The sequence below is a fragment of the Canis lupus genome, chromosome 10, assembly GCF_011100685.1.
Source record: "Canis lupus familiaris isolate Mischka breed German Shepherd chromosome 10, alternate assembly UU_Cfam_GSD_1.0, whole genome shotgun sequence".
In the NCBI taxonomy this organism is placed as follows: Eukaryota; Metazoa; Chordata; class Mammalia; order Carnivora; family Canidae; genus Canis; species Canis lupus.
In genome coordinates, this window is record NC_049231.1 from 7,335,361 (window position 1) to 7,623,718 (window position 288,358).

The 288,358-nt window shown below is 41.0% G+C and overlaps 4 protein-coding genes, 1 long non-coding RNA gene and 3 pseudogenes across 42 annotated transcripts; 5 read left to right on the plus strand and 3 right to left on the minus strand.

Annotated features, from left to right (window-relative positions):
* Positions 1–2,362: 2,362 nt before the first annotated feature.
* C10H12orf66 (chromosome 10 C12orf66 homolog) lies at positions 2,363–21,898 on the minus strand. Its single transcript, XM_038549909.1, has 3 exons — positions 21,600–21,898; positions 15,275–15,560; positions 2,363–5,143 (listed from the first exon to the last, which is right to left on the minus strand). The coding sequence occupies exons 1-3, from the start codon at positions 21,832–21,834 to the stop codon at positions 4,327–4,329; spliced, it is 1,338 nt and encodes a 445-aa protein (XP_038405837.1). The 5' UTR covers positions 21,835–21,898; the 3' UTR covers positions 2,363–4,326.
* Positions 21,899–22,123: 225 nt separating this feature from the next.
* LOC102156006 lies at positions 22,124–141,227 on the plus strand. 14 transcript variants are annotated; one of them, XR_005365338.1, is made up of 11 exons: positions 22,124–22,608; positions 40,747–40,898; positions 45,699–45,749; positions 53,928–54,308; positions 64,022–64,157; positions 66,357–66,525; positions 69,661–69,782; positions 92,262–92,424; positions 117,784–117,947; positions 129,759–130,605; positions 138,777–141,227. It is a non-coding gene; the product is annotated as an uncharacterized LOC102156006 (long non-coding RNA). The 14 variants fall into 14 exon arrangements; XR_005365337.1 differs by having other exon boundaries at positions 53,947–54,308; XR_005365339.1 differs by having other exon boundaries at positions 53,988–54,308.
* Positions 25,152–137,887, minus strand: C10H12orf56 (chromosome 10 C12orf56 homolog). Of its 22 annotated transcripts, XM_038549892.1 has the most exons (15): positions 137,636–137,758; positions 116,925–117,072; positions 116,727–116,819; positions 106,590–106,752; positions 96,858–96,924; positions 81,629–82,037; positions 76,816–76,889; positions 70,253–70,397; positions 65,581–65,687; positions 64,787–64,876; positions 58,585–58,708; positions 55,988–56,062; positions 55,586–55,660; positions 51,236–51,414; positions 50,279–50,758 (listed from the first exon to the last, which is right to left on the minus strand). In XM_038549892.1, the coding sequence occupies exons 3-15, from the start codon at positions 116,754–116,756 to the stop codon at positions 50,599–50,601; spliced, it is 1,698 nt and encodes a 565-aa protein (XP_038405820.1). In that variant the 5' UTR covers positions 116,757–116,819; positions 116,925–117,072; positions 137,636–137,758; the 3' UTR covers positions 50,279–50,598. The 22 variants fall into 22 exon arrangements, with proteins under 22 accessions (XP_038405832.1, XP_038405835.1, XP_038405825.1 ...); XM_038549893.1 differs by lacking the exon at positions 116,925–117,072 and having other exon boundaries at positions 137,636–137,767; XM_038549891.1 differs by lacking the exon at positions 137,636–137,758 and having other exon boundaries at positions 116,925–117,237.
* Positions 28,999–29,110, plus strand: LOC119873837 (annotated as a pseudogene).
* Positions 141,228–145,563: 4,336 nt separating the features above from the next.
* XPOT (exportin for tRNA) lies at positions 145,564–187,341 on the plus strand. 2 transcript variants are annotated; one of them, XM_038549885.1, is made up of 25 exons: positions 145,564–145,712; positions 148,888–149,021; positions 154,103–154,185; positions 155,925–155,981; positions 157,058–157,127; positions 157,923–158,141; positions 160,078–160,262; positions 160,360–160,528; positions 161,896–162,132; positions 164,372–164,410; positions 164,541–164,603; positions 165,566–165,690; positions 166,583–166,727; positions 166,878–166,997; positions 167,307–167,401; positions 168,279–168,348; positions 171,535–171,773; positions 172,698–172,983; positions 174,286–174,475; positions 176,290–176,406; positions 176,584–176,699; positions 177,568–177,615; positions 181,603–181,674; positions 183,969–184,025; positions 186,742–187,341. In XM_038549885.1, the coding sequence occupies exons 2-25, from the start codon at positions 148,962–148,964 to the stop codon at positions 186,766–186,768; spliced, it is 2,889 nt and encodes a 962-aa protein (XP_038405813.1). In that variant the 5' UTR covers positions 145,564–145,712; positions 148,888–148,961; the 3' UTR covers positions 186,769–187,341. The 2 variants fall into 2 exon arrangements, with proteins under 2 accessions (XP_038405813.1, XP_038405814.1); XM_038549886.1 differs by lacking the exon at positions 186,742–187,341 and adding an exon at positions 184,883–184,977.
* Positions 187,342–190,696: 3,355 nt separating this feature from the next.
* TBK1 (TANK binding kinase 1) lies at positions 190,697–232,345 on the plus strand. Of its 3 annotated transcripts, XM_038549910.1 has the most exons (21): positions 190,697–190,856; positions 193,202–193,316; positions 198,820–198,960; positions 203,037–203,166; positions 206,179–206,360; positions 210,685–210,845; positions 214,167–214,277; positions 216,581–216,760; positions 219,931–220,127; positions 221,119–221,177; positions 221,614–221,705; positions 225,191–225,292; positions 226,081–226,159; positions 226,722–226,843; positions 226,943–227,019; positions 227,740–227,779; positions 228,278–228,379; positions 228,494–228,590; positions 228,992–229,098; positions 229,317–229,388; positions 231,551–232,345. In XM_038549910.1, the coding sequence occupies exons 2-21, from the start codon at positions 193,230–193,232 to the stop codon at positions 231,600–231,602; spliced, it is 2,190 nt and encodes a 729-aa protein (XP_038405838.1). In that variant the 5' UTR covers positions 190,697–190,856; positions 193,202–193,229; the 3' UTR covers positions 231,603–232,345. The 3 variants fall into 3 exon arrangements, with proteins under 3 accessions (XP_038405838.1, XP_038405839.1, XP_038405840.1); XM_038549911.1 differs by lacking the exons at positions 190,697–190,856; positions 193,202–193,316 and adding an exon at positions 197,362–197,520 and having other exon boundaries at positions 231,551–231,621; XM_038549912.1 differs by lacking the exons at positions 190,697–190,856; positions 193,202–193,316; positions 198,820–198,960 and adding an exon at positions 205,235–205,345 and having other exon boundaries at positions 203,050–203,166; positions 231,551–231,621.
* A 19,419-nt stretch (positions 232,346–251,764) lies between these two features.
* LOC100855604 lies at positions 251,765–252,041 on the plus strand (annotated as a pseudogene).
* Positions 252,042–265,387: 13,346 nt separating this feature from the next.
* On the minus strand, positions 265,388–265,953 carry LOC100855505 (annotated as a pseudogene).
* Between the last annotated feature and the right edge of the window lie 22,405 nt (positions 265,954–288,358).

Genomic DNA, 288,358 nt, shown 5'->3' on the forward strand with positions numbered 1-288,358 from the left:
GCAGAAATACTCATATACATTTCTTTAAAAGCTCATTCTAACTCATTTTTTTAAATACTATTTTTAAGTAATCTCTACACCCAATGTGGGGCTTAAACTCATAACCCGGAGATCAAGTTGCATGCTCCACTGATTGAGCCAGGCAGGAGCCCCCTAACTCATTGTTTTAAAAACTGGTAAGAGGGATGCCTCGCTGGCTCAGTGGATAGAATATGCGACTCTTAATCTCAGGGTTATGAGTTTGAGCCCCATGTTGGGCATAGAGCTTACTTAAAAAAAATAAATAAAAACAGGGGCACCTGGTTGGTTCAGTCGGTGGACTATGCGACTCTTGATTTTGGGGTTTGAGGTCAGGCCCTATGTTGGGTGTAGAGATTACTTAAAAATAAAATGTTAAAAAAAAAAAACTGGAAAAAGCATCAAGCATTTATCCAGCCATTTCTATATGAACTGTCTTTTAAGGTAGCCAAATAAAGTTTCTCCCCATAAAAATATCCCATCTAATAAATGAAAAAGGAATGACATATTAGACCATCACTATTCTGTAACCTTCAGTACCATAACTGACCTAGGTAATGCCAGATATTAGCTGCCTCCGAATAAAATACACAAGTCACTACAAAAAAAAAAAAAAAGAGTGGGGGGAGAAATCTGATCAAACCTCTTCATCTAACTTCTAATATAAAAGGAAAAAAAGATAGAAAAGCATGTTCAGTGATGGCTTAAAGATACTATCAGTAAAATCCTGATTGTAAAAACTTCACAGGTATGAAATGCGACAAACTAAACACTTCAATCCCAAGGCAGAGATGGTCAGATTGCAGCACACAGAGGTGGTTATTGCTCTTTTTAATCAGTCTTCTCTCTTTAGTTCTTAACCATAGACACTTTAAAAATAAAGATACAAATAGTGAGAGAGGAAAAGACGTACCATGTGAACAGTAAGCATAAGCAGACTGGATCACAAAAATACCAGGCAAAATGCACTTTGAAGCAAGGAGTAGTAGTAATGGAGATAAAGCAGGAAACTTCATAGTGATAATCTGGCTGATAAGCGAGAAAGAAAAATTTTAAATGTCTATGGGTCTGTAAGAATATAGACTGAAGTGATGCTATCAACCAACCACAAAAATTTAGGAATAAAGAACCACGAGGATTCTAAAATAAGGAGAGAGGGAAGGGAGGGTGAGTTGATTAGGAATTTATCTGCCTTCTCTTCTCAACTATACTGTTCAGAGTGACTAAGCACACGTTTATGCCACAGATCTGAAGAGAAAGACGAGAACAGGACAAGTGCCGAGTTTAAGGAAAGAATGGTCTATCTTTTATTTATACAGTTTTCAAGCCCAAATAAGCTTTCAAAGACTTTCTTACATGCATGATGTCATTCCATTCTTTTTATCCTCTGATAAAAAGCAGGCCATATTTCCTTATCCCCATTTCACAGATAAGAAAGTCAAGCTCAGAGGCTGACAAGCCAAAAAAAAAAAAAGCAAGTTTTCTGCTGGATCAAAGAGTAGACACATATTTTTAAAGACCCCATGAATGACTCTAGAGGAGTGCAATGAGTTACCAGCTATTTTCCTGTAAGTAAATTTCCTACAATATGTCCAAATGCACAAAGAAATAACATAAAGGTTATTGGCCAGTCAGTTAAGAATTAAGCTATACAGCAGGCCCCTCTTACCCTCGAGTGTTTAAAACACCGAACAGGTGTTTAAAACACCTGAAACTGCACATAGTACCCAGCTCTCCATATATACTATGGTTTTTCCTATACATACATACTTTGATGACAAAGTTTAATTTATAAATTAGGCACAGTAAGAAACTAACAGTAACTAATAATAAAATAGAACAATTACAACTATGTTCTGTAATCCAAGTTATATGAATGTGGTCTTTCTCTCTTTCTCAAAATAGCTTATTGGGCCATACTCACCCTTCTTGGGATGACGTGAGATGACACAATGCTGGTACAGCAAGATAAAGTGATGTGAATGATGCAGGCATTGGGATGTAGCAACACACTACGACTGACCCCCTGATGATTTGTAGGAGAAGCCCCGGCTTCCAGCTTCCACACTGCAGTGCCCATGGATAACTGAAACCCAGGTAAGCACAACGGCAGGTAAGGGAGGACGACTGTATTTTCACACACTCCTTGACATGATGTCATCACATACAAGGTTGGACCCCAGAGGACAAAGTTGTGAATGTCCAGCCTGTGTCCAAACAGCATCCTAAAGTGGACACTCCTTGATGGCCTTGTTGGTAAACTCAGTGAGTGTTGACCACGCCCCTGGCTACACAGAAAAACTGACCAAGTTGTGGTTTAGAAACAATTTCAAAGTAAACAGTCTGCAGAAAATATGCAGATTTAATCTTCCAGTTAGCAAGACACAGACTTTACAGATCCATTTCATCAATTACTTTAGAGGACAAATCTCAGAGTAGAATCACTTTGTTTCTTGGCTTGAACCAAAATATGCTTAAAAATAAATATACCTTTTTAAATATATTCTAGACAAGGATTGATTACGTAAATATTATATGTAAGTTTTATTTACACTCTTCTCCCTGTTCCACTGAAGCAAATTTCTTTTTGGTACATGGTAGACCAAACATTAAGGCTAATGGTGGTTTTTATCTAGGAAAAATACATAAACACCAAGGGATATTTTTTCGGCTTCTTGGTAAAACACAAAAGGGAAGAAAAATGATTGTGGACTTTTTAGTTCCAGTTGTTTTCAATTTTTTATGTAAGTTCAATGTTCAGATTTGTATAGAACCTGAGTGAATAAAATGTAGAAGTAAATCACTACCTATTTTAAGCAAACTGGCTTTTTAGTTACAGGACTTTTATTTTTTTAAAAGGGGGGAGGGGAAGAAAGAAAGAAATAGAAAAAAGACCAGTAGGTCCTTTCCAGCAGCTGGTCCCGCCTGAGGCAGGCAGGCCTCCTGGCACAGACTGGGAACGGCTCTGCCCACTGCCAGCTTGCTGGCTGTGGCCCAGGAAAACCATGGCTCCATGCAATCATGAGAAACTGGACCAAACTGGACCGATCTGATCTTTACATCAGATACAAGCATTGAAGGAACTATCAAATAGTAACAAAACTCAATGACTCTTTGTGGCTCATTTTCATTCTGAGTCAATAACCAAGGAGTGACGTTCTCCATAGCCCATTAGGCCTTCACGGGTCCATCTACTTCCCCGTGAGCACTACTGAAGGAGGGTGTTAAGGCAGCAGGTGTTAAGATATATCACTGCTTCTAAAAGTAATTTGGAGGAGACAGGCATGAAACCCAAATTCAGATGCGCTTAAATTAAGTACTGATTTGATTACTCAGCTACGAAGAGGTCTTCTGAATGCACAATTGACTTTACCAAGTACAAGGTATCGAGACCAACCTTTTGAGGTTATAAAAGCAGGCTAAGTCACATAAATGTCGAAGAGTGGCTGAAAAACGAAGGCTACATGCTTTTTTGGCCTAAGAATAAGCAGGGAGTGGAGCCAAACATGAACATACATTTCAGCAGAAAGGTGATAAACAGAAAGCCAAGTAGATAATATGCCGAGGAGTGAAGAAACCCCACATAATAGCTTATACTAATTTTCAAACAGAGTGAAAAATTCACCTTCTTAAGGGTAAAAACAAACGTAGTTAGGTGTGTAGAAAACCCCAGAAGAACCCATGACTACTAAAGTGTTCACAGTTTTCTAAACTGTTAAAACTGATGTTACATGACCACTCTGATTCACCCTTGATTTTAATAACTGACAGAAATTTCTCACCAAGGCTGATTTTGGCATCCAAAATACTAATTTGTTGATGAGAATCATAAAACTCCTTTCATGTTAATTTGCTAATTTATGAGATAGAAAACATACAGTCCTTGATTCTGAAAAGGCCATTTAATCTCATCTCAATTACTGGTCCTGGAAAGGGAGAGGAGAAGGCGTGTGGAACTGCATTAAAACAAAGTTTAGAACAATATAAAACATGTGGAAAGACAAACCAAAGGCCAATCAATATTCTGTCTATAGGAAATAAAGGAAAATGGGAGAAAATACTGAAAAAACTCTGCTGTACCATGGAGATACACAGTAGCCATGATCACTTCCTAGATTACTCTTTGGATACTTGATTCAATTGGCCTTAATTGCTTATAAAGTGTGCGACACAATTAGGGAAGATTTGTCTTTAATTTAGCTCTGAAAGAAGCATGAATGGATGGAAACTCTAATCACAGACCACAGATCATTTGAGCAATTAGGAACACACTTTCCAGTCTTGAAAACCTTTCACACAAATCACCTGCTAGCCTTTGGAGCCAGGCTTCAGACTTGCAAAAACTTTGGGGTTCTTAAGGGCAAGTGAGAGCTCATTGAGGAAGGAAATAAAGTGGGAGTCTCTTTCAGATTTCTTTGATTCAAAAATAACGACAATGGTAAAGTGAGGTTCTGGGCGGGTTAGGAAGTAGGTGCTCTGAACTTTGTCATCATAGAAGTGGACCACCTTCTCCAAGCTGTTCAGTTCAGACATGCGGTCTGTCATGATCATGATGACATTGGGCCAGTGCATGACGGGCCTGTCACTGGGCAGGGACACCACGGCTGGATACTGGTCCACACCCTTAGGGGCCTCTCTGTAGGAATGGGGGTGGTGATAGCCATGACCCTGAAAGCTCTCGGAACCTCGGTTGTCAAAGATTAAGGACACATTGGCAGCATCATACTTCCGGATGAAGCTGGAAATCTTCCCAAAAAAGTCTGGGTTGGCTTTGGCAGTCAACGTTTTCATTTCTGAAGCAGTCGTTTGTCGGCTCAGCGCCTCGTGAAAGTAAAAGCTAAACTTGGCAAGAAGCATGTTTTTGAGTTTCATCAGCCAGAGGAAAAGGTGTGGGGGCTGAACGGCCTTCTGAGACTGCCCTCCGAATAGATGTTTCTTGGTCTCCCGCTGCTTTTCAAAGATCTGGCCCCAAGTCTGCAGCTTGGTGTGAGCACTGTGCAAGTTCACCAGAGATGGGAGGAACTTCCACTCGGAGACCTGGGCCTGGGCCTTCAGGAGATGGCTCAGGACATCCACCTCCAGCTGGAAACTGCCTTCCAAAGGACTGAGGATGGGGTGGTGAAATCTAGAGGGGAAGGGGAATGAAGAGAAATAAGTAGAAGTGTTACTCCAAAGTGACATTTTCCATCCTCAAAACAGCACACCATGGTGGCCAGGCAAATCTTACTCCATTTGGGGGCAGTAGGAGGAAAGACTGGAGAGCTCCATGTTGATTCTTTTAAAGAAATTGTTCTGGGACACCTGAACAGCATCCGACTCTTGATCTCAGTTCAGGTCTTGATTTCAGGGTTGTGAGCTCAAGTCCCACATTCAGCTCCATGCTGTGGATGTGGAGCACGCTTAAAAAATAAGTAAATGGGGGGGGGGAGGGGAGATAAAAAAAATAAGTAAATAAATAACAAAAATAAATCAATCAAAAGTTATCCTGACATAACTTCACCATCTCAGAATGATGTCAGCATATTCTCCTGTGGAAATAGCCTGATATTTATTTTTAAAGATTTTATACATTTATTCATGAGAGACACACAGAGAGGCAGAGACATAGGCAGAGGGAGAAGCAGGCTCCATGTGGGGAGCCCCATGCGAGACTCGATCCCAGGACCCCAGGATCATGACCTGAGCTAAAGGCTCAACCACTGAGCCACCCGGGTGCCCCACATAGCCTGATATTTAAACAAAAGATGAGAGTAGTGGCTGCCTTCTTTTCAAATACAAAGAAATTAAATTAGCTGTACTTTTTTTCCTGGCCTATTTTATTTATTCTGGGAATTGTATAACTAACATAATCATCAAAACACAGCATCCTTTTTTTCAGAATGTGGTCCTAAAGAGCTAGAGGTTAAAAAAAAAAAAGTCACTAAAACACGTATATAATACATGTAAACTTAATATTCATAGGAACTCCATAAGGTATTATGGTAACTCCATAAGATAAGCCATATTCAATCCTAGTTCCCAAATTTCCTTCATATTTCATCACAGTTAAAAACAAAATGGTAGCTAAATAACAAATACCTAACATTTCAACATTTATGTTTTAAATTGGATTACTACTCACTAAATTAACTTTATGACTCATGGATTGTTAACCTATTTGTAAAACATTTTTTCTAATTCACTGGTAACAGTAATATTGGGTAGTAGGAGGAGAGAGGATGTGGGAATACCTCCTTCCAGGGAGAAGAGGGAAAAGGCCACGTGCAAAGACCCTGAGTCAAGTGAGAACATCTTCTGATGCTTCAGGTCTCCTCTTCAGACTCGTTTCCTTAAAAACGTCTCCTCTGTTCATCTCCAGACTAGGTCAGGTGACCCCAATTATATCCTCTAGGTTTGTTTTTTTTTTTTTTTTTTTTTAATGATAGTCACACAGAGAGAGAGAGAGAGGCAGAGACTCAGGCAGAGGGAGAAGCAGGCTCCATGCACTGGGAGCCCGACGTGGGACTCGATCCCGGGTCCCCAGGATCGCACCCTGGGCCAAAGGCAGGCGCCAAACCGCTGCACCACCCAGGGATCCCCCCTCTAGTTTCTTTTTTTTTTTTTTTAATTTTGTATTTATTCATGATAGTCACACACCGAGAGAGAGAGAGAGAGAGAGAGAGGCGGAGACACAGGCAGAGAGAGAAGCAGGCTCCATGCACCGGGAGCCCGACGTGGGACTCGATCCCGGGTCCCCAGGATCGCGCCCTGGGCCAAAGGCAGGCGCCAAACCGCTGCGCAACCCAGGGATCCCCCCCTCTAGTTTCTTAATATCTGTCTCCCACCTGAGTAGCTTCATCACATAATTTGTCAGAGAAACTGGGACCTATGGTCACCTTTGCTCTGAGCTCCTCCTTGAGGAGAAGTGAGAGTTGCCTACTTCCTTCACTCCTTTATCTCTAGAACATATGGCACATACTAGAGATTCAGGAGAGGTTTGGTATACATGGTAACCAACTAGGTTAAGACTTGAATCCTACTCTCTGCCTCCTTGATTCTGTTCTTTGTGATCTAGATGAAATTCTGTAACAATGGTTAAGGAGAGTCCTCCCTGTATGGACCTCTTAGAGCTTTCTTGCTCAGGGTTCTTCTTCTGAGAAATTCTCCAGGTTGGGGGGGGGGGGGTGTTTCAGTATCTGCCTGGCCTAGTGCACCTTCCTTCTCAAGGAGCCAACAACAAGCCCTTATACTCTTCCCAAAGGCCCAAAGCATCTGCAAGTGACCATTTTAAATATGTGGGCAAGATCTAGCATTTACTGATCATATCTTATGCCTCAGGAACCATGGGAGATGATTTACAGGCCTGGACCCATGCAAGTTAATTGCTTCACTGTCAACAAGACAGAAGCTTCTCATACAGCTGTTTCAGCCCCAGCCGAAGAGGAAAATGCTGGTTATCAATGAAAAAGTTAAGAAAAAAGATCATCACAAGTATAGCCAGAGTTTAAAAATTCACTTAAACATTAATTAGAGGGATTATTAAACATTAAAGAGCCCATACTAAGCTGGATATTATAAGATAGAAACTCATTATCATGTGATAAGGATATAGTTACTCACATGACAATTTTTTTTTCCTATTACCAGCATTTTACCTTCAATTAGCTTCAAGAGAGGGAAGCTAAAACATAGGTGGAGGGTCTCAGCCTAATAATACATTCAAAGACTCGAAAGATAGGGGTGCCTGGGTGGCTCAGTCGATAAGCATCTGACTCTTGATTTTGGCTTAGGTCATGATCTTATGGGTCGTGGGATGGAGCCCCATAAAAGATTCCAAGCCCAACAAGGAGTCTGCGTAAAGATTCTCTCCATGTCTCCCCCTACTCATTGTCTCCAGAGCTCTCCGTCTCTAAAACAAATAAATAAGTCTTAAAAAAAAAAAAAAGAATCAGAACAATAAACTAGATTTCAAATCCTCTAGCTTATATGCTTAATTAATTTGGACTCTTCAAACATTGCATGCTTTGAATTCGGCATTAAGAAATCTAATACAAAAAAAAAAAAGAAATCTAATACACATGTACACACACAACTTCACCACATCTCAAAATCTTTGAATTGTACAAAATGCTCCTACCTCCTTAGCCTTTGAGCCCTTTAATGCTTAATGGCCATAAAGCATCACAAGATTCTATAATGATGGGTATCAATAAAATTTCCCAAGGAATTTGAACACAGTAAGACTTAATAACAGGAAAATGTTATGAGATTGAAGAAAATTCTACCACAAATAATAATACTCTAAGTTATTTTTCCTGCTTCATTGGAAATCATCATTTATATCTAACATTTTCCTTGAAAGAACATGAATTCTCTGTAAAGATCTTCAGAAAGAATTCTGAACAGGCTCTTCATAAACATATCTTAAAAGTGTTTAAATGTTCAACATTTATTAGGGTGAATGTGAATGCTGAAGCTATTTTTCATCCTTAAGAAGAACTAAAAAAAATCATGGTAATGTTATTCTGCCAAGAGTTTGAGATTAGCATTATGATGTATCATTTTCCCATTTCCATTCTGCTCTGTGCCTCATACCCATTTACAACTCACACTATAGGGGGATCTGTTAAATTGTTGTAATCCAAAAATACACACCTCAACTATAGCTTGAAAAGCATGAAAGAGTCCAAATATGGAATAAGTTGACAACAATTTACAGAGAACATCTGCTCTAAAAGAAGTCAAAAAAGAGAGGAGTGTAGGGGGAGAGAGAGAGAGAGAGAGAGAGAGAGAATTCTCTCCTTCACAAATCCACATCAAGGAGTTCCTTCCAAAAGAAGTATCCAGGTCCCAAGTATGTGAGAAGTCAGATAAAAACAATGAAAAATAAATCTCTAGCACAATGTGAATGTACTAAATGCCATAAACTATACACTTAAAAATGGTAAATTTTATGTTATGTATATTTTAACACAATAAAAAAATCATCTCTTAAAGTTTTCACTAATTTTTAAATATAAATACACTGAAGATAGATGCATTAGCCAAAGGTTTGCCTTATAGAGATTTCCCATGGTAGAAAGAGGTACTTATAATGGTAAGTAAGAAGTAACACATCTCTTATGAGAAGTACAAAATACAGTAAGGTTTTAGAAAAAGGAGCAACTTCTTTTGGTTGAACGATTATGCAGCCCTTAAGGGAGACTGAACTTGAATTGAGCCATGAAACTTGGTGAGGGCTTACATTTCTGGCCCCATTCTTAATCACCTCTGAATCCACACCCTCTACCAGGTGACTCTGCAGGTCTTCCCACCAGAGGTAGAGTATACTTTCTCGCCCCTGGACTATAGACTGAGTCCTAGGACTTGCTCTGGTCAAAGGGATGTTAGCAGATCTGATGCTTAAAATGAGCTTGGTTGGGCTTATTCTTTTGCACTTGGGTAATAGCCACTGCGTAGCTGGCTCCCCACTCACTTTGGGCTCAGAATGAACACATACATGTGGAGCAGACCAAACCCAAAGCTCATAGTAATAAGCCAAGCCCAGTGAGAACAGTGGTAAGCAGAGCTATCCAGCTAAGCCAAGCCTGTCAAGTCGGCTTCCAGGAGACCTGCAAGCCTATGCGTGTGAATTTTAGGGTGTTCTGTTATACAGAATGATTGTGGCAAGAGCAACTGATAGATGATATGACAATATGATAGGCTTCAGAACATACTACCCCAAAATATGGCTGGTATACTGACTAATTTATGAATACATTTAAGAAACATGTGCAGCAAAGATTTCCTAACCCTCCCCTAAAGCAGGTCATAAAACCCTCAAGCGAGAGGTGCCTTCCCTGTACTCTAAGGAAAGGAGCATCCTTATCTCCAAAGGCAATGGGACACAGAGAGGAATCTGAAAGAACAGGCCTTGCGGCTTCCCCCTTAGCTCATACCCTTTTTCATCCTAGCACATTTTCCCACAACTCTTCAAATGTACTCGGCTCAGTTTTGTTTTTTAACAAAACCTACCACGAAAACACAGGTTTAACAGCTTCTTTGGGTCTTCATTATTTTATGAAGGCTCTCCTGACACACAAAACTTACATTAAATACACTGGTATGTTATTCTCTTGTTAATTTGTCTTTTGTTAAAGGGCCCCCCTGCTGAGAATTTAGAAGTGTAGAAGAAAAACATCTTTTTCCTTCTCTCCAAATTCAAGGACATGCTAGGCAAAACAAATAATGAGCCAAGGTAGGAAATGGCAAATAGTTATGAGGAACACATTAGATTATGGATTTTTTGGCTTCTGCTTAAAATCCTTAAAGATTTCTCTTCAAAGCTTCTTTTCTACTAAGAGTTTGGGTGCAATTTAAGACATTTGATGGGCCTTAGATGAATTTGGAAAGATAGGCTGGGGCAAGATAACAGAAGGCCTTCAGCCCTTACTGTTAAGATCTAGACATGCTGAATGCCTAGAGCAGAAGGTGTCCCACAGAAATGGCACTATTGTCGGTTTTGCTTATGAAATTTTCCATGGGCGAAAATTCACCTTGTTGAATGATACACACACAACTAACTGTTAATTTCACTTAATCATCACAAATCTTTTTCTGAAGTGAAAGGGACATGAGGCCTAAAGAAATCACAGTTCTGCCCTTGGTGAGAATCCTGTCATCTGAAGCATTCAGATCAAAAAACTGTGCTCCCTAAAATGCCAACAGGAACTTTATGTGACTCAATTTTTAAAAATGTTCTTTGGGGCGCCTGGCTGGCTCAGTCAGTGGAGAGTGCGACTCTTGGTCTCAGGACTGTAAGTGTGAGCCTTACTTTGGTATACAGATTACTTAAAAGTAAAATTAAAAAAAAAAAAAAATTCTTTAAAATCTAGCTGTAAAATCATGGTTAAAGGATATGTCACTTAATGATATATTACTGTCATATCAAGGATTTTTTTTTTTAAGATTAACTTATTTATCAGAGAGAGTGGTGCGCACAGGGAGGAGGGGCAGAGGGAGAAAGAGAGGGAGAGAGAGTCTTAAGCAGACTCATGCTGAGCATGGAACCTGACTCGGGGCTTGATCCCACAACAGGATTGTTATAGTCAAAACCAAGAGTCAGATGTTTAACCGACTATGCCACCAATGTGCCCCCACCAGTGGGATTTTTAAAAACTGTCTAGAATGCATAAATAATTTCTTACTTCCTTAAAATAATTATTTCTTAAAATTATACTCTTGATTAGGAGAGTAAATTTTTGCATTTTTAATGCATCTTCCAGGTTTGTTTAACTATGAAACAGAAAAATTAACCAGAGTCATCTTTTATGCCCACTGTATAAGAGTTAGGTAAGTCAATTCAGAATGAATTTTACAGAATCAAAAAATGTTCCAATGATGCTTCCCTGGGGAGAGGGGGAGATTAAAAAACCCAAGTTCCTCCTCTCCTCAAAAGTATTCAAGGAATAGTAGACATCCTATTCCTGTATGAGCTAAACTCGTATTTTTTCTCCTCAAGGTACACAATAAAAACTAATATGATTAATGTTAATTATTCAATTTGAAATGCAGCACCACAATGACTGTGGTTCTTAAGCAATAATTTACATTTGCTTAATAATGTAATAAGTTTGCCAGAAAGGGAAACCTTTAGCACTATTCTACTCTTTTTCTTTTCTTTAAAGATTTTATTTATTTATTCATGAGAGATACAGAGAGGCAGAGACATGGGCAGAGGGAGAAGCAGGCTCCATGCAGGAAGTCCGGTGCAGGACTCGATCCCGGAACTCCAGGACCACACTCTGGGACGAAGGCAGACACCCAACCGCTGAGCCACCCAGGAGTCCCAACACTACTCTGACCACAACTGGCTTCCAAAGAAAAAAACCAAAACGTGCTTCCCCTTCTTCTCTGAAAGCAGACTGGACCTTGCAATAACTCACACAGAATCTGCATCTCAAATCATGTCCACAAGTTAGACTCCATGTTATACATCATGCATGTTAATTTTTTAATACAAAAGCATTTCATCATTTGAAAGATAAAAGATTCACATGCTATTTTAGAAGTGCTCTGATATGGATCAGATATATTGGGGCAAATAAACATTTCCTGAAAGATAGACTTGGGTCCTTTGCGAGAAGGATTAACTCTTTCAATACAATAGAATACCAAAATATTAATTACTTCTCTAGAACACTGGAACCATGAAAGAAACGTTTGGTATAGCACAGATACCAAATCAAAAGGTCTACAGAAAAGAAAAAAAGAAGAAGAGAAAAAAAAAGGTCTACAGAAAAAAAGAATATTATCCTGGCAAAAGGCAAAGTATGTTAATTTTCACCTAACATAATTCCACTTCCCCCTCCAAAATCAACATATTGTACAGAATTTCAACTTTTCAGAACTTGTTAACTAAGGAATTTATGTTGTTTAAGTTAACCTCAAGTTTCCAAATGAGATAATTTTCAGGCTTGGATGTGTAATCAGTAATTAATTAGATAAAGGCAGCACTAGTGAAAGATGGAGAAAGATGAAAACACCGTGATACGCCGCCCGGTATCCTGGCTCTATCAGATTCCAAGAGTAACCACTCTGTCCTAAAGAGCTTCAAGAATGAAAGCTGGGCTTTTGAGGGAAATGGAAGGAATTCTCAAAGATCTGGGAAATAGGATGTTCCAAAGAAGGTAAAAGATGACAGATCACAAATCTAATCAAATAAAAATAGCTAAATAGTAATAATCATTCCTATGAAACACACATACACACACATAGTTAAGGTTCAGTACCTAGTATATTCCACTGTTGGCACCTCTCTTTCATTTATCCAAACAATTTTTTCATGTAGACTATTTTCAATATCACAGGGAACTTTTAAAACATAGAAGTTTCTGGGCACCCAACTGAGAATCACTAAATCTTACCCTCTTGAGGAAGAAGGGCAGGGCAAGGGCAGGGAGCAGGTATGGTTCCTTTTCTTAAGCTTTGCAAATGGTTCAGCAAACCACTTTCACATTAACATTTGGGAATCACCACGTGAGATCTCTTCCCTTTGAGAATTAGATCTCAAACTGTACTTTTGTTTTTGGAGTTCAAAAAATTATGTTATTAAAAAAAAAATCCAACTCAGGTTTGAGGAAGAAATAAAAGTTCCAAACATAGAAAATCTGTTACCATGTAAAATTTGTTTATAAAATGAAAATGTGTATATTTATATGCAGAGACTGTCTCTCAAGAATGATAGGAAGAACTTGCTAACAACATTCATTGTCTCTTAGGAAGGGAATTAAGTAGATAAAGAACAGGGGCACTTTTCACTATGTATTCTTTTGTGCTTTATAAATTTTGAGATGTATTAATGTATTACCTACTAAAAATAGATGAAACAAAAATTTAGAATATATCATAAAAACAAAAAAATACATGACAATAAAAAAATAGTAAGAGGACATTTTGGATACAATTGGGGAAGTCTGAATATGGACTACTTACTGCTGATGATAGAAAAAAAATCAGTGCTAAATTTAAGTGAGAAAACTATGTTACAGTTTTGTATAGTTTTTAGAAGATACAATCTGAGTATTTGGGGGTGAAGTGTTATGATGTTCCCATATGACTTCCAAACAATGTGGGAGGGGTAATAAAATTATATAAACAGAGAGATAAAGCAAACATGGCAACATTTTAACAATAGGAGTCCAAGGGAAGGATATTTGCATGTTCACTGCACAGTTTTATTTATTTTTAAAATCTTTTTTTTTTTTTAAAGATTTTATTTATATATTTGACAGAGAAAGAGAGCAAGAGAGCATAAGCAAGTGGAGTGGCAGAGGGAGAGGGAAAAGCAGGCTTCTGGCTGGGCAGGGATCCCTATGGAGGGCTCAAGACTCAGGGCTCGAGCCCAGGACCCTGGGATCATGACCTGAGCTAAAGGCAATTGCTTAACCAAGCCACCCAGGAGCCCCTGTTTATTTCTTTTTTAATAATAGCTTTACTAGGTAATTCACATACATAATGTATACTCTTTTATAAAAGGTATAGAATTCAGTAGTTTTAGTACAGAGTTGTGCAACCATCACCACTAATTTTAGAACAGTCTCATGACCCCCCCAAATCCTGTACCCATTAGAAGTCACTCCCCATTCTCACCTTCACCCCAACCATTTTCTGTGTCCGTCATCTGTAATCTATATTCTGTGTTTATGACTTTGCCTATTCTGGACATTTCCTATAACTGGAAGGATACAACATGTGATCTTTTCTGACTGGTTTCTTTCATGTAGCATAATTATTCAAGGTTCATGGATGCTGTGGCATATATCAATACCTCATTCCTTTCTACAGCCGAACAATAACACCTAATGCTTCTCAAAATCCTTTGGTATTGTTTTTTGGCTCAGGAAGTGAGCAATACATTACAGGCAGGCTCATAAATGAAAGCAGCAATTTCCTTCAAATATAAATTTTCCAGCTGATCAACATCTTTTTTAAAAAAAATTAAATTGGCTACAAATAGCTTTTTGACTATCAAAAAAAATTTAAGTATGCCCTCCTCAAAATCACAGATGCCTGTCTCCCCTAAGAAAGTTTAAAACAAAACCAAAACTATGCCACAGGCATAGAATAGCATAGAAAGCAATTATAAAGGAGTTTCCAACACATGTTAAGTAATGGTTAGTTACATCAGAGGAATAAGTGGATAACTCATCAAGGTGATTACTTTGTAAGGGACATTTATTTGAATAATAGTTTGTAAAAAAAAATCACATTAGTTTATATACAGTTCTCGCTGTGTGAACTCTTTTTGAAGCAGCAAAATCAGTTATAATACATCTTTTAAGGATTACTTCATTCTTGGCCCTTGGTTATTGCTTAGGGAAGTATCCACCCAGCATGGTGTTAATGAAGCCCAAAGGAGGTACCTAACGTATACCCATTCGTTAATATGTATAAAATGTAAAATAGCTATTTCTCTATTTCAGTTATTTCATCATAGATTTTCCTCATAAGAGTGTACGGAAGTGGGGCACCCTGGTGGCTCAGTGGTTGAGCATCTGCCTTTGGCTCAGGTCATGATCCCGGGGTCCTGGAATCGAGTCCTGCATCAGGTTCCCTGCAGGGAGCCTGCTTCTCTGCCTCTCTCTGTGTCTCTTAGGAAGAAATAAATAAAATCTCAAAAAAAAAAAAAAAAAAAAAGAATGTGGGGAAGGAGCTAGTGTATGTGGGAGTGAGAGGCTGCTCTGGCCATCCCTCCCTCCTTCCCTCCTTCCCTCCTCACCTCCTCACCTACACTCACCTGGAGCTGTATTTCTTGAGGATGGTGTCCAAAAGGCCAATGAGCTCCTCAGCATTGATGAACTTCTGTGGGCTGAGGGTGTACATCTTCTCATAGAAGTCTGCGATCTCCATCCGGGCTTGCACGAAGAAGCACAGCTGCTCCGACAGGTGGGAAAGTAGTTCTTCCACGTGGGGGGCGTTCCCCCCAAGGGCACCGCGGCCAGTCACCACCTTCTTCAGCTCGTTGTGCAGGGAAGTATAGATGGTACGGATAGAATCTTTCCTGCTGAAGAAGGACTGGCCCCCTGGGAGGCAAATGACATTAGCAAATGACAAGTAAGGAAGGAGAGAACACTAGGAGAGAACACCTCCCAGCACCCAAAAGGAAAGGAGGGGTGCCTGGGTGGCTCAGTGAGTTAAGCACCTGCCTTTGGCTCAGGTCATGATCCCAGAGTCTGGGATCCAGCCCCCTGTCTGGGCTCCCTGTTCAGCGAGGAGTCTGCTTCTCCCTCTCCCCTGGCTTGTGTTCTCTCTCTCTCTCTCTCTCTCTCTCTCTTGCTCCCTCTCTCTCAAATAAGTAAATACATAAAATCGTTTAAAAAAAGAAAAACCAAAAGGAAAGGAGTAGAGTCTGCTGAGCTCAGTGAGTTATCACCTACCATATTCTCTGACTATGATTGGAATTTAAATATTTTGTGATTCATAATTTCACTGAAGAATAAGAAATGAATGCCTGGTGCACCTCCTTAGTGTAGTAACAGATGTGTGTATGATTTCCTTACCCATATACCGATTCTCCCCCAAACCAATTCAATGAAGATTCACGTTTATTTCAGAGAATTAACCTAGCAGGTGACATCAACCTAAATCCAAATAGCCCTCCTTCCACATACATGTATTTAAAACAAAAGAGAATACCCAACTGGAAAACACTGTTGTTATTCCTGATAAATCAGAAAATTTTATTTCTGCATCAGGGCTGAATTTTCCTATTTTAAGCTATACCAGAAAATGGAAAATACATGTATCTCCCTTACACAAGAACACAGAATCTGGGGATCGCAGGGGAAAAAAAGGAAATCTTTAGTTTTGTTTTTTTTTTTTAAATAAGTTCTACACCCAATGCGGGGCTTGAACTCATGACCCTGGGATCAAGAGTTACATGTTCCTCCAACTGAGCCAGCCAGGCACCCAGAAATCTTTGGAACTCTTGATAAGGTTTATACAATAGATTATAACAAAATAAGCACCACATTGTGAATGATTAAGTGCAGGAAGTAATTATAAATAACTATTGCTGTAACTCAGGAGTTCCAAAGGAAATCAGGAAAAAAAAAAAAAAAAAAAGACCAGGGGTGCCTGGCTGGCTCAGCTGGTAGAGTGTGTGACTCTTATCTCAGGGTCTTGAGTTCAACCCCTACACTAGGCATGGAGCTACTTAATTTAAAAAAAAAAGACAAAATACATCCCTTTCAGCAGTTAATAGGGATCAAGTGGCATAGATCATTTCCTTACTCGGTATTAACACATGATCAACTCTAGTTCTAATAATTATAGAGCCAGCTTTGTATGTTTTCTTAAGCAATTCTGCACTAAAGAAAGGGTCACAGGCAAGACATTAAGAGAATGAAAAGAAACAGTGCAGCTTTAAAACAGTAATTCTTAGAAATATATAAAAACCTCAGAGATGGATGACAGTTTACATTTTCTATTGCTATACACAGAATGCTTTAATGAATAAACTTATTACTTTTATACATGTCAATTAAGAGTGAAAATTATTTATCGAGGCATTTTGTAAAATATCCCTTTGACAAATGAAACATTTCACAATGTTGTTTCTACTTCACTGCTCAGTTTATATTTCAAGAAATGAATCTTACATCCTTTCCTACTACTGTGACCAGCGTGTCCAAGGTTATCCACGATTTTCACAGTTGGCTCTTAAAGTCTGGCTTCTCAGAAAGCCCTTAGTCCCACGCCCTGGGAAGCCCCATGGCCCTGGGCAAACCTAGAAGGTTGGTCACTTATAACTTATTTTTAAGCATTAATAGTTTGTGGAATAAGTTATTAAGTGACCAACCTTCTAGGTTTGTAGTTATAGTTAATAGTTGTAAAAGTAATCAAATTAATAGTTTGTGGAATGTTTTCTTCAGTATACTGCCTAGACAAAGTAACTAGCATTCAAATCATTTCCTCTCCTAAAAGCAGCAAAAACCATGTGGTACAGTTGGATTGACCCCAGCACTAACATCCCGCACAGGACTGTACCCTGAAGGGTTTGCCCTCCTTCCCTGCCTATATTAGTCTAACCCTGCAGATTTTGTGAAGTGACAGTATGGAATAAATAGACCTCTGTGACCAAGTTTAGGAGAAAAAATTTCTTAGGTTAAGTAGGTAACAAGAGTACCATGCAAAATCTATGGGATGCCTAGATGGCTCAGTCAGGGGAGTGTGCAACTCTTGATCTCAGGGTTGTGAGTTCAGGCCTCACATTGGGTGTACAGATTACTTAACAATAAAATCTTAAAAAAACAAAAATACAAAAAAAAAAAAAACCTAAAAGCTCTGGAAGTCTGACAGACTTAGTCCCAATTCCAGCTTCCGAATGTATACTCTGTGTGATATGCCAATGACTTGGCTACTTTGAACCTTAGCTGTGGTTTTTAACACGAAACAAGTAATAGAGCCAAGAAGACAACATGAAATCACATCTGGTATATAATGTGCCTGGAGCAAAGTGCATGTTACATAACACTAGTCCCCTTCCCTTCCATTTGTAACTGATGTAAGAAGACCCTGAATACTACCTAATTGGGCTTCTAAAACTCTATAGTAAATTGGGAGCTTCATATAATGTAAACAAGAGTAGCTACCTATTTGAAAGCTAGTGAGGTGACTCTCAACTGCGTACTCACCTCTTAACAGGGTGGCCTTAGTGACAGTTTTAACTCTGAGTGAAAAAGAACTTCCTTCATCAGATTACCCTCTCTGAGGGAGTGGAAACACCACACAGATGCAAAGAGTATCCTGAAAAGCTTATCAATAATCATCAGTCACCAGTATGTGAAACCGTGTCAAGGGACACTATAAGGAAGGGAGAGACCACCAACGCATTTCTTTTAAACTGGTCTCTCTTCTCAGAGCTCTCAGGAGCACAATCCTACATATTGACTACCCTGGTTAGGAATATCCAGAGGGGACTGGTCTTCCTTCATTACTGGGAAACAAGGAAGCAGGGACACCAGACATCTTCCTCTTTTCAATTTTTTGAACTCACAAAATAGGATTATGTTGAATTATTTCCAGAAGGCTCTTTGTATTGTATCTTCACTATTTTTCAAGATTTCAACAGACCACCTCACAGGATAAAATTTCAAGTAACAAGTGTATTAAAGGAGTATGTGAAACGTCTAATTGAGTATTTTATTCCACAATGTTTTGTTAATGATAGTTTGTAAACGTTGGTTCTCAAGTTAAAGTCATTTTCTACCGTGCTAAATTCTAGCAACCAGAGGTTGAGGAAACTCTCCAGTAACGAAACAAAAGGGAGAGATGTATGGCCTAAAGTCCTCCAAAGGCATTGAGATGGCATATTTTTATCCGTGATCCTTCCCCAAACAGGTATAGTCTCTTCTCAAAGCAAAGAGAAAGCTCCAAGGTAAGGGCTCCACCCAAAGTTGTTCAGAACTGAGCCAGTACAGGAACAGAAGGCTCCCTGTCAGGTCCATCCTTTGCCCAAAGTGTTTGCCAACACGTGCATCTATAATCAGGATTCATTGCCAAGGTCTCTGATAAACATCAGTCACAAGAGTGAGGTCAGAAAGACTCACGTGTTTGGATCATGTGTTTTAAATGTTTAAAGATACACATAAAACGTTTTGTTTTGCTTTTAAAAAAAAAAAAATCATACATTCTAATTACCAAAGGATGTGAAGAACATGGGAATGTCTTCAGTGTCAACACAAAACTTTTTCCCCAAGGGTTTAATTAAGAAAATAGAGTCGACCTAATAATCACAGAATCATATGGTAAGCCTGCTGATATCACAAACATTCCAGTATCAAAACACTGTAAGATAGCTGCAAATTTAAAAATTTAAAATTTGGAACCTATGTTTACTATACATTGAAGAAGTTAATGAGGCGTTAAAGTTAAACATGCCATTCTCAGAACATTCACTCAGAAGTGACAGATCACTGGGAGCCTGAACCACGCCTGGGCATGTTTCAGAGTGTCAACTGCTCCCAGATGAATTTCACGGTGCAGCCTTCAGGCTCATCCATGCAAGCAGGGGGTCCATGCAGAACTAATCACTTTACGTGACAAGGGCCATTTCACAGAACCCAAGGCTGAGACCCTGATGATTTTACACCTGCTCTTAACACACAGGGCAGCCAGTGCTGTTTACCTAAAACCAGACACATACAACTGAAACTAGAATAGCAGATTTTTAAACTGGGGTCCATGATGACTAGGCTTTAGGAAATCCGACTGAATGGAAACCTCTTAGATTATATGCAAAATTGTATTACACATATATTTTCCATGTAAGTGCATGGGCTTCATCAAAATCTCACAGATGAGCTTAAACAAATTAAGAATCATGGCCCTGAGGGGTCAGTCACCGTTCTTCATGAGGTGAGAGAATCTAAAAACAACTGAAACTGCCAGAAACTATCCACCTTCAATTTTATGGCCAGAATCTTCCCCACTTCCAAATACAGTTGACCCCTGAACAGCATCAGGGGTAGGAGAGGGGTTGCTGGGGAGCTGATCCCCCCACACACACATAGCCAAAAATCCGGGTATTAAGTTTTGACTTCCGAAAAATTTAATTACTAATAACTTATGGTTGACTAGAAGCCTTACTGATAACATAAACAGTAGTAGGTTAACACGTATTTCATAGGTTATGTGTATTCTATGTTGTATTCTTATAATAAGGTAAGCTAGAGAAAAATAAAATGTTAGGAAAATCATAAAGGATGAGAAAAATATTTACTGCACTGTATTTATCGAAAAAAAAAATGCGTGTATTAGTGGACCCATGCAGTTCACACCCCTCTTGTTCAAGGGCCAACTGTATACACAAAGTATATGCTTAAGTCATAATACGGACACCAACTTTTTACAAATCGTATGAATAAAAACACAATCTGACAGTTCAAAGGCAGGTATTCTGGTTTGAGATCTGTCACCTACCCACACAGGTGCGCGTAGACAATTTGCCGATCTACAGAAAGGGTAACAATGACACTGCAACAGCAATTGCAAATTTGTGAGAAGTGCCACTGCAAAAAGGGGTGGGGGAAAAAAATGCACAGGGTGAATCTAACCGAGCACTTTTGCCAGTAAGTCAACATACTACACAACAAGGTATTATCTGAACAGCCAAGGCACAGGTTAAGACCTCAGAAAGCCCTGCACCCCTCCCCCCGCACCGGGTGATTACTGATCATCTTCCCCTGGCCATAGGGACGTGGCCACCTTCAGGCAATAGAAGGAAACTGGGGGTTAAAATCAAAATGGAATCTGCACTCAACTTTTATCTTTCTATTCCTATTGCATAGATGTGTTCTCCATTCATACCAGCCCCTGTGCTTCTGATTACTGAAACGTCTACAAACAGGCCAAAATACTAACACCCCTTTGAAAGCTCCAGGATCCGGAATAGGCACTGTTGGCCATGGTAAGTAGTGATATTTTATATGCACAGCCCTTGGCTTCCTCGTATTTTATTTCCTTCTGATCTACTCATACCGTTTCAGCTAGTGAAAATCGGCTGAATCCGCTCTTTCATCTCACTTCCAGGGGCCAAGATTCATGATGATGCAATGATAAGAGTGTTTACCATCTTCCCCCAAGTGCCCTCTTGCTAGTGTCAGGCACGTTTCTTGCCTTTCCTCTCCGGTACTCGCTTATTTCCTCATGCTTTAAATTATTTATTGACAGCCTAAGAAGGAGGGGTAAGTAAGGACGCCATCCGTAACTCTCAGGGGCCTCGGCTTTAGGAGGCCGGGCTGCAAAAGTGTTCATTGGTTCTAACTAGGTTTTATTGCCCAGGTCTGCTCCTCTGGCCACAGTGTCAGCGGGCAGGCTGCTTAACTTCTCACTGAGGGCACCAATCCGTGCAATGGGCACGCACCGAGACACCGCTCGGTGGGAGCCGCAGCCCCCGCGGCAGCGGAGGCCGGTGGGCGGGGCCTGCGGGAGCCGGGGGAGGGAAGGGGTCGCCGGGAGGTGAGCCGGGAGCGCCGAGAGGAGCGGGAGGCCGCGGCGAGGCAGGGAGCCAACCCCCTTTCCTTCCTCCTCAAAGGGCACGGGGGGCGGGGCGGAGGTACCTAGTTTCTGCCCCAGGTAGGTGAGGCTGTGATAGACCTTCTCGGCCGCGGCCAGGTGGGCCAGGGCCGCCAGCAGCGACAGCCAGCTGCCCCCCGCGCTCTTGTTGGCCTCTCGCTCCTTGTCCACATTGTCCTTGGCCTTGTCGTAAGAGAAGATGCCCAGGTGAGAGAAGAACGTCTCCAGCACCGCCTGTTCCACCGGGACCGGGGCGGCCAGCGGGATAGACTCCCCCATGCGAGCTGCGACCCAGCTCCACCCACGTGGCTCTCCGCTGCCCCGCACTTCCGGGTTCCCGGGGAACGTGCGCGCCGGCGTGCGTGCGTGCGCGCGGCCGGGCGAGCGCCGGGCTCGGGGGCGCGCGGCCGGGCCTGAGCGAGGAGGCCCCTCCCCTCCCCTCCCCCACGCCGTGAGCGCCGAGGAAGGCGGGACGCCGCGGCCCGGCCCGCGTCGCCTCAGTTCCCGCCGCGCCCACTAGTCCGACCCTCGGGGCAGCACCCAAGACGGACGACTCGCCGCTCCGCGGGCCTCACGGCGTCCGGAGGTGAACCGGGAGGCCCCGCCCCGTGAGGCTGCGTCAGTGCTGGTGACGTCACGCCTGCATGACGCCAGCGGCCCGTGCGCTAAACCCGGCCTGGGCGTGCTCTGGGCCTCTGCGGAGCGGAACTGTCGGCCCTCGGAGCTCCTGAACCGACGGCTGACGGCGCGAAGCACCTGCGCCCGGTGAAGGTTTGTACCTCCTCTCCCGTGTCGGGTCTTCACCCGGTGACGCACCTGGCGTCAGCTCGCACCTGCCTCCCGGGCCGGGTGTCTCAGGCTCGCGCTGCGGAGACAGCGAGCCGAGCTCTTCAGCTGGCGCGTGCTACCCAGAGCTCCGGGGGCGGCCTCCCGAACCCCGCGGGAGGATGAGCGACGCCAACCTGTGTCAGAGCTTCGGAGTCCATGCACTGTGCGGGTCACATCCACTGGACGCCTCTGACGTCTGAGAACCGCCAGGAACGCAGCTCCCAGGTACGTCCCCTGCTCCGAAACCCCGCCCATCACCTGCGCAGGTGTTTCCTTCCTCCTGCCTCGTGCTTGGTTCTCTGGCGCCTCTGGCACCATTTCATCACGTGTCTTCTTCACACGCCCCGTCGCCCCGAGGGGTGAACCCACTCCCTGCGGCGGGGCCTAGGCCTCGCTCACCTTGATGACCTCCTCCTAATGGATAGCGCGACGATGTTTGTTGAAATGAGGGGACTGTCCGTTTTCTTTTTCTTTTCTTTTTTTCTTTTTTCTTTATTTTATTTTTTTGGTCAAACTAGATCTGTTTTGCCATCGCTGCCTTTTAATGCAAATCCAGTCATTTGATTTTAATGCCTATATAGTACACGTGTTCCCTGTTTTCAACAATGTAATTGGATAAGCTCGACTCTATTAACTGTGATACAAAGCAGGATTTTAGGCGTTAGGAAGGCGAAAAAGGAGTCAGCATTCATATCTTTTTGGAAGAGGCAGGGAGGCCTCCAGGAGGAGAATGTGACGGTTTTTAATGAATAAATAGAAGTTAGTAATTTTTAAAAGTGTACAGGAGCACCTCAGTTAGCTAAGCATCCAGTTCTTGATTTTTGGCTCAGGTTATGATCTCAGGGTCTTGAGATCGAGTCTCACTTTGGACTCCATGCTCAGCATGGAGTCTGCTGCAGATTCTCTCTCTCTCCACCTCCCTATCCCCCTCTCCCTTTTTCCCTCCCCCTTCCCCCTTTTCCGTCTCCCTCTGCTGCCCCCCCAGCTCTCTCTCTCACAAATAAATCAATCTTAAAAAAAAAAGTATAGTACTAACACCAAAACCAACTGAAAGAGGGTTATAAAGCTCAAAAACATACCTAAGTAATTAACACAAGGTTTACTGAGGTAATAAAGGTGGCATCATAAGTCAGGGGGGAAGAAAAACTTAATAATGAAGGAGACATGACTGTGGGAGAAAAACAACTTCCATGTCCTGCCACAAGAAGTAACTACCTATGTAAAAAACGAAACCATAAGCAAACTGGAAAACAAATGCAAGTGAAAATTTAATTGATCTAGGGATAGGAAAGGGCCTTTTAATTATAAAAAAGAAGAAATTACAAAGGAAGAGGTTGACTTGACTGTAAAAATGTCAAGAAAACATGAAGTCAACATTGTAACATAGATTAGAACTTTAACGTGTTTAACATTTTAAGATCTAGTAATCATAGAAATGCAGATTAAACTTGTATTTTTCACCTATCAGGTGTTTTTGAAAACTTTTTTTTAAAATATTTTATTTATTAGAGACACACACACAGAGAGGGGCAGAGACACTGGCAGAGGGAGAAGCAGGCTCCATGCAGGGAGCCTGATGTGGGACCCGATCCTGGGACTCCAGAATCACACCCTGGGTTGAAGGTGGTGCTAAACCGCTGAGCCACCCAGGGATCCCGAAAACTTTTTCTTAAGTGTTGATAAATATGCGGTGAGTTTGTTCTTAAACATTGCAGATGGAGTGTAACTTTGTATGACCATTCTGGAAAACGTTTGGCAACGTATGAGGGTATGTGTACAGTGTCTAGAACACTAAGACAAGTACATGCTTAATAAGTATTAATAGTGTCTCATTATTTTTACTATTGTTATTATCGCTAACATCACACCTTTTAATCGACAGAGCAACTAGAATAGTATCTTGAATTTAGTGGATGTTCGTTAAATATTTGATTGGATAATTCTTCTTGTCTCATAAGCATTTTATAGGAAAAGATATAGGCAGAACCATATGATAGTTCAAAGAAACTTGTCCTTTATAACTTTAATGTTGTAGCAGGTTGACGTCATTAACTTTATAAGTAGGATACCTTGTACGTAGTAATAAATGTTTGTTATTGATAGTTAGCTATCTTTTGCTGCATATCAAATAACCTCACAACACACACCAAGGGCGCTAGGCTGGCTCAGTTGGTAGAACATGCAACTTTTGATCTTGGGGTGGTGAGTTCAAGCCCCATGTAGGGGTAGAGTTTACTTTAAAAAAAAAAACTTACTTGGGGGACACCTGGGTGGCTCGGTTGATTAAGCATCAGCCTTCAGCTCACATCATGATCTCAGGGTCCTGGGATGGAGCCATGTGGCTGGCTCCGTGCTCAGCAGGGACTGGGGAGCAGGGGGGGAGGATCAGTTTCTCCTCTGCTCCTCCCCTCAAATAAATAAGGAAGATCTTTAAAAAAAAAAAAAAGTATTTGGGACACCTGGCTGGCTCAATTGGTGGAACCTGTGACTCTTCATCTCAGTGTCTTGAGTTTGAGCCCCAATGTTGGGCATAGAGGTTACTTAAGAAAAAGTTATAAAAACAAACTTAGTGGCTTAAATCAATAAAAGTCATGTATTATCTCTCATAGTTTCTGAGTTAGGAATTCAGGAGGGGTTCAACTGGGCTTTTCTGTTTCAGTCTCCTAAGGGTGCAGTCAGATGTAGGCTAGGACTGTGGTCATCTGAAGACTTACTTGGAGCTGGAGAATCCACTTCCAAGGTGTTTGGTTCTTTCACATGTCTGGCAGGTTGGCTTAGCCTGTTGGCCACATGGGCTTTCCCACAGGACAGCTTGAGTGTTCGCACAGCATGGCAACTGGATTATTCTGGAGCAAGTGATCGATCTGAAAGACCAAAGCAGAAGCTGCAGTGCCTTTTATGACACAGCCTTAGAACTCACACATCACCTCAGCCATATTCAGAGCCAGCCTTGATTGAATTTGGGCAGGAGAGTAATGAAGGGCATGTGCTAGAAAGTAAGGATCAGTAGAGCCTGTCCTGGAGGCTGGCTACCACAGACGAGGATGACATTTTCAGCTGGAGAATTGTCTGTCTTCTTAAAAATGTGTAAGGATAGAAGCCTTTACACGTTCCTTTATAATATTGCTCAAGAAGTTGTTTCTTGGGGAGCCTGGCTGGCTCAGTCAGAAAAGCATTGTGACTCTTGATCTCAGTTCTAAGTTGGAGGCCCCCATCAGGTGTAGAAATTACTTAAAAATAAAATCTTATTAAAAAAAGAATTGTAGGGCAGCCTGGGTGACTTAACGGTTTAGCCGCGCCTTTCAGCCCAGGGTCTGATCCTGGAGACCTGGGATCAAGTCCCACATGGAGCTCCCTGCATGGAGCCTGCTTCTCCCTCTGCCTATGTCTCTGCCTCTCTCTCTCTCTCTCTCTCATTCTCTCTCTCTGTCTCTCATGAATAAATAAATAAAATCTTTAAAAAATTTGTATTTTAATTTCAGCCATGATCTCTCCTATTAAGTCTTGAGAAACAATTCTGTTCAAGACTATTGATTTGATACTGCTCTTTACAGCTTCTTTGAAAATTTCCCTAGTGATGGTACCAGTTACAAAACCATTGTAGTGGGGTGCCTGGGGGGCTCAGTCGGTTAAGTGCCCACTCGGCTCAGGTCATGATCCCAGAGTCCTGGGATTGAGCCCTGTATCCAGCTCCCTGCTCGGTGGGGAGCCTGCTTCTCCCTCTGCCTGCTGCTTCCCGCTGCTTGTGCTCTCCCTGTCTCTCTATCAAATAAATTAAATCTTGTTTTAAAAAACCCACCATTTTAGTGATAACAACCCATTTTGGGGGCAAAGGAACATTGAGAACAGGGCAAGGTGATCATTCATCTATTCTTGTCATTTATTTGATATACAGTGGACTAAATTTTATGTGGTCAATAGACATAACAGTAACATATACCAGAAGTAACCTTACAACTTAATGATTATGTCAGTTAATTATTACCCAGGTTTTATATTATTTGGTCTCACTTCCCTTGTACTGTTCTATTTTCTTGACAAAATATTGGCATAATAATAAAACTCATTGATTTAGCACTTATGTGCCAGGTGCTTTACATATCGCTAATCTTCCAACAAACCTTGAAAGGCGTAGTTATCACCCTCTGATTGTGGAATAATTAAGTAATGTGTCCAAAGTACACACAGTAACTGACAGGGCTGGGATGCAAACCAAGATCTGTGTCTCTTTCCGTCCTTGATCATAGCTGCTATTAGTGACTCATCCCCATCCACATGCCTCCCACTTGAGAGGTAAGAGACTTCCACATTGTTATTTAGGCATTTTCAAGTTGTTGCTGTAGGTATCTCCGTCACTATATTGACAGTACGGTTGAAAGGTATGATTTCAGTGAGAAGTCTTTTTTAGTTTACCAAGAGGAACCAGATATTTGATAGGAAACAATCTCCTTCATTTTCTTTCTTTTTCTTTTTTTATTTATTTATGATAGTCACACACAGAGAGAGAGAGAGAGAGAGAGAGAGAGAGAGAGAGAGAGGGGCAGAGACATAGGCAGAGGGAGAAGCAGGCTCTATGCGCCCGACGTGGGATTTGATCCTGGGTCTCCAGGATCGCGCCCTGGGCCAAAGGCAGGCGCCAAACCGCTGCGCCACCCAGGGATTCACCTCTCCTTCATTTTCTTTTCAGATTATTTACTAAAACATACCAGACAATTAGTGATACATTATACAGCTGTTTAGCACCTAACTTTCAACTAAACCACCTTCCTTGTTATATGTAAATAAAAATCTGGCCAGAGGCACCTGGCTATCTCAGTTGGAAGAGCATGCAACACTTGATCTCAGGGTTGTGAGTTCAAGCCCCACACATTGGGTGGAGAGATTACTTTAAAAAATGATGTCTTAAAAAAATAAAAATCTGACCAAAAAAATCCCAGTTGACATGCAAAAAAATCCAAAACTAATCCAAGCTTAAAGAAAGAAAGAATATTTTAGATCTGTTCTCTAATTAACCATTGATTAGTATTAGTATTGGTATAGAGGTGCATTGTCCAATATTTGGTAACCACTAGCGATATGTGGCTATTTACGTTTAAATGAATTGAAACTAAATAAAATTTGGAATTTGCTTCTTCATTTGCATTAGCCACATTTCAATTGCTCAGTAGCCACCCATGGCTAGTGGCTACCATACTGGATGGTACGGATACCAAAGTTTTCATCATTATAAAAAGTTCAATGAAACGCTGGAAAGAAGCAATATCATAAGAAAGAATCTCATGGATAAAACAAAATAAGCCAAAATGAGTGGCAAGGTCTATTATTATTTTAATCCTATTTCATATTTTCTTCTTGACAATATTCGTATTTATGCTTTCTCTTTCTAATGTTTTATGTGTATGTTTCTAAATAATTATAAATTTATTGAATATTTAATAGGTTTCAAGAATTGTGCTAAGTGTTTCATGTGAATTAACTCATTTAATTCTTAAGACAATTCTGTGTTAGTTGTAGAAAATCTGGAAAATATAAAAAAAGAGAGAAAACCAACCTTAATCCCCAAACCCAAAGATAATTGTTGTTGACATTTCTAGTGGATACTGTAGTGTGCTGCCCAGATTCCAAGATACAGCTTCCAGGAGTGTTGGCTGCTGATGACTCACAGTTGGATTTCTCTCCAAAACTGCCTTCTGTGAAGGAAACTGCCTCATGCTAGGTTATCTTCACTCCCTTGGGGCAGCTCAAATCCAATGGTCAGTTGTGGAGATAAAAGGCACAGTTCATCAATCGTAACAATCTGGGACATTCAGCTTTAGAAATCCCCATAGGACCAGTTAAAGCCTCTGTGGCAAGTGCCATGCAGTTTACCTTCCCCTGCCTAATCCTGCCTCTGTCATAGGTGCTGTTCCTGAGAACACTGTTGAGTAAACCACCTGCATGTAAATCCCTGTCTCGCAGTCTGTTTCCTAGAAAACCCAGCCTAAGTCAACATTGTCAGAATATGAGTTCCAGTTTTTTAATTTTTTGCATATGTCTGAATTTTAAAAATCTGTCCAAACTTTTTTACCCCAACAAATTTGATGTTTTCTTATCTATTGTTTTACATGTTAATTTTTTGGTTTATAACATTTTATGAATAACTTCGCATGCACCTAAGTATTCTTCTGTACCACCATATTTTTTTTTTGAGTTTTATTTAGATAGTTCCAGTACAACATGGGGCTCGAACAGGACCCCAAGATCAGGAATCACAAGCTCTTCCAACTGAGCCAGCCAGGTGCCCCTGTGTACCACAATTTTTTTTAACAGCCACTTGGAATTCATATGGCATATCATACTCCGTTATTGTATTCTCAGACATTTTGGTGTTTCCTGGTTTTCACTGTGGCAGACCCTAGAACTCAGCAGGCCAACACTCATTTCCAATTTTCCTCCTGCTTGCCTGCTATAGGTTAGGGAAACCAAATATTCCTATATATTTTGTCTTCCTCATCTTACTTGGACCTAGGACTTGTAGCATCTCAACCATCAGGAAAGGAAAGAAGCTGACGATTACTGAGGTTGAGGGGGATGTTGCAGGAAAGGAGACATACTGTATTGCCACCTTCCAAATAAGGTGGGACACAGGCTCGTCCCCCTGGGCCTCTCATAGTGTCCCATGCCACAGCAAACCGTGGCCCCGAACCATTGCCCGTAGGCTGCAGGCACTGAAGCGGGTCGCACAGTGGAAAATAATAAATAAGGTAAGACAGCCAAAACTGGTAACATTTTCTTGCCTATCCTTTCTGCTTTGTGAGCAGTGAGATGTCTAGAGCTGTAGTATCCAGAAGGAAAAATCAAGAAAATTCAGGGCCTTTGACCTTGAGAAAATTCAACATTTAAACACCAATGCCAGCAATGACCTATCTCTGGATTTCTTGTTATGATGAGAAATAACTTTTTTTAACCTCCTTGTATTTGGATTTTCTGTTATTTACAGCTAAAATCACTTATAAATGTCATTGTTCCTGACATGCATGATTAGAGGTAAAGCAGTAATGAACATTGTGGGTAAATACTTGAACAAAAACAACATAAAAATCAGGGAGGAAGAGAATTACGACCCTGCATTTACAACATTTCTTCTCTTTGACTATATGCGGCTCCGTTCTTAACCTTCCCACTTTTTTTTTCCTTGTGGGGACCAGAAAAATAACATACATAGGCTTCCTAAATTTTTCCAAAACACAATAGTAGTTGGGAGAGGAAATAGACCTTTTTATACATCAGAAACTTATCTCTCCAAATAGGATATTTTAGCAAATGCACTCTGCCATGGTGTTCATGTCCATTAATACAGAATCAGCAAGGCTTTTTGGAGCAAGTATTGTGTGAACTGGGGTACATTTTAGGCTAAGTCATAAATTAACTCCATATATTTGACTGGAAATCATTAATATCTCTAGAGTTAGGATATTTTATCTTCTCAGAATAAGCCTGGAGAATCAAAGAAGCTGAACTGAACTATCATTTGGAGTAAAAAGAGCACTGTTAAATGCAAAATAGATACTGAGATTGTGTTTGATTTCAGCTTTCTAGTGGCAGGCACTTGACAATGCAAAACCTGAATCTGGTGAGTCTATTTCCATGACTACCACTTACTCACGCAGTCTTGAGGCTGTTTCTCATTCTGCAGCCCCAGAAACCTTAGCTTGGCTCATTCTGGTTCAAAGTAAAGGCATGAGGATGCTTTTTGATATTGTAGTGAATCAGTTTATTTAGGACCTGAAGTGTTGCAAGTTAAAGATGTTCTGGCTCATTCCCAGTAGTGTCTTTTGGGGTGGAAGATAGCTCCAAGTCCGCCCAGACTGCTTGCAAGTTGCTCCAGACTATACTGCCCTTCTGTGCAGACTAAAACTGAACTGGCGTAAGCAACAAAGTGGAAAAAAAAAAAAAAAACAATCTTAAGGAAGTCATATATCTGATAAGGGTATCAACATTATATTTAAAAAGTCCTATAGCACAGCAACAGAAAATATATATCTGAATTTTATTTTTTTATTTTTTTATTTTTTTTTTAATTTTAGGTAGGCTCCACACCCAACGTGGGGCTTGAATTCATGAACTTTGAGATCGAGTCACATACTTTACCAACTGAGCTAGCCTGGTGCCCTTTATATCCCAATTTCAAAATGGGCAAAGAAGATATACAAATTGCCAACAAGCATATGAAATGATGCTCATATGAAATGATGTCACTAATCATTAGGGAAGTACAAATCAAAACCACAGTGAAAGGTCACCTCATACTCATTAGGATAGCTACTATCAAAAGAACCAGAAAATAACAAGTGTTAACAAGGATGTGGATAAATTGGAACCCTTTTGCACCATTGGTAGGAACAGCTCTTTTGGAAAACAGTGTGGTTCCTAAAAAAGTTAAAAATTAGCATTACCATATGACCCAGCAATCCCATTCCTGAGTGTATATCCAAAAGAATTGAAAACAAGATCTTGAAGAGATACTTACGTGCCCATGTTTGTAACAGCACTATTCATAATAGCCAAGAGGGGGGAGCAACCCAAATGTCCATAAACAGAGGAATGAATAAACAAAACGTGTCATATCCATACAATGGAATATTATTCCGCTTTACAAAGGAAGGAAGGAAATCCTGTCACATGCTACAACATGGATTTTGAGGACATTATGCTAGGTGAAATGAGCTAGCAAAGTCACACACACACACAAAAAAAACACCATATGATTCCACTTACGTGAGGTGTCTAAAGTAGTCAAATTTACAGAAACAGGTTGCCAGGGACCAGGAGAGGAGAGGAAGTGGGGAGGGAATGGGGAATTACTATTTAAGAAGTGTAGAGTTTCAGTTTTTCAAAATGAAAATGTTCCGAAGATTGCCGCATAGCAATGAATATATTTAGCACTGAGGAGGAGGGGGAGGAAGGAGAGGTGAAGATCGTTAGTGACCCACTATACTTAAAATACTGTCTTGGTCCATTACAGAAGACATTACTAACCCCCATAAATTATATTATTCATGGCCCATTTTGCATTTTTATATTTTGTTGCTGTGTTAGGTGCAAGAAGTAGGAACCACTCACACCATTTTAAGCAAAAGGGGATTTAATACAGGGAATGAGGAGCTGAGCAAATCATTGGAAAGAGTTATTGGGTCCCTCAGGGCATCTCCAGGAATGATTCCTAGGACTGCTGTTGTGACCTACTGGAGGAGCTGCTACCTCTGCAATAATCAGAAAGGTGCCCATCAGTGGACTCCATTGGTACTGCGGAATTCAAAGACATGCCACTGTAGCTGTGAGCCAAGGACTAGAAAGCACTGCCACCACTGTGACTACCTCTCAACACCCATGAAGTTAGTACCTAGACACTGAAATAATGCTGCAGAAAAGCCAGATGGGTCTACAGTGAGTTTGCATCAGAAATAAAATAGGTGACTCCAGCCTTGCATTCACCTTTCAAGTGCTTCTAATTGGCAAAAGCAAAACTCTAGCTGCAGAGAGGTGGGGGAAATGTAGTTTTTCCTTCTTTAGCCCCTGCAGGGTCAGAAAACACACTAGAGGGCAGCCCCAGTGGCTCAGCGGTTTAGCGCTGCCTTCAGCCCAGGGCCTGATCTTGGAGACCCCGGATCGAGTCCAACGTCCGGCTCCCTGCATGGAGCCTGCTTCTCCCTCTGCCTGTGCCTCTGCCTTTGTGTGTGTGTGTGTGTGTGTGTCCTTGAATGAATGAATGAATGAATGAATAAATAAATAAATAAATTTTCTCTATAAAAAGAAAACACACTAGAGGTCTGGAGTGGATGCTGAGAGCCAGTTCAGAGCACCCACCCCAGCTGGTTTGTAGCTGTAGGCTTTTTCCAACACTTCTTATCCTTGGCCAACTCCTTATTCTATTATTGAGGAACCTTCTCTGACACTCCCTTCGTTCCCTCCACTAGCACTAGATAGGATGCCCTTTTGTGAGCTCCCATAGCTCTAAGCTCTAGCTCTGCCATGTGTATACCGCTCCATACCGTAAGATCCTGGTTTCTTTCTCCAGTAGATAGCAAGCTCCTTGAAAGTCCAAACTCAGTCTTATTCGTTATTGTGTAATTGGTGTGTATTTGTTGAGAGTGATGGTTACTATACTATAACACCTCAAATAGTATCTCTTCTGTTTTTATTGTTCCATATTCTTGTGTGCTAATATCTGTATACAGTGAAAGCTCAGTAAACATTAACTTTCTGGCTTTCATTTAGGCTAAGCAAAGAGAAATTCCACCAATGCTGTATTTGTGTGTATTCTTTTTTTTTTTTTTTTTAAGATTTTATTTTTGGAATCCCTGGGTGGCGCAGTGGTTTAGCGCCTGCCTTTGGCCCAGGGCGCGATCCTGGAGACCCGGGATCGAATCCCACATCGGGCTCCCGGTGCATGGAGCCTGCTTCTCCCTCTGCCTGTGTCTCTGCCTCTCTCTCTCTCTGTGACTATCATAAATAAATAAAATTTTTTTAAAAATGTTTAAAAAAAAGATTTTATTTATTTATTCATGAGAGACATGGAGAGAGAGGGAGAGACATAGGCAGAAGGAGAAGCTGGCTCCATGCAGGGAGCCAGATGCGTAACTCGATCCCAGGACCCTGGGATCGCACCCTGAGCCAAAGGCAGATGCTCAACCACTGAGCTACCCAAGTGTCCCATGTGTATTCTTATTTGACTCTATACTTATATAGATTGGTAAATACATGGAACCGCTAATGTTTTTTACAGTTTCATCATACGTGTTTAAGTATATACACTCAAGTGAGTGTATGTATAATCCTCACAACTGTCCTATTAGGGAGACACTATTTTTATTCCCATTTTATAGAGGAAGAAACTGGGGTTTAGGCAAGGTAAGTAGGTTATCCACAGTTAGACCAAGTGGCAGAGCTGGGACTCCCCTCGGGGTCTGGCAAATATGAAAATCTGTACTCTTAGCCATGATGATGATGATGGTGATGATGGTTGTGATAACAGTGACAGCTGATGGTTCTAGGCATTGTGCCAGGCAGTTTAAATTTTTATTTATTTATTTTTAGAGTGAGCAAGTGTGAGTCAAGGGAGGAGCAAAGGGAAAGAATCTCAAGCAGACACCCTACTGAGCTTGGAACTCAACACAACTCAGTACCACGACCTGGAGATCATGACCTGAGCTGAAATCAGGATTTGGACACTCAACCGACTGAGCCACCCAGGGGCCTCTGTGCTAGGCATTTTACATGTGTTATCTTAAGTAATATATTTCCTTACATAGAATTGATGCTTAATAATTGTTACCTGTGGTAAGGTAGACAAACGTCTCCATGTCTGTGGGCTCTCCCACTGATTCACTGTGTGACTTCAGGCAAACTACTAACCCTTCTGAGCTCCAGTTTTCATTTCTGCAAATCAGTGAATGATTTTAAAAATACTTCTAGTTCTAAAATTCCAGAACTCTGAACCAATTCTACCTTGTTTTTCATTCCATAATTATTCTGTGTAGTAAAACTTTTCTTATCCTGAATTCTAAGTTTCTATAGCATCTTGATTTTGTTTTATTGTTTTCTCACATCTTCACGGTACTTAGTCCAGTGCTCAGCCTAGAACATAACAGCCTCATGGAAGTGTATATGGAGATAATGTTAATTGAAATCTATCCAAGGGGAAATATCCATCTTCACAAGAAGCTGTACTTATTGTCGGATGTTACCTTCCTTTGGAGGTGACATTCGAATGAAACTTAGGGCTGCCTCAGAGATAGCCGTATTCAAAAAAAAAAAAAAAAGAGAGAGAGAGAGATAGCCATACCCAGCACTTTTGGAAACTTTTCTGTGGTCAGAGATAAGATTCTTATCCTTAAAGCAAAGTTGTGGTCACTGCCTAAGAGTCTACTCCTATGATTGAATACAGATAGGTTTATGAAAATTGTACTGGGTGCATATAAAAAGAGTTCCTGGCCTGCGGATGATGCCAGATGTGGTAGGGCATTTTCTACAGGGAACCCGTTTTTATTCTTCGCCCTATCTCTTATAGGACAATCAGAAACTCACAAATAATTCCATAGCTTTTCTGAATCTTTGAGGAATTACTTATTAGAAAATGAAGTTTAAAAGAAAGAACTAGAATTGTCCCCAAACCACTGAGTGGTTTATGCGCAATGCAAAATGATTCTGAAACTTTGACTTTACATCTGTACTTAAGATAGTCTCAAGAAAAATAGTACCTTAAATACAGATCAAATGGGAGAGTTAAGCCAAAAAGCAGGTGAACAGCGAAAGATAGTAAATAACTTTTTTTTTTAGATTTTTGTTTATTCATAAGAGACTCACAGAGGCAGAGACACAGGAAAAGAGAGAAGCAGGCTCCCCATGGGGAACCTGATTCAAGACTCAATCCCAGGATCATGACCTGAGCCAAAGGCACATGCTCAACAACTGAGCCACCCAGGTGGCCTGATAGTAAATAACTTTTAGAATAGTTATTTTTAGCTGCTATTTTACATTTTAGGGGAATGGCAAAATTCACCTCTTCGGCAAATGGAGCTTTTGTTTGAGAAGCAAAAAAAGAAAAAGTTGGCCTTTTGGGAGGTGGTCAGTTCATATGGGAGGAGGTTTGACAATGAGAATTGCACTGCTTGGAATAATAGAATTTCAGAGATTGGACCTGAAGAGCTCCTGAAGGAAAGAGGTGAAGAAGGAAGTCTGAACAAAATGGCAGCAAGCAGGCCCTGAGAAGAAAACCACAATGAGAAATTCCCTTTGTTGAAAACGGCCAAACAACTTTTAGATAATTCTGTTTCCTGCCCTATGCTGTATTATGTCCTCTGTTATTCCCAGACTTTCTTGAAAAGTCTGTCATAAACAACCACTTGTATATAATGGTGCTTGGAGAATAAATGAGGAGGTGGCAGTTGTCACAGGTAGGATGAAATGGGACACAGAGAAGACAGGAACCACCAGTAAGACGTGATCAAAGGGAATATATTCCTTGGGGAATATACCTATAGATGAAAAGGTTGGATGAACTTAGAAGCCTGGGACACTTGAGGTCATTCCAAACAATGCATGAAGGGTTAAAGCCTGATCCAAAGCAGGGGAAAACTCTTGAACTGTGCAGGGTCAGCACAGATGGGTCCACTTGCTTTCGGTTCAGTTTTCTTCAAGAAATGACTATAGACTTGAAAGACCTGAATATAGAGAATCCATAGAGAAAATTGGAGACCACCGTTAAGAACCATTCATCTGATTGGAGAAACTCCATTTTTAAAACAATAATAACAACAAATAGAACTTTGTAACCCATTCATAAGTGGATCTGTGCATTTCTTAGTAACTGTCACCATGGTAGCAAGACAGTTCGACAAGGGCGCCTTCTTAGCACAGTACATAAAAAGGGGAGAGAGAACTGCTAATCTTGTACTGCCTTGTACCTTCTGTATTTAATTGTGCTGATCCTGTATTCCTGACTATTAGCCTCTGACACTTCTCTCCCTAATAGCATCAAGTACAATGCTAGGAATATATTAGGCACTCAAACATATACACTGATTGGCTGAATTAAATGAGTGTCTCTCCTATGTCTTCCTTTCCAATCTATAGAGAGTGTCGACTGGCAGAAATTTGATTTTACAATGGCTCCTGCATTTGTCTGGGGGATCAAAACTAGGCCATTCTCTTGATTGCACTGGCCCAACATAGATTTCAGGTGGAGAGGGTGAAAGGACGGTGATTAGGTATTCTCAGATACTGTAGTATTGGAAGGCTAACATGGGAGTGTGGGTAGAAGCGTTGAGGGCATTCAAGTCTGGGAGCTTCGTGTAGGACTTGCATGCAGCACTGTTTCCTGGTACAAACACAACTTTGGCAGCAGTTCCTGCAGTGTTTAATATTAGGCCTGGGTGACTACCCTGAGGACAAGGAGCTCCACCGATTCTGGCTTCAAACCAAGAAGGCTTTTAAGCCCCTAACCTCACCTTATAGCCAATTCATATGCAGCCTGGGAAGTCTCCTCATTATGGTCCCTTAAATTAATGATAATCTTTTACTATAGCCTTTTCTCTAATACATTCCTACATTTCAATTGTCATCTGTATAATTGCTCTCCATTTCAGTTCCATTTTTACTCTTAACGTTTTGTTATTTCACATTTTCTTTTAAAAGTTTGTAACTATAGACACACCCTCTTTATTTTAATAGCCAGCAAACCCATGTTTGCTACTTTAAAATATGAGTTCTGGGGCACCTGGGGGCTCAGTTGGTTAAGCATCTGCCCTCAGCTCAGGTCATGATCCCAGAGTCCTGGGATCAAGCCCTGCATCGGGATCCCTGCTGGTGGAGGCGGTGGTCTGCTGCTCCTTCTGCCCTTCTCCCACTCATGATTTCTCTGTCTCACTCACTCTCTTTCAAATAAATAAAATCATTTAAAAAAAAAAATCTGAGTTCCTACAGTTTCAACAGATCTTCAAAGTGTGCCACCTTCAGTTTACTGATTGATATTCTAATCATGTTCAAGACAGAAATCAGCTGCAAGAATTTGTCTCTGGAATTCTTTAGCAGTAGCTTTCTGTTGATAAAGCCCACATTTGACGAGTTTGGTGGGTCAGCCACGGAGGCGTGGTAACCATAATGCCATCGCCCTCTCTGGGACAGACTGAGCAGGACCAGCCTCCTCTGGAACAGCTGCAGCTTGTCACTATTCCCAGAGAGAAACAGGTTAAATCCTTCTAAACCTGCTAAGGAATTTGACCTCAGTCCTTGAAACTAGAGTGTAACTTGAAAGTATAATTGGTTGCAAATGTGTTTCATTTTTCCTCACATTACTCTTGAACCCCTGTGAGACAGAAAAAGGCGTTTCTGTTTATTTACATAGATTCAGATCACCACTGTTGATAAACTGGACTAACTCCATATGAAATTTGGGGAGCAGACAAATAATGGGACTTCATTTTATTAAAGGAATGGTTAGGGCCCTAGTTTGAAAGTCAACGAATACACAACTGATGTGGTTATAGCATTTAAGTCTCCTCTTGATTTTTTTGCCAGTGTGTTTAGCGCAGTGCTAGGCACAGGTGCTCAGTGAAAGTTGAATGACTGAATGAGTGAATGAATGAAAACCTCTTCATAATGTGACTCCTACCTGCTTTTCCAATTATATTTCATATGTATATAGTGTGTGTATATATGTGCACATATATATATACACACACACATATATATAGTAGTTCACACTCTGGTAAAACAGCTGTTCCATTTTCCAGAAACCTCTCCTGCTTTCCCACTTCTGTACTTTTGTGGTTGCCATACTACTACCTAGAATGCTCTTCTCTCATATCCTAGACTATGAAAATGTTGCTGTTTCTCATCTCAAATGCCACTTCATGAAAATTTTACCAATTCCTTCAATAAGAGAAAAGCCTTTTCTCCCTGTAATTCACAAATCTTTGAACCTCCTGGTCATTTATTATCAACCACCTTTTGTTGTATTTATTTCTGTGGTTAACTGATTCCTCTTGCTGTATAGTAAGCTTCTTGAAGATGGGCACTGGGTCTTATTCTTTACAGTGATTAGCACATAGTTGATACTCAAGAACAAATTGCTGAAATAATTTTAGTAATCAGTTTTACTAATGCTGTACTATGAACTCCAGCAAACATTTTTTATCATTTTTCTTAATAAAGTAAAAATGTCATTCCCATATATTAACATTATTTGAGCTCCAGAACTAGATTGAAAATGTATCTTTGTTGGGACGCTGGGTGGCTCAGTGGTTGAGCATCTGCCTTCAGCTCAGGGCGTGATCCCGGAGTCCCAGAATCGAGTCTAATATCGAGCTCCTTGCATGGAGCCTGCTCCTCCTGTCTCTGCCTCTCTCTCTGCCTTACTCTGTCTCTCTCATGAATAAGTAAATAAAATCTTAAAAAAAAAAAAAAAGGAAATGTATCTTTGTCAACATATTCTTTCTAGTTAATTCTTAGGAGATTGAAGCATTTGTTTAGACTCTTCTTTTGTGTTTCAAATGATCATGGACCTTGTTTGGTTCTTTTGGTGACATCATTAGCATCATTAAAATTCCTATCTTTTGAGTATTTTTCCTTAAGTATGTATATATCATTAAATTCTTCACTGATCATTCCTTCTTGTCTACATTATTGAAAGGTGTCAGTTCCGTTTATTCATCCATTTGGGTATGAGGCAAAGGTCTTCATAAAGACTCTTGGGGCTGTGCTTTCTGCATAATATTAAATGTTTCTTTCTACAGATGACCTCTTCTTGACACATAATGATAAAACCAAAGATTCTCTTCCAATTCTTTTTTTAAATTATCTATCACCACCTGCAAGGCATAAAGAGAGAGGAAATGGAGCACAGATTATCCCAGAATTGAGTCTGGAAGTCATTTGAGATACTTCCCTCTTGAAAGCAGAAACTCTGCTATGTGCTTTATTTCCTAAAATTTTTAGCCTTCCTGAAGAAGATTTGGGAGATTCTAAGAATTTAAGACAAAAGATACAAAGAAGTGGAGAAAGTTGTCCTTCACAAAATTTAGGACAGTCTTTATTCTGACCAATGCATAGGTACTTTACTGGATTACAACTTTCCTAGGCTCTTAAAAGCATCATTCCTACAATAAGTGCTCCTCCAATCAAGCTTTCCCCAGGTTTTGTTTCATTTTATATATTTTTTAATTTTTTAAAGATGTTATTTTTAAGTAATCTCTGCACCCAACGTGGGGCTTGTACTCACAACCCCACCATCAAAAGTCACATGCTCCACCGACTGAGCCAGCCAAGTTCCCCTCTTATTTAAAAAAATAAAAAATTCTTTTGAGTAAGAAGAAAAATTTAGATTGAGGAATTTCAGCTAACTAGCCAGCTGGTCTAAAAGAAGAGAGACAAAATGATTGCTTCCCTAGGGAGCTTGGCTGGGACTGATGAAGATCTTCACAGCCTGGTGACCATGCAGGAACCCACTACTGGAAACAACATGGATCTGGGTGTATCTGAGCACATGGGCTGAGTTCCTGGCTTTAATTACAAACCACCAGGTCAATGGGAGTTTATCGTTGCTTACATCACACATCTGTACGACATCTAGACCTCCTCACCAGCAAGTCCCAACAACAAAGGCCCATCTGACCACAGTCCTCTTCCAGCTCTTTTCAATTGAATTTTCCAAGTTTACATAGCTGAATCCACTAGTAAACTTCTGAGAGGAACCAGTTTATCTGGTATCTACAGTAGAGGCTGGCAAGGACCAAGTAGCCTGTAGCCTGTTACTATTTATTCTTTAACAGCTTTATTGAGGTATCAGTCACATATCATACAATTCCCCCTTTTAAAGTATACATTTCATTAGTTTTTAGTCTATTTACTGAGTTGTGCTACCATCACCACAGTTAATTTTGTGACATTTTTATCACACCAGAAAATCTAACACCCATGAGTAATCACTCCTCCAAATGTAATTAATCACTAATCTACTTTTTTCCGTATAGATTTGCCCATTCTGAGACATTTCGTGTAAATGAAATCATACCATGTGTGGTCTTCTACGACTGATTTCTTTTACTTAGCATGTTTTCAGGACTTAGCCATGTTGTAGCACATCGATACCTTGTTTCTTTTTATTGCCAAATAATTCATTATATGGCTGTTTTCCCATTTTGGTTATGAGTAATGCTACCATAAACGTTTGTTAATGATATTTTGTGTGAATATGTGTTTTCATTTCCCTTGTGTATACACCTAGGGGTGGAATTGCTGGATCATAGGATAACTTTATGTTTAACTTCTTAAGGAACTGCCAGACTGTTTTCCACAGCTACTGTGACATTTTATATTCTCACCGGTAAAGTGTGAGGGTTCCAATTTTGCCGAGAATTGCTGTTATCTTTTTTATAAAGTCATCTAGGGGGTGAGAAAAGGTATCTCATTGTGGTTTTGTTTTGCATTTCTCTAATCTGATGCCAATTTTTTATATAGTCTAAAAACTAAAAATGGATTTTAAATGTTGAGAAAAATATTTCATAATACATGAAAATTATCTGAAATTTAAATTACAGTATCTATAAATAATCTAAAATTTAAATTTCAGTCTCTATCAATAAAATTGTGTTGTCCTTATCTCATTATGTATTGTCTATGGCTGCTTTTCTCACTACAATGGAATTAAGTCATTACAACAGTGACTGTATGGCCTGCAAAGCCTAAAATATTTATTATCTGACCATTTACAGGGAGAGTTTACCAACCCCTGGTCTTCAGTATAGTTGGATGAGACCAGAGGCTCTGGGGTAGGAAGGAGGAAATATGCCCAGTGGGAATGAATTTTCTCTCTCTCTCTTTCAGGTAGGCTCCCCACCCAGTATTGGGTTCAGAAGCTCACAACCTGAGATCAAGAGTCACATGCTGTACTGATTGAATCAGCCAGGAGCCCTGGATTTTTTTTTTCCTTAGTAAAAATAGAATGCAGGCTGGCAAAATGAGAGGAAACAAATCAGGTGTTGTCCCCTGAATCATTATTATAAGATCTTTCCAAATCTGGGCTCTCCCCATCTTACAAATTTCTCCCAGAATTCTATTCCTGATCTGCTGCTCTGATATTATACTGTTTATCAGAATTGTCTGAGAGTCTCCCATACCCACAAACTCTCTTAGGACCATGATATGACAGCATCTTATAGCACTCACCTACCTACCTACCTACCTTCCTTCCTTCCTTCCTTCCTTCCTTCCTTCCTTCCTTCCTTCCTAACTTCCTAACTTCCTAACTTCCTAACTTCCTAACTTCCTTTATTTGAGAGAGAAAGCACAAGTATGCATGACCAGGGAAGGGGCAGGGGGAGAAGACAAGCAGACTCCCTGCCAAGCTAGGAGCCCAACTCCGGTCTCCTCATGACCCCAAAATCATGACCTGAGCCAAAACTGAGAGTCGCAGGCTCAACCAGCTGAGCCACTTGAGTATCCCAACACTCAACTTTGATAGAACTAGATCACCCAGCCCAAATTTCAGGATTCCTCCCTCCCTCCCTTCCTCCCTCCCTCTGTTCCTTCCTTCCTCCCTTCCTTCCTCCCTCCCTCCCTCTCCATGCCCAGTGTAGACCAACATGGGGCTTGAACTCATGACCCTGAGATCAAGACCTGAACTGAGACCAAAAGTCTGACTCTTATCCAGCTGAGCCACCCAGGTGCCCCCGGAATTCTGTGCTTTCATTTATACTTTCTCTTCTACGTGGAATGCTTTTCTCTTCTCCAAATTCTAGACACACTTTATTACTGTTATTGTGAGATGTTTCAAGCCTACAGAGAAGTAAAGAGAATAATATAGGAGTATCTGCACTCATCAACCACCGAGCTTTGTCAGATCTGTACTGTTAAAAATTATTACAGACTTAGGTATCTTTAAAACCTCCTCAAAGGCAAAATCTTCTAAATAGGCCTCTTTGATGCACCTCATCAAAATTAAGCTCTTCTTCCTATGATTTCCTGTAACACTTTTTTTGTATCCCTGTCACCTGACCTATTCTGCCCTTGTGAAATATTTTGAGTATTCCTTACTATTGGCGTTCTCATAGTGGGGCACAAAGGTTACTTTAGGTATTCTAAGAAAAAGACATAAAATGTAAAAACTGTATATTTAAAAATGTACATTAGAAATATATGTACACACAAGAATTTAAAAATCTATATCTAGAACATCAACTGCATGGTTTCCCAGATGTCCTTCAGGACATGGCTAAAGCAGGTAGATAGATACAGTAGAAAATTATTCAGTAAATAATAATGTTAGAAAAATAGTAAATAAAAATACAGATGATATAGCAAAAATTTTGAAGATTGTACTCAAACCATTTAGCTTAGAAAAGTTAGCTTGTTAGAACAGGGACCCAATTTTATTTATTTTTGTACCAAACTAACTCAGAAAAGATGCTTATTGAATTGAATTGATTTCTCTCTGGGATGAGATCCTTGAAAATTATGTGGAACCTCCTAAACCTTTCACAGACCACTTAAGAGATTTTGCCCACATTGACTGTCCCTGGCACATGTGCTAGGGACAGATGGTGCTTTTTCCCCCTCTCCTTTTCCTGTCCATTATGAGACGTTGCCCCAGTTGGGGCTTGATGAAGTATGAAATAATGCTAGTGATAATCCTGTTCTGAAGGAATGAGGACTCCAGCTTGCCAGGATGTTCTCATCAGCATCACTTCAACAGACCAATCTCAACAAATTTCAGTTTGTGGATCACTTTAGTTCTTGGATCTGGTCCACTACACACACACTCTCTCTTTAGGCTCAGCATACTTTATGTTTTAGAGAAATATTTCTTGGTCTCCTTAAAATTCACTATTTTGTGGCATCTTTTCATTATTGTTAACACTAAACCATCCGAAGTCACATTGGCAACTGAATTTAGTCTTGAGACTTGGCAATGAGGAATCACTTTATAAAACCCAATGCACGATGTTAGCCAAATTATGTCATAGAGTTACAAAACTCCTGTCCTATCCTCCAATGTTTCTGAGGAAAAGTGACTCTTTCAGAAGTTTCGCTCCTTCTACCCTAAAATGACCTTATATGCTCTCAGATATCAGAGGAACCTAATTGTGATAAAATCTTTCACTTTATTCCCTTTCTTTTAGCCTGCTTTTTGAGGTGGTATTTTGGAAGAGTGGGGAGTAGTGGGGACCCCTAAGGCCTCTGAGTCATAAAAGGAGATAGAATATGTCTGAAGTTTGGTTTAACCCCCAATACTGGACTAGATGAGCCTCTGGGGGAAACCTTTGAAGCTTCTATATATGGCTTTAACATCTTTGTTTCCTAATTCCTACGAAGGCATAGGTCTTTGCTGATCTTAAAACTCCTTGCCAGGACTAGCTTATAACCAGGACACTTTTATAAATGAAATAGGGGGTACTGGGAAGAAAAAGGCATAAACCACCCAGGGAAACCATGATGTTAAGTCACTATACTTGAAACAGTTGCTTAACCTCTACAGGAGACCCTTTCACATTGGAGACTAATTTTCCACTGGAAAGTCTTTAGGGTTTCTTAGAGAATTTAACATTTTGTTTTCATTTTAGTGAGATGCCTGTGTTTGCATTGTTTATACTGATCCATTGTTTGTTCCCTAAGTGGAAAAACTCTAATTGTCCCTGGCCAAAAAAGAGAACAGAAGCAGACTTCACTTACAGGTAGGGAAATGTTCAAGCCAAGCCAAGTAAAGGATAGCATGGCCTGTAAAGAATGACCTGTAGCAATTCTGAAAGAGAAGAGTGAAACATGATAGGATACTGAACTTGGGGTACCTGGGGGGCTCAGTTGGTTGAGCGTCTGCCTTTGGCTCAGGTTGTGATCCCGGAGTCCTGGGATTGAGTCCCACATCAGGCTCCCTGCATGGAGCCTGCTTCTCTCTCCTCCTATGTGTCTACCTCCCTCTGTGTCTCTCATCAATGAATAAATAAAATCTCAAAAAAAAAAAAAAAAAAGGATACAGAACTCAAGAGGCTATGTTGTACATTTTACTGTATGCATTTTGCAAGAGGAGATGGAGGTTCAGCAAAACAGCATGTGTTACATTAATGATAGTAATTTGTATTTAATTTTATAAAATTTTCAATCATAAGTTTGTGTAGATTTAAGAAGCATAAGAAGTTTTCTTACAGCTAGATTGACGTTAGTACATATTAAAGAAGCGTGACAACAAAAAAAATTTAATTTTGAAGGTCCACGGGAATTTTAAAAGTTTAAGAGTCAATTCTCCTGATAAGTGCAAAGTTTTGCTTTTATTTCTTTTTTTTTTCTTTCTTTGTCTTCCTAACCCTATTGTGCCCTCTGGTGGTTATAGTTGCTAACAGAAGTAAAATACTATATACACATTTATAAATGTGTCGCTTTCACATTGGTTTGTAGGTCAGCTGTACAGCAGACAGAATAATTTCCCTGTAGAAACAATGTAATACACAATGGAGTTCTTGCAGTATAGCCCACAGAAACCCACAGTGGCCCTGTGTCACTTGATCTACAATCTCCTCCGTCCTCCACTGCCTTCCTCACTGACCAAACAGATCACCGTATCTGCAGTCACTGCCAGTGCCACCACTACCCTATCCCCATCATTTTCAGGAGTCAAAAGAGGACTGAAGTGATTTAATGCTTTGGTCAAGTCCAACATCTTTGCTTATAGGCATAACTTCCGCTCTGAAACCCCACACCCCTCCTGGAGCCTTCAGAGGAGTGGGCCACCTAGAAGGACACTTAGAGGTCCTCTTTGCCTCTTTCAAGAATCTTGGGGCATATAATCCTGCTTCCTTTTCTTTTGCCTTTTTTGCCCTTTGCCTTCTTTTACCCAGAGCTCCTCTTACTTCCTCAGGGTCAGAGTCACCTTCCAAGTAGAAGGCAACAAGAAGGGAAAAGCAGACTAGAACAAAATGGAAATAAAAGGAATTTATTTGACTCAAGTTTTCCCCAAACCCAAAAATCTCTGATATCTAACCAATAAACCTTCAAACACCTTGTCTCCTCCATGCTTGAAAACCTTTCCTCACCAGGCCCTTCTAGGAGCTGGCTGGAAGAGGAAGGGTGGAGGGAAGACATAGTCTCGATCTACCTGGTACATATCATACCATCAGCACTTACGTGAGAATCCGAGGGCCCCTCCCTGGTAAGGGACAGTGATGAAGTGGACTCTGCTGTGTCTGGACAGATAGAAATCCTCTTTTAAAGGGATTATAAGAACTCTTTGGAGTATTATTGAATCCATTTATAGTGACAAAAGGGGAAATTTATATGATTTTAACGAAGTAGGAAAAATAGCAAGAACATACAAATGAAACACTTCAGCTGAGTCCTGATGGTGGCGAATTACTTAATTTGGAATTACCCTGACATTGACAAATGTATAATTTTATTTAAAATAAATGAAAATATTTTTTATTGTTTCATTTATCTATTGCTTTTTTTTTTTTTTAAGATTTTATTTATCTGACCCAGAGAGAAAGCACAAGAGGGGGAGTGGCAGTCAGAGGGAGAGGGAGAAGCAGTCTCCCAACTGAGCTGGAAGCCTGACAAGGGCTTCAATCCCTGCACTCCAGGGACTTGAGCCGAAGGCAGACACTTAACTGACTGAGCCACCTGAGCCAGCCAGGCACCTGTATCTACTGTGATTTAATAAATCACCCCGGAGAGCAGGAGAAACTTAGAAGCTGGCCGGGAAAAAAAAAAGCTATCAAGGGTTTTTTTTATACACACCAGCAGCATCACACTGTGATATGAATTTTTTTTCTCTACCATTCTTGTAGGAAAAGAAAACAGGAAACATTGGAAAGATAAATAGAGTCTTTCCTGTGAAGGTAAGCTTCATTATTTTTCTGTTGAACTTTGGTAAAATGGCAAGGGTTAGATTAATTCATGATAACAACTGAAGATTTGTGAGATTGGGTAGGGTACCTAATACCACCTAAATATTTATATTTAAATTTTTCTCTGCATCATGTATCCCATTTGAAAATAATGTTTCTGGGAGCACGTGGGTGGCTCATTTGGTTAAGCAGCTACCTTCGGTTCGGGTCATGATCCAAGCCCTCACCGGGCTGGCTCCCTGCTCCGTGAAGAGCCTGATTCTCCCTAGGCCTCTGCTGTTCCTCCTGCTTATGCATGCTCTCTCTCTCAAATAAATAAAATACAACACTAAAATACTTTGGGTTTGAAAAACTAAATTTAAAAAATCTAAAACGTAGAACTTGAAACAACCCTTTATTTAAAAACAACACAAAATAAAAAGTTGAGCTCATAGAAACAGAGTAAAAAGTGGTTACCAGTGGCTAGGGTGCAGGGGAAATAGGGAGAGGTTGCTACCTCTCTATACTTTCAAGGGTACAAACTTTCAGTTGTAAAATGAAGGTTTGAAAATCTAATGTAAAACATGGTGACTATAGTTGATAATACCCTATTATGTAATTGAAACTTGCTAGGAAAGTAGAACTTAAATGTTCTCACAAAAAAAAAAAAAAAAATTTCAGGCAGCCCGGATGGCTCAGGGGTTTGGCACTGCCTGCAGCCCAGGGTGTGATCCTAGAGACCCGGAATCAAAACTAGCTATATGTGCTTCCTATTTGGTGATACTTTGTTCTTAGAAAAAAAGGATATGTAAAAAAAAAAAAAAAAAAAGTATATGTAATTTTCATATTCAAAATGTTTCCACAATTAAATTTCCTAAAAGTAACTATTTTGTAGTTGAAGTCAATACTTAGTCAGATGTGTCAGGGATCCCTGGGTGGCTCAGCGGTTTAGCGCCGCCTTTGGCCCAGGGTGTGATGCTGGAGTCCTGGGATCGAGTCCCACGTCGGGCTCCCTGCATGAAGCCTGCTTCTCCCTCTGCCTGTGTCTCTGCCTCTCTCTCTCTCTCTCTCTTTCTCTCTCTCTCTCTCTCCCCCCGTGTGTGTGTCTATCGTGAATAAATAAAATCTTTAAAAAAAAAAAATCAGGTGTGTCTGATCACTAAGAGAGATGGATTATTTAGTGATTTTCTTGGGTTTGGCAACGCTGTAAAAAAGAGTAGGAAAGAACTGTAGCAGGATAACCCTTTAAAGTGTTAATTTTGGGGTTCCCCTCCCACACTGCAAACAAATAGACAAATGCCATAAGAAAATCAAGATGGGGACGCCTGGGTGGCTCAGTGTTAAGCATCTGCCTTCAGCTCAGGGCGTGATCTTAGAGTCCTGGGATTAAGTCCTGCATCAGGCTTCCTGCATGGAGCCTGCTTTTTCCTCTCCGGTGTCTCTGCCTGTTTGTGCGTCTCTCATGAATAAATAAAATCTTTAAAAAAAAATCAAGATGACAAATCTTCAAGCATTAGCTTTCAAGAATGCCAGTAATGTAACCCTGCGTGGAAAGATTCAGATGCATTCTGACAGAGCTTTTGCTCCCACAGATTAGATAAAGTATGGTCTCAGAGAAAAGAGAACAGTGGGAGAGAAGCGGCATCAAGCACCTAAGACATGTGAGAGGAAGCCCATGCCCTCTCTGGAGCCGGCACTGCTACTAGCCCAGAGCCAGGGCACTGTTTAGAAGCTGAGGCAGACTTGATCCTCTTGTCATTCCGTAGGTTCCACCATTCACCAGTGGTCACCCCACTGTCCATCATTAGTGCAGTTTGAAGTATTGTTGCCTTTATCCCAAGATTCTTTTCATATGCTTCTGATTGACCATCTCCTGGGAGCAGTCCCTCATCTGACAGCCCAGGACACTCATAAACACCATTCTACTCCCCCATCTCTCCCCCACATTGGAAACTACTAGAAGACTTGTAGTCCTTGATGGGTGATAGTGGAGAAGGCTTGGACACTTTTTGGGGTGAGAGCTGAAAAGAAATGTTTGGTCTGAAGAAAGCAGGATTATTTGGAATGCATGTGAAATCACCCACTGAGCCAGGATAGCAGAGGAATGCACTCCCCCACCACAGAGCATTAAGAAGTATCTGGTCACAGGTAGAGCATGTTAGAGCTGGACGAGAGCTTGCGGAACATCTCGTCCCACCCTTCCACAGAGCAGAGTAGGCTGTTTGAGGTCCAGTAGCTGGTTAATGGCTCAGCCGCAACCAGTAATAAAATGTCATAAGTGAGTTTAACCTTCTCTCCAGTATGAGTGCATCTGGTTTGGGAGCTCTTTCTTTGGGTTTTTCTCTCATCCTCCTTCAAGTCATGCTAATCAAATACAGGACCCACTTTCTAAGTTAGCCCAAATTCAATAGCTCACAGTGACACCAAAGTGAAGTTTTTGTTGGATTAGTTTATTGCCATAAAATAGAGTGAAGACTTTTTTTTTTTTGATTGTTGGGAGAGCCATAACTGCTTATTACAATTTCTCTATCACTGAGACTGCTTGCACTAGTCCACAGGTGCCTGAAACTGAGCCCTAGAATGTACTTCATTGTGTTAAAGAAAGTCCAAGCTTCCTTCCTCATAAATGAAGATCTGACCTTCCTTATAGCTATGCCTATGTTCTGCTCATTCTCCTATGAATACTTATTTCACTATAATTTTGACAGGTGGAAATAAAAGGGCAACTACTTCTTGCTCAGCATTTCTCTAGTGATCACTCTGTAATTTCTACTCCCTGGGATGCCAGGGTGGCAGTGGTTGAGCATCTGCCTTCCACTCAAGTTGTAGTCCTGGGGTCCTGGGATCCTGGTCCCGCATCAGGCTCCCCCGGGGAGCCTGCTTCTCCCTCTGCCTGTGTCTCTGCCTCTCTCATGAAGAAATAGAATCTTTAAAAAAAAAAAATTCTACTCCCTACAGTTTATCTTTGGACATTTCAGTGGCCTCATACCACTTACCATTGTTACACCAACAAAACTCATCAGGTTACACTTTATACATTTGCTTTACATGGGCTTCTGTTCCCTTTGTAGTTTTTTTTTTTTTTTTTAAGAAACTTATTTTTAGAGAAATGCTCATTTTTAGCACCACTTTACATATATCAGTGTATGTAAAGTTTCTTTTTCATGGATAAAAAAACTTTAAGGACTTCTCTTACAGATATTGTTGAAACATTCAAATAAAGTCTGTTTATAAGACACAGGGATAGCTAGATATTAAACAAATGAAACAAGTTGACTCATAAATACTAGGTTGACTCCTGGTTAACATTTTAGACTAATATTTCACACATTGTTTCTGTTCAACTAATTTCAGAACTTCATGAAAAAGTTGAATGGTAGGTTGGGTAAGAGGGTACCACAATGGGAGCCTTTTTTCCAAGGCTGGCATGTGAATAAAGTACCTGCAAATCATAAAAAGAAACAAAATAGCTTTAAAAACAAGAATTTAACATTGGTCACATCAGTATATAGACACTCACTAGCATAGGGCTGTTGGATATGGGGATCTAAGCCACAGGATACAGCTAGTATTTTCAGTCATCTGATCTCTAGGTTGGGTGACCTAGGAGATCTCTGTTATGTGAGCCTTTCAGCTCTTTGAGACGCTTTCCTACAGCAAAGGAAGTGAATTTCATTAATAATATATCCGTTATCAAGACATTAATAGGGAAGCCAGGACTGTCCCCACCACCGCGTGGGCTGAGGCTCCTGATTCTTGTTTGCTTGGGTAATACACAGGAAGTTGAAATGCAAGAGTCAAGTTGTGAAGGGTAGGGCTCATCCCCATGGCCTTAGTAAAAATTTGGGAAAGGCCAGGGGAAGAAACAAAAATGAGAAAACCTTAAGCCTTCCCCTGATGGCTTAGGAGATAGGCTCTCACATTAGAATCACCTGGTGAGTATTTTAAACCTCAGTACCCAGGCCCCACCACCGATGAACTGAACAGAGGTGCTCCAGGTGAGACCTGAGTATCAGTATTTTTTTTTTCATAGTTACTCCAGTGATTCTAATGCACGCAGGCTGAAAATCGGGATTTTAAAACAAAGATCACAAGCCTAAATGCCCACAGGTAACCCACTAGGAAGAAGGTCAGGTATGAATAGAGAGGAGGCTGTGGCACACTGAGTACACAGAGGCAGCTGCTGGTGAGCTCCTGCCAACTATCGTCATGCAGGACTCTGACACCATTTTGGCAGTTGTTCTGATTTTTAAATGTGCATAACTAATATTTAAAAATTGGTTCGTGTGATACATGCCACAACATGGACGCACCTTGAAAACGTGATGCTAAGTGAAAGGAGCCAGACACAGAAGGCCATGTATTGTATGATTCCATTCATGTGAAATGTCCAGAATAGGCAAATCCACAGAGAGAAGTGGATTAGTGGTTGCCAGGGGCTGGGGGGAGGGGATCATGGCATGTGACTGCTTAATGGGTACCAGGTTTCTTTGGGGGTGATGAAAATGTTCTGCAATTAGATGGTGGTAGTGGTTGCACAACATTGTGAAATGGATTACAAGTGACTGAACTGCACACTTTAAAATAGTGAATTTCATGCTATATGAATTTTACGTTAAAAAAAAAAAAACTGAGGAAAAAATTAGGTTGTGTGGACCAATTCAGAGCAGGCCAAACAAAACCCTTTTATAGAAGCCGGAGTGGAACCGATGGTGTAAAACCAACTACAGGGAGGAAAGACAGAGTCCACAAATTGGGCTGAAATTTTTTAAAGAGCCAATCTAAGGCCATAATGTATGCCTCCACATTCTTTTATGTCTGTGCCCAAACTGGTGGCAAAGCAATGCCTGCTGTACCCTTTTCATCTTAAGTCAGACGCAAGCTGGGTTTTTTCCTTGATAGGTGCTAATGCGGAGCTGAGCGGCTGCCAGCCTATAAATAGAAGCAGGAACCCCTGAGGTGCAGAACAAGCTGGCTGATGAAACCAGTGCTTGTTACTGCTCTTCCTTACTGTTTTGTTCCTGAGTAAGAGAGGGGGTGAAGGAAACAAAAAATAATAATCACATTCATTAATTGTTTCTCCTTTTATCAATTGCGTTTCTTTTTCTTTTTTCCCCAGTGCTTCAGTTAAATTCACAATCCCTAATTCATCATCCCCTTCAGTAGGGTTTGTAACTCTTGATTACTCACAGCATGTTAAAATCATTACTAGCCTCTGTGAGGTGCTGGCTGCAACAAAGACAGTGAGAAACAGTTCTTCAAAAGGAGTTTGATGTTTCATTAGTCTTTTCTAGCCTGGGAATACACTTCAAATGGCAGTGGTTCTTAGAGCTCACCCAAACCCTACCTTACCGCGGATCAAAGTGAAATATTATTAAAAGCAAAAACAGAATCGCCCATCTTCACTTCATCTTCTAAATACTGGGCCACGCTGCAGTTCTGCATGAAAATCAGAAATGAGTGGCTTTTGCTGCTGATTAGATTCAGACTTCTCTTACCTGAATTCTTCTCTGTACTCATTCCTAATATACTCAGCTAAAGTCTTGCTGTACTGCAGGCAGCTCTTAAGGATGTAAAATTGCTGATACAACAGAACTGCTTGGCTGGGACTTAGCAACTGAAATGAAGCTGAAAGCCCTTTTACCATTTGTTTCACAATACTGTCCACGAAAGTGATCTACACAGGAAAAAAAGCAGTTATATGTAGGCCACATGCCACCCATAAGGCACCTATTTCAGCTGGGGCTTCACTAAATCTAAGCTGAAGTCCTCACCATCCTTGCACCAATACTCTTGCACTATTTCTCACTGAAATGGTACTCAGAGAGCACCAGACCATAGGCTGATTGGGTTTACCATTCACCCCCCTCTAAGCAGAATCAGCACGAATTCTGACTGTCAAGGAGATTTGATTCCAGTGTAAATGGAGAACATTGGAAGCAGGAGTGGGGGATAGAAGGGGAGCTTGAAAGGTCTATAGGCTCCTCCAGGAGGGAAGATGATTTCTCTTCTCTTCTACTGCGAAGAACAAATGACCCACAGAGATAAACGTCCTGTGACTTAACAAGAGGGTTCCTCCAAGGCAGTGGCTCTCAAAATTGAGTATGCATAAAGATCACCTGGGCAGCTCAATAAATGTGGAATCCTGAGCCCCACCTCGATATTTACCATGAACAATTCTAATGGCTTTGTTCCTCAGACATCACCTTGAGAGACAGTACGTGAGAAAGCAAAGAAAACCAGGCTTGACACAAGCAAGTGATGTTGATACCACTGTTAACTGGGGTTTTCATCAAGAGTATGTCTGCTATCATTTCTGAGGAGTAAATTAAAATGGAAACAGTAGCAATAATGTGATGTTATTAAGCTGCTGCTTCTCACACACAAAGTCATTTACAACAGAACCAAGGGGTTTCTGGCTGGCTCAGTTGGTAGCGCATGTGACTCTTGATCTTGGGGTTGTGAGTTCAAAACCCCACACTGAGTGTAGAGATTACTTTAAAAAAACACAAAAAACAGAACCAAATAACAAAAACTAAGAACAATGGATTCCACCAGTCTTTTTTTTTTTTTTTTTTTTTTTGATGGGGGCACATTTTCAAACTATCCATAAATGTAGGCTACCATAAAAACAGAAGGGAATTTGGTGTTTTAACTTAAAAAAAAAAAAAAAAAACAGAAGGGAGCTCTATTGTCCTTTCAAGCTCTAACCAGAAGGTCCCTTTGCATGCCCATTAAATTAGTATTAATAAATGTGTTGCCTTCTCTGTTGATGTTGCTACTGGCCCTTCCTAAGTAGGACAGGTGGTTTGGAGTGGGTTTTCCCCAATCCAGATCTGTTTACACATACTGACTAAATACTGTGTCAGGCAAACACAGATTGAGGTTGGAGAGTCTGGAGCAGTACAACAAAGCAATGACCATTTGGGAATTAAATTTTTAACTTCTTCTGCATCTTGCTCTAACCAAGTAAAAGAAGAATCAGCCAGAGCAGACTAGCATATAGGTGGATTCAATGATCACAACAGTTTTCTTGCTTGTACATTTCTCTCAAATGGCCTGTTTCTACCCATACTCTAGAACTGAGTTAATACTGAAGCTTTCAACAACACTAGTAGTCCTTTTGCCACCTTTCTTTCATCCTAGTGTACTTTATGGTCACAGACTGGCTTCATACTCAATTCCCTTGGTGAACCAGCCCTATAAGTTGATAAAGAAACTTCCCTGTGGCTTGGAGTCCTTAGTACCCCCAGACTTCACACATCAGTTCAGATGATAGGGTCTGCAACCACTGCACAGAAAAAAGTAAGGGTCTTGCATCTTGCACATACAAGCTTCTGTTGCTATGAATGTCTAGAACTTTATGATACTCCTTGAAGCGGGCCAGAGACTAGTTAACCTCTGTGTGCTGCTAAAGAAGCCACATCCATGGGCTCAGTCTCTGTATATGGCAGCTGACTGTGTACCCTCTGGCCCTAGCCAGATTTTTGTAAACATATGTCACAAGGGCCTGGCATATTTAGTATAACTATAGAAAATACCCCAAAGTAGTACCACTGATAGTCAACAGAGGCATGTTTGTATTTGGAAAGAGAACATATTATATCAAATCCTCCATTAGCAATGAAAACTTAATTTGGTTTACTGCTTTTTGAAGAGATCTCCAATTAAATGTATTTTGATCAAATGCATGAATACATGAATGAATAAAGGAAAATTAAGTTTGGGGAGATGATAAGACATTAAGGAATAAAACTTTTAGGGAATTAATTCAGCAGATGTTTTATTGAATATCTGCCTACCACAATAGGCATAGCTTCCACATTCATGGCACTTAGAGTCTGTTGGGGGAGAATGATATTGTGTCAATCTTTTTTTCTTTTTTTAAGATTTTATTTATTTATTCCTAAGAGATAACAGAGAGAGGCAGAGACATAGGCAGAGGGAGAAGCAGGCTCCATGCAGGGAGCCCGACGTGGGACTCGATCCTGGGACTCCAGGGTCACTCCCAGAGTTGAAGGCAGGCACTTAACCACTGAGCCACCCAGGCACCCCAATACTGTGTCAGTCTTGACTATATATTTGAATATATAGAAGTTTGGTAACAAACTTCACAAAATGTTGATGCTTTGCTTAACACAACAAAGGTTTACTACTTGCTCACATTGTTTGTCCCTTATGGGTTGACAGGGTGTTCTCTTCATTGTAGTCACTCAGGACTGTATGAAATGCTGTCATTTACCCTACCAGGAGGACAAGAGGATGCAGAGAAGCATGCACTTGCTCTAAAACCTTCTGGCAAGAAGTGACACAGGCTGCTTATGCTCACATTCTGTTGATGAAAGCAAGAACAGAGACCTAATTTCAAGTGAGGAGTGAAGTACAATCCTACCATGTGCCTGGAACCAGGGAGAACCAGAATATATGCGGCACTAATGGCTGCCACAGAAAAGAACTGAATAGTAACACCAACAAATGCAAACTGCAACAGTAACAAGTCCTATGGAGGGAAGGAGGAAGACACTAAGCTATGACTGTGTGCCAATAATGGGGAATGTGATCTAGACAGAGGTGAGAATATCATCCCCCTACCCTATCTCAGGAAGGGGCACTGAAGATTAGGATTAGTAAGAGTTAATGTAGAAAAAGAGGGAAAAGCATTTCAGACAGACAGAAGGACTGGTAAAAGTCCTGCAATGGAGTTGGAGGTGTTGGGTTATATAGCTGGGAAAGTGAGAGACTAGATGAGCCTTGTAGGCCATCTCTTTTTTATGAGAGATTTAAAGCAAGGCATGACATAATCAGATTTTTTAATCCCTTTGGTCTGGTGGGAAGATAGGGACAGACCATGTAGACGTGATTGTAATGTCAAGAAGGGAGACAGTGGTACTATGGACTAGGATGGCAGTTGCCAGGACAGAGAGCTCTGATGATCCCAAGTGTTAATTCATACTCCCCAATCCATACTCCCTGTTTAAGATAAATGTTCAGGGGGCACCTGGGTTGCTCAGTCGGTTAAGCAGCCTGCAGTTGATTTCAGCTCAGGTCATGATCTCAGAATCCTGTGATTCAACCCCACATCTTCAGGGCTCCCTGCTCAGTGGGGAGTCTCCTTGAAGAATCTCTTCCTCTCCTCTGCCCCTGCCCCCTGCTCATTCTCACTCATTCTCTTGCACTCTCTCTTCCTCTCAAATAAATAAACCTTTAAAAAAAAAAAAAGACAAAAAAAAAAAAAGACAAATGTTCATTTTTTCACTTACTTATACAACCAATATTTTAATATTATTGTTTCCTACAGAATGTATTTTAGGGTTTTTCATGAAATAAGGATCACATTTAAGATATCATTTCAGGGGGTACCTGGGTGGCTCAGTAGGTTAAGCATCTGACTCTTGATTTCAGCTTATGTGGTGATCTTAGGGACATGAGACTGAGCACTGCATCAGGCTCTGTACTAAGTATGGAGCTTCCCTAAGATTCTCTCTCTCTCTCTCTCTCCCTCTCTCTCCCCCCTTCCCCTGCTAATGCTCTTCTCTCTCTCAAAATAAATAGATGATAGGCAGATACATAGATAGATAGATAGATAGATAGATAGATAGATAGATAGATAGATAGATAGATAGATAAAGTAAATTTTTTTTAAATTTTCATTTCAGTACCTTAAGCACTCAGGCCCCAAATATCAAAATGCCTTTTTTTAAACCAAATGATAAAATGATCAGATTTACCTTTTGCTTCTGTTTTATAAATGTGACTCCTTATAGAGAAAATTTGTGTTTTATTAAGCAGAAGAGCACCTGTTTATTTAGCTGTGAGTGGTGGTTTTGTTTTTGCTTCTTGGTACTTACTACGGAAGGATGACTTTGTAGGAAGGACATCATCCAGCTAATAGCAAACTTTGTTGATCCCAATCCAAGATTTCCCTAAAAGACTCAAGGAAATAAGTTATGTTCATGAAGTTCAAGTTGTGCATGAAAGGATATTCATTCTCAAATATAATTTATCTTAATTAATGAAATCTTTATAATCAGTATTTAGAAAAAAATTAAAAGTAATTCAGTATTTAGGAAAATAAACTGGACAAGTACTTAAGAGCAAATGTAGTATCATTTAAGTCAGCCAATTTTGGAGATCATCTCTAACACAAGTATAGTAAATGTATATTATTAATCATATATATTATCATAGATATGTAATAGTCATGTGATATATAAAAAATCACACAGTATAATATGTATAATAAAATATACCTGCTGAAAGACAAGAAGTATTTCATATAAAAGTGCCGTAGCTGTATCTGTATATTCCACAATAAGCTTCTGTAACTAGAATTTTAAATAAGATATCATTGTCAGGGCCAAAAATAATAGTCATTTCTCCTTATGACTTATAAAAGAATTTTTGGTTAACTGAAAATATAATGAGTGTGGTCAGTTTTCCTGTTCTGTTTGATTCAATCGTTCTCAAAAAAAAAAAAAAAAAAAAAAAAAAAAACAAAACCAAAAACGGCTTTCATAAAAAGACTACTCATTGAATAATGTCTAAGAAAGTGGGTCAGGGAAAAAAGATACAATGGCCCATAGAATACTGATTTGCACAAAAAAAGCACAAAAAAACTGATTTACAAAATCATTCAGATCAAGAACTGTACATCCTTTCAAGAGTATTGAAATATCTCCCTAGAATTTAAGGTGGGCAATTCTCTGGGAAATTTAATTTAGGCTTATGCCCAACGTGAACTACAACTGCCTCTGTAACATGGGTAAATATAGGGCTTAGAGATTTTCTTTTCTCTCTCTCTCTCTCTCTCTGTCTCTCTCTCTGTCTCTCTCTGTCTCTCTCAAGAACTCCAGTTAGTGAGGCTGTCTTCTGGTCTCAAGTAAGTCTTCTAGCCCATACTCCACTTGGTCACTTGGTGCATGAGATACTATGTTTGTGGGCGTTGCTGCCGGCCCACTCACTTTCCCTGATAGTATTCTTTTCAAAGAGCTCTAGTTTGAAAACTCCCACTCTGTTGGATCTTGGAACTAAAATGTATATGATCTGCTCATGGCTTCACTAATAGTCCAGGTGCCAAAATCACCACGTCCAAAACCAGGAAACTCAGACTTATCTATTCTGCCCATGACCTATTTTTATACGGAAATACCATAGGTAGTCAAGTCAACTAATCCAAAACCAAGCTCGTTGTTTCCCTTTTGAGCCTACTCTTCTTGCTATAATTCTTACCTGATACCAGGCCAGAATCTAAATGTCATCTAGTCTTCACAATTTATTTTCACATCAACATATCAATGCAATTTCCTAAAAATTTCTGGAATCTATCCTCTTTACAACTACTCTCCCTTTTCTTCATTTATGTATTCAACAAATATGCATCAGACACTGTGCTAAGTGTTGAGGATTCAGTAGAGATCAACAGAGACATGGACCATGACCTCATGGAAGATACTGGAGCACAAACAACAATCTAGCAATCCAGTAATTACATGCATGGTTGCTAACTGAGACAAGAGCTGTGAAAGAAGAGTATAGGAAGTTAGGAGGGCTCTACAAAGAAAGCCTAGCCTTGTTTCGGGGGTGGAGAGCTTCACTCTGGCCTATATCACTTCTCACCTGGACTACAGCACTAGCTTCTTAGCCCGGCCTGAGTTTTACTTCCATCCCACTCTTTAATCCCTAATCTACTTACTCCACTGTTGAAAATGGTATCATAGATACTCCATGTAATCTATAATACTCGTATATTTGAATATATAGAAATTACTATTTCTATAATATTCATATGTATGAATATTTGTGTTATGTTTAACATCTCTAACCAGAATGAATATGAATTTTTATATATTTCTCTAATATTCATATGTATGAATATTATATTTGTGAATATCTATAATATTCTATTATATTCTCATATTCATTTTATGTTTAATTAAGACCTGTCTCTCTAACCAAACTATAAACCGATGAGGGCAGAGGTTGTGTCTGTTTTGCTTCTTGTTTGGACCCCACTGCCTACCATACTGTTTAGCTCATAATAGAGTTACAATAAATATTATTAAATGAATGAATAAATTTAAGAGTTTTCTAAAACATAATGCTAATTGTATGTTTAAGAAGTATCTAATCAAAAAAAATTTTTAAAGAACTATTTAATCATATCCCATCCTTTAAAAGAATTCTGTGTTGTTCTGCTCAAAATAAACTAATAAGCTGATTTATTCTCAGAATATGTGCTTTTTCGGTAGTCTGATATTTCTAATGTATTAGTAAAACCTTAGGAAAAAAAATAATTCTCACTGAGTTTGCACTACTTAGATATATAAAAGGGATGGTAAACTGCAAGAGAGTTAACCCTAAAATCTCTTAAAGACAGTGTTTTTTACTATTAGACTCCTAATGTAGAATTACATACACATAAATATTTTGTATAGAGACATAAACAGATTTATTTAATGCATACTGAATACTAATCATTTTCCTTAGTATTCATAGTTTAAAACATATAAAATGGATATATTATTAGTTTTAAAGATTTTATTTATTCATGAGAGACAGAGAGGCAGAGACATGGGCAGAGGGAGAAGCAGGCTTCACGCAAGGAGCCCAATGCAGGAATTGATCCCAGGAGTCCGGGAGACACTCAACCACTGAGCCACCCAGGTGTCCCTAAAATGGATGTATGAATATTGATAATGGGTATCTAAGTTTTGAGGTTAATGGCAAAATTTACTCTTCGATTTAATTATATTTCTGTATTCTACAATGTCATGGTCCACATTAGAAAACAGGAAGCCAGGGTACCCTTATATGTTATATTTAGTCTACCACAAAATTCTCATCTCACCTCAGCATCAAAAGACATCTCAACTAAAGTTGAATCAGCCACCAACTGGATATCAAACACAGGACAAGATTTTGGAATCTGAGGTTCACTAATTAAAATTACCAGAAGATTAAACAATATTCCCCTAAAAAAAATAAATAAAAGGCAATTAATGAATAAAGTTTGAAAACAATAAAGCCAAGTTTGCAGACATTGAATAATACAAGTATAAACCACTGCAAACTATTCTTGACTGAATTTTTGAATTCCTGGACATGCAAACAATTAACTAAGTAGTGATAAGACATTTAAGTGAAAAATACGATTTCTTGATCTTTTGACTCAAAGCAAGTTGTTTTGTTTTTTTAAGAGTGTGTGAAAGCATGAGAGCAGGAGTGGGAGGGGCAGAGGGACAAAGAATCTTAAGCAAGCTCCACACCCAGCACATAGCCTGACAAGGGGCTCAATCTCATGACCCTGAAATCATGACCTGAGCCAAAATCAAGAGTCAGTCATTTAACAGACTGAGCCAACCAGGCACCCCTCAAAGCAAGTATAGCTCTACAAGTTCACATAGCTTAGAAAGCTTGGTAAGTCTGGACTTAACGGAAATTTGGGTGATTTCAAGGCTCTTTTTTCCCCCAAAGGGCTTTTTATGGGCTACTAATTCCAGGCAGTATTATAGTCAAAATAGATTGTGATTGAAAGAGATAGAGGAAATACTTAGTTAAACCAAATTCATGAGATATCTATACTATTAGACTTCTCAGAAGCTTTAATATGCTCGCATGCACTGTATATCTCCAGGACAAAGAAACTTTTGTATGAAGCATTTCCTAAAATGCTTTTTTAAATTTTTTAATTGAAATATAGTAGACATACTAGTTTCAGGTGTATAAGATAGTTATTCAACAATTATATGCATTATCAAATGCTTACCACGATAAGTATAGTTACCATCTGTCACCATACAAAGCTATTACATGATTAACTATATTCCCTATCCCATACTTTTCATCCCCATGACTTTCCTATTTTATAATTGGAAATTTGTACCTCTTAATCCCCTTTTACCTATTTTTCCCATCCCCTCATCCCCCTGCCATTTGGCAATCACTTGTTTGTTCTCCGTATTTATGAGTCAGTTTCTCCTTTTGTTGTTATTTTTTTGCTTTGTTTTTTAGATTCCACATATAAGTGAAATCATATGGTATTTGTCTTTGACTTACTTCTCTTAGGATAATACCCTCTAAGCCCATCCATATTGTCACAAATAGCAAGATTTTATTCTATTTTATAGCTAAGTAATATTCTATTGTGTATATACACAATATCTTTTTTATCCATTCATCTATCAGTGGATATTTAGGTGGCTTCCATATCTTGGCTATTGTAAATAATGTTGCAGTAAACATAGGACTGCATGTAATTTTTTAGATTAGTGTTTTTATTTTCTTTGGATGACTATCCAGAAATAGAATTACTGGATATGATACTTATATTTTTAGTTTTTTGAAGAACCTCCATACTGTTTTCCAGAGTGGTTGCACCAATTTATATTCTCAACAGCAGTGCAAAAAAGAAAAAAAAAAAAGAGAATGGAACTCATTTTTAACAAAGCATTTGAGAGGTTTACTGTTCCACTGAAGACTACTAGCTATTAGTTAATAAAACTAATATTACTTTTTAAGTCTTTTGCTTTCAAAACCAGTGTACTACCCATTAACCTACACTAATAACTCATTTAAATTGTTACTATATGTTGGAATAATATACCCTATTACTTGAAAATAAAGAGAAAAAAATCACACTCCAAATTAAGGATCCTGAGGAATGGGGTTTGGCAACACCATCTTCATATTTGTCATGCAATCTATGTATAGTTGTAAAGGAGCTGAAGGCGGACCACTAGGAAAATCCGTTGCCTAACCAAAGATAGTATCAGAGTAGCTTTGACAGATGGGAATAGTAAAAGAATTTATAGATAGGACTATATATAAATCCTCTATAACCATTAGCATTCTCTTCATAATGGAATAAAAGAAACTACAAACAATCCCTATTTAGCAATAATTGAGGCTTCCTAATCTTTTTACAATCACTTAAATCATTACCATGATTAGAAGTTAATGATTTAATAAATAAATAAATAAATAAATAAATAAATAAATAAATAAAATTTTTTTGAAAGTTCATGATTAACCAAAATTTTAATAAAAATAAAATCCCTTCCTTTCTCCAACTGAAAAAGCAAGTCAGTTCTCATATCTGCAAAAGAAGAGTCATGTCATCACACTTCTCAAAAAAGCAGGATATGTCCTACACGATATTTGTTAATGTTTTATTCAGGCTACTTTAAAATAGCCAATCTTATTTTAAAAGACCCTTCCAGGGATCCCTGGGTGGCGCAGCGGTTTAGCGCCACCTTCAGCCTGGGGTGTGATCCTGGAGACCCGGGATCGAATCCCACATTGGGCTCCCGGTGCATGGAGCCTGCTTCTCCCTCTGCCTGTGTCTCTGCCTCTCTCTCTCTCTCTCTCTCTCTCTCTCTCTCTCTCTCTCTGTGACTATCATAAATAAATAAAAATTAAAAAAAAATAAAAAAAGACCCTTCCAAAATCAACAAAACATTCCATTTAGAAGCTTTTCCTGATACTAAGTTTGAAATGACATTCCATTTACTACTGTTCTATTTAATTAAGGTCCTTTATTTTCAGCAACAGCTTCTTTGCAGAGTATCATATAATCCAGAGTTAAGGGAAGGAACTTTCAAATTCTGGGACACTTGCTGTGATGATACATGAATTCAACCATATGAGTATTAAAATACGAATGGGTTTATGGCACATTTCAGGAAGAACACAGTGAACTGAGCTGAGCTAATAAAATCTCTACTTATGAAAAAAGAGGGAAATGCTGAAATGATTAAATGCTTTTTTATTTGCTCACATGGAATTTAATTTTAAATCTACTCCTTCTGCCAACGCTATTTAAAATCCACTAGGTCAATAATAGAAGAAATTTTAATCAAAATAGTAGTTTCATCCCCAAAATAAAAGACTTACTATAGGATTGACATCACAGCCTTTAAAAATAGTGTCAACAGTTTTGATACTTTCATTGTTTAGATTGTCATTTCCAATGGGAGAATTTTGAATGCATTGCAAAATATTTTCTAATATATAGAGACTTTGAAAGGCAAACTCATGGTCTCATAACTCGGTCTTTGTTATTTTGATATGCAGAATTCTAATATGGCCCCAAGATTTTTGCCCCCTGGTATATATACCCTATATAATCCCTTTCCTTTAAGTATGAGCAGGACCTGTGAATATATGAGGCTATTACTTTCGTGATCATGTTATGTTAGATGAGAAAGGTAAGGAGATTTTGCATATATAATTAACGTTCCTAATTTGTTGACTTTTGAGTTAATCAAAGGGAGATTATCCTGGGTGAGCCTGATTATCCAATTGAGCTCTTCAAAGAATGCTTAGGCCTTTTCTGAGCTCAGAGATAGTCTCCTGCCAAAAAGCAGGCTATCATGAGTTTATAGCTATGAAGAAATTAATTCTGCCAAAAAAAAAAAACAAAAAAAACCCAAATGAGCTTGAAAGATGACCCTCAAGCCTCAGATGAGACACAAATTCAGTCGACACCTTGACTGCCATTTGTGATAACCAGAGCAAGATGATCCAACTGAGCTATGCCCAGATTGCCTGATCCACAGAAACTGTGGGATAAACAATTTGTATTGTTTTAAGCCCCTGAGTTTGTAGTAATTTGTTACAGGGTAATAGAAGACTAATGCAGTTATATTAGACATTAACTGTGCTAGTTAAGGCTACGGGTAACATGACACTATGCATATCAAAATTGGCTGAATATATTACAACCAGACTCTATTACAGCAATATAACATATGCATTGAAATATATGAAAAGAGGGATCCCTAGGTGGCGCAGCGGTTTGGCGCCTGCCTTCGGCCTAGGGCGCGATCCTGGAGACCCGGGATCGAATCCCACATCGGGCTCCCAGTGCATGGAGCCTGCTTCTCCCTCTGCCTGTGTCTCTGCCTCTCTCTCTCTCTCTCTCTGTGACTATCATAAATAAATAAAAAATTAAAAAAAAAAAAAGAAATATATGAAAAGAGCTAGTCATATCAGGAAGGAAAGAGGCTATCATAGAGCTGTTGTGGCCAAACCAAGTTAAGACAGAATAATTAAAACAGCAGAGTTTAGTAAGAATGGTGGTTTCTCAGCTCAGATAGAGAGAGGTAGGGACTTAATGGTAGACAAAAAGGGTAATATGATTCAGCATTAATTCAGTATAGTAAGATAGAAATATAAGAAGTAATCTTGAATTTCTGTCGTGGAGATTGAGGAAATAGTACTATCAACTGCATAAAGAAGTATACAGAGGAGGCATCTGACTGGCTCAGTCGGTAGAGCACGCAACTCTTGATTGCAGGGTTATAAGTTCAAATCCCACTCTGGGTGTTGAGATTACTTTAAAAAAATAAAATATTTAAAAAAGAAAAAAGTATTCAGAGAAATAATAGAGTGTATCTTCCTTGTTTGCTGTAAAGCAGAGGTCAACAAACTATGGCCTGTAGGCCAAATAGCCCAGAGTCCGTTTTTATAAATAAAGCTTTGTTGGAACAGAGCTGTGCCCATTGATTTATAAATTGTCTGTGACTGTTTTTATGCTGCAGTGGCAAAGTTGAGTAGCTGCAACAGAGACTATATGGCCTGAAAAGTCAAAAATGTTTGTGGCCCTTTATAGAAATGTCTGACCCTCCTGGTATATAGCATAGTATGCCCATAGTCCCTGGCACATAGCAATTATCATTGAAATTCACTTGTAAAGTTCTCTAATAAAAAGCCAGGACAAACATTACTAAAAGTTCTTATTCTTCTCCCAAGCTCAAATGTTTTAGAGCCTATGGCCTTCATTTTCCTTCCACCTTTAATACAGAAAATTTATTTTCTTTTTTAAAAGATTTTATTTATTTATTTGACAGAGAGAAAGAGAGAGAGCATAAGTAAGGGGAGCAACAGAGAGAAAGAGAGAAGCGGGCTCTCCTGTGAGCAGGGAGCCCAACACGGGGCTTAGTCCCAGAATCCTGGGATCATGACATGACCTGAAGGCAGCTGCTTAATTGACTGAGCCACCCAGGTGCCCCTAATACAGAAATTTTAGATAAATGGTGGGGGGGGGGGTGGAGATTAAGATTATAGTCAGAACACTGGCCCAGGATGTAATTCATAGTCCATAAATCATATAAAAAGTTCATGTAAAATATGCAAACACATACTTCCTGTGGCAAAGAATGCTATTGTCCTCCTACTATACATTCTTTCATTCTTCCTTTTAGTAACAGGTGTTCCTATCACCATCTAAAGTTTAGCTAGGTATAGAGCCATGCAACTACAGACACATTTAACTTCTCTTGCAGCTATATATGGGCATACGCCTAAAGTTCTCATCAAAGGAATATGAGCAGAAAAGTCTTACATGCCTCTCTTAAAAAGAAAATTTGCTTCCTTCTCCTTCTCTTCCTGCATCCCACAGGATTTAATGAAGTCACAAAGGTCAGTCTGCTTCAACCATGGGGAAGGGATAGCATAGTAAAAGATGTCAGAGCAACAAAAGGGAAGGAACCTAGGTCTCTGGCTGATTTTGTGGAAGAAAGCGTGGCTATCTACTTTGGACAAGTATGTAAAAAAGATGTAAATTTCTATCTTCTGTAGGCCATATATTTTTGCATATCTTTATTATAGCAGCTTACTTTATATGTTGATAAACCCCCCCACTAGCATTCAGTTCAAAGTCACACAATTATATATTAAATGAAACTACTATATTCCTGCCTTTGCAATGTAAACTTTCTGTTATGTGGGTATAAGAGTACTCTGTAAAATTCTAGTAGAGAACCCTGGCTTTTAATGTCTTATGGGGCATTTGGTGCTTTTCAAGTTCACCAGACAATGACAGAAGATAACATGCTAAGACGATCTTTGTGCCCTTAAAAATCCAGAGAGACAGAACTCACTATGTGCCAATCAATCTGCTCATCCAGAAGGAAGTGGAGAGAAAGAGTTTAAGATATTTCCAGGGGGATTGAACAGAGAAGTAAGAGAGCTATGAGTTTTGGAAGACACTCAGTAGAGTAGTCTTGGGTTGCAACTACAAGGTCCCAATGTCTTCTAGAAGACCTTACTTCTTAGCTGCCAATGTGTTCAGGCGCGATGACTCAGTTTCTGTTTCTCTGAACATCAGTCCCAGAGTCTGTATAATTTCAATGCATGCTCTAGAAAACAAAGAAAAAAGCATGGAAGTGGCATGATTGCATTACAAGTTCAGAATTTCACAAAATTAGTAATCCTTGATAGAAATGCTCTCAGATACCTATATACAAAAATATATGGGAAGGAAATTCTGTATATTAAATTGTCAACATCGAGTGCCTGCCTACACTGTGATAGCTACGTAGTAAACACTCAACAATATTTGTTGAATGAATTAGTTAATAGCTGAATGTCAGGATTAGAAGTCATTTTCATATTGTTTTTTTGTCCTTAATTTTTTTGATAATCAGACACTATTTTAAAATTATTTTTAATAATTTTATCTTTTTCAAGTAGGTAATATTTGGCTCAAAATTTCAAAGGTAAAAAAGGGAATACAGTGAAAGGTGTCTTTCCTTCAGACACCCATTTTTGTTCCCTTTTGGAACAACGAATATTACTAGTTTCTTACGTAGCCTTTCTTTAAAAAGTAGAACAGGGTTGCCTGGGTGGCTCAGTTGATTAAGTGTCTGACTCCAGATTTCAGCTCTCCCTTTCCCTTCCCCCCAAAAGTAGAACAAAATGAATGCTCTTTTTAAAAATCTATGTGAAGCAAAACTTGCAGCACCATTAATCATTAATACAATATATATTTTGTCCACTGCCTTCCATTTATCTTTAACACCCTAGGGGAAGAAAAATCTATGATTATCCAGTTAGTACTTACACCAGCTCATCAGCCCTTTGGCTCTTATTTTGAAGTGTGCTCTTATCCTTGGACTCTGGCAAGTATTCATGAAGTTTATTCACTAGGAAATAGAAAAGATCACTGGTCTGTGAAAGCAAGCAGGAAAGAAGATGGTAATTAGGTATCAGTTGGTAAAACTCTATCTTTACGTAATAAAAATATGAATAAATTATTTATTGTCTGGGGATAAACTGAATTATAGTATCTCTCATTACTATTAGCATAACCCAAATTGAAAACACTTTTACTTATATCCAGGAGACCACTGTCCTGGTGAACAGAGCCAGAGCTAAAGGCGGGGGGCGGGGGGGGGGTTATACGGCAGGTTCTACGGTCAAGGCATTGTCATTCAGTTACCTGGGAATCATATGTTAAATGGAGTCTACTATAACTCCTGGCTTTCCAAAGTACCTTGGCCTTTGTGAGGATACAATGAATAATGGCTAGAAAAACACTTTTTGAATGTTTGCTAACCTAAAAGCAAATGCACAGTACTGGTATGGCCTAATGAAGATAGTGAAGAATGATACTAATAATTCTCTTAATACAGTGGTAATGTGGATTGCCATCTCTAATGACAAAATAAACACTAACTTAAGAGTGCAGGAAGCAGTTTTTCCGGGCTTCTGTGCAGTCTCATGAGATAAATCGAGCATGAAATAAGCACTGGCCCATGAAATCAGGCAAGTTGGCACTAATGAGAAATATGTAATTGCGTCTTTTTTCTTTTCCTCTCTTATTCATTTTTTCCTCAGGACTTTTGTTTACTAGTCACAAATTAAACTCTTTGTTTAGAGAGGTATTCTGTGTACCTTTACGTAAGTGATATGGCTGGAGAAGAGGGTAAGGATGGCAAGTGGAGAGAGGAGAAGGAGCAGGATATTCAGGCCCTCTCAGAAGAGCTGCCGTTCATCCAGGCTTCTGGTAAGTAAGCACAGTGTGGTGGCTTTATACACTAACCCTGGTGCCAGGCTCTTTGAGTTCACATCCAAGCTCTGCCACTGATTAGCTATATGATATCTGGCAAATTACTTACATACTCTGTGACTCAATTTATGTCTAAAATGGAGTTAATGTCACCTGATGGGGTTAAATAAGATAGCATTTGTAAAGCCTGAATGATGCTCAGCTCATCCTAAGTGCTTAATAAATTTATGAGTTACTATGGTGATCTCCCACTCGTAAAATATCTTCCACCAAACTGCAACAACATGGAGAAATCTCTAAACTATTATGCCAAAAGAAGCCAACACAAAAGAGTACATGGTGTACAGTTCTGGGTAAGTGGAATTCTAGGACGGGTAAAACTAATCTACAGTGACAGAAAGCACAAAAATTGCCTGGGGCCAGGGATGGGAGGAAACGGCCTGCCAAAGAGTCTGAGGTAGCCCTTTGGGGTGATAGAAGGATTCTAAATCTTGATTGGGGTGATGGTTCTATAGGTATATACGTTTGCCAAAACTCTTTAAACTGAACCCTAAAAGTGAGTACATTTTATTATATGTAAGTTATATCCCAGTAATTTCTCCAAAGAAGATGTACATATGCCAATAAGCACATGAAAAAATACTCAACATCACTAATCACTAATCATTAGGGAAAGGCAAGTCAAAACTCAAAAAATGAGAAAACAAGTGTTGACAAGGATGTGAGAAAACTAGAACCTGTATGCACTGTTGGTGGGGATGTACGATGGTACTGCCACTGTGGAAAACAGCATGGTGGTTCCTCAAAAAATAAGAAAATTACCATATGATTCAGCAATCCCACTTCTGGGTACACTGCCAAAAGAACTGAAAGCAAGGTCTCATATTTACACACCCATATTCAAAATGGTAATATCCACAATAGCTTAAATGTGGAAGCAATGCAAGTATCCATCAGTGGAGAATGGGATAAGCAAAATGTGGTATATACATACAATGGAATATTATTCAGCCTTAAAAAGAAAGCAAATTTTGGCACATGCTACAACATTGATAAATCTGGAAGACATGCTAAGTGAAATAAGCCAGTAATAAAAATCACTGGGTGATCCCACTTACATGAGATATTTAGAGAAGTTAAACTCATAGAAGCAGAAAGAAGAATGGTATTGCCAGGGGCTGGGGGAAGACGTGAATGGGGAATTATTATTTAATGAGTATAGTTTCAGTTTTGCAAGATGAAAAGAGTTCTGGAGATGGGTGCACAACAATATAATGTACCGTCTTAATACCATTGGACCATATATTTAAAAATGGTTAAGATAGGGGAGCCTGGGTGGCTCAGTGGTTGAGCGTCTGCCTTTGGCTCAGGTCATGATCCAGGGTCCTGGGATCAAGTCCTGCATCGGGCTCCCTGCTCAGTGGGGAGTCTGCTTCTCCCTTTCCCCCCTGCTCATGCTCTTTCTTGCTATCTCTGTTGCTCTCTCTGCCTCTCTCAAAAAAATAAATACAATCTTAATTTTTTAAAAATGAACAGTATTTTATCTGAGCCATGATGAATGGGTAGGATTTTAACAGGAGAAAATGGAAGAAGAAACAGCCTAGAGATAGGGAACAGCAGTGGAAAACAATGAGGGGCTGGAAAGGACAGGGTGTTTGAGTCATCCACGTGGCTGGAGCTTCTTGAGGAAAGAGGTGAAAACAATGAAGTGTGTGGGGTTGAGTGGTTAGGTCTAGCTTCATTCTCTTTCTCTACATCTTTCTTTTGCTCCACAGCCAAGGCTACTTGCATCGGGCCCATTTTAAGATTGGAGACGCTTAAATGGCCTCCAGACCAATACTCTAGTATTCAACACTAACACCCTTCTTCCTAGTCTAACCTGTGGGAGGTACCTCAGTGCTCCTACCTCACCACCTGCTTTAAATCCAACCCCATGATTGTGTCCCATGTTATCTAAGTAGACTTCTCTGGGCCCTGTGCTAAGACCCTTGCCAATCTTCTCTCTGCTACTGGATTTACTCTTAACAACCTTTATATCCTGGTCACCTTCTCAACTCCACATTCCATGAATGCCCTATTGCCAAACTAAACAATCAGATCTTCCCGGTACCAAAGGTTTGTGCAGACGTTTGGGTGAAATCCACCCACATGCTGGAATGCCCTGATCTTTCATTTTGTATATGATGTAGGGATCACTCTCAGCCTCGAGGACGGTGCCTTCCCTGGAAGCATCTACAGCTGGATTAGTTCATCCTGTGCCTGCCCTATATAGATGTTGGCCCCTTCCTGAAAACCCACCTTGCTAAAATAAAGGCTATGCCTGTCCAGATTTGGAATCTGTGACAGAGGTCATTGGTGGAGAGCCTTAAATGCTAAAGCCAAAGTGTTTGTACTTAGTAGGGAAAGCCAGCAAGATCATACAATCAGTTACAGATTAAACTGATACCAAGTGTGGGATGGACCAGAGAAGAATATGTGGGTGGGGTATAATACCAATTTCCTTAGTCTTTCCACATGAACTCCATTTCCATTTTTAGGCTATGTAGCACAACATCATCATTACCTGTGACAGTGTTATGGGACATTTAACATACTATTCTATGTAGCTAATATGCCCTCTAATTAGGGTGCTCCACCATCCCAGTTTACTTGGGATAGTCCTAGTTTTTCTACTGATAGTCCCATATCCTGCAAATTTCCTCAGTCCTAGTGAAACTGGGACAATTGGTCACCTAAGTCTGGGCAAACCCAGATGGTTGGTCATCCTACATGTGAAGCACTTAGAATCCTAAGAAGTGGCCAGGACTGTCTTGTATGTTTGAGGAACCTGTGCACTTTACAGCTGCTCAATAAAATGTTGCCATCCATGAGACCACTGGCCAGAATTAGGATACGATGCATAGCCATCATCATGAGCTCCCCTCCTCCCTTAAGCCTCATTAGCTCCACACCAGTACTCACTGGGGCTTCTGAATACCTTCACCTTCACCTGAAACTACGTAGTCTTACAGAGTAAGTCTGTAACTTGCTGAGTAAGAGAGCTAGGTTGCTTTGACTCCCCAAGAATCACCTTTTTAAAAATAACAGTCCTACACTCAAAAATAATTTTTTTCCATTTTATTTTTATTGTAGGGATACCTGAAGCTAAATCTTCTTGAAATCTACTTTTTCATCTCACTGTACTCATACATCTTGCATGCCAGAAGCTTCCCCTCCAATCATCTCTCTCTGACTTGAAACCCAACTCATGTAAGGTACTATCTTTTTGCTACCATTCTCCTCTTTGCTCACCTCCCCTCCAACACACACATACACGTTATTGATTACATCACAACATTTCAAGTACTGAGTCAGGATTGCATTAAATTTAGTCAGCATTTTAAAATATATCTTCCATCAGGGTGCCTCAGTGGCTCAGTCTTTTGAGATTCTGACTTTTGTTTTTTTTGTTTTGTTTTGTTTTGTTTTGTTTTGTTTTTGTTTTTTGAGAGTCTGACTTTTGATTTTGACTTCTGGCTTCACGCTCAGCATGGAGTCTGCTAATGGATTCTCTCTCCCTCTCCCTCTGCGCACTCCCACTCTACTCATGCCCTCTCTCTCTAAAATAAAATACAGCCTCTGAATACAAGACATTTATTTGTATTTTACTTTATGCCTGATTATGCTGCATTTGGTAAACAGGTGGAACAAGTTTCAAAGATTAAAAGTAAAACAAACCACCTACTTTCCAGAACAGTCGTTTTAGAATGAAGTTTTTCTGGGCTGCTACTTTGAGTTCCGTAATTAAACAAAGTATCTTCTGCAAAGTATTGTCTTTAAGAAAAAGTTCAGATTTAAGTTGACTGAAGTGCTTAATTTTCTCCTCAGATCTACGGAAACACAAGAAAAAACTTCCATGTAAAAAAATGATGATAAATAGCAGTTGAGAAATATCAATGATTTTGACAAGTTGTAAAACTTTATTACTAATGGAATTTTAATATATTTTGTGCTTCTAGCTTTACTACTCATTAGTAATGAACCTTGCTTTCCCCAGATTGAACTGTTTATTACTCTCCAGACGTATTTTCCCCCATGCCCCTTTACTCAAGCTGTATCCACCATATCAGGAATTCTCTCAGTGTCTCTAGGAAACTTGTCCCTCTTTCATAGCCTAGCTCAGAGTTTGTTCACATACCATTTACCATACTGCAGGGACCATATGTAATACTATTTGCTTAATATTTTTTCTTTAACTCACTTTTTGTGTGTGCATAGAGTAGTTTATTTATCTAAGATTTTACTTAAGAGAGAGAGAGCAAGCATACACACAAGCAGTGAGGAGAGGCAAATGGAGAGGGAGAGAGTCTCAAGCCAACTGGAACTGACCAGTGATCCCAGGACCCTGAGGTCATGTGACCTGAGCTGAAACCAAGAGTCAGACACTTAACCAACTGAGCCATCCAGGTGCCCCGGGAACCAGTATCATGTGCCATAAATAGCAGATAATTGTAAAAATGGCATGGAAGCAACACAATTCTAAGTTGATGCACCACATTCTAAGCCTGAGGCCTGCTCTCTCTTTGACAAAAAGGCAGCTGAGCATGTGTTAGAGAGCTGCCACTTTTGGCACCAAGCTGAGAGGTTCTCCCTAATGAGATTGGACTAGTTGGAAAAGGAATTACTTTTCCACTATGGAAGTCAAAGTTATTTCCTGCCATGTCAGAGTACCAAATGTATTCATCCCTTCTCACTGACCCGTGTGTGTTCCACAGTTCAGGAAAAGCTAGCTTTGCTGAAAAGAGAAATACTTTCCCCTTAAAGCTTTCCCTAATTCCTCCATGAATGGGGAACCTCTACTGTAGCACTTTTTCCACACTTCTTATATATCACGCTAATCCTCTTTTGCCCCATTGTTGTGATTTGTGTGCTTGTCCTGCGTACTTTTCATGGACTGGCTCATTCAGTCCCACTAAGGGGGCAGAGCTGGGAATTACTGTTGCATTTATAGGATATTAGAAAGGTTAAGTAACCTGTAAGCAGGGTGCAGGGGCGCCTGGCTGTCTCAGTTGATAGAATATGTGATTCTTGATCTCAGAGTCATGAGTTCAAGCCCCACATTAGGCATGGAGCCTACGTTAAAAAAATAGAAAGAAAAAGGGGTGTGAAGTAATGATAGGAGAGATATCTCATGTTTTGTGTAGGTTGATGGAAACTTCCTAGAATTTCCAACTTGAATCAAAAATATTCTTGCTACGTACTCCATAAACCTTGATACCGACCATTTATCCCAATACTAGTATCTGGAATCTTGGCTCTTGCCCACTACCTCCCCCTTTATCTAAAAAAATCTAAGATGTTCTCCTCTATCCAATCAATGAGCCTCTCTTATTAACAAAAACATTAAGACTTCCTGAAAAAGAGTCTCTTTTCCACTGGAGACCCTGGAAGAGAAATGATCATTAAGAATTCCATGATAAGAGTCACAGAGGCAGAGAAACATGATTATTAAACACGGGGATCAGACAGGCTATAGAGTTCTAGATCTGCCTCTATTCAGCTGAGTAATTACCATGGGCAAGTTACCTAGTCTATCTGTGCCTCGATTTCCCAAATGTAAAATGGAGAGGATGATAGTACCTATCCCGTTGTTTTGATACTTTAGTATGTGCGTAGCACACAGTATTTAATAAATGACTTCTAAATAAAATAGGAATGAGCTTTGAGATCCCACATCCCTATACATCCACTGCTAATTACATTCCCATTTCACTTAAAAAATAACTATAAAATTTCTCTATTCTCTGAGAACTCCAAAAATAGCAGAAATGTAGTTTTCAGAAACTGATGAGCTTAGAAAAGCACAAGCTGAGAAAGAATACCAGCAGATTTACTTTCAAATTGACTTTCCTATTTTTCCTATTAATCAGCAATTTGCTGCAATCTATATAGAAACAATTTTTTATCTTTTGGCACCTGTGATAATAGACTATAATACCAAACTTTTCTTTCAAAAAGATTAAAACAGGTACCTGGGTGGCTCAGGCAGTTAAGCATCTGACTTTGGCCTGGATCATGGTCTCAGGGTCCTGGGATGGAGCCCAGAGGTAGGCTCCAAGCTCAGCAAGAGCCTGGGCTCTGGCCCTTCCTCTGCCCTTCCCTCTGCTCTTGCATCTGCTCGCTCTCTCTCTCAAATAAAATCTTTTTTAAAAAATTAAAAATAAATTAAAGGGGCACCTAGGTGACTCCATAGTTGAGCATCTACCTTGGGCTCAGGTCGTGAGCCTGGGGTCCTGGGACTGAGTCTTGCATCAGGCTCCCTGCAAGAAGCCTGCTTCTCCCTTTGCCTGTATCTCTGCCTCTGTCTCTGTGTCTCTCATGAATAAATAAATAAATTCTTTAAAAAAAAAAAAAACTAAAAATAAAATTTTAAAATAAATTTTTTAAAAATTTCATAAGAAAAAAATACACTAATTTCTTTATACTAAAAATCAATTTACGGGCTCCTGGGTGGCTCAGTCAGTTGAGCATCTGCCTTTGGCTCGGGTCATGGTCTTGGGGTACTGGGATAGAGCCTTGTATTGGGCTCTCTGCTCAGTGGGGAGAGTCTGCTTCTCCCTCTCCCTTTGTGTTCTCCCTCTCTCTCTCTCTCAAATAAATGAATCTTCTAAAAAAATAAAAATCAATTCACACATAAGTTGAGGTCTCACATACATCAAAAATACAAGTTAGATTCAAGAGTCTGTATTTCAGGATCAGTGGCTCAGTGGTTTAGTGCCTGTCTTCTGCCCAGGGCGTGATCCTGGAGACCCGGGATCGAGTCCTACGTCAGGATCCCTGCATGGAGCCTGCTTCTCCCTCTGCCTGTGTCTCTGCCTCTCTCTGTGTCTCTCATGAATAAATAAAATCTTTTTTAAAAAGTCTTTATTTCTATATGGAAGTCATATATAGTTGCAGTTTCTTTGACTATTCAGAGAATATTTTTACATAGATGATAAACTTTATTTGGCTAATTTAAATAATAAAAAATCTAGTGGCAGAAGACTCCATTCATAATTCGATTTCGGAATAAGGGGAAGTTTTACGTTATTTTTAATGGATATATTTTCATCAGCTAGGAAACAAATTCACCCAAATAGTGTGGCAAGAAGGATTCTGGATCTAATGATAAGCTCTATTTTTCCAGTATTTTTTCATTTTTCTGGGTATTTTATATAAATAATACATTCATATAGTGCTTTACAGCTGGAAAAGGCTTATCATATCTTATCTCAGAAGCATTGTGTATATGATCACAGTGGTCCCTATCCATGCATGTGAGGTTACAGAACTCACATTGGTGACAGACTTCTAATTTGAAAACCCAAACAGTATTTACTCCTTTTAAACTGAAGGTCCCCCCCAAAAGAAAATAAATAAGTAAATAAACAAACAAACTGAAGGTCCCTTGCGGGCAAAGACCTGTCTTGTATATCTTGTACATATTACTGCATTCCTCGCAGTGCATTTTAAATCACTGCATCTTAAATATGTTGCCTTCAGGAATTAACTATGCAAGAAATATGCTTTCCCTGAGTCAAGCTAGTAGTAGAACTCTCCTTTCTGACCTCCAAGGATAAATTTCAAGTCACATATACAAAGTTAAAGCCTATTTTATTATCCAGTTAGTTTAAAACTCACTTTAAATAAGCACTAAAGTTAAAACTGAAACTTTTTAGAGTAAACATGAAAACATATAGAAAGTATTTATTTAATATATGTAGAAATTCTAAGCTATTTATATTACCATCTTTAAGAAAAAAGAAATCACATTGTTATTTAACCCCTACATACCTCAGAACATATCTCAAAATAAACATTTTCTTACAAAATGATCATTATTACATCCAATAAAATTATCAATACTTCTCTGGTATTGGCTAATATCCCATCCATACTCAAATATCCTCTATTGTGTTAAAAATGTCTTTTTTACTTTTGTTTTTTAAGTCAAGATTAGGGGTGCCTGGGTGGCTTAGCCAGTTAAGCATCTGCCTTCCCACTCAGCTCATGGTCTTGGGATCCTGGACTTAAGCCCTGTGTTGGCCTCCCTGCTCAGCAGAGAGCCTGCTTCTCCCTCTCCCTCTGCCCCTTCCCCTGCTCATGCGTGCTCTCTCTCTCTTTCTCTCTCTGTCAAATAAATAAATGAAATCTAAAAAACAAAAACAAAATATAAATAAGATACTTATTATATTTGCTTATTATGTCTCTTAAGCCTTTAAAATTTTTTATTAAGGAATTTTTTTAAACATACACAAAAAAGGAAAAAATTGAAAATAAACCTCATGTATATACCACCTACATCCAAAAATCTTTAACATTTTGCCAATCTTGTGTTATCTATTCCCTTACACACACACACACACACACACACACACTCCTGTTTTAAAATCGAAAGAAAATATACATAATATAAAATTTACCATTGTAACCATTTTTAGGTATACAACTCAGTGGTATTAAGTTCATTCACAATGTTGTGCAACCATCACTACTATCCATTTCCAGACCTTTTTCTTCTTCCCAAACAGAAACTGTATCTGATTAACAGTAGGTCTCCATTCCCCTCTCCTCTCAGCCTCTAGTAACCTCTGTTTTATTTTCTGTTTCTATGAATTTGCCTATTCTCAATGCCTCTTATAAGTGGAATTATACAATATTTGTCCTTTTATGTCTGGCCTATTTCACTTGGCATAATTTCTTTAAGGTTCATCCATGTTGGGATCCCTGGGTGGCGCAGCGGTTTGGCGCCTGCCTTTGGCCCAGGGCGCGATCTTGGAGATCCGGGATCGAATCCCATGTCGAGCTCTCAGTGCATGGAGCCTGCTTCTCCCTCTGCCTATGTCTCTGCCTCTCTCTCTCTCTCTCTCTCTCTCTCTCTGTGACTATCATAAATAAATAAAAATTAAAAAAAAAAAAGGTTCATCCATGTTGTCACACAAGACATGACTTCATTTTCAAGGCTAGCATACCCACACTTTTCAGTCAGATTCAAGTTTAATTGTTTTAACAATTTATTCATTCATTCTATAAAGGCAGCCTGCTATGTGCCAGTGACCAAGGTACAGTCCCAGCCCTTAAGGAGCATAGTGTATAATAGGGCAGCACATAATCAAACAAGCAATCATAAGACAGACTGTTAAAAGCTACAAGATGGTAAGCACAGGATGTTATGAAGGGGCCCTCTTTTTTTTTTTAAAGATTCTATTTATTCATGAGAGGTACGGCGGGGGGGAAGGGGGCGTTGGGCAGAGACACAGGCAGAGGGAGAAGCAGGCTCCCCACAGGGACCCCGACGTGGGACTCAATCCTGGAACTCTGGGATCACACCCTGAGCCGAAGGCAGATGCTCAACCACTGAGCCACCCAGGCGACCCAGAGGGGCCCCTCTTAATGCTTTTTTGAGAACAATTTTTAGGGAAAGGGATAGTAAGCTAAGACTTGACAAGGTGGTCATTCATGAAGGAGAAGAGTAGAGAATAGGCTTCAGAATAGAGGGAAAAAAACAAAACAAAACAAAAAAACAGTGCACTTTCTGAGAACTGCAAGATCATTTGGATCAGGAGCATAGGGAAGGACATGAGGGGACACAACAGTTGAAGATGGAGAAATGAAAATAGACATCAGGAATATCTTTATAAGCTGTTGTAGAGTTTAGACCTTCTCCTGAGGGCAATGGGGAGCCATTCAGAGGCTTTAAAGCAGGGAGTTACATGATCAGATTTGTGCTTCCAAAAGATTTCTTTGTTGTTACAGAGAATGGTTTAGACAGGGTCAAGAGTGGAGGCAGAGGCCAGCTAGGAAAATCCTATAGCAGCTCAGAACAAAGGTAATTGGAATGAGCATGTGACAGTGGAAAGAAGTAGATGTTATCCAGATACATTAGAGAAGAAAAATGAATCCCACGGTGATTGACTGGATGGGGGCGGGGGCACCGGGGGGTTATGAAGCGAGAGAGGAGGTAAAGATGACATCCAGGACTCTGGCTTAGGTGACGTGGGGACAAGGACAACAGGCCCCATGTTAAGAAACACAAGAGGAAGGTCAGGTCGCAGAAGGAAGATGCTGTGTTCTGTTTTGAATATGCTGACTTGAAGGTTCTTTAAGACCTCTAAGAGGTGATGTCCGTCCAGTATGTTTGCAGACCTAAAATTCAGGGCAGAGAGTTGCAGTAGAGGTATAAACGTGATGGGCAGCAACACATGGAGTTACGAGAGGCAAGAGGAGAGAACAGCCCCCATGTGGCTCTGGCGTGTCATAGCTCCTTACCTATATGGCTTCTGACTTCCAGGTGCAGAACCGAGCTCACTAACATATAGGGGATCTTGTAAAAGAGTAGCTTTCTAAAAGAGGGAGGGAAAGCAGGAATAAGTTAAAGTTTTTGTTTACTGAAAATCAATTTCTCCTGTTTTTAGTGAATACCATGTATCCATTCTTTAATCCCTTCTATATATGTGATTTGTTTATGTAAGTAATACCACAGGGCATTTCTTTTCCTTATATAGTTTTTAAAAAGTGTTAAACATGACATTTGCTCATTATAAAATAAAATCATCTATCAAAATCAAACAGTTGGGATCCCTGGGGTGGCGCAGCAGTTTGGCGCCTGCCTTTGGCCCAGGGCGCGATCCTCGAGACCCGGGATCAAATCCCACATCGGGCTCCTGGAGCATGGAGCCTGCTTCTCCCTCTGCCTATGTCTCTGCCTCTCTCTCTCTCTGTATGACTATCATAAGTAAATAAAATTAAAAAAAAAAAAAAAAAAATCAAACAGTACAAAAATGCCTAAACTAAAAGATAAAAATTCTCTGTCTCTCCCTTCCCCTTCATCCCACTAGTCAAAGTACCTCACTATACACCCGAAACTAATATGATACTGTATATTACTTATACTGGAATTAAAAATAACAATAACAACAAAGTACCTTACTATATTATTATCAGCTCAGTTTATATCCTTTTAGGCATATAAAACCATATTAATTATAACATACATCTATAATATATATACATATTAGGTGACATGTTTTATAATATATATTTAATACTAACTAAATTACATCACATATATTAATCTGGAATTTTTTTCCTCACTTAATATATGATTGACGGGCAGTTTCCATGTCTCTGCATCTAGGTTTACTTTTATCTTTTTAATGATTACCTAGTATTCCGTAATAGAGATTATACAAAAGTTTTGTTAACTATTCTCCTATTAATAAGGTTATTTTTTCCTTAGATCTTTAGTGTTTCCATTTTTCATTCATTCTAGGTCCCCAAAATAATGAGTTGATAGTGTTCAGCAAGTTCCCTAAATAATCTTTTCTTTTATGTTGTGGCCCAAGAGGTCAGAAAGAATTTCTGAAATGTTGCTGATTTACAACTCCAAACAAACTTAGCTCTGTCTTATTCCTTAATATCAGAGCAGGATGGTGGGTGGGTGGGCAGGGGAAAAGTATGTGCTTTTTCTCACTATTTTTGTTTTTTACAATCTGTTTTTTTAAGTAGGCTCATTGCTGGAGCTCATCATGGGGCTTGAACTCACAACCCTGAGATCAAGACCTGAGCTGATATCAAGAGTTGTAAGGTTAACCGGCTGAACCACACAGGCACCCCTATTTTTGCTTTTTAAAGTAAGCTCTGTACTCAGCATGGGGCTTGAATTCATGACCCCGAGATCAAGAGTTGCCTGCTCTACCAACTGAGCCAGCCAGACGTCCTTGTTCTGACTGCTTTTGTCATTGCTTTTAGTTTTAAAAAAGCTGTCTTTTTCCCCCCTCTCTAAATGTTTATATTTACTGGGGTCCTGGGTGGCTCAGTCAGTTAAGCATCCAACTCTCGCTCTCAGCTCAAGTCTTTTTTTTTTTTTTTTAGGACTTTTATTTATTTATTCATGAGAGACACACAGAGACAGGCAGAGACATAAGCAGAGAGAGAAGCAGGCTCCTCATGTGGAGCCCAATGCGGGACTCAAACCCAGGACCCCAGCATCATGACCTGAGCCAAAGGCAGATGCTCAACCAATGAGACACCCAGGTGCCCCCTCAGCCTCATGTGAACCTACTTAAAAAAAATGTTTATGTTTACTTTAAATCTAGAATTTTAATTTGGGGGTACTCCTTGGTTATTTAGCTTTTTAGTACCTATCTTCACAATATGTGAAGGGCAAAAAGTTGCCACATATTAGTTTTGTAGAATTTGAGATACTAAAGAATTCAGATTTAATTACTGTTGATAAAAGTTAGAGATAAAATGAGTTCTGAAGGAGACTTGGCTCTTTGGAAACCCTTAAAATCAAAATGAGTGCTAATCTCTCACTGGTTGGTTTAGGTTTACCTGAAAATGTAGAGAGAGTTAAGATGTCCATTCCTTTTTCCCAGTAACATTTCCTTACTTCAGTGTGAATGATCATTCTGGATCTCAAAGTACAAGAGATCAGTCAGCCAAGATAAATCTGACCTACCTTCAAGAGATGATTTTTTTTTTTAATTTCCTAAAACTTACGAAGGCATCAGCAAGAATGGCCAAAGTGATCAACATGATGATAGAATTAGTATCACAAAAAAGTCACAAATTCTAAAACGTTTTTATTGAATTAATGTCTTATTTTTATGAGAATTTCAAATGCAAACCTGATTCATCATTTATGTATAAAATATCTGCTTATCCATTTTCCATCATTCAAGGGATAGAACATTATTATTTTTTAAGGTGGGGGGGGGAGAGGAAAAGAGAGAGAATCTTAAGCAGGCTTCATGCCTAGCCCAGAGCCCAACAGGGGGGCTCAGTCTCACAACCTGAGATCAGGACCTGAACCAAAATCAAGAGTTGGATGCTCAATGAACTGAGCCACCAAGGCACCCCAGAATGTTAATTTTTTTAAAGATTTTATTTATTTACTTGTTTGTGAGATAGAAGGACAGGGAGGGGCAGTTAGAGAGGGACAAGAGTCTCCTCGCTAAGCTCCATCCCAGGACCCTGGGATCATGACCTGAGCCAAAGGCAGATGCTCAACCAACTGAGCCACCCAGGTGCCCCCCAGAACATCATTTTTTAATGATAGTATCTACCCATTCAAAGATAACTCCCATCCACCCAGGTTTATTTCAGTGGGAAAAAATCAGACTATCTAGATTCAAACCTCCGCTCCATTCTAGTTGTGCAATCTTGCATATATCTAATTTCTTGGTGCCTTAATTTCCTCATCTATGAAATGAAAGTAAAAAAAAAAAAAAAAAAAAGAAATGAAAGTAACAGTCCTACCTCCTGGAGTTGTTGTGCAGATTAAGTGAGTTAATATATGGAAACCATCAAAGCAGATCCTAACTGTTAATACATGTCAGTTATTGTTATTGCTTTTATTATCAGAAGGGCTATGAGTTTGCCTATCTGACTTGCCCCAACCATGCCTCTCCTGCAGAATTAAAGAGTATCACTACACTTATATGATGAGCACTGGGTATTGTATGTAAGTAACAAATCACTGAATTCTACTATTCCAGAAACCCAACATTGCACTGTATATTAACAACCTAAAATTTAAATTTAAAAAAATAATAATTTTTTAAAATAAATGAAAATAAACATGTTGCAATTCATCTTTTTCATTCACTATCATTATACCAATAACCCTTAACCACCATATTAAAAAAGAATAAAAAATAAAAGTAGTACTAAAACCAGGAGTTAGTCAAGTCAGGGAAACATATAAAGTCATTTTGAAATATTTAAATAGATTAAGTTTTTTATTTTTCTATTAGAACATATGTGGCCTCCTTTTTTTTATTTATTTATTTATTTATTTTTTTTTTTTTTGTGGCCTCCTTTTAATGGACCAGGGTTTCCCCTCTGATTTGTTTACATTCTTAGTTTGGAAAAAGCAGTTTAAAAATTTAGGAGCACCTAGCTGGCTCAGTTGGTAGAGCATGTGACTCTTGATCTTGGGGTTGCAAATTCAAGCCCCACATTGGGTGTAGAGATTACTTAAAATCTTAAAAAAAAATAAAAATAAAAATTTAAGGAGGAATTTTGAACATTTGACATTTAAACATTAACCATTTTGAACTGTGCCATGAGAAAAAAAACAGAGTTGTCTTGAAATCTGTCAATTTTTAGACATATATGAAACCTCCTGCTTCCTTAGCTTCTTCTGAGTAAAAGAGCCTTTCATATTTCTTAACATTATTATGTTGGAAGATTAGTGATAAAAATTATACATCATTGAAGATAATTGAAAAGGATCATGTTATTCAGGTAATAAGTTACTTATTTTTAAACTCATCCTAGTATAATAAAAAGATCCCTAAATGAGAGTTCTGACTCTGCCCTTAAACCCACTGTATAATCTTGAGTAAATCACCTAATATATTCAGTTTCTTCATTTATAGAATAAGGTACTTAGACTAGGTAATCTCTATAAAATTATCTGCTCCTATAGCAATGACTCCCATTAACCTACTTTCAATAGTGCAGCTAAGCAATAGAGACATATTGACAATGTTGAACTTTATCTGAGCTCCTTGCTCTCTGAAAGCAGGAATGGCTGAGAAATCACGCCAGCCAACTGAAAAAGATCACTCTGCTCACAAATATTCCAAGATAAGATCTCCATTCTTTTCCAGAATTCCCAGGAGGCTTCCTTATTTACCCATCTCTAGAAAACCCCTGGTCCATCTCCTTTTCTTTAAGACACTCCTTAATAATGAGCATTTTCCTTCTTGGAATAGCCTGAATAAAATCAAATCCTTACTTGTCTTTCATATTATTACATTTCAAGGCTAAATTTCCAAAATGGAAATTTTGGAAAGCAGAAAAGGCGTGTTTGCTTTAAAAAAGAATACTCCAGCCAGGGGCATTGGGAGAGCGCAGCTGGCTAAGCAGCCAACTCTTGGTTTGGGCTCAGGTCAATCCTCTGGCTCCTGGTTCCTGGCCAGCTTCAGGATTCTCTTTCTCCCTCTGCCCTTCCTTCCCTCCCCAACACCCCCCCCCCCCCAAATGCTCTCACTCTCTTTCTCTAAAATAAATAAATAAATCTTAAAAAATAAAATCACTGCAGCCGAAGTTAATTTATGAGTGCACTTACTATAATATAATTGTTCCATGAACTTTTTAAGTGCAGAAATATTGATGAGGTTGTGGAAATAACATACAAATGAAGTTCTGAAGCCTTCTGCTCTAGGTTCGGCTTGTTCTGTAAAGGGAAGGCCAGCGAGGAATTTCCTAAGTAAAACTCATTTCCGTTCTCATTGCACTTGAAAGGGATTTCACTTAGAGAACCTCTGTGATCTGGAAGTCCCTTGGGTTCTTTTGTGTTGGTTGTGCAAGATGGCAAGCTGACAGCCCTTCCAGGGGCTGCTGTGGATGGACAGCTCCTCCTGGAGGGGGTAGGTAAGGGTCGGAAGGCACTTGGGCCATGAAGAGACAGCTTCCCGAGGTCTGAAGGGGGACAGAAGGTTGAGTCCTTGGATGGTGTGCTGCTCGCCTGGTGGCACCTGTCAGGTAGAATTTAGCATTAAACATAATATTCAGACTTTAAAGTAAGGAACAAAGAGAATCCAGTGACCCAACTGCAGCAGTTTAAGACTCTGAAAGCAAATACATGTCTTCACATAAAAGGAATGCTTAGTAAGAGAAGGGAGTGATTTAATCTCACTTGCTTACCCACTGACCTAGTGGACATATGGTACAATTCTTCATTATACTTTCCTGCTTTCAGAAATAAAACTGTAGACAGCTCAGGTGGCCCAGCGGTTAAGCGCCTGCCTTCAGCCCAAGGCATGATCCTGGAGCCCCAGGATGGAGTCCCACATCGGGCTCCCTGCATGGAGCCTGGTTCTCCTTCTGCCTCTCTCTCTCTCTCTCTCTCTCTCTCTCTCTCATGAATAAATAAATAAAATCTTTAAAAAAGAAAGAAAACTGTACCCAATGTCATCTAAAGCACTTTCTGTATCCGAAGTATTGTGCGTGTCCTCCACAGAACCCCAGTATTTCTAATGAAAGAACTTTTCATTCTGCATTTGAAACCTGACTCTTCTTTCACTGTGCATTTTTCAAATGGACTCTGTAAAGAAAAGACTATTCAAATGGAGATATGAAGTGAGGTTTTTTTTAATGGTGTTTTCTTTGATTCATGTCTTGCTAACACTTCTCTCATTTTTCTAGTGTCATTCCAATAGCATCAGCACACTTTTCAGAGTCAGTCCTGTGTTCTCCCCTCGCCTTCCCAGCTCTCCATCTCACCCTGACCATTTCTCTCTGCTGCAAGTGGTAGAGGCTAAGAAGTTACAGGGCCTGATGAGAGCCAAGTTCCAATCTTGGCTCTGCCACTCAGTGGTTATGTGACTTTGGTTGACCCAAGCTTCAATCTCCTAATTTTAAAATAGAAACCATTAAGGACCCTGAGCCTGGGGCACAGCAACTACTTTAAAAAATACTTCTCTTAAAAAAAAAAAAAAAGAAACCATTAAGGGGGGCAGCCTGAGTGGCTCAGTGGTTTAGCACTTGCCTTCAGACCAGGGCATGATCCTGGAGATCCGGGACCGAGTCCCACATCGGGCTCTTTGCATGGAGCCTGCTTCTCCCCCTGCCTGTGTCTCTACCTCTCTCTGTGTGTGTCTCTCATGAATAAATAAATAAAATCTTAAAAAAAAAAAAAAAGAAGGAAAGAAACCATTAAGGGGCACTTGGGCAGTGGGCACCTGGGTGGCTCAGTCAATTAAGCATCTGCCTTTGTCTCGGATGATGATCCCAGGATACTGGTATCAAGCCCTGAGTCCAGGCTCCCTGCCCAGTGGGGAAATCTGCTTCTCTCTCTCCCAGTTTGACCTCTCACTCCCTCTCTCTCAAATAAATAAGTAAAATCTTTTTAAAAATAGGAACCAATAATAGCACCAATCTCAAAAAGTTTCTGTGAGGATTAAATAAGAAAACACATGCAATGTGTATGTAGCACTGAAAACACTCAACAGGTGCTACCTTTTAATATTATCTTATATTGCCTTGGATTGCTGGTTTATTATTTTATAGGAAAATATGTTATCTCCCTTATGAGATTAGAATCTTCTTGAAAGCAGAAAGCCACTTTGTTTTTATTAGTCCTTACATTAATTTTAAACAAGTATAAAATTCACTCAGTATATCTACAGTAATGTGAACTGAGTTGAGTTCTGACCCTCAGCCCCCTCCCCTCAATGTTGCAGGTGCATGTGTGCACACACACACATCAAGTGGCTACCCCAGTTTGCTCATCCAGGTTCCATCCCCCTTAAACAGCCACCCCTTGCCAAACTCTCAGGCTTTAGGATATGCACACTGGCATTGTGGTCCCAAAATTTGATCTGGAAAGGAAAGCATAAGAGCACCCCTTCCTTCCTGCACCCTTCTTGCCCTGTGGGTTAACACATGGTGTGGCCAGATTTTAACACACACAACTTAACAAATTACTGTGTAACTCACAACCCCTGAATGCTGCTCAGTAATTATCTTACCCTATTTTTTTATAGGATTCTAGTACTATGTAATAGTATTATCAAGTGTCTAAGAATATAAGATGCTTGGGACGCCTGGGTGGCTCAGTGGTTGAACATCTGCCTTTGGCTCAGGGTGTAATCCTGGGATCCCAGGATCCTGGGATTGAGTGCCACATAAGGCTTCCTGTGGGGTGTCTGCGTCTCCCTCTGCCTATCTCTCATGAATAAATAAATAAAATCTTAAAAAAAATAATGTAAGATGCTCACACTAAGTTTTTTCAGGTAAATGAATATGTCCAGCTCAGACATGGATGATACATACTCCAGTCCTCTTTTTAAAGAGATGATTTTTCTTTATTCCTTCCAATCACATATTTTAAAACTTTTTTCTATGGAAATTGAAGAGTGTTAAATAACCAGTACGTAGATTGGGCTACATAATGTTATAAAATTATATTAAAATGTTCACTTTAGGCACAATCTGTGTTTCATATAAAAGCTCAGCAAAATGGTTTCAGGTAGTTACAGAAAATCTAACTTGAAGTGACTATTATTGATTCAATTATATGAAAAATCTATTATTTTGGAGAGATAAAAAGGATTTCTAAAAAAGATTGCCTTTTTGGCAGCATAAATGAAAATACCATGGAAATCATAGCTTCACCAGATCAGCAAGCAACTCATAAAATTAAACTGTATTCTTTATTTGAAATTCAGTAATACCCATCTTTACTAGTCTGATTAAAGAGTAGTTTGTTACTAAGCAAGAGTTCTAGAACCTCAAATTTGCACACATGTCAACTTCATATTTACAGAACTAAGTTGCTAAAAGTCAAGAGTTTTTCAAATGAGCTGTGTATCTCTAGGGAGAGCCCAGCCACATTGGAGGAAGAGATGAGGGAAGTAGGAAAGAGAACTCCAAAATCAAAAGTATGTACAAATCACTTTTTCTTTTTTTTCCCCCCTCTGCATCAAAGACAGATAAACTCCTTGAGGCTAAAAATGTTCAGGTCACAGTCAAAAAAGTAACAGGCAAAATGGAAGAAACAGCTTCACAAAAATCTGTTAGGTGCAAGTTCAACTAAGAATGAGAAGTACATGCATGCTAGCATATTGATACTCTAACAAGAAATGAAGAAAACTGATAAATTAGAAAAACTTAGTATTTAAGAAATTCTTAAAAAGGATAAGAAAGAAGTTAAATGAATATGAAATGGAGAGTTTAGTTTTCACAAAGAGCTTAGAAACCTATCACATTGAAATAGATGGTCAGGGGCACCTGGGTGGCTCAGGAGGTGAGTGTCTGCCTTGGGTTCAGGTCATGATCCCAGGGTCCTGGGACTGAGCCCTGCAGTAGGCTCCCTGCTTGGTGGGGAATCTGCTTCTCCCTCTCCTCCCCACTCATGCTCTCTCTCACTATCTCTGTCTCCCTCAAATAAATAAAATCTTAAAAAAAAAAAAAACAGATGGGGACTCCTGGGTGGCTCAGCAGTTGGGCATGCGACTCTTGATCTCATAGTTGTGAGTTCAAGCCCCATTTTGGGTGTGGAGCATACTTAAAAACGAAATAAAATGAAAAATAAAGAACACATTCCAATTCAGAAGATATAAAAAAATAACACATGGAACTTTTAGGAAGAAAAATACACTACAACAACCAAAAATTTAAAAATTCACTGAATGATCTCAGTAAACAGTATGGAAATGACAGAGGAAAAAGTCATTGAATTTGAAGATAGATGAACAGATGTTATCCGATCTGAACAACACAGAAAGTAAAGATTGAAGAAAAACATGAACAGAATTTCAAGGGACTGGTTGACAATATGAAAGGTCTAATATTCATGTCTTTAGAGTCCCAGAAAAAAAGGAGGCAAAGTGGAGTGCAAAAAAATATTTGAAAGACAAATGGCCAAAAACTATCCAAATTTGGCAAAAGAAAAACTTACAGATTCAAGAAACTCAGTGAATCCCCAAAAGATAAACTCAAAGAATTCCACACCAGATGCATCATAATCAACCTGCTGAAAATAATAAAGGAAACTAAGAGATACTAAGAACCAAATGACAGTACATGTCAAAATACATGTGTTCAGCTAAAGTATATTTTACAGAAAAACCTATGCTGTTTTTAACTCTGAATCCTGTTTAAGTGCTATGGAGAATTTTTTTTAAAAAATCAGGCAGTCAACTGCTATATGCATTCATGCATTCTGTTCAAGATTTTTACTTGCAAAAAAAAAAAAGATTTTTACTTGCATTCAGAGTGAGAGAGGTGGGGTGATGTGTACTTACTCCATCTTGACCAGAATCAAAACCTTAATTAATTTTATTACATCAAACTTAAAATTCTCTTCAGTAAAAGATACCACACAAAGCTAATGGATAGCTGACAAAATGGAAGGAGATATTTTTAAGATCTAAAACCAACAAGCAGATTCATAGATAGGATGAACAAAGCAGTTCAGTTACTGAGTATCGATCCCAGGGAAATTTTCAGACAGGTCCATGAAGGGAGAAAGGAGGAAGGAAAAGAAAGACGAAGAGAGTGATGCAGGAGAAGAATGAATATTGATTCTACCCCGATGCTCAATAAATGTATTTTTATATTTTTATAAGTGTATAATTGAGCAGGAAATGTTAATAATGATAAACTATGAGCAAATAATGTATACAAGAATATATGTATGTAATGTTTTCAGAGCCAGTTTTGAGAATGATGAAGACCTAGACTTATAAAAATAGTTTTAAAAAAAATAGTTTTTAGAGGCCTCGAATCCTTTCTCTTGAGTCTTTTTTCTGTATCTTTTTAAGATGTTATTTATTTATTTAAGAGAGAGAGAGCGCACAAGCAGGGGTGAGGAGAGAGGCAGAGGGTGAAGTAGACTCCCCACTGAGCAGAGAGCCTGACACAGGGCTTGATCCATGGACCCTGAGATCATGACCTGAGCCAAAGGCAGACGCTTCACCTACTGAGCTACCCAGGCACCCCTCTCTTGAGTTTCTAAATGTTCTTGATTCATGTACTTACACATATAGTATATTTACATAAATACAGGACTGGTCCTCTAATACAACTGTAACAACCCATTTTGCAAGAAATTCTTAGAAAATTAATATTAAGTGGCGCCTGGGTCACTCAGTGGTTGAGCATCTGTCTTGGGCTCAGGTCGTGGTCCCAGGGCCCTGGGATCGAGTCCTGCATCGGGCTCCCCGCAGGGAGCCTACTTCTCCCTCTGCCTATGTCTCTGCCTCTCTCTCTGTGTCTTCCATGAATAAATAAATAAAATCTTTAAAAAAAGAACATTAATAATAAAAAAGAAAATCTAGATGCTACCTCATGCCAAGTTATTGCACAATAGAATTTTTATTTTTTAAATACAGTAGTGTCATTAGTGTTAAAAAGAGGAAAGTCCTCTGTCCTAAGTCTTCATCGGGGATTCTGAGGATGCCAAATAAATTATTGCTCAGTGGCTGACTTACTGATAATCAGCAATAACAAAAGAGCTAAGTTTTAGTAGGGACTAAGTGCCACACAGAGTTTAAGCACTTTACATGTGCATGATTGAGCCCTCACATATCATCCCTCTGAGAAAGGTGCTATCATGAGCTTCATCCTACCCTTGGGGAGCGAAGCCTGGGAAGGTTAAAGAGCCCAAGGCAGAATCAGGATTCAGAATCAGCCAATGTGGCCACAGAGCCTGCATGCTTATGTGCTACATGGAGAGAAATAGCACAGCTCCCTTTTTCTCTTTTCTATCCAGAAGTGCTCCTCTTTCGAGAAAAATATAAGGTTCACATTCTTGGTTTCCCCTCCCTTCTACTTTGCTAATGGTGACAGCTAAGCACAGCACATTCTCATTTCATTAGGATTGTCAGCTCTACTTCCGTTTATTAAACTGCTCAGTCTCTACAAAAGCTCATCTTCCTACTTGCCATGCATTGTGGTTAGAAATTCTACTTTTAAATTTTCACTAGCCAGATATCGGTGGAGGCTACAAATAAATGTAAAGTCAGATCAGAATCCACCCTGGTGGGTACCGAGCCTGGCAGACCTGGACTGAGGGCAGAGCATTATCACTGTTTCTTTTCCTCATGGATTATTCAAGGTGAACTCAATTAAATTTATATAAATCTTCCTCTGTACCAACACTGTAAAAGTGTTCTATTGATCTCAGCCTTCTTCTCTGCTTCTTTACACTCTCAAGCAATAGGCAGCCTTTTTTTTCCCCCTGATGGCTTCGGAAACTCTTAAGTAGGTCACAATACTCTATTTCTACTTGAAATATCTACTTGGGTTTTCTCCTGTAAAATGCAGATGAGAACCTGGAACTATCCCCTAATGAAGAGCTACACGAAGGACAGAGAAACCTAAATACTGAATCTCATTATCAGAGATCACTAGTCGGTTTTCCGTCCCTTAGGTGTCAAAAGACCTGTTGTTTACTATTACCCTGAAAAGTAATCATACTTATGTAAGTCTGATGTCCCAAGATAACCGCATCCTTCTCATGACCTGCAGCTTCTCATAATTAGGCCTAAAACTTTACACCTCAGAGGTGTTTCAAAGCTCTGCACATGATAACATTCTTTAGTCCTCTAATTACTGTGTTCTGTCCTAGCCTGCCTTTTGTTTACACTTTTGACTCATGTGTTTAATTAAGGAGAGGATAGTGTTAGAAAACTATGGGATGGATAGTAGACCTGATTCCCTCCTCACCCCCTTTCTTTGGAAACCACTCCTTCCCTCCACACGTGGAATACACAGAAGCTACTGTGTTTTTAAAGACTCTGACTTTCTGGCTATGGTGGATATTTTTCATCAGTGAGTGATTTATTCAAACAAGGGCATCAGAGACCTTCCCAGGATTTTTAAACTCAATGCAAGAAAGTGTGAGAGTTAACCTTTGTCTGGGGGTGGGAGTTGAAATGTGAATTTAAGACAGATGGTAACCTTGTTTGTTGCCCCATGGTATTGGGGTGTCTGGGTGGCTCAGTCATTGAACGTCTACCTTCAGCTCAGGTCATGATCCTGGGGTCCTGGGATCGAGCCCCACGTTGGGCTCCCTGCTGGATGAGGGTCTGCTTCTCCCTTTCCTTCTACCCCTTCCCCCCATGCATGTGTGTGCTCTTTTTCTATCAAATAAATAAAATCTTTTTTAAAAAATAAAAAAAAGACATGGTATTCAGTGAGAAAAAATGAGCCTGATCCATCAACATCAGAGGATACAAAGTCCTATGCCCACTTAAATCCCCATTTCTAGCTCTGCCTCAATCTTAACTTCATTCTTACCATTCCTGCATTCTACTGTTGGGCTTCTATCTTTTGCTGATTTCACTCAGTGTTGAATATCTAAAACTGAATACAGAGCCCAGCAATTAAAGTGTGCCAGATTAAACAGGTAGGTAGGTAGATCCACATTTGTGTCTGTATTTATGTCTATTTCTGTATATATCTGTTGAATGAGTGTTGAATGACATGAGTGGGCCCGGTTATTCCAATACATTCCCCTTTTTAACCTACGTTGGACTTCTTTTACTTCTAACAAAGTTCTGACCTCCACAGGAACCTAAAACAACTACTGCAAGCATTATTTAAAACCTCTTTTATTTTTCTACATTGGAAGAAAACGATGAGAGTATCTGAGTGGTCTAGTGGACATTAATATGCCCAAATGTGAAATGAAGAATATTGAGTCTGAGAGCATGTGGATGGCTACTAGTGGTATTGCTTTTCCCTCACCACTTCTAGTTATGAAGGCCGTGTTAGCAATTTCACTTAGTGTCCTGTGACAGCAGAGACTCCTCCTCCCAGAACTAATAAGTCACAGCACTTAAGGGCAACAATGGAAGTGCATCAATCCTGTAAAAGCATGCTTTCTTATGGCATGGATTTAGGTCAAATCATGCTTCCCCAAGCCTATATAATACAAGCCAGGCTAGGTTATAAAGAACATGATTAATCATTCAACAACTATTAAGCAGCCTGTGCCAGGCACTAGGCCAAGCACTAGAAATATATCCATGTGCAAGAGTATCTCAGTCCCTGCCCTTGTGAGGCTTACATTCTAGTGGAAACACAGACAATAAGCTATAGATATATAATAGCTGTTTATGAAAGTACAATGACATAAACAGAGAACTCTGAGACAACCTAGGTGTGTCTTTTGGAGGGTCAGATACTTCAGACAGGTGATCAGGCAAGACCAGTCTGAGATGTGGACATTCAAGCTAAGACCTGAAGGATAAGAAAGATGAGCCATGTAAAAAGCAGTGTTAGGGAAGAAAGGAAGTGTAAAGGCCCTGAGGTGGAAAAAGCTTGAGGTGTTCTAGCCAGTGTGGTGAACAAGGGATGACATGACTTGAGATGAAGCTGGAGACATAAGCAGAGGTCAGGTCTTCCAGGGCCGTCTAGATGTGTAAAAAGTTTTATTTTCTGGGCAATGGGGTACTATTGAAATGTTTTAAGCAAAAAAATTTTTTAAATGCTTTGGAAAAGATCATTTCAAGGTGAGAAATGGATTCAGATAGGGGTGGAGAGGCAGTGTGTTGGCTTGTTTGGGCTGCTATCAAAGCAGTCTGGTCACAGACTGGGTGGCTTATTAAAAAAAAAAAAAAAAAAAAAAAAAAAAAAAACAGAAAATGTGGGGGGGAATCCCTGGGTGGCTCAGCGGTTTTGCACCTGCCTTTGGCCCAGGGCGTGATCCTGGAATCCGGGGATTGAGTCCCACGACGGACTCCCTGCATGGAGCCTGCTTCTCCCTCTGCCTATGTCTCTGCCTCTCCCCCCCCTCCCCCCCGTTGTCTCTCATGAATAAGTAAATAAAATCTTAAAAAAAACAACAACAACAACCAGAAAATGTATTGCTCACAGTTTTCAAGGCTAGAAAGTCCAAGATCAGGATGCTAGTATGGTCATCGTATGGTATGGACCCTCTTCCTGGCTCCTAGCCACTTCCTTTACATGGTGGATGGGCTAGTGAGCTCTTTGGAGTCTCTTTTCTAAGAGCACTAATCTCATTTGTGAGGTCTCCATCCCCAAGATTAAAGCACCTCCTGAAGGTTCACCTCTGAATTACCATCACTTTGGGGGGTTTGGATTTCAACATGGGAATTTGGGAGGGACACAAACATTCCCACCACAGCAGATACCAAGAGTAGAGATGGAGAGAGCAGTTAAGAGGTGTTGCAAACCCAGGTGAGAGGTGACAGTTGCTCACCACTAGAGGACTGACAGTGAAAGCAGAGAACAGTTGATGGATTATAGATATATTACGGTTGTAGAAGTCAGGAATCTCAATAATCCAGGAGTTGATTGACTGCTTAGCCCAGGATTTCCTGAACATGGGTAGCTAGCTCATCTAGGGAGCCACCAAAAACAGACTGCTGAGTCCTAGCCCTAAAGTTTAGGATTCGGGAGTCTGAGGTGGAGTCCAGAAGTCTGAACTTTCCATGAACTCTTGAGAGATTCTGACATGAGGCCAGGCTTGAAAAAAACCATGGATATGTTCTGTATTCCAGGTGAGCTCTATTCCCAAACCCTGCTTTGGGCTATCTCCTCACACAGCCCAGCCAGCACGCACCTTAAGAGGGTGTACTCATATCAAGGCAGTAACCACTCAATAGGAAGCAGCAATGAGTGTCCCAGATTCTGGCTTCCTGACAAGCAGGTTCAAGCCCCGTAACCAGTTTAACCTCCAACAGTGGGAGTGCTTGGGGATATGAGCCCTGCTATTGAACAGACTCTCTAACTAATCTTGTTTGGGATATTTCACTTTGTTGAGATTTTTTTTTTTCTAAAAGTGTGTGTTTTTATCTTCTTGTAGTCATGTGCATAGGTCTAGTTGGGTCCTTCTAAGATTCATGGGGTCTTCATTATTATAGTCTGGAACTGGAGTTTGGTAAGTCACATTGGCCTAAAACAGCAGACTCCCAGAGGCTAAGGGGAGAGCGGGCTTTGCTGGCCCTCATTCCCTAAGATCTTCAATAGCTTCCCACCCTCAGTAAGCCACCAAAAATAAATACATATACCACATAAAACAGTTTGTGCCAACCAAAGGAAAAAAGAGTTTCTTAACAACCCTCCCTCCCCCGCATTTGCTGCCCTCTTTTATAGAATCTCTTTTATGAAAATTCTGGAACTATCACTGGCTCTAGGAAGGATTTGAAACCAATCCAAATTCCCTTCCATATATACTAGTGTAAAGATTAAAATTCTACTGGTTGTTTTTTCTTTTCCTGTTTCAGGCCAGGATGGAGTGATAGGGACTAGATATACCCTCTCACCTGAAGAAAAAAAAAAAAAAAAAAACTGGAAAAAGGTAAAAAGTAAAAAATAAAAACCGCTTTTAAGACACTGGATATCGGACAACATAAGACAGTCATCTCGGAGCGGTGGGAAACAAACAAGGTGAGACCTAATACCTGCCCCAGCTTACTGGCCTTGAAGAAGTTTCCAGACCATAGGTAGTGCAGAGGAAATAATAGATAATGATTATGGTGATGCTTTCCTGGGTGTATACACTGGACAAAATGTATCAAACTGTATACTGTGTTGTCAGTTTTACCTCAATAAAATGAAATTCTAATAGAGCTTCTTTCCTTGAGCTTCTGGCTTCCATGCTGATTAGGATGGAAATTCCACCAAACCAGGAACCATTTTAAAGTCGTTTTATTATTATTACCTTAACCCGCTGTGGGGTCAATAAAAACCCAAGCACAGAATTTCATAGGGAGAGGAGGAAAGGTGAGAGAGAGGATTGCAGAGAGAGGGGAGAAAGAGCATGGGATGGGGAAATACAAACAAACTTGTGTTGCCAAATGCAATTAGCGGAGATGGTTCCCGTGGAAATGTGTGCTGGTGGGCTTTTTTCATTGCCACAACAAATGAGGAGTGTTACAGGCATTTAGTGGAAAAGAGCCAGGGACTCTCCAGTCCCACAAGTGGTCCCTCCACGCCCCCCCTCCCCCCCCCCCCAATGCTGGTAGCACCCTGTTGAGAAGCCCTGGTGGAGGGAATTCAGCAGGACTGGCTGTTGGTCCCTCCCCCACTCCCAGCACTACAAAGGGGTCTCAGAGTGCTTTCAGAGCTGCGGTTTGCAATGCAAAACAGCACACTTACTGCTCAATCCTGTCTTAGCCAGTTAACTTTTCCTGATGCTACAAGCTTCAAATATAATCAGAATTTCGAAAGCCTTGAGAACACTGACAGGACCACAGAGATTATTTTCTTAATTTAGTTTTTTTTTATTATTATTTTTAAAAGATTTTATTTGAGAGAGAGTGAGCAAGCATGGGGAGGGGAGAGGGAGAGAAGATAGTCTGCAGGGATGGGGGTTGGGGCTCCATCCCGGACCCTAAGATCGTGACCTGAGCCAAAGTCAGCTGCCTAATTGACTGAGCCACCCAGGCACCCCTTAATTTTTTTATTATCATCTATCTTAAGGTTTTATTTTTTAAGCAATCTCTACATCCAGTGTGGGGCTTGAACTCACAACCCAGAGATCAAGAGTTGCGTGCTCTTCCAGCTGAGCCAGCCAGGCTCCCCAGAGGTCATTTTTAAAAGTTTACTCCTAAAAAAAAAAAAATAATAATAAATAAAATAAAAAAAAAATAAAAGTTTACTCCTTAAACTTCAAAACCTTTAAGAGGGGCAGCCCTGGTGGCACAGCGGTTTAGCGCCGCCTGCAGCCCAGGGTGTGATCCTGGGGACCGGGGATCGAGTCCCATGTCGGGCTCTCTGCGTGGAGCCTGCTTCTCCCTCTGCCTGTGTCTCTGCCTCTCTTTCTCTCCCTGCATCTCTATGAATAAATAAATAAAATCTAAAAAAAAAAAAAAAAAGACCTTTAAGAGAATAATAGTTACTATAGCCACGTTTCCACCAATATTCTTGTCCAGAATAGTTGGTTGTAAAGTTAAAATTCTATAAAGTAAATAATGATGATGTGTTCTTAGTACTGTCTCCTATCTATCTATCTATCTATCTATCTATCTATCTTCCTAAGCCAAATTCATTTGTTTGTGTGTGAGAAAGGAAGTTACAATAATGAAATGCAGATTCAGAAGAGATTTTGTAGGTCATCTTGTTCAGTGAGAGAAGGTTAGAGTGAGAAAAAGTGCAGTGGGACCCCTCCCCCCAACAACCTAAGTTAATGCATTGTGTGGAACAGCACAGGTTTGTGGGTGCTCCCCAGTTAGTTCACTTTTCCTTTATAGCATTTTGCAGTGCTTTCCTAACTTGGATATTCCCTCCATGCCATGAGCTATCTTTCAGGTCTCCAACTCACATTCATTTTCCCCATGCCTGTATTCCCCCTGACTTGCAGCTCTTCGCATCCTGTGTTCCCCTCCTCCTTCTAATGTCTAGACAGTTAAGGTGTATAATAGAACCGTACCTCAGGTTATGCAGCTTAGAAAACTCCTATCTGGGGATCCCTGGGTGGCTCAGTGGTTTAGCGCCGCCTTCGGTTCAGGGCGTGATCCTGGAGACCCTGGGTCGAGTCCCACGTCGGGGCTCCCTGCATGGAGCCTGCTTCTCCCTCTGCCTGTGTCTCTGCCTCTCTGTGTGTGTGTGTGTGTCTCTCATGAATAAATAAATAAAATCTTAAAAAAAAAAAAGAAAAGAAAACTCCTATCTATCTATCTACAATTTTTGTTTCCTTTAAAGTAAGCTCTATCCCCAACGTGGGGCTTGAATTCAAAACCCCAAGATCAAGAGTCGCATGTTCTACTGACTGAGCCAGCCTGGCGTTCCAGGAAACTCCTTTTTATTTTATTTCATTTTTTAATGTCTTTACTTACTTATTTCAAAAGAGAAAGAGAAAGAATGAACAGGGGGAAGGACAGAGGGAGAAGCAGACTCCTGGGTGGGAGGGAGTCCAACATGGGACTCAATCCCAGGACCCTGAGATCATGACCTGAAGAGAGCTGCTTAACCAGCTGAGCCACCCAGGTACCCTCGGAAACTCCTTTTTAAATTTACACCCAGACTTCTCTCCTGCCTTCCAGACTGAATTTCTTTTTGAAGATTTTATTTATTTATTTATGAGAGAGGCAGAGAGAGAGGCAGGCTCCCTGCGGGGAGCCTGATGTGGGACTCAATCCCAGGACCCCAGGATCACACCCTGAGCCACAGGCAGATGCTCAACCACTGAGCCACTTGTGTGCCCCCCAAACTGAAATTTTAACTGCTAGAGAACCTCACAAGCTGAGGCCTAACTAGGACCTCAAGCTTACCCTGTCTAAACCAGTACTTGTGTTTGAATCCCTCTGGTCATCCTTATTTCCCTGAAAGGCATCACCTTGCAGTAACCCCAGCTTGAAAGCACAGTGGTTTCTCTCCCATCTCTCTCATGTTCAGTTGCCAGGCTTATAGATTTTGCCTCTGAAATATCTCTTCCATCCATCCCTTCTTCTTTACATTTGCCCAATTGAGATTCTCATTATTTCCCACCAATCTCTGGTTTCTCCATGCTTCAATCCATTTGAAGCACAGCTGATTATTTGTCAATAGTTTCCCCATAACCTATAAAATGATGTGTAAAGTCTTTACCTGGACTCTTAAGAGTCTCTAAAGCAGGGGCCCAGTTTTACTTTCTAACCTTATAACTGGTATTCCTGTTCTCTCTTTATTTCTTAAGTTATTTTATTTTTTTATGTAAGCTCAATGCCCAAAGTGAGGCTTGAACTCAAAACCCCGAATCAAGAGTTGCATGATTTACTGACTGAACAGGCCAAGTGCCCGCCCCTCTGTTCTATTTTTAAATCACTATGGACTGCTTACCTTTTCTAATACATATTGCAGTTTTTCCTGCCTCTGTCTTAGGTTTGGTTGTGGGTTTTTTTAAGATTTTTTTAAATGTATTCATTTGAAAGAGAGAGAGCAAGCAAGCAAGAGCCTGAGCAGGGGAAAGGGTTAGAGAGAGGGGGTCAGAGGGAGAGGGAGAAACAGAATCTGCAATGGAGCAGGGAGCCTGATGTGGGACTCAATCCTAAGATCCCAGGATCATGACCTGAGCCGAAGGTAGATGCTTAACCGAGTGAACCACCCAGACGCCCCATCTTAGTTTTTATTATCCCTTCCAGCTGCAATATCTCCATCTCCATGCACACTGTTTTTTTCACCAGCTGTCATTCTGATATCCTGATTTCTCCCCAAAACTGAATATGACCTTTGCCCTCTTTAAATCTCTTTGACAATTTGGTCAAATTCACTGATGACACTTAGCATATGTACTCTGTATTAGCTATGTTTGTGTAAATATACATCAGCTTCTCAAGGACAGAACTATGCCTTACTCATTTTCCTGTTTTTTTTTACAGTGCCTTATATAGTGCCCTACACAGAACAAGAGCTCAACAAATTTTTTAAAGATTTATTTATTTATTTATTTATGATAGACATAGAGAGAAAGAGAGGCAGAGACACAGGAGGAGGGAGAAGCAGGCTCCATGCCGGGAGCCCGACGCGGGACTCGATCCCGGGACTCCAGGATCGCACCCTGGGCCAAAGGCAGGCGCCAAACCGCCGAGCCACCCAGGGATCCCCTCAATAAATATTTTTTTTTCAATAAATATTTTTTAATTTAACTTTAATCAGTTATTTATGTTGTGAAATCTACAGATTCCATTGACCTGAGAAATATTATATTTTACTATTTAAACTAACTAGATTTGAATTTAGAAGAAAGTTCTCCTAAAATATCTTCTTCATTATTGTATATATGAAATAAACAAAACTCGGTCCAAAGCCATCAGTAGAGAAAAAGCATTAAAACGAACAAAGTGAGGTATAAAATAAGTTTTGGTCAGCAAGTTAAAAACATACTCTGAACAAAATCTCACCTGAGAGAGGATTCATTCAAATTTCTGGGCTCTTTGCCACTCCAAGAGACAGGGCCATTAATCTCTTCTTTGAGCAAAAAAAGGAAAAGAAAAAAAGTCATTTAATAATTAATTACATAATTTTTTAAAAGATTTTATTTATTTATTCATGAGAGACACAGGGAGAGAGGCAGAGACACAGGCAGAGGGAGAAGCAGGCTCCATGCAGGGAGCCTGATGTCGGACTTAATCCTGGACCTCCAGGATCATGCCCTGAGCCAAAGGCAGATGCTCAACCGCTGAGCCACCGAGGCGTCCCTTAATTACATAATTTGATTGAGTTTGTGAAGAAGTTACAGTTACATGTAGTGATTTGATGACTGTTCATAAATCCTCACAAAAACTTGCAAGTCCTGGGACTCCTGGGTGGCTCAGTTGGTTACATGTCTGATTCTTGATTTCAGCTCAGGTCATAATCTCAGGGTTGTGAGATGGAGCCCCACATCAGGATCCACGCTGGGTTTGAAGCCTGCTTAAGATTCTTGCCCTTTCCCTCTGCTCCTCCCCCACTTCCCTCTAAAAAAAACCCCAAAACATAAAACTTGCAAGTCCCAAATTATAAACTGGGCAGCATGACGGAACAAAGGGAACCTTGGCTTGATGTTAAAACATGTGTGTAACTTCGGACTCTTGTAAAAAGTTACTTTACAATTTACAAGCGTTTTACCAGTTATTTTATCACTCTGGACTTAGTATTTTAATTTATAATAATGAAGATGGTAATTCTGTGAATGAAAATAAGGTAATGTATATAAAAAGGACTCATGGGTGCCTGATAGAGTAGTTATGCAATAAACATTAAAGTAAAAATCAGGGGCTCCTGGGTGGCTCAGTCAGTTAAGCATCTGGCTTTGGATCAGGTCATGATCCCAGTGTCCTGGGATGGAGCCTCCCTGCTCTGTGGGGAATCTGCTTCCTCTCCCACTCCTCCTGCTTGTACTTTCCCCTGCCCCCCCCTTCATCAAATGAATAAATAAAATCCTAAAAAAGAAAATGAAAATCAAAGAGCCAATCATAACTTACATCAAGAAAACTGTCATGTCCTTCCAACTATGTAAGTGTATTTTGTTTATTTGGAGGGACAAATAATAATAGTATCTAATAAGTATTCTGAGCAGGAACCAAACTTCCATTTCCATAAGCTACTCCAAGAGGTCAGTATTATCCTCACATTCTGAGCTCCAGTGGAAGCTCAGTGTTCCCTGTGGCACCACCTCCCCATCGCTGCAGAAGGGTTGGAGTCATGATTAGTGATGCCTAAGCAATACCTAGAGCCAGAGAGGAAAAGAGAGAAAGCCCTGCTTCCACAGAGAATTCCTTTTAGGAATTTCCCTGGTTCTGTCAGCTGCTTTCTTTCTTGGGTTGCTTGCTTCCCTTTCCACCTCCCTTCCTTTTGATTTTTCCAGGGTTTTTTTTCCTTTTTTTTTTTTTTTTAAGATTTTATTTATTCATTCATGAGAGACACAGAGAGAGAGGCAGAGACACAGGCAGAGGGAGAAACAGGCTCCCTGTGGGGAGCCCAATGCGGGACTCGATCCCAGACCCCAGGATCACGCCCTGAGCCAAAGGTAAAAGCTCAACCGCTGAGCCACCCAGGCATCCCAGTTTATTTTTCTTTTAAGGTAAAATATACACAAAATGAATTAAAAATCTTAAGTGTGCTTTCACAGAGTTTGACCCCCTTTCCTTTTTGAACTCCTCTGCGTAATTCTCTTTCACTCCTGTGGGTCTGAGAGGAGCCCAGGGCACCTCCATGCTTAGAAGAAAGAATCCTCTCACCTCAGAGAGCTGAAGGTGATCCTGGAGGGGGTCAATAAAAAGATGGCAAAAAAAAAAAAAAAAAAAAAGGATGGCTGGAAGCTGCAGGCCATTCTGGCTTGCTCTGGTCTAGACTGAAGGAGTAGTCCACACAGCCCCCTTGAAGTCCAGCAGAGTTCATCAGATTTGGGGATCACCTAGGGACTTGAGGCAAAAAGCCTGATAAAAGGTAGGAAACTGAGAGGTGCCTGACTGGATCTGTCAGTAGAGCATGTGAGAGACCTAGGGACCTTAATTCCCTAAGAGACTCCAAAATCCTTCAATAGATTCTCTTTGGCGTTTGATCTTGGGAGTGTGAGTTTGACCCCCACATTGGGTATAGAGTTTACTTAAAAATAAAATCTAAAAAAAAAAAAAAAAAAAAAAAAAAGGTAGGAGACTGGAACTGCAGGAGATAACTGTCATTTTATCTTTCCAGTGCCTTACCTTCTATGAGGAGCTGGCCTCTTCTACAGTATGGGTGCCCCATACTTTTTTTTAAGATTTTATTTAGTCATTCATGAGAGAAACAGAGAGAGAGGCAGAGACATAGGTAGAGGGAGAAGCAGAGTCCAATGCGGGACTCGATCTCAGGACCCCAGGATCATGAACTGAGCCAAAGGCAGACGCTCAACCGCTGAGCCATCCAGGTGTCCCCTAGAGTCCCCCATCTTTAAAAAAAAAAAAAAAAGATTGCTCTATCCAGTAAAAATAATGATGATTCAGCTCCAGTGCCCCTCACTTATATGCATTCCTTCCAAAGTCGTAGGAGAGGCCTTAACAACATGTGCACATGGTCAAATGTTTTTATAAAATATGTAGAAGGAAGACATTTCAGCCAGTCATTCAAGACCACAGGCCCTTCCCACTTGAGTTTTCCTTCTGTCTCACTTCCTCTCTTGGGAGTATCCATAGGCACTTTATGTTTGTGATTCCTTCTGCCCATATTTCTTGGAAGTGCTGCAGTCTTTTTGATGTGGGAAATGAAGACAAAAGAAAAAATTAAATTTCCTTACTGCCTACAGCCCATTGACAAGTCCTCTAGGGATTCAGTGGACTTGATGTCGATACTTTTTTAAGGGCAAAAGGCAATCTTAGCCTGACACTCCTCCCCCCACCCCCCCTCCCCCCGCAGGATCCTGTAATTCTCCTTTAACATATAAAAATTCCTTTGGAAACCTCCTTTATCTCCATCCCCCAAGACATATGTTGGCAATCATCCCCATAGCATAGGACCCACCAGTATACATCTGAAGGGTCTTCTTAGAGACTCCTACTATCCCTAATGCCCTCCCTACTTGAAGGTATACATTCAGTCACCCATCACAACCCCAGGGCAGCTCTTCTGCCCCATGGGTCCTGTCCCTGTGCTTTAAAAAAAAAAAAAAAAAAGAATTCTTTCTTGACCATTTGCTCCAACCCCAACATTTCCACATCAATTGTATTACGTGTCTTGACTCTTTTTTAAAAAGGCTCTGCAAACTGTGTGAGTTTTGGTCCTCAAAAAAATCTGGATCCACCCCTGTCCTAGCCATAGCTGGCTGGCCTGGGAGTGGGCTCTGTGTCATCCAAGTTGGGCTGATCAATGTCCTTCTAGACTTAGGACATTTGGACATGAGAGGCAGAGCTAGGAGTCTTTGAAACTGGCCACACTGAGAAGAAGGTCCCTCACAGGTTGTTCAAGCCCAGGAACAGGCCACTGGGTTTCTGGTCTTAGACTCTTGGGTTTCTTCTGTTCCCCTCTTGATTCCCTAAGAGACTCCAAATCTTTCAATAGATTCTCTTTGGCATTAAGGTAGGCAGAGTCAGTTTTTTCTGCTTGTAAGTAAAAACAAAACAAAACAAAAACAAAAAACCTCTACTAGTTACATAAGCTTAAGACCTCAGTCATCATAGACACTTCTAATAGTAGGCATTTCACAAGTGTGGGTACTAATGGTGATACAAATAATGCCCTTGATCATTGCTGGAATTAAGTAGAACATATTAGCACGTGTGGCACAGAGGTTGGACGGCTTGAGCCTCTTGCTTCAGGACTACATATTACAGACTATTTGGGAGGTGAACCACAGGGGTCCTGGGTATACAGCAATACTTCGTCAGGGAACAAGCATTTTGGAGGAGAGCTGGGAAGAAATGGAGCACAGCACTGTAGGCATCCTGGAAGGGGGAAAGAAATCACTGAGGCTTTTCTGTTTGGGAAGCTGGTATTACCTACACAATCCACCGAAGTTGAATTCCAAGTTGGAATCCAAGTTCACTAACCAACCATGAACTTTTTTTTTAAGATTTTATTTATTTGACAGAGAGAGAGAGAGCACAAGCAGGGGGAACAGCAGGCAGAGGGAGAGGGAGACTGAGCAGGGACCCCGATGGGGGGCTCCATCCCAGGACTCTGAGATCATGACTTGAGCTGAAGGCAGTTGCTCAACCGACTGAGCCACCTAACCCTGAGTGCCCCTCAGCCTTGAAGTTTCTCTTTTTTGTGTGAGTCCATTAAAAGGTTATGACAGAAAACAACTCTACTGTCAATGCCCCTGCCCCTCTTTATGTTAGCTTTAAATGTCATTTGTAACAATGGTATGGAGAATCTTAGGATCATCTATGACCTCCACTGAGAAATGAAGCACAACTTGATCTCCGTTTCTACATCGGGTGGGAGGGTCTGGCCTCCTAGATGCCAATAGCCAGGGCCTGGCAGGTTTAGGGCCATAATGACAAGAGAGTCTGAATACAAATAGATGATAGAGTTTTCTGCCGATGTTATCTAGTGTGCACGCAGCAATTTACAGTCTTCTTCAGTAGCTTAGGTATGAAATCCTTCCACCATTTAGCGCGATGGATATCTGATGACATGTTCAGTAGTGCTGGTCAGGAACATTTTTAGAAAGGACACTACCCAAAAAAATGCAGTGCTTTAACTGCAAGAGGTCTGATTACATTTGTCAAAGTCCTATTCCTATGGGGAAGACTGCCAAGCCTAGGTAAAAATTAACCACTAAACCTGAGAGATTCATCAGTCCCTTGTTTTAGTTTTCTTTTTTTTAATTTTTTTCTTTCTTTTTTTCCTTTTTTTTCTTTTTTTTAATAAAGATTTTTATTTATTCATGAGAGACGCACAGAGAGAGGCAGAGATACAGGCAGAGGGAGAAACAAGCCCCCCATGGGGAGCCCCATGTGGGACTCCATCCCAGGACCCCAGGATCACACCCTGAGCTGACAGCAGACGCTCAACCACTGAGCCACGCAGCTGCCCCTTGTTTTAGTTTTCTACTGCCTCAATGATTTCAGAAAAGATGTGGAATTTAGGTATAAAATAAAATATTATATATTTACATTTATATGAAATCTAGTTCAGTTTATGTGTCATCAGATTACTATGTTTCATTCTGATTTGAGGATCAGTATACTTCATGTTATGCCAGTGTTTCAAAATATGCCACTAAAGCCATAGTCTTTTCTACGCATCTAGAGCTGCGGTGACCAGTTCTTTAGCTACTAGACACCTGTGACTATTAAATTAAAATGCAGTTAGTAATACTAGTCACAGTCAAGTGTTCAGTGGTCACAGGTGGCTATTGGCTACTGCGTTAGACATAATTAGACTACATACAGAACAGCTCCCTCATTGCAGAAAGTTCTACTGGATAGTGCTGTTGATAGTAACTCAATTCATTCTAGAGCTTTAGCAGCTAACACAGTTCACCAGTGTCCCTCTTCTCCTGTTGGCATTGTTCCTTTAGAGTTTAATACAATCCTCTTTCATCTACATATAAAAAGTACAATCTGAAGTGCTATCTCTGACCCATAGAAGGACACATGTATATACTGTAGAGAAAAGCCTCTTTTTCTATATATCTCCAGAAAAGTAAGGCCTAATTAGGAATCCTGTTGACAATGTGACGATGAAACTAAGTATTTTTACTACAAACGATTTGCACTTTTGAGCTTCCTTTGTTAGGATAATAATCCAGTTGATTTGAGTGTGAGCTTCTTTGCCACATGACACAAATATTCCCTAGGCTTTCACCCAAGAGGTTTGGAGTAGTTCTAATAATTATCTTTATTTAAATGCTGAGCAGTTAATGTGTGCTACTTCTCTAGGCATGATGTCATCATTATTAACACTAAAGACTCTAGTGATGACTGTTGTCAAGTAGATGGTCAGACAGGTTTGAACCTTTCTCTTGCTTAGGGACCACATATTACAGACTGGGAGGTAAACCACAGAGGTGCTGGGTATACAGCAATACCTCACCCAGGGAACAAGCAGCTTGGTGGAGAACAGGAATCAGAGCACATTACCATTGGCATGCTGGAAAGGGGGACGTTTTTTATTGTCTCTTGTGTGCTGTGTATGATCCCTTGTGACAGTGGCAGTTTTGTGTTTTCAAAACTCCCTGCACAAACGTATCACATGGAAGCTTCAGAGTGGAAGAGAGGAGAGTGGAAGAGAGGTATAATTCTACAAATAGCCATGTGCATGAACACAAGATAAGTTTTTTTTTTAAAAGCATCTTCACTACTTTTAACATCATTTGCAAAGTTTCTAGGAATTTAAATTTCACAAAACTTCTACCCGTAATTAGCTTCTTTAATGTGTGTTTCTATCTTCTTAGACTTGGTGAGGGGGGAAAAAAGCCAAGACTAATTATGCGTGTGGACAAGGATAAATATGCATTTAAGGCAACCAACGCCAGTTAGGTACCCTAATTAGTGTCACAGGAGACCTGGTGAGCGACCAGGGATTTCATAAGTCTAATTACAACTTCTACAAACAGTTGCCATGCCATAGAGTGTCAGTGTGGAGAGGTGCTTGTCCATACAAACACTGGATAGTTTTCTCACACTTTGTGAGATCAACACTCTAAGAGCTCTGAGTCAGACTTGGAGTGAAGTCTAGTGAATTGAGTGGAATGGGCTGGTCTAGCTACCCTGGCTAGAGGCCAGAAGTGTAAGGGCCTATCCAGGAGCCCTGTTGGACCTCATTCTGCTCTTCTTCTATGCTAAGGATGCGATCTCAACAGCTGATGCTTTCCTGCTATGTGCCCAGCCTTGCCCACATTATTTCATGTACTACAACAACTCTGTGAAGCTGGCAATAGAGTCAAAGAAACTGAGGCTCACAGAGACTGTGACTTGTAGACAGCCACACAGCTGGGAAAGGTGGGAGCCAGGATTCAGATGTGGGCTTAGCTAGTCCATAGCCCATGCTCTTTTTCTCTGCTTTTTACCAACTCCCAATTATAGGGATTGATACCTTAAAAGGCTCCTTTAGATATGTACACATTTCATATACATATATAAAATAAGACCATGAAATAGTGTACTGCTCAACTATATATTCTATTTTTTAAAATTTGTCCTTGAATTTTTAAAACTTATTCACTAGAAACATTTAAGTAAAGCCCAAAATGTGAAACATAAAAGCAAGGAAGCTCTGGTTGAGCTGATAAGTACCAGGAGCCCTGATTCCTCATCCTCCCCCTTTCTCCCCACCCCACTGTGGATTTTCTAGATCTCCTTGTGCACAATGGGAAAATCTGCATCAGATGCTGAGCTCCCTAAAAACAAAATTAAAGATGGCTTTTCATCTTTTTATATAAGTATGAATCATAGTTCTTAGGTGAACAGGTTCCCAACAAATATTTTTGAATGAAGAGTGAATACTGTTAATAGCCATAATAAACCATAATTATCAGGGAAGAACCTTGTGGCTTCCCTTGCTTGTGGGAGCCCAAGATTCACAGAGATGACTATCAGGACTTTTCCTAAAGCCAACTTCACAATCATCCCAGTTATCCCCTGTACTTCTTGATCAGGTTTTTAATTAAAATTTGTGGTTGTTAATAAGGGTATTAAAATTAAACAAGAACTGACCAAACGGAATCCAGATTCTAACTGGTTCTTTATTTTTAAACCAATATTTAGTGAACACACTTCTCTCTTTTTCTTTCTTCTACCTCTTCTCTCCCTTTCTTCCTTTCCTTTCTTTTCTTTCCTTCCTTTCTTTCCTACATATCCTCATGTATAGCAGACTACGCCCAGGCACTATGCTGCTGAGAATGGATGGATCAACTCACTAATCATCATGGAATTACAAATCAAAACCACAAAGAGAAATGCCTGGCTGGCTCAGTGGTTGAGTATTTGCATTTGGCTCAGGTCACGATACAGGGGTCCCAGGGGTCAAGTCTGCATCGGGCTCCCTGTGAAGAGCCTGCTTCTTCTCCCTCTGCCTCTCTCTGTGTGTCTCTCATGAATAAATAAATAAAACCTTAAAAAAAAAAAACCATACACACAATGAGATACCACCTCCCAACTGTTAGGATGGCTATCCTTAAAAAGCCAAAAGATAGCAAGTATTGGTGAGGATGTGGAGAAAAGGGAACCCTTCCTTGTGCACTGTTGGTGGGTATGTAGACTGGTAAAGCCATCATGGAAAACAGTACGGAGGTTCCTCAAAAAACTAAAATAGGACTACCATATGATCCAGCATTCCCATTTCTGGGTTTATATCTGAAGGAAATAAAATCACTATCTCAGATACCTGAGATGTCTTACATACTGCCCTCTTCATAGCATTATTTACAGTAACCTAAGTGTCCAGCAATACGTGAATGGATAAATAAAATGTGTGTGTGTGTCGGGGGGAGGGTGTACGTGTGTACACACACATGCATGCACACACAATCTAATATTATTTAGCCTTTATTTTATTTTTAAAATTTTTATTTATTTATTTTTGAGAGAGAGAGAGCACGAGCAAGGGGAAGGTCAGAGGGAGAAGCAGACTCCCCACCAAGTAGGGAGCCTGACAGGGCTCAATTCCAGGACCCCAAGATCATGACCCAAGCTGAAGGCAGATGCTTAACTGAGCCACCCACGTGCCCCATATTTAGCCTTTAAAAAAGGAAAATCTGGAATGCCTGGGTGGTTCAGTCAGATGAGCATCCAGCTCTTGATTTAGGCTCAGGTCATGATCTCAGGGTCCTGGGATCAAGCTCCAAGTCTGGCTCTGCATTCAGTGAGGAGTCTGTTGAGGATTCTCTCTCCCTCAGTCTCTACGCACCCCTCACCCACCACTCGCATTCTCTTTCTCTTTCAAATAAATAATGACGAAAGAAAGAAAAAGAAAGAAGAAAGAAAAGAAAGAAAGAAAGAAAGAAAGAAAGAAAGAAAGAAAGAAAGAAAGAAAGAAAGAGAGAAAGAGAGAAAGAGAGAAAGAAAAGAAAATCCTGTGATACCTGGCTGGCTCAGTCAGTAGAAAATCTGACTCTTGATCTTGGGGTCATGAGTTTGAGCCCCACATTGGGTGTAGGGATTAGTTTAAAATATAAATAGTAAAATCTAAAAAATACAAAAGCCTACATTTGGGACAATCTAGATGAACCTGGAAGACATCAATCATGCTAAGTAAAATAAAGCAGATACAAAAGACAAATACTACAAAATCTCAGTTCATGGAAACCAAAAAAGGCAAACTCGTAGTAACAAATAGTAAAATGGTAGTTTACCAGGGGCTAGAGGTTAGGGGAAAAAGGTAAATGTTGGTCAAAAGGTAGATGTTCATTATAAGAGAAATAAGGTCTGGAAATCAAAATGCACAGCATGGTGACTATAGTTAACAATAATGGAACGTATACTTGAAACTTGCAAAGAAAATAGATTTTAAGTGTTCTCATCACTCACACAGAATGATAACTATGTGAGATGATTAGCCTGATTGTGGTAATCATTTCACAGTATATACATAGATCAAAATATCACCTTATATATAATTTTTATTTGTCAATCATATCTCAGTAAAGCTGCAGAGAAAAAAAAGAACATTCTTTTTTGTCTCATAAAGAAATGCATCTTTTCTTGTGTCATGTTAAGAAATATATTACATACCTTTTTTGTTGTCAGAACTGGCATGATGAAATGGAAATGAGAATTTCTTGATGCCTTTAGATTTTTCACACTCTTTTTTCAAAACAGTTGAAGAATGGATGATACGAATATGTTGGTTGGTTTCTCTATCTGGTGGACTCAAAAACTGTGGGTAATCATCAATCTGAAAAAAAAATTATGATAGAGCTGAGGACAAATACAACTGTTTATCTATCCTGTGATAATAAATCCCGTAAAGCTTAGGGCAAGTTTAAACTGCATTCTCTCTTTTTTTTTTTTTTTTTAAGATTTTATTTATCTATTCATGAGAGACACACAGAGAGAGAGAAGCAGAGACACAGACAGAGAGAGAAGCAGACTCCATGCAGGGAGCCCAATGCAGGACTCGATCCCCAGGCCCCAGGGATCACTCCCAGAGCTGAAGACAGATGCTCAATCGCAGAGCCACCCAGGTATCCCTAAACTGCATTCTTTTTATTTTTTTCCCTAGGAAATCTTTCCTCTTCTTGTGAAGTCTCTCAATTCTTCCTCTATTTGTTTTAGTCTTTACTAAAAATGCACTTAGCAACAGAACCCAAGAAGCTATTTACACTATGGGATTGCTAAATAAATAGTAACAGTGTTTTTGTTAAAATATATCCATCCCCATTTCATTTTGAAAATAGATTTTTTTTAGGGGCTCTGGGTGGGTCAGTCCATTAATCATCTGCTTTTGACTGAGATCATGATCCTGGAGTCCCCAGATTGAGCCCTACAGAGGGGCTCTGTGCTCAGTGGGGACCCTGTTTCTTCCTCTCCCTCTGCCTCTCCCATCCCTCAGGTTCTCTATCTCTCTCACTCACTCACTCTTTCTCAAATAAATAAAATCTTTAAAAAATTGGATTTTTTCCCTCTTTGCAGATGATATACTGTATATAGAAAACCCAAAAGACTTCACCCCAAAATTGCTAAAACTCAAATAGCAATTTAGCAATGTGGCAGGATGCAAAATCAATGCACAGAAATCAGTGGCATTTCTACATACTAACAATGAGACTGAATAAAGAGAAATTAAGGAATCAATCCCATTTACAACTGCACCCAAAACCATAGGATACCTAGGAATAAATCTAAGCAAGAGGGTAAAGGATCTATATTCTAAAAACCACAGAACACTTATAAAAGAAATCGAGGAAGACACAAAGAGATGGAAAAACATTCCATGTTCATGGATCGGAAGAATAAATATTGTGAAAATGTCTATGTTACCCAGGGCAATTTACACATTCAGTGCAATCCCTATTAAAATACCATGGACTTTCTTCACAGAGTTGGAACAAATAATCCTAAAATTTGTATGGAACCAGGAAAGACCCCAAATAGCCAGAGGAATGTCGAAAAAGAAAATCAAAGCCGGGGGCATCACAATGCCTAACTTCAAGCTGTATTACAAAGCTGTGATCATCAAGACAGTGTGGTACTGGCACAAAAACAGACACATAGATCATGGGAACAGAATAGAGAACCCAGAAATGGACCCTTAATTCTATGATCAACTCACCTTCAACAAAGCAAGAATATCCAATGGAAAAAAGACAGTCTCCTCAATAAATGGTGTTGGGAAAATTGGACAGCTACGTGCAGAAGAGTGAAACTGGACCATTCTCTTACACCAGACACAAAGGTAAACTTAAAATGGTTGAAAGATCTAAATGTGAGACAAGAATCTGTCAAAATCCTAGAGGAGAACCCAGGCAACACCCTTTTTGAACTTGGCCACAGCAACTTCTTGCAAGATACATCTATGAAGGCAAGGGACACAAAAGCAAAAATGAACTATTAGGACTTAATCAAGATAAAAAGCTTCTGGACAGCAAAAGAAACCGTCAACAAAACTAAAAGGCAACCTACAGAATGGGAGAAGATATTTGCAAATGACATATCAGAGAAAGAAAGGGCTAGTATCCAAGATCTATGAAGAACTTATTAAACTCAACAGCAAAGAAACAAACAATCCAATCATGAAATGGACAGAAAAGATGAACAGACATTTCTCCAAAGAAGACCTACACATGGCCAACAAGCACATGGTCCACATCACCTTGTATCAGGAAAATACAAATCAAAACCACGATGAGATACCACTTTACACCAGTGGGAGTGGCTAAAATTAACAAGATAGGAAACAACAGATGTTAGTGAGGATGTGGAGAAAGGGGAGCCCTCTTGCACTGTTGGGGGGAATGCAAGCTGGTGCAGCCACTCTGGAAAACAGTGTGGAGATTCCTCAAGAAGTTAAGAATAGAGGTACCCTATGACTCAGCAATTGCACTACTGGGTATTTACCCCAAAGATACTGATGTAGTGAAATGCTGGGACACCTGCATCCCAATGTTCACAGAGCAATGTCTACAATAGCCAAACTGTGGAAGGAGGCACAATGTCCTTCGACAGATGAATGGATAAAGAAGATGTAGTCCATATATACAATGGAATATTACTCAGCCATTAGAAACGACAAATACTCCCCATTTGCTTCGACGTATAGAACTGGAGGGTATTATGCTGAGTGAAATAAGTCAATCAGAAAGATGAGAATTATATGGTTTCATTCATAAATGGAATATAAGAAATAGTGAAAGGGACCATAAGGGAAGGGGGAAGAAACTGAGTGGAGAAAATTAGAGAGGAAAGACAAACCATGAGAGACCCCTAACTCTGGAAAATAAACAAAGAGTTGCAGATGGGGAGGTGGGTGGGTGGGTGGGGTAACTGGATGACGGGCACTAAGGAAAGGAGGGCACTTGATGGGATGAGCACTGGGTGATATACTCTATGTTGGCAAATTGAATTTAAAATATGTTTAAAAAATAAAAACAAATTTAAAAATAAATTTTAAAAAATGGATTTTTAAAAAAATCTCAAAAATTTATAATTAATTAGAATTTTTCTATGCAATAGATAATATCCATTTGGGGGGGAACAGTATACAAAGATTCTGTGAAAAAAAAGAAAAAAAAAAGATTCTGTGAAGACAAACATCTAGGTTTGAATTATTAGAAGTATCAAGTTCCTAAATAACTATCTCTTCTCTCCAAAGTGCTGTTTTCTATTTATGATTAGAAAGGAAAAGGGTCTCAATAAATACTTAAGATTTCTTTTTTTTTTTAAGTAGGCTTCACACCCAGCATGGAGCCCAACCTGGGGCTTGAACTCACAACCCCAAGATCAAGACCTGAGCTGAGACCAAGAGTCAAACGCTTAACTGACTTAGGCGCCCCAATCCTTAGTGTTTTGAGATATTTAACAGTCTACTTCCCTTCTCATGACAGCAGCAGTAGCATCTGACTGAACAGCCAAGAGTAAAGCCAGAGAATCACCAGAGGCATATTTAAACCTTTAATCCAAGCATGAGGAGGAATAACTCTATAAGCTTTTTGCAAAGTTACTTAGAATTTGAATAAAAATATTTCCTATGATCATCTACATTCATCCTTCTCTTTTCAGAAATAATAATAATAATTTAAAATCTGATTCAGGGGATAAATTAGTGAAAAGATATCTGGATCTACTCAAATGTAATTTTTAAAATTATTTTCAAATATATTAAGTAATTCAAGCCAAGCTAATGAAGCATAGCCCAGTACAGGGCTTCAAAGGACGTGCTTTTGTTAGTAATAAAAATTCAGGGATCCCTGGGTGGCGCAGCGGTTTGGCGCCTGCCTTTGGCCTAGGGCGCGGTCCTGGAGACCCGAGATCGAATCCCACATCGGGCTCCCGGTGCATGGAGCCTGCTTCTCCCTCTGCCTGTGTCTCTGCCTCTCTCTCTCTCTCTATCATGAATAAATAAACAAAAATTAAAAAATAAATAAATAAAAATAAAAATTCATAGTTAGTAAAAGATCCTATTCTGAACAGACTCTTCAGAAACGTCTTAAGCTATTTGATACCTGCAAAGATACACTGGTAAGTTAGACTCCTATTTCACATATGGCTAAGGTTTTTGTTTGTTTTCTTTAACTCTACTAACCCTTGCCTTTGTCAGGAAAAATTATGAAAGACTTTGAAATGGACAAAAAAGGTGATCCAGGTATTCTCCATCATTTATTGTCTTTGAACTGTTTTAAAACACTGTACGTGGGGACACTTGGGTAGCTCACTCAGTTAAGCGACCAACTCTTGATTTATGCTCAAGTCAAGAACTCAGGGTTGTGAGCTCGAACCCTACGTGGGGCTCTGTGTTCAGCCAGGGGTCTGCTTGAGATACTGTCCCTCTGCCTCTCTCCCCACTCGAGCACACTCTCTGTCTCTCTCTAAATAAATAAATAAATAGATAGATAGATAGATAGATAGATAGATAGATAGATAGATAGATAGATAGATAGATAAACTTCAAAACCCTTTAAGTTGTAGGGGTCCCTGCCTGGCTCAGTTGGTAGAGCATGTGACTCTTGATCTTGGAGTTGTAAGTTTGAGCCCTATTGTCTTTCAAAAGAAAACACTGTAAGTTGTAGAAAACTGGTGCAAATTATTACAGTTCATACTAACACAAGTGGAAGGCCACCGATTACCACCCTTTGATAACGAGAACGGTTGTTGGATATCTGACCCAGTGAGATTGTGTATTTCTGTGTTTACTGCTCTGAAGCTATCTGCTCTCCATCTAGATTTCTGTAATTTAGAAAAGCCCTTATCTCTTATATTAGTAGATATTTTCATATTTCTAAGAGGTATTAATAAATTAATTATAAAGACTAAGGAGCTCTGTTTTGAGGACTAGTAAAGATAAACACTTTTATAAGAAAAAATGTTTCTATAATTCCCCCAAAAATAAGGAAATTTCACATTTAATACTTTATTTATTAAGTTTTTTTTTTTAATTTTTTTTTTTTCATTTATTTATGATAGTCACACAGAGAGAGAGAGAGAGAGGCAGAGACATAGGCAGAGGGAGAAGCAGGCTCCATGCACTGGGAGCCTGATGTGGGATTCGATCCCGGGTCTCCAGGATCGCGCCCTGGGCCAAAGGCAGGCGCTAAACTGCTGCGCCACCCAGGGATCCCCAAGTTTTTTTTTTTAAGATTTTACTTATTTATTCACGAGAGACACAGAGAGAGAGCCAGAGACACAGGCAGAGGGAGAAGCAGGCTCCCAGCGGGGAGCCCAATGTGGGACTCAATCCCCAGATCTGGGATCACACCCAGAGCCACCCAGGCGTCCCAAGATTTTGTTTTTAAGTAATTTCTATACCCAACGTGGGGCTCAGACTGACAACCCTGAGATTAAGACTTGCACACTCACTGGCCGAGCCAGTCAGGTGGCCCAACATCTAATACTTTAAATGTGCTATACCTAAGAAAATTATTCTTACAAAAACAGACAAAAGTCTCAAGACTGTAAGTTTATGTATTAAAGTATGTCTTTGGCAAATAAAACTCGTTTAATAATTCTGATTTAATAAAAACAGCTATATTTTCTTAGATTTATTAGTATTACATTAAAAACTGTATTTTAGGGGATCCCTGGTTGGCGCAGCGGTTTGGCACCTGCCTTTGGCCCAGGGCGTGATCCTGGAGACCAGGGATCGAGTCCCACGTCGGACTCCCTGCATGGACCCTGCTTCTCCCTCTGCCTGTGTCTCTGCCTCTCTCTCTCTGAATGAATGAATGAATGAATGAATGAATAAATGAATAAATAAATGAATAAATAGATATATCTTTTTTAAAAACTGTATTTTATTCTACTGGAATTTGATTTTCCTAAATGTATATAGATCTGCTAATCAAACAAGCAAAACATTACTCCTACATAATGTTAAAAACCATGAAAAATGTAAATTTATGCTTAAGGAAATGGAATCATTCTGACAAGTTTTTATTTAAACTTTAATTGAAGATTGATTGAAGGTAATTTCCAAGATCTTTAGGTAACTTAAAACCTTGCACAGATACTAAGTTGAATTATTCAATGGATAATCATTAGATAGCAATATAATTTTTAAGTAAGGAAATACTGAAACATTGGCTATGCAAGCATAATTTTAAGTATATATATTTTTACTTCTTTTTTGTATAGAGAGACTGTATCTTTTGATCATATTAATGAATGTGCTCCTTTACAAAGGTGCCATGTTAGTGAAAGAGATTCTTTTTTTTTTCAAAGATGTTATTTTATTTATTTATTTATTCATGAGAGACACCATGAGAGAGAGGCAGAGGCACAGGCAGAGGGAGAAGCGGGCTCCATGCAGGGAGCCTGATTGGGACTCAATCCTGGGATCCCAGGATCATGCCCTGACCGAAGGCAGATGCTCAACGGCTGAGCCACCCAGGTATCCCATGAGATTCTTTTTAAGAAAGAGATTGCTTTCTATATCTATTTTTTAAATGGTTTATAATCACTCTGACTAGATAACCAGGTTTTGTTTTCCAAGTTTTTGTTACCCATGATCCTTTCTTAACCAAGTGTCCAAGTCTCCTCTAATAACCTCTTGATTTTTGCTTTGCCCAAATCAGATCCTACTATAAATACCTAGATAGATAGATTAATCAGTAGATAGGTAACTTTCAGGAATATCTTTTATACCTAATGTATCTTTGAGGTTTCTCAGAAGACCTCTGAAAAACATCATAAAGACTTGTTCTTTCCCCTTACAAAAAGAGAAGTGCTTGAAATAATTAGGCACATTTAGTCTATTTACCTTTTTTTTTAAGTAAAATAGTATAAATATTTCAGAAACTGTGTTTTTATGAGAAGTCTTTGGAGATTTCTCAATGCCCTCCCCATCCATGATTTTTTTTTTAATTCTATTCTTAGTGGTGGTTTTGCCTGATTGTATTAGACAATAGCCATCTAGTGTTATTGGTCATAATTTCAGATACTATACAGAATGTTAACTTGGCCACAGCCTTGCTTTTAATTTGAATTTATCATCTTCTAGATCAGTACATTTTTAGTGAGGAATCATGTTAATCTTATCTGTGCAGTTTGTAAAAAAACAGATTATCTGGGCCCTACTTCAGACTTACTGAATCTCTTTACTGGCTAGTCTGGGTTTAAAGTTGTTATATAATCTGGGGCGCCTGGGTAGCATGGCTGGTTAAGCATCCAACTCTTGGTTTTGGCTCAGGTCCTAATCTCAGGGTTCTGAGATCAAGCCCAGAGTCAGGCTCCACGCTCGGTGTGGAGTCTGCTTAGGACTTTCTCTCCCTCTCTTTCTGCCCATCCCCACTGTGTGCTCATGCTCTCTCTTACTCTCAAGGAAATAATTTTTTTTAAAAGTTGTTTTAATCTTGGCATAGTTTATACATATATACATATAATATATAGTGAGTATATATATTGTATTTCAATATTATTATGTTATATTAAAGACTTTCTCCATATAAAAATTATGTTCATTTATTTTTACAAATCAGATGTAACTTTTATTCATGTCTTTAAAAATAGGCTTTGTCACTATCCTTAGAGATATTTTGTCTGATTTTTTGTAATGGCTTTATTATCTTTTGTTGCATGCTATAGGACATGTTTTATATGTCATTTGCCTATTTTTAATATGAAACTTCATCAGACCTTTCATATTTGAAAGTTCTCAATAATAAATCAACCAGTCATTTGAAGTCTCTGTCTTCTACAGATAGTTTTTGTTTTATTGTGATGCTTGCTTGAAGTTTCTGCTATAAGCTAAAAGTCAGAGTTTGTGTCGTGACTTTGTTTGTGTCCTCAACAAAGACAGTCTCAGAGCAGAACCACCTGGAAAAGGATTGAGACGGGCTCTTCAAACTATTAACACTTCAGAGCTGAGCTAACATTACTTAGACAACTCTCAGACCATACCGGTGGACTGAGTTAGGATTTCCAGGATTCCATTAGGTCAAGAAGCAGTTGGCTTCATGAGACTCCTAACCCAATATGTACCAGAGTAAAACTTAACTTTATAGGACTAAATGAAACTGGATAAATTTTATTGTGGTTTTTTGTTTAGAATATTATTGATGTTGTTCTAATGTTCTATTTTCCAGATATAGGAGGAAACTTTTTCTCTTCCTTCTTAAATTATAACCAGTGTGTAACCCATAACAATTTAGTAGATTCTTCTCTCATAAACCAAAAATGTTTAAATATCTGATTTTCACTGGTTCCCCCAGAATTCAGAAACTCTTACTAGATTCAGTAAAGATCTGACTTCCTTTTACCAGCATATAATCGTACACATTAATTATATATCCAAGGCCTTATGTGAAGTGTCATATTTAAGAAGGATATTCATTTGGGGCACTTGGGTTGCTCAGTTGATTAAGCATCTGACTCTTGATTTCAGCTCAGGTTCTGATCTCAGGGTCATGGCATCGAGCCCAGCATCAGGCTCTGCTCAGTGGGGAGTCTCCTTGGGACTCTTTCTCCCCCTCTCCCTCTGCTCTTCCCCCTGCGCTCTTGTGCACGCTTTCTCTCTTTCTCTCTCTCTCTCTCTCTCTCTCTCTCTCTCAAAGTAAATAAATCTTGAGAGAGAGAGAGAGTCTATTCATTTAACCAGGTATGGCCAAAGGTTTGGTGTATTTATGGAGCCAGTGCTTACAAAGCCCTCCCAGGAAAACTAGCCCAGGGACTCAGGCTTACAATTATTAGGAAAATGACTTCCTGGCAGGCAAGGCAATTAAGAAATTTTCAGGACCTCAAAATTCACTCAAATTGATAGGTACTACAGGAGAAATCTGGTGGAGAGAGTTTCTTTTGCCTGACTTCCTAGCCTAGGAAAAGCAAAAGAGGCTTTTAAAAGTCAAACCTGAAAAAAATAAAAATAAAAATAAAATAAAATAAAAAATAAAAATAAAAATAAAATAAAAGTCAAACCTGACATTCATGAAAACTTTCAGACAGAAGTTTTTGCAAAGAATTTTAAGGAGGCCTATCTGGTAAATTAACACTCTTGCTGCACCTATGTAAATAACAAGGCCAACCTAAAGAGAGTTTTATTTTGTGATTGAGTGATCTTTTCTTTGAGATTATTATGATGGTGGACATGGGACAGGAAAACTGTGAGAGACTTTGAAATGGGGAAGGAGATTAGTAGGTATTCAGTTCAGCTAACCTATGCAGGTTATCTATGCCTTTCATTGTCTTTGAGGTTATATTATACTGCTGTAATTCATAGAAAACTCTTTTGTGCACTTTTTAAAACAAAAAGAAACTTAAAATTTCTAAGTGGTAAATCTGTCAACTTTTGTCCTTTCTGTTTCTTCCCTTTATGCTTAGAAATATCCTCTACACCCTGAAATTGGGTAAATATTCACCTATGTTTTATATTTCCTTTATGGTTTCCTCTTTTACAGTGAGCTTTCCAGTCCTTCTGGAGTCTCTAGAGTATCCCTTAAGACTTTGGTCTAACTGGCTGTGGTTCCAAGTGTATTTAATATTAACCTGGTAAAAATTATGCTTCAAGTAGAGACTGAATGAGTGTAAATAAGTATGTAAATATTTCTGCCTCAAATTGCTTATAAGCAGTTTGGGGAGGAGACAAAGTACCTATAATAATTTACCTAATAATTACACAGTTTATGGAACATGGTAAATATATAATATTTGTAACACATCTATAAGGTGGTTATTTTTAACCCCACTTTGCAATGAGAAAACTAAGGTTCAGAAGGAGTTAAGTTTATAAAACTAATAAATGGTGGAACTAGAACTCTAAGACAAGGCAGTTGGTTTCCAAGGCCAATTTTATAAAAACAACTAAGATTTAAGACCACAGCCCTAACTAGTGGTAAGAGGTGGGAATTTTGTCAGGGAGAAATAGAAGTCTTTTTTCTAAAGCAGGGCTGGAGCTGCACCTGGCTGGCTTAGTCTGTAGACATATGACTCTTGATCTTGGGGTCATGAATTTGAGCCCCACTGGGCATAGAGCCTACTTAAAGTTTAAAAAGTAAAAAAAAAAAAAAAAAAAAAATGCACACACACACAAAACCACACACACTAAAAAAAAAAAAAAAAACAGGGCTGTAGTCCAAACAGTAATCAAGCAGCTGGATTCATTATTATGTCAGTGTTTCAGCGAATTATGCTAATTCCTTTATCTGAGACTGAAGTAGAGCCAGACCTCTTTTTTTAGTCGCTATAATCACCGAATTTGGTTAGCTTTGTCATTCAAGAACATACCTTCTTTAAATACACTGTGGAGGCATTCATTCATGTAAAACATTCATATAAACTTTTTCTGTATTTATTGGCACAGAAAGTATCCATAACATGCTGCAAAGTAAAAATAACAGATTACAGCACAATATTTGGAATATGGTTCCATATGTGTTAATGCATAGAACACAATTTGGAATGTCGTACACCAAATTTTCTTACCGTATGGTTAACTGTGGTTATCTCTGGGTGGTGAGATTTGTTCAAAGATAAACCGAGGCATATTAAAATTTTTAAGAGTCTATTTGGGCACAAATCTATTCAAATCCGGCAGCATCCAATCTAGCAGATAGAAAGGAGCTCCAAGGAGCTGTACAAAATGAAAGACTTTTAAGCAGAAGGGAGGGAACAAGGAAGTTACCCTTGGCAAAAAAGCAGGTTAGTTATTGCAAAGTTCCTTTAGGGGATTGTAGGGGTTTACCAGGCAGATTACCTAACAAGTGCTGATTAGGAGATTCCCTTTTTTTTTTTTTTTTTTTTTTTAGTATTTTATTTATTTATTTAGAGAAAGCAAGCAGGAAGGACAGAGGGAGAGACTGTCAAGCCGACTCCCCGCTGAGCATGGATTCCCAACTCAGGGCTGGGTTTTACGACCCGAGCTGAAATCAGGACGCGGACCCATAACCAATGGAGCCAGGAGATTCATGATTGACTGGTTTAAGAGTCCATTCTGCAAGAGCCAAAAATGTAATTAGGTCAAGTCTCCAATTGGGGCTTGTCTTGTTTTTAACAGATTGTAAATACATAATTTATTTTTATTTTTATCTGTTTTAATTCTAAGAATCATCTACATGCTACAATAAAGACAGTTGTTTTACTGATTTTTAAAAATATTTCATCGGGTAGCCCTAGCATCTCATAGTCATAAAACACAAATGTATGCATTCTTCTCTGGAAATTTGTCACCAAAGAACTAAAGGGGGGTGGGCAATAAGGACAACATCTAGTATGACACATGAAGACAGTCTGTTTACAGCAATATGACTTTTTTTTTTTTTTTTTTTTTTTTTTTTTTTTTAAGGAGGCACCACACTCACCACGGAGCCCGATTCAGGGCTCAAACTCATGACCCTGAGATCAACACCTTGAGATGAGCTCAAGGGTCAGACACTTAACTGTCTGAGCCACCTCGGCACCCACAGCAGTGTGACTTGGATGGAATTGGAGGGTATTATGCTGAGTGAAGTAAGTCAATCGGAGAAGGACAAACATTATATGTTCTCATTCATTTGGGGAATATAAATAATAGTGAAAGGGAATATAAGGGAAGGGAGAAGAAATGAATGTTCAGAAATATCAGAAAGGGAGACAGAACATAAAGACTCCTAACTCTGGGAAATGAACTAGGGGTGGTGGAAGGGGAGGAGGGCGGGGGGTGGGGGTGAATGGGTGACGAGCACTAAGCGGGGCACTTGACGGGATGAGCACTGGGTGTTATTCTCTATGTTGGTAAATTGAACACCAATAAAAAATAAATTTATTATTTAAAAAGCATTTCCATGCATACTACTATAGTGACAAGGCCTCTGTCGCTGATGGCAGCCACACAGCCAAGGGGACACATCTGTTGTCTGTAAAGGGGTGGATGATGTCAGATAAATGGACACTAACTCTGAACAGCAGTAGGGTCAAAATGATCTATCACTTTCCACTTACCGCATTCTTTTATTGGTTCATCTAATGATCATAATCTTAGTTGCAAAGACTATGACTATTGTAGATAGAACAAACTCTTACAAAAACATTTAATTCAACTTGGACTTGAATTATAAGGTGTTAGACTCTCATTTTCTTTTTTACGTTGAAAATTAAAATAAAAATAAAAATCATTTGTAAAGACCACAGCATGTTTGTGAAGTGTGAGAGGACCACCCAGGAGCTAAGCAAAGCTAATTTACACATCCATGGGAGGTAAAAAAGTTTTCTGATTGGGAAGCTTCTCCCCTGTCAGGCAAAGAGATTTGGTCCAAACAATATGCTGTCAGTGCCTGAATGAAGAAAAGTTGTTAAATGGGACGCAGCTGAACTCAATCCTGTGCTAGCAATTTATTTTAGGCATAGTGTTATCTGAAAAGAACATTTTTGCATTTACTCCAGAGACATCATTAGGAAATTCAAAAGCCAGAGTTTCCAATTTACCCCAAAGCATGAAGATAGATAGATAGATAGATAGATAGATAGATAGATAGATAGATAGATAGATAGGCAGATAGACAGATAGACAGATAGAAGGAAGACAGATGATGTAATGCTCCGTCAGAACTACTTTGTTGAAAATCTTCTAACTAGAGGCACCTGGTGGGCTCAGTCGGTAGAGCATGTGACTCTTGATCTCGGGGTGTGTGAGTTCAAACCCCATGTTGGGGGTAGAATTTACTTCTTTTTTTTCTTAAAGATGTACTCATTTATTTTATTTTACGGAGATGGGAGGGGCAGAGGGAGAGAGAGAATCCTAAGCAGATTCCCTGCTAAGCATGGAGCCCAACACAGGCTGATCCCATGACCCCAAGATCACAAACTGAGATGAAATCAAGAGTTAGACACTTAACCGACTGAGCCACCCAGGCACCCCAGGGGTAGAGTTTATTTTTTATTTTTAAAGATTTTATTTATTTATTTATTTATTCATTCATTCATTCATTCATTCATTCATCAGAGACACACAGAGAGAGAGAGAGAGAGAGAGAGAGGCAGAGACACAGGCAGAGGGAGAAGCAGGTTCCATGCCAGGAGCCTGACACGGGACGCAATCCCAGGTCTCCAGGGTCACGCCCCGGCCGAAGGTGGTGCTAAACCGCTGAGCAGGGCTGCCGTAGAGTTTAAAAGAAAATTAGAATGTTCTAACTTTATGTCTTAAAATAAGCTTAAAAATTTTAAATAGCTTAAAATAAGCTGAATAATGAGATAAATTTTATTTTGTAAATGAATATACAGGTTAGAAATAAGATTGTTCGTTGTGTCATATAGCATTGAATTTGTTTTTAGGACATAAGTTGAAAGAAGTGCTTTTACCCAGACACCTTGAAGCACAGATAATCATTTCTGAATATGTACGTGAAAATAACTTTAGAACTCCAAATCAGGACACAGGACAACTTTTTTCTATGACTTGCAGACATAACAAAGTCTTATATAACAATTAAACTATTTACATATATTTACCTTTTATTTTTTAAAGATTTTATTTATTTATTCATGAGAGACACAGAGAGAGAGAGAGAGGCAGAGACACAGGCAGAGGGAGAAGCAGGCTCCATAAAGGGAGCCTGGACTCAATCCCAGGACTACAGTGTGGAGGCCAAGAAAAATTAAGGCCATCCCACCTAAAGTTTAGCATTAGCACAAGTACAGCTTATTAGGCCCCTGTGAATAAGAGCTGAACCTTATGGGAAAAACTGCAGAATGTCCTCAATGTCCTTGGCAGAGAATCCCATATCAGAAGGACAACAGAGCTCAGAATTGCCATCAGCAGAGAATCCCATATCAGAAAGACAACAGAGCCCACACCTGTAGTAGAAAGTCCCATATTAGGATGAGAACAGAGCTCAATGCCCTTAAGCCCCATATCAGAATGTAAACAGAACTTGAGAAATTCCTCCACCCCTTCTGAAAATCCCCTAGACCAGCCTATAAAAAACCCAGCTGTAACCCACTTTGGGGTCCAAGTCCCTGCTCCGCTGTGTCGCTGTGTCGGGTATACTTAGATCCAAGCTCGAGCTTGCTAATAAACCCTCATGTGCTTGCATCGGTGTCGGCTCCTTGGTGGTTTCTCGGATTCGCAATCTTGGGCACAACATACAGGATCACACCCCGGGCCCAAGGCAGGCACTACACCGCTGAGCCACCCAAGGATCCCGATAAATCACCTCTTTTAAATACAGTTGCATCCAGTGCTATACTTAAAACTTCCACTAATATAAGTGATACCTTTAGCTTATGTTTTCTCATTAGAAACTAAGCCTGGCAAGTTAGAGTTATTTGCAGGTGGCCTCCTAAGTTCTTCCCCCCAGTCAAAATTATAAAACTTCTAAGACCATTCATAAATTGTAGCACTTTCTAATGCCTGACCTGACTTTCTCTGCCTCTGAGAAAGGTGTCTACTGTATAACCACCATTACTGGTAGTTTGGAGCCGTGTGGTACACCAACTGTAAAATTTGGGCCTGCGGGAAAATCTTCAAAAAAAAAAAAAAAAACCAATATCATACTGGCTCATCAACTAGGTGTACCTTTTCTCCATCTATGAAGTTTAAAAGGTAGGTAAGGTGTGCAGAAAAAGGATTACCTCAACAGGTCTGGGTTGTCCATACCTTGTACCACCAAAGAAAGGCCTATCTTCAGGAGCAGCCCTTGCCTGATCTTAGGAGATAACCAATGAACCTTGTAATGTTCCGACAGCCTAATACAAGCGGGTGTTTCTGAGACCTGGGGCCATGCTGTACCGTTTAAGCAGATATATTTATTCTGACAATGGAATGTGTGATAAACACCTGTTTTTCTGGGGGTGAGAGTAAGGAGGTGGAAGGAGGGCTGGAGTCTGAGTAGCTGAGATCGCTCATATAGGCTTTATTTGCATACGTGACTGTCTCCAATACAAACTCTGGACACCAAGGCTCAGGTGAACTTGGTAATACTTTGCAGATGTTGTTACACGTTGCTGGGGAAATAAGTACATCCATGACACTCCACTGTGGGAGGACACCTGGAAGTGTGCACTTAGGTTCTCCTGGATTTTATCTCATGCATCTTTTCCTTTTGTTGAATATAATCTGTATTGTCTCATTATAATCAACCATTTGGATCCTGTGAGTCCTTCTAGTGAATCATCAAGCATGAGGGTAGTTTTGGGGACCCCCTACACAATAGGACAATCTGACACAGCCATAAGGCTGCTTAGACCACTGGTTTTGCCTCCTTTGAGCACTGCAGTTTTGCCTTTTCCCCAGGCTGAGTCAGAGAGGGCCAAGCCACCTTTCCATTCTTCTTTTTCAAAGGTTCATAAGGATTCTGATCCTGTGGCTAGATCCTCTCCAGAGTTAGGATGGGGAAGAGGAAGGATTCAATCTTCAAACAGTATCACATAGAACAAAAATAAAAGGTAACATTTATTGAGCACTTACTATGTGTTCTTTTAAGTGCTTTATACATATTATCTCACTGAATCCTCATACAACCCGAATGTTGGTAAAAGTATTCCTGCTTACAAGGAATTCAAGGAATTTAAGGCTCAGAGAATTAAGGGACCTGCTAGAGGTCCCTACTGCTAATAGGTGGCAGGCCAGATTCAAAATGATGCTTGTGCTCTTAACTTATACAAAATGACACACAAAGTATGAAACATGCATATATCAAGAAACCAAACTGTGGGTCAAAAAATAAAATTGTTTCCATTGTGAGATAAGACAATATTAAAATGAGGCGGATTTTTGTATTCTCACCGTGAAACTTAAGGAGAAGGGTCTACTACTCAAACATGATTCCTGTCATAACAAATGTCACACAACCCTCAAAAATTCTAAATTTCCTAATTACTGAATTGACCCATTTTGCCCAGGTGGCTCTCATTTTTTATGCATTCTGGTGAACTGTCCACTTACAGAGTTCCTATCAAAAGCCTGACATCAAAGAGGGATTAAAACATGAAAGGGAATCTCAGACTAAGAAAGCCAAAAAAAAAAAAAAAAAAGAATTCATTGTAAAATAGTGTACAAAGATCAGGATTAAAATCACTTAAAAGCCAGATTTATGACTGGAAGGTACTAACATGTCTTAAAGGAAAGCCATCAGGCAGACAGCAATCTAATTAGTATAAATTATTCCTTTTTTTTTAGTATAAATTATTCTAATTAAATTCTTATGGACCAATTCATTATTTTGTGCCCTAATTGTTAAGTATATCATGACCAAACTAGATAATCATAGTTAGCATCCTGACAGAAATTTGGAATGTTGGAGAAACAATATGAATTAACAATCAGGAAATCTCATTTTGAATGGGGCTTTCCCTATTAACTAGCAGTATGATTTTGGCCAAGTTACTTAATCTCTTTTGGCTTCGATTTCCTCATTTGTAAAATGTGGAATCTGTTTAAGGTCTCTTTCAGCCTGAACAGTATATATATTTTAATATATTTATATATATGTATATAAAAATTATATTTATATATAAATATATTTATATATTTATATATAATATAAAAATTATATAAAATATGTTTTTAATACAAAACTATATTATAACTTTATAATATTAAACCTTAATATTGACTGGCTCAATTAGAAGAGCATGAACTCTTAATCTCAGGGCCCTGAGTTTGAGCCTCACGTTGGGTATAGATTACTAAAAAAAAAAAAAAAAAAAAAAGTAAAACTTAACTTTGCCAAAAACTGTATTTCAGGAAATATATTTACATGATCGAGAAAAACCAGATGGGCTGCTTTGCAAAGATGCAGCCAAAGAGCAGCTGCAGAGTCCTGTTTTGGAGGAGAGTGTATTTATGTAAATATGTAATTATGTATGTGTTTTGTTAAGAACATTCCTTATGAAGAATTCAGCATCTATATCCCAAAGAACCTATACTTTGTAAAAGGCACTAGTACTATCAGCGTACCAAAAATACTAAATATAGTGGGCACCTGGGTGGCAGTTAAGCATCTGCCTTCGGCTCAGGTCATGATCCCAGGTCCTGGGATGGAGCCCCAGGTCGAGCTCCCTGCTCACTGGAAAGCCTACTTCTCCTTCTCCCTCTGCCTGCCACCCTTCCTTGCTTGTGCTCTCTTGCTCTCTCTCTCTCTCTCTCTCTCTCTGTCAAATAAATAAATAAAACCTTAAAAAGAAAGAAAAAAATACTAAATGGAGTTCTTCAAGCTGAAAAAAAGGAAACCAGACAGTAACTTAACACCCGCACAGAGAAACAGAGAACACTGATAAGGATAACTACACAGGTAAAAATAAAAGACAGTTAAATGTATGTTTTTCTGTAATTCATTTTTTCTCCTACCCAGTTTAAAAGACACATGCATAAAGCTATAATTATAAATCTGTGTTGATGGGCACATAATGTAGAAACTGTAATGTGTATGATAACAATAGCACAAAGGAGCAGGGAGGGAATAGACTTATCATTTTAGTATACTATGGCAATTAGGTTTGTAATCATCTGAACTACATTGTTACAAACTAGGATGTTAATTGTAATCCCCAGAGCAAACATTAATTTAAAAACTCCAAAACGCATAGTAAAAGAAATCACAAGAGAATTCAAAGTGCATACTAGAAAGTATCTATTTGACACAAAGGAAGGCAATAATGGGGAATAGGGGGGGAAAGGCATGTGAAAATAAATAGCAATATGACAGATGTAAATTCTACCTTAGCAGTAATTATAATACTGTAAATGGATTAAACATTCTAATTAATGTCAGGGATTGAAAGATTTTTTATTTAACTAATGATTCACTTTATTTTTTTAATTAATTAATTTATTTATTTATTTATGATAGTCACACAGAGAGAGAGAGAGGCAGAGAGAGAAGCAGGCCCCATGCACCGGGAGCCCAACGTGGGACTCGATCCCGGGTCTCCAGGATCGCGCCCTGGGCCAAAGGCAGGAGCCAAACCGCTGCGCCACCCAGGGATCCCTAATGATTCACTTTATTACAAGAGACCTACTTTTTTTTTTTTTTAAGATTTTATTTATTTATTCATGAGAGACACAGAGAGAGAGAGGCAGAGACACAGGCAGAGGGAGAAGCAGGCTCCTCGCAGGGAGCCTGATGTGGGACTCAATCCCAGGACCCGGGGATCACGACCTGAGCCAAAAGCAGGTGGTCAACCGCTGAGCCACCAGGTGCCCAAGACTCACTTTAGATTAAAAAACATAAATAGTTTGAAAGTAAAGGAATGGAAAAGACATCTCATGCAAACAGTAACCAAAAGAGAGCTGAAAGGATGATAGTATTGTGAGACAAAATACGACTCAATGCAAGAAAAATTTTACTAGAGGGGCACCTGGCTGGCTCAGTGGATAGAGCATAGGACTGTTGATCTTGGGGTTGTGGGTTCGAGCTCCACTTTAGGTGCAGGGATTACTTAAAATCTTAAAAAAAGAAAAAAGGAATTTTCCCTAAGGAAGTTCACAAAAGAGAGATGGCAACCAAATGCAACGTATGCTTCTTGGCTGGATACTAGTTTGAACAAACTACCTGTGAAAGACAGCTGGAAACAGAAAAGCTATGTGGTTTTCACTAAAACAGGGCGCTACTTAGTTCCACTGATTTGGGTTTATACATATTGTAGAAAGCTGATCAAGCACATGCTATTCTCTCCTTTTGGAATACACTTGCCCTCTATTATGCCTAGAAACTTCTATTCTTCCTTCAAAGCCAAGCTCAGGTTACTTCTTTGGTGAACCTTTACATGTTTGTTCCTGCCACCCTGGCACCCCTCCCCCTGCCAAAAAAAAAGAGTATGTCACTTCCTCTTTTGGATTCCCACAATATTCTATTTATTACATCTATTCTCACATTTCATTATACTTACCTGCTTATGACTGTTTTTCTTCTTTCCCATCTGCTTGCATTCCTCAAGGAAGTTACTCAAAAGCAGGTACCACTTTTTATTCCCTTATATATTTGTAGTCCCTGATAATTCAAAACATTGGTAGAATGTGCCATATAAAACCTAACATCCATTCAATAGAACTGTACAGTGTAGAAAGAAAAAAAAACATAAAACACAGGAAAAATCAAAAGGGAAAAAACTGAAGGCGGACATCACATACTGGTGCGCAGTTTGGAGATCATTTTACTTAGTGGGACATTAGGTTGTAGAAGTAAGGCCCCCAAGGAGCTAAATCATGAAATATTTTTCGACTTCCACAGTTCTTTCTGGACTTAACTTCCTCTCTGATAGTACACTCTAAGTCTCCTGTCTCCAACAAAGAGAGGAAAACAAGTAATAAATTAATTCACTCAAATTTTGATTTAATGAATTACCTGTTACTATTTCAGAACAAATCTGAAGGAGGACCAGTGGTAAATCCAAAGGATTCAAGCTACTGATGAGATAGCTAATCAATATATGGAGATTTCTTGAATGGCTTTCCCTCAAATTAAACCACATTAGCAGTTACCTATGTCACACAGTACATAAGCTTATTCCTAAGTAGAAGCTATTTTTACAGTTAGCATTTGGCAAATCCTTCCACTGTCATAATTAAAAAACTCATTGTGGCCTCCACCAGGTGTTTTTTTTTTCCCCCATTATACTCTACCTGGCCTTTGTGTACCAATCCCTAAGGAAGTCTGAGTAGATGAGGTCTTTTTGGAATCTGTGAATATTGCTGGCAAGAATGATCCACCTACATATTCCAAAAAGAATTACCAGTTTGGAAAATTGAATACTGCCTCCATAATACTGGAGACTCCCTAGTCTATTTTAGCGTTAGTCTTGAAAAATAACCTCTGGGACATTGCCTCATTGCCTCATTCCTCTGGGACAAGAGCCACAGCTAAGAAAAACTAAGAGAAAAGAAGCTCTTAAGGTTTGGCCCTGTGAAAAGGATGCTACATCCCTTCTGCGCTTTTCCAAACCAAGCCTGTCCTTGAACATCATCAGAAACAGCAATGGCACCAGTCTGAGTGCTGAAGGGCAACAATCTTGAGTATAGAGAAGTGGTATGGGGAGTGAAAAAGGTGTTTTAGTTATAATGTCATTCTTTCCTTCCTGACAGCCAGCGCCCAGGAAACCATGTAATCTGCATACTGTGAGGTAACCATGTCCTGTCTATTGCAAAAACCTAAAAACTAATAAAGAAATTTGGAATTTGGAATTTGGAAACCAGGAATTAGTAGAAGATCAGTTGTTACTATGTGCATGGTGGTTAAAGATTGCTGGCTATAAGGTCAAAAGCCCTGAGTTTATTTTCCAGCTCTGATATTTTCTGAATATGACCTTGTGCAAGCATTTCCCCTTCGCTGTCTCAGTTTTGTCATGTTAAAAAAAAAAAAAAGAAAAGACAGTATTCCCCTTCCTTCGAGAATTAATAAGATTAAATGAGACAAAGTATTTGACACAAGGCTGGCACATAGTACATCCCCAATAGATATCAATTACAATTAATGGCCTCTCATAAGAATTAAGGTTCTCATAAGAACCTCAGTAATGCAATATTGAGCCAGATTCATGGCCTACCCAGCATGGTATTTGTCTCTGATGGTGGCAGCAAGGGGCATGTTGAGTGAGAAGAGAATGTTCTTTTCTGTTATCGCAAATGAATCAGGCTTTATCTGAAAATATCTCTAAGTTCTTTGACTACTTCTACGAATAATGTATCACTCATGAATGCACCTACATTTTTGACATATTTGTATTTGCAACTGGTACTGACTTCTTACTTTTATCAAAATACTTTTATTTTTAAAGATTTTATTTATTTATTCATGAGAGAGGCAGAGAGAGGCAGAGACAGGCAGAGGAAGAAGCAGGCTCCATGCAGGGAGCCTGATGTGGGACTCGAAACCGGGTCTCCAGGATCATGCCCGGGGCTGAAGGCAGCGCTAAACCGCTGAGCCACCCGGGCTGCCCCAAAATACTACTTTTAAAATGTAAAGGGGGATCCCTGGGTGGCACAGCAGTTTGGCGCCTGCCTTTGGCCCAGGGCGCGATCCTGGAGACCCGGGATCGAATCCCACATCGGGCTCCCAGTGCATGGAGCCTGCTTCTCCCTCTGCCTGTGTCTCTGCCTCTCTCTCTCTCTCTCTGTGACTATCATAAATAAATAAAAATTTTTTTAAAAAATGTAAAGGGATATCACTTATTTTTTACTTTTTAATTGAAGTATAATTGACACTCCTTGTTTCTTGTTTTCTATCTTTTTAAGATTATTTATTTGAGACAGCACGAGCAAGGGAAGGGGCATAGGGAGAAGGACAAGGAATCTCCCTGTTGAGCACAGAGTCTGATGCAGGACTCTCTCTCAGGACCCTGAGACCATGAACTGAACTGAAATCAAGAGTCAGATACCGAACCGACTGAGTTACTCCTTGTCTTCTGTATTTTGTGAACAATTCTATATTTATCTTATCCCTTAGTCTTGGTTCAGGTTTTTTCTATTGGCTTTAATTTCAGAAATAAAAACACCCTAAGCTTTTAGCAGTGGATTATCTAGTTTCTAATTTATCCAGTTCAATACATCATGGATTCTTTGAGTTCTACTACAAAATGCAAAATTGATGGGCAGCCGGGGTGGCTCAGTGGTTTAGCGCGACCTTCACGCGGGGAGCGTGATCCTGGAGGCCCGGCGTCGGGCTCCGTGCATGGAGCCTCCTTCTCCCTCTGCCTGTGTCTCTGCCTCTCTCTCTCTCTCTCTCTCTCTGTCTGTCTCTCATTAATAAATAAATAAAATATTTAAAAAAAACAAAATGCAAAATTGAGACATGCAAAATGTAAGATGAAGCTTCTGTTTTCAAAAAGCTTAGACTAGGGATCCCTGGGTGGCGCAGCGGTTTGGCGCCTGCCTTTGGCCCAGGGCGCGATCCTGGAGACCCGGGATCGAATCCCACGTCGGGCTCCCGGTGCATGGAGCCTGCTTCTCCCTCTGCCTGTGTCTCTGCCTCTCTCTCTCTCTCTCTCTCTGTGACTATCATAAATAAATAAATAAAAATTAAAACAAAAAGCTTAGACTCTTCCAGATATTCAATGATTTTTTTTTTTTTAATGACCTGCTATGACTGAGGCAGCTATATCTAGGGAGTCAAAGCATTGACTCGAAGCCAGACTACTAGCATTCAAATTCTGGTTCTGGCCACTTAGAGGATGACTTGGGCAAGTTGTGTTTAATATTAGGTTTGATGAAGAATAGAGAGTCAATAAATCAATAACAAGTTGCTTAAGTTCTCCATACATCTATTTATTACATCTATTCTCAGATTCTTTATCTGTAAAGCTGAGCTAACAATATTATCTAGGGTTGTTGTAAGGATAAAGAAGTTGTCCCTAGTTAAGTACTTAGAACAGAGGCTGAGTGGCATATAGTAAGCACTCAGTAATTTGTAGTAGACATTAGAGCTGTTCACAAATATTCCTTTTATCTCTTGGAGACATGTGGGATGCATATATGGTAAAATCATATTTTCTGTCCCCCCTTTATTTTTAAGATCTTATTTGTTCATTTGAGAGAGAGTGCAGAAGAGCAAGTACAAACAAGGGGAGGGTATGGGTAGAGGGAGAGGGAGAAGCAGGCTCCCTGATCAGCAGACAGCGGGACCTGGGGCTCAATCCCAAGACTCTGGGATGGTGACCTGAGCTGAAGGAAGACACTTATCTGACTGAGCTACCTAGGCACCCCTTTCCTCCCTCTTTTAACTTAGGCATAGGCCATGTGCCTGACTCTGATAATGAAATGTGAGAAGTGACTGTCACTTCTGGATAAAATCTTAAAAATCAGTACATAATTGGGGCACCTGGGTGGCTCAGTCAGTTAAGTGTCCAACCCTTGATCTTAGTTCAGGTCTTGATCTCAGGGTTGTGATTTTAAGCCCTGTGTTGGGCTCTGCTGGGCGTGAAGCCCACTTAAAAAAAAAAATCAGTACCTAATTTGCCAGGTTAACTTCCTTCTGCCATGCTGATTAAGCAGGCATGTGCTGAGATGGAGTCCCTAATACTAAGATGTGTGACTAATTATCACATATCTTGTGACTTAGATGAGCAGAGCCTCTTGCTAATCCACAATCGACAAGTAACTTGAATGGGACAGACTTTATGTTGTGTTAAAGCCTTAAGACTTTGGGGTTGTTTGTTAGTGCAGCTTGACCTAGGCTATCTTGACCAATACACTGTCATTCTGGGCACTGGGGGTACATCAGTGAATCAAACTGACAAAAACACAGGCCCTTGCAGAATTTCTCAAAACTCGAATACAATATCCTAACTATTCTATGCAAACCATTAAGAAACCAAAATGATAAGAGATTACCACCTTTCTTCCTTCCACAGTGAGAGTTTTGAAAGACTACAAATGAATCAAAATAGAAAAAAGAAATGCTAGAAAAGAAAAGCAGCATCCATAATATGGTTTCATCTTACATAACTCTTAACACCAAAATGCAGGACTCAAGTAAACAACACAGGGATCATCTCACACAAGCACAAAGGAAGCATGAAAAACGCTGAACCTGAGCATCAAAAGACCTGTGAGAATTTACTCTGGCTCCTCCGCTAACTGCCTATGTGATGAGTTGTCAAGTCTTCAGGGAGCCTCAACACTTGGAACAAGGAAAGAGGATCTCTCCCTCCAAGAAGTGAACTACATGTTGTATCTGAGCATCCGTTTATTCATGTATTCATTCTTCCAATTGACAAATTGACCATCTCCTCTGTGTCAGGCAATATGACGCACAGTGACCCAGGGATGAATAAGACAGACAAGCTCTCATGGAGCTTACATTTACTATGGGAGAGAAACAATAAAAACAATAAAAAGTCATTAAACAGATTAATCTTATATGCTGATAGTGATAAGTGCTTTGACACTAACATGTGACAAGTGTGACAGAGGAATGGTACATTAGACTGGGTGGTCATGTGAGGCATCCCTGCAGATGTGATTCTGAATTTGGAATGTGACTGACAAGAAGGAATCAACCCTCTGAAGATCTGGAGGAAGAGTGTTCCAGATAGAATGGCAAGTCCAATCACCCTGCAGATGTGATTCTGAATTTCGAATGTGACTGACAAGAAGGAATCAACCCTCTGAAGATCTGGAGGAAGAGTGTTCCAGATAGAATGGCAAGTCCAAAGTCCAAGGAAAGAAGAGCATAAAGAGCTCACGAAAGAGTGGAAGGTAAGTCAGAGATAAAGGGGTTATCAAGGAGGCTCTTACAGACATTGAGGAGTTTGGAAGCTAATGGAGATTTTGAAACAGAACAGTGACATAACTAAATTTATAATTTATGTTTAAAAAGGTCATCCCAGGGCAGCCCGGGTGGCTCAGCGGTTTAGCCCCTGCCTTCAGCCCAAGGTGTGATCCCGAAGTCCTGGGATCAAGTCCCACATCAGGCTCCCTGCATGGGGCCTGTTTCTCCCTCTGCCTGTGTCTCTGCCTCTCTCTGTCTCTCTCTCTCTCTGTGTGTCTCTCATGAATAAATCAATCAATCAAAAAAATAAATAAAAAAGATCATCCCAACTGCTAGATGGAGAGGAATGAGTTTAGAGGCAATTTCAATAGTCTAGATAAGGGATTGGACAAGCGCATAAGTAAAAGGAGTAAGAAAGGTCATGGCTGGATATATTTTGGATGAGAAGTGTCAAGGTTCAGAACCCTCCCCCAAAATATAGCACCTTGGTTTACTGAATATTTTAAGCTGAAAGAATTGAGGAAACAGCAGATGCAGGAAACTCTCTCAGACCTTTTCCCACACCTGCTCCCTTGAAACAGGTCATAAGACCCCCATGGAAGAGGTGCCTTCCCTGTGCCCAAGACAAGAACAGTGAGAAGAATCCAAATAGCCCTTGCTAGTTTTTCCTAGTTTATTATCCTTAGTCATGCTCCCTTTTTTGTACTATCCTATTTTTCCATGACTCTATTCTTCATCAAACCTAATATTAAACACACACAGATTTACCTGTTTCTTCAGGTCTTCATTTCCTTATAAAGGCTTCCATGTCATGTAAATTTTATATTTAATAAATGTGTATGCTTTTCTCCTGTTAATCTGTCTTTGTCAGTTTAATTTTCAGACCCAGCCAGGGACCCTGAGAGGGTCAAGGAAAACTTTTTCCTCCTTTACACAAATCAAGGGGGTATCCTGATTGTTGGACGTAAGAAGTGAGAAAATTAAGGCTGATGGAAGATGATATTATTTCCTAAAATAAGGAAAGCTAAGGAAGGAGCAGATTTGCGGGTGGAGATCAGGAATTCTGTTTTTTAACATATTTAACTTGACAAACCTACTAAGCAGATTTTCAAGAATAAATGAAATAATGTATTTAAAACAGCTATTATCAGTGCTCAAAAAAGTTATTTTCTTTACAAATTTATTAAATATCCTAAATTCAAGTGCCGTAATATGAAAAGAGAACATAATAAGTATATTACAAATTCATAGTGAGACTTAGTAGACTTAATGTATGTGAATAAAAACTATCAATAATAACATGTATGTAGCTCTTACCATGTGCCAAGTAGTTTTAAGTGTGTTACATTTATTAATGAATTTAATCCTCCCAAAAACTCAAAGGAAGGTGCTGTTCTCTCCATTTTACAGATGAGAAAGGAAGGCACAGACTAGAAGGTAAATAATTAAACCAAGTTACACAGGTAGAAAGCAAAAGCTGAATAAAAATATCTTATTAAAAAGTGTATTATTAAATACCCAGTGTATATTGCAGATAATAAATTTAGAAACAGAAGAGATTATGTTGAACATTAAACAAATATTTATCGACCATCTCATCTGTGCCAATCAGTGTTCTAGGAACCAGAGATACAGCAACGAACAAGCAGACCAAAGGTCCTGCCTCATGGTCTAGCCAAGGGAAAACAACTCTGAGAAAGAATGACAGGCTTCGCCTGGAAACATGTTGGCTCTGAAAACTGAAGTGGGGAAAGCGGGGATCAGTTGGCAAACTATTATGACCCCATCAGCACACAGTTTATGACCCCATCAGCACACACACCTGTTTCTGTTCAAGCCAAGATGTTTTTATATATTTTTTAAAACCACTCAGATGTCCCTGTTTTTACATTTTTTTTAAGCAAACCCTTTGCCCGTCATGGGGCTCAAATTCACAACCCCAAGATCAAGAGTGACATGTTGTACTGACTGAGCCAGCCAGGGACTCCTATTTTTACATGTTTTAAGAGGAAAAAGATGGGCAGCCTGGGTGGCTCAGCGGTTCAGCACCGCCTTCAGCCCAGGGTGTGACCCTGGAGACCCGGATGGAGTCCCACATCGGGCTCCCTGCAGGGAGCCTGCTTCTCCCTCTGCCTACGTCTCTGCCTCTCTCTGTGTGTTTGTCATGAAACAAATTTAACAAAAATAAATAAAATCTTTAAAAAGAGAGAGACAGGGAAGGAGGAGAGGAAGAGAGAATTAGAAATATGAGGATTTGAACAACTTTGAAGGAGGAGGAAATGTTCACCCCAAGCAACAGGCCAGGCTGTAAAAGGTGCATTTGTTGCTTGTTCAGGAAGCCACATGGAGCTGGGATGGCTGGAGAGCCCATATTCACTGGGAGGCGTGGAAAAAAAAGAACAAAGACAAGCAAGAAGTTAGAAGTGAAGGCTACTGGATTTTTTTTTTTCCTCTATAGGTGATGGGATGGCAGTGAAGGAGAGTGAATTCATAGGAAATTCACTTTTGAATAGTTGCTTCTCACTTAAAAAAATATGTATTTAATCTTAGAAGAGTTTAAAGAAATGTTTTGATGCCCACAAGAGCAGAACTTGAGAGCATTCTTCCAAAAGTAACTTTTAGGGATCCCTGGGTGGCTCAGTGGTTGAGCACCTGCCTTCAGCACAGAGCATGATCCTGGAGACTCAGGATCGAGTCCTGCATCGGGCTCCCTGCATGGAGCCTGCTTCTCCCTCTGCCTGTGTCTTCTGCCTCTGTCTCTCATGAATAAATACATAAATAAATCTTTTAAAAAAAAGTAGCTTTTAAAGAAAACGTCAGCCTTTTTATAAAAGTTCTGCTCAAGAAACCTTAGAAACTCCTTCTTTTAGAAGATGAACCATATCAAACAGCTACAGAGATCTCCCAGTGCACTTTAAGCTCATCTTTGCTGGAAGGGAAATCTCATTTGTATCCAATCCAAGTTCTGGTCTAACTTTTTGTTGCTGTTACCTTCAAATTTTTTTTTTTCCTGAGGGGAGAGAATGGAATTTTTTTTTAATTTTTATTTATTTATGATAGTCACACACAGAGAGAGAGAGAGAGAGAGAGAGAGAGAGACACAGGCAGAGGAAGAAGCAGGCTCCATGCACCGGGAGCCCGACGTGGGATTCGATCCAAGGTCTCCAGGATCGCACCCTTGGCCAAAGGCAGGCGCTAAACCGCTGCACCACCCAGGGATCCCGAGAGAATGGAATTTTACCTGTATATTTGCAAATTATATTCTGAAGTGTAATTGTAAGAGGTGTCATGGAGCCAGGAGGGCTAGAGCCCAGAGGTATGAAGGACTGTTTTGCTTAAGGGCTTTATTACTGTGACAGCTAGAACAAAGGCAGGATTGGAACCTGAACCAACTGAAAGTTAAATAACGAGACTAATGTGTGCAGTGAAATGAGAAAACCTTTGAGAATGGAAAAGGGTGTCTAAAGAGTTAGCCTCAGAAAGAGCACAGCACCCTTAAAAAAAAAAAAAATGGAGAGTAAACAGTTTATCTTTAAAGGAAGGAGGAACCGGTTCTAAAAAACAAAGCTGCCTGGCACTGAAATCATGTCATTGAAGTGACTAAGTTGGTATGGATAAAAAACAACTTATATAACACAGAAATCAAGAAAATTATCTACATTGTGGTATTAAGTAAGGACTTGATGTTCACAGAGGGACAGTTAGTCAACTACACCTGTGGTTATTAATTAGCACTATACCTAGTCCCTTACCAGCAATTCTGATACCCCTATTTCACATACCCTGTAGAGCTATGCAAACCACTGAACTGCACTAACCCTGGATTATTTTATAAAGCCTTAGAAAAAGGGCAGCCTGGGTGGCCTAGTGGTTTAGCGCTGCCTTCGGCCCAGGGCGTGATCCTGAAGACCCGGGATCGAGTCCCACATCAGGTTCCCTTCATGGAGCCTGCTTCTCCCTCTGCCTGTGTCTCTGCCCCATTCTCTCTCTCTCTCTCTGTCTCTCATGAATAAATAAATAAATAATCCTAAAAAAATTTTTTTTGAACCTTAGAAAAAGAATTGGCTAAGGCATTTGTACCTGGCATGATTATATTTATTTCTCACTGAAACACTATTTTTTAAAAATGATTACCAATTTTTTAAAAAGATTTCTTTTTTTAAAAAGAGATTTATTAAAAAAATAAAAAATAAAAATAAATAAAGATCTATTTATTTATTCAATGAGAGACACACAGAGAGAGGCAGAGACATAGGCAGAGAGAGAAGCAAGCTCCATTTGGGGAGCTCAATGGAGGACTCAATCCCAGGACCCTGGAATCACGGCCTGAGCCGAAGGAAGGCAGACGTTCAACCATTGAGCCAACCAGGAGTCACTAAAATATTTCTTTATTTGAGGGGGCAGGGCAAAGGGAAAGAATCTCAAGCAGACTCCCTGCTGAGTGGGGAGCCCTACGCAAGGCTCAATCCCATGCTATTAATGTTTTTTAAAATGAGTAATCATTGGGGCACCTGGGTGGCTCTGCTGGTTAAGCTTCAGACTCTTGGTTTCAGCTCAGGCTGTGATCTTAGTGCCTGGGGATTGAGCCCTGTGTCGGGCTCCCCACGCAGCAGGGAGTCTGCTGAGATTCTTTCCCTCTCCATCCCCCCTCCCCTCCACCCCAACTCCCCACACCCACTGTCTCCCTTTCAATAAATAAACAACATTGATAGGAAACGCTTCTGCATGTATTTGCTGTTGTAACTTATTACCACATAATCTGTGGCATTAGACACAAATTTATTCTCTCCTCTTTCTGGAGGTCAGAAGTCCATATGGTCCTCACTGGGCTAACATCAAGCTGTCAGAAGGACTGCATTTCTTCTGCAGGCTCTTGCGTTTTCCAGCTGCTAGAAGCTGCCTACCTACATCCCTTGGCTTCTGGCCCCTTTCCACCTTCAGAACCAGTAGTCTCTTGTGTGCAGCACTCTGCCTCCCTTTTCCACTTTTTGAGGATTTTGCGATTACATTGCCCCCCCCCATGATGCAAAATAATCGTCCTATTTTATCTATTTATTTATTTTAGCTTATTTCTTTTTTCTTTTTTCTTTTTTTTTTTTCTTTCTTTTTTTTGGGGGGAGGGCAGAGGTTTCTTTGTTTATTGGACACTTTGTTTTTTTTGTTTTGTTTTGTTTTTGTTTTTGTTTTTTAATTTCCCTATTTTAAAGCCAGCTGATTAGCTGGAACTTAATTGCATCTGGAACTTTAATTCCTCTTTGCCATGTAAAGTAACATATTCATAGGTTCCAGGGATATCTGTTGGGGGCCATTACTCTGCCTACCACAACTTTAGCCAGAGTTAAAATACATTGTGCACAGTGGACATTCAATCTATCAACAATGCTGAAATCTTGGATTTGTTCAGCACCTTTGCACATTCTCCTATATGCCTGAAAGGTAAATGTTGTACATAAAGGATGACCAAATGAATTGGTAGGCCTTTTGGGAGGATTCTTGGCTTGGAGGCCTAGGAAACTTTACTGTACTTTTCAGTTTCTGACAGCTCAAAAAGAAAGATATATAACAACTATTGGAATACATATACTGTGTCTTGTTGGGTAGAGCAGCAATATCCTAAAATCATCACGTTTTGTCAAAACAATAAATCATTATGTTTTGTCAAAACGATAAATGTTAACACGGCAGACAGAAAAAGCTGAGTATCTAATGTTTTAAAAAGCATTTGATAAAGGAAATTAATTTTTTTTAGTTCAAGAAAATGAAAATAGTGGAAGTGAGGAAAAAGGCAGTTTTGCTTCCAACTTTTTTTCTTTAAAGATTTATTTATTTATTTATTTATTGGAGACACACACAGAGAGAGAGAGAGAGAGAGGCAGAGACACAGGCAGAGGGAGAAGCAGGCTCCATGCAGGGACCCCCATGCGGAACTCGATCCCGGGTCCGGGATCATGACCTGAGCCAAAGGCAGGTGCCTAACCGCTGAGCCACCCAGGCGCCCCTTGCTTCCAACTTTTAATCAAAAACAAACAACTCTGCATAGTGATATTAGCCCACAGAGGTATTTTAAGAAGGAAAGAAAGGCATTATTTTCACTAAATTTTATCCTTTTCTTGCAGAAGTGTTGCAAACAATCTATGCTGGTCTTGGCAAAACAGCCCTACAGAGTCTTGCCAACTTCTCCTGTGGGGGATGCAGAGACTGGAGGGGGAGGAGGAGGGGTTGGGTACAAGGCTAGACACCTGTCCCCAGTGGAAAAAAGAGCACACCTGGAGAGTTGTTCAGACAAAGGGAGCCAAGGGGGAAAAATAGTAATTAGAGAGGAGACTGCTTCCAATCTGTTGCTGGTTTATAAGGTAAATGTATTTCTGAAGGACAAGGATACAGTAGCAGCACACTAAAAACCGGGACGAGGAGTATCTGTGCCAGATTGTATCTTCTTGAAGAAGTTCTGAAGCCCAGGTTGGATCAAGTGACCTGCCTGAGATTGCCAGGCTTCCTGAGCTTGTCTCATTCATTCGTTCATTCACTCACTTATTCATATTGAGCCCCTAACCTGCTCTAAGCGCTGCTGATTAAGAAATAAAGAAGGCATAATAGTACTTAGCACATTGCATTGATTTGCATTGGTTTTGGTTTTATGTGTCTCCCAGAGCAGCTTCTAGGAAGGGGCCCCTACTTTTGATCCTCAGCATCTAGACAAGTGGCTGCCACAGGCTAGGTGCTTAATGAACGAAAAAATGACTTTAAAGCATACTCTTGATAGAGGGCTGTGTTCTCAAACCTGTAGCACTCCGGGGGGCGTGGGGGGGCAAGGGGTGAGCGGTACACCTGATGCTCGGAGCGCATCCTGCAGGCCACAGTTGTCCCGGGGCTGCTGGACCTCGGGTAAGTGAGGGAAGCGCGGCAGGCGGGGAGGGGTGCAGGGGGGGAGGGCGGCTCCTCCTCCCCCTCCCGCCTGCGGACGGCTGGAACCGGGACCCCGAAGGCCGTCGTCCCCAGCCCGACCCCGCGCCTCACCAGCTCGATGGCCAGGACGTCCCGCAGCGCCGCGGCTCGCCGGAGGCCCCGGGGCGGGCTCTCCGCCAGGTAGATGAGCCGGTCGCTGAGCACCACGTACTGGAGGCTGAGCCTCTCGGCGTCCGACCCCACCAGGCACCGCTCGCAGGCGCGGACCGCGTCGTAGACCTCGGGCGGCAGGTGCCTCCGCAGGAAGGCGTCCAGGCGGCTGTGCGTGCGCGCGGGGAAGCCCGACCTCGCCGGGCCGGCCATGAGCGGGGCGCGGCGGGGACCCCGGGGAGGGGGGATGGAGGGATGGGGGGATGGGAAGATGGGGGGATGGAGAGATTGGGAGGATAGAGGGATGGGAGGGATAGGGGGATGGAGGATGGGGGGATGAGGAGGTTGGAGGGATGGGGGATGGGGGATAAGGGGATGGGGAGGTGGGGGATGGAGGGATGGGGGATGGGGGCGAGGGGGATGGAGGGATTGGGGCGGTGGGGAGCTGGGGGGATGGAGGGATGGGGGATGGGGAGGTGGAGGGATGGACGGATGGGGAGATGGGAGGAATGGGGGAATGGGGAGGTTGGAGGGATGGGGGATGGAGGGATGGGGGATGGGAAGGTGGGGGATGGGGAGGTGAGGGGATGGAGGGATGGGGAGATGGGAGAGATAGAGGAAAGGGGGATGGGGGAGTGGGGGTGGGGGATGGGATGGGGCAATGGGGGGATGGGTGGGGGATGGGGAGGATGGGGGTGGGTGGGAGTGGGGGATGGGGGTTCCTGGGTCGGGGGATGGAGGGGTCCCTGGAGCCGCCGCCCCCGCCCGTGCCAACCTCAGACAGCGGCGGACCGGCCGGCGCGCTGGTCCCTCGGGGAAATCATCCTCCAGCGGCCGTGGGCTGCCGGGCGGACATTCGGGGGCGCTCCACCCAGGCCACGTACAGAATCCACAATTGCAAGCTGCTTGTCTATTAGAAACGAGATGAGAGTTATTGGTGTATTCTTACATGCGTAGAACAGCCCTAGAATCCTATGAAGACCAATCACACAGTGTATTACATTGCCTGGTAACAGTCCTCTAGTCATTAGTGTAAACGTAAGTCTTTTCTCTCCAGCTAATTGAAAGCGCTCTCTCTCTCTCTCTCTCTCTCTCTCTCAAGGAAATCTTATTGATTTGGCAGGCCCAAACCTAATGGGTGTGCGTGTGTTCCCAAGGCTTAGGACCAAGTCCTGTGGACCGGCAGTTCTCTGTCTGTGTAGGATCAACGAAGGGATGAGGCCTACATCTTGAAAAGCTGAAGACCAGCGGTGGAGGAATACTAATTGTCACCCTTGAAGCTGCAGGACAGTACAAGTATTGCTTCGTTTTTACAGATAAGGAATCACTTATTATAAATGAGATTGAATAGACGAGAAGGGCACACAAAGCAGAAACTTGTCTCTAATAACCATAGATAGCAACTTTCATTATAATTTCAAATTCTAGAAAAGTCATCCTCTCTCCCTGCCCATTCACCCAAAGAAATGGTACCCGTTTGTATTTTTGCTCCAGCTACCCACAACTCAATCAAATTGTATATTCTTTTTTTTTTTAAGATTTTATTTATTTATTCATGAGAGACACAGAGAGAGGCTCCCTACAGGGAGCCTGATGTAGGACTAGATCCCGGGTCTCCAGGATCAGGCTAACTGAGCTACCTGGGCTGCCCCCAAATTGTATATTCTTTTTTTTTTTTTTTTCCAAATTGTATATTCTTTATTGCAGTTCATATTCTCCTTATTTTGCTGTTATCTACTGTATGGTGTAAATAACTTCAAACCTTTCGTGGAAAAAGTATAAAAGATTAAAATACATAAATAGATATTGTAGAGAAAGTCAGTGCAAAAAGAAGCTGGGGAGAAATGTTTGGGTGGCTAAACAAATCTGAGGAACTCAATAGCAGCAAAGGAAAATTATTTCTTTTATCGGAGAGATTGTATTTAGTGACTAAGGAGATAAGTGCCACCTGCTGACAAAATCTTAAAGACCTAGCATTCCAAGTTTCTTAGAATCTGATTAGACATCTGTCTGACTCCTCATAACTTCATAGGTGGATAAGAAGGGAGCCCAGAGGCATGACTGTTTCCTCTAAAATAAAGACTATTCCATACCTAAACTACTCTAAACAGTTTGTTGCCTCAAACCAACCAAAGGTAAAGGCCTTTCACCTTTGCCAAATACCTGCTTCACAAGAGCCGCTCAGAAGCAAGGGACTACATTGGAAATGAAATGTGAAGCCCAGGTAGGGCAAAAAGCCTCACTCCAAGCTGCTGTTTAGTGTCCTTCGGGCTTTTGCTTCATACTCAGGACTAAAATAACTTCACTTGGAGTAGAAAAGACAGTATACCTGACCTATCTGCCAAGAAACCCATCATTTGTAAGCTTTTGGTGACAAGGGCACTAGACTTAATAAACATTAAAATGAAACACATGAAGAAGGGAATTTGACAAAAGGATTGATGGTTAAGGTGACCTCAGTTAACTTTTAAGTTTGTGGCACACAGAAAAGGCAGTGTCATGGTTTCTAGGCACTTAATGGTCTGTATTGTTGCCACAGTAATAACAAAGTTCAGATCTCAGGAAAGGACATTATTAGTGGGGAAAGATCATGGGATTTGGAGTCAGGAGAACTGGATTACAGTGCAAACCCTGTTGCTCACTATTTGTGAGCTTTCTGGAAAGGGTCTTAACCTTTTTGGACTTCAGTTTCATCATCTATAAAATGAAACTTCCGATACTTGCCTGCCCAACCAATAAGTTGGTATGATGATCATGTGCAGTGAATTATGAATTATGAATAGACATGTATTCATGATTTGTATTTTCTTATCTTTTGATAAGCTTTATGTGGATAATTAAATACCTCCAAGATAGGCAATTACTCTTTAACGTCTAAGTCCATCTAAAATTAAGAAGCACTTAGTACAGTTCCTATGCAATCAAGCACTAATAGATGTATCTTGTTAAAACTATCAAAAGTAATGGAACATTATGCACCCAGAACTAATCCCCAAGTCACTCTCCTTAACCAGAACTTTCACCAGAACAGAGTAGCCTTAGGTTGAGGGATAGTCAATACAGCTAGTTTAAAAGGGCAGCACAGCGGTACCTGGGTGGCTCAGTGGTTGAGTATCTGCCTTCGGCTCCAAGTTTGATCCCAGGATCCTGGGATCGAGTCCCATATCAGACTCCCTGCAGGGAGCCTCCTTCTCCCTCTGCCCGCCTATCTCTTGGCCTCTCTCTGTGTGTCTCTCATTAATAAATGCATAATCTTTAAACAAATAAAATAAAAAATAAAAGGGCAGCACAGGACCATAGAGCCAGATGACCTGGGTTCAAATTTCAGTTCTCACATTCAGTAGCTAAATGATCTTGGACAAGTTACTTTAATTTCTTAGGGCCTTAATTTAATCTTTCCATATGTGAAATGGGGTAAAAGTACCAACTCCAAAGAGTTATTGTGAGGATTAACAATATTTCTGGAAAAAAAAAAAAAACAATATTTCTGGAAAAAAAAACAAAAAACAATGTTTCTGAAGTACTTTATGACAGATACCTGGAACCGAGTAAACACTAAGTATTTTAAAAATAAATTGAGTAAGTGTGTGATTTCCTGGTGTATATATATATGGTCATTTGGTTCCGCATATAAAAAAGTAATATCAAATTCTTCTCTGTTGGATGCTAGCCTTTTTAAATTTTAGATTAAAGCTCAAGACAAAAACCTAATCTACATATATACACACAGACAAAAGAAATGGCATTTTTTTAAATTACGTTTTTGTGGATAAGTGATCATGGGTCATAAGAACCTTGTAAGGATTTCAAACCAGAAATATACTTCAATCTAAGGATCCCAAGTGTTCCTATCTCCCAGTTTGAAACTCAAGATGGTATGCATAGAAAGAAACTTGAAATCTGTAGTAGGTAAATAGAACCTGAATTTTTTAAAGATGTCTGATTTAGGAATCTTGGTATTTATTTCTATTCAGTATCAATGAATACTGACCATTTAAATAACCATTAACATTAGCAGTCAGCTGACATGAAGGAGAGATGTCATTGTAATGAACCCTAAGGGACTATATATACAGTCTTTTGGATTAAAAAAAAAAAAAAAACAAAACTTTTTCCTTTACTAAATAATGCTTCCATGCTCTATTCTGCCTCAGGCTTCCTGCTTCACATTCACTTCCTCTAAAAGAAACCAAAGATTGGACTAGGACCAGTAAAGACAGCTTATCTGACCTATTTTCCAACTTCTTTCTCTGCCAGGAAACCCATCTTGGGTCAATGAGCTTTTGGTGACAGTGGCACTGAGCTTAACAAACATCCAGATGAAGCATATGAAGAAGAGAAGTTGACACAGAACTCAGTGGTTAGCAGCTCAGTTATATTATTTTTGATTCAAGTAAATGCATTTCACAAGTATTCACTGAGAAATCACTATCCTATAAACAGAATCAAAATAAGATTTATTTTCAGTCTTCAAGAGTGGACTCATGGGTAAGACAACCACACGAATTTAACACAAAACAAAAACACATTAAAATATATTCATAAAAAAAAATAAAAAAATAAAATATATTCATGACATAAAAGAGGTTGAATAAAAAAAGCAACATCAAAGAAATGATTAAACAAACCTAGTTGAATAAGGGACATAGCATTCAATACATGCTCAAAGAAAAAAAATGCTCAAAGAGTGAATGAAACCATTTTTTTCCTTTTATTAGAGTCAGTTTTGAGTTTTATTCTTAATGTTTTTCTGATTATGAAAATACTACATGATCACTGGGGAGGATTTTTTTTTTTTTGCCTTTTTATTTGTTACTTTTAAAAATTAAATTCCATTAGTTAACATATTGTATATTATTAGTTTCAGGGGTAGACTCCAGTGATGCATATAATATCCAGTGCTCAACACATCACATTGTGGAGGATTTTTTAGTGTCCAAAAATGTACAAGGAAAAAAAAATCATCTGGAATCTCACTACCTAGAGATAACAACCTTCCAGTACATATGAAGTGGGTTTGAATCCCAGCTCTGCTATCTTTTATGTACTTCAGTTTCCTTATCTATAAAATAGGGATAATGATAGTACCTACCTCATAGAATTGTGAGGATTAACATATGAACACTTAAAGCTGTTTCTGGCACATAATAAATGCTCCAGAATGTTGGTAATTAATACATAAAAACATTGCCATGTCCAAGTAAATATGCTCTTTTTTTTTTAAAGATTTTATTTATTTATTCATAGACACAGAGAGAGGCAGAAACACAGGCAGAGGGATAAGCAGGCTCCATGCAGGGAGCCCGACGTGGGACTCGATCCCGGGTCTCCAGGATCACACCCCAGGCTGCAGGCGGCACCAAACCGCTGCGCCACCAGGGCTGCCCCGTAAATATGCTTTAAATTAAAATAACGACAGTGTTATTTATCAACATTTTGATAGCTGGCATTTATGTTAGTCTATGATGAGAAAGCCAGACTATAAGGTGGTCAAATTTCAGGTCCTCTTTAGTTGGATTCCACCAAGTGCTTCTTTGTTTCAAAATAATATGAGCTTTTGAGGAGTCTGGGTGGCTCAGTTGCTTAAGCATCTGCTTTCATGAGCTCAGGGTCCTGGGTTCAAGTCCCACATCAGGCTCTCTGCTCAGTGGGGAGTCTGTTTCTCTGTCTTACTCTCCTTCTGTGTTCTCTCCCTGTCTCAAATAAATGTTTTTAATTTTTATTTTTTTATTATTTTATTTATGTATTTATTCATTCATGAGAGACACAGAGAGAGAGGCAGAGACACACACAGGCAGAGGGAGAAGCAGGCTCCCTGCAGGGAGCCTGAGGTGGGACTCGATCCTGGGACTCCAGGATCACACCCTGGGCCGAAGGCAGATGCTCAACCGCTAAGCCACCCGGGGATCCCCAAATAAAATGTTTTTAAAAGAATAATGTGAGTTTTCAAAATTGAAAGATTTTAGAAATCCTAGATATTTGAACTACCATAAAGGGCCAATGCTCCTAGATAGGCTGTCGATACAAGGTAAATGGAACATACATAGATTGAAGATTTTGGAGCCACTCAGACTAGGATTAACATTGGGTCTCCATAGTTCATAGCTGACCAACACAGGTAATGTAAGAACCAATCCGGGCAATCATCTATTCATTGAGTCGTAATAACTACAGGGCGGCACTGTCCTATGTGCTACAGTCCGGAGATATACTGAAATAGGACAGGAATCCTTGCCTGGCATTTCAAATTTTTTTTTTCCTTAAGATTTTATTTATTTATTCATGAGAGACACAGAGCGAGAGACAGACACAGGGAGAGGGAGAAGCAGGCTCCATGCAGGGAGCCCGATGTGGGACTCGATCCCAGGTCTCCAGGATCAGGCCCTGAGCTGAAGGCAGCGCTAAGCCGCTGAGCCACCCAGGCTGCCCTGGTTATACTAGGTTCAGTCACTAACTGAAGAGAAGAGGTGAAGTCATTTTGTGGAGTACAGCTGAGCAGTAAATAGGAAGCAAACTACCATATGTCTAAGGGCTTCTGGGGTGCAGGGCTACTGCACAGTGGGGTGGGCCAGAGTGGCTGTGTGGCCCTGGCCCTCGACAGTATTTGTGAAAATTGTGCTGCTGGTAAAGTACTGCTAAGACATTTGCAATTTTTGCTAAGAATTATAATAAAGTACGTGCTTCGGGGTAATCTGCTATTTGGGGTCAAGAAACGTTTGATGCTTGAGGTGCCTGGCTGACCCGGTCAGTAGAGCATGCAACGCTTGGTCTCAGGGTCATTAGCCCTGAGACCTCAGCCCCACATTGGGTGTAGAGCTTACTTGAGAGAACTTGAGAGAGACAGAGAGAGAGAGGCAGAGACCCAGGCGGAGGGAGAAGCAGGCTCCCCGCAGGGAGGCCTACGTGGGACTGGATCCTGGGCCTCCAGCGTCATGCCCTGGGCTGAAGGCGGGCGCTCAACCGCTGGGCCACCGGGGCTGCCCCTCGCCTGGCATTTCAAAGTCACAGACGTGATGCAAAAGTGATGGGAAACACCGTGTGAAGCGGGCGGTGCAGCGCCTCGCACGGGGTCGCCGAGCGCATGTCGCTGCTCAGTGGTTACCTTCACTCGATCCTGCCTGTCCTCCGGACTCCCCCTGCCAAGACCCGTTCGTCACTGCGGCCTGCGTGACTGCAACCTAATCCGCAGCGAGGAGTCAACAAAGCAACTAAATCCTGAGCTCCCTGCGTGCAAACGCGTGTCCCCGGCGCAGCGCGCGCGGGAGCCCTCCGAGGTCAGGCCCGCGGTTGCCCGGTTGGCGGGTGGGGCGGGTGGGGCAGCGGGCGGGCCACGAGGTCGCGGCTGCAGGGAGTCCCCCGAGCAGGACGCCCTGGCGACGCTCTCGCCTCTTCACCCAGGACGGCGCGTGCGAAGCCTGCGGGGCGCTAGGCACGCGGGCCCACGGCGGAGCCACGAGCCACCGACCCCGCGCGGCCCGCAGCGCCCCAGCCGGGCCCCGGCCGCGCCGTTCTCGCCGCCCCCCGCGGCCACGCCCCCCGCGAGGCCCGGCGGCGGGGGAGGGGCCGGCGCCCGGCGCCAGGCGCCCCGTCCCGGCATGCACCGCAGGCCCCGCGGGGCGCCCGGAAGCGCCCCCGCCGCCCGTTGCACGCCGGGAGTTGTAGGCGTCCGGCCGGGGTCCGCGGGCCGCGGTCCCCGCTCTCCATGAGGCTGCTGGGGCTGCTGGCCCGCGCGGCGCCGACGCGGGGAGCGCGCTTCGCGCTGACTCAGCGGCGGCGGAGGCGGCGGCGGCGGCGTTAGCCGGGCCCTCGCGCTCTTTCCCTTCCTGGGGCGCCGACCCCGCCCGCCTGCTGGCTCGCCTGCCGGCCGGGCGCCACGCAAGACAAGGCGCCGGGGGACGCGGAGGGGCGCGCGGCCCCGGCAGCTCGGGCTCCGGCCGCGGCGGAGGACGACGGCGACCGGGCCGAGGGCCGCTCTCCGCGCTGCGCTGGCCCGCCCTCGGGAGTGCGGGCGGGGAGGCGGGATGGAGCCGTAGGGAAGGTGACTCGGGGCTCGGGGCTGCGGGGAGCTGGCCGGGCGCGCGGGCCCGGGGGCGGGCGGGGCGGGCCGCGCAGGGGGGCGCAGACCCGGGAGGGGTGCGCGGGCCGCGGAGGGCGGGGGCGGGGCGGGGAGGGGTGCGGGCCGGGCCGGAGACGGGTGCGGGCCCGGGAGCCCCGCCGGGGAGGGGTGCGGGCCGGCGGCCTCGGGCCGCTGCCCCCGACACTGGGCGGACGCGGTGGCGGCGGAGCGCGCCCCGATGCGCCCGCCGTTGCCCGGTGTTTCATCACCCGAGCTGCCACGAGGCTCCCTTTCGGGGAGGGAGGGAGGGAGGGAGGGACGGGGCGAGGGCTGTGGGGTCGGCATCGCCCGTGGCCCCGCAGCGTTTGGCACGAGAGCGGCGCGTCCCGCCGCCTCCCACTGCAGGGACCTCAAACTTGCTCACCCCCAACCCCCCCGCCCCAGGACAAGAAAAAGGGGGGGGAGAAAAGTGTTATTTCTGTGCAGTAATTTGCCAGCACAGACACGCCATTTCTTCTCTTCCCTTCCTCGCCGTTCTGCAGGATTCGACAAGCGTGAGGTTTCCCTGGAACCAGAAGACACGAGCACTTTTTTTTTTTTTTTTGAAAAGTGCTAATTAGTTGTTACTGGGGGGAAGTTACGTTTTACTAAAGCGACTTGTCAGCGTGGTGCTAACAAGACTGGAAAGATTCAGCCTCGGTCTCTGAACAATCTTTAGTAGGTGTGGAGGGATTTCCCCAGATGGCTTGATTTTTTTTTCCTTTTTTTTTTTTTTTCTTTTTTATTTGATGGCAATCAAAGTAGAGCTGGGGCTGTTTTCAGTGTGGTGCTCGCCTTCCCCGGGAACTGGACGAGATGCGTAGGTGAAGGGTTTATCGCATTGTAACAAAGGTCTGAGCCTGCACCTCTGTGCCCCGCCAGCACCTCACCTGTTGGTGCGCGGCCTCTCACCTGGGGACCGGGGACGGGTCACCTTTTTGCACAGGTTGTCACTCACCGGTTGTTTGCACACATGTGGGTGTGCGCCCCTGCATATGGATCATTATGCAAGTTCCCTCTCTATGGGGGATTCTTTATGTGCTGACAACTGTTAACAGGTTTATGTTTCCTTAGATTATTGACTAGACGGGTTGTTTTTTTTTTTTTAAGGCCAGTGCTGTGTTTTTTTGCTTGATTAAAGGAACTCGACCACACTTAAGCAGTTTCCCCTTCATTTCAGGGAATCTTTTAGAGGACCTTTTAATCTGGGATTCACAGAAACCCACATTTTCTTTTTTTGTGTTTACATTTTTTCCAGGGAATCATCAGATCTTCTTGTCGTTTTTTGGCAGGGATAGAGGAGGAGAATCACTGCCTTTTTTTGTGTGTTTTCCCATCTGTTCAAATGCCCATTTATTAATATGAGATGGTAAATCTAGACTGCTCCAAGTAGGTCCCATCCCCCACGAGACTAGCTCTAAATTATGATCTATTAAGGACCCACTGTGTGCCAGACATCCCTTACATACCTTGTCTCATTGAATTACAACTTTATGAGATACACATTCTCTTTTCCAGTTCATAGAAAGGGCTCTGTCTCCCACATTTCCTATTTGTCCATGTGGCCCCAGTTTAAAAACGACTAAATTAGAGTACAAACCCAAAGCCTATGTTCTATGTCCTAAGGGCATAATGACAGATATTTAAGGTATCCCTTTCCCTTTAAGATTATTGAGAGAAAACTAGTAAGCAGGCAGTGACAACATATCAGCACTTAACAAGGGGCGTTTAATCCAGTTTGGGAGAATTGAACAATAGGGGTCAAAGAAGTGTTCTTGAAAGAGGTGACCCCTAAGCTGAATTTTGAAGGACAGGCAGGAGTTAACCAAGTAACAAGAAAAGAGCAGTGAGTGCAAAGATGAAAGTCAGAATACCACTGACCTCGCTGGGTTGTGGTGCCGAGGAGTGAGGAGTCCTTCAAAAGAGTTTGGATCTTAATCCTGAGGGCAGTGGGGAGCTACGCTGCCTTGCTATAGTCTGCAAGTATGATAGAAATCATAAGGGAAAGGGTTGAGCTTTTCTCTCCAAGAGCTCTCAGCATGTAACCTGACTTAGCATTTGTTTCAGGCAGGCCCAGGGGAAGACAGAAAAGCATATTGTAGCTGGGGTCCTCTAACCTGGATCAGATACTGGCCTCACCGTTCCAAAAAGGCTGTGCACCCTCACCCTCTGCCTTTAGTCTCTTGGTTTCTTTAGGCTCTGATTTTCTCTTTGCTGTATGATAATTAACACCAGGGCAGGTAAAAGCCCTACAGCTTTTTGATGGAAGTAGCAGGATGGTCTCCCTACCCCATAGGTATTGGGAGAATGAATTTGATTTTTCACATCATTTAGAATTTGTTCCTTGTTCCCTCATCTATACATTCTGTCAATAACCAAGTTGCCTTTTGGGGCTTAAATCGTGTTCTTTTTTGAGAATGTTAGACCCTATACCATGCAAAAGTACATTCCTTCCAAAGACTAAAAGAATGTTCTTAAATTAGCTCTAGTTAATATTCAATATTAAGTTGTGATTTATCAGTTTTTATAGCTACTATTAAAAGTATTTTTTGAAATACATTTCTAAAATTGTCCAGAGTCTGTTGTTTAAAAGTTAAATGACTGGTTTTTCACTGTTCTACTTCCTCTTTGATTTGACTTATCTTGAAGTACTTTAGGCACTCCCGTAAGGATATTGAACACAAAGATCACTGTTTAGTCAGCCATTCCAAGGTGGTGGTGGTGGTGGTGTTTTACCTAAAGGTTTACGATATTGATAAACGGAAGTAGGTAAATTAGTATAATATCTAGATTTGTCATTTTTTAGTATAGTTGCACGATTGCACTTTTAAGTACCGGGGATAATTACACTGCATAAATTAAATGCTTCTATTTAAAGTAGAAAAGAATTTCTATATTGATGATCTTGAATAAAATTTGTGGAGTATTTAGTAGGTCCATTCTTCTGAGACTTAGGCTCCTTTAGTTGTAATTTTGGGTAGTTTCAAAAGAAGTTCTTTCAACATTTAAACTTACTTGCATAATGTTACCTACCTAGGATATTCTGGATATGCATCAGTTTTGTTTACCAAGTATTGCTTTCTGTCACCTTTTTTTGTGTGTGTGTGTGTGTGTGCAGATGTTTGTGGATTCTTCTGTGGGATCAGAGGGCACACCTATTGTAATCAGAAAACTCCAAGACTAGTGGCAGGGATGGATGAACAGGCTCTTTTAGGGCTAAATCCAAATGCTGATTCAGACTTCAGACAAAGGGTAAGTAAAGTCATTTTAATCATTTCTTTAAAAATCATTACAGATTTACATTAGAGGACTTTACAAACAAAGTACATATGATAAAGGTTTCATTTGAGTAGAAATGAACAGACAGATTTGAGGTACTTGAATATATTCTGAATACAGAAACTATAAGCATTGTGATTTATGTTCTTTTTAGTTGGCTCAACAAAGGTATTAAAATCTCATGTGATTCAAGGCAGCTCTTTATGTCACATCAATCATTATTTCTAATTATTTAAAAGTTACAGTGAGAAGGATTGCTTGAGGAACTTTCCATGGTGGCAGACGTGCATACTTTATCTTTCCATGGCCTGGCTTGGTCTGGACAAGTTATTTAGCCTTCATGTTAGTGGTATTTAGCGTCCTTGTTATTTAGTCCAGGCAGACATGTAAATTAGTAGATATGATATGCCATGTTTTAGGTTACATAAAATGATTAGATGACAAGGAATCCATTATGAGGTGCTAGGATATTTGGGCAAATATAAACAAACATAATGTAGGCTGTACCTGTAATCATGACTACAGGTGAATGACAGAAGAATTTAAAGAATAAGCCTATAATTGAGTTTTTTTAAAGACGTGGGTGTTTTGAAGTATAGGGTAAGTGGAAGGAGAGGCATTTTCTCTTTCTACTTCTCATAGCAAAGGATATTTTTATAAATGAGCTGAGTAAGGGTAACAGTCTCACTAAATATTGTTCGTTTTTGTTGTGCTTTTAAGGAGAATTTAAGAAAAAAAATCTCAAGTAGTTTCTAACATGCTTCCATTCCTCTGCTGTTAAATAAGTAACCAGTCATCTATATAATAAAGGAAAATAACAGGAATTTAGATTTAAATAGTCTAGTTACAAGATAACTAACAAACTAGTTAGGACATCAAAAGACATTTAAAATCCATGTTTTCTGTGTGTAGACAGAGAAGTAGGAGTTTAAGGTACCTACCTTCAAAGCCTTAATTATATAGTCAAAGTATCTATGGTAGGTCATTACCTTGGTAATACTTGTCTGTAACTAAAAGCCCTTTACTATTTGTTTGGTTATTAGATAGCCTTCCTAGTTTTTTTTTCCCCCCACTAATGATCCTTTTTGAAAATCATTTGTTTTTTATTAAATACAACAGATTAAAATGCAACAATTTTTTTTAATTTATTTTTTATTGGTGTTCAATTTACTAACATACAGAATAACCCCCAGTGCCCGTCACCCATTCACTCCCACCCCCCGCCCTCCTCCCCGCAACAATTTTTTAAATGTGCAGTAATTTTGGGCAGCCCCAGTGGCTCAGCAGTTTAGCGCTGCTTTCACCTGGGGTGTGATCCTGGAGACCTGGGATCGAGTCCCACATCGGGCTCCCTGCATGGAGCGTGCTTCTCTCTGTCTCTCATGAATAAATAAATAAAATCTTTATAAAAAAAATGTGCAGTAATTTTCAGGAAAGTAAACCCAATGCATTGTTACAGGTCTTTTTATAAAGCTATGCTTTTTATCAATAAAAATGAGTTCTACCCGTTACAGACCTATGTTAAGCATCCAAATTCAGGCTTGATTTGATACCCATTAAGCCAACCTGAATAACAGAATTAATTAGGATAAAAAAAAAGGAATCTTAAGGAAAGTGAATTCTGATAGTTCTCATGTTGGAAATCAAGAGTAGTGGAACACTAATCCAGTTTGATTGTAAGATAACTGCCAACCCCAATTCTCAGTTGTCCAGCTATAGTTCTATTTTTTTTACAGGAACAGTAGCTGAAGTGACTATTGCCACTTAGAGGCAGTAGAGCATTAGAGAAAAGGTATGAAAGAGAAGAAAAGGCGATAAAAGCTTTGACTTCTTCCTGATTGCCATAAAATTTCACTTAAAAATGCTAGTAAATGGGGTGGCTGGGTGGCTCATTTGATTGAGCATCTGACTCTTGCTTTTGGTTCAGGTCATGATCTCATGGTCATGGGATCAAGCCCCGTATTGGAGCTCTGCAGTCAGCTGAGAGTCTGCTTGAGATTATCTCTCTTCTCTCCATCTGCTCCCTACCTCCTCCCCGCACTTGCTCATGTTCTCTCTCTCTCTCTCTCTCTCTCTCTCTCAATGCATCTTTAAAAATAAAAAATGCTATTAATGCACACATTCAGAGTGTAAAGACTTTAGTTAAAAACTGAAAACTTTTAAGTTATTTTCACTTTTTTAATGGAATCACTGTCTTTGATTAAAACTTGCTATTATTTAAAGAAAATGGTATGTCAGTGATAATTCTAACAACTGAATCACATCCGCCCCGTCTTTTCCTCCCCCCTTTTATGGCAAGGGAGGTATTAGATGGTAATGCAACATACATGATTGACTTCCACCATCTCCTTAAATGAGACCATAAATGTTCCTAAAGGAAACCCTAAGTTTCATGGAGTATTGTTAGACAACTGTATTAGGTTCTTTGCAGCAGCCTAGTTTCTTCTGTTCTTAATTTCGAAAGATAGCCATTTATACTTAAGATAGTATTTGGTTGTTGTCATCTACTTACCTTCATTTACTTGGTTCTCCATCAGTGGGAGCAGCCAGTGAGACCACATAGGAAAACCCATTCCCTCAGTCATACAACTATAATAGAGGTTTTTTCCTTTTCTTTTAAAATCTTCAACCTAAAAGAAAAAATTTTACATTTTCATTGTGTGTGTATAGACGTGTATAACTAAGTATTTTTTATATATGTATATATATACAACTTGAAAACAGTTTATACAAAATACTGGTTATTTTTATTATGAACAGTGCACTCTGATACTGTTTGTCATTCGTTTTTGTTTTTTAAGATTTTATTTATTTATTCATGAGAGACATACAGAGAGAGAGAGAGGCAGAGACACAGGGAGAAGCAGGCTCCATGCAGGGAGCCTGATATGGGACTCGATCCCCGGACTTCAGGATCACACCCTGGGCTGAAGGCAGCACTAAACCGCTGAGCCACCCAGGCCTCCCTGTTTGTCATTTTTTGATTGCTGATAAAGACCTATACAATTGATTTCATCACTACTGGGGTACAAACCATAGTTGTTTTTGTTTTGTTGGGGTTTTTTTATTTTAAGATTTTATTTATTAGAAAGAGAGCACAAGCCAGAAGGAGAGGGAAAGGGAGAAGCAGACTCCCTGATGAGCAAGGAGCATAATGCAGGGCTCGATCCCAGAACGCTGGGATCATGATCTGAGCTGAAGGCAGACACTTAACCAACTGAGCCACCCAGGTGTCCCACAAACTGTAATTTTAAAAAATATTTACTAATTAAAATTAGGTTTTTCTAAGGGACACCTGGGTAGCTCAGTTGGTTAAGTGTCCATCTCTGTTTCGGCTCAGGTGATCTCAGGGTTATGAGACTGAGCCCCACATCAGGCTCTGCTGGGAGTGGAGCCCGCTTGGGATTCCTTCCTCTGTCCCTTCCCACCCACCCTTAAAAGAAAAATTAGGTTCTTCTATTTCTTAACGTTTTTTTCTACATCATTTCAGTTCTTGATCAATACATCAGTTACTTTAAAATTACCTAGCACTATCTTTGTGTAATTTTCTGGACTGAGATACTTTTCACAGGTTGTTAGGGTTACTGTTTGTCCATTGTCATTGATGCCAGCTGCAACATGCTAATGGAAAAGAGTGACAGAAGTCATTCCCATTTCCCCAACATTCTGATAAAGAGCACATGGACTTGATGCTTCATCCTTTCTAGACTATACTTACTCTTATAACAAAGCCATGAATTCATGAACAGAGAAATGAGAACCATTTCCTAAAGCTTTTCAATTATTTCTGGTTTTCCAAAATTCATATCATGCATTTGGACTCTAATTTTGATTTTTTGTTTTTTACTTCTTTTTAACATTTTATTTTTATATTTATTTTTTGTTTTGTTTTATTTACTTTTAATTAAAAATTTTTAAAAGATTTTCTTTATCAGAGAGAGGACGAGCTGGAGAGTGCACATGAGTCGGGGGGGCGGGCGGCGATGGGGGAGACTGGAGAAGGAGAAGCAGACCCTCTGCTGAGCAGAGAGCCAGTCATGGGTCTCTATCCCAGGACCCTGGAATTATAACCTGAGCCACCCAGGTGCCCCTTAATTAATTTTTTAAAGTTGGCTTCAGGGTCACCTGGGTGGCTCAGTGGTTGAGCGTCTGCCTTTGGCTTAGGTTGTGATCCTGGGGTCCTGGGATCGAGTCCCACACTGGGCTCCCCACATGGAGCCTGCTTCTCGCTCTGCCTGTGTCTCTGCCTCTCTCTGTCTCTCATGAATAAATACAATCTTAAAAAAAAAAAAGGTAGGCTCCACGCCCAATGTAGAGCCGAACGTGAGGTTTGAACTCACAACCCTGAGATCAAGACCTAAGCTGAAATCAAGAGTTGGATGCTTCACTGAGCCAGGCACCCCTGTTTTTTTTAAATATTTTTTTTTAATTTTTAAGTAATTTCTACACTCAGCATGGAGCTCGAACTCACAACCCAGAGGTCAAGAGTCACATGCTCCACTGACTGAGCCAGCCAGGTGTCCCTAAAGATTTTATTTTTAAGTAATCTCTACACCCATCATGGAGTTTGAATTCACATCCCTGAGATCAAGAGTCACACACTCTACCTACTGAGATAGCCAGGCACCCCATGGACACTAATTTTGTTAACTACCTCTTTCATAACATATTTACAACTATATAGGAAAAATGCCGTTTATGTATCGTTTTATAATTGCATATACCTCGGTAGCATAGTACTTGACAAAATACTTCAGTAGTTTTTGTCTTCATTCTCATAATAACCCGTGAGGTCTGCACGGCATTTTTGTGTTGTCTCCTTTGCTGTAAGGAAACAGGTTTGAATATCTAACTGAGACAATTTGTTTTTTACTTAACTTTTTTCTGGGAATGATCACTAGTTGCACTTACTCAGAAGCCAGAATTCAATGTTTTAGCTATTTTTCTTCAGATTGACTGATTAGTATTGGTTTGCTACTCCTAGAACATTTTAATATCAGTAGGGCATTGAGATTGACTGTTCCAAATGCATTTTTGGCTTTGCAATCTTACAGGCCCTGGCCTATTTTGAGCAGTTAAAGATTTCCCCAGATGCCTGGCAAGTGTGTGCAGAAGCTCTAGCCCAGAGGACATACAGGTAATTAAAACAAAATTTACATGGCTTACAGGAATTTAAATTTCTGTGAGACCTGTATTTGGAAAGTGTTTTCATAAAGCCATTTTATGACTTATGAAAACCATTCAGGGTAGAAATGGGAAAAATATAAACTAGAAATTTGGCCATTCTGGGATTGATTTTTCAGTAAAACTATACTTTGCCTTATGTTGGGTACCTGACAGCAGATCTCAGGTAGAATCTTCTTATGATGGCAAGTGATAGTTGGTTTTCTAAAAAGTTGGCAAAGGAGGAAATCATGAACTGTACAAATCTTAAGTTTTTATTTTAATTTAAAGTATAAAAACATTCATTTGCCAGTTTTTTAATATTGGACCAATATTGGAATATTGGACCTGCATTCACTTCATCCTTCTTAACATTGATCACACTCATAATCCATCCTCTACAATTTCCACTTTGTGTCTCTAAGGGATTGAGGAGCAATTAGCACAGATTCCTAGACTTTTAGTTATTTTTCCCCACCTCTCACAAGTGTTCAGGTTATCTAGCCCATATCAAATATGCACTAGGTTTTTTCCTTTTTGAAAAATTTTTAATATACTCAAAACATGAGCAAAGTGAAAAAATAAGAGAGACAAATCAAGAAACAGACTCTTAATTATAGAGAACAAACTGATGGTTACCAGGGAGGAGGTGGGTGGGAAGGGGTTAAATACATGATGGGGATAAAGGAGGGCACTCGTGTTGAGCACAGGATGATGTATGGAAGTGCTGAATCATTATATTGTATGCCTGGAACTAATATAAAACACTGTAGGTTAACTGGAATTTAAAAAAATACATAAGATCTAGCTTTTTATTTTTTTAGATCTGACTTTTAATTGAAGTATTCCTGAAGTTTATATTTGAGTGGAAAACATGAGTTTTGTGTAGTTCATTTAAGGTTTCAGTGTCAACCATGATAAGAATAGAAACCCTAAGGTCTTAGAAGAGGTGCTAAGAAACTTAAAATTTTGAAAGATTAAGTTTTATCTTCTTGTGTGTGAAATTATTTTGTTTAGTTAATTCATATAGTCTAAGTTAAAATATTATCTATTCTTATATTGACCAGTTAGTTTTATATGTGACAATTCTTCCATGACTAAGCCTGGCCCAAACCAACTATTTTAAATGAGCAGATTGTTGTTCACTAAAGAGATTTTGTCAGAGATTGTAGCTGGTTTACTGCAACTCTGCATCACCCCTGGGGAGACTTGAGAGTAGATAATTGGGAGATCTGATTTAAGGCTGAACTATCAGTCCAAGTGACCCTGCCTGTTTTGGATTTGACTGCAGTGGAACTGGCTAGGGTTGAATTTTAGATAAGACTTCACCTACCATCTCTGATTTGACTCAGTCTCTGGCTGTGTGACCATTTGTCATTTTACACCTCGCCTTTCTATCATAAAGTGTAGGAGTTGTTCCAGTTAATCCTAACATCTACAATTAGGGGAATTCCTTGTTTTCAAAGCAGTATCCTTAGGTGCACTTAAGTTTTTTCTTTTTCTTTCTTTTTTTTTTTTGCTTGTCAGATTTAATGAAACTATTGAGAATGGTATAATATGTAAGTTCTAAACAATTAGAGACTGATGATGAATAGAACGTAAGCCAAAGGTCTTATTTGAGAAACTTTTCAACTGTATTTTACTAGTACTCGTACTTTACTTTTGTTTTCTCTAAATTATATTCTTATCTGATTTTCCTTTTTTCTTTTTCAGTGATGATCACATAAAGTTTTTCTGCTTTCAAGTACTAGAACATCAAGTTAAATACAAGTAAGGCTTTTCTCACTGTTTTGACTCTGAAATTTGTGGGGAGAAGTCGTTTTTTAAATTAGTTTTTCTCTCTTTGGGAAAAATCATAATACAAACTGTAAATTGAAAGTGTGTAAAACTGGGGATCCCTGGGTGGCTCGGTGGTTGAGCAACTGCCTTTTTTGGCCCAGGGAGTGACCCCAGGGTCCCGCGATCAAGTCCCACATCAGGCTCCCTGCATGGAGCCTGCTTTTCCCTCTGCCTGTGTCTCTGCCAATCTCTCTCTGTGTGTCTCTCATGAATAAATAAATAAAATCTTTAAAAAAAGAGTGTATAAAACATATCCATTTTATAGGTGTGTTTCTGATTTATCCCAAAGTGTTTTAAAATTACTGAGCTAAATGGTTACATATTAAAAATCCAGACATTTCACAGAAAAAATTAGATTTCGTACTTCTCTGGAAAAAGAAAATCTAGCAACACCAGACCTGTTTCTACATGACAACTGTTAAAGGTTAGTGGCAGCATGGCCATTCAATTCCCCTGCCTTAATGAAGTGGAAATAGTGAATCACTGCTCAGAGGACTCTCCGTTTGCCTCCTTGTCTCTGTAAGCGACAGACCTCAAAATATAGACATATTTCCATTTGAGAAATTCCACAGCTGCCATTTTGTTTTGACATGACCTAGACCACAAATCAAAGTAAGATCAGTGATTGTGTTACACTGTCTACCAGGCTGACCCGTATCTTTTCTTTAAAGCCGTGATGAGGGACGCCTTGGTGGCTCAGTGGTTGAGTGTCTGCCTTCAGCTCAGGGCGTGACCCCGGGTCTGGGGATTGAGTCCCACACTGGGCTCCCTGCATGGAGCCTGCTTCTCCCTCTGCCTGTGTTTCTGCCTCTGTCTCTGTCTCTCATGAATAAATAAAGATTAAAATAAAATAAAGCTGTGATGAGAAGCATTATCAGTTTATTTTAGGAAGTTTTAAATAATTGAGTATTACACAAATTTTCCCTTTCAAATATGTGAGGCTGTTACTTTTTAAATCACAGACACCAAATATAGCCATTATTATTTTTCTTCTCTATTTTGAACAGATATTCAGAACTAACTACTGTTCAGCAGCAACTAATTAGGGAGACGCTCATATCTTGGCTTCAAGCTCAGGTAAAATAGTAATTATGTTCAGTACCTCAAATTTTTAGATATTTAAATTTTTAGTTTTGCAAGAGTTTAGAACTTTCCCTCAGAAATGTTGACCATTTATCCTCCCTTTGATCCCATAGCTTTTTTTTTAGAAAGTGCTGGTTTCAAAGATTATGGGTATATAAAAACTTAGTGATAATTTTAAATTATATTAATAACTGAGACTGTCATGCTTTCCATGACACATTGTTGAAACTTTGGTTTTAAAATGGGTTTGTTTGGTTTTTTTTTGTTTTGGTTTGGTTTTTTAACTATTTAACAAACAAAAAAAGACAAACATTTTTTTTTCGCTTCTAAAGGGGAGCTCTCAAAAAAAAAAAAAAATAAAGGGGAGCTCTCCTGGACAGCCTCTTCACAAAGAGCCTTTTACAAGGGAACCACTGGAGTTCTTTATTCGCATTATGTTCTTTTTTGTTAATTTTAACTAATATTAACATATAAAGCAGTTATGTAGCTAGAATTATTTTTCCTAAAGCAAACAGCTAAAAAAAAAAAAAAAACAATTTAGTAGAACCAAAAACTAGTAAAATTCTGCACATGAAACTTTAAAAGTGTAAGAATGAGAAGTAAACATAGCACCTTTGTTTTCCATCTGGGTAGTCACTTAAATACCTTGGTAATTTTCAAGCATATTTGTTGCACAGCTAATCTAAACTGTCGAGGTTTGGTGAGTTTTTTCTTATTGATAATAAGTAGGAAAACAATGAGACTTTGCAATTTACATTTAATTTCATGGGCAATTTTTCTGTTTGTCAGATGCTGAATCCTCAACCAGAGAAGACCTTTATACGAAATAAAGCAGCCCAAGTCTTCGCCTTGCTTTTTGTTACAGAATATCTCACTAGATGGCCCAAGTTTTTTTTTGACATTCTCTCAGTAGTGGACCTAAATCCAAGGGGAGTAGATTTGTACCTCCGAATCCTCATGGCTATTGATTCAGAGTTGGTGGATCGTGATGTGGTGCATACATCAGAGGCAAGTAACTTACCATTAATCATTAGTTTTTAATGTAGATTTTGTAGGAGAGGATGAGTACATAATAAAAAAAGCAGGAAATTTCATTTTTTAGAGACAAATTTATTTACTTTATGTTTAGTAATCTTTCCACCCAGTATGGGGCTCAAACTCACAGCCCCTTGATCAAGAGTCACATGCTCAAAAAAAAAAAAAAAAAAAAAAAAAGTCACATGCTCTTCCAACTGAGCCAGCCTAGGCACCTTCAAATTAATTCTAAATTCGCCAACTTTTTTTTTTTCCCAAGCAGGCTCCACACCCAACATGGGGCTTGAACTCATAATTCTGAGATCAAGTTATGTGTTCTACTGACTGAACTAGCCAGGCACCCCTAAATTCACCCAACATTTTGAATTTTGTCTACAAAGGACTTGAACTGGGCTTTTCCCCCCAGGTGTATGTTGAAATTAAAGTATAACTTTAGATTTTCTTTTTAACTATGCAAGCACTTTCTCCAATAAAATGCACAAATTGGTTGTTTTATGAATTTCTGGAGAAATGTTGTCTGTATTTACTACTAGATAGTTAGTGAGGAGGAATCATTGCTTATGAATCTGCTAGTTTATTCCGTATTCTCAGTCATAAAACCTGTCACCTTAGTCTTTCTCTGTGCATAATCCAATATAACTTTTTCCTTATTCTTCAAGAAGACAACAGAAGTTGCTTGATTCAAAAAAGAGAGCAAGGGATGCCCTGGTGGCTCAGTGGTTTCAGTGTCTGCCTTTGGCTCGGGGTGTGATCCTGGGGTCCCGGGATCGAGTCCCACATCGGGCTCCCTGCATGGAGCCTGCTTCTCCCTCTACCTATGTCTCTGCTTCTCTATCTCTGTGTCTCTCATGAATAAATAAATAAAATCTTTTAAAAGAGAGAAAAGAAAAAAATTGCTTGATTCAGATGTGTATAATAATTTAAGGTCTTTGTATGTCAGACATACTTATAACTTTAAAGGTTATTATCATACATTTAAATTATTGCCATTCCTGGGGCACCTGTGGGGCACAGTCGGTTAAGTGTCTGCCTTCGGTTCAGGTTATGATCCCCAGGTCCAGGGATCAGCCTCATGGTGGGCTCCTGCCTTTCCCTCTCCCTTTTCCCCTCTCCCTACAAGCACGTGCACTCATGCTCCCTTTCTCTCAAATAAATAAAATCTTTAAAAAAAAATTCTCTCTCCTTCTCCCTTTTCTTCTGTCCTTCCCCATCCTCCCACTCTCTCTTTAAAAATAATGATAATAATAATAATAATTACCATTCTTGGGGCACCTGGGTGGCTCACTCAGTGGAACATGTGACTCTTGATTTCAGGGTTGTGAGTTTGAGCCCCACATTGGGCATAGAGATTACTTAAAATTTTTGTTCAGAATCGAAAAAATAAGGATGCCTGGGTGGCTCAGTGGTTGAGCGTCTGCCTTCGGCTCAGGGCATGATCCCAGGGTCCTGGGATCGAGTCCCACATCAGGCTCCTGACAGGAAGCCTGCTTCTACCTCTGCCTGTGTCTCTACCTCTCAATCTGTCTCTCATGAATAAATAAAATCTTAAAATATATATATATTTCATTTAATTAAAAACAAATTTCCATTCCTTTAAGTAGTTTATGTTTGCATAATATTGAGAAGTCCCTTTCATCATATGCTTTAGATTTCTAAGTAAATGCTTATTTGTAGTTTGTGTTTAAGAAGAAATTAAATCTGCCTTTGAGGAATATAATGGAAAAAGGAAATTAAAAGAATTATAGGATATGATTTTAGAATTGATAAGTAGGAAATAGTGGCAGGGAATGTGTTAACAAGTCTGGAAGTTTAATTGTGAGGAAATTACTCTATGCAGCTATTCAGATGTCAGAAATTATTTTGTGTAGTAATCTGCTTTGTGCGTGAGATGTTTTGTTTTGTTTTTTAGGAGGCTCGTAGGAATACTCTAATAAAAGATACCATGAGGGAGCAGTGCATTCCAAACTTGGTGGAATCATGGTACCAAATTTTACAAAATTATCAGTATACTAATTCAGAAGTGACATGTCAGTGCCTTGAAGTAGTTGGGGCTTATGTCTCTTGGATAGACTTATCCCTTATAGCCAATGATAGGTAAGTATACCTATATTTTAAAGATCTAAACCTACAAAATACAGTATGTAAAACTCATGAGTTTGGAAATATAACAATTTTTTTCTCCTATTGCCAGGTTTATAAATATGCTGCTAGGTCATATGTCAATAGAAGTTCTACGGGAAGAAGCATGTGACTGTTTATTTGAAATTGTAAATAAAGGAATGGATCCTGTTGATAAAATGAAACTAGTAGAATCTTTGTGTCAAGTCTTACAGTCTGCTGGGTTTTTCAGCATTGACCAGGTCAGTAAATTTATGTATGAAGTTTTAAAAATTGTTAGAAGAAAAATAAAATAAAATAAAAATTGTTAGAAGAAAGTAGGATAGGCACTAATTTAAATATGCTTTCTTTTTCTTTCTTTCTTCTTTTTTTTTATGTGTAAACTCTCCTTGAGACCATAAAGAAACACTGTAACCAGAAAGCCATAATGTACCTGTAGCATTTGCCTGGGACAGTAGATTATACCAGTTCTAGACCTGAAGATCTGGGATGAGGGACGCCTGGGTGGCTCAGTAGTTGAGCATCTGCGTTGAGCTCAGGGCATGATCCTAGCGTCCTGGGATCGAGTCCCACATAAAGCTCCCTGCATGGAGCCTGCTTCTCCCTCTGCCTGTGTCTCTGCCTCTCTCTCTGTGTCTCTCATGTATAAATAAATAAAATCTTTAAAACAAAACCAAAAAAAAAAAAAAAAAGATCTGGGATGATACCTGCAGTTCTGCATTTCTCACAAACTTGAATTTGATTAGAGACTACTGGTCTATACTTTTAAGTAGCAAGAAACTATACTGTGTACCTGGCAGTGCATTTTGACCAAAACTAGACTTAGTTATGATTGTTACATTTTCACCATACTTTTGTTATTCATTTAAGCTGTTGGAGTTTAGCTCCAATAAGCTGAAGGCTCTGAGTGTGGTAAGTAATTTAGAAACAGAATTTGAAGATTTGTATTTACCTGTGACAGTGATAAAAAATTTAAGAAATATTTGTTTTGGTGATACGTCAGTAATGCAGAAGAACAGTAGCATTTTCTCACATTGCTGATAATTGTTCTGTTTAGTCTATGGTAAAAGTCCTAAAATGATGAAGGTAACATCTCTTTCTGTAGGAGAGTATCATAAGGGTAACTAATAAACAATCTCACTAGTATGACCTTAGGCCGGTAGTTATAATAGCAGCTCTATGTCTTTGCAATATAGTTAGGACTCAAATAGTTTCAGAAAGGACTGCTAGAAGTTATTACGCATACTGTAATAATATGACATCATTACAGCATGTTTACTAACTTGAGCAGTTTAGAAAGATTTTTAAAACCACAAATCCCTTCAAGCTTTTATAAAATTGGCAGTGTCTATAGGCCTATAACCATTAAAAAGAGTTGGTTGAAAGAGTACAAATGGTTAATAATAATTGAACTGAAATTCTAAAAATTGTTTAGTCAAGACAGTAGAATGGTTAAATGTCTGATGTTAGTTTAAAATTGAATCTTATAATTGGCTCTTGATTCATACTAAAGTTTAGAGTTTCTCTTATTCTTAAGTGGGCGTTTTTTTCTTTTTCTTTTTTTTATGTGGGTGTTTCTAAGTTGAGATCTCTTTTGATTGCTTAATAGGAAGAAGATGTTGACTTTCTAGCCAGATTTTCTAAACTGGTAAATGGAATGGGACAGTCATTGATAGTTAGTTGGACTAAATTAATTAAGAATGGGGATATCAAGAATGCTCAAGAGGCACTACAAGCTATTGAAACAAAAGTGGCTCTGATGCTGCAGCTACTAATTCATGAGGATGATGACATCTCTTCTAACATTATTGGATTTTGTTATGATTATCTTCATATTTTGAAACAGGTAAGTCGGGCAGCCCCGGTGGTTTAGCGGTTTAGCGCCCCCTGCAGCCTGGGGTGTGATCCTGGAGACCCAGGATCGAGTCCCAGGTCGGGCTCCCTGCATGGGGCCTGCTTCTCCCTCTGCCTCTCTCTCTCCCCACCCCCTACCCATGTGTCTCTATGAATAAATAAATAAAATCTTTAAAAAAAAAAAAAAAAAGAAACAAGTAAGTCCTTGCTTTAATCTTTTTTGCCCAGTAGATAATATAGACAAGCTATAGAGAAGTGGAAAATACAGGAAATTGAAAAGAAGAAAATATACATAATTCTATTAGCTAATGATATTTACTGTTATATATTAATGTATCTCTGTCTTCCTACTCTCTCCAACTTCAATTCACTAGACTTTAACAAGCGTTGAATTATTGCTACAGGTTTAGGCCATTTTTTTTATTTTAAATCTGTTTGTTTTTATTTTTTTCCTTTCCTTTTTTTTCTTTTGTTATTAAGTAGGTTCCACGCTTGGTGTGGAGCCTAATGCAGGCCTTGAACTCACGACCCTGAGATCAAGACCTGAGCTGAGATCAAGAGTTGGACACTTAACGGACTGACCAAGCACCTTTGTGTTTGTTTTTAAATACAGTAATTTTGTTAAACATCATTCATATTTTAATTATATATGCATTATTTCTAATGAACAGTTTTTTTTACAATTAAAAATTTTCTCTTAGGCAGTTGCTTCCAATAAGAACTTAAAATGTAGACCATAATAGTCTCCATATAGGGATCCCTGGGTGGCGCAGTGGTTTAGCGCCTGCCTTTGGCCCAGGACGCGATCCTGGAGACCCGGGATCGAATCCCACGTTGGGCTCCCAGTGCATGGAGCCTGCTTCTCCCTCTGCCTATGTCTCTGCCTCTCTCTCTGTGTGTGACTATCATAAATAAATAAAAATTTTAAAAAAAAAGTCTCCATATAATGGCTGATAGCCTTTGAAAAATTAGTAATTTCTCATTATGTCATTAGGTGAGAAAACAATTCCTATTTCAGTTATATTTGATTGGTTAAATCAAGTCAAGCTTAAAATATTAGTTCCTATATTATTCTGAATGTAATGTATGTCTGCATACATACCTTAAGGAACTTTTTAGGTAATAGGAAAGATAATGAAGAAAGTTAAAATGACTCCTGGTAATTACGCTGTGTGTCTCTTAACAGACTTCTAGCTTTTTTGCCTTATTTGAAAACAAGGGAAGACCATACTTTACTATCCTGTAGACTTCTTTGGTAAATTCATTATAAATATCCTTAAAGTTGAAATTCATCTATATGTCAGATTGTTTAGTAGAAATGGAATTGCTAGATCTTATGTTAGGTGCGTTTGAAATATAGAAAAGTACTGCCAGGGATCCCTGGGTGGCTCAGCGGTTTAGCCCCTGCCTTCGGCCCAGGGCGTGATCCTGGAGACCCCGGGTCGAGTCCCACATCAGGCTCCCTGCACGGAGCCTGCTTCTCCCTCTGCCTATGTCTCTGCTTTCTCTCTCTCTCTCTCTCTCTCTCTCTCTCTGTCTCATGAATGAATAAATAAATAAATCTTTTTTTTTTTTTTTTTAAAAGGTACTGCCAAACTGCCCTCCACGAAAGTTGTGTGCATGTTTTAAAAGATCTTAATTGATTAGAAAAATATTGTGAGGGGCACCTGGGTGGCTCACTTAGTTGTGTCTGCCATCGTCGGCTCAGGTCATGATCCTGGGGTCTTAGGATCAAACTCCTTGTCAGGCTCCCTACTCTGTAGGAAGTCTGCTTGTCCCTCTCCCTCCCCCACCCTTCATGCTCTCTCTCAAATAAATTTATTAAAATATTTATGTATTTTCAAAGATTTTATTCTATTTATTTGAGATAGCACAAGCAGGGAGAGGAGCAGAGGGAGAGGGGAAGCAGGACTCAGAGCTCAGACTCAGGGCTCAGTCCCAGGACTTCAGGATCACGACCTGAGCCGAAGGCAGACACTCAACCAACTGAGCCATCCAGGGGCCCAAAATAAAATCATTTTTAAAAAGGCGGGGGAGTGGGGCACCTGAGATTGAGTCCCGCAGGCTCCCCCACAGGGAGCCTACTTCTCCCTCTGCCTGTGTCTCTGACTCTCTCTGTCTCTCATGAATAAATAAATAAAATTTAAAATAATTTTTAAAAAAAGAAAAATATTGTGATAAGGGAGTATAACTTTAGGAAATCTAATAAATTGTTTCTTACTTTTTAACAGCTTCCAGTGCTCTCGGATCAGCAAAAAGCTAATGTGGAGGTAATTCTTTTTTGCTTCTTATAAACCAATACTAGAATATGTATCTGCAGTCTGTCTTGAAATACAAGTTAATTTCAAAGTATATCAAGTTAAAGGAAACTGACAAAAGACATTTTATTCTTAATTTTAGGCAATCATGTTGGCTGTTATGAAAAAACTGACTTATGATGAAGAATATAACTTTGAAAATGAGGTAAGAATTTTACAGTGGGAAAAAAAGAAAAAGAATTTTACACTGGGGGGAAACCAGTTTTAATTCGTTATTTACTTACCTCAAATTAACATTTTAAGTTTTTGTTTTTTGTTTTTTTTACATTTTAAGTTTTGATTATGTTAGAGTCCTTTAAAACGAAGTATTTTAACAGTCACTCTTGGTTACGATTGACTTCAGCCTTAGGTGAATTAATAGAAGCCTTATAATCCTTCATAATATCTTCAAAAAATACCTTTTTGGTATTTTGTCACTTTTTTTAAAACATTTGGTGGCACTGAACTTTGTAAAATATTGACAATATCATTGGTGATCATATTGCAGTTTACATTTAATAAGAGTGATGAGTTGAGGCCTGGTCAGTGGACCTCCGATCATAAGTGTCTGTGGGAGAGTAGGAATGAGTCATTTAACTCTCTGGACCTGTTGCAGTTACAAGTCTTGTCCACGGTTGCCAGTGAGTCAGTTTACCATCAAATACAATGATCATCAAGTGCTTCCTGTCAACTCAAGCATGGCTTATACTATTTTGCAATGTGCTAAGTGTTCAATTCCCCACCTGAGGCATCAAAAACTTTGGACTGTGAAAAGATAATGGTGATGATAACACATGATACACTTACAAAGAGCCAGGCTTGTTACAGATATTTCCATTCATATGGTATTACAAGATACAAGGAGTACAAATAAGGTGGTGAAGTTCTCATAAAGCCCAGCATGAACCCATTTGGTTTCAGATTCTTGTCCTTAATTTAACCTCCTACATATACTGTTTTTGGCTCCAGGCTTTTGAGGTCTAGGGCTGTGTTCAGAAATGCTTATTTGTGAGGAGAGAAAAGGTACATACTAAATTTATAAATGCATAATACTATGTGAGAACCAACCATTTATGTGAATTTTCAGGCTTTTAAGTTTTAAAATAAAAATTTTTAAATATATCTTAGGGTGAAGATGAAGCCATGTTTGTAGAATATAGAAAACAACTGAAGTTATTGTTGGACAGGCTTGCTCAAGTTTCACCAGAGTTACTGTTGGCTTCTGTTCGCAGAGTTTTTAGCTCTACACTACAGTAAGTTTATTACTGTTTTTGTGACAAGTCTACGCCTTTCCTTTTCTCCTTGATCATCTACAATAAATTATTCACATAACTTAATAATTTTTGTTACTTATTAAGATTTTATGTGTATCTCTGAAGCAATGCACTTGTCTCCATTTACCTCTTTTTTTAATTCCAGTGTAGTTAACATACAGTGTTACATTAGTTTCAGGTACACATTATAGCGATTTAATAGGTCTGTACATTATTTATTGCTCATCACGATAAGTGTATTCTTTAGTACCCATCCCCTATTGCACTCATCCCCCACATCTACCTCCCCTATGGTAACCCTCTGTTCTTTATTGTTTAGATTCTTTTTGTTTGTCTATCTCTTTTTCCCCTTTGTTCATCTGTTTTGTTTCTTAAATTCTACATATGAGTGAAGTGATAGGGTATTTGTTCTCTGGCTTATCCCCCTTAGCATAATACACTGTAGCTTCATCCATGTCATTGTCGTCTCTGTTTATCATTATCCTTGTGGGGAAACACTGCTCTTTGAAATGTAAACAATGAAATGGACTGCACCAGTTATTTTTTACTTTTGTGATGTAAGTTTTGTCTTCTGTTGAAATTAAGGAATTGCTATGACTTCTTAATAATTAAAGAGGCTTTTGAGACGCCTGAGTGGCTCAGCCGTAGAGCGTCTGCCTTGGACTCAGGTCATGACCCCGGGGTCCGGGATCGAGTCCCACATCGGGCTCCCTGCAGGGAGCCTGCTTCTCTCCCTCTGCCTGTGTCTCTGCCTCTTTCTCTCTGTGTCTCTCATGAATAAATAAAAAATAAATACTAAATAAAGAGGGTTTTGTTGGTGTTGCATAAAATGTTTATATTCAAGTCTCACGTATGTATTCGGTCTTGGTAGGAATTGGCAGACAACACGTTTTATGGAAGTTGAAGTAGCAATAAGATTGCTGTATATGTTGGCAGAAGCTCTTCCAGTATCTCATGGTGCTCACTTCTCAGGTGATGTTTCAAAAGCTAGTGCTTTGCAGGATATGATGCGAACTGTAAGTATACTACAGATAATTTATTTTGAACATGATTTTCTGTTTTCACTGTGAGCTAGTGGGAGTTCCTTAAGTTAGCATCTGTTAACACTGGGGCATTTTGATGTTACGATGAATAAGGACAGATTTCTTAACTTTTTCCTGCTCCAGTTGGTAACATCAGGAGTTAGTTCCTATCAGCATACATCTGTGACATTGGAGTTCTTCGAAACTGTTGTTAGATATGAAAAGTTTTTCACAGTTGAACCTCAGCACATTCCATGTGTACTAGTAAGTATTCATTTATTCTCAATTTCTGGAGGGAGGGGGGTTCCCATGTACTTTAGCTATAAACTCTAAATATCCTGAAACTGTCCCCTCCTCTGTTTCTTTAAAATGGACAGTTTCTGGCTTAATCAGTCACCTAAAACAAGTCCTCAAGGGCCTATTGGTGCCCTCCAGGATTACTTGTTATGTATACCTGGTTCCTGCCTTCTAGGAGCTAAAAAGTAAAATTTGATGGGAACAAAAATGTATTGTGACAATGGCAACAAAAACTTAAAATAAGTGCAGAAATAGTAAAGGTGTCTCTTTCTTTAGATGGCTTTCTTAGATCATAGAGGTCTGCGACATTCTAGTGCAAAAGTACGGAGCAGAACTGCTTACCTGTTCTCCAGATTTGTCAAATCTCTGAAGTAAGTATGAAATATCAGCTGTTATGTTTACTTTTTGTTTTTAAGATTGCTAAATAAGACCTAGAAGTTATTTTCTAAAAGCCTGTGGTAGACTTGATTCTGTTTGTTTTAGGTTTATTTCTTTTAATCAGGTTTTCTTTTTTAGTATCATAATGTTATGATATGACCTCTTCTATTCAGTAGCCAGGTTCATCACTGCAAAGAGATTTGTTTGCATGACATATACTTTTTGCAGTTATGTATATTTTTCGTATATATATATTTATTTGCAGTTCTATATATTTTTATATATAACACATATCACCAATGACATTAGTTATGTATTTAACCAACAGTTTTATTGTTATGGATTACTGTATGGCTTCTTTGAAATTCTAGAGAATACATTTCATGGAAAATTTTTTAACCTAAAAAAATGGAAAATTTTTAACCTTTCTGTTTTGTATTGTTTCTTATTCGTACCATTTTCTTGGTATGAAAACTACTTTTTCTTAGGTTTATAAGTTTGTAATTTTGGGGAATGCGTTGGTGACTCAGCAGTTGAGCATTTGCCTCCAGCTTAGGGTGTGATCCCAGGTCCTGGGATCAAGTCCCGCATTGGGATCCCCATGGGAAGCCTGCTTTTCTCTCTCTTTCTATGTCTCTGCCTCTCTCTGTATGTCACTTATGAATGAATGAATGAATAAATAAATAAATAAATAAATAAATAAGACCTTAAAAAATTTGTAATTTTTAAAAATTCTGGCTTGTCTTAATGATCACATCTGATTAGCTTAGAATAGAATTTTTTTGTTCCTACCCTTTTTAAAAAGGAATTTTGTATTTTGAGCACAGTTGTTTACATAATTGTGATTTCTCCTTTTTTGCCTTTATTCAGTAAACAAATGAATCCTTTCATTGAAGATATTCTGAATAGAATACAAGATTTACTAGAGCTTTCTCCACCTGTAAGTATCTGTCTTTCCAAATTACAGATTTTACCCAAGTATCATTGATGGCCACACATGCCTTTAGTCTTTAAGGCTTGTGCCTCGTGGACAATTTTCCTAATGGGGTTGGCAGTGGCAGGGATGGGGGCTTGTGTACAAGGGTTAGTTCTGGTTACCAAAATACTGTTGAGATTAGTAAGCAAAACATATCAATAGAATTAATAAAAACAGAGGGGCACCTAGGTGGTGCAGTTGATTAAGCATCTAACTCTCAGTTTTGGCTCAGGGCTCGATCTCAGGGTCAGGCTCTGTACTCAATGCAGAGTTTCTCTCTCCCTCTGCTCCTCCCCCTAATCTCCTCAAATAAATAAGTAAATCTTTAAAAATATTAATAAAAATGGAAAGGAATCATAATCAAATGATAAATTTGGCAGAGTGGGATATGATCGGCTTTCTCTTAAATGTTGAAGTATTTTATGGAGAAAGAAAAATTCAATTTCTAAATGATTTCCTGTTTAGTATATGATCATATTAGCTGTTCTAAGTGACTGCGACCATTAGATTGACTTTTTTGGGGTAACTTGAGGCTTTGGATAAAAAAGTTTAAATGCTGATTGCTATTTTGGTGTTCATTTCGTAAGAAAGATTTAAGTGAGATGCTTTGTAAGTGTGTTTTAACTTCTACGTATTTTTTTCATTTTGATAAAAGTTAATACTGAAGCAGCCACTTAGAAGTGTTAAACATAAGGCAGCCCTGGTGGCGCAGCAGTTTAGTGCCACCTGTAGCTCAGGGTGTGATCCTGGAGACCTGCGTCGGGCTCCCTGCATGGAGCCTGCTTCTCCCTCTGCCTGTGTTTCTACCTCTCTCTCTCTCTCTCTGTCTCTCATGAATAAATAGATAAAATCTTTAAAAAAAAAAAAAGTGTTAAACATAAAAATACTTTTATTCTTTGAAGTAAATATCAGTATTTAGAGTATAGTAGTTATATAATTTTACTGCATGAAGGATTACTAATGACTTCTGTGGTTAAATTATCTTTGCACAGTACAAAAACCTCAATATTAAACTTCATCTAATTAAGGCCAAATTTTCTGTAGCAGTTCACACTGACCAATGAGAGTTAGGCATTCAGAAAGTTATGGGGCAGCTGGGTGGCTCAGTCGGTTAAGCAGCTGACTCTTGATTTTAGCTTAGGTCTTGATCTCAGCTCAGGTCTTGATATCAGGGTTGTGAGCTCAAGCCCTGTAATGGGCTCTACACTGGACATGGAGCCAACTTAAAAATCCTATTACGTTATATTATCTTATAGATATTAAGTAGTTCATGTTTTTGTACCATTAATATAAACAAGCTTATACCCATAATCCTTTTTTACTATATAAAAAGGCTTTGTTCAAATTGCTTTTACCGGGGATCCCTGGGTGGCGCAGCGGTTTAGCGCCTGCCTTTGGCCCAGGGTGCGATCCTGGAGACCTGGGATCGAATCCCACATCGGGCTTCCGGTGCATGGAGCCTGCTTCTCCCTCTGCCTATGTCTCTGCCTCTCTCTCTCTCTCTCTCTCTGTGTGACTATCATAAATTAAAAAAAAAAAAAATTTGCTTTTACCTGATGTTGTCTGCTTAATAGGGTAATGAATATCCATTTTTTAAGTACCTTATATAGTTTACCTTTGTGTTCTCAGCTCCTGCAGCAGTGGTTAGTCCCAGTGGTACTTAAATGCTTTAGCGACTTTTACATAGGGACATGCTTCTTTTAATAGATGAGGTGTTTTTTTTTTCTTTAAGATTTATTTATTTTAGAGTATGAGTTGGGGGAGGGGCAGAGGAAGAGGGAGAGAATCTCCAGCAGACTCCTTGCCAAGTGCAGAGCCTCCTGTGGGGCCCAATCCCACAACCCTGAAATCATGACCTGAGCTGAAATCAAGAGTCTGATGTTCAACTGACTGAGCCACCTAGGTGCCCCTAAGATGAGGTATTCTTTTATATAAAATCACCACATAATTTATTCTAGATTTTTATGTAATTTTTTACAAGGAGCGTTAGTATTGGATCTAGAGGCCACACCTGATATTTTCACCCTCTTGACCTCTCTGGATGCATAAATGTAAAAAATAGGGGTACCTGGGTGGCTCAGTCAGTTAAGCATCCAACTCTTGATTTCAGCTTAGGTCATGATCTCAGGGTCTTGAGATCAAGCCCCATGTTGGGTTCCACACTAAGTGTGGAGCCTGCTTAAGATTCTCTCTAAAAAAGATTATATATAAATGTAAAATATAATAAAATTCATTAACAAGAATTAAGTATATGGGATATTTACTTGTGCTTGAATGAGAACTATTTCTCTGATTTGCAGTCTTATTTTCAAATGTTTTCAAGTAACAACTGCTGTATATGTATGTATTTATTGTGTGGTTTTTATTGCTACTCAGTATTTAAGTGCTTTAAAATATTAACCTCTATGGCCTTTATACTAATGTTCAGTGCACCTTTGTACATCTCATTTTTAGCCTTGTAACAGTTTTACAAATAAGATTTTTACAAAAAGAAAACAAGTCAGAAGGCTAACTAATAATTATCTTCTATGATAATTTGCAAAGTTTTATCAAGGGGAGAATTAGGCAGCCCGGTGGCTCAGCGGTTTAGCACCGCCTTCAGTCCAGGGCGTGATCCCGGGAACCCGGGATTGAGTCCCACGTCAGGGGACTGCATGGGGCCGCTTCTCCCTCAGCCTGTGTCTCTGACTCTCTCTCTCTCTGTCTCTATGAGTAAATAAATAAAATCTTAAAAGGGGGGGGGGGGTTAGACCTGTGACCTTTAGACCTCAAATTCAGTTTTCTTTCCATTATATGGTGCTGGGAGAAAATTTTTTTTAAATACTTGATCTGCTTTTTAATAATGAGTTTACGTGATAGATTACGTCTCCTGTGCCTGTTGTATTAACTGTGCTTAAATGAGAGGAACTAAACAATGATAAAGGGGATCCCTGGGTGGCTCAGCGGTTTGGTACCTGCCTTTGGCCCAGGGCGCAATCCTGGAGTCCCGGGATCGAGTCCCGCATCGGGCTCCCGGCATGGAGCCTGCTTCTCCTTCTGCCTGTGTCTCTGCCTGTCTCTCTGTCTCTGCCTCTCTATCATGGATAAATAAATAATCTTAAAAAATAAATAAACAATGATAAACACCAATAGGACTAAATTTCTTTCTAGGAGAATGGTTACCAGTCTTTGTTGAGCAGCGATGATCAACTGTTTATTTATGAGACAGCCGGAGTGCTGATTGTTAATAGTGAATATCCAGCTGAACGGAAACAAGCATTAATGAGAAATCTGTTAACTCCACTAATGGAGAAGTTTAAAATTCTATTAGAAAAATTGATGCTGGCACAAGATGAAGAAAGACAGGCATCACTAGCAGACTGTCTCAACCATGCTGTTGGATTTGCCAGGTGAGCGTGATTATAATTAAATTAAAATTGTAAAGTGAGTGTCTGTATACACACAGAACCATTTACTTGGATCTTTTAGAACTGGGGAAACACATCTATGTTTTGAAAACTGGATTGTCCAGAGAATTATCTAAACCTTTCTTCTCTAAACTCAGTGAATTAGAAGATTTAGCTGAAGAAGGGAATAGATCACATAATATTCTGCATTTCTGGTTTTGACCAGTATCTAAATCCTTAATTCTTCTGACTTCTTTAATATAAATTGATCATGTACTTAGGGGGATTAGCTGAAGAGTTTATGTACCAGTGACATATTGGGCCATTTTGGATCAGTCTTGGCACTGACAAAATCTTGAGGCTTCTTTTTAGCTCTTGCCTTGTGTCCTGAAGACCACCTAAGCTGCCTTTTCTTTCTCCCTGCCCATACATTTTATTGGCAAACAATAGCAATATGAAAGTTGTAGTGACTGCTGATTCTACACAGAGAAGTTGCTCTGTAGAGTACTTCAGTGCAAAAGCTAATGTTAGGTTGTATAAATAACTTGATTCTAAAGATTGTTTTCTAAATTTAAATCAGTAGTTTGCAGATTGTCTAGTACAGCCCAGTCATAGTAAGTGGATTTTTTTTCTTTTCTGTATATTTTATCAGTAGGATTTTAGTCAAACATTTAGGTGGATTCTTATTAGAATCGTATTAATTACCTCTCATTCATTTAATTTGAACCGTTTCTGGAATGGTAACTGGAAGCAATAGTATAACAAATAACCATATTAGCTAAAGATGGAAGTAGTCATGACATAGAAAATAAGTAATTGGCTTCTTAGTTTTGTCAATTTTGCAATTTTTTGTGCATTATTTTTTATTACTCTGTAAAACTTTTAAAGAATAAAGTTAAAACTAGTTGTCTGATTTTGCTTATATAGCCGAACCAGCAAAGCTTTCAGCAACAAGCAGACTGTGAAACAGTGTGGCTGTTCCGAAGTTTATCTGGACTGTTTACAGACATTCTTGCCAGCCCTCAGTTGTCCCTTGCAAAAGGATATTCTCAGAAGTGGAGTTCGTACTTTCCTTCATCGCATGATTATTTGCCTAGAGGAAGAAGTTCTTCCATTCATCCCATCTGCCTCTGAACACATGCTCAAAGATTGTGAAGCAAAAGACCTCCAGGAGTTCATTCCTCTTATCAACCAGATTACAGCCAAATTTAAGGTACCTCAGACATTCAGGGCTCAGAAACCTCCTGACTTTTAAATTAGATATATTTATCTTCAAATACATTTTGGCATTTGCCCCTTGGTTTGTTTTTTTAATATAAGTCACTTGAGGGCATGGACCATAGTCCTCTCCAGTGTCTAGCACACTGCCTGACACATAGACCATATTTAATGGATGCTTTAATAAAAACCTTACCTCTGTACAGAAGAAAACAATCTACTATTTTAGAGAAGCAAATGAAAACAACATTGAGTACTAAAATGTCTAGCAGTAAATAAGAACTTGTAACTTTGAGTGCCCAGGCAGGAGTTTGAAATTAATTCAGTGTATTAAAGTCAGTTTTATTGTACAAGGAAATTTAAGTCAAGTATAAGCTGGCTAATAAAAATGATTAACACATAGTGCTTTCTGTGTTTAAAATCTGTTTTAAGCTTTTCTTTTTATTAATTCATTCGATCCTCCTAAAGAGAACTATTCTATTTTATAGATGAAGAAATTGAGGGGCATCTAGGTGGCACAGTCGGTTAAGCATCTGCTTTTGGCTCAGGTCATGATCCCGGGGTCCTAGGATTAATCCCCACGTCAGGCTCCCTGCTCAGGGGGGAATCCACTTCTCCCTCTGCCTCTCACCCTGCCCTTGCTCACTCTTTCCCTCTCAAATAAAATTAAAAAAAAAAAAAAAAGAAAGAAAGAAATTGAGACAGAGAAGTTAAGCAATTTACTTCACAGCATATAAGGCCTTGAGAGCCCAATCATATAAATTCTACTTATAATTTAGCAATATAATGTAGCAAATTCTTGATTATTTAAATTAGAAAATATTTTATAGTAATATTCAATTGTGAAATATATCTGAATCCCTATTTTTTTTTAAGATTTTATATATTTGAGAAAGAGAACACAAGCTGGGGGGAGAGGTAAAGGGAGAGGGAGAAGCAGGACCCCTGCTGAGCAGGGAGACCAATGCTGGGCTTGATCCCAGGAATCTGAAATCATGACCTGAGCTAATGCTTAACCGACTGAGCCACCCAGGTGCCCCTGAATCCCTGTTACTTTAACCTGAATCTTGAACTGTAGGAAATGAATTGAACTTAACAATTTTGAAGATTTCAATACTGTATATCCTTAATGTAGATTTTTGTCCTGACATTGATATTTGCCAACAGAATTATGTAAATATATATCCTTAATAGAAACTCTGGATAAAGGCTTTATGTAAAGCATGTATTTCTTAGTTTCATATTAATAATTATCTTTCACCTTTCGGAAGTAGTAATACTTGTTTTTTATCTTCAGATACAGGTATCTCCATTTTTACAACAAATGTTCATGCCTCTCCTTCATGCAATTTTTGAGGTATTGCTCCGACCAGCAGAAGAAAATGACCAGTCTGCTGCTTTAGAGAAGCAAATGTTGCGAAGGAGTTACTTTGCTTTCCTGCAAACAGTCACAGGCAGTGGAATGAGTGAAGTCATAGCAAATCAAGGTGGGGGTGCTGAGATTATCTGCTTGAGGCCTTGTCACAGTTGTATGTCAATATGAGCAAGAGCTAGTTGAAGTAAATATCATACTTTTAAAGTGGTTGTATATTTCTCCCTGGGTTGGCAGTTCATCATTACCAAGGTGGGAATCCATTTCACGTAGAGGGTCTTAAAATTAATTTGTATTTAGTTCCCATTTTCCCAGGGCAGTATTCTTTAATTGATTCTTTAGTGGTATAAATAGCATGGTGGCAGCTTGCCAGCATTGACCTGACAGTTGAGAACAAAATCGAGAACTGAAAAATGGATCCTCGATTCTATGGTTGACTAATCTTCAATAAAGCGGGAAAGAATATCCAATGGAAAAGAGTATCTTCAACAAATAGTGTTAAAGGACACAGAGAACACAGGCAGCAACCTCTTTGACCTCTGGCGCAGCAACTTCTTTACTAGAAATGTCACCACAGGCAGGGGAAACAAAAGCAGAAATGAACTATTGGGACTTTATCAAGATAAAAAGCTGCACAGCAAAGGAAACAAAACTAAAAGCCTATGGAACGGAAGGATATTTTCAAATGACATAAGTGATAAAGGATTAGTATTCAAAATCTACAAAGAACTTATAAACTCAACCCCCAAAAAAACAAATAACCAAATTAAGAAATAGGCAGAAGACATGAAGAAACACTTTTAGTTCTAAAAAGGACTAGCCAGATGGCTAACAGACACATGAAAAGATGCTCAACATCACTCATCATCAGGGAAATGCAAATCAAAAGCAGCTGAGATATCTCACACCTGTCAGAATGGCTAAAATTAACACAAGAAACGTGTTGGCAAGAATGTGGAGAAAAGGGAACCCTCTTGCACTATTAGTGGAATGCAGACTGGCGCAGCCACTCTAGAAAAACAGTATGGAGGTTCCTCAAAAATTCAAAAATAGAACTACCCTATGATCCAGAAATTGCACTAGCAGGTATTTACCAAAAGGATTCATGCACCAATGATATTTATAGCAGCATTAACAACAGTAGCCAAACTATGGAAAGAGCCCAAATGTACATCAACTGATGAATGGATAAAAAAGATTAGTTACCCATCAAAAAGAATGAAATCTTGCTGTTTGCAACAACATGGATGGAGCTACAGTATGTTATACTAAGTGAAAAGAAAGACAAATACTATATGATCTCACTCATGCGGAATTTAAGAAATAAAACAGATGAACATATGGGAAGCAGGAAAAGGAAAAAAAGAGAGAAGCTCTAAGAGACTCAGTGATAGAGAAGAAACACGGTTGGTGGTGGGAGTTGGGTGGTGGATGTGCTAGATGAGTGATGGGTATTTAGGAGGGCACTTGTTGGTATGAGCACTGGGTGTTGTATGTAAGTGATAAATCACTGAATTCTACTCCAGAAACATTCCACTGTATGTTAACTACCTAAAATCTAAATTAAAAATAGTAATAAAAGAATTTAAAAATACAGGTTAATTAACTTATCCAAAAATAAAAATTAAAAATCATGAAATGAGTTGCCTTTGGGTTGCCTTTCTAGGTCTTATTAAATTTAAATTCAGGGTGCCTGGGTGGTACAGTTGGTTAAGTGTCAGACTCTTGGTTTTGGCACAGGTCATGATCTCAGGATTGTGAGATCCATATTGGGCTCCTGGCTCAGCAGGGGTCTCCTGGAAGATTCTCTCCCTCTGCCCCTTCCCCCCACTCACATGCTCTCTCCCTCACATGCTCTCTCCCTCGCATGTGCTCATGCGCGCATGCACTCCCTCAAATCTTTAAATTCAAATTGTTATTTCTCTTCAGGTGCAGAGAATGTAGAACGAGTGTTGGTTACTGTTATCCAAGGAGCAGTCGAATATCCAGATCCGATTGCACAGAAAACATGTTTTATCATCCTTTCCAAGTTGGTAGAACTGTGGGGTAAGAGGATTTAAAAACATTAAAAAAAACTTGATTCCAACCTGTTTCCTAAGACCCTTAGAAAGGAAAAATGGAACCCTAGCTCTAACGTAGATAGGAGCTCGGAGTTGACTTCCCCCAATGATAACTAATTGCCTTTTTTTATATACAAGATGAAAATTTGAATTGTCTTGACAGGAGGTAAAGATGGACCAGTGGGATTTGCTGATTTTGTTTATAAGCACATTGTCCCAGCATGTTTCCTAGCACCTTTAAAACAAACCTTTGATCTGGCTGATGCACAAACAGTGTTGGTAAGCACCCAGGAATCTTTGTTTACCTTGTGTACATCGTGTGTATTCTAACTCACAGTTTCTTTAAGGCCAGGTTGACCATGTTAATTTCATTGCCGTTATTTTTCTTTTTTTTTCTTTTTTTTTTTTTTTTTAAGATTTTATTTACTTATTCATGACAGAGAGAGAGAGAGGCAGAGACACAGGCAGAGGGAGAAGCAGGCTCCATGCAGGGAGCCCAATGCAGGACTTGATCCTGGGGTCACACCCTGAGCCGAAGGCAGATGCTTAACCATTGAGCCACACAGGGATCCCTATTTTTCTTTTAATTAATTTCACATTGGGATTCATTTTTAAAAGATTGATGATACCTTCTGGACCTTTTGTGGATTCTCACTGAATCCTGATATTAAAATTTAATTTATAAAATCCAGCTCCTTTAACAGCCTCCAACTCCTCTTTTTTAGGACCATGAAAAGGGTACATGATACAAACACTCTTTACAACTTGATTTGAGTTACTAGTTTTCTACTATTTTCATTATAAACCTTGGTGCTTAATGGCTTTTTCCTAACCATTAAGAGTAACTTTCTCTTGCTTGGATGATAGTTTCCCTAGATCTCATTTTCAGAATACTCCTGTCAAGCACTGCCCTCTACTCATTTCCCCAAAGCCTAGTAAAAGCTTTATAATTTCATATTCTGCAGTAAGACAGCGTTTTTAAATTTTTTTCCTTTTTCTACCAACCCACTTATTTCATAGACCTGTCACTGTCCTTCCTCTGTCCTTGTTTGGCAGTAATTGTTAATAGGCAGTGGCCACGGAAATAAAAGTGGGATCAGTAACCAAAAATGAAGTGTATTAAAATTCTCACACTTGTTTTTCATAGGCTTTATCTGAGTGTGCAGTGACTTTGAAAACAATTCATCTCAAACGGGTAAGCTTTGCGCTCCATGCCCCTTCACTTTCGTCTTACATGTAGATTTGTTAGTGGTTTTAATCGTGTTTGACTTGTTGCTATACCTTTTGAAAAAGTTGAGTTCTTTTTTTTGAATGTGAGGAAGGAGTTGAATGCAGATAGTAGTATCTATTACTGCCCTTTATGTTTTGGATTACAGGAAGTTTATAATGTATGTCTGTTTTGGTTTGACAATGTGAAAAATCATAAAAAGATCCACATTTCATGACTTAGTTGGCTCTTCACAGCTGGGTTTCTCAGTCTTAGTATTGCAAATGGTTAGAGTGCTTCACAACTTTAGCATGTTTTGTTAATCATTTGTAAAATTGTAAGTGAATCTGGGCTGAATCCAGCTGGTGAGTTGTTTGCCTTGTACAGTATTCTTTAATAACATGAATTGATTGTTAACTTTAAGATTTTATTTATTTATCCATGAGATACATAGAGGCAGAGACATAGGCAGAGGGAGAAGCAGGCCCCGTGCAGGGAACCCGATGTGGTGCTTGATCCCAGGACCCCGGGGTCATGACCTGAGCCAAAGGCAGATGCTCAACCAGTGAGCCACCTGGGTGCCCCTGATTGCCAGCATTTAAAAATCAGGTACTAGGCCACCTGGCTAGCTCTATCAGTGGATTATGCAACTCTTGACTTCAGGATTGTGAGTTTGAGCCCCACTTTGGTCATGGAGCTTACTTAATAATAGAATTTTAAAAATAAAAAATCAGGTCCTTTTTTTAAAAATAAAAACTCCTATCTCCAATTTCGCTCAAAGCTAGGATGCCAACACAGGACTGGACATTCCCACATAGCAGCTCCCCCACCCCTCAGAAAAATATTCACCTGTCTCCATTCAGTCCACTCCCTCATTTGAACTTGAGTTTTTGATTCTTCTAATACAGGTTTGAAGGATTTTCATTTCTGCAGCATTTTCTATGCCTACTATGCTAGGATAAAGAGTATATGTGGACTGCGGGGGCAGCAGAGGAGCTGTATAAAGATGAATTAGGTTTAAAAGTCTCCCAATATTTTTTGGACTTGGAATCAGGAAAGTAAATATATAAATAACTCTCAGTTAAGTACTTGAATAGGGATAAATTAATACATCTATATTAAGTGTAATATTGTGAGACTAAAGGTGAACAAGCAATTTTGCCTATCACAGTAATCGAAGAAAGCCATAGGAAAGAAGTGGTTTTGTTTTTGGTTTTGGTTTTGTTTTTTTAAAGATTTTATGAGAGACACAGAAAGAGAGAGGCAGAGACACAGGCAGAGGGAGAAGCAGGCTCCATACAGGGAGCCCGACGTGGGCCTCGATCCTGGGTCTCCAGGATCACGCCCTGGACTGAAGGCAGCGCTAAACTGCTGAGCCACTGGGGCTGCCCTGTTTTTGTTTTTTTGATAGGCCTCAGGACACATGTAAATTGATTGGACTGACAAGAGGGGGGGCTGTCATTCTGGCAAAGTTAAGCAGGTATATGAAGACAGAGCAGACATTGCCTTGTGGATTTGATAGAAAATAATAGAAATACCTGTTTAGCTAAAGTATGGAGATAGAATTAATAGCTAGAAAGTAAAATAGGATTAGGTAGTTAGCCTTGTGTTATATATGAAAAGTTGAGAAGTCCATAGGCACTAGGGTTGTAATTTGAGATAGCTTGGAAGCATGTTCAGAGAGCTTTGGAATATGGCTCTGAAGCAATTAGAACTAAATACTGATTTTGGAGTCCACAAGGTAAAGTGGTAGGAATGAATGAGAATTTCTAAGACCAGGATACAAAGAAATCTGGCTAAAGCAAGAGTCAAGAAAAAGCTAGAAATAGAACCAGAGGTATGAATACTAAGAGAAGAGTCAAAACAGAGAATGCTAGAAAGTCACAGCGAGGGGTGCCTGGCTGGCTTAGTTGGTAAGTGCATGTGGCTCTTGATCTTGGGGTCGTCAGTTTAAGCTCCATGATGGGCATTGGGCTTACTTTAAAAAAGAGAGAGAGAGGGATCCCTGGGTGGCTCAGCGGTTTGGCGCCCAGGGCATGATCCTGGGATCGAGTGCTACGTCAGGCTCCTGGTATGGGGCCTGCTTCTCCCTCTGCCTGTGTCTCTGCCTCTCTCTCTCTCTCTCTCTCTCTATCATGAATAAATAAATAAATCTTTAAAAAAAAAATAGAGAGGGAAAGGTGAGAAGTTATACTTTAAATAAAAACTTGGATTTTGCAGCAAAAGGCAGCAAAAAAAAAAAAAAAAAAACAGTGAGAAAGGAATGTAGAAGCAATCTTGAGAAACTTTCACAAACAGTGCATTGTTGGGATCCCTGGATGGCGCAGCGGTTTGGCGCCTGCCTTTGGCCCAGGGCGCGATCCTAGAGACCCGGTATCGAATCCCACATCGGGCTCCCGGTGCATGGAGCCTGCTTCTCCCTTTGCCTGTGTCTCTGCCTCTCTCTCTCTCTCTCTCTCTCTCTCTCTCTCTCTCTCTCTCTGTGACTATCATAAATAAACAAACAAACAAAAAAAAAAAACAGTGCATTGTTAGCTTCTCTGAATTAGGAAGAGCTTTCCTTTGAAAGGTCATTAAATTATGCCATAGGTCCAGTGAGTTAGAGGACCAGGAGTCAGTGTAGAGAAAGAAACAAAAAAATTCTTTGATTCAGAAGTATATTAAACAGGAGCACCTGGGTGGCTCAGCAGTTGAGCGTCTGCCTTTGGCTCAGGTTGTGATCCTGGGGTCCTGGGATCAAGTCCCACTTTGGGGTCCCCATGGAGAGCCTTCTCCCTCTTCCTGTGTCTCTGCTTCTCTTTCTGTGTTTCTCATAAATAAATAAATAAAATCTTTTAAAATATATATATATATATATATTAAACAGGAAATGCAAGTGTTAAGGCGGGGAGAAGTGCATTGAGGAGAGATGGGTTTTTTTTCTTTTGTGATTTCACAACTGTTACTTCCAGTTAGACTAGGTTTGGAGTTATCAACATATTAAAATCTTTAAATCAGATTCAGGTTTGAAAGTGAGAATACCTTGTGCATTTGTGAGCGCGCAGAGGTCACCCTTTCAAACACGTTGCTATAGGAAAACCATTTTCAGATTGTATCCTAAGTTCCTTTGTAGCTTCTGTGAAGGGATAGGGGTTTGGGATTCATTTGTAGAATTCTTCTGCCTTCCCTCCACTAAGTTTGCCCAAAAAAAAAAACAAAACAAAACAAAAAAACAAAAAAAACCCGCACTATTATCACTTTTAGGAAGATGGCAGAGAAAACCCAGAGAAAAACCTGGGTTTAGAAATCAGGTGACCTGCTTTTCAGTACAAATGTAATCAACAGCAGACTGGGCGAATCACCTCATCTTTCTGTCTTGATTTCCTCATTTGGCTGCTTAATTCCTATTCCCTGATGGCTGAACAGGAAAAAGGGAGGTGTACTTGTATTGCTATTATCTCTTAACATATCATTTTGTTCATCCTCACTTGTATTTTAGTTTCTCAGGATGGTTACAACCCTACCCTTGCCCAAAGGTTTCCCCTCATGCACCCGCAGATACCATATAATCCACCCTGTGGTAGATTGAACAGGAGCACCTCTGTTTGCTGTCTTCTTTCAGTGCTTTGAAGACTCTGGCATTGTTACTTCCTTGATTTAGAACATTTGTTTAATCTTCACTGTATAATGCTAATAAGTAAGATTAACATGTAGTGCATGCTCCGCACTATTCTAAAAGTTTTATATTTCTTAACTCATCCACTCCTTAAAATAACTCCATTTTTCAGATGGGGAAACCGAGGCTCAGGCTAAGTAACGTGCTCAAGTTACCAGAAATTTGCCAAAGTCAGGCCTTAAACCAAAGCAGTCTGGCTCCAAACAATATTCTTAATCACAATACCATACTGTTTAAAGTGTACATGTGTCATTCTAATCTCTTTTTATGCATTATTAATATTAAGAAAATGTCAGTTATAATTATCTTTTAATTTCCAGGGCCCAGAATGTGTTCAGTATCTTCAACAAGAATACCTGCCTTCCTTACAAGTAGCTCCAGAAATAATTCAGGTAAAAGCTCAGAGTAGATATTTCTCTTAATTTTAGTTAAAGAAATATGACTTGTAATTCTATCTTAATTTTGAGTCAAGAAAGTAAAACTGCATTCAACTTGATGTTTTACTATATATAAGATAACAGGAGTTCAAACTTCAGGGGTATATGAAATTGAATGGGAGAAAATGGTATTTTCATTTTCACTAACCTTTAACCAAAAGTTTATTTTTTTATTTTTTTTTTCAAAAGTTTAATTTCCTACCATTGTGTAGGTGACAAATCACAAAACATTCGCATTGCCTGTGACGTTGTCACCAGTGGAAATCAGAAGTGTTTTTGTGTTTTATTAGTTGTTCCAGGGGTCTCACAAACTATATTTCAAAATATTGAAATTATAAGCTATTAAGATATATCACTGGACCTTGTTATCTGAGTCAGTAAATCTTACTACTCTACCACATGTTTTTGATAACCATAAGTCATTTTTGGGGGGAAGATTTTACCTATTTATTCATGAGAGACATGGGGCGGGGGGTGCAGAGACACAGGCAGAAGGAGAAGCAGGCTTCCCTTCCCGCAAGGAGCCCGATGTGGGACTCAATCCTGGGACTCCAGGATCACGCCCTGAGCCCAAGGCAGACACTCAACCGCTGAGCCACCTCAGGTGTCCCGATAACCATAAGTCATTATAGTTAGTTTCCTTTGTAATCCCATGTATCATAAATTGTAAAAAAACATTCTAGAGAATCCAGTAGGCTCTCCCAGACTGCCAAAGGGCCCCACAACTCACCAACCTATTGTGAAGATTTGTGCTAGATCATTCATTTTACATATGCCAAGCTTATCAATGCTTATTTTTTTAAATCTGAAACTATTGTGAAGTATCTGGAAAGTGATCTTAAATTTTTACCAAATTTCCGAAGTGAGGGATACCTGGGTGGCTCCCTGCATGGAGCCTGCTTTTCCCTCTGCCTATGTCTCTGCTTCTCTCTGTGTCTCTCATGAATAAATAAAATAAAATCTTTAAATAAAAAAATATTAAAAATTGCAAAGTGATTTTTTTTTTAATGGCATTTAGTGATTTTCTTGGCATGAGTTGAGTTATCCTGACTTGTCCAGTAGCACATAGATGTAATTGAGGTATCTAAATTTTTATTACATATCTCTTCAGTAGATGCTAGGAATTGTTTCTTCACCAACAGTATTTTTAAAAAGTTGTTATGATGCTATTTTATGAAAGACATTGAAAAAAAATCAAGTGAAAAACAGGCTCTATCTTGGATAAGAGTGATGTCATTTTTAATGAGTTTTATGATCTCTTTTTTTCATGACCCAGCATCTTTATCTTTAGAGGTATTAATTTTCTCAGCTATAATTTGTTATGTAAGTAAGGTAATGTTTTAATAAAAAAGGTAAATGACTAATTACTCACATGACCTTAATGCTCATCAAAAATAGAAATATACCAGATTGCTAAGTAAAACAAAATTATATCTCTAGCTGATAATTTGATCATAAAAAGAAGCATCCCCAATTTTCCCTTTTTCATATGCCTCTGCCAACAGTGTTTACAGAATTCTATTAGACTAACCTCATTTTCTTTTGGTCAGGCTCTGCTCAGTTACCACTCTTCCAAGATGAATACAGCCTGAGCAGGGTAGTTTTTGTCCCTCTCCCCTTCTCAGGCGTGAGTCAACTTTGTCTAGGAGAGCCATGTTCTTAAAAGTGTCAAAAGCCTATATCTGACAAGTGTTACATGTGAAAAAGCCATAGAACCTTTTTTGATGAGGAACTGTTCTGGTTCACTTTAATAAGTTATCATACTACTGTAGATTTGAAGCAACTTAAATGCCTTTTGACAGATGAAGGAGAAGTAATGCGGTATATACACACAGTGGAATATTATTCTGCCTTAAAGGACATCTGTCACATGCTACATACAACATGAATGAACCTTGAGGGCATTATGCTAAATTAAGTAACCCGGTCACAAAGATTCTATAAATACTGCATAATTCCACTTATATGAAGTATCTAAAGTAGCCCAGCTCTTAGGAACAGAAGTAGAATGGTGGTGGCAAGGGCTTGGGAGGTAGCTTTACAAGATAAAAAGTTCTAGAGATCTGTTGCACAATAGTATGCATATAGTTAATGCTGATGTACTGTACATATAGAACTGATGGTTAAAATAGTTATGTATCTTTTTTAAATCACAATTTTAGAAAGAAAACTGGATTTGAATTACAGTGAATTTAATACTTTTGATTCATTCTCCTTCTTTCCTCCTGCCCCCCCCCCCCCCCCCCCAGGAGTTTTGTCAAGCGCTTCAGCAGCCTGATGCTAAAGTTTTTAAAAATTACTTAAAGGTAGGTATTTGGAAACCTTACATATCTTCTTACAGTTGGGTAATATTTTAGAGCCTAGAGAGGATACTTATTGTAGATCCTGTGTCATACTGTAATCTTACCAATTATTACTTATTTTGGAATGTCTTCTAAAACCTGCTTCTAAAAATCTATAGTTTTAGTTCTACTTCAGAATCTTGTATAAAGTCACTTTCAACTGAGTTCTTAGAAAAGATCATAAAAAGTGACCTAAGCACACTGTGCATGCTTGAACATATTATGAAAATGTCAGTTTCCTTTTACAGTTTGTGGTGTAATTAAATAGGAACTACAGGACTGAGACAAGAAATAATGTTTAAGAACATGTACCCATATTGACTTGAAAGAAAACTAAAAATATAAAAAGAGAAGTACAAGTTACTTGGCTATATCCTATTTTTGAAACTTTTGAATTATAAAACGGACAGAAAGAATGCTCAGATTCGGCAATCAGGGCTCTTTTTACATTCATAAATTGAGTGAATTTTTTCTTTTAAAGATTTTGAGAGAGGGCACGCAGGGATGGAGTAGAGGGAGAGGAAAAAAGGGCAAAGAATCTGCAGCCGACTCTGCACTAAGTATGGAGTCCGATGCGGGCTCAGTCTCACAACCCTGAGACCATGACCTGAGCCAAAACCAAGAATCAGATACTTTACTCAGGTGCCCCCCCTAATTGGGTGAATTTTTTAATTTTTTAAAAAACTCTCCAAGTTGGCAAGAAGCATCAAATGTGTATTTGGTATTCTTATTTACAATTTACAACCCATGAGGTACAGCTGTCTTGCTCTCACCCAGGTAGTCAGTCATTCATTAATCTGTGATGGCTTTTTATGTAACAGGTACTGTACTAACTGCTGCAAATATCCATATGAGTTACTCTTCCTGCCTACAAAAGACCTCCATCTGAAAATAAAGTTACAGTGTGACAAAATGAGCAACCGCTCTTTGTTTTTATTACTACCTTCATTCAACAAATTTGAGGACAAAACACTATGCCAAATATATTGGTAGCAGGTGACTTAATGAATGACTGCCTGGTCCTTTTGTCCAAGGCATTCAGTAATTTCCTAAGTCTCGGCCTTTGCTGAGGAAATAAATGTGTCATCCTTTGACTTTGGTTCTATAACATCTTCCCTTGTCAGTTTTTTCCCTAGTAATCATTTGTCAGCTTAAACCAATAGGAGTTTGTGAAAAGAATATTGGGAATTACGCTTTATCATTAGGAACCCTCCCCACTCCCGTTTCCCTATAAAAGCAAAGCGCCTTCGGAGGTAACATCTGTTAAATAACTGTGACCGAACTGGGTGAAAGGGCTCACAGAAACTGTAACTCTCTTAAAGGTGTCTGTAACCGCAGATCCAGTGTAGCAGGCTTGTGCTCCAAACATAGTAATTCATCCAGCTGCATTTATAAATAAGTCTTCCTCCAGGTCCCAGCTTTTCAGTGTGAGCATTATCTCCAGGAGAGCACTGTTCTTGGTGGGAGAAGTGAGGTTCCCTCTTTCGTGCCTACTCTCCTTACGTGGAGTGGATCCTTAGATCTTGCAGATTCTCTCCTCCTGTCAGCCTCTCCTCTCTGTCTCCACTGCTGCTACTCCGGTGTGGATTTGTGTCCTCTCACACTGATACCCCTTCCCTTGGGGCCCGGCTGAGCTGTTTGAAAACCCTGAACAGTCCTTTGAAATTCATTCCCCTTATACTCTTCATAAACCTATACCGTTGAATAAAAATAGGTTCATTCAGAATTTTTGTTGTTTTTCATATTCTGATCTCAGACCGCCTTTCTGGTTTCTCTTGCAGGAACAGTCTTTGCTATTCTTGCTGTTCTTCCAAAATTCTGCTTTATTAGCAGCCCTCCTCCTTTAGGAATCCTACCCACTCTGAGGCTTACCTCAAGCAGAGCCTCTTTGTAAGGCTTCGTTTTGCTCACACAGTGATCTTTCTTCTCTTCACTTAGTCAATAGGTTGTTAACTGAACGTCTGATCTCGTAGGCGCTAAGAGTACAGTGATGAATATGGTCCCGAGTGAGTTACTGCCTACCAGTAGTCTTTCGAGTGCTCTCTTAACACGCACCTAACTACGGGGGCACCTGGCTGGCTTCATCTCAGGATATGAGTTCATGCCCCACACTGGGTGCAGAGATTACTTACAAATAAAATCTTTATTAAAACACACACACACACACAAAACATGTACCTAACTGTGGAAGGTAGTGGGCAACACTGGGCCAGTCACCAGCATAAACTCTAGCCTATTCATTCATAGTCTCAAATGTTGAATTGCAAGTATTTTTTTATGATAAAAAAATTAGTAAATTCCTTAAGGGATAACAGGTGCTATCTTTAGCTTTGATTTGTTTCTTCCTCAATATTTAATTTCCCAGTATTAGCTTTGACAGCGTGCCAGTCAGCGAAAGGTAAAGAGCGTGTTTTCCTCTGACCACTTGAATTCTCAGCGCATTAGACTTAATACCATATTTTCACTAGTTGCCCAACTAATGTCAACGTATCTCTAGACTTTCTCAAATTGTCCAGAAAAGAAAGTTCTTGTGCCAGGTGTGGATTTATGAAATATGTGAAATGTTCTAAATATTGATTGTATTTTACAAAAGACTGACTAGCACTTACTGACTTGGAGTCATGCTTCTGGGGAAAGGTGATACCTTCTGACCTCAGTGCTAATTGTACTTTATTTACAGGTATTCTTCCAGAGAGCAAAGCCCTAAGGACTGGATCTCCCTGTGCCTACTTTCTGATCAGGAATTCCAGTTAATTTATAAAGAAGCAGTTTTTGTGTGCCATTCACACTGGTCTTTTAAACATTGCTTTAAGCTTATCGCAGTATATGTATTGGGATTTTTCTGTAAAATGGGTGTAATTTTCTCTGAATACAGGTATGTGACAACAAGAGAAGTTGCTTGCATGCCAGTTCAAATTGTTCTATAGAAAAATGCTGTTAAAAGATACAGCATGGTCATCCTAGTACTTTTTTTTCTTTTTTACTTGAAACATTACAACCTTTATAAAGACCATAGCAGGAAAACAGTGTACTTTTTTTTTAATTGCTAAATATAAAATTTTAATTTTCCTTTATGTGTGCAGTCTTAAAATATGGGGGGAATACAACAAATCAAAATAATTTTTTTGTAGATAGCCATTACGTTTCTTTAAACTGTTTCAATGCCAATGTGTGTTCTACAAAAGAGAATGGTTTCATAAATTAACTGATTTAAGAGTAGGTACCAGTGTTATACACTTTTTATAAAAAAATAAAAATAAATTTTACGTAGCGAAATCTATCAAGTCTTTTTTGGAATTATTATTATAAATACTTTAATCTCCTGTTCTCATGTCTCCCTGATTTCCCATGTAAAGAATTGCACATATAAGCTTATAGATGATTGATTTATGCTCCCAAAAGGTTACATACAACTTAGTTCTCTTAGATTCTTTTTAAAATGTTAAAAAAAAAAAGAAAGGCTGTTTCAATCTATTCATAGAATTTAAAATCCAATTTTTCCCTCTTTTATTGGAGTTACTTAGGACGCTATGTGTTGATGTTGCTTACAAGTAGGTGGGCTTTTGTTTACTAGAAGTATTTTCCCCCATTTTTATTCATGACAATGCAAGAAAACAAGAAGAAAAATAATAGTATCACTAACTAGTTTTAGAAAATTAAGAGAGGAGGGATAAACTGAGCAGCAGGATTACTATTACAGTCATTTAAGTTTTTTTTTTTTTTTTTTTTTTTTAAGTTTAAATTCTAAAAGCTCAAGATTTTAGGGGAGGGTTTTTAACCCTTGGCCCACGTGGTTCCCTTAAAGTTTTCATGATGGGCTTCAGTGGTCTATAAATTCCCTAAAACTATTCTATTTTTTTTTTTTTTTTAAGATTTTATTTATTCATGACAGAGAGGCAGAGGGAGCAGCAGGCTCCATGCAGGGACGTGGGACTTGATCCCGGGTCTCTGGGATCACACCCTGAGTGAAGGCAGTTGCTTAACCACTGAGCCACCTGGGTGCCCCTAGAGCTTACTTTAAAAAGAATAAATGCTATCTCAAAAAAAAAAAAAAAATGTGGAGGGGGACACTTGGGTGGCTTAGTCAAGTATCCCTACTTTTAATACCAGCTCAGTTCATGATCTCAGGATCATGAGATCAAGTCCCACATTGGGCTCATGCTGAGCGTGGAACCTGCTTAAGATTCTCTTCCCTCACCTGCCCTGCCCCTGCTCACTTGTGAGTACTCTAAATAAATAAATAAATAAATAAATAAATAAATAAATAAATAAATAAATAAATAAATAAATAAATAGTAAAAATAGGTATGTGAAAGCTTGAGTGTTTCATAAACGTTTCATTGGGAAAGATCATTACATCTCATGCAATCGCACTAACTTTTCAGAGTATACTAACAAGTCACAGCATAGTGCTTAGAGCTAAAACAGGTTGCAGATTCAGTGGGTTCAAATAACATTTCTGCCTGTCACTGGTTTTAAGAGGCTTAAGCAAGTTAAATGACTTCTTCATGCCGCAGTTTCCACATCTGTAATATGGGCGAAATAATGGTAGCTACCTCACAACTAAGAATTTAAGCCTGAAGAGCTTATTACCGTACCTGCCCACGAAGGCTTCATAGTAGCTATGGTCACTACAAAATACAGTTCCATAGATGTAAAGGTGACAGCTCCTTTTTGCCTGGCTTTTTGAGGTCTTTCAAAAGATTCGTGTATGTTCAGAGCCAAGAGAAAATGACACGGAAATTAAAGAGTCTGCAGTAGTAAATAAACTTCCATGTCCTGTAGTCACGCATAATTCCCATCTTTCCCTGAAGTTACCCGGAGGGCTTTATTTAGGGAGGACCATAGCAATTAGGAACCCCTGCTTCATCATGAATGACCTTATTTGTACTGTATTTAGTTTCCAAAAACAAGCACCCAAATAACTGTCTCAAGAGTGACTCTTGACAGTTGCGGCCATGGAGGTCAAAGATGGGGATTTGTGTGACTTGACTATGGAACACCAACAAGGGTTTTATGATGCCTGGTCTACTTCTGTGCCTAAGTTTATTTAAAGTCTTGATTGTTCCTTGGTTCACAAGCAGCTCTACCTTTTAAGAAAATACCTGTGGTATTTCAGTGTGCATCTCTTACGTGGTAAATACGTGAGTCAAGGCCTTTGGCTCAGCTAATGACATTTTCTCCCATAAAACTTTTGAGCTGTAGGTCTTCCTGTTGTAAAGGAACCTGGACAGATCTCATTCTTGGCTATTACATACAGGAAAACTGAAACTGGAATTGTAAACAGTATAAACAGATTTGTTGTTACAGTGGTTCCAGTGCTTAAACATTGTTTAAAAGTCTAATAAAGTGACTTCCTTTTGTTCCAACGCATTACTACTGTGGGCTTTTGTTACCGCCACTGTGCACAGGAGGGGAACAGACTTGGGGGGAAGAAGGCCGCCTGGAGTCGGTACTTGGGGAGAGTTGGGACTGCACCCCCAGGTCTGTTCTTAAGCCGTCTGCCGTGGTTTCCTGTTCCGTCCCTGGCTTTCCTGTCGTCCTCCACTGAGAACTCCTCCTCTTCCAGCTCAGAAGTGTAGCCGTGAAGCCGCAGGAGTCTCTGACCTCCCCATCTGTGCAAAGGCCGCAGCGCAGTCCGCGGGCAGGAGGCGTCACCCGAAGGAACAGCCGCGAGGATTTCAGGACCCTGAGTAGTCAAGGTCTCCAGGATCGCCCCAGCCCAACAGACGGCTGAGACGGGAAGGCAGTCCACATCCACTTCCGAGGCCTTCGCCCACCGCACAACGCCCCCCCCAAAAAAAGGGTGCATAAAAATAAATCGAGCCTCTTCACATGAAGAATTTCACGTGTGGATCATCGTAAGCCGCAGTCCTTGCAACAGCCACAGAGGCCTCCCCGCAGACTGGGATGCTCCCCAGCGCTCCGCGCACCTGCGGCTCTCAGGGCGGCTCCGGGGCGTCCGCGGGGGGGCGGGGCCTGTGCGACGCGGCGGGACTTGCAGTTCTGGGAATCAGGTCTGGAATCGCCAAGTGCTGACTGCGCGGCTGCCCGCTTCACCCTTTGAGCGCGCGGGCGAGCAGGGAGGGTGGGGCCCGGGTCGGACTCCGGGCGGCACCCGCTCGGCCTCCGCTCCCCGCCCCGGCCCGCCCCACCCCGGCCTCACCCCCTACCCTGGTCTCCCTCCCTTCCACGCCTCCCCCGGCCTCCTTCCCCCGGCCCCCCCGCAGCCTCCCCCGCACTCCCGGAGCCCCCTCCCCTCCCCCCCCGGCCTCCCCCAGCCTTCTCCCCTCCCCCCCGCCTCCCCCCGCCCCCCCCCGGCACCCTTGCCCCCTGCCCCGGGACCCCCCGCCCTCCCGGAGCCCCCTCCCCTCCCCCCGCCGGCCTCCCCCTGCCCCCATCCCCGAGCACCCTCCACCCCCCTGCCCTGCCTCCCTACCCCGCCCCCCGGCCTGCCCCAGCCTTCTCCCCTCCCCCCCGCCTCCCCCGCCCTCCCGGAGCCCCCTCCCCTGCCCCGCCCCGCCCCGCCCCCCTCCCCCGGCCTCCCTCTCCTCCCCGCCTCCCCCGCCCCGCCCGCCGGCGAGCCCCGGGAAGGCAGCGGCCGCACCAGCGCTCCCGCCCTGTGTGCGCCGCCGAGGCCGCGGCCGGTCCGGCGGGTGTGCGCAGGCGCACCGGCGCGCGCCGGCCGTCGGTCACGTGGCCCCCGGCCAGGGCTCGCGAAGCCGGAAGTGCCCCGAGGCTCCGGGAGGCCGCGGGAGCCCGTCGGAGGTGCTGCGACGGACGTGGGCCGGCGCGGTGAGTCGGGCGGCGCGGGCGGCGCGGGCGGAGGGGCCGAGCGGCGCGGGGCCCGGGCAGCGGGGGCGGCAGGGCCCGAGCGCCCCCGCCCCCGGCCGGGAACCGGGATGCTGAGTCAGGGCGGGGGGGGGGGGGGCGGCGACCGGGGCCGAGCGCCTCGGGACCCCGGCTGCCCGGACGCGCCCCCGCGGGCCCGCATCCCCGGGTCGGCGCGCGGCGGCGACGGACGGGCCTCGGCCTCCTGGAGCGGGCCGCTCTGCCCCCGCGCCTGCGAGCGTGGACGGGCGGCGGGGGGTCGGGGCCGGGGGGCGGCCGGGGGGCGGCCGGGGGGCCCGCCCGGAAGCTGAAGCCGCGCGGCGATGCGGGCCCGCGCCCGGGTGTGGGGCACCCGCCGCGCCGCGACTCACCCGGCCGCTGCCGCCCCGGCGCGGAGCGGCCGCCAGCGCGGGCCCCCACCCACCCCGACCCCGCCCCCGCCCCCGCCCCCGCGGCCCGACCCCGCGGCCGGTGCGAGCTGCGGCAGTGGGCGCCCCGCCGAGCCCCGCCGCGCCCCGCCGCGCCCCCTCGCGGACCCGCTGAGTCACCGCCCCGCCGCGGCTCCCGCGGGCCTTCCCGGTCGTCGCGAGACTGCGCGCGCATCCCCTGCAGGCAGCACGCACCTTGGCCGACACAGGTGTCTCTCTCTGCCACTCACGACCCGGGACAAGGCTCCGAATGACACCATTTTTTGCATTTTACAGTTATCTCAGCCCCTGGACTTGGGGCAGGTTTTTTCGTTCCTGGAAAATATCTGAGAAGACAGTGGAGGAAGTCCCCCCGGTTCCCTCCAGCAGCATATGTGTGTCTGCCTTACTTGTGAAACAGCGCATCTCCTTTTTCTTGCTTATTGCCACCACATTGCTGCGTGTGACATTTCCTTATCTAAATTAGACGGGCGGTAAGATTAGATGTCTTAATATGCGACCCTGTTGCAAATGGGCCATTCATGATGTCCCTAAGCCTTCCTGGAATATGGGTAGTCATCAATTAATTCGTCACTGAACACCCCACTCTGCTCTGATGAACTGACTACAAAGGAATATGAAGATCTGTCCTGATCTGATACTACCGCAGGTTGAAGGGGGCGTGGCGAGGCTACATTTCACGCTGATTTTTATTCCAACGTGGAGCTCAAGTATTTTTAATATCCTGATAGTCATAATAGCTTTTCTGTGTTAAAGGTGAAGGCTAGGTAGGGGGGGGGTGATGCTTTTTTTTTTTTTTTCCTTAAATAAACTTTATTTCTTTTTTTTTTTTTTTTAAGGTTTTATTTATTTTTTCATGATAGAGACAGGCAAAGACACAGGCAGAGGGAGAAGCAGGCCCCATGGCAAGAGCCTGACGCAGGACTCAATCCTGGGACTCCAGGATCACACCGGAACCGCTGAGCCACCCAGGGATCCCCTCAACTTTATTTCTTAGAGCAATTTTAGGTTTACAGCAAAATCAAACAGAGGTTACAGAGATTTTACTTAATACTACATAGCCTCCTTTCCTTGTTTTTTAAGACTTAGTAATAAACACTTAATATGTGTATTTTTATAGACTTGGAAGTTGGGCACATTATCCTCTAATTCCAGGAGAGTTGATAACCTTTAAGGAACAAAAAAATGTTTCACTTTTCTATTATGATTGTGAGGCTATGTGCTGGTGAAATTTTACCTCCTGGAAATGTTCTGCAGTGGCAACAGTTTTCATTAGTGTAGCCCTGCCCTTAAAGAAACAAAGTATTTTCTATATTTCTGTTACGTTTTACATTGTTACATTAAAGCACCTTATAATTCATCATTGAGGGGATGCCTGGGTGGCTCAGTTGTTGAGCATCTGCCTTCGGCTCGAGGCGTGATCCTGGAGACCCGGGATCGAGTCCTGCGTCGGGCTCCCTGCATGGAGCCTGCTTCTCCCTCTGCCTGTGTCTCTGTCTCTCTCTGGGTCTCTCATGAATAAATAAATAAAGTTAAAAATAATAATAATAATTCATCATTGATTAATCTTCCAGGACATTTGAAGGAGTTAAGTGGCCAGTATCACTCTCTCTGAGATAAAATTAGAAGGGACATAAACATTTCTGCAGCTCTGTGATAAGTGAGTTAAAGCAAATATATAAGATGTCATTGGTTAATGTTTTTTTTCAGAGCCCACACAGCATTTTAGCCTTCAATATTTTTGGAAACTGATTTTTATGTGAGACTGTACGCTTCAGTTTAACAATAAGTGGTGATCTTCCTGGAGACTAAAAATAGCTCATGTTTGTTCCTTAAATGTATTATTCCCTTAAAACATGCAAATTTTTTCTTCTCTCTTAGCGTAACAAGATCTCCTGACCAAGCCGAGATGCAGAGCACTTCCAATCATCTGTGGCTTTTATCTGATATTTTAGGCCAAGGAGCTACTGCAAATGTCTTTCGTGGAAGGCATAAGGTTGGTTCAGAGAAAACCGTGAAGGCTTTTTATCACTGTATATGTACTCTTCTGAGAAGCGCACTTGTCCTAAAACGTGAGACAGAATGTTTTCGGTTATACTGTTTAAAGAGAGTTCCTGTTTTTGTGGTTAAAATATAGCTTGTGGGATCCCTGGGTGGCGCAGAGGTTTGGCGCCTGCCTTTGGCCCAGGGCGCGATCCTGGAGACCCGGGATCGAATCCCACATCGGGCTCCCGGTGCATGGAGCCTGCTTCTCCCTCTGCCTGTGTCTCTGCCTCTCTCTCTCTGTGTGTGTGACTATCATGAATAAATAAATAAAATCTTTAAAAAAAATAAAATAAAATATAGCTTGTGTCAGAGATAGTGATACTTACCCAGTGGTAGCACAGATTATGTGTTGGGAGTGGAGAAAAAAAGGAGATTGGTTAAAAAAGAGACTAGGAAAATTAGTGTTGTACCTTTTGATTTCTTTCCCCAACCTGGTCCTTCTATGGTAGCGAGCGATCTCACTAGCAGAGAAGTTGGCAATGCACTGAGGTGGGCTACACACAAGGGAGAAGTATGGGAAGGCAGACGTACAGTTTGAGGTCAAGCCACAGGATTCTGCTAGGCGGTACTACAGCTACGTGTCCCAGTAAACAGCATCCTACAGGGTAGATTGCAATAAAATGAGATTATCAGCAAGGAGCCCACCCTTAAAGGGTATAAGGTAAACAGAACTTGTTAATGGACATTAGAATAGAATAAAAGGGCTAATCTCGGAGGCACTTCAAGAACCAAAAAGGTTTTCTGTCAGATTCTATACTGGAGGATGAAAATAAAGATAATTAAAATAATTTAAAATGAAACTTAAGGTCATTAAAGTTCCTATTCTGGAAAGTAAGCTGGAAAAGTAATGGACTAAAAACATTCTTTTATAATGCAAATAATCCACTAATTTTTCACACTGTGTATTTGTTTTGAGCTTAATGATGTTCAGAGCCTTTTAAATTCTTATTTTGAGAAACAAGAGCTTAAAATATTTTAGTAAGGAGGAGTTTCTTCATGTTTTCCTTCGTGTTTTCCGGTAGCCTTGTGATTACCAATCAGTTCTGTCGGAAACCATAAGCACTCAGAAGGGAGGGGCTGTTTCCTCTGGAGAGAAATGAGGACTGTAAACAGCCTCTGGTTCATAGAGAATGAATCAGAAGTGTGATACGGCTTTTAGCCTTTGCCCCTCTGATTCCAGAATTGTCCACAGGTTCTAGTCCCTTGATTCAGTTTGTTATGGTCTCTGGGTCCTTTATCAAATCCATTGTGGTCGCTTTGGATATTCCTATCCTAGAAATTTTTGTGTTGTACTCTATCCCAAGAAGAGAAAAAAAATGGATGATGACACAGGATTTAACATTGAGACCCTATCTGACTGTCTTCCTGTGACCCAAATTAACTTAACTTTAATAATCACTTGGTATGTGACAGGCACTGTGATGGATTTAGTGAATGTGCAGTTCGTTCCCACAAAGAGTTTTGGGTTTAGTAGCAAGGTTGGCATTGGAAGGGATGTAAATTGGAAACTGATGGCTTGATAAGTGGTCAACAGTGACAGAAATTGGGTGAGGCATAATTCATATATTCTGGTCCTCTTTCCTTAGATACTCGGTGTCCTTAAGTTCCTGTATATAAAAAAAAAAAAAAAAAAAAAGTTCCTGTATATAGTATGCATTCTGTAGATGTTTGTGGAATGAATGAATGAATGAATGAATGGGGACAGATTGGACTACCCTAAGATAAGCTAAAGTTCTTCTTCAAAGGAAACAGTGTATTTTATTCAATATAGTCAGAAGGCCTAAAATAGGGATTTGAGAGTCCTAGGAATTTACTAAAAGATTGTGAAGAGTCAGTTTAGTATTCAGGCCCTAATATTCTTCCCAGGGATGTATTTTGAGAAACCATGTTTGTTCTCGGTAACATCAGTTTCAAAGGTTTAGGACTATACCCACAAAAATCTTACTTGCCCTTAGTAACTAAGGATTTTTAACCATGGTATTAGTTAAACCTTTTTATATTATTTTTATATTATTGCCTAGAATGACCCAATTTCCAAATTTACTACTGGTTATTCAAAGTATATTATCTCCTTCAGCTGTCTCTCACTGAGTTGTTTTTAGTTACTAGTTTATCTGATGAATGTGTATGTGTGTGATGACCATGGTGAAGTTGAAGAGAGCTGTAGGAAGGATATTTGATCTGCCTGTATTTATACATTTGGTCCTTGAACAACATGGGTTTGAACTGTACGGGTCTACTTACATGTGATTTTTTTTCAATAAATACAGTATAGTACTGTAAATGTATTTTCCTTATGAGTACTTTTTTTTTTTTTTTTTTTTGAGATTTTATTTATCTGAGAGAGAGCACAAGTGAGAGAAGAGAAGCAGGGGCAGGGGCAGAGGGAGAGGGAGAGGTAGAAGCAGACTCCTTGCTGAACAGGGGGCCCAATTCGGGACTCAGTCCCAGGAATTTAGAATCATGACCTGAGCTCATTTAACCAGCTGAGCTACGCAAATGTTTCTTTCTTTAAAAAAAAAAAAAAAGGGATCCCTGGGTGGCGCAGCGGTTTGGCGCCTGCCTTTGGCCCAGGGCGTGATCCCGGAGACCCGGGATCGAATCCCACATCGGGCTCCCGGTGCATGGAGCCTGCTTCTCCCTCTGCCTGTGTCTCTGCCTCCCCCCCTCTCTCTCTGTAACTATCATAAATAAATAAAAATTAAAAAAAATAAAAAAAAAAGCAGAAAAAAAAAAGATTTTATTTATTTATTCACAAGAGACACAGAGAGAGAGGCAGAGACACAGGCAGAGGGAGAAGCAGGCTCCATGCAGGGAACCTGACATGGGACTCGATCCTGGGTCTCCAGGATCAGGGCTGAAGGCAGCACTAAACCGCTGAACCACGGGGGCTGCCCCCAAATGTTTCTTAATAACATTTTATTTTCGCCGCCTGCAGCCCAGGGCGTGATCCTGGAGACCTGGGATCGAGTCCCACGTCAGGCTCTCTGTGTGGTGCCTGCTTCTCCCTCTGCCTGTGTCTCTGCCTCTCTCTCTCTCTCTCTCTCTCTCTCTCTCTCTCTCTCTGGCTCTATGAATAAATAAAATCTTTAAAAAAATAAATAAATAACATTTTATTTTCTGGTTTACTTTATTGTAGGAGTGCATGTAACATGCAAAATTTACCTTGTTTATGTTCCCAGTAAGGCTTCTAGTCAACAATGGGTTATTAGTAGTTAAGTTTTTGGAGAGTCTAAGTTAAATGTGGATTTTTGACTGCACGGAGGGTGAGCACCCCTAACCCTCACATTGTTCAAGGGTCGACTATATATATGCACATAGATCCTCTAAGTATTACTCATCTATGCTTTGACTTAGGGACAGTGACTATGCAGTTGAAAAAGGGAGAACAGTACATTCCCACACATATGCCAGTGATCTCAAGGTATGATACAGACTACAAAAGTTTACAAAATACTAGCCTTAATGGCATTGGGCACTTTGCAACATTGTCTTATTTTCCAGTTGCTCCTCTGTTAGGAATCTCCTAATTTTAGACTAGGTTGGAAACAAGTATCTTCAAGAAAAATCTTGGTGGTATACATCTGGCAGTGTTCTTATACCGATTAAACAAATGGAAAAACAATGTAGTTTAACTGTGGTTCAGTTGTTACTCTGTTTTCATATTGTCTAAAAATGGGTGGTGGGCAAGAGTGAGGGAAGTGTGATCACATCACATAGGTGGTGGTCTCCAAGTAGTGATCTTGACAAGATGTTGTGAAGCAGTTAAATGGTTTTAAGAAAAAAAAAGATCATGAGGTTTCTGAAGTGAGAAAAAGATTGTGAGCTTCTGATGTAATCATGGCTATAAGTGGTGAATCTGTACGGAAAGCTTTGGAAAGGGCATCAAAGCAGGCTCAGCACGGAGATCCTGACAGGCAGCCATGAAATATCTTTAGGCAGGTGGTGCTTGATCCCCAAAGTCAAAGAGGAAATGATCTTTCCACTTGCTCCAGGGAAGTTCAACCTTGGATTGTGGGAAAAGTAAGATTAAACTCAAAGAATCTGGACTGACCACCAAGGAGAGGCTTGCGGATTAGAATGATTGGAAGGAAATGGGAGGGTCTGGAAGAGAGAGAGCCTTAAAGTAAAGTTAATATGAAGAACATAAGAAGGTAACGTTTACCTGAAATTCAGCATATATTTCTACTTCTAAGAGTCCCAGCTACCGCTGTGCATTGTAATTTTCTGTGTAATCTATTTCAGTATTCCATGAGAGAGTAAGAGTGGAGTGCTGTAGCTACATCCAGAGAGAAAAGGAAATATCTTTGATTCTCTAAGAGAAAGCTCTATAAAGAAACAACCTGGGGCACCCGGGTGGCTCAGTGGTTGAGCATCTGCTTTTGGCTCAGGTCATGATCCCGGGGTCCTGGGATTGAGTTCCACATCGGGCTCCTTGCAGGGAGCCTGCTTCTCCCTCTGCCTGTGTCTGTGCCTCACTCTCTGTGTCTCTCATGAATAAATAAATAAATTCTTTAAACAAAAAAAAAAAAAAAGGAAAAGAAACAATCTGCCCTAGTCATCTAGATGAAGTCACAGAAAGATCTTCAAAGTAGCAGTGATGCAATCGATCCAAGGACGATAGGCTACTTGAATTCAGCTCCTACTTCCACATAACATATCTACAAATACAGTATTGCAGCTAGGGAGTGTTTCTTTTTTTTTTTTTTTTTTTTTTTTAAGATTTCTATTTATTTAAGAGAGAAAGCACACTCATGCAGGGGGAAGGACAGAGGGAGAAGATCTTCAAGCAGATTCCCCACCAAGCGCAGAGCTCAGTTCCAGGACCCATGACATCGTGGCTGAAACCGCACCACCCGGGTGCTCTCAAGTGTTTCTTAACAGTTAATTTCATTACCTTGAGTTTCTTAGTGAAATTTCATATATGGAGTATTGTTTTCAATCTCTCTTTTGCTGTTTTGTTTAGTTTTTAAATTATTAGGCCCTGGAGAAACCCTTCTGAGTTTCTTATCTGACTTTCTTATCTAAAATATACTCTCAAAAAAAATACAATAAAAATAAAATATACTCTCACATCGGGTATTATTAGAGTTCTTTTTTTTTTTTTGAGTTCTTATCTTTTATGTAAATGGCTGTCTTTGCCTCAGGTATCATAGTGGAAGCTTTTTTTTTTTCTTTTTTTTTTTTTTTTAACTTTTATTTACTTATTTTTAAGTAGGCTGTAGGCCCAATGTGGGACTTGAACTCACGGCCCTGAGATCAAGAGTTGCATGCTTTTAACTTTAAAAGGAAATCAAGAGCCCTACTACAATTACCTATGCTGAAAAATATTTGGGTGTTCTATAAGACAGATAAATTGTTATAGCTAATTCTAATAGTATTTTTTTAATCTTCATTATAATATTATAAATAAATAAGACTTTTCTCTCTCTCTTTTTTTTTTTTTTTTTTAGAAAACTGGTGACTTATTTGCTATCAAAGTGTTTAATAACATAAGCTTCCTTCGTCCAGTGGATGTTCAAATGAGAGAATTTGAAGTGTTAAAAAAACTCAATCACAAAAATATTGTCAAATTATTTGCTATTGAAGAGGAGGTAAGTAATCAAGTTTTAGGTAATCCTGTCCTATTTGTTGTAGTTATTACAATCCAGGAGGTATGACCTAATATAAAAAATTGTTTTATAAACAATGAGTTTTTTTAAATGGTGAAAATGAGAGCTCATATAACCAAACACTCTGTCATCAAAGATTCTTGAAGAGATAAAACAATGGAAATGAAGTATCATATAATCCAAAAAAGTAGTATAAGAACTAAGAGTAAAGAATATGGTTATCAGGGCAGCCCCGGTGGCGCAGCTGTGTAGCGCCGCCTGCATCCCAGGGTGTGATCCTGGAAACCCGGGATCAAGTCCCACATTGGGCTCCCTGCGTGGAGCCTGTTTCTCCCTCTGCCTGTGTCTCTGTCTTTCTCTCTCTCTCTCTCTCTCTCTCTGAATAAATAAATAAATCTTAAAAAAAAAAAGAAAGAAAAGAATATGGTTATCAGTATTTTTACTAAAACCAAAAACTGGGATCCCTGGGTGGCGCAGCGGTTTGGCGCCTGCCTTTGGCCCAGGGCGCGATCCTGGAGACCCGGGATCGAATCCCACGTCGGGCTCCTGGTGCATGGAGCCTGCTTCTCCCTCTGCCTGTGTCTCTGTCTCTCTCTCTCTCTATCATAAATAAATAAAAATTTTAAAAAATTAAAAAAAATAAATAAATAAAACCAAAAACTAGGTGAAGTTAAATTGACATAATTATAAAAGGAGCAAATCAAACAATACAAAGAAGCCTTTATAAAAGAAGAATCCAGAAATCAATACAGTATATAAAGTATATACTATATATGTTAATATAGTATGTAAAAGATAGAATTGATTTTAGGGAGAAACAGTGAAAATAAGAATGTCATTAGGAAAATTCTCTAGAAGTAATGGAAATAGAAATTTAGTTTAATCCCTTTAGATATGAGTAATCCATAAAATCATACATTTTGAATAATAGTTTGGCAGTTTGTATTCCTTATACTGATTTCATTTTTAGTGAGTACTTAGGAACTAATCAGAAATGTAAATTACAGTTTTATGCACAAAGATGTTCATTACTGCCCTATTTACAATAAAGAGTGGTAAAATAAGTTAGAATATGTGATGGATAGTTATGCAGTTTGTTGTGCTCAAGGTTAAGAGTGTAGCCCTCCAGATTGCCAAGTTTGTTCAAGACTTTTTTTTTTTTTTTTTTTAAGATTTATTTATTTATTTATGATAGACATAGAGAGAGAGAGGCAGAGACACAGGCAGAGGGAGAAGCAAGCTCCATGCGGGAGCCTGAGGTGGGACTTGATCCTGGGACTCCAGGATCACGCCAGGGGCAAAGGCAGGCGCTAAACCGCTGAGCCACCCAGGGATCCCCTGTTCCAGACTTCTGACGCCAACGACCAAAGAGTTTGACGCCATACTACACAGTCAAAGAGAACAGTCCCCACAGGACTCCGCTCATTCAGACACTAGCTGAATGAGTTTCCTAGGGCTACCATCACTTCAGACCAGCTGGCTACAAATTTGGGGCTCCTCAGGGATTTCTGGGCGGCTCAAGGGTTTGGCCCCTACCTTTGGCCCAGGGCGTGATCCTGGGGTCCCAGGATCGAGTCCCACCTTGGGCTCCCTGCATGGAGCCTGCTTCTCCCTCTGCCTGTCTCTGCCTCTATGTCTCTCATGAATAAATAAATACAATCTTAAAAACAAACAAACAAAAAAAAGGCAGCCCTGGTGGCCCAGTAGTTTAGTGCCGCCTTCAGCCCAGGGCATGATCCTGGAGTCCTGCGATCGAGTCCCACATCAGGCTCCCTGCATGGAGCCTGCTTCTCCCTCTGCCTGTGTCTCTGCCTCTCTCTCTCTCTCTCTGCGTCTCTCATGAATAAATAAAATCTTTAAAAAAAAAAAAAAAATCGGGCTCCTCATGACTACTCCCAGATTTGACAATTTGTTAGAATGTTGAATGATTCAGGGCGCCTGGGTAGCTCAGTCAGTTAAGTATCCGACTCTTGGTTTCGGCTCAAGTCATAATCCTACGGCTGTGGGATCCAACCATGTCAGGCTCTTAGCTCAGCAGGGGGTCTGCTTGTCCCTTCCTTCTGCTCCTCCCCCTACTCATGCTCGCTTGCTCTCTCTGTCAAACAAATAAATAAAATCTTAAAAATAGAATGTTGTATGACTCTTAGAACTCAGGAAAGCACTATGCTCATAGTTACGGTTTTATTGTATAGCAAAAGATACAAATTAAAACCAAAGGAAAAAATTCATAAGACACTATATAGGAGGATTTCAAACATTAATCTTGCTTGTCCTCATAGATACATAATGATGCATGACAGTATGCACTGAAAATCACTAGCCTCAGAAACTCACTTGAGCCTTTGGTGTCCAGAGTTTTTATTGGGACTTAATCACATACTGCCTGCCTTTAGTGTTTAGCCCTTTCCAGAGGTTCAGGTCAATACCTTTAGTCTCAATTTCCTCTGGAAATTGAGATAGACGTGTACATCCTAAAACCCCTGTTGTAAAGTCACATCATTAAACTGTTACATGGCCAAAGCCCTCATTGAAAGAAAGACTTCTAGCAGACAAGATATTCAGATGCTTAGTGACCACCTCTTAGTAGCCGTGGGCAGACAAATGCTTTACCTTATAGGATAAAATTTATTCTTTGCTACACAATAGTTAAGCAGTAATGAAAAGAGAGATTTACCAAAGTTTTAATCACCTGGGAACGTGCTTGTGTGTAATGTTATGGTAGAAAAACAGGATTAAGACTAGATATGCGGTATGATCTGGAAAATACAGTATTATGTACAAATAGTGTTATGTATCTATAATGTGATTTGATATATAGGAAAAAGACTGAAAGGAAATGCACCAAAATACTCTCTGGGTGATGGAATTATGAGTATTTCCCAAATTTTCAACAGTCAACATATTATTTGATTATTTAGAAATAACAGTCTTTTAAAGTTATTTATCTCTTCTTATAACTAATAGTAGAGAAATACAAAATATTTTATAAAACTGTTTTGGGAATATGTAGAAAAAATTATAAAAGAAAGGATGAAAAATTGGAGATGAATGCTGGATTTTAACACTCCATAATCACATTTTCAAGATCCTGAAATGGGCATATATCTTATAATCAGTATATATATGTAATTTGGTGGTTACTTCTTTTTCCCTCTAAAGCTGTTCTTAAATTGATGGTGTATCTTATAATCAGTGATACATTAAAAGGTTTAAAACAAATCAGTAGCTCAAATGCAGATGGATAGACTAGAACGTTGTTACAAGAGGGACTACTCGGCCATCTATTTGTTTCTAAGACTAGCACTGCATTCCCTGAAGTAAAAACACTTGTCATGAGAAGAATTTCAGGTGTTTTAAAAGAGTTATTAGAGGATTAATGTCCTAAATGTATTATTATGTATTTGAAGTTAAAGGTAATTTTTAAAGAACCATTATAATAGTATAGCAGTGATTTTCTAATTCAGATTAGGCAACTTTCATTGTGGTTTGATTGTCTTCAAAAAAAAATCCAGGGGTTCCTGGGAGGCTCAGTGGGTGAGCGTCTACCTTTGGCTCAGGGCGTCACCCCGGGGTCCTGGGATCAAGTCCCACATCAGGCTCCTTGTTTTGTTTTTTTGTTTTGTTTTGTTTTGTTTTGTTTTGTTTTGTTTTGTTTCAGGCTCCTTGTATGAAGCCTGCTTCTCCCTCTGCCTGTGTCTCTGCCTCTCTCTGTGCCTCTCATGAATGAATGAATGAGTGAGTGAGTGAATAAATAAATAAATAGATAGATAAATAAAATCATTTAAAAAAAACAAATCCAATAGTAGTTTAGATGTTAGTTTAGATGTGTTGTATATTTAGAAGATGTTAATTGTTAAAAAGGAGGGGAGCAAAGATGTTAATTGTTATATGTTAAATATTTACTGATTGTAAATATTTAACAAATCCCAGGTAAAGCAGTTCACAGTGCCTTCATCATTGTAATAGATTCTACATTTAAGTGAAATCAGGTAAGTACTAGCAAATGATAAAAACTTATTTTTTATATTGAGTCCCAATTAGTGATTTTTTTTTTCCAGACAACAACAAGACATAAAGTACTTATTATGGAATTTTGTCCATGTGGAAGTTTATATACTGTTTTAGAAGAGCCATCTAATGCCTATGGACTGCCAGAGTCTGAATTCTTAATTGTTTTGCGAGATGTGGGTATGTTTATTTATATGATTTTATAGATATATGCATATATAATTTAATGACATTAAAAAAATTTTTTTATGGGCTCCACACCCACCATGGAGCCCATCACGGAGCTTGAACTCACTACCTTGATATCAAGACCCAAGTTGTAATTAAGAGTTGGACCCTTAACTGACTAAGCCACCCACATGCCCCTAATGACATAAGAATTTTTAAAGATAACATATTCTTTTTATATTCAAAACCAAAGACCTTTTAGCAATACTTTCTTAGATATGACATCAAGAGCATAGGTACAAAAAGAAAAAATAGGTAAATTGGATTTCATCAACATTAAAAACCTTTATGTTTCAGAGGATAATATCAAGTAAGTGAAAAGACCGGCCATAGAGTGAGAGAAAATATTTGTAAATCATATATCTAATAAGGAATTTTTATCCTGACAACAGTCAAAATACAAATGAGCCAATTTAAAAATGGGAAAAAGGAAAAAATAAAGTAGGCAAAAGATTTGATAATGATTTCTTTAAAGAAGATACACATAGGTGGCTCAGTGGTTTAGTGCCTGCCTTTGGCCCAGAGCGCGATCCTGGAGTCCCGGGATCGAGTCCCACGTTGGGCTCCCGGCTTGGAGCCTGCTTCTCCCTCCTCCTGTGTCTCTGCCTCTCTCTCTCTCTCTCTCTCTCTCTCGCTCTCTCTCTATCATGAATAAATAAATAAATAAATAAATCTTTAAAAAAAAAAAAAAGAAGAAGATACACATACATGGCCAAGAACACATAAAAAGATGCTCAGGGCTATTGGTCATTAGGGAAATGCAAATCAAAACCACAAAATGATAGCACTTCATACGTACTAGCATGACCAAATCAAAAAGACAAAACAGGGGCATCTGGGTGGCCCAGTCAGTTGAATATCCGACTTCTGGTTTGGGCTTACGTCATGATCTCAGGGCCATGAGATTGAGCCCCGCTTTGGGCTCTGTGCTCAGCAGGGAGCCTGCTTGAGATCCTCTCCGTCCACCTCTTCCCCTCCTTGTGCTCACGCACACACATACGCTCTCTCTCTTTCTCTCTCAAATAAATAGAATTTTAAAAAGACAAAAACAGGTTTAACAAGAATGTGAAGAAGTTGGAAGCCTCATATAGCTGGTGGGACTGTACAAAGGTACAGCCACTTTGGACAACAGTCTAGTAGTTCCTCAAAAGATTAAACATAGAATTACCATATGGAAAAAAAAAGAATTACCATATGACTTAGCAGTTCTATTCCTAAGTATTTACCTAAAAGAACTAAAAACATATGCACACAAAAACTTGTACACCAGTATGCATAATACCCAAAAAATGGAAATAGCCCAAGTGTCCATCGACTGGTAAATAAGCAAAATACCCATTATCCATGCAATGACATATTACTCTTTCATGAAAAAAAAAAAAAAATGGGGCGCCTGGCTGGCTCAGTCAGTAGAACATACGACTCTTGGTCTTGGGGTCGTGAGTTCAAGTCCCATATGGGGCCTAGAGCTTACTTTAAAAAAAAGAAAAAGTACTGATACATGCTATCTCATGGATGCACCTTGAAAAATTATGCTAAGTGAAGGAAACCAGACACAAAAGGTCACAGTATTTATGATCTCATTTATAGGAAATGCCCAGGATGAGACACTTGGGTGGCTCAACAGTTGAGCATCTGCCTTCGGCTCAGGGTGTGATCCCGGTCCAGGGATTGAGTCCCTCATCGGGCTCCCTGCAAGGAGCTTGCTTCTCCCTCTTGGTCTCTGCCTCTCTCTGTGTCTTTCATGAATAAGTAAAATCTTAAAAAAAAAAAAAAAAAAAAAAAAAAGAAATGCCTGGGATAGGCCAATCCATGGAGAAAGAGAGCAGATTAGTGGTTGCCAGGGGCTAGAGGGGATGGCAGACTTGAGTGACTGCTAATGGGTATGGGGTTTCTTTTTGGAATAATGAAAATGTTCTGAAAATAGTGGTGATGGTTGTACACTTTGACTCTTCTAAAAATTACTCAATTGTATACTTTAAAAGGCTGAATTTTATGATGCGTGAATTTTATCTCAAAGCTATTAAAAAAAAAAAAAGAATATGGCACCCAAAGGGAATAATATCTTCTTGACGAGGAGTGAATCAGTATTTGAGGAATGGGAAAAGTCCAGTGATAAAGAAGGCATAAGGTTAGTGGGAATTCTTAAACTTGACACTAGAAGCAGTGTGGAGACCCTCTAGGCAAGGATAAGATGAGAGAGAAGCAATATATGCTACAGCCTGTTTAACCAAGTAGAAGTTATAAATAATCTATGACTTCCTAAGAATACCAGTAGCCCTGAGTTTCCATAATTGAATGTGATGCCCCTAAACTGATTTTCATGTTATATTTGGACATTCACCTGTCAGCTGTCAAATGTTTCAAACTAGCATTCAGTAGCACTGCCAGTCAGTTAGCTAAACAGCTTAATTTCAGCAACGTAGCCATCTTTATCCTGAAAAAAGGGGGAAATGGCCTTTGAAGAACAGCTTTAAACTTATAAGAAATATATTCTTAACGGAAGCAAATCTGACACTTTGCCTCTATTACTTTTTTACTGTTTTATGTATTGAGTCCAGTTTACTTTCTTACGGAATTTTTTCCCAAGCTAAAGAAATATGAAATTATGGTGAAAATTTGATATCTTTCTCAGAAATCATTATCCTTAAGTTTAGGCAGGTTACCTTCCTGTATATAACCAAAAGTAATTCAGAAAGTCATATGCTTAAGACCATTTTGTTCCTTTTTTCCTAATAGTATTTAATTAAGAGAGATTAGATTCTTCCCTAGACCATATTGATCCTTACTCAGACATGAGACATAAAATGTAAAATACCATCTATTCCTTCTTTGGCAAAAATGACTTTAGACCAACTTATGGAAAAACATATTGAATGAATATGAGTGAATGATATCAATGAATTTGATGTTCACACATATATGCATAGATGCCTACATTATGATTTCTTTTGTTTTATTAAGTGGGTGGAATGAATCATCTCCGAGAAAACGGCATAGTACACCGTGACATCAAACCAGGAAATATCATGCGTGTTATAGGGGAAGATGGACAGTCTGTGTACAAGCTCACAGATTTTGGTGCAGCTAGAGAATTAGAAGATGATGAACAGTTTGTTTCTCTGTATGGCACAGAAGAATATTTGGTAAGTCATGTATCACTAACTTATTTAAAGCTGAATATGCTGTAAATATGGGTAACTGCTCAACTAGTTCACTATAAAATGTAGCTTTTATGACAAAGATAAAAATTTTATTTTCATTATATGATATGTAATGAGGGAATTAGATATTGGTATCTAAGGATGCTGTTATTTTTCTGGTAAAAGATTCTTGTTTGATAACACTCATAAGTTAATTTTACTAATGATATAGATCTATATTAAAAGAAAAAGCTGGGGCGTCTGGGTGGCTCCATCGGTTAAGGGTCTGCCTTTGACCCAGGTCATGATCCCGGGGTCCTGGGATCGAGCTCCGTGTCAGGCTCTGTGCTCAACGGAGTCTGCTTCTCCCTCAGCCCTTCCCCCTGCTTATATTCTTTTGTTCTCTCTCTCTCTCTCTTTAATATAAATAAGTAAAATCTTTTTTTAAAGAGTATATTTAATTTTTCAAAGAATCCCCATACTATTTCAACACAGTGGCTGCACGAGTTTACATTCGCAACAATGGTGCCCAAGTATTCCCTTTTCTCCACATCCTTGCCAACACTTGTCATTTCTTGTCTTTTTATACTAGCCATTCTGACTGGTGTGAGGTGATATGTCATGGTTTTGATTTACATTTCCCTGATGATGAGTCACATTGAGCATCTTTTCCTGTTGGCCATCTGTTTGTCTTCTTCAGAAAAATGTCTTTTCAGGTCCTCTGCCCATTTATTAATCAGATTATGTGGGGTTTGGTATTGAGTTGTATGAGTTTAGCTTTTGCCTCTTAACAGACTTTTAAAATGGAAAGAACTGAACATTAAATTAACTCCCCAGAGTTCATGCTGTACTACAGGTTGAAATTTTACTCTAATCTCTTTCCTATTTCAGACTATGCCCAGTCCTCTTTTCAAATACAGTATACCAAAAGTTATAAAAAGAGTTAATAGCCTGAAGCTCAGCAATCTAGAAGTATTTATGTTTAAGTGAATATTTTTCTCATTTTGGAATTCCCAGACCAGATCTTAAATCTTCCTTCCCTTTGTTTGTGGAAGTCCAAAGAAAACTTCAGTATTCTTTCTTCCACCATTTTTAATATGATGGATATCTGAATAATATACACTGAGAGCTTTACAGTAGCTTTATCCTTATGTTCCTATTCCATATGTGTAGACCCAGGCTCTACACAAACAAGAAGCACATTTAGGAGAGAGCCAGTGAGCACAGATCTGTCTAACCAGCATGTATTAAGCCAAGATCATCAGTCAGTCACTCTGTGGGGAATTCTACCAGTTAGGAAATGTATTATTGCACCTTTTGCGGTGCAATACGAATGATACATTCGTCTCTTTCTAGAATCGTTGTATCTCCTCTTCCCAGCGTGGCACCCTCGTGTGCTAGAGGATATCGGGCATATCCAGGTACTCTGTTCACAGCACCATTTATACACTAAGTACTACCTACTGGTCAAAGGTCTGGCCAGCACGTCTAAGGACAGTAGTTTCTGTGCTATACCACAAAACCAGCAAAACTGCATAGACCCCATATGTCTGATAGGCATATGTTTGGACAGTCAATTCAAACCCCTCATGTTTATCACGTCTTTTGGTTTCTCATTACAATGTATTTCCCAATTTCCCCCACCCCTAGCCTCCCACTCCTTTTACCCCTTCCACCTCCCTACCCCCCCCCCCATTACACACACACACAAACATACACACACACACACTGTCTCCAGGGATTGTGACCTTTTGGGAGTCAGATTCATAGATTGCATCATTTAGAAGCACCCTCCTAGTAGTGTTATCTGCATTGGTTCCCAGTCCTTGGGCCACAGCCACATACCACCATGTCATAAGGCATTTGTTTTGTTTTGTTTTGTTTTGTTTTGTTTTGTTTTGTTTTGTTTTGTTTTGTTTTTAAGGCATTTGTTTTGATTTGGATGATGTTTCTACTTTGGTCCAGAGTACACACTTATAGCTTTATCTTTCAAGAATCTTAAAGTTCTAATGCATAACTTTTATAAAGGCAAATGTCAGGAGGCTAAGCATGTATGACTCCTGGTTGTATTCTGCAGAACTAAATGTCCATCAGAATCTCTGTCTAGACCTTTAAGCTCCTAAGCCATGTCCTATGAGATGTATCTGTACTCCAGAACTCTAGTATAGTGTCTCCAGGGCTTAAAGTCATGTGTTTAACATCAGATTAGCTATTTGGCTGGGTTGTTGCTACATCCCCAGTTAACCCTCTGAAATAATTCTAAAAAATTTGATTTTTATCTCAGAGTCCATATGACTTGCTCTGATGGATTGCATGTGAGGGATGAGAAAAAGGAATCAAGGCTGCCTGTTAGGTTTGGGGTATAAGCAACTAGATAGATGATGTTACTTCTTTCCTAGAGGATAAAGATTAGAAGGAAACCAGTTTGAGAATGAAGACCAAAAGTCTGGGGATCCCTGGGTGGCTCAGCAGTTTGGCTCCTGCCTTTGGTCCAGGGTGTGATCCTGGAGTCCCGGGATCGAGTCCCACATGGAGCCCGCTTCTCCCTCTGCCTGTGTCTCTGCCTCTCTCTCTCTCTCAGTCTGTGTCTCTCATGAATAAATAAATAAAATATTAAAAAAAAAAAGAAGACCAAAAGTCTCTTTTAGATATGATGAAGTATGAGCTACTTTTTAGTCATTAAAGAAAATAGTATGGGCAGCCCAGGTGGCTCAGCAGTTTAGCACTGCCTTCAGCCCAAGGGCCTGATCCTGGAGACCTGGGATCGAGTCCCACGTCGGGCTCCCTGCATGGAGCCTGCTTCTCCCTCTGCCTGTGTCTCTGCCTCTCCCTCCCCCCCCATATATATATACACACACACATTATATATATACGCACACACATATCTGCCTGAATAAATAAATAAAAACCTTTAAAAATATAGTAGAATATATGAATCTGTAGCTCAGGGCAGGAAATAGTTTTGGGAGTTAAAGTATATAGATAATATTTAATGCCGTAGGTCTAAATGGGAGATGAGGAAATGAGGCAGTTATCAGGTGAACAGCTATTTTGAGAAGTTTTGCTATGATGAGAAGCAGAGAATTGGGTCATAACTCAAAGGGTTGTGGAGTCAATTTAGGTTTTTTTTTTTTTAAATGGGAGATCTTAGGGATGCCTGGATGGCTCAGTCAGTTAAGCATCCAGCTCTTGATTTTGGCTCAGGTCATGATATCAGAGTTACGAGATGGAGCCCTGGTCTCTGCACTGGGTGTGGAGCCTGCTTAAGATTCTCTCTCTTATACTCCCCCTCCCGCACCATCTTCTTTAAAAAAGAAAGAGAGAGAGAAAAAAGAAAGAAAAAGGAAGGGAGGGAAGGAGGGAGGGAGGGAGGGAGGGAAAGAAAACGGGAGATCTTAAACTGAAAGAAATGATTCAGTGGGGGAAATTGAAACCTAAAAGGGTTAGGGCACGTGGGTGGCTCACATGGTTGGGCATCTGCCTTTGGCTTGGGTCATGGTCCCAGGGTCCTGGGATCAAGCCCTGCGTAGGGCTCCCTGCTCAGTGGGAAGCTTGCTTCTCCCTCTCCCTCTGCCTCTCCCCCTGCTTGTGTGCTCTCTTAATCAAATAAATAAATAAATAAAACTTAAAAATTAAAATAAAAGGGATAATTGCAAGAATTGATTTCTAGAATTGTTGAAACGATAGGGTAGGTTCCACAGCACAGATGGAAAAGTTAACCCTTGATAGGAGCAGTTCCATCATACTGGAAAGTAGGCCTGGAGTCTGGACATGGATTCAGGTAGGTTGGTATTTGATAAAAGGCATAAGGGAGAATTGATCTCTGATTGCTTCCATTTCCTCATTGAAGTATGAAGTGAGGTTTCAAAATTGAGAATCAAAGGAAGGATGGTATTGGAGGTTTGAGTAAAAGAAAAAAAAAAATAGAATACTCTTTTCAGGAATGCCTGGGTGGTTCAGTCAATTAAACATCTGCCTTCAGCTCAGGTCATAATCCCAGAATCCTGGGATCAAGGCCCACATCAGGCTCCTTGCTCAAGGGGGAGTCTGTTTCTCCCTATGCTGCCATTCCACTTGCTTGTGCTCGTTCTCTCTTACAAACGAAGGAAGGAAGGAAGGAAGGAAGGAAGGAAGGAAGGAAGGAAGGAAGGAAGGAAGGAAGGAAGGAAGGAAGGAAGGAAGGAAGGAAGGAAAATAGTCTTTTCAGATTGGGGAAGTGAAATTATTTGGAAAATATGACAGAATTTGTAGGTGTTTTTGAACATCCATTTGTGTGTAACGTATTACCATGGAACACAAGTTAGTTTCTTCATCCTTTTTTTTTAAGCATCCTGATATGTATGAGAGAGCAGTACTAAGAAAAGATCATCAGAAGAAATATGGAGCAACAGTTGATCTTTGGAGCATTGGGGTAACATTTTACCATGCAGCTACTGGATCACTGCCATTTAGACCATTTGAAGGGCCACGTAGAAATAAAGAAGTGATGTAAGTGGTTTCTCCATCTGAAATTAGAAATAATTTTTAAAATGTATTTCCGTATTATTTTGTTTCATCATGCATTAGGGATGTACACTAATGAAAATTGCTTTTAGCCATCATTTCTGGTATTTCAAGCTATTTTGTTTTGAATAAGAATGCAACCTTATAAAGGCATAATTTTTCATATTGTGTTTAAGTATTTTATATACAAAGTGTAAATGGCATCAGTCTTTGGTCCATTATTAAAAATATACTTTCTGGATTCGATTTCAGCACACTGTTTATTTCTCTATGTGTACTACTTATCAGGGTGTTTTTCCTTTATATAACTGAAAAAAAAGAATAACTCTGTGAGGTACTAGAACCATTACCAGATTTAAGAGAAATAAAATTTTTTTTAAAAAGGGGCAGGGGGCGGCCCCGGGTGGCGGCCCCGGGTGGCTTAGCAGTTTAGCACCGCCTTCAGCCCAGGGTGTGATCCTAGAGACCGAAATCAAGTCCCATGTTGGGCTCCCTGCATGGAACCTGTTTTTCCCTCTGCCTGTGTCTCTGCCTCTCTCTCTCTCTGTGTCTCAAATGAATGAATAATATTTTTTTTAAGTTTAAAAAAAAAGATTTTTACCCTGATCTGATTTCTTTTACCATTTCAGAAATAACATTTAATATACATATATAACATTTAATGATTTTTTCTAGTGTCGTGGTTTCAGTCCAAAGGCTAAAAATGTACTTTAGTAGTACATTATACTTTTATGAAATGCCATAATTATTGGGAAATAGTTAACTTGTATAAAATCACTGTTGGTAAACCAAATAAAGGAGGAAAGAGAAATGGAATTCTAGATGTGAAATTTTTTATAAACATCTCTACACTGACCACATGTCTTTTTATTGTAAGAAAAATTAGTGAATGACCCTGCTTCATGAGACAGGGCCAGTCTATGTACACATAAAGCTGTAAGGTTATAAATGCTGTTTAGAGAATGTTCTGGGACAGTAACTCGCTGACAGCCCAGTGTGTCCAGTCATTCATTAGATCTTAATATTTCTCTCAGACCTTTGCATTTTACCTGCCTTTTGTAAGCAGACATGATTTAAATAGTCACAACTATAAGAATATAATCTTTTTTTTTTTTTTTTTTTTAAGAATATAATCTTTAGGGACGCCTGGGTGGCTCAGTGGTTGAGCGTCTGCCTTTGGCTCAGGGCGTGCTCCTGGAGTCCTGGGATTGAGTCCCACATTGGGCTCCCTGCATGGAGCCTGCTTCTCCCTCTGCCTGTGTCTCTGCCTCTCTCTCTCTCTCTCTCTCTCTCTCTCTCTATGTCTCTACCATGAATAAATAAATAAATAAAATCTTTTAAAAAAAAGAATATAATCTTTAATCTCACTTCTGGAAATTGAAGGAGAATATTTTTCAATATGTTTGTTGATTTGAGGAGGTAGAACCAGTTGATACAGTGACTCTTGCTAAAACCTGTATATCTGAATGTTTTCAGCAAGGACAGTCTGAATATTCATGCAAAAAAGACTCATCCACTACTGTACTGATGGTCTTGGTATAATGTCATTTTGAGCCTGCTTTACAGCAGTGCCTCTTTTATAAAAATCTTTTCATTAATGAAGGCTGAGAGTCAGTTTGTGTTTTTCTCATTAAACCTAAATTGTGGGATCCCTGGGTGGCGCAGCGGTTTGGTGCCTGCCTTTGGCCCAGGGCGCGATCCTGGAGACCCGGGATCGAATCCCACATCGGGCTCCCGGTGCATGGAGCCTGCTTCTCCCTCTGCCTGTGTCTCTGCCTCTCTCTCTCTCTCTCTCTCTGTGACTATCATAAATAAATAAAAATTAAAAAAAAAAAAAATTTTAAACCTAAATTGTGCCTAACAGTTAATCATGTTTTTGTAGTCATACATATATTTTAAAGATTTTGCAGCATTTCTTGCTGCCCTAAAAATGGCTTAAATAAAAGCATGATGTTCCCTAATAAAGGAAACGTGACAAAATGATCATTTTTGTCCTCATGTGCACAGATACCCCATTAGAAGAATTTATTTCTTTATATGCACAGCTTTTCATGAACACTGATAACGTTCAGAGGTGCTTGAGATAGTAATGGACTGTTTTACTATTGAAGGATGCATTCATCACGTTATAGCAGTGTTCCCTTGGTATCTCATTTCATGTCATCAGTGTATTTATATATGGATCTTATCAAAATGAGTAAAGCTTTTCCAGAAATTGTAAGAATTGTGCCACTCATTCTGTTCATCACTTCTTTCTTACATTAATCTCATATCTCTACTTACTCCTCCACAGTCAGATCTTTTCCCATGTGAATGCAACTTACTTTTCACATTAAATTCCTTCTTTGAAAAATGTTAAAACCGAACTCCTGGCTGCCTCTCCTGAGAAAGCAGCAGGTGGTCGAAATCAGTGGTACTAGTGTCTTCTGCTTTTTAGAGAATATATCGATTTGCTCAGAGCACATTTCTGTAGACATTAAACAAATGAACAAAACGTCATGCCAGAAATAGTATCTATAAACTATGTAAGACTGCTGTATTATGTTTTACATTTTCATCTGGATGAAAGTATTTCTGAAGGCATGGAACCCTTATTTTTCTCCCACTCTCAGGTTTTGTTTAGGAAAGTGTTGAAACCTGCCAGATTTCATGGACTCTCTCTCATTGACTTGCTACATCTTTATGGTATTCCTTTGCTTTCCCCTCCAGCCCTTTCTTCACCTCTTTTTTTTTTTTTTTTATCACCTACCTCAAGGATCCAGTTAAATTTGGCTTTTCATGCCCGTACACACCCCTATTCCTATATGTCTGTGTATTTTTTTTATTTTCAAAAAATCTTTCTTATACTGTGCTGTGTATAGTGTTGTTTTCTTAAAAAAAAAAATGCTATTGTTCATCCTGCAGTAATTTCGTAGTCTAGTTGACTGCCTTTGGATAATATGGGTAAAATGAATTTTTATGACCTAGAAACATTCTGTAACATAACTTTTTTTGTGTTTGCTCGATTTTTTCAGATGGAAAATTAATATTTTTGTTGTCAACATCAAGATGCTGTTATATGTCACTCTGAGATCCCAATGAAAATTAATTATGGCATATATAAAATAATCGTACAACCACACTATTCTACTTCAGTCAGTCAGATTCAAAGTATTTTGATTGTTTTATGGATCCTGTGAACATCAATCACAAAGTTTCGTCTAGTAGATAATTGTAGGTGCAACTGAGGAAATATTTTTGCAAAGCCCATTGATACGCCATGCAATAATGAACTGCTTATTTTATTCTGCATTTATTCCTCCCAAGGTATAAAATAATTACTGGAAAGCCTTCTGGTGCAATATCTGGAGTACAGAAAGCAGAAAATGGGCCAATCGACTGGAGTAGAGACATGCCTGTTTCTTGTAGTCTTTCTAGGTCAGTATGGTGTATCCAGTTCTGTTTTACACTTCAGTGTTTGAAATCTTTATTGACTAAAATCACAAATACTTAAGTGTAGTTTGATTTGGGTTTTCGGGGGGGTTTTTTTGTAAGATGTTACTATGTTTTAGATGTGCTTTGATTTGTCATCTTTGGCCTTGTGGCACTATAAAGATTGATTCTGATCTATATAAATAGTTTTGTCAGATCTCTATTAGGACAGAGGACAAACATTTTTGAAATTGCTAATCACTAGTCTTAGAATTCTGTCCTGAGTAGAGATCCAGCTTAGGACCTTGGCATCTTCTGTAGTGACCATCCATATTGACAGACCACAAATAGTGGTACAGATGGGAGGGAATAACTAGAGTTCTAAAGAACACTCAATAAGTTTAGTAATATCCTCATTTTTTAAAAGTCTTCATATTCTTGAAAAGGGGAGAATTAATCACTTTCTACTACTTTTTTCAGCATCTCAAATGTTCAGATGGGTCTTCTTTAACTTAGCAACCAGAACTCAAAAAAATTATATTATCAGACATGAATTCTGTTACCACAAAGAGAAACTTAAGGAGAAGGAAATTAAAAGTAAAGAGTAAATTATTTTAGATATTACTCTGGAAATAAAGCCAAGACACTTATCAATATTTGGAATTTCTGATTACTAAATTAACTTCCATTTTTCCTGAGTGTGGCACTTGTGTAATCCACAGGTAACGTAGGTTATGATTTACTAGCTTAACATCTATTATAGTTTGTGGGTACTTTTTGAATGCAAAAATTTCTTTCTATAAATAAATTCAAAAGATATTTTAAATTTATTTTTATAAATACTTTAAGTAATACAAATTAGCAATGAAAACAACTGCAAAAAAAAAAAAAAAGATAACCATCATTATATGTATTAGCCAAAACTGTGTAACAAGTGAGAAAGACCTAATAACTTAGTGTGTAGGTGAAAAAGGATATAGATTGACCCTTCTCATTGAAAGTTCACATGTGTATGTGACTCAAAGCCAAGCTGAATCCTTGGACTCAGACTGTTGCGTCAAGACTTGGTCTCTTCAGATCATTAGATCTGCTTTTCTCTGATTTGTCTTTACTCTGGGTCAGGCTTTTTGCTGGTAACCACAAGGTAGCTGCTGCCATTCGCAGACTTACATTCTCAATGCTTTGAAAGCTCAGTCTAAGACTCATAGCAAAGATTTCTGGGTTGATTCTCATTTAACTGACTTGCATGCTACCAACTGTCCACCTCCAACTAATGATAATAACCACACCAAAGAATTGTTCCGGTGTCTGTTACCATAGTCAATATATAGTTTAGGGACACCTGGGTGGCTCAGTCAGTTAAGCGCCCAACTCTTGATTTCAGTTCAGGTCTTGATCTCAGAATTTTGAGTTCATGCCCCATGTTGGGCTCTACACTAAGCATTGAGCCTACATTTAAATATATATATTTTTTTTTTTAACTATTTGAAATTGCTAATTGAGAGTCTGAGTATATTATATAATTCAGTGAAAGCATGAGAAAAAATAAAGGCCTTTCCATTCTTTTTTTAACTTTTTTTTAAATTTACGCTTTTTCTAAAAATTTTATTTGAATTCAGTTAATTAACATATAATGTATTAATTGGTTTCAGAGGTGGAGGTCCGTGATTCATCAGTCTTATATCATACCCAGTGCTTATTACATCACATACTCTCCTTAATATCCATCACTCAGTTACCCTATCTCCCCACCCACTCCCCCTTAAATTTAAGCTTATTAGTCAAAGATTATCTCTAGTTGAGTTGGCACTAATTGATTGCTGGATAATTATATTAATTTTACTTTCTAAAGAAGTAAACTACAAAAAGAAAACTACAAAAGGCATATAAACTCAACATTAAAATTATATATTAGAGAGCCATATTAAAAGGACATTAAAGATTCTGAAATTCAACCATTATCTTATCATCATGACTTCCTGGTTCTAATCCATTAATCTTGCCTGGATGGCCATGGATATATATAACATTAGAATGTGTTTGGAAAAGTAAGAAAACTTGAGAAGGAGCAAATCAAAGAAAATAATCAGTAAAAGATAAGGTAACATAAAAATACCATAACCCCTGATTAATTGAGAAGTGATCTTAAACGAAGTTACCTGACTTTCTGAAAAGTTGGCAGATATTTTAAAATTTTAGATCATCTAAGTTGTAGCAGTTCCTTTGATTTGTTGGTAAATATTATGATTCTTGTACCTAGACAAAATACAACATTCACTCTTCAAGTAACTTTTTCAATACTATTTTAGGGGTCTTCAAGTTCTACTTACCCCCGTTCTTGCAAACATCCTGGAGGCAGATCAGGAAAAGTGTTGGGGTTTTGACCAGTTTTTTGCAGAAACTAGTGATATACTTCATCGAATGATAATTCATGTTTTTTCACTGCAACAAATGACAGCTCATAAGATTTATATTCATGGCTATAATACGTAAGTACCTCTTTATGTTTTCATCCTATATCATAACGTGTTCTATAATTATCTTCCTAAAAATAGAGGAAATGGGATCCCTGGGTGGCGCAGCGGTTTGGCGCCTGCCTTTGGCCCAGGGCGCGATCCTGGAGACCCGGGATCGAATCCCACATTGGGCTCCCGGTGCATGGAGCCTGCTTCTCCCTCTGCCTGTGTCTCTGCCTCTCTCTCTCTCTTTCTCTCTCTCTCTCTCTCTCTCTCTCTCTCTGACTATCATAAATAAATAAATAAATAAATAAATAAATAAATAAATAAATAAATCTTTAAAAAAAAAATAGAGGAAATGGAAAAGATGTCTCAGCTTCTCCAAAGACACCCACTTCCCACTTAGGAAATTACATTTCAGTGCTTAATAAGTTCTTTTTCTCTTATTTTTGAAGTAAAAGGATTAATTTTCTACTTATAAAATTTACGGGTAAATTAGTTCTTAAACTGCAAGTTTTGCAAGACAATTCTTTTTTCTATGCCTTCTCTCTTACATAATCTACCAATAAATGGGCTGGGTTTTATTAAGAGTACTGCCCTGTCAGGGTTGCCTGGCTGGTTCAGTCAGTAGAGCATGCAACTCTTAATCTCTGGGTCCTCAGCTCAAACCCCATTTGGTCGTAAAGCCTATTTTTTAAAAAAAGAAAACTGCCTGTTTTGTTTTGTTGGCACTGCCCTGTCATTTAAAAAATATTAAAACAGGGCACCTGCGTGTCTCAGTTAGTTGAATATCTGCCTTCAGCTCGGGTCATGGTTCCAGGGTCCTGGGATCAAGCCCCTTCTCAGGCTCCTTTCTCAGTGGAGAGTCTGCTTGTCCCTTTGTTCCTTCTCCCTGCTCTTGCATGCTCTCTCTCTCCTCAAATCTTAAAAAAATTTAAAGCATAAGCCTTTTTTTTTTTTTAAGATTTTATTTATTTATTTGAGAAACAAATAGGCAGAGACACAGGCAGAGAGAGAAGCAGGCTCCATGCCGGAAGCCTGACGTGGGACCTGATCCTGGGTCTCCAGGATCACACCCTAGGCTGAAGGCACCGCTAAACCGCTGAGCCACCCAGGCTGCCCCTAAAGCATAAGTCTTAAATATAGTTAGTATGGTTATTATTTGCATACGTGGCATAAAATCCTTATTAAGTGCTAGAAAAATAATCATTTGTGTTAACTAAACAAAAACACATTATACCTATATTATTTTTGTTTAATCTGCCTATGTGTTAGAACTGCATGTAACTGGTGCCTGGGTGGCTCAGTGGTTGAGCGTCTGCCTTTGGATTGGGTTGTGATCCTGGGGTCCTGGGATCAAGTTTTGCGTCGGGCTCCCTAAAGGGAGCCTGGTTCTCCCTCTGCCCGTGTATCGGGCTCTGTCTCTGTGCCTCTCATGAATAAATAAATTAAAATCTTAAAAAAAAAATAAAAAAAAGAAGTGAACGTAACTAAGTATCACACGCTTACATGTAAAACTAGGGAAATCTGAATATCATAGGTAGATTATATCAGTATCAATATCCTGGTTGTAGTATACTATATTATATGCAAGATGTTACCATTGGGGAAAACTGGACAAAGGGTATATAGCATCTCTGTATTATTTCTTACAACTGCATGCGAATCTACAGTGGTCTCAGTGTTTTTTAAAATGAAGAGGAAAAAAACATTTCACCCATTCTATAAGCCTTAGTGTCTGTTTTAACAAGATTCAAATAGCAGTTTTGATGTCTCATAAAACTCAAAAAGAGACCTTTACTGGCAATTAATTAAGGAATAAAATCAATTAGATAAAATATTTTAGATTGTAATATGTACCATGTATAATATACTATTAGTATTATAAACTTAAATATGTAGCAATATAATAAAATAAAATGACATATCAAATATATTTTTTTATCTTTGTCTTGTTATATAATAGCCTAAGTAAGTATGTATCATAGGGGAATGCCTGGGTTGCTCAATAGTTGAGCGTCTGCCTTCAGCTCAGGGCATGATCCCAGGGACCTGGGATCGAGTCACACATCAGGCTTCCTAAAAAGAGCCTGCTTCTCCCTCTATCTGTGTCTCTGCCTCTCTCTGTGTCTCTCATGAATAAATAAATAAAATCTTTAAAAAAAAAAAGTATCATAGGGGCACCTGGGTGTCTCAGTCACCAACTCATGATTTCGGCTCAGGTCATGGTCGCAGGGTCCTGGGATCAAGCCCCACCCCACATTGGGCTCTGAGCTCAGCAGGGAGTCTGCTTGTCCCTTTTCCTCTACTCCTCTTCCCGCTCATGCGCACTCTCACTCTCTTTCTCTCAAATAAATAAAATCTTTTAAAAAAACAAAATGAACCGTAGTTAGGTACTAGCCACTATTTCATTTTAAGAGTACATCTGAACATCAAAAGCCCACCTAAGCCTGAGCCAAATCACAGCATTGCTGCTGTTATGTCTCTTTGATTGCATAGGTCTATTCAGGGAGAACCTACCTTTTTCCCCAAAACATCATTTTGAAAAAAATCTTGTTTTATTCATTTAACAAATATTTTACAGTCATGTCTCAGAGACGGTTCTCAGCTGTTTAAGGCATTTAATCCTCACCATGGTTCTGTGAGGTAGGTGATACTGCTTGCGTTTTATAGATGAGAAAACTAGCACAGAGGAGTTAAGTAGCTTGATAACTCAGCAAGTAAATAGAACTGGAATCTGAACCCAAGTAGTCTGATCCAGAGTCCGTGCTTGAAGTGCTCTGCTATGTTGACTTCCTGTTATTAAACATTAAGAATCCTCTGTCGTGGGACGCCTGAGTGGCTCAGTGGTTGAGCGTCTCCCTTCAGCCCAGGTGGTGATCCCAGAGTTTGGGGATCGAGTCTGTGTCTCTGCCTCCTCCTCTCATGGATAAATAAAATCTTAAAAAAAAAAAGATTTCTGTGTCTTACACATATCCAGCATGGGTATTCAGACATAAAAGTATTTTAGAATTGATTGCTGTCTAGACAGGTTATGTGGAATTTTCAGTTTAATAGACATTTTAGTACCCACATCAACAGTGTTTCTATAGCCTGGCCATGATCTGAAGTATCACATAGAAATGAATGTTGTTGTACTCAGCCCCAAAATTTTTTTACGTTTAATCTCAATTGTGTTGTCCTTTTGAATTTTTCTCACACAGTGCTACTGTATTTCATGAACTGGTGTATAAACAAACCAAAATTATTTCTTCAAACCAAGAACTTATATATGAAGGACGACGTTTAATCATAGAACCTGGAAGACTGGCACAGCATTTCCCTAAAACTACTGAGGAAAATCCCATCTTTGTAGTAAGTCAGGAACCTCTGAGTACCATAGGATTGATATATGAAAAAAGTAAGTTGGGATTTTCCTGGCGATCTTGCTAGCCATTAAAAAAAAAGATGACCTGGGATCCCTGGGTGGCGCAGCGGTTTGGCGCCTGCCTTTGGCCCAGGGCTCGATCCTGGAGACCCAGGATCGAATCCCACGTCAGGCTCCCGGTGCATGGAGCCTGCTTCTCCCTCTGCCTGTGTCTCTGCCTCTCTCTCTCTCTCTCTCTCTGTGACTATCATAAATAAATAAAATTTAAAAAAAAAAATAAAAAAAGATGACCTATAAAAATAATTGGCATTTTCATAAAGTTTATTGATGATAGTAATGTAGAATTTTCATAAACATTAAAATTTTGTAAATTAGTTGAATTAGACTAGTAATAAAAGTGAAAAGCTTTATAGGCTACAGAATTTGACTTTGAATAGTTTCAAAAAATGGTGAAATGGTAAAATAGTTTGTCATGCATGTTTTACTGTAGCTCTCTGCTTTTAGTATTTATTCACACTCAAAATAACCTTTTGTATCATAAATATGAGCAAATATTTATTGTATCCAGTGTGAATAGGATACTTTGCCAGGCTTTGGAGTCTAAGAAAAATTAGATCTACATTTGGAATCAAATTATTAATCCTACTGGTGAAAAAAAGATTACCCAGATTTTACTTTTCTATTTGGATCTTTGGGATTTGATTTAAAGAGAAGCATTAAACTTATTGTGTTGGAATATATTTAAGAAAAAAAAACAGAACTTCTTAGAAATATTTCAGGGAACTTCTTTGTTGTTAAGGAATGGGCATTAATTGTTTAAAGTGATTTATTTATGTTTTTCTAAGTGATTTTTTTTTTAACCTGGAGAAGAACGTTAGAGTTTTGCTACTAATGTTTAATTTAGAGGTAATCTAGAGGTTAATATTTAATTTTTTTTAAATTGCTACATAGAGGCTCTAATAATTTATTCAAAATATTTTATTTCTGATTTTAATTATTTTATTATATTATTTTATTATTTCAGTTTCCCTCCCTAAAGTTCATCCACGTTACGATTTAGATGGGGATGCTAGCATGGCTAAGGTTAGTATTTAATTAAATTACTATGAACAAAATTACTGTGTAAACATCTGAATTAAAATTATCAATAGTAGAAACAATAAAATGTATTATCTGTACATATGCCTATATGATTTAGGAAATTATTCATTTAAATGGTTATCCATTGCAAATTATTTTGTGTTCTCTTCCTTCTTTGAATTCCTAAATCTTGAACTCCTAAATCTTGAATCTCTCTCCTAGAGAAAAAATTTTCTCTCTAGAGGCAGTGCATGTTTAACATTATCATGTTAATAATGAAATATTTATTGTATCTCTCTATAGCTTTTAGAAATTGGTAGTTTGTGGTTTTTAAATTACCTGATAAAAATATATAAGCTTGAAAATTGATATGTAGAAGCTTTTCTTACCCTGTACCACAATTAGCACCAAATATTCACATTTTGTGTTTCTTCATTAGGCAATAACAGGAGTCGTGTGTTATGCCTGTAAAATTGCCAGTACTTTGCAGCTTTATCAGGAATTAATGCGAAAGGGGATACGATGGTTGATGTAAGTAATAGATTGAAATTTGAAAATAGGGGATCCCTGGGTGGCTCAGAAGTTTACTGCCTGCCTTTGGCCCAGGGTGTGGTCCTGGGGTCCCGGGATCGAGCCCCACATCAGGCTCCCTGCATGGAGCCTGCTTCTCCCTCTGCCTGTGTCTCTGCCTCTCTCTATGTATCTCATGAATAAATAAATAAAATCTTTAAAAAAAAAAAAAAAAACGAAATTTGAAAATAAGTGGTAACTTATCATTGACACTTCACCTCTTTAGGTAAGGTCAGGTGCTTGGGGTTTTTTGTTTCTTTTTGTTTTTGTTCTGTTTTGTTTTTATTTATGATAGGCACACAGTGAGAGAGAGAGGCAGAGACACAGGCAGAGGGAGAAGCAGGCTCCATGCACCGGGAGCCCGACGTGGGATTCGATCCCGGGTCTCCAGGATCGCGCCCTGGGCCAAAGGCAGGCGCCAAACTGCTGCGCCACCCAGGGATCCCTTCTGTTTTGTTTTTAAAGATTTTATTTATTATTCATTCAGAGAGAGAGAGGGAGAGGGGCAGAGACATAGGCAGAGGGAGAAGCAGGCTCCATGCAGGGAGCCTGATGTGGGACTCAATCCCGGGTCACCCAGGTATCCCCAAGGACTTTAGTTTTAACTAATCTCGCACCCAACGTGGGGCTGAAACTCACAACCCCGAGATCAAGAGTCACATGTTCCACCAGCAAAGCCAGCCAGGTGTCCCTTAGATTTTATTATAATACATTTGTTTCACATTTAGTTTATAAAACATTTAGCAACTATGTTTTCATTTGATTCCTACAATAAACTTGTGAGACAGGGAGGACAAATACTATTTGAATTTTAAAACTTATGCCACACTCTACAATGTCATAAATGAAATCTTTTTCCAGGGCCCTTACTTGGCTGTCATTTCACTATCTTGGTAGGCTTTAGGTTTTGTTGTTGTTAAAATTTTATTTATTTATTTGAAAGAGAGCATGTGCACACAAGCAGAAGGAATGGCAGAGGCAGAGGGAGAGGCAGGCTCCCCACTGAGCCACCCAGGCACCCTGGCTTTTTTTTTTTTTTTTCTTTTAAGATTTTATTTATTCCGCTGAAAGAAAGAGAACACAGGCGACAGGGAGGGGCAGAGGGAGAGGGAGAAGCAAACTCCCTGCTGGGCAGGGAGCCCAACTCAGGGCTTAATCCTGGGACCCCAGGACCATGACCTGAGCCAAAGTAGACACTTAACCGGCTGAGCTACCCAGGCATCCCCACTTTGGAGTTGTTATAATGCAGTACAATCTGTACTTGTTCTAAAGTTTATATCCTCAGAATCTTCCTGTTTCTTGCCTTTTTCCCAAATGAAGTATACACTCTATTTTTGTAACAGCATTTTTGAGCTATAATTCACATACTGTTTAATTCACCCATTCTTAAGTGTATAATTCAGTGATTTCTAGTACATTCACAGAGTTGTGCAGCTGTCACCACTCATTGTATTTTTGTCACTCCAAATAGAAACCCTGTACCCACAAACAACAACAAAAAAAGAAACCCTGTACCCATTAGCAGTCACTTTCCATTTTCCCTGTAACCTCCTAGCCCCAGGCAATGACAAATACACTATCTATATAGATTTGCCTATTCTAGACTTTTCATAGAAATGAAATTATTCAGTGAAGTACACACTTACTTTGACAAGCAATAAAAGCATGTTTTTACTAAATAACTTATTCTAGGTCAGAATATTGATCATCTAGTTAAGACCATCTAGTTAAGTTACTAGTCTAGTAAGTCTCTTCCCTGAAAGTAACCACCATAAGAAATGTTTTGTGGATGAATATGACTTGCCCTTTTTGGTTTTTTGTTTGTTTGTTTTATCTCTCTTGATTTGTAGATGTTATCTCTCATCTGATAGAAGCAGAGAATAAATGGTCTCCCTTGAACATTACATCTCCAGTTTCTGTACATCATTTGAGGCTTTTGAATTTTATGTACGTGTAGTAACGGCCTCATGTTCTCTGGGTTTACAGTGCTCTTTGGCTTTAATGCTTATGACAGCTTATTTATACCTGCCTCATGCCTACCCTTCCCTTCTTGCACAAACATGCATGAAGCATCTCATCATACTCGTTCTGGCTCTTTAAGAAGAAAAAAGAATGATGACACTTTTTCCCGCCTCTCATTTTTATGTTTAGTCCATAGGTTGATGGAGTTTCTTGTGTTCATTGTATGTGGATATGTATCCACTTTGTAAGCTTGCGCTCTTCTCTGTCCCTTGAGGAGCCTCTCATTTTTACTAAACACTTTCTGGAAAAGTAAACTCTTACTTTTGTGGTATTGTTACTAACAGTTCTCATGTTCTCTTGCTCTTGCTATCTACCACAGTCACTACTCCAAAAAGCTTTTGTTCCCTTTATGTCCTAACTTTTCATTTCATAAGTCATAAGAAGATAGTTTTTGGCTTTTTTTCCTTTTTTTTTTGTTTTTTTTGTTTTTGTTTTTGTTTTTGTTTTGAGGGGTTTTTTAAAATAGTTTTTATGTAGATCACTGTTGGCAAGCTTTTTCAGTTAATAGGTATTTTAGACTTTGTGGGCCACATAAGGTTTCTTCTGTTTTTACAACCTTTGAAATTATAAATATTATTCTTCACAAGAACAAATTTAGTTTGTTGACCCTTAATGTAGACCAAAAGCCTTCCAGTTTTATTACATACTATGTTATCCTGCTTCTTCAGAGTCATAATCTACTATGAATAGTAAAAATTAACTCTCCTGGTGTAAAGCATAATGCTATTTATATTTAGGTATTCATGTGATTGTAGATTAATTTCATTCCTTAATTTTTTTTTACCTTAATTCAATTTTTTAATGCCTTAGATTTCCAAACTGTTAACCTACTAAGTAATAATTAATGGTTTGTGCCCTAGATAGGGGTCAGAGCGATGCTTTCAGTAATAAAAAGTGAATTGGCAAGATTAATCCCAAGGGGGAAAAAATGAATTAGCTTTCATAATATAACAAGATTGTTAATAAATTTGTCTAAACAGTAGTAACACAGTGTAATTAGTGATAGACAAGAGAAAACAAATCATTCTTTAAAGCAAACAAATCTGGGGCACCTAGGTGGCTCGGTGGTTGAGCATCTGCCTTTGGCTCAGGTCGTGATCCTGGGGTCCTGAGATTGAGTCCCACATCGGGCTCCCCACAGGGAGTCTGCTTCTCCCTCTCCCTATGTCTCTGCCTCTCTCTGTGTCTCTCATGAAAGAGAGAGAGAGAGAGAGGGAAGGAAGGAAGGAAGGAAGGAAGGAAGGAAGGAAGGAAGGAAGGAAGGAAGGAAGGAAGGAAGGAAGGAAGGAAGGAAGGAGAGAGAAAGAGAGAGAGAGAGAAAGAAAGAAAGAAAGAGAAAGAAAGAAAAGAAAGAAAGAAAGAGAAAGAAAGAAAGAAAAGAATCATTCTTTAGATAATCTAATGAGAATATTATTATTTTTTAGAGAATTAGTTAAAGATGATTATAATGAAACTGTTCACAAAAAGACAGAAGTTGTGATCACACTGGATTTCTGCATCAGAAACATTGAAAAAACTGTGAAAGTGTAAGTAGATTACTTAATAAATTGGTTAAAATGATAAATATTGTCCCATTTCTCTTTCATTTATTTAGCTATCTTTGGCATAATATAGTTGCCATGCAAGTGTTTGTAGTATTAAGATATAGTCTTAGATTAAGTTAATTCCTCACAAAGACAAAAATACTTAGTTGTCTCAGTAAGAAATGAACATTTGGTGGCATTTTCTCCTTCCCTTTGCAAAGGAAAAGGTAATCTTGACATAGAAATATCTCATTTTTTAACCTTGCAAGGTAGACACTCTGAATAGGGAAAATATAAAAACTGCAGTCAACGAAGGAAGTAGGAAAACATATTCTAGAACTGTATTTTGGTAGTGTTTATAGAATTTGGGGTTTACTTGTAGTTTACTATTATTTATTAATTAATATTATCCCTGAGACTATTTTTTGAAACAGAATATTTTAGACTTACCTGTTCCTAGGCTGTGTTATTTATACTGTAGAGGAAATACAATTAATGAAATTAGTATGTACTATTGACTGCCATTCCACAATCTAGTATTTTGACTGTTCTGCTGGCATAAGACTTAATAATTGTCTTTTTTATGTTATCATACATTAAAATTTATTAGTAGAAGTATATAAAATTCCTTCTTTATAGAGACATCAGGTTTTCTTGGAATCTGTTACTTTTATTAGTCTTTGCATTCAGTATTCTAAATAATTATAATAACATATAATTTATAAAACATCTTTTAAAATCTGTATATTCATAATGCTCATTGAATTTTTTCGTACTTGTTTTGTATACAGATATGAAAAGTTGATGAAGATCAACCTAGAAGCAGCAGAGTTAGGTGAAATTTCAGACATACACACCAAATTGTTGAGAGTAAGTATTTACAAAATTATGACTGTCATTGGAACTATGCTAATGGTTCTCCTACTTGACTTTCACAACAATGCTATGAGATACAAAGTATTGGGTAGCCCCGGTGGTTCAGCGGTTAGCGCCACCTTCATTCCAGGGTGTGATCCTGGAGACCTGGAATCGAGTCCCATGTCGGGCTCCCTACATGGAGCCTGCTTCTCCCTCTGCCTGTGTCTCTGCCTCTCTCTCTCTCTGTCTCTCATGAATAAATAAATAAAATCTTTTTTTAAAAAAGAAACAAAGTATTAACCATATTTTACAGGTAAAGAAACAAGCTTAATTAGATGATTAAAAGTATTTTAAAGGATATTTAATGTAAGAAATGTTTTATAAAACGTATTGTCTTGTTTTATTATATGATACTCTTGGTGGAAAATCAGGCCAAGAAACAGTCCTTGCATTTTTGAATTTGAATTGACGTAATATAAAAAAGAGTATGATTCAAACTTTAGACTCCATTGGCACTGTGATTATCATTTCTGTATTTGGCTAATCTGAATCTGATCCCATTGGATTTATTTAGCTTTCCAGTTCTCAGGGAACAATAGAAACTAGTCTTCAGGATATCGAAAGCAAATTATCTCCAGGTGGATTACTGTCAGATACATGGGCCCATCAAGAAGGCACTCATCCAAAAGATAGACAGTAGGTTATATAACTTTATTAATAGTTTCTGCTCTTATAATTAAATGTCCTTTTTCACATTGATTTGATTAATTTATTTGGATTTTTTTCTTTATATAGTGTAGAAAAGCTACAAGTCCTGCTAAATTGCATCACAGAGATTTACTATCAGTTCAAAAAAGACAAAGCAGAACGTAGTAAGTAAAATTTGCCACTTGTTAATCTAATGAATCAGCTCTACTAGTTGTAATTCCGTTGAATTAATTTGGTATATTTATAAGGGTGTCTCCTTAAGTTATTTATTTCAGAGATTTGATTCTGTTGGAAAAGAGGTTCAATATAAAAAAATTATCCTTAAAATCAACCTTTTGAATATTTTAAATAAAGGGTCCTGAACTCTGAAATCTCTAGAGATCAGTCGTGTAACAGAAAGAAATGAGATTGGACATTGGAGACTGAGGAGAACAGGAGAGGAGATACCCATCTAAAGGGGAGAATCACTACTCAGTTCACCGGATTCATTGCCCACAATCCTCCTATTCTCAAGAGAGGCTGGAAATACAGATTTTATTAGAAATATCCTGCAGGCACCTGATTGACTTAGTCAGTGAACATGTAACTCTTGTTCTCAGGATCATGGATTTGAGCTACACATGGGTATAGAGGTTACTTAAATAGTCAATAAATCTTTAAAAGAAAGAAGGAAATATCCTGATGTTAAATGTTGGCAGTTAATATTCTTTAAGTTAACACCGTACAGATCAGTTAAAAGGCTATATATATATATCTAACCCATTGGTCATGAGTTTGTGTCATCTTAAGTTCTTGGCCTTTTTGAAGTCATAATCTCAAAAGAAAAAGAAATGTGCATGATTTTGTTATTCTACATTAACAGAAGTAACATTTCTTATTTTCAGGATTAGCCTATAATGAAGAACAGATCCACAAATTTGATAAGTAAGTGTCCATATTATGTTTAATAATAATTATTTTTGGTTATGTTATTAATACAATTCCTCTTAAAGTTGAAATTGTAATAAAAGATACATTTTAACCTTGGCTTCACAGAATCGTTATTATGTGTGCACATATTTGAGGCCCACGTGTCTGGTCCCTGGTTGAGAGGTTAAGGAGAAGGGAGAATGAAGGGGCATCTTCTGCATCATGTGCTCTGATTGCAGAAGGATGGTTAATAGAAAACATAGGCAAGGGCAGACTTAACCACTTTCTTTACCTTAACATCATTAAATATTTTTTGGCCGTTCTCCATTATGAACCTTCTCTTTTAGTTCTTGCTACTGTAATATCTGTCTTAGAACCCTTTGGCTTTCTACTATAAATATTCTAAAGCCAGAACAGTCATTAAGAAACATAAATTTTATGTATTTGAAAAGTTTTTATCAGAAATAGAAACCGTCACATTGGTTTAAGCCTGTGATTATTTCTAAATTATAGGCAAAAACTGTATTACCATGCAACAAAAGCTATGACCCACTTTACAGATGAATGTGTTAAAAAATATGAGACATTTTTGGATAAGTCAGAAGAATGGATGAGGTAAGTAAACTTAGTGGTTGACTGTACAATGTACAATTCAGTGTACATTATATACTTTAAATAAGATTAATATTTCATTAGGCTGCTTATTAATTGATTCTTTTTGGTTTTCAGAAAGATGCTTCATCTTAGGAAACAGTTATTATCCCTAACTAATCAGTGTTTTGATATTGAGGAAGAAGTATCAAAGTATCAAGACTACACAAATGAGGTATAACTGGCAAAGTATCTAGAAAAAATCTTTTTCCTGTTAGGAGAAAATACATTTCTTCTCAGTTTATATTTGCAATGACCGAAAGGAGAGAAATAGGACATAATAAACCTTATATTTATTTGTCTGCTCATTCGTAATACATATTTTGAGCCAACTTTTCAGAACTTAGATGTTTTACAGTTAAAAGCATCTGATAAAATATAAAAAACTAAAGAAGCTTTTTAAAAAAACATCTGACAGACCATTCTTTAATCATCTTTGAAAAAGTTTTTTAATACTGTATCATTCATAGTTTTGAAATTAAAATTTGAAGCTATGAAGGGCATACTGAAACATGTAACATTTGATGTAGTCTGTACTTTGTTCAGTGATTGATGTGGGGGTTTTTTTTGTTTCAGTTACAAGAAACTTTGCCCCAGAAAATGTTTGCAGCCTCCAGTGGAATCAAACATACCATGACCCCAATTTATCCATGTTCTAATACCTTAGTGGAAATGACTCTTGGGTAAGAAATTTATTATGTGTAGCTATGATATTTCCATTCATTTTTATTTCAGTTTGTGATCTTCTTTTATTTTGAAATTTTGGTATTTGTTGTGAATACATTTGCTAATGTTATTTTAATGGCTTCACCCTATCTAGAGAACTAAAACATAATGTATTTCTAAAACATTTGCATACTTTTTTTGAGCAGAGGCATTGATCTTTGTTTTGTTTACATAGTATGAAGAAATTAAAGGAAGAAATGGAAGGGGTGGTTAAAGAACTTGCTGAAAATAATCATATTTTAGAAAGGTAAGTAATGTAAATATCCTGCCCTGTGATTTTTTTTTTTATTTTTTTTAATTTTTTTTTAAGATTTTATTTATTCATGAGAGACACAGAGAGAGAGAGGCAGAGATATAGGCAGAGAGAGAGGCGCAGGCCCCATGCAGGCAACCTGATGCGGAACTCAATCCTGGGTCTCCAGGATCACGCCCTGGGCCAAAGGCAGGCGCCAAACCGCTGAGCCACCCAGGTGTCCCCTGCCCTGTGATTTTATATGCAGCAGAGTACATACAGATCTGTGCTTGTACCTGTCTTCCTGTATCCAGTAGGTTAAGTAGTGGGAAAAGGACATAAAGTCCATAAAAAAACCCTGTTGTTTTGTGATTTCCAAGATACCTTTTAGTGTGTTTGGGGTTGCTTGGATAAGGACAAGTCAACTGTGATTGATTCCATTTTATAGTAGCACTGGTTAATAGAATTATTTGCTTTTTTAAATCACTTTGTGAAAATGAAAATGTTTTGCACATTATTTTTCATACATCTCATTAGAATTATAATTTATTGGAGTGCCTGGGTGGATCAGTCAAAGGTCCAAATGGATTTCAGCTCAAGTCATGATCTCAGGTTCACTGGATGGAGCCCAGCCTCAGGCTCCATGCTCAGTGGGGAATCTGCTTAAGGATTTCTCTCCCTCTGCCTCTCCCCACCCTCATTCACTATCTCTAAATAAATATATCTAGAATTGTTATTTTATTTTTTAAATATTTATTTGAGGGACGCCTGGGTGGCTCAGCGGTTGAGCATCTGCCTTCGGCTCAGGGCATGATCCCAAGGTCCTGGGATCCTTCTTCTCCCTCTGCCTATGTCTCTGCCTCTGTATCTGTGTCTCTCATGAATAAATAAATAAAATCTTTTAAAAAATAAAAAATCAATTCACACTTGAGTTTAAAGAACAAAATACTCTGGCCCAGCCTTTTCACTCAACTTTACTTCCCACTAGTTCCCAAAATCACATTCTGTTCCAGCAAGATTGCATTCCTAATTGTCCATTAAATATGTCATACTTAATCCCAACTCCTTATCTTTGCTTTTCTAAATCCCACCCCACCAAAAAGAAGTTACCCAATTCTTCGTAATACTTTCTAGATCACATCCTTCATGCTTTTCTCTTAAGAAGTCCTCCCGGGCAGCCCCGGTGGCACAGCGGTTTAGCGCTGCCTGCAGCCCGGGGTGTGATCCTGGAGACCCGGGATCGAGTCCCACATCGGGCTCCCTGCATGGAGCCTGCTTCTCTCTCTGCCTGTGTCTCTGCCTCTCTTTCGCTCTCTCTGAATAAATAAATAAATAAATCTTTAAAAAAAAAATATTAAAAAAAAAAGAAGTCCTCCCAAGCCACTGATTGATATTTTTTCACTTATTTATAATAATACGGGATCCCTGGGTGGCGCAGCGGTTTGGCGCCTGCCTTTGGCCCAGGGCGCGATCCTGGAGACCCGGGATCGAATCCCACGTCAGGCTCCCGGTGCATGGAGCCTGCTTCTCCCTCTGCCTATGTCTCTGCCTCTCTCTCTCTGTCTCTTTGTGACTATCATAAATAAACAAAAATTAAAAAAAAAAAAAAAATTTATAATAATACCACTGTGTTTCGGTAAGAAATAGAACAAATCATAGTTGCTTAAGCTCTTTAAAAATAACAGCTTAGGGATCCCTGGGTGGCGCAGTGGTTTAGCGCCTGCCTTTGGCCCAGGGCGCGATCCTGGAGACCCGGGATCGAATCCCACGTCGGGCTCCTGGTGCATGGAGCCTGCTTCTCCCTCTGCCTATGTCTCTGCCTCTCTCTCTCTCTCTCTCTCTCTCTCTGTGACTATCATAAATAAATAAAAATTTTAAAAAAATAATAACAGTTTATTCATCTGAAAAATATCCTATATTCTTCTTTAAAATGTCAGGGGCTGGGACACCTGAGTGGCTCAGTGGTTGAACATCCGCCTTTGGCTCAGGGCATGATCCCGGGGTCCCTGCATGGAGCCTATGTCTCTGCGCGCCTCCCTCCCAATCTCTCTCTCTCTCTCTCTCTCTCTCTCTCTCTGTCTCTCTCGGTGTCTCATAAATAAAATCTTTTTTTAAAAAAATGTCAGCGGCCAAACAAATGAATCATCTGAGATTTCCTGTTTTCTTTTGTGTTTTAGGTTTGGCTCTTTAACCATGGATGGCGGCCTTCGCAATGTTGACTGTCTTTAGCTTTCCGGGAGTTTAAGAACAGTTTTAGTTTGCACAAGAAAAAATGCTGAGGCATTAAATGAATGCCTGTATAAGTGGTCTCTTATTTCTACAATTCAGTATTTGATGTGGTCATGTAAATATGTACAGTATTGTAAATACATAAAAAATATATAAATTTTTGGCTGCTGTTAAGATGTACTTTTACCTTTTAACATTTATAATTAAATGAGGACATTTGACCTCAGTGAGCACTAGAAGAAAGCCATGACTGATATGTTGAAATACTGATCCTCTACTCTTCTGAGTAAGGCTGAGTTCTACATCTCTGACTGCCTATTGGAAACATTTTTTAAATGGAACCAAAATTGTCATCCTTACAAATAGAAAAGACTGATAGTTGACACGTTTATAAGTGATAAAATGGAGAAGTGGCTTCTTTGGGTGAGGAGCCAAACCGAACCACTATTTTATTAGGATCACAATTTTGGGGGAAGGATAAAGTGACATCATTTCATTTTACAAGGTGCCAAGATCCCAGTTATCGTCATTTTCTGTTTAATTTCAGATAAAGTATTGAGCAAAATTTTTAAAGTGATTTAATTATTAAAAACTATTGATTTTATTTTGGCCATAAGTGTATAACTCATAAAAATTTTAGAATTATTTCCACTGTGTTTCAAGCTGTATGTTTCTTGTTTAATTTAATTCTGCTTACTCCATCATGAAAAAATATCAATAAATTTCTCAATTTTAATGTAAAACTTTGTATCTTTCTGTGTACAATAGTTTGACAATTTGTCTTTTGAAAAATAATATCTGTAGTGATGGTAAATCATTCTCAGACTATTGAATATAGGGACAGTCTTGTTTCTCTTCTAAATCTGATTCTAGGGGATCCCTGGGTGGCGCAGTGGTTTGGCGCCTGCCTTTGGCCCAGGGCGCGATCCTGGAGACCCGGGATCGAATCCCACGTCGGGCTCCCTGCATGGAGCCTGCTTCTCCCTCTGCCTGTGTCTCTGCCTCTCTCTCTCTCTCTGTGACTATCGTGAATAAATAAATAAAATCTTAAAAAAAAAAAAAAAAATAAATAAATAAATAAATCTGATTCTAAGTTTAGTATAAATTTCTCCCATAAATATATGCTATCCAAACCCAAAGAGAACATTCTCTTTGAAACATCTACCCAGAGTCCTATGCTAAAGGATATACTCAACAAGAAATTATTCCATCCAGCAAGTATGTGGTTTTGATTTTGGTTTTGGTTTCTGACTTACCAGATTATTGAAGTGTGAGTGTGCACAACCTGCATATCATGAAGATACCAAGTCCCAAAGAGTAAATAAATTTAACTACCATGAACATTGGAAAACTGAAAATGGATTAGGTTTTAATTTGAAATCTCAAATCAATGCATTATTGTAGTAGAAAATTTTAAGTTTCACCTGTACACATTATAGAAAAAAATGCATGGGTGAATGGTCCCTGTCAAATACCTGTTTAGTCTGAGAGTTTGTCGGGTGAAGGGGTGTTTAATCCCTCTTGATTTCAATTTTCCTTTGATTATCTAACATGTATGTAGTTATACAGTTTAAATGTTTGTCACTGAACATTAGGTAAAATTTTACTTAAATTTATGTGATGAGTTTATATATTTGCAGATTCAGTTTTCAGCACCTCTAGAAAAGATTACCAATAGACAAACCCATGCTGCAGGAACTGAATTTTTATGAGTTGTATGGATAAGAACAAATCCATTCCACATTAATATTGGTTAAGATTTACTGTTTTATTCCCCATTACAGCAACATGGAAACCAAGCATTCTTGCTTTTAATATTTTATCTTCAAAAATACAATCCTGAGATGCCTGGGTGGGTCAGCAGTTGAGCGTCTCCCTTAGCTCAGGTCATGATCCCACTGTCCTGGGATCAAGTCCTACATTGGGCTCCCTGCACAGAGCCTGCTTCTCTCTCTGCCTGTGTCTCTACCTCTCTCTTGGTGTCTCTCATGAATAGATGAATAAAAAATAAAATCTTAAAAAAAAAATACAATCCTCTTTCAGAACATTTTAAGTTAATGAATATCTGGTAATACTAGTCTGCTAACCTAATAATAACCTAGTAAGTTACATCTTCAGTTTAGTAGCCTTTTTTTCAATATTGGAATATATTTTCAAAAGGTAAGAGATTAATGATATAAAAATAATACGTAGTTCATGGATTTAACTATTTACATAAGCTATATAGTTCTAGCAGCAGAAGAAATAAAATAAGTGAACATAATAAAGTATGTGGGTAAAAAGGGCTGTTTCTGAGTGAATAAAAAAGGATGTAGAGGTTAGGGAAAAAATACGAAAGATAATCCCATAACATCTTCTGAAGTTCCAGGTTCTATGATTTTGGAAATTACCAAACACTGTATAATTGGCTTATAGACCTATGACACTATGTCAAGCAGGGTACCTCTTCTTAAATATCAAAGATCTCATAATATTTATTTCAAAATATATTTATCAATAAGTCCTCCAGAAAAGAGCTATAATAATGCTGGGTTTATACTGCTATCCTGTTATTTTTTTTTTTTTTTTTTTTTTTTATGATAGTCACGAGAGAGAGAGAGAGAGAGAGAGAGGCAGAGACAGAGGCAGAGGGAGAAGCAGGCTCCACGCACCGGAAGCCCAACGTGGGATTCGATCCCGGGTCTCCAGGATCACGCCCTGGGCCAAAGGCAGGTGCCAAACCGCAGTGCCACCCAGGGATCCCGCTATCCTGTTATTTTTTTAAGCAATGGTTTCGCTTTTCTGGTGTTCTGTGCTAAAAATAAGAGGTACATTGTTTGGAATTAAGAAAAAGGTGCTGTCAGTAGGAATGAGCAATCTCAACTGATCTATCAGAAACTTGGGATCCCTGGGTGGCGCAGCGGTTTGGTGCCTGCCTTTGACCCAGGGCGCGATCCTGGAGACCCGGGATCGAATCCCACGTCGGGCTCCTGGTGCGTGGAGCCTGCTTCTCCCTCTGCCTATGTCTCTGCCTCTCTCTCTCTCTCTCTCTCTCTCTCTGTGTGTGTGTGTGTGTGTGACTATCATAAATTAAAAAAAAAAAAAGCAACTGAGGAGTGCTGAAAATCTAAAGTGTTGAAAATATAAAGGAGTTGTAGCACTATTGTTTTAGCTGGATCCACCACCCACATCCCGCTTTTAAGAAGGCTAAAGTTGGGATGCCCGGCTGGCTCAGCGAGACCATGCAAATCTTGATCTCCGGGTTGTGAGTTCAAGCCCTACATTGGGGGTAGAGATTACTAAAAAAAAAAAATTAGACCAAAGTATCTTCCAAAGGCTTACACTGCTGTTTTATTTGGACTTCCTCCCCAAGTGTCACTTCCAGGAAGACTCATAGTCCAAATTCCTAAGGAATACCGAAAAGGGAATAGGAAACAAAGACACCAACGTGGAAATAAAAACTGGTAAAATCGTTTATGTTTTTTAGTATATAAACCAGTAGCAAAGGTTTAGTGTGGTGTATAAAAGCACAACTCAAATATTACATCAGCATGTTTAGGGACTAAGCAAGCCATCATAAGTTTCTTTTGACATTAAGAGAATAATGATTAGACATAGCTTCAGGTGGGATGACCAGAATGTCAGTCCCAGTTGCTTAGTAGGCAGCTAGACGTTGGTGTCTGCTGAGATAATATACAATAATGTTAAAGGTCTAGAAAAATATTGAACAAAGGGTCAAATTCCAAAATAGGACCCTAGAAAAAAATCTTGTTCTTTTACACTTTTCTTGGCTTGTAAGAATCAGTCAATTTTTTTTTCTGGGATAAATTCCTGCCAGAGTTTAAAATACGTATCACTTTATCCCTGGAAAAATTCTCAGTTTGTACAAAATAAAACATTTTTAATTTGTACGAAACAAATGCAGTCAAGGCTGTGGCTTTGGGAGGTAGCTTGTTGATCACCACCAAACCCTACAAATTGTGTTGAAATTCTGCTGGATGCTGAACTTTACTGGACGCTGGTTACTTCGTTCCTCTATGGAAGTAATTGTGTTTTTATGAAGCGGGGCGGGGGGTGGTTGTCTGTGCTTAAAAATTATCAAGTGTTATAATAGGTTAGAGTTTCTGGAGCTTAAAGCTCTTTCTTTAGAAAGAACATCTATTAATACAGTTTCTAGTTATGAGGGCTAAGGTCTAAAGGACAAACCAAAGGAATGACAGGGGAAGGGGATTTAGGGCTAACAGGTGGTCCCCAGACATATTGGCTGGAAGAGAGTTCACAGCTAAAGTGTCAGATGTGGGTGTTACTGTGTTTTCTTCATATTCTCTGTAGGGAGTCATTCTGGAACATTCATATTCTAGCTATGGCCATAAGAAGTGACTTCAACAAGACCTTCAGAAGAATAGCTCGACTCTTCTACTGGTTCCCCAAATCACTGACCTGCTCAAAGAATCGGAAATCCAAGTTGGTCTGGAGCCAAGGTAGAGGTAAGTTTTCTCAAGCTAATGCTTCATTTCAGATGCTTCCCTCCACCCCCCCACCCCCACCCCCGTTACTAAAATGGAGCCTCCTCAAGTATGGAGAAAAAATAAAGCTCTTAAGGCATTATTCAACACGATTGAGGAAAAATTGAGAGAAAAATGAAAGTAATTGAAAGTAAGGTATTTAAAAGCCACAAAGATTTCTGTAATTCCAACTTTATGCTTCATAGGCATTTAGGTTCAGAGTTTTCTACAGAAAGATGGAGGAAACTTTAGCTTTGAAAAAAAAATAGCTTTTATTTTCAATGAACCTTAATTTGCTTGTACAATTAAAATACCTCAGAGCAAACAGAAAAGAGTAAATCAGTAGTAAGGTTCACCCCCTTTTCCTAGAAAACTAAAAAGGGCAGTGGACCTTGTATTTCTTTGACTGGGGTCAGTTTTATGCAGCATATTTAAGTCAGGAGTTTTTGTGTTTGTTTTTTAGAGTCTTCTTAGGCATTGATAGGAGATTTTAAAGTACCTTAAATACACTATCACACAAAGCTCTGCATTTTCTAGCCAGTCCTACCTGACTGGAGTGAGACAGGGCCCGAGGAGAGGGGAATGGAGGGAGTAAAGGAGCTCCTGGGTCTTGTTGAAAGTGCCTCCTGCAGAGCCAGCTTTCCCCCTTGTGCTCTGCAGGGGGGGTCGGGGGGGGGGGGCACAGCACCCAGAGCAAGGTGAGCAAATTCTCTTTCTCTTTATAATGTCTCATCCTACAATGGGATTAAAGTTATAATCATGTGCTCTTTGATACCCACGTAGTTCTGCATCTTACGTTAGAGCATAACGGTTTCCCCTTGTCTGGAAGATTATCAGACACAATGATGCTATGACAGATGATCTAGAACCACATCCTCTTTTTTTTTTTTTCTTTCAAGTAAGCTCTATGCCCAGTGTGGGGCTTGAACCCACGACCCCTAGATGGAGAGTCACATGCTGTACCTAATGAACCAGCCAGGTGCCCCCAGATCCTCTTTTAATTAAAACAGAAATGACTACGGTCTGTAATCACTAAGGAACATATCTGATTAAGAAACCTTGGGGGATCCCTGGGTGCCTCAGCGGTTTAGCACCTGCCTTGGGCCCAGGGCGTGATCCCGGAGTCCCAGGGTCAAGTGCCACGTCGGGCTCCCTACATAGAGCCTGCTTCTCCCTCTGCCTATGTCTCTGCCTCTCTCTCTCTCTCTCTCTCTGTGTGTGTGTGTCTCATGAATAAATAAATAAAATCTTTTTTAAAAATCTACAAAATGTGAGGCCCAGTACATTTCAAGCATCTATTTTTCTTTTAATTAATATTTTACCCTTTTTCACTGTCAAAATATGGGGAATCTAACTTAATAGTTTATTTTTTTAAGATGTATTTATTTATTTATTCATAAAAGACAGAGAGAGAGAGGCAGAGACACAGACAGAGGGAGAAGCAGGCTCCATGCAGGGAGCCCGACGCAGGACTGGATCGCTGGACTCCAGGATAGCGCCCTGGGCCAAAGGCAGGCGCCAAACCGCTGAGCCACCCAGGGATCCCCTAACTTAATAGTTTAAAAGTCCCTCTGTTGAGACACCTGGGTCTTAACCTTCCAAAACTATTACATGGGAAGAAGTTTATCCTACGTTATACTTATTGACCCGGTGCTCTTGTTACCACACCACAGTGCTGTGTGTGGTATGTGCACATCAGAGAATGTGAACATATAAACCCTCACAGAATATTTCAGACAGAGCCTTCGTCACTGGATAACCTATACCCATAAAGTCTGGTTATTTATTCTTCCAAAGCAGAACTTGCTAGTCATTAGTTTGGAGATGAATAACCTGTTTCCAGAAATATTTTTACTTACAATCTAATAAAATATGGGACGCCTGGGTGGCCAGTTTGGTGCCTGCCTTCAGCCCAGGGCGTAATCCTGGAGTCCTGGGATGGAGTCCCACGTCAGGCTCCCTGCATGGAGCCTGCTTCTCCCTCTGCCTGTGTCTCTACCTCTCTGTGTGTCTCTCTCATGAATAAATAAAGTCGTAAAAACAAAACAAAAAAAGTCTGATAAAGTCTTTAGATTAGAAATTACCCTATTCTAAAGACATTACTTAAACACATTGTCTTATAAAGGTTCCTGGCTGGCTCGGTCGGTTGATGGCCTACTCTTTTAATTTTTTTTATTTATTTATGATAGTCACAGAGAGAGAGAGAGGCGCAGAGACACAGGCAGAGGGAGAAGCAGGCTCCATGCACAGGGAGCCCGATGTGGGATTCGATCCCGGGTCCCCAGGATCGCGCCCTGGGCCAAAGGCAGGCGCCAAACTGCTGCGCCACCCAGGGATCCCGATGGCCTACTCTTGATTTAGGCTCAGGTCATGGTCTCAGGGTCCTGGGATTGAGCCCCACATCGGGCTCCGTGTCAGTGGGAAGTCTGCTTGAGAATTCCCTCCCTCGTCCCCTCCCCCTGCTAATGGGTACACTTTCTCCCTCTCTCTTTCTCACTCTCTAAAATAAATCTTTTTATGAATGAATAAATGAATGAATGAACGCCTTATACAATTATATCCCCTCAAAAGCAAGAACTATTTCTATCCTGCCTCCCGTGTTTGACACAATGTTTTGAATAGTGGGCAGTTAATAACTATTTTTCTTACTGAATTGACTTATGAAGACAGCCATATGGGATCTGAATTGGATGAATTGACTCTTAGCAATCAGCTAATCCCTTGTTCCAGCTTTTTGTGTAGATTGATGGATTGTGGCCACCTACAAAAGATAGCTCAACATCAGGTCCCTGCTGCCACTCATCAATATGTTATTGTCTAAAGGTGCCACAGAAATTTGTCAAGGGTTCCCTACATACCTCTATCCCAACCAACCCCACATGAAAACTTAAATGGTCTCAAGGCAAGACTAATGATTGATATTCTAATACTAATTAAGCAGAAGCTCTCAAATAATAGCTTTATCACCCTGTAACTTGACCTCACTCTCCTTTATTTCTTCTCTATCTTCCCACCTTACAAAGCAGTTAAGTTATAGCAAAGCACAAACTAGCGAGAAATAGAGAAAGTCACAAATCTGAATTCAGCACATATTTTAAGCACCTCGTTAATCTATGATCTTGAAGGGGAAGAATGGGGAAAAGTGTATGAGAAAATCCACATTCGATGGCCTGGAGCCATTCTAGTCAAGTTGAGAAACATTAGCTACGTGTGAAAAGCACCCAGCTCGGGGCCAGGGCGTCTGATGGGGCGATCACGGGACTGTGGCAGCAGACCTTGCTCCTGCCGCTGACAGCTCTGTGGCTCTGAGTGAGCCACTTGTGATTTCTTATCTGCAAAACACAGAGATCAGACTTGATCTTAAATATTCCTTCCAGGGCGCCTGGGTGGCAGGCAGTTAAGCATCTGACTCTTGGTTTTGCCCCGGGGTCCTGATCTGGGGGGGGGGGGGGTGATCTCAGGGTCGTGAGATCAGGCCCAAGTCTGGCCCTGTGCTCAGTGCGGAGTCTGCTTGGGACTCTCCCACTCCTTCTACCCCTCCCCAAAACCACCCCTTGAGTGTGGACTCTCACTCTCTCTTGCTCTCTCTCAAACAAAAGTAAATCTTTAAGATCGTATATTTAACTAAACACTCACTGGGCCCTTTCAAACTGGAAACATGTAGCTTTCAATTCTAGGAAATTTTCTTGCATTATTTCTTTGAGAATTCCCTACCCTCTGAGTCTTCTATTCTCTTTAAGGTTATCAGCTCTCCTAGTCTGATCCTCTAACAATTTCTCCCCTGGGCCACCTCTTTGACTTTTCTTTCTTTCTTTCTTTCTTTCTTTCTTTCTTTCTTTCTTTCTTTCTTTCTTTTTTTTAAGATTTCATTTATTTATTCCTCTTTGACTTTTCATCCTGCATTATCCTAGCAGCTGGCTGTGGGCCCCATGAGGATGAAAACATGTCTTACTCCCTATCCCCAGTCCCTTTCCCAGGACCAAAGAAGTTCTGGACAATTACCTATAAACCTAATAAACTCTAGAGGGACCAGAAGTACTTCTTTTCAGTTTTGGAAGCTCTTAATTATATAATGACTTAAGAAAAACAGAAATATCGGGGGGAAAGGGACTGAAAAGTAATGAACTTAAAAACAATTAATTGCAGTCTCTTCTGACTCATAGCATCTGGGCTGGACTGCTGTTTGCTTTTGTGCATGCTGTGAAGAAAGACTTGGCTAAACAGATTATTTGAGAAGTAGTTGGGATGTTAAGCTGGTTAAGAAAGCAAGCTTTTTGTAAGTACTTTATTAAATTATTTTTAACAAAGACCGTTGCTAATTATAAAATTAATGTTCACTGATTTTATTAAAAGGAACTGAGGGGTGCCTGGCTAGCTCAGTCAGTGGAGCATGTGATTCTTGATCTCAGAGTTGTAAGTTTGAGCCCCACGTTGAGTGTAGAGATTACTAAAAATATTTTTTTTTAATTTTAAATTTTTTTTTAAGATTTTATTTATTTATTCATGAGAGACACAGACAGAGGCAGAGACACAGGCAGAGGGAGAAGCAGACTCCCTGTGGGGAACCCCATGTAGGACTCGATCTCAGGACCTTGGGATCATGACCTGAGACAAAGGCAGATGCTCAAGTGCTGAGCCACCCATGTGTCCCTATAATATAAAGTTTATATCAGACTTCTAAATACTGGTTACTCTGGGGAGTGAGATTGGAAGTTGGAACAGGTGAAAATGAACTTTTCTTTTTAGTGTCTTTTTTTTTTTTTAATAAGATTTATTTATTTGAGAGAGAGCACACACACTCAAGGTGAGGGGAAGGGAGACAGCAGACTTGTGAGGAGCCCTCCTGGGGCTCCATCCCACAACCCTGAGATCATGACCTGAGCCAAAATCAAGAGTTGGATGCTCACCCAACTGAGCCATCCAGGCACTTCTACTCTCTATTGTTTTTATGGTTTAACTTAAAAAATTAGTTAGCCATAGCTAATGAGAACAAAAAACTAATTAGAAAGTCAAAATCTTTTGCAGGATGAATTTCAATTCAGCACTTTCTATGGTTGGCAGCACACTCACTGGCCTTTGATGTACTCTATCATAAAAGATTCTGTGCTCAATGAGTTTCAGAAACACTACATACCATATCTCCTTGGGGACACCCCACATAAATTCAAGTTGTTGGTTTTTTTTTTAATTCAAGTTCTGCAGTAAAGAAAACTATTTAACTTTATTGAACCATTGTTTTAAAACTCATCTTCATTTAATTATGGCTTCAGTGTATTTACTTTTATTGTCTTTTTCTTTCTTTCTTAATTTTTTTTTTTTTTTTTTTTTTTTTTTTTTTTTAGATTTTATTTATCCATGAGAGACACAGAGAGAGAGGCAGAGACACAGGCAGAGGGAGAAGGAGGCTCCTCGCAGGGAGCCCAATGTAGGACTCGATTCCAGGACCCTGGGCCCTGAGCCAAAGGCAGACACTCAACTGCTAAGCCACCCAGGAGGTATCCCTCTTTCTTAAATTTTTTTTTTATTTAAGTAATCTTTACACCCAACATGGGGCTCGAACTCATGACTCTGAGATTAAGAGTTGCATGCTCTGACTCTAACTGAGCCAGTCAGGCACCCCTATTGTCTTTTTTCCTAATAGGACACCCACTAGACACCAAGAACATATTCAAGAGAAGATGTGGTACAGGATGGGGGGTGGTGAAAGATAAGACAAATGCCATTGTATGACCCAGTTACTTATATCACCAAACATCATCTGGAGGGAACACATATTGGAAAATGCTTGCAGATTCATTACTTTTCTTCCATAACTAAAAGCTTGAAACTTCTAGAAATCACAAGATTGATCCTACATGGGCACATGATTTGAAGACCTCTCTCCCACCTTCATCACATTATTTTCAAAAAAAAAAAAAAATAGATTAGCTCTTAGGGCAATAGAAATCAGACCAGTGTTCACCTGGCAAGAGGTGAGGAGGATTGAGTACAAAGGACCATGAGAGGGATCCCTGGGTGGCTCAGCGGTAGAGCGCCTACCTTTGGCCCAGGGTGTGATCCTGGGGTCCCGGGATCGAGTCCCATGTTGGGCTCCCTGCATGGAGCCTGCTTCTCCCTCTGCCTGTGTCTCTGCCTCTCTCTCTGGTCTCTCATGGGTAAATAAATAAAATATTTTTTTTAAAAAAAGGACCAGGGATCCCTGGGTGGCGCAGCAGTTTAGCGCCTGTCTTTGGCCCAGGACGCGATCCTGGAGACCCGGGATCGAATCCCACATCGGGCTCCCGGTGCATGGAGCCTGCTCCTCCCTCTGCCTGTGTCTCTGCCTCTCTCTCTCTCTCTCTCTGTGTGTGTGTGTGACTATCATAAATAAATAAATAAATAAATAAATAAATAAATAAATAAATAAATAAATATAAATAAATAAAATAAAAAATAAAAAATAAAAAAAGGACCATGAGAGTTGATGGAAATATGTTAAATCTTCACTGAGGTGGTGGTTACAGAGGTGTGTACCTCAAAACTTATGCAACTGAAAACCTGTACATTTCCTTGTATGTAATCTATACCACCAGGAAGTTAACCAGGATATTTATGTACTCTGAAGAGAGTAAAATCAGAGCAGCATTGCGACGAAGAGCTCTGGTGTTAGAACCAAACTGCCTAGGTCCATAATCCCACCCCACCACCTTCCACGTGTGACCTTGGTCAAGTTCCTCAGTCTCTCTCTAAAATGGGCATCCTAATAGTACTTCCCTTGTAGGATTATTTGTGAGGACTGAGTGAATTGATAGAAAGAATGTATTTACATCAGAAACTGTCACAAAAGTATTCCATATAGGTACTAGCTTCTCCTTCTGGTTATAATGGTGCTTTCAGAAAAGCTGCTAATTTTTCATCCCTTAAAGGAAAAAAAATGTGGATTGTACATTTCCAGACTGGAAGCCTAGATATACGTGTTAAATATGAATGTGGTATTTCAGTTCTCTGGTTTTCTGTTGCTATTCCTGCCAGCTAAAAGTATATTGAGGTCATTACTGAAAAGAGGACACTGGGGAAAAAAAAAGAGAAACCAAATGACTGGTTGAAATAGTGGGTGTTGGTAGTCTCTGAAGAGTCTACATTAAAGTCTTAAAATAGATGGATTTGAAATGTCTATGAGCCCAGCAACAAATGCAAAAATAGATAAGTGGGACTACATCAAAGTAAAAAGTTTCTACACAGCAAACAATCAGTAGAGTAAAATGGCAATCTATGGAATGAGAGAACATATTTGCAAACCATATACCCCATAAGGAGTTAATTTCCAAAATATATAAATAACATCTACCACTCAATGGCAAAAAAAAACCTAATTACCCAATTTTTGAAGAGGCAAAGGACTTGAATAGACATTTCTCCAAAGAAGACTTACGGATGGCCAACAGGTACATGCAGAGGAGCTTGATATCTCCCACCATCAGGGAAAGGCAAATCAAAAGCACAATGAGATACCACCTCCCACGTGTTCGGATGGGCATTATCAAAGAGACAAAAAGCAAGTGTGGATGAGGGTGTGGAGAAACTGGAACTCTTATACTCTGATGGGACTGCAGTATGTGCAACAAAATAGAAAATAGTATGGAGGGGCCCCTGGGTGGCTCAGTTGGTTAAGCATCTACCTTTGGCTCAGGTCATGACCTCAGGGTCCTGGGAGCGAGTCCTCTATTGGGCTCCACACTCAGCAGCGAGTCTGCTTGAGATTCATTCCCTCTGCCCTTCTTCCCTGTCTCCCACACTCTCCCTTTGTCTCTGTCTAAAATAAATAAATAAATCGTTACCTCCCCCCAAAAAAGGAAAATTGTAAAGTAGTATGTAGTTTTCTCAAAAAATTAAAATAGAACTTCCCAAGTCCCAAGTCGCAGCTTCCCAAGTCCCAGTATTAATTTCCTCCAAACGTGAAATCAGGATCTCGATTTTAGCACTCCCATAGTCATTGCAGCACTGTTCACAATAGCCAAGGTGTGGAAACAACCTAAGTGTCCGTTGACAGATGAATGGATAAAAAAGTGTGATAAATAAATCTATATGTATATTGATATGTGATCAATACATATAGATGATTGATAGATTAGATGATAGATAGATGATAGATAGATAGATGGATGGATGATAGATAGATTGGACCCAGTGCCACTTCCTCGTGGCCTCCAATGTTAGGGACCAGCCCCCACCATCCATTCCCTGTAGTCGCACCCATGCCAGGCGTGCCACTCACACGGACAGGTAGGAGATGGGGGTTAGAGCAATGGGGAGCTGAGGAATGCTGCTCTTTGATGGGGAAGCGTGTCCCCCACTCCTTGGACGGTGGCAAGAAAGCAGCATCCCTCCTGTGAGGCTGAGCTTGGGCTCCTGATCAGATGATGACATCTGCGGCTCTCCCCGCTGGCCCACATCCGCCCTCCATGCGTCCTCTGTGTCAGCGGGGTGTGCTAATCACACAGAGACTGAAACATCGGTAGGTTGGCCTTGGCCAAAATTAAAGCCAGAGAAGTCTTTTTTTTTTTTTAATTTTTATTTATTTATGATTGTCACAGAGAGAGAGAGAGAGGCAGAGACACAGGCAGAGGGAGAAGCAGGCTCCAGGCACCGGGAGCCCGACGTGGGATTCGATCCCGGGTCTCCAGGATCGCGCCCTGGGCCAAAGGCAGGCGCCAAACCGCTGCGCCACCCAGGGATCCCCAGAGAAGTCTTTTGATTTTGAAAATCCCAACCTGCAGATGTAATGCAGACCGATCACATGTGGGCCATAAACATGCTCAGAGGAGGGAAGACTAGAAAGTCCACGGGTAGCGGGATCGTGGGTTATAGTTTTCTTCCTTCCACGTGTTTTATGGTTCAGTTTCCCAAAGTTTCATCCTGGTCATTACCATTCATCACTTTAGGGGTGATGAGTCTGCGTCTGTGGCCTGAACTGCAACACCGCAGGTCTCCTTATTCCTCACCCCATTTTATTCTGATCAAAGAAGCACAAAGGCTCAAAGAGGCTTAGTGGCTTGTCCAGGTCCCACGGCTGGGGGTGGCAGGGGCTGGGGATGCGCCCGAGGCTGAGCGCTCCACCCGCCTCCGGGTGCCCTGCTCCAAGCTGGGAACACAGCCCCCCCGCGCTGGGCTGACCCCCCTCCAGAAGGGAGGAGGAGCGTGAAATTGTACAAAGTTCGACTTGTGAAGCTTCAAAATCTTAATTTCACACTTGTAAGTTCCTTGGAAACAGCAGGCTCTTTTGGAACCCAGGAGGCACGAAAGCAAATGCCTTTGGCAATGCCCTGTGTTTCCTCTGACGCGGTTTTCCAGATGGATCCGGGCCGTGCAGTCAAAGTAGAGCAGCTCGGAGAACACCAAGGAGCCTAGGTGACAGGATGCAGCCCCTCCAGGCTCGAAACTACCTTCCTTCCTTCCTTTCTTCCTCCTCTTTTCTTTTCTTTTCTTCTCTTTTTTTCTTTTTTCTTTCCTTTTCTTTTCTTTTCTTTTCTTCTCTTCTCTTTTTTCTTTTCTTCTTTTCTTTTCTTTTCTTTTCTTTTCTTTTCTTTTCTTTTCTTCTTTCTTTCTCCTTTTTTAGGAGCATATAAAACAAAAACAAATTGCAACAGGACTTCTTTTTTTTTTTTTTTTTTTTTTTTTTTGCAACAGGACTTCTGTTCTCCAGATGTCAAGTCTACTATTTTCCTCTCAGCCCCTTGGGCATGGGGGGGAGACTGGCAGCTCTGGTCTCAGCTCGTCCAGCCACCCACTGTGCGAGGCCGTGGTAGGATGTGCTCAGCGCTGTTGGTGAAATGGTTAACTTTTTTTTTTTTTTTTTAAGATTTTATGTATTTGAGAGAGAAAGAGCAGGGGGAGAGACAGAGGGAAAGGGAGAAGCAGGCCCCCCACTGAGCAGGGCACCTGACTCTGGGCTCGACCCCAGGACCCCGAGATCATGACCCATGACGGAGCCACCCAGGTGCCCCTACAGTGCACGTTTTCAATCCCGGGCCTACCTGCCCCCTCCTCCCACCGAGCCCACCTGCACACACACACACACACACACACACACACACACACACGGCTCTTGCCGAGGCACTTTGCGCATTGGCCACCATCAGAGGGTCGGCGATCGCCCCTTACACCTTGTGTCCAGAGCACTGAGACCTGCTGGTGAGAGGGCCGCGCAACCCAAGGCACAGGAGCCCACGGGTAACCCATCCCGCCCGAAGGTATCCTCTTGGCTGCATCTCCAGGGCCGGCGGCCTCGGTCTCAGCTAAAGAGGCAGGGGACACAGAAGTTTTGTGTCCTGCCAGGGGTTTAAGATGCAACAAAGTAAAAAAAATAAAAATAAAAATAAATTAAAAAATAAGATGTAACAAAGTATACCACCTGACAATCCGGTTCCCTGGGAAAGTGGGGAGGGAATACCGTCCTCTCCGTCCCCCCGCCCCATTACTCTGGGCTGCTGAACCCCTCTGGGAATCCAGGAATAGTGTTGCTTCTAGACCCACTACCCTCCCCAAATCCAGGGTGGGGGGCTTGGTGGCGGGCGGGGGGCGGTGCTAATTGATGTCTGGGCAAAGATGCCCATATTTTTTAAATTGCCACCCCGTTCTTTCTCTGAAATCCCTGTCTCCTCTCACTTGCTGCAAAGAATGGGTTTCCCAACACAGGCATTGCCTCCCGAACAAAGATGTTCCCTAAGGTCCCAAACAGCTCTCCCGCTTTGCCCCACAAATCCACCAGCCTGTGACACCAGCTTCATTTATTTGCTCATCAAGCTTGCTCCATCCGTGTGTGAAAATGTTTGCACTAGTCTTTTTTTTTTTCTTAAGATTTTATTTATTGTGATGCCTGGGTGGCTCAGTGGTTGAGCATCTGCCTTCGGCTCAGGTCATGATCCTGGGGTCCTGGGATGGATCCTGCTTCAGGCTCCCCACGGGGGAGATGTCTCTGCATCTCTCTCTGTGTCTCTCGTGAATAAATAAAATCTTTACAGAATAAATAAAATAATAAATCTTGTAAAAAGAAAAGAATTTTAAAAATTAATGCAAGGGTACCTGGATGGCTTGGTCTGTACACCATGCAACTCTTTTTTTCTTTTGAGCATGGGACTCTGAATCTCAGGGTTGAAAGTTCAAGCCCCACATTGGGCCTGGAGCCTACTTAAAAAAAAAAATGCATATAAAGTGCAAGGTTCCCAGCACATAGTAAATGTTCAGTAAAAGGCAGCTCTTGTGTTCTGTCCAGCACTTCCCAAACTTCACTCATTCACAGGCCACTGTCACAATTTTTGTCTTGCCTGGGTAACCCTCTACTGGAGTTTATGTAATACTGGTTACTAAATAACTCGCCCTTTTTATTTAGCATCATCCTAAAAAGTGATACCTGGGAAATAATTGATGTCATGTACTAACATTTTTTTACACATTAAAATTAATACATAACTACCAAAAATCTAAAACTCTTGTTTTAGGTACTGCCATGGTATGTCTACCACCAGTGGGAAATACTGGTCTAATCCAACTTCAGCTCAGGAAACAGACTCAGAAAGGCTCAGTGGATTTTCCAAGGTCACACAGGGAATTGTTGGAAAAGCCAGAAATAGAGGAATTCAAGTCTCTTAACTAGGGCAGGACTCTGTATCCACATCAAAGGGATGATTTTGCAGGGTTCTTAAAACACACTGGGGGGGGCGCCTGGCTGGAAGGTAGACCATGCAACTCTTGATCTCAGGGTTGTGAGATCAAGTCCCATGTCGTGCATACAGCTTGCTTAAATTAAAAAAAAAAAAATTTTTTTTTTGAAATGTACTGGAAAAGGAACATTCTTTTGTTAGTCTGATGTCAGCAAATTGGAAATAACTTTTATATGTCAAACTGGCTACGAAGTCAATCTCCATTCAGCATTAAGCAGAAGAGGACGTGCAAAGGGCAGGTTCACCTCACTGCATCCCTCCCTGCTCCCTCCCTGCTGCTGGCTCACAGGACGGGAGGCCCCGGGACACGGGGCGGTGGGCCTGCCGGCAGCTGGTGACGCTGCAGATGGGGGTCTGTGTGGGGCAAGAGAGCTAAGGGACGAGCCCAGGGTCAGGCAGGCTGGGGTCTGACGCTCGCCGCTCCAGGCTTGTCCTCCCGTCAATCACTTTGCCCCCCTGAACCTTGCTCCCCTCTGTGTAATGCCCTCACAGGGTTCCTGGGAAAGTTAGGCGCCATCTAGAGACAGTGCCTCGGGCAGCAGGGGTCGCCTTTTTTTTTTTTTTTTTTTAAGCAAGGGAAAAAGGGGGGTTGGTGGAGGGGCAGAGGGAGAAAAAGAGAACCTGAAGCAGGCCGCATGCCCAGCACGGCTCCATCTCAGGCCCTGAGAGCATGAGCTGAGCGGAAATCTACAGTCAGGCTCAGGGGTGACTTTTATTTTTACTTCGATGTGCATTTTTCTAGACTGAATAATCATATGCAATGAAATACAACTAGATTTTAAGCTGCAGGTTTAAAAGAGTAGGGTATAGAAAACCTGCCACGGGGGCCCCGGGGGCTCAGCGGTGGAGCATCTGCCTTGGGCTCAGGGCGTAACCCTGGGGTCCTGGGATCGAGTCCCGCATCGGCCTCCTGAAGGGAGCCTGCTTCTCCCTCTGCCGGTGTCCCTGCCTCTCTCTCTGTGTCTCTCATGAATAAATAAATAAAATCTTTGTTAAAAAAAAAAACAAAATAATAATAAACAAACAAACAAACAAACAGGGCAGCCCAGGGGGCTCAGCGGTTTAGTGCCGCCTTCAGCCCAGGGCCTGACCCCAGGGTCCCGGGATCTAGTCCCACATCGGGCATGGAGCCTGCTTCTCCCTCTGCCTGTGTGTGTGTGTGTGTGTGTGTGTGTCTGTGTATGTCTCTCATGAATAAATAAATAAAACAGAAAGAAAGAAAAGAAAAAGAAGAAGAAAGAAGAAACAAAGCAAAAAAGAACCAGCACAAGAAAGAAATCAAAGAAGAAAACAGACAAAGACCTCCCCTCCTGAGACTCCAGCGAAGACAATAAACAAAGAACCAAAAGAGAGAAAGAAAAGCGAGCAGCGTGTCACTGACCCTAAGAGGCGAAGCACAGGTGGCCTGGAGCCTTTGGGGACCCACGACAGTGTCTGTCCCGGAGTCGCCCAGCGCTGAGGCTCCGGGAGGAGCGCGGAACCCCAGGGATCTTGGGGTGACCTGGAGGCCCCACGACAGGAGCAGCAGGAGCAGCATGGCTCTTCGCAGGGGAGGCCCCCGCGCCCCGGGCCGGGCCATGGTCCCCCCGCGGAGGACGAGGGCCCACGGAGGGGGCACGGGCACCCGGGGCCCTGCTCCCACAGACACGGGGTACTCCAGGCCGGGTGGCTCCAGTGTCGCTGCGAGTAGAGGGGACGTCCCTGGCTGGAAGTGCTAAGGGGCTGCTTCCTTCTTTGCAAGGGTGGTTAATTTTTTTTTTATTTTAAGATTTTCTGTATTTATTCATGAGAGACCCAGAGAGAGAGAGAAAGAGAGAGAGAGAGGCAGAGGGAGCAGGAGGCTCCATGCAGGGAGCCGGATGGGGGAGTCAATCCTGGGACCCCAGGGTCATGCCCTGGGCCCAAGGCAGGAGCTAAACCGCTGAGCCACCCGGGCTGCCCTATTTTTTTTTTTTTTTAAGATTTTCTGAATTTAAAAAAAAAAAAAAAAGATTTTCTGTATTTATTCATGAAAGACCCAGGCAGAGGAAGAAGCAGGCTTCCTGCAGGGAGCCCGACTCGGGACTCGAACCCGGGACCTGGGGTCTCGGCCTGGGCCCAAGGCAGACGCTCCACCGCTGAGCCCCCCAGTCTCCCCGCCTAGATGGCCATTATTACAAGTGGTCCCTTCCCCCCAACACTGAGAATCGTGCTCTGCTTCACCGCGTGGAGTGCGCGTCCTTGGAAGCAGCTGGGAACCATGACTCCAATCAGTCACGAACCCTGCTCACAAATGCAAAGTTAAGTTTATTTATTATTATTATCATTATTTTCAGTAATGTCTCTCCCGGTCGTGGGGCTCCAACTCACGACCCTGAGAGCAAGAGTCCCAAGCTCTTCTGAGCAGCCGGCCAGGGGCTTCCGAATGTAAATTTCATCACGAGAGAAGCGCAGGGCCCCTTGCAGCCCTCACAGGACGCTGCGGCGCTCAGCGGGCTGGGGACCCCAGTCCCCCCATTCTGCGGAACAAACCAAGGCCCAGCGGGGCTGACCGAGGCCACCAGCTGCCTGGGCCGCGCAGGCCCCTCGCCCCTGAGCCCGGAGAGGCTCCCCGGCCGGTCTCGGTGACCTGGGGCCCCGCAGTGAATGTTCCAGAGCCCCCGGGGCAGAGCCGGGCAGCGGGGAGCCCCGAGTCACCGGGTCAGCCGGGCCCTCGCCCACGGAGCCCCCGGACACTTGCAGGTGAAGGACCTCGGCCGCAGGTGAGCTGTGCCCCCGAGGCCGGCGCCGGGGCTGCGGGAGGGGAGGAGCGGGGAGCCCCGCCTCGGCTGCGCTCCCAGGCCCGGAGGCCTGCAGGCTGCGGCCAGCGGGCCCGGTCGGCCCTTTGGGTTCCCATCCGAGTTTGCTCACAAGAGCCCTTTATTTCCCATCAGGCACATTTCTCCTGAGTTAAATGAGGGGTGGAGGGCAGCCCGGGGGCTCAGTGGTTGAGCACCTGCCTTGGGCCCAGGGCATGACCCTAGAGACCCGGGTTCGAGTCCCGCATCGGGCTCCCTGTGTCGGGCCTGCTTCTCCCTCTGCCTGTGTCTCTGCCTCTCTGTGTGTCTCTCATGAATAAATAAATAAAATCTTTAAAACAAATAAATAAAATAAATGAAAGGTGCAGACGACAGAGCCCTGCAGCTTCTATTACAGGACAGCCCAGTGGGTCGAACTTTCTGGAATAGATGGAACATTAACTCCAGCATTATTTTGACTAGTTATAAATATCGAAGACATATGTTTGCAGTTCAGATTCTTCCTAAAAGGACGCAAGGACTTTGAAGCTTTAGTCCGCAGCTCCCAAATCTTTCTTTTCTAAAAAAATTTTTTTTAAAAAAAAAAAAATAAAAAAATAAAAAATAAAAAATAAAAAAAAATAAAATAAAAATAAAAAAATTTTTTTTTAATTTTTTCTTATTTATTCATAGAGACAGAGAGAGGCAGAGACACAGGCAGAGGGAGAAGCAGGCTGCATGCAGGGAGCCTGATGTGGGACTCAATCCCAGGTCTCCAGGATCACACCCTGGGCTGCAGGCGGCGCTAAACCGCTGAGCCACCGGGGCTGCCCCCCCAAATCTTTCTTGAGAAGCGATGGAAAATGTGTTTGGGCTTGGGGGTGGGGGGGTGCTGGAAGGAGGATGGTGGGGGTGCTCGGGTGCAGGGCACGCCGGGGAAAGCCAGGGCTTCTACTAGCTTCCAGGCATGGGCACATATGGGTTCCGTGTCCCCACCGTAATGTCACAGCACTTGCCACACTGTGAGCATTGCCTCTCGTACCCGTTCCTCCCACTGAGGGCTGAGCCTGAGTCTCAACAAGCCCTGGGGTGAAGGAGGCACTAGCATTTTCTGCATGGATTTAAGAATGTGCACAAGCATTTCTTCCGGCCAGCCGCAGGTTAGCTGCATAACGTTGAAGGACACAACCAGTGGAATTGCTACCTTTTGCAAGATTGAAATCATGGCAGGTCCAGAAACTGATGCCCAATTCCATTTCACTGGCATCAAAAAATATTTCAACTCTTATACTCTCACAGTAATTGAATGAATTGTCTATTGGCCACATATGGAGGAAATTGTTTTGATGATTTTATACTTCAAATTAAGGTCTAAAAAAACACCAGTTGTGAAAGCAACATAAATGGACTTTAACTTGGACCTCATCTGTTAAGTTCCCATGCTTGGAGAAGCTAATGTCAACTCATCATGTGATACTCAATTTGTACAATAAATTACGAACGTGGAAAAAAAAAAAAGAATGTGCACAAGCATGAGAAGTAAGTCTCTGCAAATTAGTTGAGTTTGACTCTCAAGCCTCTGGCTTCCAGGTCACCTTTGTTTTTGTTGTTGTTATTAAGATTTTATTTATTCATGAGACACACAGAGAGAGGCAGAGACACAGGCAGAGGGAGAAGCAGGCTCCATTCAGGGAGCCCGATGTGGGACTCGATCCCGGGACCCCAGGATCATGCCTTGAGCCAAAGGCAGATGCTCAACCGCTAAGCCCCCCAGGTGTCCCCCTAGGTCACACTTGGATGCTGTTTTGGAAGCCAGGTCTCTGACACTGTCCTGTAGGTTTAATCAAGGCATCAGCACAGAAGACATTTTAATGACAAGGAGGATATAGACTGCTTTTTCCTTGGCTAGAATAAAAACTGTGAATAGATCCCCACTCTAAATTTTCCTGCAGGGTCCTTCTTACCTGGATAAAACTACTTTGATCATTTTTTTAAAAGATTTTATTTATTTATTCATGAGAGACACAGAGAGAGGCAGAGACACAGGCAGAGGGAGAAGCAGGCTCCATGCAGGAGGCCAACACGGGACTCGATCCCGGGACCCCAGGATCATGCCCTGGGTGGAAGGCGACGCTCAACCACTGAGCCACCCGGGCACCCCAAGATAAAACTACTTTAATGGGTAAAGTTATCTCATGCTCAGGCGCCTTCAGTCCTTCATAACGTAACGGACTCCATTCCTAGACCAGTACTGTGAGGATTCTGTTTGCCGGTAAACAGAGTTGCAGAATTTCTCCTGTATGTGCTGTAAATGTGGCTGGAAAAGCTCTGTTAAAGGTGTTTATCCTGGAAAATGGCTTGGAAGTTCCTCAAAAAATTAAACAATTACCACATGACCCAGCAATTCTATTCCTAGGACTGGAACCAACCCAATGTCTATCAACCCACAAGTGGATAAACACAAGGTGGCCCTTCCAGGCAAGGGAATATTAGTCAACAATAAAGAAAGAATGGAATTCTGATATGTGCCACCACCTGCGGGGTGAAAGAAGCCAGACACAAGAGGCCGCAGATTGTAGGATTCCGTTTATAGGAAATGTCCGGCGGGAGGAGGGGGGGATGTCCAGAGAAGGCAAATCCACAGAAAATAGATCTGTGGTTGGCAGGGGCTAGAGGAAGAAGGAAATGGGGAGGGACTGCTAACAGGTAAGGGATTTTGTTCCCAGGGCGATGGAATGTTCTGGAATTTGATCGTGGTTACACAACATGATGAATATACTGAAAAAGACTGAATTTTACTCTTCACGGTGGTGAATTGTACATTATGTGACTTTTTACCTCAATTGAAACATTATATATATATAATATACATATTATATATACTTTTATACATATATTATATATATTATATATAATATGTATATATACATATATTGAATGTATATATATATATATACAATGTTTCTCAATTCAAACATTATATATACAACATACATATTATATATATATAAATATTTCTAGTAGCCTAATCTGTCTCTGTGGAATACATTCACCAACATATCATGTTTAGATTTCAGTGAAGGCCAAGACAGCCGGGTTTAAGTGGCCCCACACACTGCTGTGAACCAGTGGGCCTTGGGGGATCCCCGGGTGGCTCAGCGGTTTAGTGTCGCCTTCAGCCCACAGCCTGATCCTGGAGTCCCAGGTTCGAGTCCCGCACCGGGCTCCCTGCATGGAGCCTGCTTCTCCCTCTGCCTGGGTCTCTGCCTCTCTCTGTCTCTGGGTATCTCATGAATAAATAAATAAAATATTTTTTAAAAAAGAGAAAGAAAGAAAAGAACCGGTGGGCCTCACACAGACAGGTCCGGTACCCGGGGTCCCAGCCGCCTTTGGCTGGGGGCCGGTTTGCTCCGGGCGCCGTGAGCCGACCAGGCACCGTGGCCCTCTCTTCCAGGGGGCAGATACGTCTGTCACTCTCGCTGCCGAGACCTGGTGCACCTGGACTGTGCGCAGAGTGGGGAGCTGCCGAGCTGCGGGGCGGCCCGCGAAGTGAGACCGTCGAGCCGCAAGGACCCCCAGGTAGGCTCTGCGGGTGTCGCTCTGGGCGGGCCGGGCCGGGCCCAGCTCGGGCCTCCCCACCCTGGGTCGCCGGCGGCCGCACGGCCCCAGCCCGCGGCCACGCTCTCCTCCTCCTCCTTTCCTCGGGCCCGGCCAGCAGGAGCTTGACTGCGTGGCCTGGGATTTTAGAAGTAACAGGGTAGAATGTTCTGAGAGTTCTTCTAACAGACTGGGGATAAGATCTGAGGCTCCGGGTGCACAGCTGCTCGTCCACGTTCTCTGAATGTGCTCCTGCTGCCAGGCGCGCTCACTGCCATGAGCATGGGCCGGCAATGCGGACGTGCGTGTGTGTGCACGCGTGTGTGTGTGTGTGTGGGGGGGGGGATCTCTGATCAAGAGGCTCAGAAGGGAGGCCCTGCCGGGGCAACCTCCAGTTGTTCCATCAAAGCAAGGACCTGGGGCTCCCGGGGGTGGGGGGCTCAGGGGTTGAGCATCTGCCTTTGGCTCAGGTCATGACCCTGGGGTCATGGGATCGAGTCCCACGTCGGGCTTCCTGCATGGAGCCTGCTTCTCCCTCTGCCTGTGTCTCTGCCTCTGCCTGTATGTCTCTCATGAATAAATAAATTAAAAATATATATAAAAAAAAAACCCAAAGCAAGGACCTCTAGCGAGGAGGTCATGATCTGCTTCCCAGCAGATCCTCCACACTGTCCTCCCTGCCTCGCTGAGATTCTCCAAGGGTGGGGGGGCGACAGGCCGCGACGCCGGCTCCCCTGCAACCTCAACTATTTCTAGCATCTTCTCTCCTGACACATGGAGGGTTTTCTTTGAAAGACGGGGTATATTTGTTAGTCTGTCTGTCTGTCTCACCATAAGGTTGAGGACGCTTGCTGAGGATGTTTGCTGCCCTCCCCCCCCCCAGTTTCTGTTAGCTCGCTGCTGGCCCTGAACAGGATTACAAGAATTAGGTGGCACCCCTCCAGCTTTCCTACATGAGCAGCGCTGTTGTTCAATTTGGGGCCACTGAGGCTGACTCCCCATGAGCCCCCCCGCCCCCCCCGACCGGCGCTGAGTACAAAAGACCAGAACCAAGATCTGGCTCCTGGTTTCCCCCTAACGGACTCGTGATCGGAACAGTTAAGAGCTGTTGGGAGGACTTGGTTCAGCGTGTGCGGCTCCCATCTGCTGAATTCCCGTTCGGCTTAATTATACGTGGCAGGAGCACAGGGCACGAGTGGGGAATCTGGAGGGGCCACGACTGGCACACCGACGGCTTCATTATGGGCAGTGACCCACGTGAACTTTACCACTGGAGCCGACTGGGGTTCCTGTAAAACTAACCCCACAGTGTGCCTTCATCTTAGGAGGAAGAGCTTGGGTTAGGGATCACTTTGCAATTTAATAGGATGACTTGGGAGTCAAGTCATCCTATTATTATGTATTATGTATGTATGTATTATGTATGTATGTAAAATAGTATTATGTTAATACTATTTTAAGAAAGTATTAACATTAAAAATAAGAAAGAAACAAAGAGGGAGCAAAGAGGCTAATAGCCGTGTGATGAGGAGCTCTGGGGAGGAGGAACAGAAGCTTGTTGGCCTCGGAAAAAAATTTCTGAGTTCAAGTGCAAGCTTTCAACAAATGCTTTAGGAAGTTGCTGAGAAGATACCTGCACTTCCAGGGCTTAAACACTTCACATTCCTTCCTTGTATAGAGTCTTTTTCTTGTATGGATTTTTTTTTTTTTTAAATAACACCGAGCTGTCTCTAAAAGCTTTAGAAAATGATAATTTGATACTTATTTTAGTTCAGTCATTTTGAGATTGTAGAACATTAAGCTGTAGCAGTTGACATTTGGGGGAGTCCCAGATTTGGTTTTGCAGGATGGAGCCACACAGAACATGGTGACAACAGCCTTCCCAACAGGCTGCGTATAAAATCCCTCTGTATCACAGTAGGAATAGGGAAATAGGGAATGCCACACTAGCAGATCATTTCCTGTATGTACATCTCGGGGATAATGATCCGTGCTTGTCCAGGGTGATGAGAATCGTCTTAGAGCTTGAATATTTGTTTTTCCATGAGGCATACCCCAAGACGTGGCGCATGCTCTCAATGGTCCACCTAATCAAGCTCCTCTGGTGAATTGGGATGTGATACTTAGATTTTTCCCCTACTGGCTTTACACGTACAAAATGATCAATGCAGTCGTTCCAAAGTCATCCACAGGATTCTGAGTGTTGGCAATGTCTCCAGCCTGAGGAGGTGTGTGTCAGCCGATTGTGCGACAAGATCTCTCGGTCTAACCATAATCCCCAACGCGGTTCGTGTTGGCCACTGATAGTTGGAGAGACTTCAGGATGGTTTCAGTTCAGGGAAGACCCTGGAAAAGAATGATTCGAGCCGAATCTCCTAGAAGCCATAGAATTTGGCCAGAGGCAAGAAAATAATTTGCTCTTATTTTCCTGTGGCCTTCTGATACGGTGAGGACCTTGAAAGATTGTTGAAAAGCACTTTTCAACTCTAAACCATATTTTAAAACCTATGTAGTTACTTGTCAACCTCAGATTTTGATGAAGCCTTGTGTTCAGTTTTTGCATTCAATACCATGAAGACGGGATCCCTGGGTGGCGCAGCGGTTTGGCCCCTGCCTTTGGCCCAGGGCGCGATCCTGGAGACCCGGGATCAAATCCCACGTCGGGCTCCCGGTGCATGGAGCCTGCTTCTCCCTCTGCCTGTGTCTCTGCGCCTCTCTCTCTCTCTGTGACTATCATAAATAAATAAAAATTAAAAAAAAATACCATGAAGACTTTGCAAATTGCTTTTATATTCCATATAGTTGGGATGCTGGGGTGGCTCAGTGGTTAAGCGTCTGCCTTCTGCCCAGGGCGTGATCCTGGGGACCCAGAATCGAGTCCCATGTCAGGCTCCCTGCATGGAGCCTGCTTCTCCCTCGGCCTGTGTCTCTGCCTCTCTCGCTCTCTCTCTCTCTATCTCATGAATAAATAAATAAAATCTTAAAAAAAAAAAAAAGAAAAGAAAAAAAAAGAAAGAAAGAAAATCTTTAAAAAAAATACTCCATATGGTTTTGTGATTATGAAAGTAATACATGATGATTTGGGAGAATGTAAAAAATTTTAAGAAAGTATTAACATAAAAAAAGAAAGAAACAAAGAAAACAGGGCGCCTGGGTGGCTCAGTCAGTAGAATGTGTGACTTTTGATCTCTGGGTTGTGAGTTCAATCCCCATGTTGGATGTAGAGCCCACAAACCCAGAAGTAATCCCTGTGTATTTCAGTATCTTTCCTCTTTTTAAGTGTCTATTGTCTATATATATTTCTTATAAAATTAGGAGCATTAGATATAGATATATCTTCACTCTTCATTACAATGTGATCATTTTCTTGAAGATCCAATATTTCATCTTATTCATGTTTTGTAATTGATTTAATGACTTTATTTTACTGAAGAAGAATAGTAATAGTTGCTTCTTACTACTACCAAAAAAAGCTGCAATAACATATTTGTATGAAAATCTTTTTGCATGTTTCCATTTATTTCCTTAATACAGATTCCCAAAGGAGAATTATCTGGTCAAGTGCTTTCATGGATCTTCATACAAATTGCCAGATTCTTTAACAGAAAGTTTGTATCGGAAAGTTTCTATCGGTTTGCACCCTCATCAGCCCTTCCTTTTTTTTTTTTAATATTTTTTTAAAGATGTTATTTATTTATTCATAGAGACACAGAGAGAGAATGAGAGGCAGAGACACAGGCAGAGGGAGAAGAAGGCTCCATGCAGAGAGCCCGACGTGGGACTTGATCCAGGGTCTCCAGGATCACGCCCCAGGCTGCAGGCGGCGCTAAACCGCTGCGCCACCAGGGCTGCCCTCATCAGCCCTTCCTAACCAGGCTTATCCCACTATAAATTCACCTATAGTCTCCTGCATAATGTATTCCATTAAAAAAAAATTTTTTTTTTGGCAGCGCGTGGGTGGCTCAATCAGTTAAGCACCTGACTCTTGATTTCGGCTCAGGTCAAGATCTCAGGGTCCTGGGATGGAGCCCTGTGATCAAGCCCCACCTCAGGCTCCCTGCTCAGTATGGGGAGTAGGCTTCTTCAACTCCCCCTGCCTCCCCTCAACCCCACACTCATGTTCTCTCTCAAATAAATAAATGAAATATAAAAATTTTTTATTTTTTAGAAAATTTTAAAAGATTTTATTTATTTATTCATGAGAGACACACAGGGAGAGGCAGAGACACAAGCAGAGGGGGAAGCAGGCTCCCTGCGGGGAGCCCAATGTGGGACTTGATCCCAAGACCCTGGGACCATGACCTGAGCCAAAGGCAAATGCTCAACCACTAAGCCACCCAGGTGGCCCTAAAACTTTTTAAATTTTTTAAAAGATTTTTATGTATTTATTCATGAGAGACAGACAGAGAGAGAGAGAGAGAGAGAGGCAGAGACACAGGCAGAGGGAGAAGCAGGCTCCATGCCGGGGACTCGATCCCAGGTCTCCAGGATCAGGCCCTGGGCTGAAGGCAGGCGCTAAACCACCAAGCCATCCAGGGATCCCCCCACAAAGTCATTCTTAAGTTGTCGTGTGTTTGTTTCCTTGGTTTAGCACTTGACATACCCAGATTTTTAATTTCTCCCCATAGAGCAGCAATTAATAGCTTTGACCCTATGAAATTGCCACCTTCATGGGTCACAGATGGCTGACCAGCAGCTAATTTCTCGGGGCTCAAACTCAAATGTGTGGAACTCCTCTTCATCACTATCGTTAATGGTAACGTTCGGTGCTGGGAACCCGGGTAGTGTGGCTTCGGCCCCACTCCTCTTGCGGGGTGCACACTGGTGGTCGGTGGGGGCCCCCGCCTGCTCTGCGGGCCACGGAGAGGGAGAGGGAGGGCAGCTATGCCAGCAGAGGGTGCTCTAGCATTGAGTGCTGTGTGTTTGCACGGTTGCCAGATTCCAATGGAAAACACTAAATATAGGATCACTGCTAGCATTTAATGTGCATTTATGGACAGAGCTAAGGTGTAGGGGGGCGTCTGGGGGGGCTCAGTGCTTGAGCGTCCCGCTTTGGCTCAGGTCATGACCCCAGGGTCCCGGGATCAAGTCCCACATGGGGCTCCCTACATGGAGCCTGCTTCTCCCTCTGCCTGTGTCTCTGCCTCTCTCTGTGTTCTCTCATGAATATATAAATAAAATCTTAAAAAAAGAGAACTAAGGTATAAACATATTGTTTTTATTGTTGACATTGATTAAACTTCCATGTGCTTACCACGCATTATTTCATTCCACACTTACCATAATTCTGTCAGCAAGATACTATTATTTTTATTTCACAGATGGGAAGGCCAAAGCTTGCAGAGGCTAAATGGTTTTACAAATGAGAAAAATAAAACAGATTTTATCTACAGGCTCAACCCTCTACTAAAGCTTTCTCTCCTTCCCTCCCTCTTTTTTCTCTTCTCCCACTGGCAAGTCAAGGAGATCTAGCCTTGCTTAAAAAGAAGGGGATCCCCGGGTGGCTCAGCAGTTTAGCACCTGCCTTTGGCCCAGGGCCTGATCCTGGAGTCCCAGGATCGAGTCCCTCATCGGGCTCCCTGCATGGAGCCTGCTTCTCCCTCTGCCTGTGTCTCTGCCTCTCTCTCTCTCTCTGTGTGTCTCATGAATAAATAAATAAAATTAAAAAAAAATAGAGCAAAAATGCTGAAGCTTATTCCATTGAGCCTGCAAACTTTCCAGCCCTGCCTGCCCGCTGCTAAAGCAGTATGGCAACCACCCCCCGCCGTGCCTGGTCCCACACATTTCTCAGGCTCCTGCTTCTATGACTCCTTTCCTCCAAGCTTGCCTGAGATGGCTTATTTGATCTTGGTTTCACCCTTATTCACATCCCAAGGGGTGGAGGGCAGACAGGAGGAAAATGTTAGGATTCTCCATAACCCCTCAAAGATGGCGGCTCTACGTATTCCCCAGCGCTTCACAGGAGGTGCCCAGACCACCTGCCCACTGTGACCCAGCAGGATCCAAGGCATACCTCCCCACTGGCTGGCCGGCCCTGGTTAAGTCATTTAACCTCATCCATCACGTTTATGCAACATGGAACTATCTCATTCTTGAGATTTTTGTGGAGATTCAATCAGCACGTGGGAGTGGTAGCGAACCCTAATTGAATAGCTCTCTGGCAGGCCCTGGATTGTACTTTTCTCTATGAATAAATAAATAAATTTTTTAAAAATTTTATTTATTTATTCATGAGATACACAGAGAGAGGCAGAGACACAGGCAGAGGGAGAAGCAGGCTCCATGCAGGGAGCCCGATGTGGGACTCGATCCCAGGTCTCCAGGATCAGGCCCTGAGCTGAAGGCAGCGCTAAGCCGCTGAGCCACCCAGGCTGCCCTGGTTATACTAGGTTCAGTCACTAACTGAAGAGAAGAGGTGAAGTCATTTTGTGGAGTAAAGCTGAGCAGTAAATAGAAAGCAAACTACCATATGTCTAAGGGCTTCTGGGGTGCAGGGCTACTGCACAGTGGGGTGGGCCAGAGTGGCTGTGTGGCCCTGGCCCTCGACAGTATTTGTGAAAATTGTGCTGCTGATAAAGTGCTGCTAAGACATTTGCAATTTTTGCTAAGAATTATAATAAAGTACGTGCTTCGGGGTAATCTGCTATTTGGGGTCAAGAAACGTTTGATGCTTGAGGTGCCTGGCTGACCCGGTCAGTAGAGCATGCAACGCTTGGTCTCAGGGTCATTAGCCCTGAGACCTCAGCCCCACATTGGGTGTAGAGCTTACTTGAGAGAGAGAGAGAGAGAAAGAGAGAAAGAGACAGACAGACTGACACCTGATGGTCAGTCAAGGCCACAGAGGCACCACATCTCAGAGACAGGACCTTGGGCGTCAGTCACCTGACCTCCTTCCCAGTCAGGCTTACAACCTGAAACAGATGACCATCCGGTCTCCACGTAAACCTTTCCCCTGAAGGGGAGCTTACTAATTCAGGAAGCAGTGCCCAGCGTGGTTAGGGCTACAGATTCCTTGATACTGCGTAGAATATATGTCTCCCTGCAATTTCAGCCCAGTGGCCCAATCCCTGATCCAAGGAACAAAACTCAACCTCTTCTTCATCTCTGTTCACACACTTGACCACCTCCCTCTTCTCAGAGTCACTGTTCCTCTTAAAATATAAGGAAAACAGGGGCGCCTGGCTCGCTGGGTCAATGGAGCATGAGACTCTTGATCTCGGGGATGTAAGTTTGAGCCCTATGTTGGGTGTAGAAGTTACTTAAAAATAACATCTTAAAAAAAATAGATGGATGGAAACAGAATTTAGAGTCAGTGTTGTCAGAATTTCCACCAGAGGAATATGCTGGAAACTCTTCATAAGTGCAGAACTCCAGCAAACATGCAACAAGAAACAAGCAGGTTCCAGGAGAGATGGTGACCAAGTGAGCTTTAAGAGGAGTCAGTGAGCTGGCAATTCCTGTGGGACCACCCTTAGGAGATGCCTGGCCCGGCTTCTGGCTCAGTTCAGCCGATGGGATTCGACAAATACGTATTCCATCTGCGTCTATGGAGGGCCAGGGTGATTTCGACACAGCCCTGTCCTCAAGGAGTCATGACCCGGGGAGCGATCTTATCTAAGGTAGCCGGCTCGGTCCCTCTCTATCACGGCACCCTGCTTTACTGTCTTCAGGTGCCTCATTCTAGAAATATTCATTGAATGCCAAACCTGTGATCAGAATAGACAAAAATCCCCGCCTTTGTGGAGCTTACTTTCTGGTGGGAGAACACAGGCCGTAAACGATAAATAAAATATATCATTAAGTTACACAGCGTAGTAGCTGCTGATACGTGCTTTGGAAAAGGAAAAGAAGTAGAAAAAGAATAAGGGAATCTGGGTGGTGGTTCTCAAATGCTTTAGTGTGGTCTAGCTAGATGTCACTGAACAGGTGACATCTGGGAAAGACCTGAAGGTGAGGCCTGAGCCCTGCAGGTAGCCGGGCAGGAGTGTTCTGGAAGATGGACCGGCGGGTGCGCAGGCCCAGGCCTGGTGTGCCTGGCCTGTTGGAGGCCAGTGTGGCCGGAGCAGAGCGAGTGGGAAGGAGGAAAATAAGGGGAGAGGAATGGGGGATGGCGGGGGGATCTGTGGCCCACTAAACAGATCTTGGCTTTTATTTTGAGTGACATGGAGAACGATCACATGGTTTTGGATAGAAAATGGCATGTTCTAAGTTTTCTTTCCTTTTTTTTTAAAGATTTAAATATTTATTTGAGGTGGGGAGGGGCAGAGGGAAAGAATCTTAATCAGAATCTCTGCTGAGGGGTCCCTGGGTGGCTCAGTTGGTTAAGTGTCTGCCTTCAGCTCAGGTCATGATCCCAAGGGTCCTGGGATCGAGCCCCGAGTCGGGCACGCTGATCAGAGGGGAATCTGTTTCTTCCTCTCCGTCTCCTTCTGCCACCCCACCCCTCACTCGTGCTTTCTCTCTCTCTCTCACATGAATAAACTTTTTTTTTTTTTTAATCTTAAAGAAGTCTCCATTGTAAAGTAGCAGGGAGCCCAACTTAGGGCTCCATCCTTGAGCGGAAGGCAGACACTTAACCAGCTGAGCCACCCAGGCGCCCCTGTGCACAGCTTTTTTATATGCGAATCATGTCTCAATACAGTAGTTTAAAAAAAAAATTAAAAGGATAGAAACAAACAACAAAGTTGTTCATTACAGGAGCCAAGGTCCGGCAAGAATGGCCTGTAATGATCCCCTCCTTGCTCACTGGTGGGCTGGGAGCAGCCTGTAGGAAGAGCGGCTTCCCTTCCAGAGTTGGGTGGACAGGGGATGTCAGCAGCGTGGCCTGACCCTGACCCTGACGCTAACCCTGACCCTGACCCTGACCCCAACCCTGACCCCAGCCCTAACCCTGACCATGACCATGACCCTGACCCTGACCCTAGCCCTTAAACCTAACCCTGACCCTAATCCTCACCCTAACCCTAACCTGGTCACGCGGGCTCCCACAGCAGGAGATGTGAAGGGCGCGTTTTCCTGGCCATCACAACCTCCTGCCAGGGCCCCGGAGGCTGCTTACATCGCTACCGTGTATATGCCTCGTGAGTCACATAAGGATCTAACCTCAGAGATGATTTCATTTAATGTCTTCATTTTAAAGATGAAGAGAGACAGACGCAGAATTTTTTTTTTAAGATTTTACTTTTTGGGCACTCCGGTGGCTCAGCGGTTTAGCGTGGCCTTTGGCCAAGGGTGTGATCCTGGAGACCCGGGATCGAATCCTACGTCGGGCTCCCTGTGTGTGTGTCTCTGTCTCTGTCTCTCTGTCTCTCATGAATAAATAAATAAAATCTTTATTTATTTATTCATGAGAGAGAGAGAGAGAGAGAAGCAGAGACACAGGCAGAGGGAGAAGCAGGCTTTATGCAGGGAGCCCGACTCAGGACTTGATCCCGGGTCTCCAGGATCACACCCTGGGCTGAAGGTGGCACTAAACCGCTGAGCCACCCGGGGTTGCCCAAATAAAATCTTTAAAAAAAAAAACAACAGATCAGAGATTTTATTTTTTTTATCTTTATTTTTTTTAGATCAGAGATTTTATTTTTTTTAATATTTTATTTATTTATTCATGAAAGACACAGAGTGAGAGAGAGAGAGAGAGGCAGAGACACAGGCAGAGGGAGAAGCAGGCTCCATGCAGGGAGTCTGATGTGGGATTCGATCCCAGGTTCTCCAGGATCATGCCCTGGACCGAAGGCAGGCCCTAAACTGCTGAGCCACTCAGGGATCCCCTAGATCAGAGATTTTTTTTAAATTTTTATTTATTTATGATAGTCACACAGAGAGAGAGAGAGAGAGAGAGGCAGAGACACAGGCAGAGGGAGAAGCAGGCTCCATGCAGGGAGCCCGATGTGGGATTCGATCCCGGGTCTCCAAGATCGCGCCCCGGGCCAAAGGCAGGCGCCAAACCGCTGTGCCACCCAGAGATCCCCTAGATCAGAGATTTTAAATAACTTTCCCAAGGTAGCACATTTCGCCTTCCTGGCCCTGGGATTAGAGGGGGGTCCTGGCACCCTGCATAGTGACGAGCAAAACTGCTCCTCGGAGGCAGTGAAGTCCAGGCAGGACCACTCAACAGCCCGCTGACACCGCAGCCAGAATCATATGCACGTGTGACCCTGCGGAACGCACTCGCATAACCTTGGGAGCACCTCTAACACCAGATGCCCCTCGGAGCCTCCCCCATTCCTGCTCCAGGGAGTGCTCTGCATCTTGGTAGCATTTATCTTGCTTATAGAACCTCCTTAGACATCTTGGGGAGGAGGACCATTCTAGACAATTCTATGATAGTTCAACTTCCCTTTTTTAAAAAAAAAAAATCTTTATGCCCAACATGTGGCTTAAACTCACCACCCCCAGATCAAGAGTCCCACGCTCTACGACTGAGCCAGCCAGGCGCCCCTTGCCTTCCTGGTATCGCCACGTGAGGGGACGGAAAGCACCTCAGAGGCAAACTCATCCTTTTTCATCCTTTCCCCATACTGCCCCTCCCCACCTCCGCCCCCATCCTTCCCTTCTAAAGGAATGACGGATCTCTCTCCTTAGTTCAACAACTAAGTAAAATATTTTTTAAAAATAAAATAAAAATAAATAAACAAAAATAAAATAAAATCTGGGGGTCCCTGGGTGGCTCAGCGGTTTGGCGCTTGCCTTCGGCCCAGGGCGTGATCCTGGAGACTCGGGATCGAGTCCCACGTTGGGCTCCCTGCATGGGGCCTGCTTCTCCCTCTGCCTGTGTCTTTACTTCTCTCTCTCTCTCTGTGTCTCTCATGAATAAATAAATAAAATATTTAAAAATAAAATAAAATAAAATAAAATAAAATAAAATAAAATAAAATAAAATCTACATTCTTTACCATGCCTACAAGACCCTTTATGACCTAGCCCCTGCTTACCTTGCTGACCTTGGCTCCTACCGAGGCCCTACTCAATCACCGTGCAACAGCTCTGCTGACTCCTATTCTGCCCCTTAACTCTACCAACCCCAGGGCTGAGCTCCTTTGTTGTTCACTCTGCCTGGAATATTCTCCCAGGGCTTCTCTCAACTGACTCCCGGATTCAGGTTTCAGTTCAAATGTCACCTTCTCAATGAGGCCCTCCCTGGCCATCCAAACCAAAGTAGCCCCTATCCCACCATTATCTTCTAACATATTAACCCTGTGTTATCTTTTTTTTTTTTTTCCATTTATTCTATGCAGAATGGTAAGTTTTTGTTTCTTCAGTTTCTTCTTGGATATCTTTTTCTTCTGTGCAACCTCCTCTTCTGGTTTAGGAACAATCTGCTCTTTTTCAGTAAGGATCATCTCGATGTGGCAGGGAGAGCTCATGTGTGGCTTAACCCGGCCATGAGCCCTGTAGGTTCTGCGTCGCATCTTGGGGGTTTGTTCACCTGGATGTGCTCAGTGGCCAGAGAATCCTCATCTAAACCCTTAAGTTCAGCATTACTCTCCGCATTTTTAAGCATATGCAGTAAAAATGAGCACTCTTCATGGGCCACCGACCCTGTGTCCAGCCCCACTGTTTGGCCTGCGCACACCTACCAACTCCACCACTGTAGCGACGGAATGGCACACGCTGCCTCTGCAAAGTGACATCTTTCAGATACTTGGTGGCTTTTCGGATATGCACACCCTTGATGGCCTGGGCAGTTTCACGTGTGTTCTTAAAGTGAACACGGAGATTTGAACCTCTCAACTTGCATGATTTTGTAGGGTTTTCTGGGTCCAGCGAGTAGCAAACCATCTCCGGAGGTCACCTCAGGCCGCTCGGGGGAAGAGAGCCTGTGTTACCTTTCTCATGTCGCTTGCCGTCCTCTAACTTTATTTCTTATCTCCCCCACCTAGAATGTCAGTTTCTCTCTCTCTCTACCCCCCCTTTTTTTCTCCCCCTTTTTTTTTAAGATTTTATTTTTAAGTATTCCCTACACCCAATCTGGGGCTCCAACTAACAACCCCAAGATCAAGAGTCCCATGCTCTACCCACTGAGCCAGCCAGGTGCCCCTAGAATGTCCGTTTCCTCAGAGAAGTGGCGGCATCTGGTGAGTTCAGGGCTGCGTCCCTAACACCCGTCTACCCCAGCCTGGCACAGGTTGGGTTCTCAAAAATATGTGTTGAATGAATGAACAGTACCTTCGATGTACACAGTCTGTGCACAACCAATGTTGTTGCAGATTTTGATCATTGACTTAGATGATCTTGACTTTCAATATACAGTGTCCCAAATGATAGGGTTGTTGTCTCAAACACTGTCAATTGTCACTATAGGGGCAGCCCTGGGTGGCTCAGCGGTTTAGTGCCGCCTTCAGCCCAGGGCCTGATCCTGGAGCCCCGGGATCGAGTCCCACGTCGGGCTCCCTGCTTGGGGCCTGCTTCTCCCACTGCCTGGGTCTCTGCCTCTGTGTGTGTGTGTGTGTGTCTCTATGAATAAATAAATAAAATCTTTAAAAAAAAATTGTCACTATTGTGACATACTCTCAACTGATAGACAATATTTGCTATTTTCTGTTTGACAATGGAATATGTATAATTTCAAAAGAGAATCTTACAAGTGAACATCTGAGGGGCCTCTGCTCTCCAATGACTACTATCCTAATTTTATTGGATCAGGGGCTGATAGCTCTTTGTTAGCCTCTAAATTCAGTCAATACCTCCTCTCCCCCATCACATTTACACAAGCTGCATCTCTAACAGGGAAGCAATCATGTTCTTGGAGAAAACAATTAGTTAAGTCTCAACACTTTTACATACATTTTGAAGAACCTCAAAACTAAATTCGACATTTATAAATAATAGAATAAAATAATAATAATAATAAAATAATAGAATAAAGGGAACCTCAACTATCATGTGAGCCAGAAACAAAAGGCTGGTCTATGAGCAGCCAAAAATGTACTTCACTTTGAGGTGTGGGTTCGGAGGGTGCTGGGACATCTTTTGTACCGATCGCCAGTCCCCGAGGGACTGAAGAGTCTTGCCAATGGAACTCTATCCAGAATAAGAGTGGAGAGAAACTTTTCTAAGAATGCTCACCATCGGGGGTCCCTGGGTGGCACAGCAGTTTGGTGCCTGCCTCTGGCCCAGGGCGCGATCCTGGAGTCCCGGGATCGAATCCCACATCGGGCTCCTGGTGCATGGAGCCTGCTTCTCCCTCTGCCTGTGTCTCTGCCTCTCTCTCTCTCTGTGACTATCATAAATAAATAAAAATTAAAAAAAAATGCTCACCATCCTAGACATTTCTGCTTTTTTCTCCCAAGGAATGTGAACCATCTTGTTTTACATTTTTTATTCTATCGTTTAATCCATTTGCATGGTACTGTTGCAAAGCACATTTGCAAAACACATTCCAAAGCAGAACTCACTGGAAGGAAAACCACTGGCTTCAAACTCCCGTGCCCAGCTGGGCCCTGCACTTGTAGGTATGCTAACCAGACCCAGAAGTCCTGAAAGGGTCCGGAAAGGAGATAGAGCCCTAGGTCTCAATGGCTCCGGCATTGTTTTGAGAACTCTGAAACAAATCTGAAGTCTCCACACGTTCACAATCAAGAATTTTCCTAGGCAGAGGCCAAGAGGCCGCACGCTGTTGTCAGGAGCCCACAGCCGGGCTCAGATGCAAAGATGGAGCAGGTTTTGCTGCAGACAAACAGAGGGTTGACTTTCTTTTCCTTTCTTTTTTTAAAAGATTTTATTTGTTTATTCATGATAGACACAGAGAGAGAGAGAGAGAGAGAGGCAGAGACACAGGCAGAGGGAGAAGCAGGCTCCACGCAGGGAGCCGGACGTGGGACTCGATCCCGGGTCTCCAGGATCACGCCCTGGGTGGAGGCAGGCGCTTAAACTGCTGAGCCACCCGGGCTGCCCGAAGGTTGACTTTCTAACCGGCCCGCACACACCGCATCTGGAAAATGGAGGTTAGGGCGCGCGTCTGTCCCTGTAGGTCCCCGGGGGTAGGGATTCCAGACTCTGGAAAGGGGAGGCAGGTGGGGACCAAAGGCAAAAAGTTGTTGGAGTGATTAGGGCCAGATTCAGTCCAGCCTCCCGGGCCAGGGCTGACGGGCGGGCCTGTCCCTGGCGCCCCCAGATGCTGCGGCTTGTGGGGCCGACGACTGCCTGGCTCGCTCCTGGCTCCGGCCCGGCCGCAGGGCCCGTGGGTCCGCACCTGTCGCGCAGATCGATTTCAAAGGAGCCGGAGCCGGAGCCGGAGCCAGAGGCCTGGTGACCGCGGTGATCCCGGGGGACCTGGGTGACACGCTACCCGCACCCAAGGAGCAGGTCACACCCTGCTTCGTTCGTTCATTCTCTCTCTTCTTTCTTTTTCTTCTTTCTTTTCTTTCTTTCCCTTTCTTCTCTTTCATTTTTCTTTCTTTTCTTTTCTTTCTTTTTTTAATTTTTATTTGTTTATGATAGTCACAGAGAGAGAGAGAGAGAGAGAGGCAGAGACACAGGCAGAGGGAGAAGCAGGCTCCATGCACCGGGAGCCCGACGTGGGATTCGATCCCGGGTCTCCAGGATCACGCCCTGGGCCAAAGGCAGGCGCCAAACCGCTGCGCCACCCAGGGATCCCTCTTTCTTTCTTCTTTCTTTCCTTTTCTTTCTTTCTTTTCTTTCTTTCTTTCTCTTCTTTTCTTTCCTTCTTTTCTTTCTTTCTTTCTTTCTTTCTTTCTTTCTTTCTTTCTTTCTTTCTTTCTTTCTTTTCTTATTTTCTTTCTCTCTCTCTCTCTCTTTCTGATTTGTTTATTTTAGAGAGATCATGAGCAGGGGGTGAGGGAGAGAGAGAGCATACAGAGAGAGCAGCAGACTCCCCGCAGAGCAGAGAGCCCAAGTGGGGCTCGATCCCAGGGAAGGCCGACCGTAACCCACTCAGCCCCCCGGGCGCCCCACACCCTGGTTCTCCAGCCTGAACGTGTCCGTCACAGGTGCAGCAGCCGCCCTCTGGCTGGAGCAAGTACAAGCACAAAGAAATGGCAGGAACCCCTCAGTGCTGGCCCCGACCCAGAACTGCCGTACACACGTGTGGGACCGCAGCTTCTAGAAACCGTGGTCTGAAAGCCCCACAAAGTCGCGCCGACGGAGGCTGGCCTGCAGGCTGGGGCTGGGAAGCCCAGTCCCCAGCTGCACCTGCTGCCAGGCCCGCTGCTCCCAGGCGGGGTGAGGCTGGCGTCTCTAACCCTGTGGGGCCCCAGGAGGCCTTGAAGAGGGCCACGCCTTTCCCTTCCCATCCTGGGGGTGGCGCTCTCTCTCTCTCTCTCTCTCTCTCTCTCTCTGTGTGTGTCTGTTATCTTTTAAACTCATGTGTGTCTTAAAATACATATAAAACTTGACATTTTTACCATTTCCTTGTTTTTCTTCCTTGTAGTACAGTGTAGGGCCCTAGGCCTTGGTAAGGATCACTCATCCCTGTTCAAGTTGGGTTGGAGACAATTTTTTTTTTAATTTTTTTCTTTTTATTTTTTTTTAAGATTTTATTTATTTTTTCATGAGAGACACAGACAGAGAAGCAGAGACACAGGCAGAGGGAGAAGCAGACTCCACGCAGGGAGCCTGATGTGGGACTCGATCCCGGGACTCCAGGATCACGCCCTGGGCCAAAGGCGGCACTCAACCGCTGAGCCACTCGGGCTTCCCAATTTTTTTCTTTTTAAAAAGATTTTAGGGCAGCCCGGGTGGCTCAACGGTTGAGCGCCGCCTTCGACCCAGGGCATGATCCTGGAGTCTCGGGATCGAGTCCCACGTCGGGCTCCCTGCGTGGAGCCTGCTTCTCCCTCTGCCTGGGTCTCTGCCTCCCTCTCTTTGTGTCTCTCATGAATAAATAAATAAAATATTAAAAAAAAATTTATTATTATTTGAGAGAGAAAAAGTGTTGTGACTTGGGGGAAGAGCAGAAGGAGAGGGACAAGCAGACTCGGGGCTCGCTTGATCTGAGGACCCAGAGATCATGACCTGAGCCAACATCAAGAGTCAGATGCTCCACCAATTGAGCCACCCAGGTGCCCCTTTTTCTTTGTTTTCCTTGCTTTTCTTCTCTTTTCTCTCTTTTCTTCTTGTCTCTTCCTTTCTTTTCCTCTCTTTTCTTTTCTTGTTAAACAGAAGCTCTGTACCTAACATGGGCTTGAACCCATGACCTGAGATCAAGGGTCTGGTGCTCCACCGGCTGAACCAACTGGGTGCGCCCAGAGACATTTTGCACAGCTACTTTTCCTCACCATCACCCTCCCCCCCCCAACATAGCACAGGGCGGCCATCCTTTCTTCCCCTTCTGTTTCCAGAACAGTCTCTGAACTCCACCAGTGAGGAGCTATAGATGGACACTTCTCATCTGTTTGGGGATCTCACTGTACAGAAAATTCCAAAAGGTCTCTCATTTTCATTCACCCCCTACCGCGAGCCTTAAGGTGTGATGAGCATTTTCAGAGGTAACTGGCAGGAAGTAGCTAGTCAGTTAGGAGGTCCCAAAGGGGAGCGTGAGGACAGTTGGTGAGGATTAAGTCTTGCTTCCAGAGGAGGTTTTGGTTCGGACATGTTCATACCCACTCCAGAGTTCAGTGACCCAGAAACAGCAATGTGGGTGTGGGTGGCAGCTTCCCTCTTGCTTCTCCCCACTGACAACTTCTTCTACCAAAATTACTCCCCACTTTTTTTTTTAAGATTTTTATTTTTTAAAGTAAGCCCTACACCCAACGTGGGGCTTGAACTCACAGCCCCGAGAGCAAGAGTTGCGTGCTCCACGACTGAGCCAGCCCGGCGCCCTACTCCCCACTCTTGGTACGCCCTTCTACAAAAGCCATCCTTCACTGTTGCTAGTGAAGCCTCCAGAGTTCCACCGGGGCATAGCCTTTTGGCACAAATTAGAAAAAGGCTCCTTCTCTGGCATCCACAGCCTCATCCCAGATCCCCAGCTCGCCTGGTGGAGGACAGGCTGGATTTCAGCCTCCACCTGGACCCCAACCAGGTGCTTTGTGCAGTGCACAACTTGCACACCTGAGGGGCTGGCTGAAGTTCCCCACCCACCCACCCAATGTTGCCATGAGTTATCACCAGTACCTCCTTCCTCCAGATCATCCGTGTCCTCCTAGGGGCCCAGAGGCATAGGCTTGGGACTCTCAAGGGGTCTGGGGGTGGGGGTGACTTGAGTTACACTGCGCCAAATAGAATTCTATGGACTGACCTGAGAACACAAGCATCCCAACGTCAGTGTTCCTGTCTTTCGGGACAGTCTGCCCACTAAACACACGGGAGGACCTGACTACAAGGCATCCGACTTCCTTCTCGTCCTCAGCTTGTGGGTGTCTGTGGCTCACTCTGACTTTGGCCGTGGCTGGCTCAGATTTGATCTTGGCTCTCTCAGACTTGGCCCTGCAAGTTGCACAGACTTTGGAGACTAGATTTCTGGATGTGATATTTTCTTTGAAACTTGAACTCCACACAGAGGATGTATCTTTGTAAATGACTGGCTTAATTAAAAAGTGGCCGGGCACTGATTATACGCCTTCCTCCTCTTGCAGTGCTTATTTTGGTGTCTTCCTACAACTGCTGTTTTGTGGCTGGTGGGTAAGGGGAACAGATGTTTTAGCTTGGCCTTTTCTCCTTGATGTTTCTCATCTGGGCATCATAGTAATATCAAGGGACAAACGAAGCTGAACGCAACGCCATCACTTGACCTCATTTCTGATTTATGAATTCTCCTGTGACCATGCAGTTGGAGAGAAGGTCGGCTCTGAAGTGTGCTTTGAATTTTAACATCTCTTCATATTGGCCTCTTTTTTTTTTTTTTAGTCAACCACCATGTGTGCATCTGCCTTAACTTGCTGACTAGAAAACTGAAACATACTTCTAGCCAGCAGCCAGGAACAAAGGGAAAAATTGTCCAAAGAGCCATTTAGCTGCCTGTGTTGCAGCCCCCACAGCCCACACCGCCTCATCTATATGAACAACCCTCCCAAGAATCTAAGCTGTTTTTGTATTAATGTGACTCGTGGCATATCTCCCAGGCCTCTGTGAGCACTGGAACAGTTGGGAGCCTGCCCTCTCAGGGTGCTGCACGGCCACCCAGGGACGTGGCCTGTTCTCCAAAGGAGGAGCTTGAGGGGGGGTCTCACCCCCATCTGGCCACATTCCACATTAAGAAGTGTCTAGAAGGCAGCCCCAGTGGCTCAGCAGTTTAGCACTGCCTGCCTTCAGCCCAGGGTGGGGTCCTGGAGACCCAGGATCAAGTCCCGCATCAGGCTCCCTGCATGGAGCCTGCTTCTCCCTCTGCCTGTGTCTCTGCCTCTCTCTCTCTCTATGTCTCTCATAAATAAATAAATAAAATCTTTAAAAAAAGAAAAAAAGAAAAAAAAAAAAAAGAAGTGTCTAGAAACCTTGCTCAGGTTAGGTCCTTCTAACTCTGTCTGCTTCCTGGCTCCTTGGAAGCCAGTCGGGATGGTTTCAAGGAATTGGCAGTGACTTCATCTGAAGGCATTTTCCTGAAACATGTAAATGTTTACACCTCAAGGGACGCTCTGACTCCAGAAAGGCCTACACCAGTGGGTGTGCTGTGGAGGAAAAGCAGAAGCCCTAGGACTCTCTCGGGAGACAAAGTCTTACCTACCTGTCAAGAGAATTTTGAATTCCAGTGACAGGAATGATCCATCAGAGCAAAGTTCTGTAGGCCTAGAGAAGCAGGCCGGTGGGAAACAGGCTTCCAGATGTTATCTGGCCGGTGCAGGAGGCACCCGGGAAATGGCCTAGGAGTGGCAGTTGTGTCTGAGTTTGTCGTGCTCTGTGCTCTATGGTGACAGGCTGCAGATGCGGGGACTTCCAGACAGAGAAGAGAGGTTGTCAGGTTGTCAGGTTTGCAGCACAAGGGCTTCAGAGGACGGCGGGGCCACTGGGCAACAGGAGAGGAGCACACCCCCCACACCCCCAGAAGCAACTGGGAAGCCTCCCTGTTACCTGGTGGGGGAGCAGAAGCCCAGGCGATGAGCCCTTTCTGGAGGCTTCCGCATTAATAAGCTTCCTGACGAGTCAGCGCTTTCTTAAGGCACCTGTGCTTTTTGGCTGCCACGAGTGGGGAAAGAAGCCAAGGTCTTGGCAGCCTGCTCTGGTCTGGCGTGAACAGCCTCACACCAGTCACTTCCAGAGATTTATGACCCTTTCTTTGTGTGGTTCCCATGCAGACTTTTTTTTCTTTTAAGATTTTATTTATTTATTCATGAGAGACACAGAGACAGAGGGAGAAGCAGGCTCCATGCAGGGAGCCCGACGTGGGACTCGATCCCGGGTCTCCAGGATCACGTCCTGGGCTGAAGGCAGCGCTAAACCGCTGAGCCATCCAGGCTGCCCCCATGCAGACTTTATTATTTTTTTATAGGATTTTTTAAAAAGATTTCTTTATTTATGACAGACATAGAGAGAGAGGCAGAGACACAGGAGGAGGGAGAAGCAGGCTCCATGCCGGGAGCCTGACGCGGGACTTGATCCCGGGTCTCCAGGATCGCACCCTGAGCCAAAGGCAGGCACCAAACCGCTGAGCCACCCAGGGATCCCCCCATACAGACTTTAAAATGTAAGGTTTTTGTTCAAATGGTCCATCTTCAGTCAATGAATGTAATTTTCCTTATAAATAGCACAAAGAAGAAAAATTGGATCACTTCAACAGATGCATAAAGTATTTGATAAAATGTTGATGATTAAAAAAAAAAAACTGGGGGGCAGCCCCGGTGGCGCAGCGGTTTAGTGCCGCCTGCGGCCTAGGGCGTGATCCTGAAGACCCTGGATCAAGTCCCAGGTCAGGCTCTCTGCATGGAGCCTGCTTCTCCCTCTGCCTGTGTCTCTGCCTCTCTCTGTCTCTGTCTCTATGAATAAATAAATAAATAATCTTAAAAATATAGATATAAATAAAATAAATTTAAAAACTGGGGATCCCTGGGTGGCTCAGTGGTTTAGTGTCTGCCTTTGGCCCAGGGTATGATCCTGGGGTCCCAGAATTGAGTCCTGTGTCGGGCTCCCTGCATGGAGCCTGCTGCTCCCTCTGCCTGTGTCTCTGCCTCTCTCTCTCTCTCTCTCTCTCTCTCTCTCTGTCTCATAAATAAATAAATAAATAAATAAACAAATCTTAACAACCTAGAAATGGAAGGGGTTGTTCTTTTTTTTTTTTTTTTTTAAGTAGGCTCCATGCCCAGCATGGAGCCCAATGCAGATGGAACTCAGGACTCTGAGATTAAGACCCAAGCTGAGACCAAGAGTAGGATGCTCGCCTGACTGAGCACCGCCCTGGTTCCCCTGGGATTCCTCTTACTCTGATAAAGACACGTGATAGGTTGCATTAATAGCCTCGCTGTCTCACTCTCCCTGTACCACACCCTTTGCCACGTAACTTACAGGGTCCTCTCATCCTGGGCAAAGTTACTGTTGTTGACTCTGGGCTGAGTCATATTTGGCCATAATATTTGGGATATTAGCAGATGTGCTGCCAGCAAAGTAGGATTGCCTGCTGCAGTTTCCTCTTTTGTTCTTCTACCCCTTACTATGAGAAGGATCAACCCAAGCCAGCCATTGGCTCCAGAGCTCATAAAAAAAAGGGGGGGGGGGGGGACAAGGAAACAAAGGTAACATTTGTAATATTATAAAAAGGAATCAAATACCTAGGAAAAAACAAACAAAAGATTTTTAACATTCTGTACAGAAAACTATTGAGAGAAACTAGAGAAGCTATATGTTCAAACAAACAAAAAAGGAGGGTTGTAGCATGTTGGTGGATTGGAAGACTCTATATTGTAAATATATCAGTTATCCCCAAATTGATCTCCCTAGTGCAATCCCAATTAAAGTCCCAAAAGGACTTTTCTGAAAATTTGCATAATTGATTCTGATATATGTTTGGAAGTGCAAAGGGCCAAGAATAGCTAAGCCAATATTGAAAAAACAATATGGAAAGATTAAATTTTCTCAAAAAAGTTAAACCAATATAATTATTATTTAATAATGTCAAATCAATATAAATAATCATAAACTAGGGTGCCTGGGTGGCTTAGCCAATGAATCATGTGACTCTTGATCTTGGGGTTATAAGTTCGAGCCTCATGTTGGGTATAGAGACTTTTTTTGTTCTTAATTGTATTTATCTATTCATGAGAGACAGAGAGAGACACAGGCAGAGGAAGAAGCAGGCTCCATGCAGGGAGCCCCACATGGGACTCGATCCTGGGTCTCCAGGATCACACCCTGGGCTGAAGGCGGCACTAAACCGCTGAGCCACCCGGGCTGCCCAAGACTAGCTAAAATTGAAATTATAAAAGGGGTGACTGGGTGCCTTAGTTGGTTAAGTATCTGACTTTTTTTTTTTTAATTTTTTAAATTTATTTATGATAGTCACACAGAGAGAGAGAGGCAGAGACACAGGCCGAGGGAGAAGCAGGCTCCATGCACCGGGAGCTCGACGTGGGACTCGATCCCGGGTCTCCAGGACCGCGCCCTGGGCCAAAGGCAGGCGCTAAACCGCTGCGCCACCCAGGGATCCCGTATCTGACTTTTTTTTTAAAGATTTTATTTATTTATTTGAGAGAGAGAATAAGCAGGAGAGAGAATCTGAAGCAGACTCCACGCTGAGCATGACACCTAATGTAAGGACTGATCTCACCATCAGGAGGTCACGACCCAGAGATCATGACCTGAATCAAAACCAAGAGTGGGGGACACCTGGGTGGCCCAGTGGCTGAGCGTCTGCCCCTGACTCAGGGTGTAATCCTGGAGACCCGGGATCAGGTCCCACGTCGGGCTCCCTGCATGGAGCCTGCTTCTCCCTCTGCCTGTGTCTCCGCCTCTCTCTCTCTGTGTCTCTCATGAATAAATAAATAAAGTATTAAAAAAAAAAACATCTGACTCTTGACTTGGGGGTCATGAGTTCAAGCCCCATGTCGGGCAAAGATTTTACTTAAAATACATAAAATCAATAGAGAGATGTAGTACACATTCCCAAGAATATTTGAAATTACAAAGGCTGAAAATATCAAGTGAAGACAAGACTATGGAACAACTGAAACTCCAAAAGCTGCTGGTGGGAGTATAAATTACCACAACTATTTTGAAAAACTATTTGGTATTATCTGCTAAAGATGGACGTATGTATGAGCTATAACCCATTATCTCCATTTCTACGTATATCCTGAATGAGTCACACATATGTTCACAAAAAGTCATGATAACTATTTTTAATAGCCAAAATTTGCACCAATCCAAATGTCTATCAGTAGTCAAATAAATTGTGGTAGTCATACAACAGAATATTACACAAAAACATATATATTATATAATTCCATTTATATTAAATTGAAAATCAGGTCAAATGAATCTGTTTTGTCAAAAGTCCATAAAGTAGTTCCCTTTGAGGAAGGGGAAGGGGATCATGATTAGGAAGAGCCTGAGAGGGATCCCTGGGTGGCGCAGCGGTTTGGCGCCTGCCTTTGGCCCAGGGTGCAATCCTGGAGACCCGGGATCGAATCCCACGTCGGGCTCCCGGTGCATGGAGCCTGCTTCTCCCTCCTCCTGTGTCTCTGCCTCTCTCTCTCTCTGTGACTATCATAAAAAAAAAAAAAAAAAAAAAAAAAAAAAAGCCTAACATGTTAAAAAAAAAAAAAAAAAAAAAAGGAAGAGCCTGAGAAGCTTAACGCTGCCCGAGTTGTAGTTTTTAATCCAAATGGTGTTTATGTGGGTGTATTTATTTTGTGATGATTCATTGAGCTGTACTCCTAAGAGTTACGCACTTTTACGCATGTAAATTATACTTTAATCATACATCTTCAACAGTTGTGAGTTGCTGGGCTGAGTGCCCGGGGAAGGCCAAGGTCTGATTGGCTAAAGACTGGACACGTCAGGGATACTTGGGGGGCTCAGTGGTTGAGCGTCTGCCTTCAGTTCAGGTCCTGGGATCGAGTCCCGCATCGGACTCCCTGCATGGAGCCTGCTTCTCCCTCTGCTGTGTCTATGCCTCTCTCTCTGCGTGTCTCTCCTAAACAAATAAATTAAAAAAAAAAAAAAAAAAAAGACTGGACATGTCAACCGATCACTGTGGCAAGGGTGATGAGACATCTTGACTGATTGTACACAAGTATTTTTCAACAGAGGTGTGTGGTTGGCATCTTGAGAAGATAGTTCTTTATGGTGCAAGACTGCTCCACAGCATGCCTGGCTCCCCAAACACCAAATGCCACTAGACACCTCACCCCCCACACACCATTTCCCAATTTGGGGAGGTTAAGGGGGCACATTCTACTTTGTTTGAAAACAATCCTTTTACACTAAATCAGGACTGACTTTTGGAACTAAAGGAAAATCCCACCAAAGCCACAAGGCTGATACATAATAAAGGAGCGTGCCATGGCTTTAGGGAGAAAAACCACAAAGGCCACCAGATACTGATGAAAAATGGGACTAAAGATACATTCATCACCCCCTTTCTATCTGCTCCATCGTCTTTCATTTCTTTAAGGGGGAAATTCAGTCTTTCCTGGGAAGCATTGTGTTCAGTTAGTGAAAATATTTAATTGCTTTGTTTTTTGTTTTTTTTGTTTATTTTTTATTTTATTTTATTTTATTTATTTTAATTGCTTTGATTGTGAGAAACAGGGAAATGAAAATAGGTGATGAGCTAAATGGCTTTTCTTTATTTGCAAGTTAGTCTAGTATCTTAAATGTCTGTAAACTTGCTTCTGCTCAGAGAGGAGTTGATTTGACACATGCTGCCGTGCAGGTACACTTAGCCTCTGAGAACTAATTTAAGTGACAAAAAAAATAGTGGCATTTGGCTGACTAAACCAGTAAGGCATGTAGCTCTTGATCTTGGGGGTCGTGAATTCAAACCCTCCATTGGGCATGGAACCTATGTGAAAGAAAAAAATTTTTGAATATTTTATTTATTTGAGAGGGAGAAAGCACCAGCAGGGTAGGAGAGGCAGAGGGAGAAGCAGAACCCTGCTGAGCAGGAAACTGCATGTGGGGCTGGATCCCCGGACCCTGAGATCATGACCTGAGCCTTGTGTAGCCACTTAACTGACTGAGCCACCCAGGTGCCCTGAAAAAAATTTTTATTTAAATAAAATGATCTTTTTGGGGTGCCTGGGTGTCTCAGTCGGTTGGGCACCTGACTCTTGATTTCCGCTGAGGTTGTGATCTCAGGGTGCTGGGATGGAGCCCCACATCAGGTTTGGTGCTCAGTGGGGAGATGGCTTTGAGAGTCTCTCTCTCCCTCTCCCTCTGCTCCTCCCCCTCTCGCACTCTTTCTCTCTAAAATAAACACATAAATCTTTTTAAAAATTATCTTTTTGAAAAAAAAAAAAAAAAAAAAAAAAAAAAAAAAATAAAAAAATAAAAATTATCTTTTTGGAGCATTTGGGTGGCTCAGTCCTTAAGCATCTGCCTTCGGCTCAGGTCATGATCCTGGGGTCCTGGGATGGAGCCCTGCACTGGGCTCCCTCCTCACAAGGAGCCTGCTTCTCCCTCCCCTCCCCACCCAAGCTCTCTCTCACTATCTGTCTCTCAAATACATACATACATACATAAAATCTTTTAAAAAATGATCTTTTTGATGAAATGTGGGAACATGGAAAAAGATCGATGCTGTTGTGCAAAGTAAAAGGACGCAGGATGCGGAGAGGCACGTACCCTATGATGGCAGATATGTCAAACATGGGTGCCTCTGGCCAAGGATGGAAAGATATTTTGTAAGAACAAAGAGTGGGTAGTGACCATGATATTCTTTTCTCAAAATGATCCCTAAAACTGTCACATGGCCTTCTAGGAATGACAACCTAAAGAAAGAAAGGAAAGCCTTTCTTTCTTGCAAGAATCCCATTTCCCCCAGAAAGTTCCCTAGTTTAAGCTCTACTCTGAGGAGGTCCTAGAAAAGGCACCAGCTCACCTCATGGAGGCCGTGCTGCTGGGAAGTCTGGCTTCTGGGCCCAGCCCTGCCCTGACTGATGCTAGACCTCACGCGCGTCCTTGAAGCTTTTCCCACGTCTGAAGCTGAGAACGGTTCCACCTGCTGCTGCCATTTAAGTCAGCGGGGTCCATTTCATGCCCATGAAGTTCACTGTGGCATTTCAGATTATAGTCTTCGAGAAATTGGTGTTTATGAAGGAGAAAGAAGCGGGAGGGCTGCTGGCATGTTGTTAGAAGGGAATTCCTACAGCCGACTTGACCGTGCAGCCTCCAGATACAGGGCACGGGTTTTGGACTTCAAGGTATATAATGATGCCTAAATTATGGTTTCTGCCTTCAGGGAGCTTATCATCTTATAATGATAAAAACATCTAGGGGATCCCTGGGTGGCTCAGCAGTTTAGCGCTGCCTTCGGCCCAGGGCCTGATCCTGGAGACCGCGGATCCAGTCCCACGTCGGATTCCCTGCCTGGGGCCTGCTCCTCCCTCTGCCTGTGTCTCTGCCTCTCTCTGTGTCTCTCATGAATAAATAAATAAAATCTTAAAAAAAAAAAATCTAATATTTACCAGTGGTTTACAATGTGAAAGGCACTATGCTTTATGTACATTCATTCTGTACAAATTATGTATTATTTATCATTAATATGTATTAATTAATATGTAATGAATTTATTTAATCCCAACAACATCCTAGGGAGGTGAGGACTATTCGCATCATTTTATTTTAAGTAAACTCTAAACCCAGTGTGGGGTGTGGGGCCTGAACTCACAACCCACACATGCCCTACCAACTGAGCCGGCCAGATACCCCTATTAGCATCATTCTAATAAATAAGCAAATTAGGAGGCACCAAATGTCATTAATCAACAGCCTTTTCTTACTGTTATAACTTTGTGTGGTCAGTTTTTTTTAAGATTACTATCTTCGAGAGACTAAGAGGGAGAGAGTGCACCAAGAGGCAGAGGGGCAGAGGGAGAGAGAATCCTCGAGCAGACTCCCCCCCCCACCTGGTCTCACCACCTGAGCCAAAACCAAGAGCTGGCTGCTTAGCCCACTGAGCCGCCCAGGCGTCCCTGTGTTGTCAGTTATTAAAATATTTCTCTCTTTCCAGAATCTAGAAGGGATTCTAGGCGAAAGATCCGCTAAAAGGGGAATAGGATATAAAACTAGGTCTTTTTTGTGTTCTGGTTCTTCTGATCTATACCCCATGTATTTGTCTCTCTCTCTCTCTCTTTTTTTTCTTTTTAAGATTTTATGTATTTAGGGATCCCTGGGTGGCGCAGCGGTTTGGCGCCTGCCTTTGGCCCAGGGCGCGATCCTGGAGACCCGGGATCGAATCCCACATCGGGCTCCCGGTGCATGGAGCCTGCTTCTCCCTCTGCCTATGTCTCTGCCTCTCTCTCTCTCTGTGACTATCATAAATAAAAAAAAATTAAAAAAAAAAAAAGATTTTATGTATTTATTCATGAGAGACAGAGAGAGAGAGGCAGAGACACAGGCAGAGAGAGAAGCAGGCCCCATGCAAGGAGCCCGACGTGGGACTCGATCCTGGGACCCCAGGGTCACAACCTGAGCCACAGGCAGCCCCTCAACCCCTGAGCCATCCAGGTGCCCCTCCATTTATTTTTTTCAACTCTCACATGAGGGGGCTGAAAGTGTAGAAGGAGCTTTGCAGGAAGCTTTGCAGAAGCCCTGGGCCTCTGAGGACCCATTTTCAAAATTTCGAGCCTTCTTCTACCTTTTGCTGGCTTGAGCCACCACAGCGCAGACCGCCCCCCGCGGAGATCTCTCCTTCACCCCAGCTGCACCCTCCTCTCGCCGCCAGGCAACGGAGCTGCTTGGGGAAGGACACGGGGCACCTGGTGGGTAGTGAGGCTTTGTCCCCAGGTTGGATCACAGCAGTCTCTGCGCCCTGGCGCAGTCGATGCAGCTGATGTGTTTGAGCATTTTCTGAAATTAGAAAGGACGATTCCTGTTTTTTTTTTTTTTTTTGGACTCCCTGTGAATGGGGTGCAAAGCTCAGGTGTCCCATGGCAGGTAGGGGGAGTCAGAGCTGTGTTTCGGGGGTGCACACGGTTTCTGCAGACACCCAGGGCGCCTCTCCATGCGCCTCCCTCCGGGCCGGCCTTCCCCTCGCCCACTGACCTCGCCCAGAGGCCCGGGCTCCTGCTGGGGACTCGCCCTGACTCCCTTCCTCCATCCTGTCCTCTTCCTGCTTCCAGCCCCAGCTCCCAGCGAGGGGTTGTTTTGCATGGAAAATCCAGTGGGCTTGCGGGCGCTCAGTTTCTTTTCTTTTTTAAAAGATTTTATTGATTCATTCATGAGAGACCCAGAGAGAGAGGCAGAGACCCAGGCAGAGGGAGCAGCAGGCTCCATGCAGGGAGCCCGACTCGGAACTCGATCCCGGGACCCCGGGGTCACTCCCTGGGCCCACGGCAGGTGCCCAACCGCTGAGCCACCCGGGCGTCCCCAGGGCGCTCGGTTCTGGATGAATTTCCGCGGCTGCCTCTGCCCAGGCCCGACCTTGGCCCAGTGCGGCCCGGGCAGCCCGAGCCCAAGCGGACACCCGCTGACCTTGAGCTGTCGCCGCGTCCCAGGCCACGACCCCAGCCACTGGCTCGGCCGCAGTCACAGCCTTCAGATGGCCCAGGCCTTTCCTTCCTCTGATTATGACTGAGAGGCCGCAGCCAGCTTCGCTCCTGCAGGGCCGGTCCAAACACGGAAATCTCCACTTTCTGTCTCCTCTTTTCTCAGCTAAAATGCAGGTGCTAAAAAAATTAAAATAAATATAAAATAAAATAAAATAATAAAAAATATAAAATAAAAAAAATGCAGGTACTTTGCACCTACCCAATGTCGCACAGTTACTTGGGGTGCTTGCCTGCCCTTTCCGACCAGAGGGGAAAAGGGGGGGGCCTTTATTCATGGAGCCTGTGTCAGGCAAAATTATGAGGTAGTTTGTCCTGCAGAGCTCCTATTCTCCCTGTTCCCACATCCCCCTTTTGGCTTCTCTGTCACCTGCTCTTCACCCCTCAGAGGTCTTGTTGCCAGCCACCAGAAGCATCCAAATAGGGGAGCCTGGGTGGCTCAGTCGGCCTCCGTGCAGGGTGTGATCCTGGGGTCCTGGGATCAAGTCCTGCATGGGGCTCCCTGCGTGGGGCCTGCTTCTCCCTCTACTCGTGTCTCTGCCTCTCTCTCTCTCTCTCTCTCTCTCTCTCTGTGTGTGTGTGTGTGTGTGTGTGTTCTCATGAATAAATAAATAAAATCTAAACAAAAAAAAAAAATTAGAGGAGTGCCTGAGTGGCTCAGTCGGTGGAGCATGTGACTTAATCTCAGAGCTGTGAGTTTGAGCCCCACATTGGGTTAGAGATTACTTAAATATGAAATCTTTAAGGGGCATCTGGATGGCTCCGGTGGGTAAGCATCTATCCCTTAATTTCCGCTCAGGTGCCAGGGCTCCACGCTCAGCAGGGAGTCTGCTTGGGAGTCTCCCTCTACCCCTCTCCCCACTCTCACTCATGTATGTGCCCTCTCTCTCCCTCTATCCCTCCAAAAATAAATACATAAATCTTTTTAATAGATTTTTATTTATTTATTCATGAGAGACACAGAGGGAGAGAGAAGCAAAGGGAGAAGCAGGCTCCATGCAGGGAGTCCAATGTGGGACTCAATCCTGGGACCCCAGGATCACAACCTGAGCCAAAGACAGATGTTTAACCATTGAGCCACCCAGGTGTCCCTACATGAATCTTTTAATAAATAAATAAAACCTTTTAAAAAATTAGAAAGTGGGGATCCCTGGGTGGCTCAGTGGTTGGGCGTATGCCTTTGGCTGGGGGCGTGATCCTGGGGTCCCAGGATCGAGTCCCATTTCGGCCTCCCTACATGGAGCCTGCTTCTTCCTCTGCCTGTGTCTCTGCCTCTCTCTCTCTCTCTCTCTGTGTGTGTGTCTCTCATGAATAGATAAATAAAACCTTTAAAAAAAATTAGTGAAAATACTCCATGAAGTCATTCTCCAGAGATAATCAGTGATACATATATAATACATAGTATTATTATCATCCTCATTTTTTCAGATGAGAAAACCAAGATTCAATCAAAGTAAAATAGGGCCACCTGAGTGGCTCAGTCAGTTAAACGTCCTTCTGCTCAGGTCGTGATCCCGAAATCCCGGGATCGAGCCCCACATGAGGCTCCAATGCTTATCGGGGAGTCTTAAGTCTCCCTCTCCCTCTGCCCTCACCCCCCTGCCTCTCACTTACTGTCTCTCTCTCTCAAATAAATAAATAGAATCTCTTTTAAAAAGTAAAGTAGGGACGCCTGGATGGCTCAGTGGTTGAGCATCTGCTTTCAGCTCAGGGCATGATCCTGGGGTCCTGGGATCAAGTCCCGCATTGGGCTCCTTGCACAGAGCCTACTTTTCCCTCTGCCTGTGTCTCTGCCTCTCTCTGTGTCTCTCTCATGAATAAATAAATAAAAATCTTTTTTTAAAAAAAAGTAAAGTAAAATAATTCACCCAAAGCCAAATGCTTTATCTCTAAAGTCACATACTCTTTTAAGTCTGTCTTTGATGTCCCCTCCCCTTCCTTTTTATGGAGTGGTAGCAGTTGTGGGTGTGGGTGTGGGTGTGTGGGTGTGTATGACTTTTATTTTTAATTTTTCCCCAAGGGAAATAGCTAATAGTTTGAGAACAATCTAATATGGCTATTTTATCTGTAAGACATGCTGCCTTTCCGGGTAGTAGACAAGTGCAATGTAAATGCATGATTTTTTTTAGGTAGTCTCTGTGCCTAATCTGGGACTTGAATGGAGAACCTGATATTAAGAGTCTCATGCTCTATGGACTGAGCCACCAGGCACCCCTAAAATACATAATTTAATTTAAAAGGCCTGGGTTTTAGGAGACGCCAGGGTGGCTTAGTGGTTGAGCGTCCGCCTTCGGCCCAGGGCATGATCCTGGGTCCAGGGATTGAGTCCCACATTGGACTCTCTGCAGGGAGCCTGCTTCTCCCTCTGCCTGTGTCTCTGCCTCTCTCTGTGTGTCTCTATTGAATAAATAAATAAAATCTTAAAATTAAAATAAAAGGCCTGGGTTTTGTTAGTGGATTAAGGTGTCTGAAGCCTGGTGGTGTCACAGTCCCCCCTCCCTTTCACTTGCAGGGTTAGGGACAGATGGTTCTAGTGCAGAGAGTGGTATTCTGTTGGTATTTGCCAGGCGGGCAGCTCAGTTTCCACAGTTGTGGCTTCTATACTAAGATGTGAGGTCCTGGTTGGTTTTTATCATTCCGACCACTTACAACATGTAACTGTTGGAAGAATATGGAAACTGTAACAGTTCTATTTTTGTTCCAGTTAAAAATACTTCAACATAGACAATGGTATCTCAACCCAGTAGAGATTATAGTACTTGGTTGTTCCATGGTGTTAACTAAATGAACACCATCCGCTGGCTGCATCTTTAGACTTCTATATTTATCAAAATCCATTTGTTAAAGGAGTACATCAGGAAAGAGCAAGTTATTCCAAGTTTCACTCACATGGTTACTGGGAATATACAGAGGGAATAAAAGGAAAATGTCACAGGGGAGTATTTCTTTGCGTTCGGGCTTTTGTTTGCTGTGATGGATGGAAGGATGGAAAAGTGAATTGTTGGGGCGTCTGGGTGGCTCAGTTGGTTAGTGCCTGCCTTTGGCTCAGGTCATGATGCCGGGGTCCTGGGATGGAGCCCCCAGTAGGGCAGGCTCCCTGCTCAGCGGGGAGCCTGCTTCTCCCTCCCCCTCGCCTGGGTGGCTCGGTGGGTTGAACATCTGACTCCTGACTTCGGCTCAGGTCATGGTCTCATGAGTCCTAGGATTGAGCCCTGAGGAAGACTCTGAATTCAGCGGGGACTCTTGCTTGAGATTCTCTCTCTCCCTCTCCCTCTGCCCTTCTCCCTGCTGTGCTCTCTCTCTCTCTCTCTCAAATAAATAACTCTTTTAAATTTCTGATTATTGGGCAGCCCTGGTGGCACAGCAGTTTAGTGCTGCCTGCAGCCTGGGGTTTGATCCTGGGGACCCTGGATCGAGTCCCACATCGGGCTCCCTGCATGGAGCCTGCTTCTCCCTCTGCCTGTGCCTCTGCACCCCCCCGCCTATGTGTCTCTAGGAAAAAAGAAATAAAATCTTAAAAATAAATAAAAATAAATTTCTGATTATTGTAGATTAAAATCTGGCATAAGGGCACCTGGATGGCTCAGTCAGTGGACCATGTGACTCTTGATCTTGGGGTCATGACTTTAAGCCATATGTTGGGCATGGAGATGACTTAAATAAATATTAAGGGGCACCTGTGGGGGGGGGGCTTAGTTTGTTAAGAGTCCAAATCTTGGGCAGCCCGGGTGGCTCAGCAGTTTAGCGCCGCCTTCAGCCCAGGGCCTGATCCTGGAGTCCTGGGATCAAGTCCCACATCGGGCTCCCTGCATGGAGCCTGCTTCTCCCTCTGCCTGTGCCTCTGCACCCCCCCCGCCCTATGTGTCTCTAGGAAAAAAGAAATAAAATCTTAAAAATAAATAAAAATAAATTTCTGATTATTGTAGATTAAAATCTGGCATAAGGGCACCTGGATGGCTCAGTCAGTGGACCATGTGACTCTTGATCTTGGGGTCATGACTTTAAGCCATATGTTGGGCATGGAGATAACTTAAATAAATATTAAGGGGCACCTGTGGGGGGGGGGCTTAGTTTGTTAAGAGTCCAAATCTTGGGCAGCCCGGGTGGCTCAGCAGTTTAGCGCCGCCTTCAGCCCAGGGCCTGATCCTGGAGTCCTGGGATCAAGTCCCACATCGGGCTCCCTGCATGGAGCCTGCTTCTCCATCTGCCTGTGTCTCTGACTGTCTCTCTCTCTCTTTCTCTCTCTCTCTCTCTGTGTCTCGTGAATAAATAAATAAAATCTTAAAAAAAAAAAAAAGATCTTGATTTTGGCTCAGGTTATGATCTCAGGACTGTGAGATTGAGCCCTGCCTTGGGTTCTGTGTTGGACATGGAGTGTCTTTAGGATTCTGTCTCTCCCTCTTCCTATGCCCCCTCAACTCCTCCCCACTTATTGTTCACATGCGCTCTCTCTCTCTGAAAAAAATAAATATTTATTTTATTTTAAAGATTTTATTTATTTATTCATGAGAGACATGCAGAGAGAGACACAGAGACACAGGCAGAGGGAGAAGCAGGCTCCCCGCAGGCTCCTGACATGGGACTCGATCCCGGGACCCTGGGATCACACGCTGGGCTGAAGGCAGATGCTCAACTGCTGAGCCCCCCCCGGCGTCCCCCTATTTTATTTTATTTATTTTTTTAATTTTTTATTTATTTATGATAGTCACAGAGAGAGAGAGAGAGAGAGGCAGAGACATAGGCAGAGGGAGAAGCAGGCTCCATGCACCGGGAGCCTGATGTGGGATTCAATCCCGGGTCTCCAGGATCGCGCCCTGGGCCAAAGGCAGGCGCCAAACTGCTGCGCCACCCAGGGATCCCTATTTTATTTTTTTAAGATTTATTTATTTATGTTAGAGACAGAGAAGGAGCCTGCACATGCATATGCCATGAGGCAGAGAGAGAGAGAGAGAGGGAACAAAGCAGACTCCTCACTGAGCATGCAGCCCACCACAGGGCTTGATACCAGGACCCTGAGATCATGACCTGAGCTGAAACCAAGAGTTGAATACTCAACGGACTGAGCCACCCAGGTGCCCTCCAAAATCTATTTTAATGTAACTTTCAATGTGGGACTCCATCCCAGGTCTCCAGAATCACACCCTAGACTGAAGGGGATGCTAAGCCGCTGAGCCACCTGGGCTGCCTGGTTGCATATATTTAATGGGATCAAAGTGCACATCTTTTATTTCCTATATTTTTTACATGTCTTCTTTTTAGTTTTCAATTTGCAAAAAGCTGCTTTGACCCAAATTATAAGAAAAGCTGAAGGAAAAATAAGAAACCATTATAATGCCTTCTGAAATGTAATAAAGTATTCAAATAATACCAAATGTGTTACATGAATCAAACAATGAGGGCAATGTGGGAATTTTGGTTGAAAATTAATTCTCTTTTTTTGCATAGAAGTGTCAGAGTAATCAAATAGTTAAAGATGACACTCCATAATTAAAGACTAAAGATAGCAGTCCCATAGTTAGGCCCTTCCCACATGCCAGTATTGCTTCAACAAACATGAGCATACTTTTAAAACATTTAAGGATACTGTTTCAAATTAACTTTTTTTTCCCCTCATAAAGAAAAAATGTTCAAGGCTCACCTTGTAACAGTGCATTCCGTGACGACTTGATGAACATGAGCTTATTAGCTAAATTCTTCTCTGTAGGAAGGAATGAGGCCAAGATAGCAAAACATTCTCAATAACCACTATGTGCTGTTATGATTATTTTGTAGACATAGCCCATAAACTTTTCTTTTATTTTTTTTAAGATTTTATTTATTTATTCATGAGAGACACACACAGACAGAAAGAGAGAGAGAGGCAGAGACACAGGCAGGGAGCCCGACGTGGGACTCGATCTGGGGTCTCCAGGATCGCACCCTGGGCTGAAGGTGGCACTAAACTGCTGAGCCACCTGGACTGCCCATAAACTTGATTTTCAAATAAAGTAGAAGGGGCATCCTTGATTTCCTAGTAATGAAAGGGGACACACATACACACCCAAGTGCCTAAATGCATAGTAAGTTTTTTTTTTAATGGTTATGCAAGTTCTTTTTTTTTTTTTTTTTAAAGATTCCATTTATTTATTCATGAGAGACACACACAGAGAGAGAGAGAGGCAGAGACACAGGCAGAGGGAGAAGCAGGCTCCATGCAGGGAGCCCAACCTGGGACTTGATCCAGGGTCTCCAGGATCACGCCCTGGGCCGAAGGCAGGCACTAAACCCCTGAGCCACCCGCGGATCCCCTGCATAGTAAGGTTTTTAAGTAGTTCTAGGTGATCCATTACATGAAAAATTGAGAGTTTTAGGTTGATCAAATATGGGAGCACCTGGCTGGCTCCGGCAGTAGAGCATGTAACTCTTGATTTTGGGGTTGTAAAGCTTGAGTCCCATGTTGGGTGTAGACATTACTTAAAAATAAAATCTTTTTTTTTATAAGATGTTATTTATTTATTCATGAGAGACACAGACAGAGAGAGAAGAAGGATCCTAGGACCCCGGGATCATGACCTGAGCCAAAGGCAGATACTCAACCACCGAGCCATCCAGGTGTCCCTTAGAAATAAAATCTTAAAAGGAAAA

Excerpts from the sequence above, each read along its gene's own strand:
- C10H12orf66 (XM_038549909.1), bottom strand. The coding sequence starts at position 21,834 with ATGGGGGAGTCTATCCCGCTGGCCGCCCCGGTCCCGGTGGAACAGGCG. Across the intron at positions 15,561-21,599 it reads CTACCTGGGGCAGAAACTAG|GGGGCCAGTCCTTCTTCAGC; the intron begins GTACCTCCGCCC and ends TTTGCCTCCCAG. Across the intron at positions 5,144-15,274 it reads CTCAAGAAATACAGCTCCAG|ATTTCACCACCCCATCCTCA; the intron begins GTGAGTGTAGGT and ends CTTCCCCTCTAG.
- C10H12orf56 (XM_038549887.1), bottom strand. The coding sequence starts at position 137,887 with ATGGCCGGCCCGGCGAGGTCGGGCTTCCCCGCGCGCACGCACAGCCGC. Across the intron at positions 65,688-70,252 it reads TAAAACGACTGTTCTGGAAA|ACCAGTGATCTTTTCTATTT; the intron begins GTAGGTGGTTTG and ends TTGCTTTCACAG. Across the intron at positions 55,661-55,987 it reads TACTTCTTGTCTTTCAGCAG|GGAAATCTTGGATTGGGATC; the intron begins GTATATTTTATT and ends TGAGTCTTTTAG.
- XPOT (XM_038549885.1), top strand. The coding sequence starts at position 148,962 with ATGGATGAACAGGCTCTTTTAGGGCTAAATCCAAATGCTGATTCAGAC. Across the intron at positions 167,402-168,278 it reads AGATTTGTCAAATCTCTGAA|TAAACAAATGAATCCTTTCA; the intron begins GTAAGTATGAAA and ends GCCTTTATTCAG. Across the intron at positions 176,700-177,567 it reads CTGATGCACAAACAGTGTTG|GCTTTATCTGAGTGTGCAGT; the intron begins GTAAGCACCCAG and ends TGTTTTTCATAG.
- TBK1 (XM_038549910.1), top strand. The coding sequence starts at position 193,230 with ATGCAGAGCACTTCCAATCATCTGTGGCTTTTATCTGATATTTTAGGC. Across the intron at positions 193,317-198,819 it reads TCTTTCGTGGAAGGCATAAG|AAAACTGGTGACTTATTTGC; the intron begins GTTGGTTCAGAG and ends TTTTTTTTTTAG. Across the intron at positions 228,591-228,991 it reads ATCAAGACTACACAAATGAG|TTACAAGAAACTTTGCCCCA; the intron begins GTATAACTGGCA and ends TTTTTGTTTCAG.